The sequence below is a fragment of the Chiloscyllium plagiosum genome, unplaced genomic scaffold, assembly GCF_037043375.1.
Source record: "Chiloscyllium plagiosum isolate Xiang-an unplaced genomic scaffold, Cpla_swu_hap1 HiC_scaffold_3, whole genome shotgun sequence".
Classification (NCBI taxonomy): Eukaryota; Metazoa; Chordata; class Chondrichthyes; order Orectolobiformes; family Hemiscylliidae; genus Chiloscyllium; species Chiloscyllium plagiosum.
In genome coordinates, this window is record NW_028270141.1 from 140,635,613 (window position 1) to 140,923,970 (window position 288,358).

A 288,358-nucleotide genomic window follows, 5' to 3' on the forward strand; every position below is an offset into this window, starting at 1 on the left:
TCTCATGTACAAATGTAGTTACTCTCTGTTTCAGGGCTCCAATTGGATATAAAATCACTCAAAATGGCATGCAGGCACTGGTGAACATAACTGTGTGAGAGAGCTTAGATCTTCACTAACAAGCCAGGTCTAATCTACATTAAGATTGAAATGATGACAGTACAACATGATGTTATAATCCAGTCAGGAGAATTGACCAGCTCCCCTCTTTTAAACGTTCTCACGGTCAGCCATCGCATATATTTTCTTTATTTCTTTTTTACTGTGCAGTTATCACACTTCAGTTAAATTTAGTTAACCAGGCCAAAAATGACAGACAAGCAGGAGGCTGGGAGAACACAGCAAATCAGGTAGCATCAGGAGGTAGAGAAGGCGACATTTCGGGTCCACTGCCTGGCTTGCTGTGTTCTTCCAGCCACCTGCCTGTCTACATTGGATTCCAGCATCTGCAGCTTTATTGTGTCTAACCAAAAATGACAGGCAGCCAATTCCAAAGTTTTAAGTTAAACAGGGTGGCGCTTTACTACTTATCAAAACCTGCTATTGTTCTTCGGGTGCTCTTCGGAGTGGCGGTGTGGACCCGTTGGGCCGAATGGCCTGTTTCAATTTAAATATAAGACAATGTGACATTAAACACATACTCATAAATGTAGGTATTAACCTTTTAAAATGAGAAGTTGGGGTGGGGTTGTGGGGGTTTGCAGTGTGGTTAACATGTCAAGGGACAACAAGGAGGAGCAAAAGCCCTTGAGTTGTGAGTGAAGCTGGAGTCCCAAATTGTTGTAGCTTCTATCTTCAATCCTCAGAAGTGGTGGAGCTTGCAGATAACTTTGACTTCTCAGTGAACAGAGGTTGTTCCAAACTGCTTTTTCACTGAAATTTCTGAGATTGAAAAATAAAGAAAAAGAAGAACTTTCGCTACCCTTGCTGTTAGCAGTGGCTAACACTTCTGCCTCACAGCACCAGGGACTCAGGTTCAATTCCAGACTCGGGCGACTCTCTGTGTGGAGTTTGCACATTCTCCCTGTGTCTGCGTGGGTTTCCTCCGGGTGCTTCGGCTTCCTCCCACAGTCCAAAGATGTACAAGTTAGATGAATTGACTATGCTAAATTGCGCATAGCGTTTCATGGATGTGTAGGTTAGGTGTGTTAGCCAAATGCAGAGTTACAGGGATAGATTAGAGGGATGGGTGGGGGTACAATGCTCTTCAGAGGGTTGGTGTGGACTCATTGGGCCGAATGGCCTGTTTCCACAGTATAGGGATTCTGTGCATTCTATGGATTATCAGTCCATGTTGCTTGGACTTTCTTTTTGCCCAAAGGCTTCTGTTGATATGCAGTTCCTTGCCAATTTCTGGTATCTTTGTCACTGTTTTATTTTCAACCTGGATAGTTGCCCACCTCCCAATATGGATAGTCATTATGGACGTGTGAGTAAGACAAGTGATGCAAATGTTTTTGATGCCTCAGAGTCGTAGTGCCTCTTTTTAAAATTGGAATTCTGATGTAGCCAATGTTGTATATTCCGGGTCGACCTTGATACATGGTCACGGCAACCACTTTAATGGTTTGTCCTTTCACACAAAAAAAATTAACTTCCACAAACGTCTCAGATGTTAAAGTGAAATGATGCAAGTTGAATATTGACGGTCCATTTCCACTACCAACGTAACCAGGTGAATGGACGAAGAAAATGGTGTAAATGTTCAGTAGGTCAGACAGCAACTCAGTTGAAGGCAGAAACTCAGTTAATGGGCTAAATCCTCTGAACATTGAACAATGTTGAGGCCTGAGCAGACTTGGTGCAGCCTGGGCTAATTTTGGTGAGCTGGTTGTGGGAGTAGAGGCTGAGTCAGTGCAGGCAACTAAACATCAGTCATTCAGCCAGCACTGAGAGCGTTCACTGTGTGTGCAGAGAACACCCTACTAGGATGAATTGGAAATGTTACAGTCCATAGAGAAGCAATTCAGGCCATTGGTACTGTGTCCAATCAGCATCTTATTTTGTGCCATACCATCTTCATATAACTCTGACCATTCTTTCCCTTTCATCTCATGCCCTTGTGGATGCCTTGATTGAATTACCTCCACCATGCACTCAAGACAGTCCATTACAGACCCAAGAGGAACAGAGATATGAAAAAGCTGAAAGCAATGGTTATCAGTTCTCAATCACCAGTCCATTTCTTACTTCAGTCTACTGGAGACTAGCAGAGGGTTGCAGGCCTGTGACTGTGGAAACTTCAGGCTTGTCAATCCACATTGTAAGGCAGTAAATGTATTGGTCATGGCCCCCAGACTGGCCATTCTGCAAGTGAGCAAATGCGCTAACAGGACAGGAGGGCCAAAGTCCCACTAAACTCTCAGTCACACCGGCAAACTGCTGCTGATCATTTACTGAAGAGCCTTAATGGGCCATTATTTACCGGGGCATAAGCCCACTTCCAAGAAAAGTACTATGAGGCAGGAGTGTAATCAGGGGAGCTTGCATAATCTTTCACAGAGGAGGCCGACAGAGTTAACGAGGATTTTTTCACCAAAGAGGGGCTTCCATGGCTCATAAATCTGTAAGCCAAAGGCAGGTGCCGGAAGACTGGAGGTTGGCAAACATGGTGCCACTGTTTAAGAAGGGCGGTAAAGACAAGTCAGGGAACTATAGACTGCTGAGCCTGACCTCGGTGGTGGGCAAGTTGTTGGAGGGAATCCTGAGGGACAGGATGTACATGTATTTGGAAAGGCAAGGACTGATTAGGGATAGTCAACATGGATTTGTGCGTGGGAAATCATGTCTCACAAACTTGATTGAGTGTTTTGAAGAAGTAACAAAGAAGATTGATGAGGGCAGAGCAGTAGATGTGATCTATATGGACTTCAGTAAGGCGTTCAACAAGGTTCCCCATGGGACACTGATTAGCAAGGTTAGATCTCATGGAATACAGGGAGAACTAGCTATTTGGATACAGAACTAACTCAAAGGTAGAAGACAGAGGGTGGTGGTGGAGGGTTGTTTTTCAGACTGGAGGCCTGTGACCAGTGGAGTGCCACAAGGATCGGTGCTGGGTCCTCTACATTTTGTCATTTACATAAATGATTTAGATGCGAGCATAAGAGGTACAGTTAATAAGTTTGCAGATGACACCAAAATTGGAGGTGTAGTGGACAGCGAAGAGGGTTACCTCAGATTACAACAGGATCTGGACCAGATGGGCCAAGAAGTGGCAGTTGGAGTTTAGATTACTTACAGTGTGGAAACAGGCCCTTCGGCCCAACTAGTCCACACCGACCCGCCAAAGCGCAACCCACCCAGACCAATTTTACCCCTTCACCTAACACTATGAACAATTTAGCATGGCCAATTCACCTAACCCACACATCTTTGGCCTGTGGGAGGAAACCGGAACACCCAGAGGAAACTAACGCAGACACGGGGAGAATGTGCAAACTCCACACAGACAGTCACCTGAGGTGGGAATTGAACCCGGGTCTCTGGCGCTATGAGGCAGCAGTGGTAACCACGGTGCCACCATGCCGCCCATAACAAGCTAATTCAGATAAATATGAGGTGCTACATTTTGGGAAAGCAAATCTTAGCAGGACTTATACACTTAATGGTAAGGTCCTAGGGAGTGTTGCTGAACAAAGAGACCTTGGAGTGCAGGTTCATAGCTCCTTGAAAGTAGAGTCACAGGTAGATAGGATAGTGAAGAAGGCGTTTGGTATGCTTTCCTTTATTGGTCAGAGTATTGAATACAGGAGTTGGGAGGGCATGTTGCGACTGTACAGGACATTGGTTAGGCCACTGTTGGAATATTGCGTGCAATTCTGGTCCCCTTCCTATCGGAAAGATGTTGTGAAACTTGAAAGTGTTCAGAAAAGATTTACAAGGATGTTGCCAGGGTTGGAGGATCTGAGCTACAGAGAGAGGCTGAACAGGCGGGGGCTATTTTCCCTGGAGGGGTGACCTTATAGAGGTTTACAAAATTATGAGGGGCATGGATAGGATAAATAGACCAAGTCTTTTCCCTGGGGTTGGGGAGTCCAGAACTAGAGGGCATAGGTTTAGGGTGAGAGGGGAAAGATATAAAAGAGACCTCAGGGGCAACTTTTTCACGCAGAGGGTGGTACGTGTATGGAATGAGCTGCCAGAGGAAGTGGTGGAGGCTGGTACAATTGCAACATTTAAGAGGCATTTGGATGGGTATATGAATAGGAAGGGTTTGGAGGGATATGGGCCGGGTGCTGGCAGGTGGGACTAGATTGGGTTGGGATATCTGGTCGGCATGGACGGGTTGGACCGAAGGGTCTTTTCCATGCTGTACATCTCTATGACTCTATGAGGTGGACCCAGAGTATGAACACTCCAACCTGCTCTGTACTGATAGGAGGGGTTCTCCATCTGAGCAGCTGTCCACATTGCGTCAGTGGCACTAGTATGGCTGTCACCCAGTTCAACAATTAGTTTTCATGAACCTATTCAGACATCGGATGATCGGACTTGAACCTGGATCGTCAGACCCAAAGCTAGGGCCACTACCCTCTCATCATCCAGTTATACTGTTGCATTATTCCAATGTGAATTAGGAACGATATGTTTGGGCATGTCCGTAAGTATCTAAACTGCCATGTGACTTCTTTCACCACAGTCTGAATACTGAGCTGACAATGTATCAGTTTTCAGCATATGGTGTGATTAGAGAAATCCAATGAAGGGGAACTCCAGCATTTGTGTCTGACACTATGATCACTTTGCACTGTGGGCTCTATGGGGCGTAACATCGTTGTAGCTGATGTCGGTCGGCTAAACACAGGGCATTAGAAATGAAATCAATACTGATGGGGGAGAAAAGCAGCCTGACTTAGTACCACAGAGAGCAAGAGAGAAAAACAGAATGAAATGTTTGCTTCCACTGCCACAACTCTACATGAATAAGAGGGGGAAGGGGTCGATACAGTAATTAAGGAATTAGAAAAGTTTAAATAAAAATATATTGACATTTCTTAGCTTCCTAAAGGGCACTAGTGCTAAGGAAAGTGTCAGCTAGATCTTCTTACGAAGATGAGAGAATGGATTCAATCTGACATGGGGGATCAGTCAGCATATTAAAACCTTCACCCAAAGTCAAACCATAGGATTGATTGGAATGAATAGCTGAGCCTGTTGACAATTTCTTACAGGATTTAAGCAACAAAAATAAATATGATGAAACAGTTGAGAGGCTGGTTGATGATCTCATTGAGGATCTGAATACCCTTTCATGTAGAAAAGCTCTTACTGTGACATTATGAGCTTAGCTTTTCCAGCGTGCAGCCAATACCAGTACGCAGGGATCCACAAACAGATCCATGGAATACCTAGCCTTCAAACAATTGCTTGGTAGCCCAGAACTTCCATAATTGCTGGAAATGGGAGACGTCTTAACTGAAAATGCCTTTGTCTTGCGCTCATCAGGATTAATGCAAGAATGTCAAATTTTGAACAATTTATGCAGGAGAAAAGGGTGCTGATTGGTGAGCAAGGAACTCTGATTGGCCCATGTATTACCACAAAGACAGTGATGGGGAGCATAGACTCCTCAAACCCTGGGCAATTTGAGGCACATTGGTTGACTATATATTCTCTGAGAACAAAAAAAGGTATGTGATTATCTGATCTTTTAGGAGAATGGTTGGTCCTCCCAGTATTAACCTATTACAAGAATACTGAAATAAAGTCCAAGACACTTAAAATGCTACAATTCTATTCTAACCTGTCCTACTACAGGTACTCTGAATCTAGGTGTGTAACTCCAAACAAGTTCTCTATGGAAGATGCTCCTGTAGATTTACAGAACAATTTGTAATGGAAATAAAATTAAGCATTCAAAATAATAACAATGGCTAAAATAAAAGCAGAAATTGCTGGACAAACTCAGGAGGTCTGTGGAGAAAAAGCAGACTTAATGTTTTGAGACCGATGACACTTCTTCAGAACTGGACTTCAACAGTTCTATAGAAGAGTCACTGGATTCAAAGTTAAGCATGCTTTCTCTTCACAAATGGCTTAGTGGTTAGCACTATTGCCTCACAGCACCAGAGACTTGGGTTCAATTCCACTCTTGGGCAGCTATCTGTGTGGAGTTTGCACATTCTCCCTGTGTCTGTGTGGGTTTCCTCCCACAATCCAAAGATGTGCAGGTCAGGTGGGTTAGCTGTGCTAAATTGCCCATAGTGTTATGTGCATTAGTCAGAGGGAATGGGTTGGGAGTGGGTTACTCTTCAGAGGGTCGGTGTGGACTTGCTGGGTCAAAGAGCCTGTTTCCACACTGTAGGGATTCTAAGTTCAAATTGTGTTTTTGTTTCACATCACCAGCATCCGCAGTTCTTTGTTTTATATGATAAAAACTAAGACTGGAATGACAGGACAGAAAGATGCTGTTAAGTCAGTAAATAAAAGGGATACGAAAGGAACAATAGGTGTATAAAAGACTGGAAATTAACAAAGCATTTTGCTATTGCCTAGAAACCCAATAACAAACAGCCAGAAGTCAAAGAAATGCTGCTGAAATCCTTCAAGCAATTGCCTCAGTAACCTTGTTACAAACAGCCAGATGTCCCTAATGGTAGATCCATCTTTGCAATTTTCTAAATTGTCCTTAAAATGCATTTCCAAAGTTGCTTCATTCTTCTCCTGCAGTTCATAGGGTGAAGGGATGTGGTATGGATTACAATACTCCAGGCTGCAGTGGCTGAGTAGCTGACAGCTTTGTGCACTTACACCCGGCTGTAGCTATGGCCAGGTGAAAGTGAGGACTGCAAATGCTGGAGATCAGAGACAAGATCAGAGTGATGCTGGAAAAGCACAGCAGGTCAGGCAGCATCCGAGGAGCAGGAAAATCGACTTTTCGGGGCAGGAGCCCTTCATCAGGAACCAAGAATCCAGATGAAGGGCCTCTGCCCAAAACGTCGATTTTCCTGCTCCTCAGACACTGCCTGACTTGCTGTGCTTTTCCAGCATCACTCTAATCTTGTAGCTATGGCCAGTCTTGCTGGTGTGACCTGGGCCATACCAGCGCTGGGAGAGGTGATACCAGAACCATCCAATTACACAGACTGTAAGCCAGTTAGGAGATCCCAGGTTTATTGGTGAAATGACCCCTTCAGAATGGTAAGAACCGATCTTGCATTTTCACTGTTGTACCTCTCTATTGATTGATTGATTTATTGTCATATACTTGAGTACAGTGAAAAGTTTTGTTTCGCTGCAGTACAGGCAGATCATAACATACAAGGACATACACATCATAGGGTGATTGAACAGAGTGAGGCATACAAAGCTATGGCTGCACAGAAGGTGTACAAAAACAAGATCAGCATTAGGTTTGAAGTTAGTGAGGTCCATTCAGCAGCCTAATAACAGCGAGGAAGAAGCTGTTCTTGAACACGTTGGTTACATGTGTTTAAGCTTTTGTATCTTCTGCCTGATGGAGGAGGTTGGAAGAGATTATAACCGGGGTGGGAGGGGGTCTTTGATGATGTTGGCTGCCTTTCTGCAGCAATGAGAAGTGTAAATGGAGTAGATGGGGAATTGGTCTGTGTAATGGTCTGGGCTGTGTTCACAACTTTCTGTAGTTTCTGACGGTCCTGGGAAGAGCTGGACCAAGCCGTGACGCACCCTGATAGAATGTTTTCCATGCTGCATCTATAAAAGGTGGGGAAGGTCCTTATGGACATGCTGAATTTCCTTAGCCTCCTGAGGAAGAAGAGGCATTGTTATGTGAGAATGTGACAGCACCTTACACCGAGAAAACATTGAAGGGAACAGGTGGCACTGGTTCTATGGTTGCCAAAGTTCACCATCACACCCCATGTCGTAAACTCACTGGTAGAGTTTATCAATTGTTTTGATTGATCAGTAACTCCAATGTCACTGTATTATATGATGACCAAGGTCACAGAAGGTCAAATACATTGACCATTGGTCTTTTATTCTCCAGCAATTGCTATGCTCCGAGGAAGTCCCACACTGAACGTCTGAACTGAGCTATATCACACCTCATTGGAATGGATGGAATTGCTTATTAGGCACCAATGCAGTTGCTGTTCTTGTCCTTCTCGGCGCTAGAAGTCACCGACTTGGAAAGTGCAGTCAAAGGAGCTTCAATAGGTAACTGCAGTCCATCTTATAGATGATGCACACTACAGCGATTGTGGGGGAGTGAGTGAAGGTGAAGGACTGCTTTGTCCTGAATGGAGTTAAGCTTCTTGAGTGTTATTGGAGCTGCACTCATCCGGGCATATGGGGAGTATTCCATCACATTCCTGACTTATGCCTTGTAGATGGTGGACAGGCTTTGGGGAGTGTCGAAGTGAGTTACTCACTGCAGGATTCCTAGCCTCTGGTCCGTTCTTGTAGCCATTGCATTTATATGACCAGTCCAGTTTAGTTTCTGGTCAATGGTAACCCCAGGATGTTGGCAGTGAGGGATTCAGCAATGGTAATGGCACCTAACATAAAGGGGTAATAATGAGATTCTCTATTTTTTAGTGTCATTGTCTGGCACTATGGTGGCACGGTTGTGACATGCTACTCATTAGACCAAGTTTAGGTTTTTGGACATAAACTGCTTTAGTAAGTGAGGCTTTTTGGTCTACAATGCCACAGAGTGAGTGTTATTTTCTGCACAACAACATTTCTCAACATCCTCTGCAATCTGACGACCTATGGATATGATCAGAAGTCAGGTTAATGCAACTTCCTTTGTTAGAACAGAAATGTAAGCATTATGGCACAGAAGGATGTCAAGTACGTGTGCTGTGTGGGCATGCTGAAAAGTCATGGGTTAATAGCCAAATTGTACCGTATGAAGCAAACCAATGTAACTTTTGGCTGCCAAGGATCTGGCTGTAGGTTGCTGATTGTAAACAAGGAATAGGGAAGGGGATGGGAATATGGTGGCGAAGCTCATAATGATCCCCTTGAGAACCCTGATTACGGGCAAGGAAATCCATGATGGGAACATTGACCATGAGTGATTCAGGGAGAACTTGAATGTGTAGTGTTAAAAAACATTTCAGAGATATTTATTGACAATAGTGTCGTGTGGATATCTGTTACAGTTTGGCTAACAAACTGTCCCTGTAAAAGTTCAGAAGCAGCTAAATTATGAAATATGGGGTTATTTAAATCATGATGGAGTCAGATAGATCTTTGGACTTCTATCAGTGAAATGCACTTTTAAGGAGACAGAAGAAGGGTCTTAAGGGGTTGTTCAGTATTTACTGAATGAGCAACTGGCTGCCACACTTTCACTGTTTAATCTGGTCCTCTATTCTGCGGTCTATTCCACATAATCAACTGTTTCATATTTGCTCAAAGCATGTGCAAGTACTACAGAGAGAAGGGAAGCAAAATATTGTTGTTGCTGGAAATCTAAAAGTTCCCAGAAAATATTGGAAAATACTTTGCTGGCCAGTTTGACAATTATCTCTTTACACTTCAACACAGTGCAGGAGCAATGGCCCCAGTCCAATGCCTTCTTCCTGTGTTGTAATATCTAAAGGAAAATTAACAAGTGTTGAATGAAAGATGTTACATTGACGTAATTCCTAATCACATCCACAGGACATGACAAAGCATTCCACCCCCAATTATTTGTGAGTTACACTGACTTGTTATTTGGACTGAAGCCAGTGTTTATTGTTTTCTTTGAAACCTTTCAGCATTTGAATCTTTATTTTCCCATTTTTATCTCTACGATTTGAAGCAGCTGGGCTTGTGGGTTTAGGATGGCCATAAATTTTACTTAATGTACAAAGAAATGACACCGAGATTCCCATATTTAGGATTTTATGACTATGTACTATTCTCGAGCTGACGTAGACCAATTTGTAGGTAAGCTATTTGCGGCAAGGTTACGTCTGTTGCTTTTAGAACATTTTTCAGATTTGTTCGCCGCTCTAAGTGAAATTCCTTTATTATCATGTGCTAACCAAGGAATGAGCTTGAACTGTCCATTTTGAAGCAACATTCACAGGTTAGTCCAATGAAGTTACAATAAATGGCAAATGCCCAGACTAAAGACAAACTTGAGTCCCTCTAAAGACATAAAGTTCAGCTTTATTCCTATTCTCATACACTGTGTTTATTTTTGAATGTTTGCAGTATGCGATCATTTTCATACCCAAATGATAAGAATTTAATCCTTTCATGACAGGTCCAAAAGAATAAGTTTTAAATTAGTGTTGGAATAATAGATTGAAAAGTTCATATATTAAATGAACTAATGTTTTCGTTAAAGCAGAGGAATGCCATGCAACAATGTGATGCCAATATCTTCAATGCTACTTTCCAACCCAGTGTTTCAGGCTTTGACTGCTTTCTGCACCTGACGGTAGGTCTGACTTACATCTGCGTCCTCCAGCGCAAGGTTTCAAATCCATCCCAGCCAGAATGTGACTTGAACTCCCTCATTCTATTGTCATCAATGAAGTTACAATAAATGGCAAATGCCCAGACTAAAGACAAACCTGAGTCCCTCTAAAATGGACAGTTCAAGCTCATTCCTTGGTTAGCACTTGAACTCCCTCATTCTGTTGTCATCAATCTGATCCCTACCCTCTACCCAAGGAGTGTGAATTACTGTGGCCGCATGCACATTGCATGCATGTTGTAGCCTGGAGCAATGGATAGTAATGGGATGCTAAAAACATCAGTTTCTCTCCATCATATGGTTGCTCACACAACTCTCCTGCCATTACTGCCTACCATTGAAGTGTATTGGAAGGATTGAAGAATGGCTACTCACGCTGCTTGGCCACATTATGCATTATGCACTTCCTTGGCCATCAAATCCTGGAGTGGAACTTGAACCCAAAACTCCTGGCTCAGATTCTTTGACATTACCAATGCAGATGAAAAAAACTCCTCATTTAAGCCTTAGCAATGTTTTAATAAATAAATCGTTGTGAAATTTAAAGGGTTCAGAAAAGCGTTGCAAGGATATTGCCAGGATTTGAGCTGTAGGGAGAGATTGAATAGGCTCGGGCTGTTTTCCCTGGAGTGTCAGCGGCTGAGGGTGACCTTATAGAGGTTTATAAAATCATGAGGGGCATGGATAGGGTAAATAGACAAAGTCTTTGCCATGGGGTGGGGTACTCCAGAACTACAGGGCACAGGTTTAGGGTGAGAGGGGAAAGATATAAAAGAGACCTTAGGGGCAACTTTTTCACACAGAGGGTGGTATGTGTATGGAATGAGCTGCCAGTGGAAGTGGTGGAGGCTGGTACAATTGCAACATTTAAAAGGCATTTGGATGGGTATACGAATAGGAAGGGTTTGGAGGGATATAGGCAGGGTGCTGGCAGGTGGGACTAGATTTGGGTTGGGATATCTGGTCAGCATGGATGAGTTGGACTGAAAGATCTGTTTCCATGCTGTACATCTCTACGACTCTATAACTGTAAGACCATATAAGTTTGGACTACTGAAGGAGAAGCTAATAATTAGGTGTGACATTTCATCAAAACATAAAAATGAAGAAAATTGGATCAGGCTTAGACCATTCGGCCCTTTGAGCCTGCACCACCATTCAATATGATCATGCATCCCATTTCCCCCTTTTCTCTCCATACCTTTTGATCCCTTTAGCCCTGAGAACTATATCTAACTCCTTTTTTAAAACATTCAGTGTTTTGGCCTCAATTGCTTTCTGCAGCATTCCATGGTCTCACCATTCTCTGAGTGAAGCAATTTCTCCTCATCCCAGTTTGAAATCGCCTACTCTGTATCGTTAGACTGTGACCCTTGGTTCTGGATTGCCAACATCAGGAACATCCTCCCTGTTTTTGCCCTGACTGGTCCTGTCAGGATTTTATAGGTTCCAAATTTCCAGTGACTGTAAGTCCAAATCAATCCAGTCTCTCCTCACACATCAGTTCTACCAAACCTGGATTAGTTAGACTAGAATCCCTACGATGTGCAAGTAGGGCAATTTAGCACAGCCAATCTACCTAACCGGCACGTATTTGGACTGTGGGAGGAAACCAGAGCACTCAGAGGAAACCCACACAGACACAGGGTGAATGTGCAAACTCCATACAGAGAGTCCACCCAAGAATGGACTGAATGTGGGTCCCTGATGCTGTGAGGCAGAAGTACTAACCACTGAGCCACCACGCCCCATTATATTAATGATATTGAGTTCTTCTAAACTCTCACGAAGCTGCTTAAAAATAGGAATGTTATTAATTTTGCTAACATTAGAACATTGTTGATCTCCGTGCAGTTAATCTGGGAAATCTATGTGACACGCTTGGCTACAAGACTATCTGGGGTGGGTTCAAATGCTAGAGACAGCCCAGTTGTGGATACAGGGAATGTGTTAACAGTTAGAGGGTATAATGTAGAACTGCTCAGTTCACAAGGTAGCATTGCGTTTCTCGATTAAATTCACAGTGCAAAGCAGTACACCTTGTGAATATATCCAGGTCTGCACAAGTAATTACATGTTCTTTATTTAAAATCTATTTCTGAGAAAGATTGTGGCTAATGATAAACACATGCAGCAGTAGGTCAGTGAACAAGATCATGGGTTATCTTATAATGCAAATCCCTGATCTCGCCAGGGTCACTCAGCTCCTGACCTGAGGATAACCTTGGGTCAAACATGGACAGAAGAGCAGAATTCCAGAGGTGAGGTGCCTTTGACATTACTGGCAGCATTTGTTCAAATGTGGCAACAGGGATCCCGAGCAAAACTGGAGACAATGGAAATTTGGGAAAACTCAGCACAGTAGGAGTCAGGCCTGGCACAAAGGAAGATGGTTGTGGCTGTTGGAGGTCAGCCATCTCAGCACCAGGACATCTCTGCAGGAGTTCCTCAGGGGAGTGTCCCAGACTCAAATACGTGCAGCTACTTCATTAATAACCATCTCCCCATCATAAGGTCAGAACTGGGTTAATGTTAATGTTAATAGAAGCATAGAAGTAGGAGATGATGGGTGCCACTCAGCCCTTCAAATCTAGTCCACTATTCAACAGGATCATGGCTGATCAGCCAACTCAGTGCAGTGTTCCCATTTCCTCCCCATGTGCTTCAATCCCTTTAGCCCTAAGAAATATGGCTAGCCCCTTCCTGAAAACGTTCAATTTGGCCTCAGCTGCTTTCTGTGGTACTGGCTTCCACAGGCTCTGAGTGAATCAATTTCTCCTCTTCTTAGTCCTCAACTGCTTGCCCTGTTTCCTTCGATTGTGACCCCGTGTTCTGGACTCCCCAGTCATCAGGATTATTCTGTGTTTACCCCTGTCTAGTCCTGTTAGAATTTTGTAACTTTTCTATGAGATTCCCCCTCATTTTTCTAAAGTCCAGTGAATATAATCCTAACCGATCTTAGGAATCCACTCAGGTAAACGTCCCTGCATTCCCTCCATAGTCAGAACAGGTAAGAACACCAGAAGTGCACACAATACTCCGGGGATAGTTTCCTCAAGACCCTGTAGAATTGCAGCAAGACATCTCTGCTCCTGTACTCGAACCAGCTTGCTACAAAGGCCAATATACCATTTGCCTTCTTCACTACCAGTTGCACCTGCTTACTTACTCTCAGCAACTGATGTACAAGGATACCCCAGGTCCTATTGCACCTCCACCTTTCCCAACCTATCACCACTCAGATAATAACCTGCCTTCTTGTTTTTGCCACCAATTGGATAACCTCACATTATACTTCATTTGCCACCCATTCACAGCTCCTCAGAGACTGAAGGAGTCCACGCCCATAAGCAACAAGCCATGAATAATGCCCAGGTAAGTAGCATTCGTGCTGGCAATGACCATCATCAACAGGAGAATCTGACCACTGCCTCTTGAAATTCAATGGTGTTACCATTCCTGAATTCCCACTATCAGCCTGGTCAAAAAATGAACTGGATTAACCATTTAGCTATTATGGCTACAAGAGCAGGTCAGAGGTTAGGAATTCCCTGGCGATTAACTCACTTCCTGACTCACCAAGGCCTATCCAATGTTTACATTTCACAAATCAGGAGTGAACATAAGGCTAAGGGACAGGAGTAGGCAATTCAGCTCCTTGGCCCTGACTTGCCATTTCATACAATCAGAGTTAGTTTCATCTCAACCTCAAATCCATTTTCCTGCCTGCTCTCCATAATCCTTAACAAATTAAAATTCTGTCCATCGCCTCCTTATATTTACTCAATGTCCCAGAATCCACAACACTCTCACACTATCCCTACAGTGTGGAAGCAGGGCATTCAGCCCATCAAGTCCACACTGGCCCTCTGAACAGCATTCCCCCCCAGACACACCCCTACATTCCCCCATGGCTAATCCACCTAGTCTGCATATCTTTGGGCTGTGGGATGAAAGCAGAGCAAACTCACGCAGACACAGGGAAAATGTGCAAACTCCACGCAGATAGTTGCTCGAGGATGGAATAAAACCCAGGTCCCTGGTGCTGTGAGACACTGAGCCACCCTGTCACCCACTCTGAGTGGGAGGGGGCGGGGTGTGAATTGCAAAGATTCACAACCATTTGAGAGAAGAAATTTCTCCTCATCTCTGTTTTAAATCTACCACCTCATTAGCAGATCTAACAACTTTCAAGATGCTCAAGATGGGTAGCCCGCTTAATTGGCACTCTATCCACCATTTTAACCATTCTCTCCCTTCACCACTACACACAGTGGTAGCAGTGTGTCATCTACAGCTACGCAGCTACTCACCAAAGCTCCTTTCATAACACCTTTTACACTCTCAACCTCTATCATCGAGAAAGGTAAAAGTAGCAGATACACGAGAACATCTGCAGGTTCCCTTCCAAGCCACACATCAACCTGACTTGGACATATTTTCCTCTTCCTTCACTATCACTGGGTGAAAATCCTGGAAAGCCCTTGCCAGTAGCATAATGGGTGTCCCTATCCCCTGCCCCTGTGACGACAGTAGTTGAAGAAGGCAGTTCACAACATCTTCTTGAGGGAAATTAGGAATGGACAATACATACAGGCGCTGTCATCAATGCCTATGCCCTGTGAATGACTGAGAAATGTCCACCTCCTGCTCTTTGCTATATTCTTTGATGCCTTATCAGTTTCTGTCTCAAAGATGCTTGACAACTGATTATCCACATTCCTTTGGTAGAAAGAATTCCAAAGAGTCATAACCTTCCCAAAATTCTCCTCAGTACTAAATGAGCAACTCCCTAATTCTGGCACAGTGCTTCCCTAGCTGTAGACTCCACACTGTGGAGACATCCTCCCAATATATCCCCCATCAACCCACTTTTATAAATCACTGTTGACCTTGCTTAATCCACCATGCCCTATTACTGTATCCCTAACAAATAGATTCCAACATTTACCCTACTATTGATCTCTGGCTAACTGACCTATTATTCCCAGGTTTCTCTCTCCCTCATTTCTTACATTTGCTAACTTCCAATCATGGGAGACCATTCCTAAAACCAGGAAACTCCAAAAGACCAAAGCCAACAGATCCACTTTCTCTGTAGCTGCCTCTTTTAAACCCTAGAGCTATGGCCAGAGGTGCATTGTCATTGGATTTGTCAGCTTAGTCACATTCACTCGTTCAGTACAATATGTCTGGTTGAATAGTTGACTTCACCAAACCTTTGGTTTTCCCATGATCTTTGAAATGCTTTTGGTGTCTTCTACTTTGAAGATAGACACCATTTTCTGTGTGTTATTTCCTTATTCCTCGTTATAATTTCCCCTGCCTCTATCTCCAAGGGAACCACAGCCATTTTTGCCAATCACTTCCTTTTTTTACATTGATTGAAGCATTTAGCATCTGTTGGTTTACCTTTGGCCAGTCAATCTGTTCCTTCCAACAATGTGTTGGTCCTCCTTTGCTGAATTCTACACACCTCCTAATCATTAGGCATGTTGTTCTTTTTAGCAACATTATCGACCTCTCTCTTTAACACAATATTCTCATTAACTTCACTCATTAGCCACAAATGGACCAATTTTCTCTTGAGCTTTATTTTTCAAAGGAAGGTACATTCACTGCAAATTGGCAATAGTTTTGTCATTTCTTATCCAAAGTCTTCTCATTTAATCTTGTGTCCCAATTTATCCCTCATCCCTAAAACAAACAAAGATCAATGAACTAAAATGGGAAAGAACTGGAGAAACCCAGCAGTTATGTCAGTGACCTTCTGAGCTATAGAGCTTGTCTTGTTCTGATTTGGGATTTAATTAGGTCACTTTTGAGCTCAATGTAATAGTGAATATATAAAAAATGATATGATCACTGTTTCCCAGAGACTCCATTACTGGAAAATCATAGTATCATATGACTGATGAATCCTTCCTCACTCAGTAATGCTAGATTAAAACGGAACTCTGTGGAGATAGTGTGAAACGGGCAAAATTAACTTGGCTGGGTCATAGAGTCTTTGAGTTATAGAACATGGAAACAGACCCTTCGGTCCAACTTGTCCATGCTGACCAGGTATCCAAAATTAATCTAGTCCCATTTGCCAGCATTTGGCCCATATCCCTCTAAACCCTTCCTATTCATATACCCATCCAGATGCCTTTTAAATGCTGTAATTGTACCAGCCTCCACCACATCCTCTGGCAGCTCATTCCATACACACACACCACCCTCTGTGTGAAAAGGTTGCCCCATTGGTCCCTTTTAAATCTTTCCCCTTTCACCTTAAAGCCTTTAGCTTTATTTTTCCCCACCCTGGGGAAAAGCCCTAGGCAAATCACCAGTGATTATACATCTGTCTGATTCCCCTTTTTCCAATTACTTAAAAAGGAAAGTTGAACTATCAGCAAATAGACAGTTCAATATTTTATACCAGTGCTGCACAGTTAAAATTACTTTCTGACCTTAATTGGAAATGCAAAAAACATAGTTTGCTGGAAAATACATTCAATAGCATTTTTCTTGATTTTGGGAGAGAGAGAAAATACCTTCAGCACTTTTGATCTGCCATTTCTGAAAGTGCTCCCAATGTTTGGTGTGTATGGAGATTGGTGTCCCAGAGCATTTACACACACACACACACAGACACTCTCTCCCTCTCCCTCTGTGTGTGTGTGTGTAGCGATGCTGCAAGTTGCTGCGGCATGTTCTGCCTTTGTTTAACCGCCCACTTTCCGGCTCTGCCAGGATGGGGGCTCAGGGTCGGATGTGTTCCTTCAATCGCCTTGTGACTGGAGAGAGAGAGAGACTGAGCGAGCGGGAGGAGGGGAGGGAGGCGCAGGGGACTCACACTGGGAGCTGTCACTTCCAGAAAGCCAGAGAGAGAGAGAGAGAGGGGATTATCAGTAATCCTCCCCCGGGAAGATCACGCTGCACCAACTCGGAAACAGGTAAGAGACCCCCTTTGATAGAAGTTGGTTGCTTCGGTGAGATTGAAATTCGATTTTTTAAAAATCTTAACAAGTGGGCTGCAAATGAATGAAAGTTGACGATTTGGCAGAAGGGGTTTTAAGGGTTAGGCATCCCTAACGATGTGTCAGGGTGTGAGTGGGGGCGATTTCCATGCTGTTTGGGTGAGGTTTTGGGGTGTTTTTGTTTTATTTCTGGTGCGTGTCTGAGAATCAGGATTTATCTGTGTGTGTGTGTGTGAGAGAGAGAGAGGAGGCTCCCTCTCTCACACCAGGCAGCTCTATCTCGCACTCTTCCACACTTGAGGAGTGAGAGAGTGAGTGTGAAGCCGCCGAGGATTCCACATGGGCCAGGAACTTCCCTGATCCCCATTCCGGGTGTACCAGCTCACCTGGCTGCCCTCGCTGTATGTTCTCGGTGAAACGGCTACACACTGACAGGAAGGTGTTAGCCTGGGACTGGTGCCTGTTTGTGTTCCTGCTGACTCTCTGTCAAAGGAACATCCTGTTGTCTTGGATCCTGAATAAGTAAGCCCACAGCTCACCCCTAAACCCCCATCAAAATGGACCCAGGGTTGCCACAGCATTGTTTAACCAAAGGCAAAAAAAAAATTGATATGTAACTGTCCCCTTTTGTATTAAAGCCCGTTTTTAATGTGACATTGTCAACATGATTTGGAAGCAGTTCTGCTGTCTAATGGACTTTTGATTTCTCCTGATTTATACATGGAGTCATAGAACTGTAGAGCACAGAAACAGACCCGCCGATCCAACTCGTCCATGTTGACCAAATACCCAAAATTAATCTAGCCCCATTTGGCCCATATCCCTCAAAACCCTATATAGGAGCAAATTACTGCAGATGCTGGAATCTGTACTGAAAACAGCAAATGCTGGAGATCACAGTGGGTCAGGTAGCACCCATGGAGAGAGAGAGAGAGAGAGAGAGAGAGAGAGCAAGCTAACATTTCAAGTCTAAAGCTAAAAATCACACAACACCAGGTTATAGTCCAACAGGTTTAATTGGAAGCACACTAGCTTTCAAGTCTAGATGTCTCTTTGTTAAAGCTGCAGCTTGTTTCAGCATCTACCAGTTCTCTGGCAGTTCCATGCCCTTCGAGATGCTAAGTCACTGGCTCTGTTACTTTGCTGAAACTAATTACTCAAACTGTTGTGAGAGTTCCTCACAAGAGCTGAGATTTTAACTCCTGAGTGGTACATTTCCACCCCCATTCTCCACCTTTCCAACCATCGATACATTGGCAGAAACATGTTTTCTTTAAAATATTATTTCATTCAGTTTTGCCCCTGCTAAAATGATCATGGTGCTTTCAAGGCATTCCAAGTTTTGTTTCCATGATTTGTTGGTGGGAGTTGGTGTTACTGATGAGTCCAGCATTTGTTGCTCACTCCTAATAACCTTTCACCTGAACAGCTTGGGAGGCCACATTTTTTATTTCCAAAAATAAACTTTACTCATAAAAAATGTACAGTCAGTTCTGCTATAAAGTATCTTTTGTTAACGTGAATTGGCTGTAATGCAATTGGTGAACAGGGAACGCTGTTTCTAAAATGCGAGCTTGTAAAACGTGTGTTGGCTATACCGTGATGAGATCACCAACACTCTAAGTGTTAGTTGTATTTTTGTATAGCGGAGGATCACACAGGAATGCGATTATAGAAGAAATGACTGTATGTACATGCATAGTTACTAAAGCAGTTCAGTTCTATACAGCAACATACGATGAAGAGAAACTAACATTGGAGTTTGACTCTATCCAACAAACAAACCAAAGGCATCGCTTACTTGTGCCAGATCATATTTACATATACTGTATTTAAGGTACTGGGATGGTCCAATAACTGAATGGACCCCCATTTAACTCCAACAAAAAGACCTCAGATACGGATCTTCCTAACTGCACCTTGGGAAGCCACACCTTATAATTAAGGCTGCTCCATATAAACCTAAGAGAGCAATCCCAACTAGCTTTACATCAATCAACCTGCTCAGAGATAGTGATGAAACACTTCTGGAGCAGGAGGGACTTGAACCCAGGACTTGAGCACCACACCAACTCTCATTTAAAGAGTCAAGGTCATTGCTGTAGATTTGTAGGCTGTTGTTGAATGAATAAGTCATGATGATAAAGCTGATTGCATGACTGAGATCAGGAAGAGCTGGATTTGGTCACCTACAGATGTAACCGGAAGTGTGTTACAGGACGTAAAGATGTTGAAGATGCTTATTTTGTTGTAAGCCTTAGGGAATGTGCAGACACCCACAGCCTAAGGCAGCCCAGACTAGTACGTTGTTGTGCAGTTCACACTGTTGGGTTATTGTCCATGGTTGCAGTGGTGGGGGCAAAACTCCAGAGGCAGAAACCTGACATTAAAAGAGACCAAGAGACATAGCTGAAAAGAGAAAACTCCAGAGGCAGGAATAGGACTTCTGAAAGTTTCAAAAGTGTTGCTGGGTAAAATGCTGGAAGAGTCCAGTGGCAAGACAAGACCTCAGGAGACATTGAGGAGAAAGAGGAAATCTAGAAAAGGAGAAGACTTTGACTTGAGTGGATTTGATGTGTTGTTGTCACATGTACCCGGGTACAGTGAAAAGTTTTGTTTTGCGAGCAGTACAGGCAGATTGTAGCAAACAAGGACATACAGGTCACAGATTGCTTAGACATAGTGAGGCTTACAAGGTTACACTGCACAGGAGGTGCACAAATCAATGTCAACATTTGATTTGAAGTTTGAGAGATCCGTTCAGCAGTCTAGTAACAGCGGACAAGAGGCTGGTCTTGAACCTGTTGGTGGGTGTGTTCAAGCTTCTGTATCTTCTGCTCGACAGAATAAGTTCGAAGAGGGTATTACCAGGGATGGGAGGGGTCTTTGATGGTGTTGGTGGCCTTTCCACAACAATAGGAGGTGTAAATGGAGTCACTGGTTTGGAGGTTGGCTTCCGGGATGGTCTGGGCTGTGCACGCAACTTTCTGTAGTTTCTTATGGTTCTGGGCAGAACAGTTGCCGTATCAGGCCGTTATGCACTCAGATAGAATGCTTTCTCTGGTGCACCTGTAAAGGTTAGTGAGGGTCCTTGTAGGCATGCTGAATTTCCTAAGACCTCAGAAAACTGTGACTGCAATAAGGCAGGAAGACTTTAATGGGTAGGAGAAAAAAAAACTGGAAAGCTTCAAAGCCGAGTCACAAGCCAACAATCTTCTGGGAAGTAAAAACAGACAGTTGGAATGCTTCAACAGTAACAAGGAAAAAGGCAAGTCCTCACCAGGTCATTAGGCATAGCAGCTCCAGACTTTATCATTGCCTCAACTATTTGATAATGTGGCAAGCCCACAATGAGGCCAGAGTGGGAGCTCTGAAAGTGGCAATTTCAGTGCTACAGAATGGCTTCAGATTGTGTGCGCCACCAAGTCAGAATGTTTTGATATGCTGTGTTCTGGTAAGGTAACGTGTAAAAGAAAACACTACAGAGCAGTGCATTGATTAAAGCATTCAACACATTGCATTTGCCCTTCCAAAAACAATTTTGTGATAGATTGGGTGCAATTTAAGCAGCAATTTCAGCATTTAAGAGAGTTAATAGTATCCTTTACAATGGATTTATATCATCTAGTCAGATATTATAAGGAGAGGGCTTTGAAGGGGAGTTATTTAGAGACTGTATAGTAGTTGATATCAGGGATGTGAAGTTATTAAACTTGCTCCAATCCAAAAATAACCAGAAAACAGGGTCTATAGTCAGTCAGCACTGTGAGGAAACTTGGGGAATTTCCTGATATGGTCAGATGGATAAATCCATAGATGGCATCATTACCCTCCTAAAAGCCCACTGAAAGAGCAGGAGAAAACATCCTCAGTTATCTTTGGTTATACAAGACATGGCTTGAACCAGAATGTCCACTAGGAGGAGCTAAGTGCACTAGCTGTGGCCAATTGGAGAACTTCAGAGAATATTGTAAACTGACATGACCTCACAAGCGTCCAAAAGGTCTTGTGAAAGGAAAACTAACAGAGAAATGAAAATTATAAAATAAGGAAAAAAGTTAAGACTTTAAAGAAAGAGGCAAAGCATGAAGACAGGATTCTTCAGTGAAGTCAAAGAGAGTCAAAACGGTATCTGGGCCATCAACTGGAGGTACCAAACCTTGAAACAGAATTTCAATGTGACCCAGGAAGAGTTGCTTCAGTGCTGACAGCCAGCTTGTCATAGTTGGAGTCTGACAGAATCAGAACAGCCCACATCAAAATGGAAGCTTCAGGAGGCATTAATCTTCAAGTACATGGGCAAATTACCACAAAGCTGACTCAAAGGATGAAACACCATATGTTTGATGGATTCAGAATATCTCATTATTGAGCAGAAAAGCATGCATTCATCTTTACAAAGAGTGGATACGGCTCTTCAGAACAAATACGGAAGAGAATTTTGACAAAAATTTGCAAAGCTGTTCCAAGGTGTCGGTAAACTGAAGCGAGCAAAGGTAACCTGAGGCAAGTAACAGTTTGATAAGGTCAGGGAACCATGGTTTACTAAAAAAATTGTATCTCTTGTTAAGCAGAAGAAGGAGGCTTATGTGATATTGAGGCGAGATGGTTTAGATGAGGCGACGGAGAGTTACAGAGTAGCTAGAAAGGATTTAAAGAGAGGGTTAACAAGAGCAAGGAGGGGACATGAGCAGTCATTAGCAAGTAGAATAAAGGAGAACCCTAAAGCTTTCTCGAGGTATGTGAGGAATAAAAAGACAACTAGGGTAGGAATAGGGCCTGTCAAAGACAGAAGAGGGAAGTTGTGTGTGGATCCTGTGGAGATTCAAGAGGTGCTAAACGAACATTTCTCATCACTCAGGAAAAGGAGACTATTGTAGAGGAGAAGACTGAGATACGGGCTATTAGACTTGAAAGAATTGAGATTAGTAAGGAGGAGGTGTTATCAATTCTAGAAGGTGTGAAAGTAAATAAGTCCCTTGGGCCAGATGGGATTTTTCTGAGAATTCTCTGGGAAGCTAGTAAGGAGTTGGCCGAGTCTTTGACGTTGATCTTTGAGTCGCCATTGTCTAAAACTTTAGTACCAGAGGATTGGAAGATTGTAAATGTTGTGGCCTTGTTCAAGAAGGGCAGTAGAGATGACCCAGATAATTATAGACCAGTGAACCTAACGTCTGCTGCAGGAAAAGCTTTTGGAAAGGATAATAAGAAAGAGGATTTATAATCATCTCGCAAGCAACAATTTGATTGGAAATAGTCAACATGAATTCGTCAAGGGCAGGTCATGTCTCACAAACCTCATTGAGTTTTTTGAGAAGGTGACCAAGCATGTGGCAGTTGACATGGTATACATGGACTTCAGGAAAGCCTTTGATAAGGTTCCTCATGGTAGGCTACTGGAGAAAATGCGGATGCATGGAATTGAGGGTGATTTAGCAGTTTGAATTAGAAATTGGCTTTCTGTAAGAAGTGTTTGATGGAAAATATTCAGCCCGGAGTCCGGTTACTAGTAGTGTGCCACAAGGATCTGTTTGGGACCACTGCTGTTTGTCATTTTTATAAACGACTTGGACGTAGGCATAAGTTAAAAATCACACAATACCAGGTTATAGTCCAACAGGTTTAATTGGAAGCACTAGCTTTCAGAGCACCAGGACTGGTAAGGGCGTGGAATGCCCTGTCTGCTAATGTAGTTAACTCAGCCACATTAGGGGCATTTAAGCAATCCTTGGATAGGCACATGGATGATGATGGGATAGTGTAGGGTGATAGGACCTTGGTAAGGCCACATTTGGAGTACTGTGTGCAGTTCTGGCCGCCTCATTTTAGGAAAGATGTGGAAGCCTAGAAGAAGGTGCAGAGGAGATTTACCAGGATGTTGCCTGGAATGGAGAATAGGTCGTACGAGGATAGGTTGAACGTGCTAGGCCTTTTCTCATTGGAACGGCGAAGGATGAGGGGTGACTTGATAGAGGTTTATAAGATGATCGAGTAGACAGTCAGAGACTTTTCCCCCAGGTACAACAGAGTGTTACAAGGGTTCATAAATTTAAGGTGAAGGGTGCAAGGTATAGGGGAGATGTCAGGGGTAGGTTCTTTACCCAAAGAGTAGTGGGGGCATGGAATGCGCTGCCTGTGGGAGTGGCAGAGTCAGAATCATTGGTGACCTTTAAGCGGCAATTGGATAGGTACATGGATAGGTGCTTAAGCTAGGACAAATGTTTGGCACAACATCTTTGATAGGCTTAGATTAGTTCACAGGTTGACACTACATCGAGGGCCAAAGGGCTTGTTCTGCGCTGTATTGTTCTATGTTCTATGAGAGTATCACATTTCTCTGCAAGAAGGTGCTAAACCCATATGTTATTGGACTCTGAGGAAGATTCCTCATCCTTAGATGGGAAAAGTAAATTCTCAGTTAGACAGCGTGATTGAAGGTGGAGTTAGGTTGCCTGTGACAGAACTGATAAAAATGATGCTAAAGGCTAGTAAATGTTCCCCAGAAAACTGGAGACCTGACTGGGTGCACATCTCAGTTGAATAAAGTAGTTTGAAGCCTATGGGGTCTGTTGAAGGCAGATCGGCAAAAATGGCAACAAGCAAGTTTTCACAAAACTGGATGTGAACAGTGGGTTTTAACAGATACTCTTGGACCAAGGGTCAAAAGTGCTGACTATTTATAACACCTTCAATGTTTACCATTTAGGATCTATTCTGCACCACAGATTTCCAAAGGGCCATGCTTCGAGTGGAAGGGAAACAGGGAACCATTTAGCAGACGGATGGTTACCACAGAACATGGTAAAATGAAAATGGAACAAGACAAAATGATCAAGGACATGTCATAGGCATTATAAAATGACGGTATTGCCAATGCTGGGAAATGCCAATTCCCTAGAACAATGATTGCTTTTCTGGGGCAGGCTCTGGCCTGGTGGTATTATCGCTGAACTGTTAATCCAGAGACTCGCTCGACTGTTAATCTAGAGACTCGCTGGACTGTTAATCCAGTGACTCACTGGACTGTTAATCCAGTGACTCACTGGACTGTTATTCTAGAGACTCGCTGGACTGTTATTCTAGTGACTCGGTGGACTGTTAATCCAGTGACTCACTGGACTGTTAATCTAGTGACTCGCTGGACTGTTATTCTAGTGACTCGCTGGACTGTTAATCTAGTGACTCGCTGGACTGTTATTCTAGTGACTCGCTGGACTGTTAATCCAGTGACTCACTGGACTGTTAATCTAGTGACTCGCTGGACTGTTATTCTAGTGACTCGCTGGACTGTTAATCTAGTGACTCGCTGGACTGTTATTCTAGTGACTCGCTGGACTGTTATTCTAGTGACTCGCTGGACTGTTATTCTAGAGACTCACTGGACTGTTATTCTAGAGACTCGCTGGACTGTTAATCTAGAGACTCACTGGACTGTTATTCTAGAGACTCACTGGACTGTTAATCTAGTGACTCGCTGGACTGTTATTCTAGAGACTCGGTGGACTGTTAATCCAGTGACTCACTGGACTGTTAATCCAGAGACTCGCTGGACTGTTAATCTAGTGACTCGCTGGACTGTTATTCTAGTGACTCGCTGGACTGTTAATCTAGTGACTCGCTGGACTGTTATTCTAGTGACTCGCTGGACTGTTATTCTAGAGACTCACTGGACTGTTATTCTAGAGACTCGCTGGACTGTTAATCTAGAGACTCACTGGACTGTTATTCTAGAGACTCACTGGACTGTTAATCTAGTGACTCGCTGGACTGTTATTCTAGAGACTCGCTGGACTGTTAATCTAGCGACTCACTGGACTGTTATTCTAGTGACTCGCTGGACTGTTAATCTAGCGACTCGCTGGACTGTTATTCTAGAGACTCACTGGACTGTTAATCCAGTGAGTCACTGGACTGTTAATCTAGAGACTCGGTGGACTTTTTATCCAGTGACTCGATGGACTGTTAATCCAGTGACTCACTGGACTGTTAATCCAGTGCCTCAGTGGACTGTTAATCCAGAGACTCACTAGACTGTTACTCCAGTGAGTCACTGGACTGTTAATCTAGAGACTCACTGGACTGTTATTCTAGTGATTCGCTGGACTGTTAATCTAGCAACTCGATGGACTGTTAATCTAGTGACTCACTGGACTGTTAATCTAGTGACTCACTGGACTGTTATTCCAGAGACTCGATGGACTGTTAATCTAGTGACTCGCTGGACTGTTAATCTAGCGACTCGCTGGACTGTTAATCTAGTGACTCACTGGACTGTTATTCTAGTGACTCACTGGACTGTTATTCTAGTGACACGCTGGACTGTTAATCTAGAGACTCGCTGGACTGTTATTCTAGTGACACGCTGGACTATTAATCTAGTGACTCACTGGACTGTTATTCCAGAGACTCGATGGACTGTTAATCTAGTGACTCGCTGGACTGTTAATCTAGTGACTCACTGGACTGTTATTCTAGTGACTCACTGGACTGTTATTCTAGTGACACGCTGGACTGTTAATCTAGAGACCCGCAGGACTGTTAATCTTGTGACACACTGGACTGTTATTCTAGTGACTCACTGGACTGTTATTCTAGTGACACGCTGGACTGTTAATCTAGAGACTCGCTGGACTGTTATTCTAGAGACTCGCTGGACTGTTAATCTTGTGACACACTGGACTGTTATTCTAGTGACTCACTAGACTGTTATTCTAGTGACACGCTGGACTGTTAATCTAGCGACTCGCTGGACTGTTAATCTAGAGACTCGCTGGACTGTTAATCTAGTGACTCACTGGACTGTCATTCCAGAGACTCGATGGACTGTTAATCTAGCGACTCGCTGGACTGTTATTCTAGTGACTCACTGGACTGTTATTCTAGTGACACGCTGGACTGTTAATCTAGAGACTCGCTGGACTGTTAATCTTGTGACACACTGGACTGTTATTCTAGAGACTCGCTGGACTGTTAATCTAGTGACACACTGGACTGTTATTCTAGAGACTCGCTGGACTGTTAATCTAGTGACACACTGGACTGTTATTCTAGTGACTCGCTGGACTGTTAATCTTGTGACACACTGGACTGTTATTCTAGCGACTCGCTGGACTGTTAATCTAGCGACTCGCTGGACTGTTAATCTAGAGACTCGCTGGACTGTTAATCTTGTGACACACTGGACTGTTAATCCAGTGACTCGCTGGACTGTTAATCCAGAGACTCGGTGGACTGTTAATCTAGTTACTCGGTGGACTGTTATTCTAGTGACTCGCTGGACTGTTATTCTAGTGACTCACTGGACTGTTAATCTAGTGACTCGATGGACTGTTAATCTAGCGACTCGCTGGACTGTTAATTTAGTGACTCACTGGACTGTTAATCTAGAGACTCGCTGGACTGTTAATCCAGTGCCTCGCTGGGCTGTTAATCCAGTGACTCGCTGGGCTGTTAATCAACAGACTCGGTGGACTGTTATTCTAGAAACTCACTGGGCTGTTAATCCAGTGACTCACTGGACTGTTAATCTAGAGACTCGCTGTACTGTTAATCCAGTGACTCGCTGGACTGTTAATCCAGTGCCTCGCTGGGCTGTTAATCCAGTGACTCGCTGGGCTGTTAATCTACAGACTTGGTGGACTGTTATTCTAGAAACTCACTGGACTGTTAATCCAGAGACTCGCTGGACTGTTATTCTAGTGACTCACTGGACTGTTAATCCAGTGACTCACTGGACTGTTAATCCAGTGACTCACTGGACTGTTATTCGAGGGACTCGCTGGACTGTTAATCTAGTGACTCACTGGACTGTTAATCCAGAGACTCGCTGGACTGCTATTCTAGTGACTCGCTGGACTGTTAATCCAGTGACTCACTGGACTGTTAATCTAGAGACTCGCTGAACTGTTATTCTAGAGACTCGCTGGACTGTTAATCTAGTGACTCGCTGGACTGTTAATCTGGAGACTCGCTGGACTGTTAATCTAGTGACTCGCTGGACTGTTAATCTAGTGACTCGCTGGACTGTTAATCTAGTGACTCGCTGGACTGTTAATCTAGTAACTCGCTGGACTGCTATTCTAGTGACTCGCTGGACTGTTAATCTAGTGACTCGCTGGACTGTTAATCCAGTGACTCGCTGGACTGTTAATCTAGTGACTCGCTGGACTGTTAATCTAGTGACTTGCTGGACTGTTAATCCAGTGACTCGCTGGACTGTTAATCTAGTGACTCGCTGGACTGTTAATCTGGAGACTCGCTGGGCTGTTAATCCAGTGACTCGCTGGACTGTTAATCTAGTGACTCGCTGGACTGTTAATCTGGAGACTCGCTGGGCTGTTAATCTAGTGACTCGCTGGACTGTTAATCTGGAGACTCGCTGGGCTGTTAATCTAGAGACTCGCTGGACTGTTATTATAGAGACTCGCTGGACTGTTAATCCCGTGACTCGCTGGACTGTTATTCTAGAGACTCGCTGGACTGTTAATCTAGAGACTCGCTGGACTGTTAATCAAGAGACTCGCTGGACTGTTAATCTTGTGACACACTGGACTGTTATTCTAGTGACTCACTGGACTGTTATTCTAGTGACACGCTGGACTGTTAATCTAGCGACTCACTGGACTGTTATTCTAGTGACACGCTGGACTGTTAATCTAGAGACTCGCTGGACTGTTAATCTTGTGACACACTGGACTGTTATTCTAGTGACTCACTGGACTGTTATTCTAGTGACACGCTGGACTGTTAATCTAGCGACTCGCTGGACTGTTAATCTAGAGACTCGCTGGACTGTTAATCTAGTGACTCACTGGACTGTTAATCTAGAGACTCGCTGGACTGTTAATCTAGAGACTCGCTGGACTGTTAATCTAGTGACTCACTGGACTGTTATTCTAGCGACTCGCTGGACTGTTAATCTAGCGACTCGCTGGACTGTTATTCTAGTGACTCGCTGGACTGTTATTCTAGTGACACGCTGGACTGTTAATCTAGAGACTCACTGGACTGTTAATCTTGTGACACACTGGACTGTTATTCTAGAGACTCGCTGGACTGTTAATCTTGTGACACACTGGACTGTTATTCTAGCGACTCGCTGGACTGTTAATCTAGCGACTCGCTGGACTGTTAATCTAGAGACTCGCTGGACTGTTAATCTTGTGACACACTGGACTGTTAATCTAGAGACTCGCTGCACTGTTAATCCAGTGACTCGCTGGACTGTTAATCCAGAGACTCGGTGGACTGTTAATCTAGTTACTCACTGGACTGTTATTCTTGTGACACACCGGACTGTTAATCTAGAGACTCGGTGGACTGTTATTCCAGTGACTCGCTGGACTTTTATTCTAGTGACTCACTGGACTGTTAATCTAGTGACTCGATGGACTGTTAATCTAGCGACTCGCTGGACTGTTAATTTAGTGACTCACTGGACTGTTAATCTAGAGACTCGCTGGACTGTTAATCCAGTGCCTCACTGGGCTGTTAATCCAGTGACTCGCTGGGCTGTTAATCAACAGACTCGGTTGACTGTTATTCTAGAAACTCACTGGGCTGTTAATCCAGTGACTCACTGGACTGTTAATCTAGAGACTCGCTGTACTGTTATTCTAGTGACTCACTGGACTGTTAATCTACAGACTTGGTGGACTGTTATTCTAGAAACTCACTGGACTGTTAATCCAGAGACTCGCTGGACTGTTATTCTAGTGACTCGCTGGACTGTTAATCCAGTGACTCACTGGACTGTTAATCCAGTGACTCACTGGACTGTTATTCGAGGGACTCGCTGCACTGTTAATCCAGTGACTCGCTGGACTGTTAATCCAGTGACTCACTGGACTGTTAATCTAGAGACTCGCTGGACTGTTAATCTAGTGACTCACTGGACTGTAATTCTAGTGACACGCTGGACTGTTATTCTAGAGACTCGCTGGACTGTTAATCTAGTGACTCACTGGACTGTAATTCTAGTGACTTGCTGGACTGTTATTCTAGTGACTCGCTGGACTGTTAATCCAGTGACTCACTGGACTGTTAATCCAATGACTCACTGGACAGTTATTCTAGAGACTCGCTGGACTGTTATTCTAGAGACTCACTGGACTGTTATTCTAGAGACTCGCTGGACTGTTAATCCAATAACTCACTGGACTGTTAATCCAGTGACTCACTGGACTGTTAATCCAGTGCCTCAGTGGACTGGTAATCCATAGACGCACCTGACTGTTAATCTACTGACTCACTGGACTGTAAATCTAGTGACTCGCTGGACTGTTAATCTAGTGACTCGCTGGACTGTTATTCTAGCGACTCGCTGGACTGTTAATTTAGTGACTCACTGGACTGTTAATCTAGTGACTCGCTGGACTGTTAATCTAGCGACTTGCTGGACTGTTAATCTACAGACTCGCTGGACTGTTAATCCCGTGACTCGCTGGACTGTTAATCTAGTGACTCGCTGGACTGTTAATCTAGTGACTCGCTGGACTGTTAATCTACAGACTCGCTGGACTGTTAATCTAGTGACTCGCTGGACTGTTAATCCAGTGACTCGCTGGACTGTTAATCCAGTGACTCGCTGGACTGTTAATCTGGAGACTCACTGGGCTGTTAATCCAGTGACTCGCTGGACTGTTAATCTGGAGACTCGCTGGACTGTTAATCCAGTGACTCAGTGGACTGTTAATCTAATGATTTGCTGGAATGTTAATCTAGAGACTCACTGGACTGTTATTCTAGTGACTCACTGGACTGTTATTCTAGTGACTCACTGGACTGTTAATCTAGTGACTCACTGGACTGTTATTCTAGCGACTCGCAGGACTGTTATTATAGAGACTCACTGGACTGTTAATCTAGAGACTTGCTGGACTGTTAATCTGGAGACTCGCTGGGCTGTTAATCTGGAGACTCGCTGGGCTGTTAATCTAGTGACTCGCTGGACTGTTAATCTGGAGACTCGCTGGACTGTTATTATAGAGACTCGCTGGACTGTTAATCCCGTGACTCGCTGGACTGTTATTCTAGAGACTCGCTGGACTGTTAATCTCGTGACTCGCTGGACAGTTATTATAGAGACTCGCTGTACTGTTAATCCAGTGCCTCGCTGGACTGTTAATCTAGTGACTCGCTGGACAGTTATTATAGAGACTCGCTGTACTGTTAATCCAGTGCCTCGCTGGACTGTTAATCTAGTGACTCGCTGGACTGTTAATCTACAGACTCGCTGGACTGTTAATCTAGTGACTCGCTGGACTGTTAATCCAGTGACTCGCTGGACTGTTAATCCAGTGACTCGCTGGACTGTTAATCTGGAGACTCGCTGGGCTGTTAATCCAGTGACTCGCTGGACTGTTAATCTAGTGACTCGCTGGACTGTTAATCTGGAGACTCGCTGGGCTGTTAATCTAGTGACTCGCTGGACTGTTAATCTGGAGACTCGCTGGACTGTTATTATAGAGACTCGCTGGACTGTTAATCCCGTGACTCGCTGGACTGTTATTCTAGAGACTCGCTGGACTGTTAATCTCGTGACTCGCTGGACAGTTATTATAGAGACTCGCTGTACTGTTAATCCAGTGCCTCGCTGGACTGTTAATCTAGTGACTCGCTGGACAGTTATTATAGAGACTCGCTGTACTGTTAATCCAGTGCCTCGCTGGACTGTTAATCTAGTGACTCGCTGGACAGTTATTATAGAGACTCGCTGTACTGTTAATCCAGTGCCTCGCTGGACTGTTAATCCAGTGCCTCGCTGGACTGTTAATCCAGAGACTCACTGGACAGTTATTATAGAGACTCGCTGTACTGTTAATCGAGTGACTTGCTGGACTGTTAATCTAGTGAATCGCTGGACTGTTAATCCAGAGACTCACTAGACTGTTAATCCAGTGAGTCACTGGACTGTTAATCTAGAGACTCGCTGGACTGTTAATCTAGTGACTCAGTGGACTGTTAATCTAATGATTTTCTGGAATGTTAATCTAGAGACTCACTGGACTGTTATTCTAGTGACTCACTAGACTGTTAATCCAGTGAGTCACTGGACTGTTAATCTAGAGACTCGCTGGACTGTTAATCTAGTGACTCAGTGGACTGTTAATCTAATGATTTGCTGGAATGTTAATCTAGTGACTCACTGGACTGTTAATCCAGTGACTCACTGGACTGTTAATCCAGTGACTCACTGGACTGTTATTCGAGGGACTCGCTGGACTGTTAATCTAGTGACTCACTGGACTGTTAATCCAGAGACTCGCTGGACTGCTATTCTAGTGACTCGCTGGACTGTTAATCCAGTGACTCACTGGACTGTTAATCTAGAGACTCGCTGAACTGTTATTCTAGAGACTCGCTGGACTGTTAATCTAGTGACTCGCTGGACTGTTAATCTGGAGACTCGCTGGACTGTTAATCTAGTGACTCGCTGGACTGTTAATCTAGTGACTCGCTGGACTGTTAATCTAGTGACTCGCTGGACTGCTATTCTAGTGACTCGCTGGACTGTTAATCTAGTGACTCGCTGGACTGTTAATCCAGTGACTCGCTGGACTGTTAATCTAGTGACTCGCTGGACTGTTAATCTAGTGACTTGCTGGACTGTTAATCCAGTGACTCGCTGGACTGTTAATCTAGTGACTCGCTGGACTGTTAATCTGGAGACTCGCTGGGCTGTTAATCCAGTGACTCGCTGGACTGTTAATCTAGTGACTCGCTGGACTGTTAATCTGGAGACTCGCTGGGCTGTTAATCTAGTGACTCGCTGGACTGTTAATCTGGAGACTCGCTGGGCTGTTAATCTAGAGACTCGCTGGACTGTTATTATAGAGACTCGCTGGACTGTTAATCCCGTGACTCGCTGGACTGTTATTCTAGAGACTCGCTGGACTGTTAATCTAGAGACTCGCTGGACTGTTAATCAAGAGACTCGCTGGACTGTTAATCTTGTGACACACTGGACTGTTATTCTAGTGACTCACTGGACTGTTATTCTAGTGACACGCTGGACTGTTAATCTAGCGACTCACTGGACTGTTATTCTAGTGACACGCTGGACTGTTAATCTAGAGACTCGCTGGACTGTTAATCTTGTGACACACTGGACTGTTATTCTAGTGACTCACTGGACTGTTATTCTAGTGACACGCTGGACTGTTAATCTAGCGACTCGCTGGACTGTTAATCTAGCGACTCGCTGGACTGTTAATCTAGAGACTCGCTGGACTGTTAATCTTGTGACACACTGGACTGTTAATCTAGAGACTCGCTGCACTGTTAATCCAGTGTCTCGCTGGACTGTTAATCCAGAGACTCGGTGGACTGTTAATCTAGTTACTCAGTGGACTGTTATTCTTGTGACACACCGGACTGTTAATCTAGAGACTCGGTGGACTGTTATTCTAGTGACTCGCTGAACTTTTATTCTAGTGACTCACTGGACTGTTAATCTAGTGACTCGATGGACTGTTAATCTAGCGACTCGCTGGACTGTTAATTTAGTGACTCACTGGACTGTTAATCTAGAGACTCGCTGGACTGTTAATCCAGTGCCTCACTGGGCTGTTAATCCAGTGACTCGCTGGGCTGTTAATCAACAGACTCGGTTGACTGTTATTCTAGAAACTCACTGGGCTGTTAATCCAGTGACTCACTGGACTGTTAATCTAGAGACTCGCTGTACTGTTATTCTAGTGACTCGCTGGACTGTTAATCTACAGACTTGGTGGACTGTTATTCTAGAAACTCACTGGACTGTTAATCCAGAGACTCGCTGGACTGTTATTCTAGTGACTCGCTGGACTGTTAATCCAGTGACTCACTGGACTGTTAATCCAGTGACTCACTGGACTGTTATTCTAGCGACTCGCTGGACTGTTAATCTAGCGACTCGCTGGACTGTTATTCTAGTGACTCGCTGGACTGTTATTCTAGTGACACGCTGGACTGTTAATCTAGAGACTCACTGGACTGTTAATCTTGTGACACACTGGACTGTTATTCTAGAGACTCGCTGGACTGTTAATCTTGTGACACACTGGACTGTTATTCTAGCGACTCGCTGGACTGTTAATCTAGCGACTCGCTGGACTGTTAATCTAGAGACTCGCTGGACTGTTAATCTTGTGACACACTGGACTGTTAATCTAGAGACTCGCTGCACTGTTAATCCAGTGACTCGCTGGACTGTTAATCCAGAGACTCGGTGGACTGTTAATCTAGTTACTCACTGGACTGTTATTCTTGTGACACACCGGACTGTTAATCTAGAGACTCGGTGGACTGTTATTCTAGTGACTCGCTGGACTTTTATTCTAGTGACTCACTGGACTGTTAATCTAGTGACTCGATGGACTGTTAATCTAGCGACTCGCTGGACTGTTAATTTAGTGACTCACTGGACTGTTAATCTAGAGACTCGCTGGACTGTTAATCCAGTGCCTCACTGGGCTGTTAATCCAGTGACTCGCTGGGCTGTTAATCAACAGACTCGGTTGACTGTTATTCTAGAAACTCACTGGGCTGTTAATCCAGTGACTCACTGGACTGTTAATCTAGAGACTCGCTGTACTGTTAATCTACAGACTTGGTGGACTGTTATTCTAGAAACTCACTGGACTGTTAATCCAGAGACTCGCTGGACTGTTATTCTAGTGACTCGCTGGACTGTTAATCCAGTGACTCACTGGACTGTTAATCCAGTGACTCACTGGACTGTTATTCGAGGGACTCGCTGCACTGTTAATCCAGTGACTCGCTGGACTGTTAATCCAGTGACTCACTGGACTGTTAATCTAGAGACTCGCTGGACTGTTAATCTAGTGACTCACTGGACTGTAATTCTAGTGACACGCTGGACTGTTATTCTAGAGACTCGCTGGACTGTTAATCTAGTGACTCACTGGACTGTAATTCTAGTGACTTGCTGGACTGTTATTCTAGTGACTCGCTGGACTGTTAATCCAGTGACTCACTGGACTGTTAATCCAATGACTCACTGGACAGTTATTCTAGAGACTCGCTGGACTGTTATTCTAGAGACTCACTGGACTGTTATTCTAGAGACTCGCTGGACTGTTAATCCAATGACTCACTGGACTGTTAATCCAGTGACTCACTGGACTGTTAATCCAGTGCCTCAGTGGACTGGTAATCCATAGACGCACTAGACTGTTAATCTACTGACTCACTGGACTGTTATTCTAGCGACTCGCTGGACTGTTAATTTAGTGACTCACTGGACTGTTAATCTAGAGACTCGCTTGACTGTTAATCCAGTGACACGCTGGACTGTTAATCTAGCGACTTGCTGGACTGTTAATCTACTGACTCGCTGGACTGTTAATCCAGAGACTCACTGGACTGTTAATCTAGTGACTCGCTGGACTGTTAATCTAGTGACTCGCTGGACTGTTAATCTGGAGACTCGCTGGACTGTTAATCTAGTGACTCGCTGGACTGTTAATCTAGTGACTCGCTGGACTGTTAATCTACAGACTCGCTGGACTGTTAATCTAGTGACTCGCTGGACTGTTAATCCAGTGACTCGCTGGACTGTTAATCCAGTGACTCGCTGGACTGTTAATCTGGAGACTCGCTGGGCTGTTAATCCAGTGACTCGCTGGACTGTTAATCTGGAGACTCGCTGGACTGTTAATCCAGTGACTCAGTGGACTGTTAATCTAATGATTTGCTGGAATGTTAATCTAGAGACTCACTGGACTGTTATTCTAGTGACTCACTGGACTGTTATTCTAGTGACTCACTGGACTGTTAATCTAGTGACTCACTGGACTGTTATTCTAGCGACTCGCAGGACTGTTATTATAGAGACTCACTGGACTGTTAATCTAGAGACTTGCTGGACTGTTAATCTGGAGACTCGCTGGGCTGTTAATCTGGAGACTCGCTGGGCTGTTAATCTAGTGACTCGCTGGACTGTTAATCTGGAGACTCGCTGGACTGTTAATATAGAGACTCGCTGGACTGTTAATCCCGTGACTCGCTGGACTGTTATTCTAGAGACTCGCTGGACTGTTAATCTCGTGACTCGCTGGACAGTTATTATAGAGACTCGCTGTACTGTTAATCCAGTGCCTCGCTGGACTGTTAATCTAGTGACTCGCTGGACAGTTATTATAGAGACTCGCTGTACTGTTAATCCAGTGCCTCGCTGGACTGTTAATCTAGTGACTCGCTGGACTGTTAATCTAGTGACTCGCTGGACTGTTAATCCAGTGACTCGCTGGACTGTTAATCCAGTGACTCGCTGGACTGTTAATCTGGAGACTCGCTGGGCTGTTAATCCAGTGACTCGCTGGACTGTTAATCTAGTGACTCGCTGGACTGTTAATCTGGAGACTCGCTGGGCTGTTAATCTAGTGACTCGCTGGACTGTTAATCTGGAGACTCGCTGGACTGTTATTATAGAGACTCGCTGGACTGTTAATCCCGTGACTCGCTGGACTGTTATTCTAGAGACTCGCTGGACTGTTAATCTCGTGACTCGCTGGACAGTTATTATAGAGACTCGCTGTACTGTTAACCCAGTGCCTCGCTGGACTGTTAATCTAGTGACTCGCTGGACAGTTATTATAGAGACTCGCTGTACTGTTAATCCAGTGCCTCGCTGGACTGTTAATCTAGTGACTCGCTGGACAGTTATTATAGAGACTCGCTGTACTGTTAATCCAGTGCCTCGCTGGACTGTTAATCCAGTGCCTCGCTGGACTGTTAATCCAGAGACTCACTGGACAGTTATTATAGAGACTCGCTGTACTGTTAATCGAGTGACTTGCTGGACTGTTAATCTAGTGAATCGCTGGACTGTTAATCCAGAGACTCACTAGACTGTTAATCCAGTGAGTCACTGGACTGTTAATCTAGAGACTCGCTGGACTGTTAATCTAGTGACTCAGTGGACTGTTAATCTAATGATTTGCTGGAATGTTAATCTAGAGACTCACTGGACTGTTATTCTAGTGACTCACTAGACTGTTAATCCAGTGAGTCACTGGACTGTTAATCTAGAGACTCGCTGGACTGTTAATCTAGTGACTCAGTGGACTGTTAATCTAATGATTTGCTGGAATGTTAATCTAGAGACTCACTGGACTGTTATTCTAGTGACTCACTAGACTGTTAATCCAGTGAGTCACTGGACTGTTAATCTAGAGACTCGCTGGACTGTTAATCTAGTGACTCAGTGGACTGTTAATCTAATGATTTGCTGGAATGTTAATCGAGAGACTCACTGGACTGTTATTCTAGTGACTCACTGGACTGTTATTCTAGTGACTCACTGGACTGTTAATCTAGAGACTCACTGGACTGTTATTCTAGTGACTCACTGGACTGTTATTCTAGCGACTCGCAGGACTGTTATTATAGAGACTCACTGGACTGTTAATCTAGAGACTTGCTGGACTGTTAATCTAGCGACTCGCTGGACTGTTAATCTAGAGACTCGCTGGATTGTTAATCATGTGACAAACTGGACTGTTAATCCAGTGCCTCGCTGGACTGTTAATCCAGAGACTCGCTGGACAGTTATTATAGAGACTCGCTGGACTGTTATTCTAGTGACTCACTGGACTGTTATTCTAGTGACTCACTGGACTGTTAATCTAGAGACTCAATGGACTGTTATTCTAGTGACTCACTGGTCTGTTATTCTAGCGACTCGCAGGACTGTTATTATAGAGACTCACTGGACTGTTAATCTAGTGACTCAGTGGACTGTTAATCTAATGATTTGCTGGAATGTTAATCTAGAGACTCACTGGACTGTTATTCTAGTGACTCACTGGACTGTTAATCTAGTGACTCACTGGACTGTTATTCTAGCGACTCGCAGGACTGTTATTATAGAGACTCACTGGACTGTTAATCTAGAGACTTGCTGGACTGTTAATCTAGCGACTCGCTGGACTGTTAATCTAGAGACTCGCTGGATTGTTAATCATGTGACACACTGGACTGTTAATCCAGTGCCTCGCTGGACTGTTAATCCAGAGACTCGCTGCACTGTTAATCCAGTGCCTCGCTGGACTGTTAATCCAGAGACTCACTGGACAGTTATTATAGAGACTCGCTGTACTGTTAATCGAGTGACTTGCTAGACTGTTAATCTAGAGACTTGCTGGACTGTTAATCCAGAGACTCGCTGGACTGTTAATCGAGACACTCGCTGGACTGTCAATCCAGTGACACGCTGGACTGTTAATCCAGTGACTCACTGGACTGTTAATCCAGTGAATCGCTGGACTGTTAATCCAGAGACTCACTAGACTGTTAATCCAGTGAGTCTCTGGACTGTTAATCCAGTGACTCACTGGACTGTTATTCGAGGGACTCGCTGGACTGTTAATCCAGAGACTCGCTGGACTGCTATTCTAGTGACTCTCTGGACTGTTAATCCAGTGACTCACTGGACTGTTAATCTAGAGACTCGCTGAACTGATATTCTAGAGACTCGCTGGACTGTTAATCTAGTGACTCACTGGACTGTTAATCTAGTGACTCACTGGACTGTAATTCTAGTGACACGCTGGACTGTTATTCTAGCGACTCGCTGGACTGTTAATCTAGTGACTCACTGGACTGTTATTCTAGAGATTTGCTGGACTGTTATTCTAGTGACTCGCTGGACTGTTAATCTAGTGACTCGCTGGACTGTTAATCCAGTGACTCGCTGGACTGTTAATCCAGTGACTCGCTGGACTGTTAATCTGGAGACTCGCTGGGCTGTTAATCCAGTGACTCGCTGGACTGTTAATCTAGTGACTCGCTGGACTGTTAATCTGGAGACTCGCTGGGCTGTTAATCTAGTGACTCGCTGGACTGTTAATCTGGAGACTCGCTGGACTGTTATTATAGAGACTCGCTGGACTGTTAATCCCGTGACTCGCTGGACTGTTATTCTAGAGACTCGCTGGACTGTTAATCTCGTGACTCGCTGGACAGTTATTATAGAGACTCGCTGTACTGTTAACCCAGTGCCTCGCTGGACTGTTAATCTAGTGACTCGCTGGACAGTTATTATAGAGACTCGCTGTACTGTTAATCCAGTGCCTCGCTGGACTGTTAATCTAGTGACTCGCTGGACAGTTATTATAGAGACTCGCTGTACTGTTAATCCAGTGCCTCGCTGGACTGTTAATCCAGTGCCTCGCTGGACTGTTAATCCAGAGACTCACTGGACAGTTATTATAGAGACTCGCTGTACTGTTAATCGAGTGACTTGCTGGACTGTTAATCTAGTGAATCGCTGGACTGTTAATCCAGAGACTCACTAGACTGTTAATCCAGTGAGTCACTGGACTGTTAATCTAGAGACTCGCTGGACTGTTAATCTAGTGACTCAGTGGACTGTTAATCTAATGATTTGCTGGAATGTTAATCTAGAGACTCACTGGACTGTTATTCTAGTGACTCACTAGACTGTTAATCCAGTGAGTCACTGGACTGTTAATCTAGAGACTCGCTGGACTGTTAATCTAGTGACTCAGTGGACTGTTAATCTAATGATTTGCTGGAATGTTAATCTAGAGACTCACTGGACTGTTATTCTAGTGACTCACTAGACTGTTAATCCAGTGAGTCACTGGACTGTTAATCTAGAGACTCGCTGGACTGTTAATCTAGTGACTCACTGGACTGTTAATCTAGAGACTCACTGGACTGTTATTCTAGTGACTCACTGGACTGTTATTCTAGCGACTCGCAGGACTGTTATTATAGAGACTCACTGGACTGTTAATCTAGTGACTCAGTGGACTGTTAATCTAATGATTTGCTGGAATGTTAATCTAGAGACTCACTGGACTGTTATTCTAGTGACTCACTGGACTGTTATTCTAGTGACTCACTGGACTGTTAATCTAGTGACTCACTGGACTGTTATTCTAGCGACTCGCAGGACTGTTATTATAGAGACTCACTGGACTGTTAATCTAGAGACTTGCTGGACTGTTAATCTAGCGACTCGCTGGACTGTTAATCTAGAGACTCGCTGGATTGTTAATCATGTGACACACTGGACTGTTAATCCAGTGCCTCGCTGGACTGTTAATCCAGAGACTCGCTGGACAGTTATTATAGAGACTCGCTGGACTGTTATTCTAGTGACTCACTGGACTGTTATTCTAGTGACTCACTGGACTGTTAATCTAGAGACTCAATGGACTGTTATTCTAGTGACTCACTGGACTGTTATTCTAGCGACTCGCAGGACTGTTATTATAGAGACTCACTGGACTGTTAATCTAGTGACTCAGTGGACTGTTAATCTAATGATTTGCTGGAATGTTAATCTAGAGACTCACTGGACTGTTATTCTAGTGACTCACTGGACTGTTAATCTAGTGACTCACTGGACTGTTATTCTAGCGACTCGCAGGACTGTTATTATAGAGACTCACTGGACTGTTAATCTAGAGACTTGCTGGACTGTTAATCTAGCGACTCGCTGGACTGTTAATCTAGAGACTCGCTGGATTGTTAATCATGTGACACACTGGACTGTTAATCCAGTGCCTCGCTGGACTGTTAGTCCAGAGACTCGCTGCACTGTTAATCCAGTGCCTCGCTGGACTGTTAATCCAGAGACTCACTGGACAGTTATTATAGAGACTCGCTGTACTGTTAATCGAGTGACTTGCTGGACTGTTAATCTAGAGACTTGCTGGACTGTTAATCCAGAGACTCGCTGGACTGTTAATAGAGACACTCGCTGGACTGTCAATCCAGTGACACGCTGGACTGTTAATCCAGTGACTCACTGGACTGTTAATCCAGTGAATCGCTGGACTGTTAATCCAGAGACTCACTAGACTGTTAATCCAGTGAGTCACTGGACTGTTAATCCAGTGACTCACTGGACTGTTATTCGAGGGACTCGCTGGACTGTTAATCCAGAGACTCGCTGGACTGCTATTCTAGTGACTCGCTGGACTGTTAATCCAGTGACTCACTGGACTGTTAATCTAGAGACTCGCTGAACTGATATTCTAGAGACTCGCTGGACTGTTAATCTAGTGACTCACTGGACTGTTAATCTAGTGACTCACTGGACTGTAATTCTAGTGACACGCTGGACTGTTATTCTAGCGACTCGCTGGACTGTTAATCTAGTGACTCACTGGACTGTTATTCTAGAGATTTGCTGGACTGTTATTCTAGTGACTCGCTGGACTGTTAATCCAGTGACTCACTGGACTGTTAATCCAATGACTCACTGGACAGTTATTCTAGAGACTCGCTGGACTGTTAATCCAGTGACTCACTGGACTGTTAATCCAGTGACTCACTGGACTGTTAATCCAGTGACTCACAGGACTGTTAATCCAGTGCCTCAGTGGACTGGTAATCCATAGACGCACTAGACTGTTAATCTAGTGACTCGCTGGACTGTTAATCTAGTGACTCGCTGGACTGTTAATCCAGTGACTCACTGGACTGTTATTCTAGAGACTCGCTGGACTGTTAATCTAGTGACTCGCTGGACTGTTAATCCAGTGACTCACTGGACTGTTATTCTAGAGACTCGCTGGACTGTTATTCTAGAGACTCGCTGGACTGTTAATCCAGTGCCTCAGTGGACTGGTAATCCATAGACGCACTAGACTGTTAATCTACTGACTCACTGGACTGTTAATCTAGAGACTCGATGGACTGTTAATCTACTGACTCACTGGACTGTTAATCTAGAGACTCGATGGACTGTTAATCTAGAGACTCGCTGGACTGTTATTCTAGCGACTCGCTGGACTGTTAATTTAGTGACTCACTGGACTGTTAATCTAGAGACTCGCTTGACTGTTAATCCAGTGACATGCTGGACTGTTAATCTAGCGACTTGCTGGACTGTTAATCTACTGACTCACTGGACTGTTAATCTAGTGACTCGCTGGACTGTTATTCTAGTGACTCACTGGACTGTTAATCCAGAGACTCACTGGACTGTTAATCTAGAGACTCGCTGGGCTGTTAATCCAGTGACTCACTGGACTGTTAATCTACAGACTCGCTGGGCTGTTAATTTAGTGACTCGCTGGACTGTTAATCTAGAGACTCGCTTGACTGTTAATCCAGTGACATGCTGGACTGTTAATCTAGCGACTTGCTGGACTGTTAATCTACTGACTCACTGGACTGTTAATCTAGTGACTCACTGGACTGTTAATCCAGAGACTCACTGGACTGTTAATCTACAGACTCACTGGACTGTTAATCTACAGACTCGCTGGGCTGTTAATCCAGTGACTCGCTGGACTGTTAATCTAGTGACTCGCTGGACTGTTAATCTGGAGACTCGCTGGACTGTTATTATAGAGACTCGCTGGACTGTTAATCCCGTGACTCGCTGGACTGTTATTCTAGAGACTCGCTGGACTGTTAATCAAGAGACTCGCTGGACTGTTAATCAAGAGACTCGCTGGACTGTTAATCTTGTGACACACTGGACTGTTAATCTAGTGACACGCTGGACTGTTAATCTAGCGACTCACTGGACTGTTATTCTAGTGACACGCTGGACTGTTAATCTAGAGACTCGCTGGACTGTTAATCTTGTGACACACTGGACTGTTATTCTAGTGACTCACTGGACTGTTATTCTAGTGACACGCTGGACTGTTAATCTAGCGACTCGCTGGACTGTTAATCTAGCGACTCGCTGGACTGTTAATCTAGAGACTCGCTGGACTGTTAATCCAGTGACTCACTGGACTGTTATTCTAGCGACTCGCTGGACTGTTAATCTAGCGACTCGCTGGACTGTTATTCTAGTGACTCACTGGACTGTTAATCTAGCGACTCGCTGGACTGTTATTCTAGTGACTCACTGGACTGTTATTCTAATGACACGCTGGACTGTTATTCTAGAGACTCGCTGGACTGTTAATCTTGTGACACACTGGACTGTTATTCTAGCGACTCGCTGGACTGTTAATCTAGCGACTCGCTGGACTGTTAATCTAGAGACTCGCTGGACTGTTAATCTTGTGACACACTGGACTGTTAATCTAGAGACTCGCTGCACTGTTAATCCAGTGACTCGCTGGACTTTTAATCCAGAGACTCGGTGGACTGTTAATCTAGTTACTCACTGGACTGTTATTCTTGTGACACACTGGACTTTTAATCTAGAGACTCGGTGGACTGTTATTCTAGTGACTCGCTGGACTTTTATTCTAGTGACTCACTGGACTGTTAATCTAGTGACTCGATGGACTGTTAATCTAGCGACTCGCTGGACTGTTAATTTAGTGACTCACTGGACTGTTAATCTAGAGACTCGCTGGACTGTTAATCTAGAGACTCGCTGGACTGTTAATCTAGTGACTCACTGGACTGTTAATCCAGTGACTCGCTGGGCTGTTAATCAACAGACTCGGTTGACTGTTATTCTAGAAACTCACTGGGCTGTTAATCCAGTGACTCACTGGACTGTTAATCTAGAGACTCGCTGGACTGTTAATCCAGTGCCTCACTGGGCTGTTAATCCAGTGACTCGCTGGACTGTTAATCCAGTGCCTCGCTGGGCTGTTAATCCAGTGACTCGCTGGGCTGTTAATCTACAGACTTGGTGGACTGTTATTCTAGAAACTCACTGGACTGTTAATCCAGAGACTCGCTGGACTGTTATTCTAGTGACTCGCTGGACTGTTAATCCAGTGACTCACTGGACTGTTAATCCAGTGACTCACTGGACTGTTCTTCGAGGGACTCGCTGAACTGTTAATCTAGTGACTCACTGGACTGTTAATCCAGAGACTCGCTGGACTGCTATTCTAGTGACTCGCTGGACTGTTAATCCAGTGACTCACTGGACTGTTAATCTAGATACTCGCTGAACTGTTATTCTAGAGACTCGCTGGACTGTTAATCTAGTGACTCACTGGACTGTAATTCTAGTGACACGCTGGACTGTTATTCTAGAGACTCGCTGGACTGTTAATCTAGTGACTCACTGGACTGTAATTCTAGTGACTTGCTGGACTGTTATTCTAGTGACTCGCTGGACTGTTAATCCAGTGACTCACTGGACTGTTAATCCAATGACTCACTGGACAGTTATTCTAGAGACTCGCTGGACTGTTACTCTAGAGACTCACTGGACTGTTATTCTAGAGACTCGCTGGACTGTTAATCCAATGACTCACTGGACTGTTAATCCAGTGACTCACTGGACTGTTAATCCAGTGACTCACAGGACTGTTAATCCAGTGCCTCAGTGGACTGGTAATCCATAGACGCACTAGACTGTTAATCTACTGACTCACTGGACTGTTAATCTAGAGACTCGATGGACTGTTAATCTAGCGACTCGCTGGACTGTTATTCTAGCGACTCGCTGGACTGTTAATTTAGTGACTCACTGGACTGTTAATCTAGAGACTCGATGGACTGTTAATCTAGCGACTCGCTGGACTGTTAATCTAGCGACTTGCTGGACTGTTAATCTACTGACTCGCTGGACTGTTAATCCAGAGACTCACTGGACTGTTAATCTACAGACTCGCTGTACTGTTAATCCAGTGCCTCGCTGGACTGTTAATCTAGTGACTCGCTGGACAGTTATTATAGAGACTCGCTGGACTGTTAATCCAGAGACTCACTGGACAGTTATTATAGAGACTCGCTGTACTGTTAATCGAGTGACTTGCTGGACTGTTAATCTAGAGACTTGCTGGACTGTTAATCCAGAGACTCGCTGGACTGTTAATCGAGACACTCGCTGGACTGTCAATCCAGTGACACGCTGGACTGTTAATCCAGTGACTCACTGGACTGTTAATCCAGTGAATCGCTGGACTGTTAATCCAGTGCCTCAGTGGACTGTTAATCCAGAGACTCACTAGACTGTTAATCCAGTGAGTCACTGGACTGTTAATCTAGAGACTCGCTGGACTGTTAATCTAGTGACTCAGTGGACTGTTAATCTAGAGACTCACTGGACTGTTATTCTAGTGACTCACTGGGCTGTTATTCTAGTGACTCACTGGACTGTTAATCTAGAGACTCACTGGACTGTTATTCTAGTGACTCACTGGACTGTTATTCTAGCGACTCGCAGGACTGTTATTATAGAGACTCACTGGACTGTTATTCTAGTGACTCAGTGGACTGTTAATCTAATGATTTGCTGGAATGTTAATCTAGAGACTCGCTGGACTGTTAATCTAGTGACTCAGTGGACTGTTAATCTAATGATTTGCTGGAATGTTAATCTAGAGACTCACTGGACTGTTATTCTAGCGACTCGCAGGACTGTTATTATAGAGACTCACTGGACTGTTAATCTAGTGACTCAGTGGACTGTTAATCTAATGATTTGCTGGAATGTTAATCTAGAGACTCACTGGACTGTTATTCTAGTGACTCACTAGACTGTTAATCCAGTGAGTCACTGGACTGTTAATCTAGAGACTCGCTGGACTGTTAATCTAGTGACTCAGTGGACTGTTAATCTAATGATTTGCTGGAATGTTAATCTAAAGACTCACTGGACTGTTATTCTAGTGACTCACTGGACTGTTATTCTAGTGACTCACTGGACTGTTATTCTAGTGACACGCTGGACTGTTATTATAGAGACTCACTGGACTGTTAATCCAGTGCCTCAGTGGACTGTTAATCCAGAGACTCACTAGACTGTTAATCCAGTGAGTCACTGGACTGTTAATCTAGAGACTCGCTGGACTGTTAATCTAGTGACTCAGTGGACTGTTAATCTAGAGACTCACTGGACTGTTATTCTAGTGACTCACTGGGCTGTTATTCTAGTGACTCACTGGACTGTTAATCTAGAGACTCACTGGACTGTTATTCTAGTGACTCACTGGACTGTTATTCTAGCGACTCGCAGGACTGTTATTATAGAGACTCACTGGACTGTTAATCTAGTGACTCAGTGGACTGTTAATCTAATGATTTGCTGGAATGTTAATCTAGAGACTCACTGGACTGTTATTCTAGTGACTCACTGGACTGTTATTCTAGTGACTCACTGGACTGTTAATCTAGAGACTCACTGGACTGTTATTCTAGTGACTCACTGGACTGTTATTCTAGCGACTCGCAGGACTGTTATTATAGAGACTCACTGGACTGTTAATCTAGTGACTCAGTGGACTGTTAATCTAATGATTTGCTGGAATGTTAATCTAGAGACTCACTGGACTGTTATTCTAGTGACTCACTGGGCTGTTATTCTAGTGACTCACTGGACTGTTAATCTAGTGACTCACTGGACTGTTATTCTAGCGACTCGCAGGACTGTTATTATAGAGACTCACTGGACTGTTAATCTAGAGACTCGCCGGATTGTTAATCATGTGACACACTGGACTGTTAATCCAGTGCCTCGCTGGACTGTTAATCCAGAGACTCGCTGCACTGTTAATCCAGTGCCTCGCTGGACTGTTAATCCAGAGACTCACTGGACAGTTATTATAGAGACTCGCTGTACTGTTAATCGAGTGACTTGCTGGACTGTTAATCTAGATACTTGCTGGACTGTTAATCCAGAGACTCGCTGGACTGTTAATCGAGACACTCGCTGGACTGTCAATCCAGTGACTCACTGGACTGTTAATCCAGTGAATCGCTGGACTGTTAATCCAGTGCCTCAGTGGACTGTTAATCCAGAGACTCACTAGACTGTTAATCCAGTGAGTCACTGGACTGTTAATCTAGAGACTCGCTGGACTGTTAATCTAGTGACTCAGTGGACTGTTAATCTAATGATTTGCTGGAATGTTAATCTAGAGACTCACTGGACTGTTATTCTAGTGACTCACTGGACTGTTATTCTAGTGACTCACTGGACTGTTAATCTAGAGACTCACTGGACTGTTATTCTAGTGACTCACTGGACTGTTATTCTAGCGACTCGCAGGACTGTTATTATAGAGACTCACTGGACTGTTAATCTAGTGACTCAGTGGACTGTTAATCTAATGATTTGCTGGAATGTTAATCTAGAGACTCACTGGACTGTTATTCTAGTGACTCACTGGACTGTTATTCTAGTGACTCACTGGACTGTTAATCTAGTGACTCACTGGACTGTTAATCTAGTGACTCACTGGACTGTTAATCTAGAGACTTGCTGGACTGTTAATCTAGTGACTCGCTGGACTGTTAATCTAGAGACTCGCTGGATTGTTAATCATGTGACTCGCTGGACTGTTAATCCAGTGACTCGCTGGACTGTTAATCCAGTGACTCGCTGGACTGATAATCCAGAGACTCGCTGGACTGTTAATCTAGTGACTCAGTGGACTGTTAATCTAATGATTTGCTGGAATGTTAATCTAGAGACTCACTGGACTGTTATTCTAGTGACTCACTGGACTGTTAATCTAGTGACTCACTGGACTGTTAATCTAGTGACTCACTGGACTGTTAATCTAGAGACTTGCTGGACTGTTAATCTAGCGACTCGCTGGACTGTTAATCTAGAGACTCGCTGGATTGTTAATCATGTGACTCGCTGGACTGTTAATCCAGTGACTCGCTGGACTGTTAATCCAGTGACTCGCTGGACTGATAATCCAGAGACTCGCTGGACTGTTAATCTACTGACTCACTGGACTGTTAATCCAGAGACTCACTAGACTGTTAATCTACTGACTCGATGGACTGTTAATCTAGTGACTCGCTGGACTGGTATTCTTGTGACACACTGGACTGTTAATCTAGAGACTCGCTTGACTGTTAATCCCGTGACACGCTGGACTGTTAATCCAGAGACTCACTGGACAGTTATTATAGAGACTCGCTGTACTGTTAATCGAGTGACTTGCTGGACTGTTAATCTAGAGACTTGCTGGACTGTTAATCCAGAGACTCGCTGGACTGTTAATCGAGACACTCGCTGGACTGTCAATCCAGTGACACGCTGGACTGTTAATCCAGTGACTCACTGGACTGTTAATCCAGTGAATCGCTGGACTGTTAATCCAGTGCCTCAGTGGACTGTTAATCCAGAGACTCACTAGACTGTTAATCCAGTGAGTCACTGGACTGTTAATCTAGAGACTCGCTGGACTGTTAATCTAGTGACTCAGTGGACTGTTAATCTAATGATTTGCTGGAATGTTAATCTAGAGACTCACTGGACTGTTATTCTAGTGACTCACTGGACTGTTATTCTAGTGACTCACTGGACTGTTAATCTAGAGACTCACTGGACTGTTATTCTAGTGACTCACTGGACTGTTATTCTAGCGACTCGCAGGACTGTTATTATAGAGACTCACTGGACTGTTAATCTAGTGACTCAGTGGACTGTTAATCTAATGATTTGCTGGAATGTTAATCTAGAGACTCACTGGACTGTTATTCTAGTGACTCACTGGACTGTTATTCTAGTGACTCACTGGACTGTTAATCTAGTGACTCACTGGACTGTTAATCTAGTGACTCACTGGACTGTTAATCTAGAGACTTGCTGGACTGTTAATCTAGTGACTCGCTGGACTGTTAATCTAGAGACTCGCTGGATTGTTAATCATGTGACTCGCTGGACTGTTAATCCAGTGACTCGCTGGACTGTTAATCCAGTGACTCGCTGGACTGATAATCCAGAGACTCGCTGGACTGTTAATCTAGTGACTCAGTGGACTGTTAATCTAATGATTTGCTGGAATGTTAATCTAGAGACTCACTGGACTGTTATTCTAGTGACTCACTGGACTGTTATTCTAGTGACTCACTGGACTGTTAATCTAGTGACTCACTGGACTGTTAATCTAGTGACTCACTGGACTGTTAATCTAGAGACTTGCTGGACTGTTAATCTAGCGACTCGCTGGACTGTTAATCTAGAGACTCGCTGGATTGTTAATCATGTGACTCGCTGGACTGTTAATCCAGTGACTCGCTGGACTGTTAATCCAGTGACTCGCTGGACTGATAATCCAGAGACTCGCTGGACTGTTAATCTACTGACTCACTGGACTGTTAATCTACTGACTCGATGGACTGTTAATCTAGTGACACGCTGGACTGTTATTCTAGCGACTCGCTGGACTGTTATTCTTGTGACACACTGGACTGTTAATCCAGAGACTCACTAGACTGTTAATCTACTGACTCGATGGACTGTTAATCTAGTGACACGCTGGACTGTTATTCTAGCGACTCGCTGGACTGTTATTCTTGTGACACACTGGACTGTTAATCTAGAGACTCGCTTGACTGTTAATCCCGTGACACGCTGGACTGTTAATCCAGAGACTCTCTGGACTGTTATTATAGAGACTCGCTGGACTGTTAATCTAGTGACTCGCTGGACTGTTAATCCAGTGACTCACTGGACTGTTAATCTAGTGACTCGCTGGACTGTTAATCCAGAGACTCGCTGAACTGTAATTCTAGTGACTCACTGGACTGTTATTCTAGAGATTCGCTGGACTGTTAATCCAGAGACTCGCTGGACTGTTATTATAGAGACTCGCTGGACTGTTAATCTAGTGACTCACTGGACTGTTAATCTAGTGACTCGCTGGACTGTTATTCTAGTGACTCGCTGGACTGTTAATCCAGTGACTCACTGGACTGTTAATCGAATGACTCACTGGACTGTTAATCCAGTGCCTCAGTGGACTGTTAATCCAATGACACACTGGACTGTTAATCCAGAGACTCGCTGGACTGTTATTATAGAGACTCGCTGGACTGTTAATCTAGAGACTCGCTGGACTGTTAATCCAATGACACACTGGACTGTTATTCTAGTGACTCGCTGGACTGTTAATCCAGTGACTCACTGGACTGTTAATCCAATGACACACTGGACTGTTAATCCAGAGACTCGCTGGACTGTTATTATAGAGACTCGCTGGACTGTTAATCTGGAGACTCGCTGGGCTGTTAATCTAGCGATTTGCTGGAATGTTAATCCAGAGACTCGCTGGACTGTTAATCCAGTGACACGCTGGACTGTTAATCCAGAGACTCGCTGGACTGTTAATCTGGAGACTCGCTGGACTGTTAATCTAGCAACTTGCTGGACTGTTATTATAGAGACTCGCTGGACTGTTAATCTGGAGACTCGCTGGACTGTTAATCTGGAGACTCGCTGGACTGTTAATCCAGTGACACGCTGGACTGTTAATCCAGAGACTCGCTGGACTGTTAATCTGGAGACTCGCTGGACTGTTAATCTAGCAACTTGCTGGACTGTTATTATAGAGACTCGCTGGACTGTTAATCTGGAGACTCGCTGGACTGTTAATCCAGTGACTCGCTGGACTGTTAATCCAGTGACTCGCTGGACTGTTAATCTGGAGACTCGCTGGACTGTTAATCCAGTGACTCGCTGGACTGTTAATCCAGTGACTCGCTGGACTGTTAATCCAGTGACTCGCTGGACTGTTAATCTGGAGACTCGCTGGACTGTTAATCCAGTGACTCGCTGGACTGTTAATCCAGTGACTCGCTGGACTGTTAATCCAGTGACTCGCTGGACTGTTAATCTGGAGACTCGCTGGACTGTTAATCCAGTGACTCGCTGGACTGTTAATCCAGTGACTCGTGGACTGTTAATCCAGTGACTCGCTGGACTGTTAATCTGGAGACTCGCTGGACTGTTAATCTAGTGACTCGCTGGACTGTTAATCCAGTGACTCGCTGGACTGTTAATCTGGAGACTCGCTGGACTGTTAATCCAGTGACTCGCTGGACTGTTAATCTGGAGACTCGCTGGACTGTTAATCTAGTGACTCGCTGGACTGTTAATCCAGTGACTCGCTGGACTGTTAATCTGGAGACTCGCTGGACTGTTAATCCAGTGACTCGCTGGACTGTTAATCCAGTGACTCGCTGGACTGTTAATCTAGTGACTCGCTGGACTGTTAATCCAGTGACTCGCTGGACTGTTAATCTGGAGACTCGCTGGACTGTTAATCTAGTGACTCGCTGGACTGTTAATCCAGTGACTCGCTGGACTGTTAATCTGGAGACTCGCTGGACTGTTAATCCAGTGACTCGCTGGACTGTTAATCTGGAGACTCGCTGGACTGTTAATCCAGTGACTCGCTGGACTGTTAATCTGGAGACTCGCTGGACTGTTAATCCAGTGACTCGCTGGACTGTTAATCTGGAGACTCGCTGGACTGTTAATCTAGTGACTCGCTGGACTGTTAATCCAGTGACTCGCTGGACTGTTAATCTGGAGACTCGCTGGACTGTTAATCCAGTGACTCGCTGGACTGTTAATCCAGTGACTCGCTGGACTGTTAATCTGGAGACTCGCTGGACTGTTAATCTAGTGACTCGCTGGACTGTTAATCTAGTGACTCGCTGGACTGTTAATCCAGTGACTCGCTGGACTGTTAATCCAGTGACTCGCTGGACTGTTAATCCAGTGACTCGCTGGACTGTTAATCTGGAGACTCGCTGGACTGTTACTCTAGAGACTCACTGGACTGTTAATCCAGTGACTCGCTGGACTGTTAATCTGGAGACTCGCTGGACTGTTAATCCAGTGACTCGCTGGACTGTTAATCTGGAGACTCGCTGGACTGTTAATCTAGTGACTCGCTGGACTGTTAATCTAGTGACTCGCTGGACTGTTAATCCAGTGACTCGCTGGACTGTTAATCTGGAGACTCACTGGACTGTTACTCTAGAGACTCGCTGGACTGTTAATCCAGTGATTTACTGGACTGTTAATCTGGTGACTCGCTGGACGGATAATCCAGTGACTCACTGGGCTGTTTTTCTAGTGACTCACTGGACTGTTAATCTACAGACTCGCTGGACTGTTAATCCAGTGACTCACTGGACTGTTAATCCACAGTCTCACTGGACTGTTAATCCAGTGACTCACTGGACTGTTAATCCACAGTCTCACTGGACTGTTAATCTGGAGACTCGCTGGACTGTTAATCCAGTGACTCGCTGGACTGTTAATCCAGTGACTCGCTGGACTGTTAATCTGGAGACTCGCTGGACTGTTAATCTAGTGACTCGCTGGACTGTTAATCCAGTGACTCGCTGGACTGTTAATCTGGAGACTCGCTGGACTGTTAATCCAGTGACTCGCTGGACTGTTAATCTGGAGACTCGCTGGACTGTTAATCCAGTGACTCGCTGGACTGTTAATCTGGAGACTCGCTGGACTGTTAATCCAGTGACTCGCTGGACTGTTAATCTGGAGACTCGCTGGACTGTTAATCTAGTGACTCGCTGGACTGTTAATCCAGTGACTCGCTGGACTGTTAATCTGGAGACTCGCTGGACTGTTAATCCAGTGACTCACTGGACTGTTAATCCAGTGACTCGCTGGACTGTTAATCTGGAGACTCGCTGGACTGTTAATCTAGTGACTCGCTGGACTGTTAATCTAGTGACTCGCTGGACTGTTAATCCAGTGACTCGCTGGACTGTTAATCCAGTGACTCGCTGGACTGTTAATCTGGAGACTCACTGGACTGTTACTCTAGAGACTCGCTGGACCGTTAATCCAGTGATTTACTGGACTGTTAATCTAGTGACTCGCTGGACTGATAATCCAGTGACTCACTGGGCTGTTTTTCTAGTGACTCACTGGACTGTTAATCTACAGACTCGCTGGACTGTTAATCCAGTGACTCACTGGACTGTTAATCCACAGTCTCACTGGACTGTTAATCCAGTGACTCGCTGGACTTTTAATTCACAGACTCGCTGGACTGTTATTCTAGAGACTCGCTGGACTGTTAATCCAGTGACTCACTGGACTGTTAATCTGGTGACTCGCTGGATTGATAATCCAGTGACTCACTGGGCTGTTTTTCTAGTGACTCACTGGACTGTTAATCTAGCGACTCGCTGGACTGTTAATCCAGTGACTCACTGGACTGTTAATCCACAGTCTCACTGGACTGTTAATCCAGTGACTCGCTGGACTTTTAATCCACAGACTCGCTGGACTGTTATTCTAGAGACTCGCTGGACCGTTAATCCAGAGACTCACTGGACTGTTAATCTAGTGACTCGCTGGACTGTTAATCCAGAGACTCGCAGGACTGTTATTCTAGAGACTCACTGGACTATTATTCGAGAGACTCGCTGGACTTTTAATTCACAGACTCGCTGGACTGTTATTCTAGAGACTCGCTGGACTGTTAATCCAGTGACTCACTGGACTGTTAATCTGGTGACTCGCTGGATTGATAATCCAGTGACTCACTGGGCTGTTTTTCTAGTGACTCACTGGACTGTTAATCCAGTGACTCGCTGGACTGTTAATCCAGTGACTCACTGGACTGTTAATCCAGTGACTCACTGGACTGTTAATCCACAGTCTCACTGGACTGTTAATCCAGTGGCTCGCTGGATTTTTAATCCACAGACTCGCTGGACTGTTATTCTAGAGACTCGGTGGACTGTTAATCCAGTGACTCGTTGGACTGTTAATCCAGTGACTCACTGGACTGTTAATCCAGTGACTCACTGGACTCTTAATCCACAGTCTCACGGGACTGTTAATCCAGTGACTCGCTGGACTTTTAATCCACAGACTCGCTGGACTGTTAATCCAGTGACTCGCTGGACTGTTATTCTAGAGACTCGCTGGACTGTTATTCTAGAAACTCGCTGGACTGTTAATCTAGTGACTCGCTGGACTGTTATTCTAGAGACTCGCTGGACTGTTATTCTAGAAACTCGCTGAACTGTTAATCCAGAGACTCGCTGGACTGTTATTCTAGAGACTCGCTGGACTGTTATTCTAGAAACTCGCTGGACTGTTAATCTAGTGACTCGCTGGACTGTTATTCTAGAGACTCGCTGGACTGTTATTCTAGAAACTCGCTGAACTGTTAATCCAGAGACTCGCTGGACTGTTATTCTAGAGACTCGCTGGACTGTTATTCTAGAAACTCGCTGGACTGTTAATCTAGTGACTCGCTGGACTGTTATTCTAGAGACTCGCTGGACTGTTATTCTAGAAACTCGCTGAACTGTAAATCCCGTGACTCGCTGGACTGTTATTCTAGAGACTCACTGGACTATTATTCTAGAAACTCGCTGGACTATTATTCGAGAGACTCGCTGGACTGTTATTCTAGAGACTCGCTGGACTGTTATTCTAGAGACTCGCTGGACTGTGATTCTAGTGACTCGCTGGACTGTTAATCTAGTGACTCGCTGGACTGTTAATCCAGAGACTCGCTGGACTGTTAATCTAGTGACTCACTGAACTGTGATTCTAGTGACTCGCTGGACTGTTATTCTAGAGACTCGCTGGACTGTTAATCCAGAGACTCGCTGGACTGTTAAACCAGTGACTCGCTGGACTGTGATTCTAGTGACTCGCTGGACTGTTATTCTAGAGACTCGCTGGACTGTTAATCCAGAGACTCGCTGGACTGTTATTCTAGAGACTCGCTGGACTGTTATTCTAGAGACTCGCTGGACTGTGATTCTAGTGACTCAGTGGACTGTTAATCTAGTGACTCGCTGGACTGTTATTCTAGTGACTCGCTGGACTGTTAATCCAGAGACTCGCTGGACTGTTATTCTAGAGACTCGCTGGACTGTTATTCTAGAGACTCGCTGGACTATGATTCTAGTGACTCGCTGGACTGTTAATCCAGAGACTCGCTGGACTGTTAATCTAGAGACTCGCTGGACTGTTATTCTAGAGACTCGCTGGACTGTTAATCTAGAGACTCGCTGGACTGTTATTCTAGAGACTCGCTGGACTGTTAATCCAGAGACTCGCTGGACTGTTAATCTAGTGACTCGCTGGACTGTTAATCTAGAGACTCGCTGGACTGTTAATCCAGAGACTCGCTGGACTGTTAATCCAGTGACTCGCTGGACTGTTAATCCAGTGACTCGCTGCACTGTTAATCCTGAGACTCGCTGGACTGTTACTCTAGAGACTCGCTGGACTGTTAATCCAGTGATTTACTGGACTGTTAATCTGGTGACTCGCTGGACTGATAATCCAGTGACTCACTGGGCTGTTTTTCTAGTGACTCGCTGGACTGTTAATCCAGTGACTCACTGGACTGTTAATCCAGTGACTCACTGGACTGTTAATCCACAGTCTCACTGGACTGTTAATCCAGTGACTCGCTGGACTTTTAATTCACAGACTCGCTGGACTGTTATTCTAGAGACTCGCTGGACTGTTAATCCAGTGACTCACTGGACTGTTAATCTGGTGACTCGCTGGATTGATAATCCAGTGACTCACTGGGCTGTTTTTCTAGTGACTCACTGGACTGTTAATCTAGCGACTCGCTGGACTGTTAATCCAGAGACTCGCTGGACTGTTAATCCAGAGACTCGCTGGACTGTTAATCCAGTGACTCGCTGGACTGTTAATCCAGTGACTCGCTGCACTGTTAATCCTGAGACTCGCTGGACTGTTACTCTAGAGACTCGCTGGACTGATAATCCAGTGACTCACTGGGCTGTTTTTCTAGTGACTCACTGGACTGTTAATCTACAGACTCGCTGGACTGTTAATCCACAGTCTCACTGGACTGTTAATCCAGTGACTCGCTGGACTTTTAATCCACAGACTCGCTGGACTGTTATTCTAGAGACTCGCTGGTCTGTTATTCTAGAGACTCGCTGGACTGTTAATCCAGAGACTCGCTGGACTGTTATTCTAGAGACTCGCTGGACTGTTAATCCAGAGACTTGCTGGACTGTTATTCTAGAGACTCGCTGGACTGTTAATCTCGAGACTCGCTGGACTGTTAATCCAGTGACTCGCTGGACTGTTATTCTAGAAACTCGCTGGACTGTTAATCTAGTGACTCGCTGGACTGTTATTCTGGAGACTTGCTGGACTGTTATTCTAGAGACTCACTGGACTATTATTCGAGAGACTCGCTGGACTGTTATTCTAGAGACTCGCTGGACTGTGATTCTAGTGACTCACTGGACTGTTAATCTAGTGACTCGCTGGACTGTTAATCCAGAGACTCGCTGGACTGTTAATCTAGTGACTCACTGAACTGTTAAACCAGTGACTCGCTGGACTGTGATTCTAGTGACTCGCTGGACTGTTATTCTAGAGACTCGTTGGACTGTTAATCTAGTGACTCAGTGGACTGTTAATCTAGTGACTCGCTGGACTGTTAATCTAGTGACTCAGTGGACTGTTAATCCAGAGACTCGCTGGACTGTTAATCCAGAGACTCGCTGGACTGTTATTCTAGTGACTCGCTGGACTGTTATTCTAGAGACTCGCTGGACTGTTGATCTAGAGACTCGCTGGACTGTGATTCTAGTGACTCGCTGGACTGTTATTCTAGAGACTCGCTGGACTGTTGATCTAGAGACTCGCTGGACTGTTGATCTAGAGACTCGCTGGGCTGTTAATCTAGAGACTCGCTGGACTGTTATTCTAGAGACTCGCTGGACTGTGATTCTAGTGACTCGCTGGACTGTTATTCTAGAGACTCGCTGGACTGTTGATCTAGAGACTCGCTGGGCTGTTAATCTAGAGACTCGTTGGACTGTTATTCTAGAGACTCGCTGGACTGTTAATCCAGAGACTCGCTGGACTGTTAATCTAGTGACTCGCTGGACTGTTAATCTAGTGACTCGCTGGACTGTTAATCTAGTGACTCGCTGGTCTGTTAATCTAGTGACTCACTGGTCTGTTAATCTAGTGACTCGCTGGACTGTTAATCTTGTGAGTCACTGGACTGTTAATCCAGATACTCACCGGACTGTTAATCCTGAGATTTCGTGTAATGTTCTGAGGACTTAGGTTGAAATCCTGCCATGGCTGGTGATGGAATTTAAATTCAATAAAAACCTGGAATTAAGAGCTGAATTAGGACCATGAATCCAATGTCAATTGTCGGAAAAACTCATCTGTTTTGCTAATGTCATTATGGAAGGAAACCGCCGACATCTAACTCCAGACACAAGCAGTTTAGTTGACTGTCCTCTGGGCATTTCGGTTGGCCAATGATGGCCTCATCCCTTGAATGAATAAAAAAATTGGCCAAGAGCAAGGCCTCATGGTGGATCCAAGGAAGACAAGAGTGATTGTTTGGTTCGAAAGTGCATAAATGATGAACTAGTCATCTTACACACAATCATTCAAGTTTTTCCCCAAATTAGCCAGTCTTATTTAATCCATAGAGAGCTCTTGAATAAAAGCCAACAATACCTTTGGAGTCACAAAAGGATTGCAGCTTCCAAAATGATGAAAGAGAAGCTACTTTCTATTGATGCTTTCATGTGATAGATTCCAGGCTTGTTCAACACTGCAGCCATAGATGTTCCATCCCTGGGATGAAGAGCATTCCTTATTCAAGTCAAACACAAGCCTGTTTATTTTATGTCAACAGCTTTGGCAGCGACTGAACAGACTACAAGATATCAGAACAGAATTACACCATTCAGACCATCAAATCTGCTCCACCATTTGACCGTGGCTGATGTGTTTCTTAACTGCATTGTCCTGCCCTGTCCCAGCAACCCCTGGTCTCCTTCCCAATCAAGAATCTCTGTCTTCAATACACTTAATGTCTTGACCTCCACAGCTCTCTGCAGCAATGCGTTCCACAGATACCCCACCTTCTGGCTGAAGAAATTCCTCCGTGTCTCAGTTTGAAAGGGTCATCCCTTCACTCTGAGGCTCTGCTCTCGGGTCCTAGTCTCCGTTACTAGTGGTAACATCTTCTCCACCTCCGCTGTATGCAGGCCTCTGAGTATTCTGTAACATTCAATCAGATCCCCCCCCCCCCCCCACCTTATCCTTCCAAACGCCATTGAGTAAATACCAAAGTCCTCAACCACTCCCCATACCGCAAGCCCCATATGCACAGGATCATTCTTGCGAACCTCCCAATGCCAGCACATCCTTCCTTAGGTACGGGGCCCGAAACTGCTCACAACATTCCAAATCACCTATTCCCCTGGGTTTTATCACAAGCTGTTCCAAAACACATCTTGCAGACATTTCATGAATTCCGTTTCTTGAGATCCACCCAGCCTGACCTTTCCAGTCCAGCTGCAGGATTATCGTAGTTGTGCCTTTCTCACATACCTTTTCTATCTCCTGATTTAGTTCCTTCCCCACATCCTGACTGCTGCTCGGAGGCCTGTACACAACTCCCATTAGAGTCTTCATCCCTTTGCCGTTTCTCACTCTATCCACACAGATTCCAGCTCTACATCACTTCTTGCTGTTGGTTTAAGTTCATTTCTTACTCACAAGGCAACCCCCAACCTCTCTGCCCATTTGCCTGTCCTTTCGACAGGACATGTCTCTTTGGATATTTAGTTCCTAGCCCTGATCCTCTTGGAGCTAACAGAGGTACATAATCATTAGAGAAGGAAGCATTAGTAGCAGCTCCATTGGACAGTAAAGAATTCGCAAACTACCTCTCAGGGTCAAAATAGTTGTGCTGGAGCAAAGGTTTTGGTAATATTGTTGGGACTGAAAGAAATATCAAAGATGACTGCACATCCAAAGATTCAGGCTTCGGCTGATGTGTTATGACTGTTCCAAGCAAGATCAAAAGTAATGGCAGATACACTCTGGAGAGCAGCAGCAGATCAAGGAAAGGAAGAATATCTTTATTTATGAAGAACGTATAACTAACTTACTGGAAATTCAGAGCAAGCTCAGACAAATTTATGCAGTTCAACAATCTGATAGGGACTTGTACAAGGCCAGATAACTCTGTCTGCAAGGGGAATTAGAGGCTGAATGGTGGCTCAATGGTTAGCACTGCTGCCTCACAGCACCAGGGACCCGGGTTTGATTCCAGCCTCGGGTGACAGTGCAGAGTTTGCACGTTCTCCCTGTGTCTGGGTGCTCCAGTTCTTCCCAAAGATGTGCAGGTTAGGTGGATTGGCTATGGTAAATTGCTGATAGTATCCAGTAATGTGTAAGTAAGGTGGATTAGCCACGGGAAATGCAGGGTTACAGGGATGGAATAAAGGGGTGAGTCTCGGTGGGATGCTATTCGGGGGGTCGGTGTGGACCCGTTGGACCGAAGGGCCTGATCCCACACATAGAGATTCTACGATGATGACATAATCCAGCAAAGTTACCATGTGCAGAAACAACATTTGACAATTGTGGCAGAGTGACCAAAAACTCTTCTTGTTTATTGAAATGAATAGAATGGTTGTACCAAGGTCATGCAAGGAGAAATCCAACTCAACCTCCTTGGGTGACATCTAGGAATCATAAAGCACACCAGTTAGCTTTCCGAAAGACATACAGGATACATTTTGTCAAGTCAAATGTGTGTCATCCAAATGCCTGCAAGCCAATGGTGTTATCAAGATTTACTGACAGGCCATGAGAAAGGCTAGCTATGGATTCATTTGATTATAGACTGAAGAGTATATTTAGTCTTAGTTTTTTTCCAAACAAATCATTTATGGAATATGGTCATCATATGGCAGATTTACTTAACCCTAAAGGATGCGAGTGAACCCGTTGGGTTTACCGGATTATTTGCAGAATATTACCTGGGTCTCTGGATTAATAGTCTATTGCTAATACCACTCGGGCCATCGCCTGTCCCTAACCTGCTGATAATATCACTAGGGCATCGCCTGTCCCTAACCTGCTGATAATACCACTAGGGCATCGCCTGTCCCTAACCTGCTGATAATACCACTAGGGCATCGCCTGTCCCTAACCTGCTGATAATATCACTAGGGCCATCGTCTGTCCCTAACCTGCTGATAATACCACTCGGGCCATCGCCTGTCCCTAACCTGCTGATAATATCACTAGGGCCATCGCCTGTCCCTAACCTGCTGATAATATCACTAGGGCCATCGCCTGTCCCTAACCTGCTGATAATACCACTAGGGCATCACCTGTCCCTAACCTGCTGATAATACCACTAGGGCATCGCCTGTCCCTAACCTGCTGATAATATCACTAGGGCCATCGCCTGTCCCTAACCTGCTGATAATATCACTAGGGCCATCGCCTGTCCCTAACCTGCTGATAATACCACTAGGGCATCGCCTGTCCCTAACCTGCTGATAATACCACTAGGGCCATCGCCTGTACTTAACCTGCTGATAATATCACTCGGGCCATCGCCTGTCCCTAACCTGCTGATAATATCACTCGGGCGATCGCCTGTCCCTAACCTGCTGATAATATCACTCGGGCCATCGCCTGTCCCTAACCTGCTGATAATACCACTAGGGCCATCGCCTGTCCCTAACCTGCTGATAATACCACTAGGGCCATCGCCTGTACTTAACCTGCTGATAATATCACTCGGGCCATCGCCTGTCCCTAACCTGCTGATAATACCACTAGGGCCATCGCCTGTACTTAACCTGCTGATAATATCACTAGGGCCATCGCCTGTCCCTAACCTGCTGATAATATCACTCGGGCCATCTCCTGTCCCTAACCTGATAATATCACTCGGGCCATCGCCTGTCCCTAACCTGCTGATAATATCACTCGCACCATCGCCTGTCCCTAACCTGCTGATAATATCACTCGCACCATCGCCTGTCCCTAACCTGCTGATAATATCACTCGGGCCATCGCCTGTCCCTAACCTGCTAATAATATCACTCGCACCATCGCCTGTCCCTAACCTGCTGATAATATCACTCGCACCATCGCCTGTCCCTAACCTGCTGATAATATCACTAGGGCCATCGCCTGTCCCTAACCTGCTGATAATATCACTCGGGCCATCGCCTGTCCCTAACCTTCTGATAATATCACTCGGACCATCGCCTGTCCCTAACCTGCTGATAATATCACTCGGGCCATCGCCTGTCCCTAACCTTCTGATAATATCACTCGGGCCATCGCCTGTCCCTAACCTGCTGATAATATCACTCGGGCCATCGTCTGTCCCTAACCTGCTGATAATATCACTAGGGCCATCGCCTGTCCCTAACCTGCTGATAATATCACTAGGGCCATCGCCTGTCCCTAACCTGCTGATAATATCACTCGGGCCATCGCCTGTCCCTAACCTGCTGATAATATCACTAGGGCCATCGCCTGTCCCTAACCTGCTGATAATATCACTCAGGCCATCACCTGTCCCTAATCTGCTGATAATATCACTAGGACCATCGCCTGTCCCTAACCTGCTGATAATATCACTCGGGCCATCGCCTGTCCCTAACCTGCTAATAATATCACTCGCACCATCACCTGTCCCTAACCTGCTGATAATATCACTCGCACCATCGCCTGTCCCTAACCTGCTGATAATATCACTCGGGCCATCGCCTGTCCCTAACCTGCTGATAATATCACTCGGGCCATCGCCTGTACCTAACCTGCTGATAATATCACTCAGGCCATCGCCTGTCCCTAATCTGCTGATAATATCACTCGCACCATCCCCTGTCCCTAACCTGCTGATAATATCACTAGGACCATCGCCTGTCCCTAACCTGCTGATAATACCACTAGGGCCATCGCCTGTACTTAACCTGCTGATAATATCACTAGGGCCATCGCCTGTCCCTAACCTGCTGATAATATCACTCGGGCGATCGCCTGTCCCTAACCTGCTGATAATATCACTCGGGCCATCGCCTGTCCCTAACCTGCTGATAATACCACTAGGGCCATCGCCTGTCCCTAACCTGCTGATAATACCACTAGGGCCATCGCCTGTACTTAACCTGCTGATAATATCACTCGGGCCATCGCCTGTCCCTAACCTGCTGATAATACCACTAGGGCCATCGCCTGTACTTAACCTGCTGATAATATCACTAGGGCCATCGCCTGTCCCTAACCTGCTGATAATATCACTCGGGCCATCTCCTGTCCCTAACCTGATAATATCACTCGGGCCATCGCCTGTCCCTAACCTGCTGATAATATCACTCGCACCATCACCTGTCCCTAACCTGCTGATAATATCACTCGCACCATCGCCTGTCCCTAACCTGCTGATAATATCACTCGGGCCATCGCCTGTCCCTAACCTGCTAATAATATCACTCGCACCATCGCCTGTCCCTAACCTGCTGATAATATCACTCGCACCATCGCCTGTCCCTAACCTGCTGATAATATCACTAGGGCCATCGCCTGTCCCTAACCTGCTGATAATATCACTCGGGCCATCGCCTGTCCCTAACCTTCTGATAATATCACTCGGACCATCGCCTGTCCCTAACCTGCTGATAATATCACTCGGGCCATCGCCTGTCCCTAACCTTCTGATAATATCACTCGGGCCATCGCCTGTCCCTAACCTGCTGATAATATCACTCGGGCCATCGTCTGTCCCTAACCTGCTGATAATATCACTCGGGCCATCGCCTGTCCCTAACCTGCTGATAATATCACTCGGGCCATCGCCTGTCCCTAACCTGCTGATAATATCACTCGGGCCATCGCCTGTCCCTAACCTGCTGATAATATCACTAGGGCCATCGCCTGTCCCTAACCTGCTGATAATATCACTCAGGCCATCACCTGTCCCTAATCTGCTGATAATATCACTAGGACCATCGCCTGTCCCTAACCTGCTGATAATATCACTCGGGCCATCGCCTGTCCCTAACCTGCTAATAATATCACTCGCACCATCGCCTGTCCCTAACCTGCTGATAATATCACTCGCACCATCGCCTGTCCCTAACCTGCTGATAATATCACTCGGGCCATCGCCTGTCCCTAACCTGCTGATAATATCACTCGGGCCATCGCCTGTACCTAACCTGCTGATAATATCACTCAGGCCATCGCCTGTCCCTAATCTGCTGATAATATCACTCGCACCATCCCCTGTCCCTAACCTGCTGATAATATCACTAGGACCATCGCCTGTCCCTAACCTGCTGATAATATCACTCGGGCCATCGCCTGTCCCTAACCTGCTGATAATATCACTCGCACCATCGCCTGTCCCTAACCTGCTGATAATATCACTCGCACCATCGCCTGTCCCTAACCTGCTGATAATATCACTCGCACCATCGCCTGTCCCTAACCTGCTGATAATATCACTCGGGCCATCGCCTGTCCCTAACCTGCTGATAATATCACTAGGGCCATCGCCTGTCCCTAACCTGCTGATAATATCACTAGGGCCATCGCCTGTCCCTAACCTGCTGATAATATCACTCGGGCCATCGCCTGTCCCTAACCTGCTGATAATATCATTCGGGCCATCGCCTGTCCCTAACCTGCTGATAATATCACTCGGGCCATCGCCTGTCCCTAAACTGCTGATAATATCACTCAGGCCATCGCCTGTCCCTAACCTGCTGATAATATCACGAGGACCACCGCCTGTCCCTAACCTGCTGATAATATCATGAGGACCACCGCCTGTCCCTAACCTGCTGATAATATCACGAGGACCATCGCCTGTCCCTAACCTGCTGATAATATCACTCGGACCATCGCCTGTCCCTAACCTGCTGATAATATCACTAGGGCCATTGCCTGTCCCTAACCTGCTGATAATATCACTCGGGCCATCGCCTGTCCCTAACCTGCTGATAATATCACTCGCACCATCGCCTGTCCCTAACCTGCTGATAATATCACTCGGACCATCGCCTGTCCCTCACCTTCTGATAATATCACTCGGGCCATCGCCTGTCCCTAACCTGCTGATAATATCACTCGGGCCATCGCCTGTCCCTAACCTGCTGATAATATCACTCGCACCATCGCCTGTCCCTAACCTGCTGATAATATCACTCGGGCCATCGCCTGTCCCTAACCTTCTGATAATATCACTCACACCATCGCCTGTCCCTAACCTGCTGATAATATCACTCAGGCCATCGCCTGTCCCTAACCTGCTGATAATATCACGAGGACCATCGCCTGTCCCTAACCTGCTGATAATATCACTCGGGCCATCGCCTGTCCCTAACCTGCTGATAATATCACTCGCACCATCGCCTGTCCGTAACCTGCTGATAATATCACTTGGGCCATCGCCTGTCCCTAACCTGCTGATAATATCACTCGCACCATCGCCTGTCCGTAACCTGCTGATAATATCACTCGCACCATCTCCTGTCCGTAACCTGCTGATAATATCACTCGGGCCATCGCCTGTTCCTAACCTGCTGATTATTCAAGATGGATTGAAGTGGCCAGACTTCATACAACCACATAGCACGTTGTGATTTCACTAAGAAAATATTATCAGGCAATGGACATTAATGCAGGTGGGAGGAAATCCTCTGGTGGAGGCACGCATTGGCCAGTTGATGATTTTTCTCATTGGCTGAAAGAACAATTAAAACGGTGGCATCGCTGACTGTTGCATAAGAATCCAAACTGGGAATCAGCTCGGTACAGTTACAGGACAACACATTGTCTGGGAGGAAATTAAAACAAAAGGGTATACTAGCTTTAGAACATTTCCTCAAGGCAAATGAGCCCCTCAAGACCATGAGCAGGTAAAACATCTGGAGAAACCCACTGCCGAGAGCAGGAGAGTTGGCCAGATTATAAAACAGGATCAAAATGCTCTCAACCTCTCAGTCGTGGGGTTAAGGGATTGGATCGGATGACGGAAGCCACAGTCACCAGACAAGCACATCAACTGAGACTTTACGTTAATGGCATGCCTGAAGGGACAGTCTGGGAAAAACAGGAAGACGCTGAGCTGAGACGGAGCCAAGATGTCCAGCTGAGTCTGAATATCAGGATGCAGTCAGTCACGCTCATACTGTCACTACAACTATTCCAGACAAATCCTACTGCTGAGTACAAGCAACTCAGGACAGAATGTGTGTGTGTGTGTGTGTGAGAGAGAGAGAGAGAGATGTGGATGTGTGAGAGTGTGTGTGTGTGTGAGATGTATGTGAGTGTGTGAGGTGTGGCAGTGTGAGAGTGTGTGTGTGTGTGATGTGGATGTGCGAGAGTGTGTGTGACAGTGTGTGTGTGACGTGCATATGGACAAGAAATTCAAAGGGGTCTATGTGTGTGTGTATGTGTGTGAGATAGAAAGGGTGTGTGTATGTAAGAGAGAGAGTGTATGTGTGTATGAGTGTGTGTGTGTGACGTGCGTGTGTGTGATGTGTGTGAAGTGTGTATGTGTGAGTGTGTGTGTTGGTGTGTAGCGTGTGTGTGTGATGTGTGTATGTGTATGTGAGAGTGTGTATGTGTGTGTGTGTGAATGTGTGTGACGTGTGTGTGTGGGTGTGTGCGCGTGTGTGTATGATGTGTGTGCGTGTATGTGTGTGATGTGTGTATGTGTGAGTGTGTGAGTGTGTGTGATGTGTGTGCGTGTGTGAGACGTGTGTGTGTGTGTCTGATGTGCATATGTGTGTGGGTGTGTTTGTAAGCCAACTGGAACTATGTTGACCAAGTGTAGAAACATGTGAGGTAGATGTGGTCAAACGGAATTCATGTAAATCATGCTGTAACCAAACACAAAACTTTGACATCATTATAAGGGAGAACAGGAGTACAAGAGGAGCAAGTGAAGAGTCAGATCTTACACTATAGTTGAGATAACTGACTATGTTGAACAGATGTAAATATAGGAGTTCTGCAGTATACAAGGGGTTAAAGAGTCTTACAGACAATGAGCATGCAGCCTCAGGGACAGTGTGATGTGGTGCAGACACATCACAGCCTCAGGGACAGTGTATGTGGTACAGACACATCACAGTCTCAGGGACAGTGTATGTGGTACAAACACATCACAGCCTCAGGGACAATATATGTGTACAGACACATCACAGTCTCAGGGACAGTGTATGTGGTACAGACACATCACAGTCTCAGGGACAGTGTATGTGGTACAAACACATCACAGCCTCAGGGACAGTATATGTGTACAGACACATCACAGTCTCAGGGACAGTGTCTGTGGTACAGACATATCACAGTCTCAGGGACAGTGTATGTGGTACAAACACATCACAGCCTCAGGGACAGTATATGTGTACAGACACATCACAGTCTCAGGGACAGTGTCTGTGGTACAGACATATCACAGTTTCAGGGACAGTGTCTGTGGTACAAACACATTACAGTCTCAGGGACAGGGTCTGTGGTACAGACACATCACAGTCTCAGGGACAGTGTCTGTGGTACAGACACATCACAGTCTCAGGGACAGTGTCTGTGGTACAGACACATCACAGCCTCAGGGACAAGGTCTGCGGTACAGACACATCACAGCCTCAGGGACAGGGTCTGTGGTACACACACATCACAGTCTCAGGGACAGTGTATGTGGTGCAGACACATCACAGCCTCAGGGACAGGGTCTGTGGTACAGACACATCACAGTCTCAGGGACAGTGTATGTGGTACAGACACATCACAGTCTCAGGGTCACTGTATGCGGTACAAACACATCACAGCCTCAGGGACAGTGTATGTGGTACAGACACATCACAGCCTCAGGGACAGTGTCTGTGGTACAGACACATCACAGCCTCAGGGACAAGGTCTGCGGTACAGACACATCACAGCCTCAGGGACAGGGTCTGTGGTACAGACACATCACAGCCTCAGGGACAGTGTATGTGGTGCACACACATCACAGTCTCAGGGACAGTGTCTGTGGTACAGACACATCACATTCTCAGGGTGAGGGTCTGTGATACAGACACATCACAGTCTCAGGGACAGGGTCTGTGGTACGGACACATCACATTCTCAGGGTGAGGGTCTGTGATACAGACACATCACAGTCTCAGGGACAGGGTCTGTGGCACATGCACATCACGGTCTCAGGGACAGTGTCTGTGGTACAGACACATCACAGCCTGAGATACTCCTGATCTCGATGTGAACACAGCAATATTAGCTTACATCACATGTACAAGTGGATGGCACACGCAAAGACATAGTGAGCCTCATGGCTTTCTGAAACCAATTAATGATAGTTGTTGTGATCACCATTACATGGATTGCTTTTATGTTCCACACTAATAAACTGCGTCTCCATTCCCTCAGCCTGGGAGGAGTTGGCAGGTTCAGAAACCATGAAGACCCTCTTTGAGTCTCCATCAGACTGCTGGGACACAGTCCATTGGAACACTAACAGGTTCTTTATCCTCAAGAGTGTTCGGAAGGTGAGAGAGAGGTGGAGGAAGCTGTCCAAACCCCAGAAAAGCATGCAGAACCTACTCCTGCAGGCGATGGGGGTCAATGTGATGGAGGATCTCCAGGGTGTGAACAGCCAGCAAGATCGCTGTTTACTTCAGAGGCCTCCAAGATAATCTTCCAGTCCAGGGTCCCCAGTCTGGAGTGGGCTGAGACACGCTCACATTTCAGCTTTCAGAAGGTGCACAGGGAGAGCTCCGTGCTCAGCAGCCTGAAGGAAGAAGATGGCTCAGTAACGTCACCTCAGTCTGACATCCTGAGGGTCAGCAAATTATCTAATGCCAGACTGTGCGACACGAAGCCCACTGACAGCGCAGCCTCCCAGTCATTACTGTCTCTACCATGGAGTTCTTAGACAACAGCACGCAGGAGAGGCTATACCAGTCGCTGTCTCTGGATGAGCTGGCCAAAGTCCTCGAACCCTTCGAAAAGATTAAAACTTCCCAAAGTAACAGCTTACCGGCCGAGTTTTACTCGGCTCTGTGGGGCTTGATTGGCTGGGACCTGCTGGTGGTGTATGACAGTATGTGCTTCTGGCAGGGAGCATGTACAAATCCATGAGGAAATGTATCATCACCCTCACCTACAAGCAGGGAGGGGGAGGGAGGGTGTTAGAAATTGGTGACCAATATCATTGCTGAGCACAGGTTAGAAATTCCTGTCTAATGTCATCACCAAGTGAGTAAGGTCTGCTCTGGGCTAAGTGATCCACTCTGATCAATCCTGTGCTGTCCCAGGAAGGACGATCTCGGAGAGCCTCACGCTCCTCAGGGATACGGTCAGGACAGGGGAGTGGACACCTGCCTCCTCAGCCTGGACCAGAGGAAGGCTCCTCGACAGGATATCACACACCTACATGTAGGACATGCTCTCCAATATGGACTTTGGGGAGCGAATCAGCAATTGCATCCGACTGCTCTACACCAACACCGTTACTGCAGACTCAATTCAACGGGCAGGAATCTGAAAGCTTCCCGATCAGATCTGGAGTCAGGCAGGGCTGCCTGGTCTCTCCTGCCTTGGTTGCGTGTTGTATCGAGCCATTTGCTGAGTCCATCAGGAAGGATGTGAGTCTGAGAGGGATGACTATTCCAGGCAGCAGGGACCAGCAGGTCAAAGCCTCCCCGTACATGGACGATGTCACTGTTTTCTGCTCAGATCCACTGTCAGTGCACAGACTCATGGGAATCTGTCACCAGTTCAAACTGGCCTCAGGAGCCAAGAGAAATCAAGGCAAGAGCGAGGCCATGCTCTTCAGGAACTGGGCTGTCTGATCCTTTATCCCCTTCACCGTCAGGACAGATTATCTGAAGATGCTGGGAATACCGTTCAGAGGGCCTGGGGCATGTGCAAAAACTTAGGAGGAGCAAATCGCCAAGGTGAAGCAGAAACTGGGCTTTTGGGAGCATCGCTCCCTCTCCATTGCGGGTACAAACCCGGTCACTGGGTGTGAGGCTCTCTCTCTGTTATTGTACATGGAGCAGGTCTGGCCCGTCCCCCCAGGCCTGTGCTGTTTCAGCCACCCAAGCCATCTTCCACCTCATCTGGAGGTCTATGATGGACCGTGTCCATAGGGACACCATGTATGAAGCTCTGGAAAAGTCGGGGAAGAACCTACCCAACCCCGCCCTCACCCTGACGGCCACCTTTGTGTGTGCTTACATCAAGTGCTTGGACTCTCTGTACACAAACACCAAGTGTTACTGCGCACTGAGTTTCTCCCTGTCCCTGGTGTTGCGAGGGATGAGCCTGGCCTCGCTGCTGAGGAATGCCCTGAGTAGTCGGACCATTCCCTATTACCTGGCCTCCGTGGAGAAATTTGCGAAGAGAAAGACCTTTGACCACAAGTCCATCAGGAAGTGGTCAGCACGCAGTGTCCTCAGACCCTGCAGGGAAAGGAGAGGGCGGATCCTGTCGAGCGGTTCCCTGAGCAGACTGTCAAAGTCATTTGGCAGAATGCCTCATCGCCAGAACTTTCCAACAAGCACCAGGACATGGCTCGGCTGGTGGTGAGAAGGGCACTGCCAGTTAGGTCCTTCATGCATGCCCGGACTCTCTGTGCCACCGCACGCTGCCCTCTAGTGTTGCAGACTGGGACATTCCAGGGTCCAGGACTACGTGCTGAGGGACGTACTAAAGCTGGGGGCAGCTGCTGCCAAGACACAGTGGGGAAAGAGCACTGTCTGAGGTCTTCCTGCTGATGGTAAATGGCGGTCCGTTCAGTTATCGGACCCTCCCGGTGCTTCAAATATCTGTAAATATAATCTTGTACAAGTAAGAAATGTCTTTGGTTTGTTTGCTGGATAGAGTCAAACTCCAATGTTTGTTTCTTTATCTATATTTTACCGTACAGAACCAAACTGCGTTAGTGTCGATGTTTGTGTATAAAGATATTTTCTTGAATGAAGTATATTTTTTAAATTTAGAAAAATGAATAAAACAGGAGTTTTCTAGTCTCTCAACTACTCTGACTCAATGAGGAATGAGTCAGAGTGACAGTGGAACAGGGTTAGCCTCAAGGTGTACAATGGCAGCAGTAGAACATGTAGATAACAGCCTGAGGGACCAGGCTCAAACTGAGATCAGTCAGAGCAACAGCTAAAATCCAATAGAAATCTGGGGTAGACAAGCAGGAGGCTGGAAAAACACAGTAAGCCAGGCAACGTCAGGTGGTGGAGAAGTCAACGTTTTGCATGTAACCCTTCTTCAGGACTGAAATGTTGATGTTTCCACCTCCTGATGTTGCCTGGCTTGCCGTATTCTTTCAGCCTCTTGTTTGTCTACCTTGGATTCCAGGATCTGCAGCATTTTTTTCTCTCTAAAGTCCAACAGAAATCCCGACAGAATTTGCAAAACACAAACGATGAAAGTGACATTAATGCAAAGCAGTGAATTGATTGATAGGTAGTGGTTAACTTGTATTTCTCTATGTTAAAGTTGCTGTTAAAGGGAAGGTAAGAGTTCTGATGCCTTTTTCAAAGAAAACCTGATTTAGTTTCTACCTGGCGTGAGTTCGGCAGAAACGTTATGTTTTTGGGGGGAGGTACAGCAGAGAGAAGTCAGTCCTCTGTGTTTCAGTTTGTGGGAAATCTTAGTTGTACCTGGCATTTGATTGGTGTGTGTGGCTGAACAAAGGGACCTTGGAGTGCAGGTTCATAGCTCCTTGAAAGTGGAGTCGCAGGTAGATAGGACAGTGAAGAAGGCGTTTGGTATGCTTTCTTTTATTGGTCAGAGTATTGAGTATAGGAGTTGGGAGGTCATGTTGCGGCTGTACAGGACATTGGTTAGGCCACTGCTGGAATACTGCATTCAGTTCTGGTCTCCCTGCTATAGGAAAGATCTCATGAAATTTGAAAGGACTCAGAAAAGATTTGCAAGGATGTTGCCAGGGTTGGAGGATTTGAGCTATAGGGAGAGGTTGAATAGTCTGGGACTATTTTCCCTGGAGCGTCGGAGGCTGAGGGGTGACCTTATAAAATCATGAGAGGCATGGATGGGGTAAATAGACATGGTCTTTTCCCTGGGGTGGGTGAGTCCAGAACTAGAGGGCATAGGTTTGGGGTGAGAGGGGGATATTTAAAGGGACCTGAGGGGCAACCTTTTCACGCAGAGGGTGGTACGGGTATAGAATGGGTTGCCATAGGAAGTGGTGGAGGCTGGTACAATTGCGAGATTTAAAAGGCATCTGGATGGGTATATGAATAGAAAGGGTTTGGAGCGATATGGGCCAAGCGATTGCAAATGGGATGAGATTAAGTTAGGATATCTGGTCGGCGTGGACGGGTTGGACCGAAGAGTCTGCTTCCGTGCTGTACATCTCTATGACTCTAAGTGGCACCGGTTTGATGAGAGTGAGTGCTGAGTTTTGGAGTTGAGCTGAAGGCCAGGCAGCGCATTTTCGAGGCTGAGGATTATAAGGTCAGAATGGTTTTCCATCTGGGCTGGCCTGCACATTAAGGTAGAGCAGTCAGCGAAGGCCTGGGGTGTCCATCAAGCAGAGGGCAGAGGCAGGAAAACCACTCAAGAAAATTATTTCAGTGTTGGAAAGCGGTGAGAGTGACAGTTCCTCTGGAGAATGCAGCCAGAACCCAGCCGCACCAGGGAGGAGCACTGGGAGAGAGCAAGAGCTCGTGTGATCGGAGACTCAGTAGGGAGGGATACAGCCAGGTGTTGCTGTAGCCATAGACATGACTCCACGATGTTGTGTTGCCGGATCAGTGAACAGTTGCAGGGTATTCTAAGGGGGAGTGTGAACAGTCAAGGGTCATAGTTCACATTGGTATCCCAACACAGATGGAAAAAGGATGAGGTCCTGCAAAGTAGCGTTTAGGGAGTAGGTGACAGATTAAAATGCAGGATCTGAAAGGTTGTAATCTCTGGGTTACACCCACTGCTACGTGCTAACAAGTGCAGGAACAGGCTGACTGGAGCAGGAGGGGGAGGTTTTACATTCATGCAGTTCAGAAGAAGCCCTTCAACCCATCGAGTCCATACCAACAAAAACCACTAAAAATCCATCCTAGTGCCTTCAAGTGCTCATCCAAGTACTTTTTAAGGTTTGTCAGGTTTCCCGTCTCAGCCACCCACCCAGGCAGTGAGTCCATGAATGGAATTTAACGTGGGAATGAAAAGGATCCTCAGCTTTGAGGCTAAGAAAGATGAATCAGAGTAATTTCTAAATGGTGCGAAACTAGAAACTGCAAGAGGAGTGGGAAGATTGGGCAGTCTCGGTCAATAAATCACTTGAAGCTGGTAGGCAGGAATGACAAGGAATTAAATGGTTAAATTTGTCTCAAGGAGACTGGGATGCATAGGGGAGGATGTAATGGGTCAGAACCTACATGAGACCCCCATCATATGTGCTCCTCAGGAAGGACACCTTGAGACGTTGTGCAAATTGACTGGTGGGATAGGACATGCCCAGTGATGGTGATGATGGGGTCAGGGACAATGTCTGTAAGGTAAGATTCCATGAGAATGATCATGTCAGACTGTCACTTGACTAGACTGTGAGACAGCCCTCCCAGTTTGGGCACCCCAGATGTTGATCGGGACATGTTTTCAGAATCTTTCCTTGTTTCATTGACCTAATTCCTACATTATTGAGCACCCCTGTAAGCTAAGTTGGCACCTATCCAGGTGGCAACCTCAGAGCAGACAGAAGCAGGCTCTGATAGGTTGGCATCACCTGCTATTCTGCCCAGAAATTCCAGATGTCTGGCACACGGGGATCCAAAGTTTCCTTGTTTGCCTCATCCGGAGCTTATGTCAGTGGTTGTGCTGGGCAGCTTCAGTCTGACAGCGCTGGTCCAGGTGGACAGCAGCCTTTTAAAGATGGTGCCAATGCTGGGAACGCCAGTCTATTTCAGGATACCGTAGCAGTGCCAGATTGTCCAGGGTATGGCATGGCAAAGAATCCCGCTGGCACCGGCACAAGAGGGCCGGGTAGGTCATGGATGGGGTGAGTTTGAGGTGAAAGTGCATCGAGAGAAATGCTCCACAAAGTGACCCTTTGCCAAAAGAAAAGGTCAGCAGCTCTGGCAGGATCTGTGGAGAAACGTTTCAAGTCCAGAATGATTCTTCATCAGAACTGTCCTCAGAACTTCTTCAGAAGATTCAGGCCATGGTCCTGAGTTCTGATTTGAGAGCTAAATGGTTGAAGCCTAGGTGGGAAATATTGCACGTGCTGCTGAGGTACATAACAGTGCTCTGCAGCTTGTAGTTCCCATCCAGACCAGTGTGTTCAGCCTGGATGTGTGTCTTCAAACATGAATATGTTTTCACTGCTCTGCATGTGGGTTGAGCTGTAGTGTACATGCATACACACACATACTCACTCACACACATTCTCACATACACACACACTTACTCACACACATTCTCACATATTCACACACAGACTCACTCACACACATTCTCACATACACACACACTTACTCACACACATTCTCACATACACACACACTTACTCACACACATTCTCACATATTCACACAGACTCACTCACACACGTTCTCACATACACACACACGCACACTCACACATTCTCACATACATACACACAAACACACACATGCACACACACATCATCTCACTACACACACACATTATCTCACACACACACATCATCTCACACACTCTTACACACACACACACAGGTCTGACAGGGATCCTGGTCAGCGTTGGCCTGAGAACACCCAGCCTGTTCAGTTGGATCATGGGTGATCCATGTCTTAACTGTACCTCCCACCATCACTTCCTCTCTCCCAACACCATTATGGAACAAAAATAGATCAATCTCAGGCTTGGAAACTTCAATTAGTCCAACATCAAGTGAGTCAGTTGGGGAATGGGTTCCAAACCTCCACTTTTCTTCTTATGATCATATGACTTCACTCACGAATGACCAGCCACTAATAAGTGTGGATTGTAGTTCCCTGTCCTGGAAGTTAGCTTGTGGGTTTCATGTTGCAGGAACAATCTAATTATTTGTCACAATCTCATGACTTGCCACTTGAAATCTGATTGCAGGGTAATGTTGTGACGGGACACTTTGAGAGTGGGATTTAATTTGAATTCTGAGCCGATTTACAGGAACTCAACCAGGAATAATTCACTTTTATCAATCGGATAGTGTTTGCCCTAAGTAAGCTAATATATAAATGAACCTGTGAGATACTTTATTGTGGCCTCAGATTTATTTCCAAGATGAATTTGGACTAAGCATGTTAAATTTCACCCACAGTACGAATCTTTTATGGATCCAGTTAATACTATTTAACTGGCTATTTCTATTTTCCAATAATTTAATGACAGTGAAACCTAAAAGCGAACTTGATGATCAATCTTCTTACATCTAGGCCACCAGTAACAATGTCTGATTGTACAGCAAGTAGCTCTGGTTGTTTATAATAGAGGTGATTGGATTACAGTATATGACGTCTTCAACCAGAATTTAAGGAGCAAATCATTAAGTTGTGATAATAGACCAATTACAGAAAATTAGATTTGTGTGAATAAAAACAAAGCACAAAAATAATTTCATCTGAATGTCTGGTTAGTGTCTGCTACTCAGGCACTGTTTCATCTTGTCTGTGTTAGTTCAGTCTGCTATCCACCGATGTTTAATTTCTCTGCCATTATTTGAAAGTCATTTAAAAACCATCCAGTACCAATGAGCGCATGTCAGTTACAGAGATATATGAAGGTTGGTTTGGAGCTATGTTCATTTGTATAAACGACCTGGATGAGGGCGTAGAAGGGTGGGTTAGTAAATTTGCAGACGACACTCAGGTCGGTGGAGTCGTAGATAGTGACAAAGGATGTTGTAGGTTACAGAGAGAACATCAATAAGCTGCAGAGCTGGGCTGAGAGGTGGCAAATGGAGTTTAATATGGACAAGTGTGAGGTGATTCACTTTGGTCGGAGTAACCGGAATGCAAAGTACTGGGCGAATGGTATGATTCTTGATAGTGTAGATGAGCAAAGAGATCTCGGTGTCCAGGTACACAGATCCTTGAAAGTTGCCACCCAAGTTGACAGTGTTGTTAAGAATGCAAACAGTGTTTTAGCTTTAATTAATAGAGGGATCGAGTTCCGGAACAGTGAGGTTATGCTGCAGCTGCACAAAACTCTGCTGCGGCCGCACTTGGAGTATTGTGTACAGTTCTGGTCACCGCATTATAAGAAGAATGTGGAAGCTTTGGAAAAGGTGCAGAGGAGATTTACTAGGATGTTGCCTGGTATGGAGGGAAGGTCTTTGGAGGAAAGGCTGAGGGACATGAGGCTGTTTTCGTTAGAGAGAAGAAGGTTGAGAGATGACTTAATAGAGACATATAAGATAATCAGAGGGTTAGATAGGGTGGGCAGGGAGAGCCTTTTTCCAAGTATGGTGACGATGAGGGGGCATAGCTTTAAATTGAGGGATGATAGATATAGGACAGATGTCAGAGGTAGTTTCTTTACTCAGAGTAGTAAGGGTATGGAATGCTTTGCCTGCAACGGTAGTAGATTCGCCAACTTTAAGTACATTTAAGTCGTCATTGGGCAAGCATATGGACGTACATGGAATAGTATAGGTGGGATGGGCTTCAGATTAATATGACAGGTCGGTGCAACATCGAGGGCCGAAGGGTCTGTATTGCACTGTAACGTTCTATGTTCACTGAGAAATAGCTCAAACTCTTGGTTGATCTGTGTGTGTTCACAGCCGATAGTAATTAAATGTGGATGCTTCAAGAATTTATGAGGTGATTTCTTACCTCACAGTCGGCAAGCCCTATTTTTCTGTTGAATGGATATTCGTGATCAAGTATAGGGGAATAATCTTATTCCTTTGTAAGCCGTGCTAAATCAGAGTAACATGATGAGTTGTGGTAATAAGACTGTCCTTGTGAATTCAAGCACCAACATCACTATCACACAAAGTTATTATTTTTACTGGAATTTTAATTTCACATTAATTGCCATCGAATATCTGTGTCACTTTGAGTCTGTTAATATCTATAAGGCAACTCTGCCTGCCCTAATCCAGGTATTGTGGTCAAATAAATTCAATCAATGGAACTTCCTTCTAAAAATCTATCAACTGTGGGAAGTATTCTGATCATATTTCTTTGTTTGTGCTTCCCAGAAGTTTTCAATTGCTCCTTCTCAAGAATGTGATAGCTCATATCACAAGGAATAACTAAGTCTGTCCAACACAACCCAGGACAATGGTATATTGATTAGGTATTCTCTCTCGCCCAAATCAAATTCTTTCACTGCAGAATAAACTCTGGTGCCCAGGGCTCCAGTCCAAAATGCTGTCTTATACAGTGGACAGATTTCAGAGGGTAAGTGTCAGTAACCGAGCTTTGGCTAAATGACTCGGCTGAGGAGCACGCTGGGCTGGTAGCCATAGAAACATGTGGTGACATAATACATTAATGATGGGAATAAATAGAGCTGCACCTTCTTGAAGAGTGGGCGGTGGGAGAGGAGAACAGGGAGAAAGGGAACGGTAAGGATGGTGGAAGGGAAGTGGGGGGAGAAGGGAGGGGGAAAGGTGGAGGGGAGGAGGAGAGAGGGAGTGTGAGAACGAGGAGAAAAGAGGTGGAGGGATGGAGAAGTGGAAGTGAGGAGGAGGAGGGCGCGGGAGGAGGAGTGGAGGAGGAGAAGAAAGGTGGAGGGGAGGAGAAGTGGAGGGGAGGAGAGTTAGAGAGAAGAAGAGGAGAGGGAAGAGGCAAAGAATGGGAGGGAGAGTGTAAGAAAGAGCAGAACAAGTTTCAACAAGATACACTGGCTGCTGTTTGGGCAAATGGCGATAGCTGTTCAAATAAAACATGACCAATTAGTTCCTGTATTTACAGATTGGTGTTAAAAGAACGGTTAAAGTAATTGAATCACCTACTTGTTCAAAATGAAATGGAGGAGAAGTTAATCTAATTTTCAGTCTTTGTCACTACTTCAGACTGCTGGTTAGAATCTATGATTTGGAGACACTGGTGTTGGACTGGGGTGTACACAGCTAAAACTCACACAACACCAGGTTACTACCTGATGAAGGAGCAGTGCTCCTAAAGCTAGTGCTTCCAAATAAACCTGTTGGACTATAACCTGGTGTTGTGTGATTTTTAGCGTGGTTAGAATCTAGCTTAGCAAGGTGGTTGATTCTCTGAATTACCATTTGCAATACAAGAAGGATTTTTTAATGGAAATTTCCTAAAGAGAGTTTTCAGTTTTCAATTGCTCTGTTTACAGGTTTCTGCTGCCAAAAAACTATTTTGTTCAAAATGATTTGAAAATTCCAACAACAAAAAGTATCAGTCACGCGGTCACAGATTACAGACTGATGAGCTGGGATCATCATAAGAATTAAAGGATTAATCAAATTACTGAGAAACCCCAGTTTTCCAGTCTGATAATTTACGTTAGCAGAAGACACCAACCAGGCTTCTGCACTTTACAAGAAATGACTATTTATTATAAATAGACCTATTCTAAGCACAGGCAAACAAAATAGAAATTATCAACATACAGCCCTCTAGGTGAAACTCTGTCAATTCTTAACCTCACACAGACATGCAGACAAACATAAAAATGTAAATGCAATCAAAATACCATGGATGCTAGAACTCTGTAATGAAAACAGAGAATGCTGGAGAAACTCAGCAGTTCTGGTGTAGAGAGAGAAACAATAGCTAGTATTAATGTAAAGGAGATGTTATTGTGAGCAGTGAGACCAAACACAGTCTGGGTGCCTTCATTGTGGAACAGTCCTGCTCTGTCCTTCAGAATGAGCCCTCACTTTCCAGTCCCTGACCATTATAATAACCCATCTTGCTTCTGTGCTGGCATTTTCATCCCAGGCTTGCTGAAATGACCCCGCGTAGCTCAACACAAGTTCGAGGGGCAACACCTCATTTGCTGCTTAGGCATCTGCAGCCTTTAAGAGCCAACATTGAGTTCAACCCCTTCAGTCTCTGTGCTCCATTTTGATTACACCTTGTTTGTCTCTTGTTGGCTTTGTTCTCAGCAGAGCGGACCTATTTTTGTCTTTTTAACTGCTAACATTTCCATATTTTATGCTTTAATCTCACTTTACAGAAGCCTGGCTGCTTCACAAGGCAGTGCTGACTCAGCCCTATTCTCTCATGCACTTCTCAGTATTCCACATCCTGATCCTCAATGAGCTCCAGAATTACCAATGACCGAGGTCAGGTTAATTGCCCTATAGTTTCTCGTCTTGCGTCTCCCTCCATTTTTAAACAGCAGAGTCGCATTAGCCATTTTCCAGTCCTCTGCTAGCTTCCCTGATTCCAGTGATTCCTGAAGGATAACCACCAGTGCCTCCACAATCTCCTCAGCTATCCCCTTCAGACCCTGGGGTGTACTCCATCTGGTCCCGGTGGGTTAACCACCTCGGACCCTGCAGCTCCCTCAGCACCTCCTTAGTGATGGCCACTACACTCACCCAGTCACCTGATTCTCTTGAAGTTCTGGTATTCTGCTTCCAATGAGTTCCAGTAATTTGTTTGAAGTGCAACAACTCCTTCCACTGTTTCCTCAGTTTTAAAGTAGGTAGTGACAACCAGCCTACTTGAAAACATCCTGTGTTTCCTGGCCATTAACCACCCTCAGCCTGTGTTTCTACATTATCCCAAACACATGAGTCCTAATCTTGCGTAATAACCTCTTCTGTGGCATCTTTGCAACTGGCTTTTAAGAATCTAAATACAGAGGAACCTCGATAATCTGAGCGAGGTGGGCGGCAGTATTTTATTAAGATAATTGATTATTTGGTTAATTGATTCAATGCCTCTCCTCTAGGGCTCGGAATTTTCTGAAGTTTCCCTTTTCCTCGTTCCCCCTGCCTTGCTCCCTCTCTCCATCACAGGGTTTGTTTCTGAGCAGACACACACTTGTGTGTAAGGGACCTGCAGCATTGCTGAAGCCTACCGCGCCCCACCCCCACCATCAGTTCAACAGGATTGACACAGTGAGCACTTGCTAAGTCCGCTCCCTGTTTAGGAGACAAGGCAGCAGCACACCACAAGTGAGTCCTCAGTCACCGTCCAACCTCCCCCCAACCCAACCCCCTGTCCACCCCTGCCTCACCGACCGCACCCCAACGCTGTCCAACCCCACCCCCAATCTGTGCCCCACCCCCTGTCCATCCCCGCTCCCCCCCACCACCATCTGACCTGGCACCCCGACACCCCACCATGCAGCCCTGCCCCTGTCAGCCCTCCATCCGCCCTACTCCCCTGCATCCCCTCCCCACTCCTCCTCCAGGACAGCCGGACTAGACACCAACAGGAACCAGCTGCTGCCTTTGGGGGGTGAGTTTCAAAATAGCACGCGCGCGCACACACACACACGCACACACACACACGCACATACCACACACACATGCACAGGCACACACACACACATGCACGCACACGCGCACACACGCAAACACACACGTGCACACACGCACATGCACACATGCACACACGCGCACATGCGCACACACATGGGCGGCACGGTGGCACAGTGGTTAGCACTGCTGCCTCACAGCGCCTGAGACCCGGGTTCAATTCCCGCCTCAGGCGACTGACTGTGTGGAGTTTGCACATTCTCCCCGTGTCTGCGTGGGTTTCCTCCGGGTGCTCCGGTTTCCTCCCACAGTCCAAAGATGTGCAGGTCAGGTGAATTGGCCATGCAAAATTGCCCGTAGTGTTAGGTAAGGGGTAAATGTAGGGGTATGGATGGGTTGCGCTTCGGCGGGTCGGTGTGGACTTGTTGGGCCGAAGGGCCTGTTTCCACACTGTAATCTAATCTAAAAAATCTAATCTAAATCTAAATCACACGCACACACATGTGCACACGCACACATGCGCACACACACGCACACACGCATTCACAACACACACATACGCACACATGCAAATGCGCACGCACACACAACACACACGCACACACACACACGCACAAGCAAACACACACGCACACGCACACACACCCACACGCACATACACACACGCACATGCAGATGCACACACACACGCACATGCACACGCACATGCACACACGCACAGACACATGCACACACACAGGCACACACATGCATGCACACACACAGGCACACACATGCATGCACACACACACGCACACACACACACGCACGCGCACACGCAGCCGCATACTCACACACACACATGCATACATGCACACGCAGCCACACACACGCACACACAGCTACACGCAGCCACACACGCACACGCACACACACACGCACACACACACACGCAGCCACACACGCACACGCGCAGCCACACACACAAACGCACACACAAACGCACACACACAGATGCACACACACGCACATGCAGCCACACACACACGTACGCACATGCACACGCACACACACACATGCACACGTGCAGCCACACACACAAATGCGCACACACACACGCACACACACAGATGCACACGCACACATGCAGCCAAACACACACATGCAGCCACACACACGCATACGCACACACACGCAGCCACACACACAACTTTTTACTGCAACTTTTTGACAAGTTCCCACCTCTGCCCTGTACAGGACAATGTTGGAGAGATGATCTGGGGCAGGAGGGTTCAGGGTATATGCCTGTGTAGAACTCCAGAGGAAGTGTGTGGAGAGGGAGAGAGCGCGGGAGGTCAGTCATTTGGAGACGGTACCTGTGCTCCCATCAATGTCCAGGACTGTTCTCGGCAGCATTTCAGTAAGCCGAGTTCATTTTTAATCATTATAAACAAAAGATACAATCAGTGTTGGAAACACCTCTTTGATGTAATGTTTCTATCAGGACCTCAAGATCTCCTTCGGATAATCCAAAATCCGGATAATTGATGTTCGGATAATCGAGGTACCTCTGTATACTACATCCCCATTGTCTTTCCTGCAAGTTGCATCCTGAAAAAAAACTCTATTAGATTTAATAACACAGTTACTGTATCATAAAATGTTGGCTCTGTCTAACCATTGTTTAATTTTCTAGGTGTCCTATTCACAAGTCCCTATTAATAGATTCTGATTTTCTTAATTATTGATGTCTGGCTAGAGTCATGGAGTCATACAGAGGTACAGCACGGAAACAGACCATACAGTCCAACTCGTCCATGAATTGAATCATGGACGAATTGGATATCTTGGTAATCTTGAATTAATCCAGTCCATTTGCCAGCGTTTGCCCCATATTCCTCTAAACCCTTCTATTCATAAACCTGTCCAGATGCCTTTTAAATGTTGCAGTTGTACCAGCCTCCACCACTTCCTCTGGCAGCTTATTCCACACACGTACCACCCTCTGCGTGAAAAAGTTGACCCTTAGGTCCCTTTTAAATCTTTCCCATCTCACCCTAAACCTATGCCTTCTAGTTCTGGACTCCCCCACCTCAGAGAAAATACCTTGTCTATTTACCCTATCCATGCCCCTCATGATTTTATAAACCTCTATAAGGTCGCCTCTCAGCCTTTTATGCTCCAGGGAAAACAGCCCCAGCCTGTTCAGCTTCTCCCTCTTGGACAAATTCTCCAACCCTGGCAACATCCTTGTAAATCCTTTCTGAACCCTTTCAAGTTCAGGAATATCTTTCTGATAGGAAGGAGACCAACTGGCCTATATCTGCTGGTCTGTATTCCCTGATTTATCTCACTGTCCTCTCTTGATTAGCACCTTTTCCACTTCTAATGTACAGTACATTTTAGATATTCACTGTTTAATAGGACCAGACAGAGAGCAGCTCCATTCGCTAGCCAACGGCATTAGACAGACTTCAGTCCCATCCTCCATCAGTCCTCGTGTCACATATGTTACTGACACTTTTGCTGACGGTCAGTGTTTCGGACTCTTATTGGGCTCCTATCTCTGCACTCATTAAGCCGTACTGTAACGAAGCAGGGAGCTGGACTTGTGCTTGGATTCATGCATTGTCCTGGATTTGCACGCAAATTTCCTGTATACAACCCACTGAACAAGTGCTAGTCACGTCGGCTGCCCTGCAGTATCAGTGTCAACCCCCCCACTCCCCCAACTGTCTCCACTCCCACCCCCATCTTGACCTTACTTCGCTGTGTGTTACTTATTTTTCTTTCTGGTGCTGTTGCAAAGAAGTGACCATGTTGCATGCAGTACTTGCTTCATTTAAGGTCAGTATTTCAGTGCTGACCATCTGCAAAGGTGACAGTAAATGCACTCTCTTCAGAGATTTTACTCTGCACAGATTTTCGAGCTCAATATGTTTATGGGGACGCTTATAAATCGAGTCTACTCTAAATCTAAACAACCTATTTGGCTCCATATAACTTGTCGCTACCATGTATTAAGTTCCTGTCATAAATATTCGGTGCCTTGATCCTGACTGACTATGTACAGGATTTTGTTACAATCAGTTGGACTGCGATTGATTTTTTTTCTTGCTTTTAAAAGTTAATAATGGAGGAAATAGAGATGTAAAATTCACAAGCACGTGCAATTTATAATGTAACCTTCATAATGTCCTGATGGAAGATGGACTTTGGACAGAGATGATACAATTTAAACTTGCTGACTGAACATTTCAGCTGCCTAGACTATCTTCAAAGAAAGTGTTTCTAGTGCAAATATCTGCCCGTTGCTGTGGGTGGCACCAATACTCAATTCAGCCAGGCGTACAGCACAAATATCACCAGGGTAGCAACCATAACTAAATACAGAATCAATTACAGAATGCAAAGTGTTTCTGACTTGCACTGATCTGGGAGTGTACTTTTGCTTGTGTGGTAGTCATATAATTCAGTCAGGCATACCGCATAACCATTATCAACCACAACTATTTATAAGCTCAATACATATTGTCAATAAAGCGTCCTTAGGCTAGTCCCTGTGTGCTGGCGGCTGGCAGGTTTGGGAAATAAAAAGCTTGATTTGATAATCTTGTGCTTCAGTAGTTCACTGTTTCAATCATGTCAGCCTCAGTTATCCACTGGAATCCTGGGGTGGGGCTCCAGTAATCCCTCCATCATCTGACAGCAGGCCAACTAACTGAACCAGATTGATCCTCCACTTATATGTCATGGGTAAGAATCATTATGATCCCTTGAGAAGGATGGAAGTGTTTGATTCAACAATATCCAAATGTAGCTTCAAAGGGATTCACAGACCGGGAGACAGGGGTGGGAGGCAATAAATCATGCAGCATGGTAAGGAGGGCTTGCTCATTCCGGACCTGCTGCAGGGCAAATCCAACCCGGCTAATTACCGTCCCATCAGTCTGCTCTCGATCATCAGTAAAGTGATGGAAGGTGTCATCAACAGTGCTATCAAGCAGCACCTGCTCAGTAATAACCTGCTCAGTGACGCCCAGTTTGGGTTCCGCCAGAGCCACTCAGCTCCTGACCTGATTATAACTTTAGTTGAAACATGGATCTGAGCGAGGTAAGGTGAGAGTGACTACCCTTAAGACCTAACCTGCATTTATCCAAGCATGGCATCAAGGATTCTGAGTTAAATTGGAGTAAGTGAGAAACAGGGGAAACGTCTCTGCTGGTTGGAGTCATATGTAGCACAAAGGAAGATGATCGTGGTTGTTGGAGGTCAGTCATCTCAACCCCAGGACTTCTCCATAGGAATTCCTCAGGGTAGTGTGCTAGGCCCAACCATTTTCAGCTGCTTCGTCAATGACCTACCCTCCATCATAAGGTCAGACGTCGGGATATTCACTGAAGATTACACAATGTTCAGCACCATTCATTGTTCCTCAAGATAACCTATATTTTATTTGAAATATAAACGGGGAAAATGGAAGTTTGTGTTGAGAAAGAGATGTTTTCTTTGTACAGCTTAATTGAAGCATGTAAGATCTTGACCAGGTGGATTTCCTCTTGTGGGAGAATCTAGAATGTGAGTCAAAGTTTAAAAATAAGGGGGAGCCATTTAAAACAGAGATGAGGAAACCTTTTCTCTCTCTCAAGGTGTTATGCGTCTTTAGGATTCCTTTCCTCAAAAGGCAATGGTTGCAAAATCTTAAGATAGTTTTAAGGGAGAGATAGATAGATCTTGATTGCCAAAGGGGTGAAAGATTATTGAAGATATGCAGGAATGTGGAGTTGAGGTGGGAATCACACAAGTCATGATTTTATTGAATGACAGAGTAGGCTCAAACAGTTTGAGTGGCCTCCTCAGTTCCTTGTTCATATATTGATTACACTATGTCAGGTAACATTTGGAGAACTGGGTCAGATGTTTTGGCCCCAGGTGTATTTATGTTGAAAAGCGCTCAGCAACAGCTTATGAATAGTTTATCACAGACCCTCGGGGGTCTGCTGTCAGATTTCCAAACGCCTGCAGGCCAAGCCAGATCCCTCTCTCTGTCTTTTCCCCTCTGTGAATGGAAAACAAAATAACACTAAGAGACTTTGAAAAGATGAACCTCTAACTCAGGCAGAAGACTTAGGTCCAAATGATTGGCCACTGAATTAAATAGGCCTCCTTCTTCAAGGACCGCAAATTCCCTCCCGACGTGGTCGACGATGCCCTCCACCGCATCTCTTCCACTTCCCGATCCTCCGCCCTTGAACCCCGCCTCTCCAACCGCCACCAGGACAGAACCCCACTGGTCCTCACCTACCACCCCACTAACCTCCATGTACAGCACATCATCCGCCGCCATTTCCGCCACCTCCAAACTGACCCCACCACCAAGGATATATTTCCCTCCCCTCCCCTATCAGCATTCCGTAAAGACCACTCCCTCCGTGACTCCCTCGTCAGATCCACACCCCCCACCAACCCAACCTCCACTCCCGGCACCTTCCCCTGCAACCGCAGGAGGTGCAAGACTTGCGCCCACACCTCCCCCCTCACCTCCCTCCAAGGCCCCAAAGGAAACTTCCATATCCGCCACAGATTCACCTGTACCTCCACACATATCATCTATTGCATCCTCTGCACCCAATGTGGCCTCCTCTATATTGGGGAGACAGGCCGCCTACTTGCGGAGCGTTTCAGAGAACACCTCTGGGACACCCGGACCAACCAACCCAACCACCCTGTAGCTCAACATTTCAATTCCCCCTCCCACTCCACCAAGGATATGCAGGTCTTTGGACTCCTCCATCGTCAGACCACAGCGAAACGACGGTTGGAGGAAGAACGCCTCATCTTCCGGCTAGGAACCCTCCAACCACAAGGGATGAACTCGGATTTCACCAGTTTCCTCATTTCCCCTCCCCCCAGCCTGTCTCAGTCAAATCCATCAAATTCAGCACCGCCTTCCTAACCTGCAATCTTCTTCCCGACCTCTCCGCCCCCACCCCAGTCTGACCTATCACCCTCACCTTGACCTCTTTCCACCTATCGCATTTCCGACGCCCCTCCCCCAAGTCCCTCCTCCCTATCTTTTATCTTAGCCTGCTGGACCAACTTTCCTCATTCCTGAAGAAGGGCTAATGCCCGAAACGTCGATTCTCCTGTTCCCTAGATGCTGCCTGACCTGCTGCGCTTTTCCAGCAACACATTTCCATCACTGAATTAAATAATGTTACAATCAACAACAACTTTATGTAATTGATAAAAAGGGAAAGAACTTTCAGAAGGTCACCTCATTCAACCGTTCTGACCCTTGGTCCACAGAATATGTTCCCTTTTTCCTTTTAACCTATAATATTTCCACAAAACTGTCAAACTGACTCATCCTGAATTGAATGCATTTGCATTTAAAGAGGGCATAGGCTAAGTTCTCAATTAGTATTTAATAATCCATTTTGCCAGTTTTTAAAGGATAGATTTATTATAAGAATACATTTTAACTTTTTATTTACCGTTGTGAGTTTCTTTTACCTCAAATATTGGTTACAGTCAGGCAAATTAATCATCATGTGATTACATTGATCATTTTCACATTTCTGATGACATATGGAACAGGGGGGCTTGATTTCCAGTGCGCTTTGTCAAAATGCAGCAAGACCTGGACAGTATTCAGGCTTGGGCTGATAACTGGCAAGTAACATTCATGTTACATCAAAATCAGGCAATGAGTATCTCCGACAGAAAGAATCTAATCATCACTCCTTGATATTCAAAGGCCTTACCATATCACTATCAGCATCTTAACATTGACCAGAAACTGATGGATTGATTGATTAATTTGATTTATTGTCACGTGTACCTAAGTACAGTGAAAAGTTTTGTTTGCGAGCCGTACAGGCACATCATGCTAAGCAAGGACTTACAGATCATAGGGTGAAAAAAAACTTGGACAGAGTAAGGCATACCGGTTACACCACACAGGATGTGAGCTAGGCAAGCTGAATAGATTTACAAGAAGATTATTAGTAATTTTTGAACTTGGAATTTAGATTTAAAAGTATCGAACAGTTATAAGAAGAGAAATGTTAGGGTTAGATCTGCTGTAGGGAGTTCACCAGGAGTTGCCTACTGTTGGCACCATCTTGAATGTGGAATCGGACCATGAAAATACTGTGGCTACAAGAGTAAGTCAGAAGCAAGGATTTCTGCTACACGTAACTCCTCTCCTGAGTTCTTAAGATCTGACCATCCTCTACAAGTATTATAATCCCATCTGATGTTATTCCTGGACAAGTTAGATCCCAGACTGAAATCTGGCTTCTTAGATCATATTCTCTTTATTTGGCTTTAACCAGGGTGGTTTCTCATTGAAACATAACCATGCAATGTCGTAGATTTGGATCTAATAGTAAAACAGAACATGAGGGCGTAATAGAAATGAAGATAGAGCAGAATAAAACAAACTATTTACATACAGTAAGTTGTGTCTAAGTTTAGAACAGCACTGTAGCTTAGTGGTTAGCACTGCTGCCTCACAGCACCAGGAACCTGGATTTGATTCCAGCCTTGGGTGACTGTCTGTGTGGACTTTGTACATTCTTCCAGTGTCTGGATGTAGTCTGCTCAGTTTTCTCCCACAATCCAAAGATGTGCAGGTTAGGTGAATTGACCATGCTAAATTCCCCATGGTGTCCAGGGATGTTCAGGTGAGGTGGATTAGCTATGGGAAATGTAGGGATAGGGTAGGAGGGTGGGTCTGGGTGGAGTGCTCTTCAGAGGATTGGTGTGGACTTGATGGGCAGAATGGCCTGCTTCCGCACAGTAGGAATTCAAAGTTTAAAGATTTTGAAACACATAGTACAGTGATCAATCCCATTAATCCTAATACTATCCCTTTACAGTACTTGGAATTTAGAGGAATGAGAGGTGATCTCACTGAAACATATAGGGCTTCATAAGGGGCTTAACAGGGGATATGGTCAGAGGATGCTTCCCCTCATGGGAAAGTCTAGGACCAGAGGGCATTGTCTCAGAATTAAGAGGCACCAATTTAATATTGAGTTGAGGAGGAATTTTGTCTCTCAGAGAGTTGTGAGTCTTTGGAACTCCTTGCCACAGAGAGCTGTGGGGGTTGAGTCCTTGTGTGTATTTAAGGCTGAGACAGATAAGATTCTTGATCAGAAGGGGAATCAAAGGTAATGGGGAAAGGACAGGAAAGTGGACATGAGGAATGTCGGATCAGCCATGATCCTATTAAATGGCAGAAAGGGCTCGATGGGATGGACAGTCTACTCCCCTTCCTCGACGAAATTGCCTCCTCTCTCACACATAAAGATTTGACTTAGTTCCGGCTTCCATTGCCCTCTTTTTAAGAATCTGATTGCACTTTTCTTGAATCTTCATACAGCTGAGCTCAATCTTCCTCAGCTTCAAATGTCCCTTCAAGGTTTTGAGCAATCATTTCTGGTCTGGAACTATTTAATAAAAGGTCTGAACTGTCAATCTTCCTGACTTAAGACTTCACTTAAGACTTCTGCAAACCTGCCAAATTGAAAACCAAGAGCTCTCCAAGCCAAATAAATTCATTTCACAACCTTCTTACTGAAGCCTAAAGCACTACACTGTTTACTTTATGCTTATGAACACACTCCCAATATATCCAAATACCCTTTAACCTCCAAGTACTATCTCTCTCATAGCATTTTTAAAAAGGAATTCCTAAGACTGCAGAAATACTAACAAGTTAATCATTAACCTTTCCTCACAAACACAATCCCACATGCCACTAATTCAAAATCCAAAAATCAAAATCAAATTATACTTATAAATATATAAGTATCCATCACACAAGGCACAAGTCGGAAGTGTGATGTATTCCTCCCCAGTTGCTTGGATGAGTGCAGCTCCAATAATACTCTAGAAGCTTGACACCATCCCTAACAAAGCAGCCCACCTGATAGGTGTCTCTCTAACACCAATGCACAGTGGCAACAGTTTGGCAAGGCACAGTGCCACAACTTGCCAAGACATCCTAGACAGCACCTTGCAATCCCACAATATCTATCACCTAGAAGGACAAGGGCAGCAAAACCTCATCATCTACAATTTCCCATCCAAAACATGCACCATCCCGACTTGAAAATATATTGTTGTTCCTTTACTATTGCTGAGTCAGTATCCTAATACCACATAGACTACACTGGCCAAGAAGACAGCTCAACATCTCCTTCTCAAGGGCAATTTGGGGGTGGACAATAAATGCTGGCTCAGCCAGTGACACCAACCTCTTGTCCAAAATGCAATATTCTGAATGAATGAATAAATAGATTAATGAATAAATAAGGAAATGCTTATTGTTAGGGACAGAGTGCAGTTCCAGAATTGGCCACCCTTTCGGTGGCACTGATGGGCTAGAGACCTGCTGACCATCTAATTGGCTGATAGCCATTAAAACGTTATTAGGTAACCTAGCTAAGAGGAGGCAGAATACTTCACCCCATGTTTTTAGTCAGGAGGACAAGGCTACTGTATCTGTGTGGAATCTGCAGGATGTGCAGAATGCAAAAGCCCTAAGGTTATTAATTGCTGTCTCAGTTTAACACCTCATCCAGAAGGCAGATCTTCATGTGGTGCTTCCCTAGCACTGTACAGCAGTTCCAACTGCACGTATACATTGTCCAGCCCCTGTTACAGTTACAGCTAAACAAAAAAAAGACCTAAAACTGGATGAAATTACTTTGTTGCATTTATTCAACTATCGGGGATCAAGGTTTCAGCAAAGTGTTCACACAGAGTGACCAGCAGCCAGAATCAGTTACTGCAAACAGCAGATAGCTGTCCAGGCTGAAAGGACACTGTACGGTGTAGGACCAGATTTACCTGGTTCAGCAACTGCTTGGCCCAGGACCATAATAAACTACAGAAGGTGGTGTGTACAGCCCAGACTGGTACAGAAGCCAACCTCCCATCCAGTGACTCCATTTAGACTTCTCGTTGCCATGGAAAGGTAACCATACAGTTCTATGGTAATTAGCAAACTCCATTCAGCTTTTTCTAGGATAATGGTTAAGTGTGTGTGTCTCTCTGTCTGAACGAACAACAGGTAAGGCAGCAGCTTCATAATCCTCTGGATTGTAACCGCCAACACACAGGATAAGTGTGGCTCAACTCTGCTAAAACACTTACCTGGGCTCTATCCAACTGTCTCCCCTCAGTTAGGACAACGTGGGTTCAAGTTCCACTTCAGAAACCTGGATACAGACTCGAAGTTGGCAGCCCAGTGCACTACCAGGGGGAGGGGTTGCACTGTCAGAGGTGCTGTTTTCAGCTGCAATGTTAAATTGAAGTCTCATCTGCCCTTGGAGGTGGGCTGTGAAACATCCCATGACCCTATTTTTAAGAAGAGCAGGGAGGGTATCCCCACTAATCTAGACAATATTTATTCCTTAATCAACAGCATAGAGATGGATTATCTGGCTGTTATCACAGAGCTGACTGTGGGAGCCTGCTGTGTTCCCTAAATTGCAGCAGTGACTATGTAAGTCATTTGTTTTCTTTTTTTCTCTCTCTCTTTCTTACTTATCCAGGCTGACTCTCAGTGATGCTCTGGGAGATTCCTGCATTTGCAGAACATTGTCTTTTGAGCGAGATGTTACAATGAACAGGTATATCTTCCCAGTGTTTGAGTTGATAATGTATTCTGCAATCAACGTATAGGTTGTGGGACCTTACCTCAGAATTAAGGTTTTTACCCCCAAAAATATACTTCTATTCATAAAATTTGTAAAAAATACATTAGAAAACATTCCACTTGGAAATGTCTGCATTTACAATAAAATTCACTTGCCTCCATATTGTGTGTTCTGCTAGTGCCTTAAACAACTATAATAGTCTTAATATTAACAACATATATTCCTTGTGAGGTAATGACAGTAAATCACTTTGGGACAACTAAAGGTGCAACATAAATGCAAGTTCTTTTCCCCTATCATTACAACAGTACCTGTAACTGCCCATGATGCATTAATCTGTCTGAAGAACAAGAAAGGCAGTATAATAAGACCATTAAAACATAGGAGCAGATGTTCGGCCATTCAGCCCATCAAGTCTGCTGCACCATTCAATCATGGTTTGTCCATTTCTCATCCTCATTCTCCCACCTTCTCCCCATAACCCTTGATCCCCTTGAAACTCAAGAACCTATCTATCTCAGTCTTAAATATACTCAATGACCTGGCCTGCACAGCCTTCTGTGGCAGCGAATTCCACAGATCCCCCACTCTGTGGCTGAAGAGGTTTCTCCTTATCGCTGTTCTAAAGGGTCTTCCCTTAACTTTAAGGCTGTGCCCTTGGGTCCTAGTCCCTCTGACCAATGGAAACATCTTCCCAACATCCACTCTGTCCAGGCCATTCGGTATTCTGTAAGTTTCATAGTCATTTGGTAACCAACCGTTAGTGTAATGCAAATAATTACTTGACAGTCAAATTAAGTCCGAGGGAATTCTGTTCTAGCATTCTCTCCTTAAGATCAGTGAACTACAGGGAGGAGTGAGAGTTACCAGAACTTTACCCAGCTTTAGGAAGTTCCACTTTCTGGACTAAATCCTTGGGAACACAGATATCCCAACTGAAGCTAGTAATGGGTGTGACTCTGGCAGTGGGAAAGGTCAGGCTCAGGGATTGTAAGGCCCATTGTTAATGAAATGTGATGTGGTTGCCAGGTTAGGGGCTCAGTTAACTTGCATGATTGGTTTGTGATGCCAACCGTGTGGGTTCAATTCCTGCACTGGCAGAGGTTGCAATGAAGGAGTCTCCTCTCCCAAGGCATGGTGACCCTCAGGTTAAACCACCACCAGTTGTTTCTCTCCAACAAGACAGGAGAACTATGATGTCTTTCCTTCTGGTAAGCAAGTGTGGACTTTTAAGAGTGATCACGAAGCAATGGCAGGTCAGCATGGCACGTGAGTTGACAGGGAGATTGCACGTGTTGGTGCATACCTTTGCCGCTTGCTTTTCTCAGTGGGAGAGGCGAAGGGCATTAGAATTGCTGTCAAAGAAACTCGAGGAGTGGGTTCCAGGATGTACGCTGGTGTGAATTGCCGTGGGTTAGCAAGACCAATTTGTGTTGTCAGTCAGAAGGTGAGATGGGCCAACGTCTTCAACAAACCGCTGACCTCTGTGTAGATTAGTGGGCTGCACGGTGGCACAGTGGTTAGCACTGCTGCCTCACAGCGCCTGAGACCCGGGTTCAATTCCCGCCTCAGGCGACTGACTGTGTGGAGTTTGCACATTCTCCCTGTGTCTGCGTGGGTTTCCTCCGGGTGCTCCGGTTTCCTCCCACAGTCCAAAGATGTGCAGGGTCAGGTGAATTGGCCATGCTAAATTGCCCGTAGTGTTAGGTAAGGGGTAAATGTAGGGGTATGGGAGGGTTTCGCGTCGGCGTGGACTTGTTGGGCCGAAGGGCCTGTTTCCACACTGTAATGTAATCTAATCTAATCTAATGTAATCATTATGCCTTTTCATCTTTTGATAAAACTCAGTGACCATTTCAGAGTGGGCCATATTGGGTCTGGAGTCACAATTGTCCGAGACAAGACAAGGATGGCTGATTTTCCTCTGCAAATGGCATTAGTGAACCAGATCGGTTCTAAAGGCAACTGCCAAGACTGATACAAATATTCTAGAACAAAGACAAAGGACAAAGAAATTTTGCAGCCCAGGAACAGGCCCTTCGGCCCTCCAAGCCTGAGCCATTCCAAATGTACTGTCTAAACCTGTCGGTCAATTCCTGAGCATCTGTATCCCTCTGTTCCCCACCTGCATCTGTCTAGGCGCATCTTAAATGAACCTACTGTGCCTGCCTCTACCACCTCTGCTGGCAGCGTGTTCCAGACACCCACCACCCTCTGTGTGAAGTACTTGCCGCGAGTATCCCCCTTAAACTTCCCACCTCTCACTTTGAAAGCGTGACCTCTCGTTATTGAATCCCTCACCCTGGGAAAAAGCTTGTCTCTATTCACCCTGTCTGTACCCTTCATGATTTTGTAAACCTCAATCAGGTCCCCCCTCAATCTCCTTTTTTCTAGTGAAAATAAACCTAATCTACTCAACCTCTCTTCATAGCTAGCACCTTCCATACCAGGCAACATCCTCATAAACCTTCTCTGTACTTTCTCCAAAGCGTCCACATCCTTTTGGTAATGTGGTGTCCAGAACAGTACACAGTATTCTAAATGCGGCCGAACCAATGTCTTGTACAATTTTAGCATGACTTGCCAGCTCTTATACTCAATACCCCGTCCAATGAAGGCAAGCATACTATATGCCTTCTTGACCACGCTATCCAGCTGTGCAGTAACCTTCAGGGTACAATGGACCTGCACTCCCAGATCTCTCTGTGCATCAACTTATCCCAAGGCTCTTCCGTTCATTGTATAATTTGCTCTAGAATTAGTCTTCTGTTTTAAATTTATTTAATTAACTGAATTGAAACCCCTCCACGGCCACAGTGAGATCAGAACTTACATTAGAGAAAAGAAGGTTTAGGGGTGACTTGATTGAGGTGTACAAGATGATTAGGGGGTTAGATAGGGTTGACAGTGTGAACCTTTTCCCGCGTATGGAGTCGGGTATTACAAGGGGGCATAGCTTTAAATTAAGGGGGGGTAGATATAGGACTGAAGTTAGGGGTAGGTTCTTCACTCAGCGAGTTGTAAGTTCATGGAATGCCCTGCCAGTAGCAGTGGTGGACTCTCCCTCTTTATGGGCATTTAAGCGGGCATTGGATAGGTATATGGAGGATAGTGGGTTAGTATAGGTTAGGTGGGCTTGGATCGGCGCAACATCGAGGGCCAAAGGGCCTGTACTGCGCTGTATTGTTCTATGTTCTATCTACCAAATTATCGGTCCAGTAACATAACCGCATTGCTGCCATCCTCTCTCTGTTTGATGCTAAGGACTGTTAAGCTCTGGTACAGTTTATCCCTCCAGATCAGTGAAGAGAAGTCCGTTACCCCTTGAATTGAGGAACGGCGCTGTGCATAGCGTCACAGTGAGTGGTAAATGGGATTGAGGCAGGGTGAGGTGAGGGGAAGCCAAGAATACCTCACATGCACCTCACAACTGGGAAAGGGTACCGGGCATGAATCTCTGAATTATGTTGCAGTTTATTTGCAATTCGCCTCCATATTTACCATCCAGCGACTTCCAACATGATCTCTCGACTGGAAAAGAAAGATTAGAACTGATAGAGTTGTCACAACTTCCCAATTTGAGGCATATTAAAAGGAATGGACAGTACTGTATAATCACCAGTGCCAAATAGAGCTCAGATCACTGAGACTGCCTTACACAGCTCGTAAAGCCTCCATTGTCAGTCAATGTTAAAGTAAACACGGTTAGATTCGTGTTTTGCTGCAGCAGAAAATTGGCAGCAGATGTCTGCAGAACAGGATCTGAAAGGACACAGGAAATATGTGGAGAGTGTGCTCAGTTTCTGTTGATGTGAGTTAAAGAGGCACTGCCTTTTTGAGAAAGTTCCTGAGCATCTTTCTCCTTTCACTTCAGAACGGAGAAATGCTGTGCACCATTCTCATACTCCAGCAATACAGTAAAATACAGTGAAGAAGCTATCTTAACTCATCTGCATCTCACAAATCTCCAAGATACAAAGCAGTTATTTAATTTGTTAATGAGCACATATAGCCATCATTATACATGAGGCGTCTGTTTTTGGAGCCAGTACTGTATATTGTTCATGTCTATCCTGCAAATACTTGGAGGGAAGATTTATTCCTGATGATTATTTTTTAAACTCATTTGTAGTTTTTAAAGTTTTCTTTACTTTTTATTCATTTTAGTCAAAAGTAATATTCTGGTTCAACATTTTCTCTCATAATCCATTAAATGTCTTAGTCTCACCTCTTTGAAGGATCCTCCTTCAGGAGGCACAAGCTTTTCTTTATAATGTGGACCCATTCCCACTGTATCAGTCTTGTGATTCCTCTCTGCAGTGTCTCCATTACTTAGATGCCTCTCATTCTTGGTGAGTAGAACTGGAGCCTATACCTGAGGTCTAACGAGTATACCATATGGGTGGCACAGTGGCTCAGTGGTTAGCACTGCTGCCTCACAGCACCAGCAATCCAGGTTTGATTCCAGCCTCGAGTGACTGTTTGTGTGGAGTTTGCACATTCTCCCTGTGTCTGTGTGGGTTTCCTCTGGGTGCTCCAGTTTCCTCCCACAGGTCAAAGATGTGCCGGTTAGATGAATTGGCCATGCTAAATGTCAGGTGTATTAGTCAGGGGGAAATGGGTCTAGGTGGGTTACTCTTCAGAGGGACTGGTTGGGCCGAAGGACCTGTTTCCACACTGTAGGGAATTTAATCATCACCCCCTCTAGCATGTATTTTACAGTTTGACTCTATTACTCAGGATTCTGTTGGATTTATTTACTGCATTGCGTTGGCTTGACATGTTTATCCTGAAATCTAATCAACTCCTTATTCTTTTCTGGGATAAACCTGATCTACTATACAACTGTCCACAAAAATGGTGCCCAGTTTGCTTGGTAATTTCTGAGCCACCTCATCTTCCTGTTTTCATCAAATTTGCAAAGGATGCAAAACTACTTTGATGAGGTTTCTGAGTTTGCAGCTGGGGCAATGCATTCTATCTTACCCTTCCAGCAACTCCCTTCCATTTTAAGTATGAGTACTGGACGTTTCCTTAGTTTCTTTTCCTTCTCAGAATTCCACAAAAGTTCAAAGTTCATCAAGAGCCACTTGTGTCGTATTTTGTTTAAAACATTTGTTTGAAGTCACAAGGTAAAATTTCTCATCGCTTGCCAAGGTTCTTGGGTTCATCGGGTCACGGGGTTTGATCTGATAGACTATTCCCCTCCTTCAGTTTCCCACGTACCAGGGGCAAGATTCTGACTTTGAAATGGGGGCAGCAATGGAGATCTCTCCTGGAGTGCCAGCTGCACCATCTTGGCACTGAGCCATTACAGGAAGGGTGAGAGTGGGAGGTGGAATTTCCGTCTTGCCAACAGTGACACATTCAGTTCATTGATCGGCAAATTAAGGTGACTGGTATTTCAGCCAGCCTAAGGGAGCGCTCTCCCCCACCCCATGCCCAGTAGGACATGGAATCCAGGGAGACCTAGGCATTTGGATATAAAATTGGCTTAAAGTAGGAGACAGAAAGTTGTAGTGGAGGGTTGTTGTTCAGACTAGAGGTCTGTGACCAGCAATGTGCTGTAAGGATCATTGCTGGGTCCACTACATTTTGTCATTTTGTCACAGTGCCTTACAGCGCCAGAGATCCGGGTTCAATTCTAGCCTCAGGCGGCTGTCTGTGTGGAGTTTGCACGTTCTCCCCGTGTCTGCGTGGGTATCCTCCGGGTGCTCCGGTTTCCTCCCACAGTCCAAAGATGTGCAGGTCAGGTGAATTGGCCATGCTAAATTGCCCGTAGTATTAGGTGAAGGGGTGAATGTAGGGGTATGGGTGGGTTGCGTTTCGGCGGGTCAGTGTGGACTTGTTGGGCCGAAGGGCCTGTTTCCACTCTGCAATCTAATCTAATAAATGATTTGTTTGTGAATATAGGAGGAGTGTTTAGTAAGTTTGCAGATGATGCCAAAATTGGAGATGCGGTGGACAGTGAAGAAGGTTACCTCAGATTACAATGGGATTTTGATTAGATGGGCTGATGGGCCGAGGAGTGGCACATGGAGTTTAATTTAGATAAATGTGAGGTGCTGCATTTTGGAAAGGCAAATCAGGGCAGGACTTAATGGTAAGGTCCTGGCCAGTGTTGCCAAACAAAGAGACCTTGGAGTACAGTTCACAATTCCTTGAAAGTGGAGTCACGGTAGACAGGGTAGTGAAGAAGGTATTTGGTATACTTGCCTTTATTGGTCAGTGCATTGAGTATAGGAGTTGGGAGGTCATGTTGCAGCTGTACAGGACACTTGTTAGGCTACTTTTGGAATATTGTGTTCAATTCTGGTCTCCCTGCTCTAGGAAGAATGTTGTGAATCCTGAAAGGATGTAGCCAGGGTTGGAGGTTTTGAGCTATGGGGAGAGGTTGAATAGACTGGGTCTGTTTTCCCTGGAGCATCGGAGGCTAAGGGGTGACCCTATAGAGGTCTATAAAATCCTGAAGGGCATGGATAGGATAAATAGACAAAATCTTTTCCCTGCGATGGGGGAGTCCAGAACTGGAGGGCATAGATTTAGGGTGAGAGGGGAAAGCTTCAAAGCTCCAGTCCGAAAGGGGCAACGTTTTCATGCAGAGGGTGGTGCACATTTTGAATGAGCTGTCAGAGGAGGTGGTGGAGGCTGGAACAATTCCAACATTTCAAAGGCACCTGGATGGGTATATGAATAGGAAGGGTTTAGAGGGACACGGGCCAAATGGGACTAGATTAATTCAGGACACCTGATTGGCATGGATGGGTTGGACTGAAGGGTGTGTTTCCCTGTTGAAGATCTCTCTGACTCTATGACCATGGCAGAGAAGCAACTCCCAGCCTTGTATCACTGGTTTCCCAGCTTCAGGGCCAGCTTTGAGGAACCCAGCCTACCTGTCCTCTTCAATGTTGACCCATCCGCTGTGGCATTTTCAATACTGAACATTGCAAAAGATCTCAGAGGGTGCCTCAAGAAAGAGATGCTCTGTCTGCCCCCCCCCCCCTCTCTCTCTCTCTCTCTCTCTGTTCCCCCATACCTGAGGCTTCTTACTCTGAGCTAGAGAGACTTCCAGTGAGCTCCCAGCTTCAGGAACCCACATGTTCATTATCTTTAATTAGACAGCGAGTAGTAGTCTCTAGTTAGTTACTGAATGGTCTCACAAACTCTTCACATTTGCCTGTACCTGTGTTTCTGTTTTTGCCACTGTTTACCTATTATTTACTTCTCTATGCTCCTTAACTCTGTGATCTGCCTGTATTGTTTTCACTGTGCCTCGGTACACGTGACAATCAATTCTGTTCAAAAATTGCCAAGCTGGGTCAGGATTGTTATAACTTTTATTCTTTTCATTCTTCAGCTATTCAAAATGGGGGTGGATTGTGGCGACAGTGGAAGCTTGTCACGGTATTTTGCTGCATTATTCACTGGAAAATGCAAGTAACAATAAAGTAATCAATAATTCATGCTTTGGTTCAAAATTAAAAATACTTTAGGTTATTATTAAACTAATGGTGCTCAACCTTGGCATCAGTGTGTTTTACAAATATAGCTCTTCCTGAAGGGTATATCTGTGTAACTTTTATCTAGATTGGTTTGTTGTTTGCAGCTGGTTGATGGTTTGATAAACATTGAGATCATTTTCAATTAGCTCCTTTGGATTGACCTTGGGTGGACGTTTGCCAATCTACGGCAGAGGAGAAGCGTGAGTATGAGGCTGGCATGATGCACGTGACTGACAATGAAAGCAAAATACTATGGATGCTGAGAGTCTGAAATAAAGACAGAGAATGCTGGAGAAACTCAGCAGCTCCCATGGAGAGAGAAACAGGGTTCAGGTTTTGAATCAGATGTGACTTCTTCAGTCCTCCCATCCCCTTCACTCTAACCTTCTTACCTATTTCACTCTAACCTTTCCCCTCTGCCTTAAATTCTCATTGTGCCTCCTTAGGCCAGTTCCATCTCTCCCTTGTGCCACCTTTTCCTAAAGCTTGATGTTCTTCACAATGACAGCTCCATTTTGTACAAAAACATTTTCTTTTCCTTCCTTCCCATGTGCTTTCTTTTCCTAATCACCTTATTGCATTAACTATCCAGCAGAGACAATCTATTATTATTCCCGCTCCGTTATGTTTGTAGCACAGGTGAAAACAATCTGACATCTCACACAGTCTGAAGAATATCTGGGGCTGGGCTGTTAATGGAGCCATTGACACTTGCAGTCAGTGAAACAATCAAATCGATAGAGCTCTTCCCCATGCTGTAGGTGGCACGGTGGCTCAGTGGTTAACATTGCTGCCTCACAGCGCCAGGGACCCAGGTTCAATTCCAACCTTGAGTGACTGTCTGTGTGGAGTTTGCACATTCCCCTTGTGTCTGCGTAGGTTTGCTCCAGGTACTCCAGTTTCCTCTCACAGTCCAAAGATTTGTGAAGTCCTTCGGGGTGTCGCTGGGTTCAAGGTTCAAGCTGATTATTGTTGTTGATCGCACCTAAACACCTCATTGAAAAGGCACCCTTTTGATTTCTGTGGGCTCTCAGCTTTGTTATTGTGGGCGGTGGGAATAGACGGTAGTAAAAGCCAAACACTAATACAGGGACCTGTTTGTTTTCAGGAAGAGAACTGGAGGATAAGCTGTTCCTTTTAGTTTCCCTCCAGGAAGCTACCTGCTCGACATGGCTCCGACATTCAGCAGTGCCTTCGTCACTGTACAGAAAATCTATTACCCAGCACTGTGTGCAATCGGGATCCCAGGTAAGTCCCACTGTGTTGTGAAGTGACATTGATCTACAGCAGCATGGTAAAGGAGGTGATAGGGATAAAATAGGAGCAAAAGGCTAACAGGATGAGGGTGAGAAATGGGGGAGAGAGACTTAGCAAATCACCAAATGTTTTCTAAACAATTTATACATTTTATAGACTCAAAGCACAGGAAAGACTCCATCCTACATCATCACCTGCACTAGCCCACTACTTTATGCAATATCTGTTTGTTGCTGGTCTAAATCCCCAAACAGCCCTGACCAATCAGTATGGCTCAGTTTCTGGACTGACCTTGAAGAGACCAGACTGTGGTTGCAGCAAAGTGATACCAAGAGCATTCGTGGCCTCGTCTCGGCTTGGTTTCCCTGGAGTTGATAAGACTAAAGGATGGTTGAATTCACGTCCTAAAAATTATAAAGTGGAATCTCAGAACTAATCTGAAAAGCTGTAATATCTGAGTTTGACTTATTCGGAGCAGAATCAGATTCCCATTTCCACACAAAGGGAGGAAACTGGAATTTTCTCCTCTGAAATGGTTGTAGCTGCTGCAAGGGTATTAGAAATTCAAAGGGAAGAGTACGGTGTAGAATAGCATTTTCTGTCTGTAAACCTGACACCATCTAAAATTCTCCCTTTGATTTAACTCGCAGTAAGTCGCCGTTCACCTATTAACCCTTCGCTCTCTGATCCACCTTGGCCCCAGTCAAACTGCCCCTTGATTCCCTCCCTTGTTTGCAAATCTCTCCTTGGCTATGCTGCTACCTACCCCTGTGATCTCCAGCTTCACAACACCCTGCATTTCTCCACTTCTGTCAGTTGTGCATGACCATGTACAACTCCTTCACCGTTGATGGATGTGCTTTTGGGTGGGGTCCAAGCTCCAGCGTGTCCTTTCTACACCTCTCTGCCTCTCGACCCCTTTTCCCTCCTTAAGACACCACCTCCTTTCAAGCTCGTAGCCATCTGATCCAACAACTCCTTTTGAATTTGCTGTCATTCTTGGTTTTACAATGTTCCTTTGAAACACCTTGGCATTTTGTATTTGCAGCAACTTAGGAGATAGTCAATAGCAGAGTAACTGTTATTGTTGCTAGTCACTCCTACCACCCCTATGCCGTATTCCCCATGTATCCGTGGCGAATACATTCCAAGACCTACCATGGAAGCCCAAAGCCACGGATAGGAGTGAACCTATTCATTTAAATGGGAAATGTACATTCCCAGCAGCCCCTGGTGTCTGGTTCCGGAAGGTTCCCTGTATTATGGTTGGGCCGCGGTATAACTGAAACCGTGGATAACGATTCCGCAGATACGGCAATCGACCTGCAGTTTCCATCAGATCATATCAGCAGAACCTTCCGGCAAGATCCCCTTCTCCTATATTCCAGAAATGCTGACATCCTCAGGGGGATAGGCAGCACCTTCAGAGAATCAGATACAAAGTGACCCTTTACAGTTGGTACTACTTTATCAGAACAGGAATTAAAGGTGTAACAGGTTTTGCACAAATGCAGCCTGAGCCAAATGTTGGACTTTGTGGGGCTTGTGATATAGGTATTTGGAAGCAATTTCTATTTTTTGTTGAGTTTATTAAGAAGCAGCAGTTTAGAGATGAGATGTTCATTAATGACAGCATATGAGTAAGACAGTTGGGGATGAGGCTGTTGGGTGTGAAATGTTGTGAGGGCAGTACCTTGCTCTCCAGCGGAGATGTTAGAGACCTCTCCGCTGAGACTTGCCCCTCCTTCTCCTCTGGTCAGACTGCTGTCTGGAGAGTTCAACCTCCCAATGAGGACTGCCATCTACAAAGCTGCCTGCCAATAGCTGCCTGCAGCCCCATCATCACTTCTTAAATCACCCTGTTTCTGGGGGAGGGGGGGGCTGGCGGTTGGTGCTGTGTCAATCACTTGTCTGAATTATTGTGGCCAATGACCATGACGTACTGACTCGTGACATCAGGATGACCGATGTCCCTTGACCCATTTGAAAGTTCGCTATCTTTCTTTTAAGACCAAAGCATCATGGTCTTACAGAACTGCTTTTGATGAGAAGGTAGTGTGGGCCTGATAATTTGTTGATGTCAGTTCGATTGGACATCTTGACATTAGTGACTCTTATGATCTTTCCTTTGTTTTCATACACTACAGTTTTATTTATATTTGTAGAAGATTTCTTACTTTGGAACACAGTGCTACACAGGAAATACTAAATATGAAATACTGAAGGAGTTCAGTTTTAATGGGCATCCAAATTTCTAACGCATCGTTCTGAACCTCAAATCCCAGTGAATTTCTAACTTGCCACGACTCTGAGCTCTCCTTCTGTTGCCTTTGCCTCAGTGTCACTACTGAGGCCCTTTATATTTAATATTGCTTAGAGAATGGAAGGTCTGAAGGTTTATACCAAACTGGGTTATTTCAAACTTTGCAGAAATACTTGGAGTGGTTACTTTAAATGAGCGCATCAAAAGTTTACCCATGGATGTTGGCAAATTTGTTTTTCCTGTCTGTCACATGACTGATGATAACTGCCTGTTTCCCCAAGACCCTTCTTGGGCTGTTCTGAACAGCGATTGGCTTTGGGAGAGATTCTTGTTTTATTTGGTCCAAGTGGAGAAAGGTCTTCAAAGAACAAGCTACCCAGCTGCTCGCTGCCATTTCTGAATCAAAATGGATGAAAGCTTTTTGTTTTTAGAAAGCGTGATTGTAGAAACATCGTAAGATTGTGGTAGCTCAGTCAACTGGGATGTGAGGGATAACTGTGTGTGATTAGTGATTTAACCAGGCCTGCAGAAAACCAGAACACACTCTGAGTGTTTCAGCCTTTTTACTTTGGCCTGGAAGAATGAACCATAGGCAGCCTTGTTTTGCAGCATTCTGGATTAGTGGTGCTGGAAGAGCACAGCAGTTCAGGCAGCATCCGAGGACAGGCAGCATCCGAGGACAGGCAGCATCCGAGGACAGGCAGCATCCGAGGACAGGCAGCATCCGAGGTTTTTACCTCGTTGTTTTGCAGCAGTCTAATCTTTGCAGTGCACATTTATCACTTCTCCCAAACAGTGAGTGAGAGTGTACGTGTGTGTGTGTGAATACATGTGAAAGAGTGAGTGACAGAGAGAGAGAGAGAGAGAGAGCGAGTATTAGGATTGCAATGATGTTTGTTGGCACCTGCACACCAGGACAGGGATACCGGAGTATGGTGAAAAGTGCACACAGTCACCATTCCAAGCGCCACCTTAGGGACAAATGTACCGAGGTACAAAATAGAAATATAAAGAAATAAGTTGAAAGTTCAACATTACAGTCTTTCAAATCGCCGTCACTCCACACTGGGCGTGCCCCATGGGGACACGGTCTCCCCCACACTCCCCACATGGACACATTCTCCCCTACACACCCCACGTGGACACACTCTCCCCCACACTCCCCACATGGACACACTCTCCCCCACACTCCCCACATGGACACACTCTCCCCCACACTCCCCACATGGACACACTCTCCCCTACACACCCCACGTGGAAACACTCTCCCCCACACTCCCCACAAGGACACACTCTCCCCCACACTCCTCACATGGACACACTCTCCCCTACACACCCCACGTGGAAACACTCTCCCCCACACTCCCCACATGGACACACTCTCCCCCACACTCCCCACATGGACACACTCTCCCCTACACACCCCACGTGGAAACACTCTCCCCCACACTCCCCACAAGGACACACGCTCCCCCACACTCCCCACATGGACACACTCTCCCCTACACACCCCACGTGGAAACACTCTCCCCCACACTCCCCACATGGACACACTCTCCCCCACACTCCCCACATGGACACACTCTCCCAACACACTCCCCACGTGGACACAATCTCCCCCACACTCCTCACATGGACACACTCTCCCCCACAATCCCCATGTGGACACATTCTCCCGCCACACTCCCCACATGGACACACTCTACCCCACACTCCCCACCTGGGCACACTCTCCCCTACACACCCCACGTGGACACACTCTCCCCTACACTCCCCACGTGGACACATTCTCTCCCCAAACTCCAAACATGGACACACTCTCCTCCACACTCCCCACCTGGACACAAACTACCCTACACACCCCACGTGGACACACACACCCCCACACTCCCCACATGGACAGACTCTCCCCCACACTCCCCACATGGACACACTCTCCCCTACACACCCCACGTGGACACACTCTCCCCCACACTCCCCACATGGACACACTCTACCCCACACTCCCCACCTGGACACACACTCCCCTACACTCCCCACATGGACACACTCTCCCCCACACTCCCCACATGGACACACTCTCCCAACACACTCCCCACGTGGACACAGTCTCCCCCACACTCCCCACATGGACACACTCTCCCCCACACTCCTCACATGGACACACTCTCCCCCACAATCCCCACGTGGACACATTCTCCCCCACACTCCCCACGTGGACACATTCTCCCCCACACTCCCCACATGGACACACACTCAACCCCACACTCCCCACATGGACACACTCTACCCCACACTCCCCACCTGGACACACTCTCCCCCACACTCCCCACATGGACACACTCTCCCAACACACTCCCCACGTGGACACAATCTCCCCCACACTCCTCACATGGACACACTCTCCCCCACAATCCCCATGTGGACACATTCTCCCGCCACACTCCCCACATGGACACACTCTACCCCACACTCCCCACCTGGGCACACTCTCCCCTACACACCCCACGTGGACACACTCTCCCCTACACTCCCCACGTGGACACATTCTCTCCCCAAACTCCAAACATGGACACACTCTCCTCCACACTCCCCACCTGGACACAAACTACCCTACACACCCCACGTGGACACACACACCCCCACACTCCCCACATGGACACACTCTCCCCCACACTCCCCACATGGACACACTCTCCCCTACACACCCCACGTGGACACACACTCCCCTACACTCCCCACATGGACACACTCTCCCCCACACTCCCCACATGGACACACTCTCCCAACACACTCCCCACGTGGACACAGTCTCCCCCACACTCCCCACATGGACACACTCTCCCCCACACTCCTCACATGGACACACTCTCCCCCACAATCCCCACGTGGACACATTCTCCCCCACACTCCCCACATGGACACACTCTACCCCACACTCCCCACCTGGACACACTCTCCCCTACACACCCCACGTGGACACACTCTCCCCCACACTTCCCACCTGGACACACTCTCCCCCACACTCCCCACATGGACACACTCTCCCCTACACACCTGACGTGGACACACTCTCCCCCACACTCCCCACATGGACACACTCTCCCCCACACTCCTCACATGGACACACTCTCCCCCACAATCCCCACGTGGACACATTCTCCCCCCACACTCCCCACTTGGACACACTCTACCCCACACTCCCCACATGGACACACTCTCCCCCACATTCCCCACCTGGACACACTTTCCCCTACACACCCCACGTGGACACACTGTCCCCTACACTCCCCACGTGGACACACTCTCCCCCACACTCCCCACGTGGACACATTCTCCCCCCACACTCCCCACTTGGACACACTCTACCCCACACTCCCCACATGGACACACTCTCCCCCACATTCCCCACCTGGACACACTTTCCCCTACACACCCCACGTGGACACACTGTCCCCTACACTCCCCACGTGGACACACTCTCCCCCACACTCCCCACGTGGACACACTCTCCCCCCACACTCCCCACGTGGGCACACTCTCCCCCCACACTCCCCACATGGGCACACTCTCCCCCCACACTCCCCACGTGGGCACACTCTCCCCACATTCCCCACCTGGACATATTCTCCCTCCACACTCCCCATGTGGACACACTCTCCCCCACACACCTCGCCTGGACACACTCTCCCCTACACTCCCCACGTGGACACACTCTCCCCCACACTCCCCACGTGGACACACTCTCCCCCCACACTCCCCACGTGGGCACACTCTCCCCCCACACTCCCCACATGGGCACACTCTCCCCCCACACACCCCACGTGGACACACTCACCCCCACACTCCCCACGTGGGCACACTCTCCCCACACTCCCCACCTGGACACAGTCTCTTCCCACACTCCCCATGTGGATACACTCTCCCCCCACACTCCCCACGTGGGCACACTCTCCCCACATTCCCCACCTGGACATATTCTCCCTCCACACTCCCCATGTGGACACACTCTCCCCCACACACCTCGCCTGGACACACTCTCCCCTACACTCCCCACGTGGACACACTCTCCCCCACACTGCCCACGTGGACACACTCTCCCCCCACACTCCCCACGTGGGCACACTCTCCCCCCACACTCCCCACATGGGCACACTCTCCCCCCACACACCCCACGTGGACACACTCACCCCCACACTCCCCACGTGGGCACACTCTCCCCACACTCCCCACCTGGACACAGTCTCTTCCCACACTCCCCATGTGGATACACTCTCCCCCACACACTCCACGTGGACACACTCTCCCCCCACACTCCCCACGTGGACACACTCTCCCCCCACACTCCCCATGTGGACACACTCTCCCCCCACACTGCCCATGGGGACACAGTCTCTCCCCACACTCCCCACGTGGACACACTCTCTCCCCACACTCCCCACGTGGACACACTGTCCCCCCACACTCCCCACGTGGACACACTGTCCCCCCACACTCCCCACGGGGACAAACGTTCCCCCAGACTCCCCACATGCACACACTCTCCCCCCACACTCCCCACGTGAACACACTCTCCCCCACAGTCCCCACGAGGACACACTCTCCCCCCACACTCCCCACGTGGACACACTCCCCACGTGGAGACACTGTCACCCCACACTCCCCACGTGGACACACTGACCCCCACACTCCCCACGGGGACACACTCTACCCCCACACTCCCCATGTGGACACACTCTCCCCCACATTCCCCACGGGGACACACTCGCCCCCCACACTCCCCACATGAACACACCCTCCCCCACATTCCCCACGGGGACATACTCTACCCCCCACACTCCCCACGGGGACAGAATTTCCCCCACACTCCCCACCTGGACACACTCTCCCCCACACTCCCCACATGGACACACTCTCCCCCCACACTGCCCATGGGGACACAGTCTCTCCCCACACTCCCCACGTGGACACACGCTCCCCCCACACTCCCCACGTGGACCTACTCTCCCCCCACACTCCCCACTGGGACACATTCTCCCCCCACGCTCCCCACGGGGACACCCTCTCCGCCCACACTCCCCACGTGAACACAATCTCCCCCACACTCCCCACGAGGACACACTCTCCCCCACACTCCCCACGTGGACACACTCTCCCCCATACTCCCCACATGGACAAACTCTCCCCCACACTCCCCATATGGACACAGTCCCCACGTGGAGACACTGTCACCCCACACTCCCCATGTGGACACACTCTCCCCCACATTCCCCACAGGGACACACTCACCCCCCACACTCCCCACGGGGACAGACTTTCCCCCACACTCCCCAAGAGGACACACTCTCCCCCCACACTCCCCACGGGAACACAGTATCCCCCACACTCCCCACCTGGACATACTCTCCCCCCACACTCCCCACGTAGACAAACTCTCCCCCACACTCCCCACGTGGACACACTCTCCCCCCACACTTCCCACATGGACGCACCCTCTCCCCACACTCCCCACATGGACACACTCTCCCCCCACACTGCCCATGGGGACACTCTCTCCCCCCACACTCCCCACATGAACACACTCTCCCTCACACTCCCCACGGGGACACACTCTCGCCCACACTCCCCATGTGAACACACTCTTCCCCACACTTCCCAGGGGGACACACTCTCCCCCACACTCCCCACATGGACACACTGTCCCCCCACACTCCCCACGTGGACACACTCTGCCCCCACACTCCCCACGTGGGCACACTCCCCCGCCACACTCCCCACATGGACACACTGTCTCCCCACGGGGACACATTCTCAACCCACGCTCCCCACGTGGACACACTCTGCCCCCACACTCCCCACTGGGACACACTCCCTACGCGGAGACACTGTCACCCCACACCCCCCACGTAGACACACTGACCCCCACACTCCCCATGTGGACACACTCTCCCCCACATTCCCCACGGGGAAACACTCTACCCCCACACTCCCCATGTGGACACACTCTCCCCCACATTCCCCACGGGGAAACACTCTACCCCCACACTCCCCATGTGGACACACTCTCCCCCACATTCCCCACGTGGACACACTCCCCCCACACTCCCCACGTGGACATACTCTCCCCCCACATTCCCCATGTAGACGCACTCTCCCACACACTCCCCACGTAGACAAACTCTCCCCCACGCTCCCCACGTGGACATACTCTCCCCCCACACTCCCCACATGGACGCATCCTCTCCTCACACTCCCCACATGGACACACTGTCCCCCCACATGCCCCACATGGACACACTCTCCCCCCACACTGCCCACGGGGACACACTCTCTCCCCACACTCTCCACGTGGACACAGTCCTCCCACACTCCCCACATGGACACACGCTCCCCCCACACTGCCCACGGGGACACTCTCTCCCCCCACACTCCCCACATGGACTCACACTCCCCCCACACTGCACACGTGAACACACTCTCCCTCACACTCCCCACGGGGACACACTCTCGCCCACACTCCCCATGTGAACACACTCTCCCCCACACTTCCCAGGGGGACACACTCTCCCCCACACTCCCCACGTGGACACACATCCCACGTGGAGACACTGTCACCCCACACTCGCCACGGGGACACACTCTCCCCCACATTCCCCACGGGGACACACTCTGCCCCCACACTCCCCACATGGACACACTGTCCCCCCACACTCGCCACGGGGACACACTCTACCCCCACACTCCCCACGGACACACTCTCCCCCACATTCCCCACGGGGACACACTCTACCCCCACACTCCCCACGGGGACACACTCTCCCCCGACAAACCCACATGGACACACTCTCACCCCACACTCCCCACGTGGACAAACGTTCCCCCACACTCCCCACATGGACACACTCTCCCCCCACACTCCCCACGTGAACACACTCTCCCCCACACTCCCCACGAGGACACACTCGCCCCCCCACACTCCCCACGAGGACACACTCTCCCCCACACTCCCCACGTGGACACACTCTGCCCCCACACTCCCCACTGGGACACACTCTCCCCCTCACACTCCCCACGTGGACACACTCTGCCCCCGCACTCCCCACATGGATACACTCTACCCCCACACTCCCCACTGGGACACACTGTCCCCCCACAAATCCCACATGCACACACTCTCACCCACACTCCCCACATAGACGCACCCTCCCCCCACACTCCCCACATAGACGCACTCTCCCCCCACACTCACCACATGGACACACTCACCCCCACTCTCCCCACGAGGACACACACTCCCCCACACACCCCACGTGGATACACTCTCCCCCCACACTCCCCACATGGACACACTCTCCCCCCACACTGCCCATGGGGACACAGTCTCTCCCCACACTCCCCACGTGGACACACGCTCCCCCCACACTCCCCACGTGGACATACTCTCCCCCCACAATTCCCACGTGGACACACTCTCCCCCACACTCCCCACATAGACAAACTCTCCCCCACACTCCCCACGTGGACACACTCTCCCCCCACACTCTCCACGTGGTCACTCTCTCCCACCACACTCCCCACATGGACTCACTCTCCCTCACACTCCCCATGTGAACACACTCTCCCTCACACTCCCCACGGGGACACACTCTCGCCCACACTCCCCATGTCAACACACTCTCCCCCACACTTCCCAGGGGGACACACTCTCGCCCACACTTCCCAGGGGGACACACTCTCGCCCACACTCCCCACATGGACACACTCTCCCCCCACACTGCCCATGGGGACACAGTCTCTCACCACACTCCCCACGTGGACACACTCTCCTCCACACTCCCCACATGGACACACTCTACCCCCACACTCCCCACTGGGACACACTGTCCCACCACAAATCCCACATGCACACACTCTCACCCACACTCCCCACATAGACGCACTCTCCCCCCCACACTCCCCACATAGACGCACTCTCCCCCCACACTCACCACATGGACACACTCACCCCCACTCTCCCCACGAGGACACACACTCCCCCACACACCCCACGTGGATACACTCTCCCCCCACACTCCCCACGTGGACACACTCTCCCCCCACACTTCCCACATGGACGCACCCTCTCCCCACACTCCCCACGTGGACACACTCTCCCCCCACACTCCCCACATGGACACACTCTCCCCCCACACTGCCCACGGGGTCACTCTCTCCCCCCACACTCCCCACATGGACTCACTCTCCCCCCACAAATCCCACATAGACACACTCTACCCCCCACACTCCCCACGTGGACACAGTCTCCCCCTGCAGTGGGCATTTCCCTCACCAGCTGCTTTGTTGCTGACCCCGGGTGATGCCACCCATTGGACACCACACTCCGATGCCATGGCTGCAGACACCTCCAGGACCCAGCTCCCTCCTGAATGTAAGCAAAAGCAAAAACTAACAAAAAAGGTGAGAAAGGAAGTTGTAAAAAAAACCGGAAGAGCTGCCGGAGTGTATGAGTCCCAGGCTTAAGGGCCTGGGCGCTACCTACTCCACTGCCATCATTTTGGGAGATGGGGATATGTAAAGGGAGTGGGGACTTCCTGCTGGCTGGAAATCAAAAGGAAAAGTTTCTGACCAATGCTCCCTCCCAGCCTAGCGGCCATGCTAGACCTTCAGCCAATCACTGCTGTGCATGGAGTACTGTACAGAGGAAAAGGAAAATCCAGGGAATGCTGCTTCTGACTCCAAGGGAGGAATGCTCTGTGTCTAATCCAAGACCCGCGGGGTAGGGGGCGGTGGGACAGTTGTTTGAATTTGTGCAAGCCCTCTCGAAAGGAGATGAAACGGATGCGGAATTATTGTTCATCCTCTTTGAAAAATTCGCCGAGCGGATGGAAAGGAAACTAGGTTTTGTTTGTGCATAGCAAGTGGATGGGAAGAGCTCACCAAAAGTTTATGCCTTGCTTTCTGAGCAGCTTCCCAGAGACAATGACAGGCCAAAGGGGACTATTGACAGAGTGCACCAAGCTTCCACTCCAACATCTCGAAAGCAGCTGGGTTGGCCTCTGGAGAATTTCAGTGGGTAAAACAGAGTAAATTCTACCACGGGATGTGCACGTTGAAATTTAAAGCTACGTATTTGTGAATTAATTCTTCTCAAAGGATTTAAACATTCACCCCCTCCGTTATTACGAGCTCTCATAGAAAAGTGGAAGGTGTAAGAGCAAGACAAGACACTGAGGTGGCTGACAGATGTGAGCTTCACCATGACTCCAGACCTTTTCTCCTTCCCCTCACGTCCGCAAGTGGGAAGGTGAAAGGCAAATAGGTGGCTAGTGTTGAGAATGGACAATTGAGAATGAGCCCTCCTCAGGCCAAAGGTAAGGAAGGGCTGAGGGTGCAGCTGACGACTGAAGGCACGGTGTTACCATTGTCACAAAGAGAGGCAACCTTCTTACAGATCGCTGGACACTCTGGGGCAAATCCATGGGATTTATCTGAGCACACCACCAGCTCGCTACAGAGAAAAGGAACCTTGGCTCAAAGTACAACAGACTAAGTTGTACCACTGACCGCAGTTGTGAGACCTAAAGTAAATACTGTCATAGCTTCTCCAGTGAAGAACGGAAAGGCTGAGTGAAGTCAAGGAGACAGCAGTTACAGGAAACAGCTCCAGGAATGTTTCCTTAAGTGCCATGGCCAGGCAATTTCTATAAACAGCATCCATCACCAGAAGTCAAATTGGAACCACTGTCAATATTTTGTAAACTGAAACTTTCCTTGGGGACTGGGAAAATCTGAAGGAAGTGTTTAGTGACTCTTCTCCTCAAGCAACACAATCCAGAGTTAATAAAATGGCCCCATTGGTTTAAACCAAAATCAAAGCTGAGGGAATGTATAGATTATTGATAGAGCTGCGGATGAATCAAGATTAATTTCATGGCTAAAACATTTAATTTTTCCAAGGCTGGAGGTGTTATGAAATGCCCTGATGTTTAAAATTGCTTGAAGGACTTAAGTTTTGAAGGATTGTGGAAAATGAATTTATTCAAGTTCAGTGGAAATACCTAGATTATTTTCTTTAAAAGAGATCATTGAAAGTTCACTGTGGGTATTAAAATTTCTTTACAGACAAATCTTGCTGTAAAACACAAAATTGGTGATAACTGTTGACCCTTACTCGGGCTGTTTTTTGACCAGTCGAAGTCTGGGAAGAGGTTCATGTTTGATTGGATTCAGTTGGAGAGAAACCATGCAAAGAATTGCTTCCCAGCCGATCTCACCCTCTCATATCTGAAAAGAAAGGTCTTTTGTTGAGTTCACAGTAATACCTATTTGTTCTTTTGCAATAGTGATCGAAACATGTATTTCCTGAGCAAGCTTCAAGAAGTCAGATTAGTGGCTTGACCACAACAGCCAGAACAAAAAAGCAACAGTCTCAGGAATATTTTATCCTTCGTCCTTTTGTCTCCAGGAATAACCCATTGGGCAGAAGTATAGAGGAAACATTCTGTTGCCCTTCTGCTGAACAGTGTGTGTGCTTTTTGGGGGGATATTTAAAAGGATCAGCATTTTTACTTGCATATTATCAAACATGTCTTTAAGCAAACTATTGCAACTTTATTCAACAAGTGTTTTGTTTTGATAATATACCCCTTGGTTGCAATCATTACAAAAATACCAGGTTGATAAATATTTGTATGTACTTCCTGAAACAGCCAAGGTATTCAGTTAGGTGCCGAGGTAGCTGGAGAGAGTGTTTTTATTGAACGCTGTCAGGGTGTTCTCCCTCAGCCTCATCAGGACAGTGACCACTCGCCCAGTGGGAACACTGTCCTGTTCAGAATTCTCATCCCACCTTCATCTCTTCTCCTTCGGCTGTCTCAACCATTTTGTTGGCCATGATATTGGCCATCTTTAATTAATGAGACATTTTTGCACATTCTAACTGAGCATCCCTCCGCGTGTATAACACTCTGCCCTCTCAGGTCCACCCATAACACTGACAAGGGTAAAGCCTGCTTGCTGCCTTTACCTTGCAGAGGCTGAGCCCCACTGGCTGATACTCCCTCCCAGCTCCTCTCGAACATTGAGCTGTGGTTTCCAGCACACTCACTGATCTTCCCTTCTCCGGATGCCTTCCCTCCCTAGCTTCCATCTTCCCAGACATCAGACTCTGAATAGCCCATTCCTTCCTCCTTCCTAAAACCTACAAACGGGGACCTCCTGTCTTGACTCCATGTCGTTCCTCCCCTAATCCAATCTCTTCTACCCACAGCCTCAGAGCTCCCAACCCTCTCTGGCAAATTTAATTGTTTGCATTTTTCCAGCCCGATAAATGCGCTTTTCTTCTGTGAATACGCAATCTGCTGAACCTTCACCACACCCAACACACACACACTCAAACCCCATGTACACACACACACACATACACACACACACACTCAAACCCCATGTACATACACACACACACACTCAGACCCCATGTACATACACACATACACATTCAAACCCCATGTACATACACACACATACACACACTCAAACTACATGTACACACACACACACACACAGAAACCCCATGTACATGTACACACACACACACTCAAACCCCATGTACATACACACACACACTCAAACCCCATGTACATACACACACACACACTCAAACCCCATGTACATATACACACACACTCTCAAACCCCATGTGCACACACACACACACACTCAAACCCCATGTACACACACACTCAAATCCCATGTACACACACACACTCAAACCCCATGTACATACACACACAAACCCCATGTACACACACACACACACAAAAACCCCATGTACATACACACACACTCTCAAACCCCATGTACATATACACACACACTCAAACCCCATGTGGGCGGCACGGTGGCACAGTGGTTAGCACTGCTGCCTCACAGAGACCCGGGTTCAATTCCTGCCAGAGACCCGGGTTCAATTCCCGCCTCAGGCAACTCTCAGTATGGAGTTCGCACGTTCTCCCCGTGTCTGTGTGGGTTTCCCCCGGGAGCTCCGGTTTCCTCCCACAGTCCAAAAATGTACAGGACAGGTGAATTGGCCAAGTTAAATTGCCCGTAGTGTTAGGTGAAGGAATAAGTGTAGGGGAATGAGTCTGAGTGGGTTGCGCTTCGGCGGGTCGGTGTGGACTCGTTGGGCCGAAGGGCCTGTTTCCACACTGTAAGTAATCTAATCTAAAATAACCCATGTACATATACACACACACACTCAAACCCCATGTACATTCACACACACACACACTCAAACCCCATGTACATATACACACACACACAATCAAACCCCATGTACATACACACACACACACTCAAACCCCACGTACATATACACACACACACTCAAACCCCATGTACATATATACACACACACACACTCAAACTCCATGTACATACTCACACACACACACTCAAACCCTACGTACATATACACACACACTCAAACCCCATGTACATATATACACACACACACACACACTCAAACTCCATGTACATACTCACACACACACACACACTCAAACCCTACGTACATAAACACACACACACTCAAACCCCATGTACATATACTCACACACACACACTCAAACCCCATGTACACACATACACTCAAACACCATGTACATGTACACACACACACTCTCAAACCCCATGTACATACACACACACACTCAAACCCCATGTACATATACACACACACACGCAAACCCCATGTACATATATACACACACACTCAAACTCCATGTACATACACACACACACACTCAAACCCCATGTACACACATACACTCAAACCCCATGTACATGTACACACACACTCTCAAACCCCATGTACATACACAAACACATTCAAACCCCATGTACAGACACACACACACACACTCAAACCACATGTACATATACACACACATACACACTCAAACCCCATGTACAAACACACACATAAACCCTATGTACGTATACACACACACACACACAATCAAACCCCATGTACATACACACACACACTCAAACCCCATGTACATACACACATACAAACCCCATATACATATACACACACACAATCAAACCCCATGTACATATACACACAAACACACTCAAACCCCATGTACATATACACACACATACCCACTCAAACCCCATGTACATACACACACACACTCAAACCCCATGTACATACACACACACACTCAAATCCCATGTACATAAACACACACATACACTCAAACCCCATGTACAAACACACACACACACTCAAACCCCATGTATATACACACACACACTCAAACCCCATGTACATATACATACACATACTCACTCAAACCCCATGTACAAACACACACACATACAAACCCCATGTACAAACACATACACACACACACACACACAAACCCCATTTATATATACACACACACACACACTCAAACCCCATGTACATCCACACACACAGACACACACACACTCAAACCCCATGTACACATACACACACACAATCAAACCCCATGTACATATACACACACACACACTCAAACCCCATGTACATATACACACACACACACTCAAACCCCATGTACATAACACACACACTCAAACCCCATGTACATATACAGACACACACGCTCAAACCCCATGTACATATACACACACATTCAAACCCCATGTACATACACACACACACTCAAACCCCATGTACATATTCACACACATACACACTCAAACCCCATGTACATATACACACACACACACTCAAACCCCATGTACACACACACACACACACTCAAACCCCACGTACATTCACACACACACACTCAAACCCCATGTACATATACACACATACACTCAAACCCCATGTACATACACACACAGACTCAAATCCCATGTACATATACAGACACACACACTCAAACCCCATGTACATATACACACACACTCAAACCCCATGTACATACACACACACTCAAACACCATGTACATATTCACACACATTCACACTCAAACCCCATGTACATATACACACATACACACTCAAACCCCATGTACATATACACACACACACTCAAACCCCATGTACATATATACACACACATACACACTCAAACCCCATGTACACACACACTCAAACCCCATGTACATACACACACACACTCAAACCCCATGTACATATACACACACACATACACTCAAACCCCATGTACATACACACACTCAAACCCCATGTACACACACACACACTCAAACCCCATGTACATACACACACACAAACCCCATGTACATACGCACACACTCACACCCCATGTACATATACAGACACACACACTCAAACCCCATGTACATATACACACACACATACACTCAAACCCCATGTACATACACACACTCAAACCCCATGTACACACACACACACTCAAACCCCATGTACATACACACACACAAACCCCATGTACATACGCACACACTCACACCCCATGTACATATACAGACACACACGCTCAAACCCCATGTACATATACACACACATTCAAACCCCATGTACATACACATTCACACTCAAACCCCATGTACATATTCACACACATACACACTCAAACCCCATGTACATATACACACACACACTCAAACGCCATGTACACACACACACACTCAAACCCCATGTACATATACACACATACACTCAAACCCCATGTACATACACACACACACTCAAACCCCATGTACATATACAGACACACACACTCAAACCCCATGTACATATACACACACACTCAAACCCCATGTACATACACACACACACTCAAACCCCATGTACATATTCACACACATTCACACTCAAACCCCATGTACATATACACACACATACACACTCAAACCCCTTGTACATATACACACACACACTCAAACCCCATGTACATATATACACACACACTCAAACCCCATGTACACACAAACACTCAAACCCCATGTACATACACACACACACTCAAACCCCATGTACATATTCACACACATACACACTCAAACCCCATGTACATATACACACAAATTCAAACCCCATGTACATACACACACACACTCAAACCCCATGTACATATACACACACATACACTCAAACCCCATGTACATACACACACTCAAACCCCATGTACACACACACACACTCAAACCCCATGTACATACACACACACAAACCCCATGTACATACGCGCACACACACTCAAACCCCATGTACATATACACACACAGTCAAACCCCATGTACATATACACACACACATACTCAAATCCCATGTACACACACACACACACACACTCAAACCCCATGTACATATGCACACACACACTCAAACGCCATGTACATACACACACACACACACTCAAACCCCATGTACACACACACACACTCAAACCCCATGTACACACACACACTCAAACCCCATGTACATATACACACATACACTCAAACCCCATGTACATATACACACACACATACTCAAACCCCATGTACACACACACACACACACTCAAACCCCATGTACACACACACACACACTCAAACCCCATGTACATACACACACACACACACTCAAGCCCCATGTACACACACACACACACTCAAACCCCATGTACACACACACACTCAAACCCCATGTACATATACACAAACACACACTCAAACCCCATGTACATATACACACATTCACTCAAACCCCATGCACATACACACACACACTCAAACCCCATGTACATATACACACAAATTCAAACCCCATGTACATACACACACACACTCAAACCCCATGTACATATACACACACATACACTCAAACCCCATGTACATACACACACTCAAACCCCATGTACACACACACACACTCAAACCCCATGTACATACACACACACAAACCCCATGTACATACGCACACACACACTCAAACCCCATGTACATATACACACACACTCAAACCCCATGTACATATACACACACACATACTCAAACCCCATGTACACACACACACACACTCAAACCCCATGTACATATGCACACACACACACTCAAACCCCATGTACATACACACACACACACTCAAACCCCATGTACACACACACACACTCAAACCCCATGTACACACACACACTCAAACCCCATGTACATATACACAAACACACACTCAAACCCCATATACATTTACACACATACACTCAAACCCCATGTACATACACACATACATTCAAACCCCATGTACATATACAGACACACACGCTCAAACCCCATGTACATATACACACACATTCAAACCCCATGTACATATTCACACACATACACACTCAAACCCCATGTACATATACACACACACACTCACACCCCATGTACACACACACACACACACTCAAACCCCATGTACATATTCACACACATTCACACTCAAACCCCATGTACATATACACACACATACACACTCAAACCCCAAGTACATATACACACACACACATTCAAACCCCATGTACATACACACACACACACTCAAACCCCATGTACACACACACACACACACACACACACTCAAACCCCATGTACATATACACACACACTCAAACCCCATGTACACACACACACACACACACTCAAACCCCACGTACATACACAACACACACACACTCAAACCCCATGTACATATACACACACACTCAAACTCCATGTACACACACACACACACACACACTCAAACCCCATGTACATATACACACACACTCAAACCCCATGTACACACACACACACACACACACACTCAAACCCCACGTACATACACAACACACACACACTCAAACCCCATGTACATATACACACACACACTCAAACCCCATGTACATACACACACACACTCAAACCCCATGTACATCCACAACACACACCCACACACACTCTCAAACCACATGTACATCCACACACACACACACATCCAACACACACTGTCAAACCCCATGTACGTCTACACACACACCCTCACACACTCTCAAACCCCATGTACATATACACACACACACTCAAACCCCATGTACATATACACACACACTCAAACCCCATGTATACACACACACACACACTCAAACCCCATGTACATATACACACACACTCAAACCCCATGTACATCCCCACACACACACACACATCCAACACACACACTCAAACCCCATGTACATCCCCACACACACACACACATCCAACACACACACTCAAACCCCATGTACATCCCCACACACACCCACACATAATCAACACACACATTCAAACCCCAGGTACATTGACACACACACTCACACACACACAGCCAAACCCCATGTACATATACACACACACCAACACACACCCAACACACAAAGTCAAACCACATGTACATTCACACACACACCCACACACACCCAATACACACACTCAAACCCCATGTACATCCACACACACACCCAACAGAAACTCAAATCACATGTACATTCACACACACACACCCACACACACACTCAAACCCCATGTACATCCACACACACACATACCAAACACACACCTGCACAAACCACATATGTATCCACAGACACACACACCAAACATACACCTACACAAACCACATTTACATTCACACACACACATACACACCCAACACAAACCTTCACAAACCACATATACACACACATACACACACCCAACACACACAGACAAACCACATATACATCCACACATGCAAACTCAACACACAGTCAAACCACATATACATCCACACACGCACCCACACACACCAAACACACACCTGCACAAACCACATATACATCCACACACACACACAACACACATTCAAACCACATTTACATCCACACACACGCACTCAACACACACACAGAAACCCCATATATATCCACACACACACATCCAGCACACTCACGCAAACCACACACACGCTCAACATACACACACATACATCCACATATACAGACACAAGCCACATATACATCCACACACAGACACAAACCACATTTACATCCACACACAGACACACACAAACCACATAAATATCCACACATACACACACACTAACTGCATATAAATTCACACACACACGCCTAACAAACTCAAACAACATATACATCCACGATCACACACTCAATACACACAGACAAACCAGATATACATCCACACACACCTGCACAAACCATATACATCCACACACACACACCCATCCACAAACACATATACATCCACACACACATACCCAACACAGATACAAATCGCATATACATCCACACATAGACAAACCACATATACATCCACAGTCACACACCCAACACAGATACCCAAACCACATATACATCCACACACAGACAAACCACATATACATCCACAGTCACATACCCAACACAGATACCCAAACCACATATACATCCACACACAGACAAACCACATATACATCCTCACACACCCAAACAAAGCACATATATATCCATACAAATACCAACACAGATGTACAAATGACATATACATTCACACGTCCACACCCAACAAACACACACACAAAAACCACAAATACGGACACACACACACACCTTTCACATTATTCAGCATCTCTGTTAAATCCGTTGACTTCCTCCAAATTAAAGGACATGATGATTGGATCTGGTACATTCAACCAATGGACTAGCTGGTACATTTACTCAGTGAACCTCACCAGAAAAGCAGGCAAAGAGACAGCAACTGAAAAACAGGTGTGGGTGTTGGTTTGTAAAGAGGTTTGAACTAACTGAACAAGTTTCATGTTTATTTCACAACTGACCGTCACTTGTTGGGTGGCACCTCCCAATCCACCTTTATGCAAATTGAAACTATGTGCCAAAATCTATTTTCACACTGAGGGTTGACTTCAGTGGAGTTGGGGTGTGGTGATGGTGCTGTTGTGAAGGGGAGGGGAGGGGGGATGGAGATGGTTATGGGGGGATTGTTTTGTTTTCATGTGGTTTGTGTGTATGTTGGGTATGTGTGGGTGTATATGTAGTTTGTGTAGGTGTGTGTTGGGTGTGTCTGAGTGTACATGTGGTTTGTGTAGGTGTGTGTTGGGTGTGTGTCTGAGTGTACATGTGGTTTGTGTAGGTGTGTGTTGGATGTGTGTGTGGGTGTATATGTAGTTTGTGTAGGTGTGTGTTGGGTGTATGTGGGTGTATATGTATTTGTGTAGGTGTGTGTTGGGTGTATGTGGGTGTATATGTATTTGTGTAGGTGTGTGTTGGGTGTGTGTGGGTGTATATGGGGTTTGTGCAGGTGTGTGTTGGATGTGTGTGAGTGTATATGTAGTTTGTGTAGGTGTGTGTTGGGTGTGTGTGGGTGTATATGTGGTTTGTGTAGGTGTGTGTTGGATGTGTGGGTGTATATATGGTTTGTGTAGGTGTGTGTTGGGTGTGTGTGGGTGTATATGTGGTTTGTGTAGGTGTGTATTGGGTGTGTGTGTGGGTGTATATGTGGTTTGTGCAGGTGTGTGTTGAGTGTGTGTGGGTAGATATGTGGTTTGTGCAGATGTGTGTTGGGTGTGTGTATGTGGGTGTAAATGTGGTTTGTGCAGGTGTGTGTTGGATGTGTGTGGGTAGATATGTGGTTTGTGCTTATGTGTGTTGGGTGTGTGTATGTGGGTGTAAATGTGGTTTGTGCTAGTGTGTATTGGGTGTGTGTGTGGGTGTATACGTGGTTTGTGCAGGTGTGAGTTGGGTGTGTGTGTGGGTGTATATGTGGTTTGTGTAGGTGTGTGTTGAGTGTGTGTATGTGAGTGTATATGTGGTTTGTGCAGGTGTGTCTTGGGTGTGTGTGGGTGTATATGCGGTTTGTGTAGGTGTGTGTTAGGTCTGTATGGGTGTATATGTGGTTTGTGTAGGTGTATGTCGGGTGTATGTGTGTGGGTGTATGTGTGGTTTGTGCAGGTGTGAGTTGGGTGTGTGTGTGGGTGTATATGTGGTTTGTGCAGATGTGTGTTGGATGTGTGTGGGTAGATATGTGGTTTGTGCTGATGTGTGTTGGGTGTGTGTATGTGGGTGTAAATGTGGTTTGTGCTAGTGTGTATTGGGTGTGTGTGTGGGTGTATACGTGGTTTGTGCAGGTGTGAGTTGGGTGTGTGTGTGGGTGTATATGTGGTTTGTGTATGTGTGATGAGTGTGTGTATGTGAGTGTATATGTGGTTTGTGTAGATGTGTGTTGGGTGTGTTTGTGCAGGTGTGTCTTGGGTGTGTGTGGGTGTATATGCGGTTTGTGTAGGTGTGTGTTAGGTCTGTATGGGTGTATATGTGGTTTGTGTAGGTGTATGTCGGGTGTATGTGTGTGGGTGTATGTGTGGTTTGTGCAGGTGTGAGTTGGGTGTGTGTGTGGGTGTATATGTGGTTTGTGCAGATGTGTGTGTATATGTGGTTTGTGCAGGTGTGTATTGGGTGTGTGTGTGGGTGTTTATGTGGTTTGCGCAGGTGTGTATTGGGTGTGTGTGGGTGTATATGTGGTTTGTGCAGGTGTGAGTTGGGTGTGTGTGTGGGTGTATATGTGGTTTGTGCAGGTGTGAGTTGGGTGTGTGTGTGTGGGTGTGTACGTGGTTTGTGTAGGTGTGTGTTGGGTGTGTGTAGGTGTATATGTGGTTTGTGTAGGTGTGTGTTGGGTCTGTGTGGGTGTATATGTGGTTTGTGTAGGTGTGTGTTGGGTGTATGTGTGTGGGTGTATATGTGGTTTGTGCAGATGTGTGTTAGGTCTGTATGGGTGTATATGTGGTTTGTGTAAGTGTATGTCAGGTGTATGTGTGTGGGTGTATGTGTAGTTTGTGCAGGTGTGAGTTGGGCGTGTGTGTGGGTGTATATGTGGTTTGTGCAGGTGTGTGTTGGGTGTGTGTGTGTGGGTGTATATGTGGTTTGTGCAGGTGTGTGTTGGGTGTATATGTGGTTTGTGTAGGTGTATGTTGGGTGTGTGTTTGCGTGAAAATGTGGTTTGTGCAGGTGTATGTTGGATGTGTGTGTGGGTGTACATATGTGGGTGTGCAGGTGTGTGTAGGGTGTATGTGTGTGGGTGTATATGTAGTTTGTGTAGGTGTCTGTGGGTGTATATGTAGTTTGTGTAGGTGTGTGTTGGTGTGTGTGGGTGTATATGTGGTTTGTGTAGGTGTGTGTTGGGTGTGTGTGTGTGGGTGTATATGTGGTTTGTGCAGGTGTGTGTTGGGTCTGTGTGGGTGTATGTGTTATGTGGTTTGTGCAGGTGTGTGTTGTGTGTGTTGGTGTATATTAGGTTTTTGTAGGTGTATGTTGGGTGTGAATGTTGGTGTATATGTAGTTTATGTAGGTGTGTGTTGGGTGTGTGTGGGTGTATATGGTATGTGGTTTGTGTAAGTGTGTGTTGGGAGAGAGTGTGGGTGTATATGTAGTTTGTGTAGGTGTGTGTTGCGTGTGGGTGGGTGTATATGTAGTTTGTGTAGGTGCGTGTTGGGTGTGTGTGTGGGTGCGTATGTAGTTTGTGTAGGTTGTGTGTGGGTGTATATGTGGTTTGTGCAGGTGTGTGTTGGGTGTGTGTGGGTGTATATGCTATGTGGTTTGTGCAGGTGTGTGTGGGTGTATATGTGGTTTGTGCAGGTTTGTGTTGGTTGAGTGTGGGTGTATATGTGGTTTGTGTAGGTGTGTGTTGGGTGTGTGTGTGTGGGTGTATATGTAGTTTGTGCAGGTGTGTGTTGGATGTGTGTGGGTGTATATGTGGTTTGTGTAGATGATTGTTGGGTGCGTGTGTGTGGGTGTATATGTGGTTTGTGTAGATGAGTGTTGGGTGTGTGTGTGGGTGAATATGTGGTTTGTGTAGGTGTGTGTTGGGTGTGTGTGTGTGGGTGTATATGTGGTTTGTGCAGGTGTGTGTTGGGTCTGTGTGGATGTATATGTGGCTTGTGTAGATGAATGTTGGGAGTGTGTGGGTGTATATGTGGTTTGTGTCGGTGTGTGTTGGGTGTCTGTGTGGGTGTATATGTGGCTTGTGTAGATGAGTGTTGGGTGTGTGTGTGGGTGTATATGTGGTTTGTGTCGGTGTGTGTTGGGTGTCTGTGTGGGTGTATATGTGGTTTGTGTAGGTGTGTGTTGGGTCTGTGTGGGTGTATATGTGGTTTGTGTAGGTGTGTGTTGTGTCTGTGTGGGAGAATACGTGGTTTGTGTAGATGAGTGTTGGGTGTGTGTGGGTGTATATGTGGTTTGTGTAGGTGTGTGTTGTGTCTGTGTGGGAGAATACGTGGTTTGTGTAGATGAGTGTTGGGTGTGTGTGGGTGTATATGTGGTTTGTGCAGGTGTGTGTTAGGTCTGTATGGGTGTATATGTGGTTTGTGTAGGTGTGAGTTGGGGTGTGTGTGTGGGTGTATACGTGGTTTGTGTAGAGGTGTGTTGGGTGTGTGTAGGTCTATATGTGGTTTGTGTATGTGTGTGTTGGGTGTGTGTGTGGGTGTATATGTTATATGGTTTGTGCAGGTGTGTGTTGGGTGTGTGTGGGTGTATATGTGGTTTGTGCAGGTGTATGTTGGGTGTGTATGTTGGTGTATATGTAGTTTATGTAGGTGTGTGTTGGGTGTGTGTGGGTGTATATGTTATGTGGTTTGTGTAGGTGTGTGTTGGGAGTGTGTGTGGGTGTGCGTTGAGTGTGTGTGAGTGTATATGTAGTTTGTGTAGGTGTGTGTTGGGTGTGTGTGTGGGTGCATATGTGGTTTGTGCAGGTGTGTGTTGGGTGTGTTTGTGGGTGTATATATTATGTGGTTTGTGCAGGTGTGTGTTAGGTGTGTGTGTGGGTGTATATGTAGTTTGTGTAGATGAGTGTTGGGTGTGTGTGTGGGTGTATATGTAGTTTGTATAGGTGTGTGTTGGCTGTGTGTGGGTGCATATGTGGTTCGTGCAGGTGTGTGTTGGGTGTGTGTGGGTGTAAATGTGGTTTGTGTAGGTGTGTGTTGGGTGTATATGTGGTTTGTGCAGGTGTGTGTTAGGTGTGTGTGGGTGTGGGTGTATATGTGGTTTGTGCAGGTGTGCGTTGGGTGTGTGTAGGTGTATATGTGGTTTGTGTAAGTGTGTGTTGGGTGTGTGTGAGTGTATACGTTTGTGTAGGTGTGCGTTGGGTGTGGGTGTATATGTGGTTTGTGTAGGTGTGTGTTGGGTGTGTGTGCGGGTGTAAATGTGGTTTGTGTAGGTATATGTTGGGTATATACGTGTGTGGGTGTATATATGGTTTGTGTAGGTGTGTGTTGGGTGTATGTGTGTGGGTTAGATGTGATTTGTGTAGATGTGTGTTGGATGTGTGTGTGTGGGTGTATATGTGGTTTGTGCAGGTGTGTGTTGGGTGTGTGTATAAATGTATATGTAGTTTGTGCTGTAGTCTGTGTGTGTGTAGGTGCAGAAGGGGGTGTACACATGTGTGGGTATATATGTGGTTTGTGTAGGTGTGTGCTGGGTCTGCGTGGGTGTATATGCAGTTTGTGTAGGTGTTTGTTGGGTGTATGTGTGTGGGTGTATATGTGGTTTGTGTAGGTGTGTGTGTGGGTGTATATGTGGTTTGTGTGTTGGGTCTGTGTGGGTGTATACGTGGTTTGTGTAGATGAGTGTTGGGTGTGTGTGGGTGTATATGTGGTTTGTGTAGGTGTGTGTTGGGTCTGTGTGGGTATATATGTGGTTTGCGCAGGTGTGTGTTATGTCTGTGTGGGTGTATTTGTGGTTTGTGTAGATGAGTGTTGGGTGCATGTGTGTGCGTGTATATGTGGTTTGTGTAGATGAGTGTTGGGTGTGTGTGGGTGTATATGGGGTTTGTGCAGGTGTGTGGTGGATGTGTGTGAGTGTATATGTAGTTTGTGTAGGTGTGTGTTGGGTGTGTGTGGGTGTATATGTGGTTTGTGTAGATGAGTGTTGGGTGTGTGTGGGTGTATATGTGGTTTGTGTAGATGAGTGTTTTGTGTGTGTGGGTGTATATGTGGTTTGTATAGATGATTGTTGGGTGCGTGTGTGTGGGTGCATATGTGGTTTGTGTATATGAGTATTGGGTGTGTGTGTGGGTGTATGTGTGGTTTGTGTAGGTGTGTGTTGGGTCTGTGTGGGTGTATATGTGGTTTGTGTAGATGAGTGTTTTGTGTGTGTGTGGGTGTATATGTGGTTTGTATAGATGATTGTTGTGTCTGTGTGGGTGTATATGTGGTTTGTGTAGGTGTGTGTTGTTTCTGTGTGGGTGTATACGTGGTTTGTGTAGATGAGTGTTGGGTGTGTGTGGGTGTATATGTGGTTTGTGTCAGTGTGTGTTGGGTGTGTGTGTGGGTGTATATGTGGTTTGTGTAGGTGAGTGTTGTGTGTGTGTGTGGGTGTATATGTGGTTTGTGTAGATGAGTGTTGGGTGCGTGTGTGTGGGTGTATATATGGTTATTGTAGATGAGTGTTGGGTGTGTGTGTTGGTGTATATGTGGTTTGTGTAGGTGTGTGTTGAGTGTGTGTGTTGGTGTATATGTGGTTTGTGCAGGTGTGAGTTGGGTGTGTGTGTGTATATGTGGTTTGTGTAGGTGTGTGTTGGGTGTGTGTGTGGGTGTATATGTGGTTTGTGCAGGTGTGTGTTGGGTGTGTGTGTGGGTGTATATGTTATGTGGTTTGTGTAGGTGTGTGTTGGGAGTGTGTGTGGGTGTGCGTTGAGTGTGTGTGAGTGTATATGTAGTTTGTGTAGGTGTGTGTTGGGTGTGTGTGTGGGTGCATATGTGGTTTGTGCAGGTGTGTGTTGGGTGTGTTTGTGGGTGTATATATTATGTGGTTTGTGCAGGTGTGTGTTAGGTGTGTGTGTGGGTGTATATGTAGTTTGTGTAGATGAGTGTTGGGTGTGTGTGTGGGTGTATATGTAGTTTGTATAGGTGTGTGTTGGCTGTGTGTGGGTGCATATGTGGTTCGTGCAGGTGTGTGTTGGGTGTGTGTGGGTGTAAATGTGGTTTGTGTAGGTGTGTGTTGGGTGTGTGTTGGGTGTATATGTGGTTTGTGCAGGTGTGTGTTAGGTGTGTGTGGGTGTGGGTGTATATGTGGTTTGTGCAGGTGTGCGTTGGGTGTGTGTAGGTGTATATGTGGTTTGTGTAAGTGTGTGTTGGGTGTGTGTGAGTGTATACGTTTGTGTAGGTGTGCGTTGGGTGTGGGTGTATATGTGGTTTGTGTAGGTGTGTGTTGGGTGTGTGTGCGGGTGTAAATGTGGTTTGTGTAGGTGTGTGTTGGGTGTATGTGTGTGGGTTAGATGTGATTTGTGTAGATGTGTGTTGGATGTGTGTGTGTGGGTGTATATGTGGTTTGTGCAGGTGTGTGTTGGGTGTGTGTATAAATGTATATGTAGTTTGTGCTGTAGTCTGTGTGTGTGTAGGTGCATAAGGGGGTGTACACATGTGTGGGTATATATGTGGTTTGTGTAGGTGTGTGCTGGGTCTGCGTGGGTGTATAGGCAGTTTGTGTAGGTGTTTGTTGGGTGTATGTGTGTGGGTGTATATGTGGTTTGTGTAGGTGTGTGTGTGTGGGTGTATATGTGGTTTGTGTAGGTGTGTGTTGGGTCTGTGTGGGTGTATACGTGGTTTGTGTAGATGAGTGTTGGGTGTGTGTGGGTGTATATGTGGTTTGTGTCAGTGTGTGTTGGGTTTGGGTGTGGGTATATATGTGGTTTGTGTAGGTGAGTGTTGTGTGTGTGTGGGTGTATATGTGGTTTGTGTAGATGAGTGTTTTGTGTGTGTGGGTGTATATGTGGTTTGTGTAGATGAGTGTTGGGTGCGTGTGTGTGGGTGTATATATGGTTATTGTAGATGAGTGTTGGGTTTGTGTGTTGGTGTATATGTGGTTTGTGTAGGTGTGTGTTGAGTGTGTGTGTTGGTGTATATGTGGTTTATGCAGGTGTGTGTTGGGTGTGTGTGTGGGTGTATATGTGGTTTGTGCAGGTGTGAGTTGGGTGTGTGTGTGTATATGTGGTTTGTGTAGGTGTGTGTTGGGTGTGTATGTGGGTGTATATGTGGGTGTATATGTGGTTTGTGCAGGTGTGTGTTGGGTGTGTGTGTGGGTGTATATGTGGTTTGTGCAGGTGTGTGTTGGGTGTGTGTGTGGGTGCATATGTTATGTGGTTTGTGCAGGTGTGTGTTGGGTGTGTGTGTGGGTGTATATGTGGTTTGTGCAGGTGTGTGTGTGGGTGTATATGTGGTTTGTGCAGGTGTGTGTTGGGTGTGTGTGTGGGTGTATATGTGGTTTGTGCAGGTGTGTGTTGGGTGTGTGTGTGGGTGTATATGTGGTTTGTGCAGGTGTGTGTGTGGGTGTATATGTGGTTTGTGCAGGTGTGTGTTGGGTGTGTGTGTGGGTGTATATGTGGTTTGTGCAGGTGTGTGTTGGGTGTGTGTGTTGGTGTATATGTGGTTTGTGCAGGTGTGTGTTGGGTGTGTGTGTTGGTGTATATGTGGTTTGTGCAGGTGTGTGTTGGGTGTGTGTGTGGGTGTATATGTGGTTTGTGCAGGTGTGTGTGTGGGTGTATATGTGGTTTGTGCAGGTGTGTGTTGTGTGTGTGTGTGGGTGTATATGTGGTTTGTGCAGGTGTGTGTTTGGTGTGTGTGTTGGTGTATATGTGGTTTGTGCAGGTGTGTGTTGGGTGTGTGTGTTGGTGTATATGTGGTTTGTGCAGGTGTATGTTGGGTGTGTGTGTTGGTGTATATGTGGTTTGTGCAGGTGTGTGTTGGGTGTGTGTGTGGGTGTATATGTGGTTTGTGCAGGTGTGTGTTGGGTGTGTGTGGGTGTATATGTGGTTTGTGTAGGTGTGTGTTGGATGTGTGTGTGGGTGTATATGTGGTTTGTGCAGGTGTGTGTTGGGTGTATGTGGGTGTATATGTATTTGTGTAGGTGTTGTTGGGTGTGTGTGGGTGTATATGGGGTTTGTGCAGGTGTGTGTTGGATGTGTGTGAGTGTATATGTAGTTTGTGTAGGTGTGTGTTGGGTGTGTGTGGGTGTATATGTGGTTTGTGTAGGTGTGTGTTGGATGTGTGGGTGTATATATGGTTTGTGTAGGTGTGTGTTGGGTGTGTGTGGGTGTATATGTGGTTTGTGTAGGTGTGTGTTGAGTGTGTGTGTGGGTGAATATGTAGGTTGTATAGGATTGTGTTGGGTGTGTATGGGTGTATGTGTGGTTTGTGCAGGTGTGAGTTGGGTGTGTGTGGGTAGATATGTGGTTTGCGCAGATGTGTGTTGGGTGTGTGTATGTGGGTGTAAATGTGGTTTGTGCTAGTGTGTATTGGGTGTGTGTGTGGGTGTATACGTGGTTTGTGCAGGTGTGAGTTGGGTGTGTGTGTGGGTGTATATGTGGTTTGTGTATGTGTGTTGAGTGTGTGTATGTGAGTGTATATGTGGTTTGTGTAGATGTGTGTTGGGTGTGTTTGTGTGTGTGTATATGTGGTTTGTGCAGGTGTGTCTTGGGTGTGTGTGGGTGTATATGCGGTTTGTGTAGGTGTGTGTTAGGTCTGTATGGGTGTATATGTGGTTTGTGTAGGTGTATGTCGGGTGTATGTGTGTGGGTGTATGTGTGGTTTGTGCAGGTGTGAGTTGGGTGTGTGTGTGGGTGTATATGTGGTTTGTGCAGATGTGTGTGTATATGTGGTTTGTGCAGGTGTGTATTGGGTGTGTGTGTGGGTGTTTGTGTGGTTTGCGCAGGTGTGTATTGGGTGTGTGTGGGTGTATATGTGGTTTGTGCAGGTGTGAGTTGGGTGTGTGTGTGGGTGTATATGTGGTTTGTGCAGGTGTGAGTTGGGTGTGTGTGTGGGTGTGTACGTGGTTTGTGTAGGTGTGTGTTGGGTGTGTGTAGGTGTATATGTGGTTTGTGTAGGTGTGTGTTGGGTGTATGTGTGTGGGTGTATATGTGGTTTGTGCAGATGTGTGTTAGGTCTGTATGGGTGTATATGTGGTTTGTGTAAGTGTATGTCAGGTGTATGTGTGTGGGTGTATGTGTAGTTTGTGCAGGTGTGAGTTGGGTGTGTGTGTGGGTGTATATGTGGTTTGTGCAGGTGTGTGTTGGGTGTGTGTGTGTGGGTGTATATGTGGTTTGTGCAGGTGTGTGTTGGGTGTATATGTGGTTTGTGTAGGTGTATGTTGGGTGTGTGTTTGCGTGAAAATGTGGTTTGTGCAGGTGTATGTTGGATGTGTGTGTGGGTGTATATATGTGGGTGTGCAGGTGTGTGTAGGGTGTATGTGTGTGGGTGTATATGTAGTTTGTGTAGGTGTCTGTGGGTGTATATGTAGTTTGTGTTGGTGTGTGTTGGTGTGTGTGGGTGTATATGTGGTTTGTGTAGGTGTGTGTTGGGTGTGTGTGTGTGGGTGTATATGTGGTTTGTGCAGGTGTGTGTTGGGTCTGTGTGGGTGTATGTGTTATGTGGTTTGTGCAGGTGTGTGTTGGTGTATATTAGGTTTTTGTAGGTGTATGTTGGGTGTGAATGTTGGTGTATATGTAGTTTATGTAGGTGTGTGTTGGGTGTGTGTGGGTGTATATGGTATGTGGTTTGTGTAAGTGTGTGTTGGAGAGAGTGTGGGTGTATATGTAGTTTGTGTAGGTGTGTGTTGCGTGTGGGTGGGTGTATATGTAGTTTGTGTAGGTGCGTGTTGGGTGTGTGTGTGGGTGCGTATGTAGTTTGTGTAGGTTGTGTGTGGGTGTATATGTGGTTTGTGCAGGTGTGTGTTGGGTGTGTGTGGGTGTATATGCTATGTGGTTTGTGCAGGTGTGTGTGGGTGTATATGTGGTTTGTGCAGGTTTGTGTTGGTTGAGTGTGGGTGTATATGTGGTTTGTGTAGGTGTGTGTTGGGTGTGTGTGTGTGGGTGAATATGTGGTTTGTGTAGGTGTGTGTTGGGTGTGTGTGTGTGGGTGTATATGTGGTTTGTGCAGGTGTGTGTTGGGTCTGTGTGGGTGTATATGTGGCTTGTGTAGATGAATGTTGGGAGTGTGTGGGTGTATATGTGGTTTGTGTCGGTGTGTGTTGGGTGTCTGTGTGGGTGTATATGTGGCTTGTGTAGATGAGTGTTGGGTGTGTGTGTGGGTGTATATGTGGTTTGTGTCGGTGTGTGTTGGGTGTCTGTGTGGGTGTATATGTGGTTTGTGTAGGTGTGTGTTGGGTCTGTGTGGTGTATATGTGGTTTGTGTAGGTGTGTGTTGTGTCTGTGTGGGAGTATACGTGGTTTGTGTAGATGAGTGTTGGGTGTGTGTGGGTGTATATGTGGTTTGTGCAGGTGTGTGTTAGGTCTGTATGGGTGTATATGTGGTTTGTGTAGGTGTGAGTTGGGGTGTGTGTGGGGGTGTATACGTGGTTTGCGTAGAGGTGTGTTGGGTGTGTGTAGGTGTATATGTGGTTTGTGTATGTGTGTGTTGGGTGTGTGTGTGGGTGTATATGTTATGTGGTTTGTGCAGGTGTGTGTTGGGTGTGTGTGGGTGTATATGTGGTTTGTGCAGGTGTATGTTGGGTGTGTATGTTGGTGTATATGTAGTTTATGTAGGTGTGTGTTGGGTGTGTGTGGGTGTATATGTTATGTGGTTTGTGTAGGTGTGTGTTGGGAGTGTGTGTGGGTGTGCGTTGAGTGTGTGTGAGTGTATATGTAGTTTGCGTAGGTGTGTGTTGGGTGTGTGTGTGGGTGCATATGTGGTTTGTGCAGGTGTGTGTTGGGTGTGTTTGTGGGTGTATATATTATGTGGTTTGTGCAGGTGTGTGTTAGGTGTGTGTGTGGGTGTATATGTAGTTTGTGTAGATGAGTGTTGGGTGTGTGTGTGGGTGTATATGTAGTTTGTATAGGTGTGTGTTGGCTGTGTGTGGGTGCATATGTGGTTCGTGCAGGTGTGTGTTGGGTGTGTGGGTGTAAATGTGGTTTGTGTAGGTGTGTGTTGGGTGTGTGTTGGGTGTATATGTGGTTTGTGCAGGTGTGTGTTAGGTGTGTGTGGGTGTGGGTGTATATGTGGTTTGTGCAGGTGTGGGTTGGGTGTGTGTAGGTGTATATGTGGTTTGTGTAAGTGTGTGTTGGGTGTGTGTGAGTGTATACGTTTGTGTAGGTGTGCGTTGGGTGTGGGTGTATATGTGGTTTGTGTAGGTGTGTGTTGGGTGTGTGTGCGGGTGTAAATGTGGTTTGTGTAGGTATATGTTGGGTATATACGTGTGTGGGTGTATATATGGTTTGTGTAGGTGTGTGTTGGGTGTATGTGTGTGGGTTAGATGTGATTTGTGTAGATGTGTGTTGGATGTGTGTGTGTGGGTGTATATGTGGTTTGTGCAGGTGTGTGTTGGGTGTGTGTATAAATGTATATGTAGTTTGTGCTGTAGTCTGTGTGTGTGTAGGTGCAGAAGGGGGTGTACACATGTGTGGGTATATATGTGGTTTGTGTAGGTGTGTGCTGGGTCTGCGTGGGTGTATATGCAGTTTGTGTAGGTGTTTGTTGGGTGTATGTGTGTGGGTGTATATGTGGTTTGTGTAGGTGTGTGTGTGTGGGTGTATATGTGGTTTGTGTAGGTGTGTGTTGGGTCTGTGTGGGTGTATACGTGGTTTGTGTAGATGAGTGTTGGGTGTGTGTGGGTGTATATGTGGTTTGTGTAGGTGTGTGTTGGGTCTGTGTGGGTATATATGTGGTTTGTGCAGGTGTGTGTTATGTCTGTGTGGGTGTATGTGTGGTTTGTGTAGATGAGTGTTTTGTGTGTGTGTGGGTGTATATGTGGTTTGTATAGATGATTGTTGTGTCTGTGTGGGTGTATATGTGGTTTGTGTAGGTGTGTGTTGTTTCTGTGTGGGTGTATACGTGGTTTGTGTAGGTGAGTGTTGTGTGTGTGTGGGTGTATATGTGGTTTGTGTAGATGAGTGTTTTGTGTGTGTGGGTGTATATGTGGTTTGTGTAGGTGTGTGTTGGGTCTGTGTGGGTATATATGTGGTTTGTGTAGGTGTGTGTTGTTTCTGTGTGGGTGTATACGTGGTTTGTGTAGGTGAGTGTTGTGTGTGTGTGGGTGTATATGTGGTTTGTGTAGGTGTGTGTTGGGTGTGTGTGGGTGTATATGTGGTTTGTGTAGGTGTGTGTTGGGTCTGTGTGGGTATATATGTGGTTTGCGCAGGTGTGTTATGTCTGTGTGGGTGTATTTGTGGTTTGTGTTGATGAGTGTTGGGTGCATGTGTGTGCGTGTATATGTGGTTTGTGTAGATGAGTGTTGGGTGTGTGTGGGTGTATATGGGGTTTGTGCAGGTCTGTGGTGGATGTGTGTGAGTGTATATGTAGTTTGTGTAGGTGTGTGTTGGGTGTGTGTGGGTGTATATGTGGTTTGTGTAGATGAGTGTTGGGTGTGTGTGGGTGTATATGTGGTTTGTGTAGATGAGTGTTTTGTGTGTGTGTGGGTGTATATGTGGTTTGTATAGATGATTGTTGGGTCTGTGTGGGTGTATATGTGGTTTGTGTAGGTGTGTGTTATTTCTGTGTGGGTGTATACGTGGTTTGTGTAGATGAGTGTTGGGTGTGTGTGGGTGTATATGTGGTTTGTGTCAGTGTGCGTTGGGTTTGGGTGTGGGTGTATATGTGGTTTGTGTAGGTGAGTGTTGTGTGTGTGTGGGTGTATATGTGGTTTGTGTAGATGAGTGTTTTGTGTGTGTGGGTGTATATGTGGTTTGTGTAGATGAGTGTTGGGTGCGTGTGTGTGGGTGTATATATGGTTATTGTAGATGAGTGTTGGGTGTGTGTGTTGGTGTATATGTGGTTTGTGTAGGTGTGTGTTGAGTGTGTGTGTTGGTGTATATGTGGTTTATGCAGGTGTGTGTTGGTGTGTGTGTGGGTGTATATGTGGTTTGTGCAGGTGTGAGTTGGGTGTGTGTGTGTATATGTGGTTTGTGTAGGTGTGTGTTGGGTGTGTATGTGGGTGTATATGTGGGTGTATATGTGGTTTGTGCAGGTGTGTGTTGGGTGTGTGTGTGGGTGTATATGTGGTTTGTGCAGGTGTGTGTTGGGTGTGTGTGTGGGTGTATATGTGGTTTGTGCAGGTGTGTGTTGGGTGTGTGTGTTGGTGTATATGTGGTTTGTGCAGGTGTGTGTTGGGTGTGTGTGTTGGTGTATATGTGGTTTGTGCAGGTGTGTGTTGGGTGTGTGTGTGGGTGTATATGTGGTTTGTGCAGGTGTGTGTTGGGTGTGTGTGTTGGTGTATATGTGGTTTGTGCAGGTGTGTGTTGGGTGTGTGTGTGGGTGTATATGTGGTTTGTGCAGGTGTGTGTTGGGTGTGTGTGTGGGTGTATATGTGGTTTGTGCAGGTGTGTGTTGGGTGTGTGTGTTGGTGTATATGTGGTTTGTGTAGGTGTGTGTTGGGTGTGTGTGTGGGTGTATATGTGGTTTGTGCAGGTGTGTGTGTGGGTGTATATGTGGTTTGTGCAGGTGTGTGTTGTGTGTGTGTGTGGGTGTATGTGTGGTTTGTGCAGGTGTGTGTTGGGTGTGTGTGTTGGTGTATATGTGGTTTGTGTAGGTGTGTGTTGGGTGTGTGTGTGGGTGTATATGTGGTTTGTGCAGGTGTGTGTTGGGTGTGTGTGGGTGTATATGTGGTTTGTGCAGGTGTGTGTTGGGTGTGTGTGTGGGTGTATATGTGGTTTGTGCAGGTGTGTGTTGGGTGTGTGTGTGGGTGTATATGTGGTTTGTGCAGGTGTGTGTTGGGTGTGTGTGTGGGTGTATATGTGGTTTGTGCAGGTGTGTGTTGGGTGTGTGTGTAGGTGTATATGTGGTTTGTGCAGGTGTGTGTTGGGTGTATACGTGGTTTGTGCAGGTGTGTGTTGGGTGTGTGTGGGTGTATATGTGGTTTGTGCAGGTGTGTGTGTTGGTGTATATGTGGTTTGTGCAGGTGTGTGTGTGGGTGTATATGTGGTTTGTCTGTGTGTATGTCCCCTTTCTTGGCTATTTTGAGGACCCCCTGAGATCTTCCACTCAGCAGCACATTGGTTGCTTCCGGCGCTCAGGCCCAATTAAAAACTGGAAGCATCAGTCCTTAACCTCAACAAGCTGCTAGACAATAGGAGCTGAGCAACTGCTGAGTGAGCGCAATGATTGGCTCTGCCTTCATAAGCAGGTGGACGGGGCTGATGGTTAATCATGTAGCTCCTGGTTGGGGCTCTAGGTTAAAGTGGGGTTGATTAGAGATGTGTTTCTTCAGTGGGCGGGGTAGGGATGGTGCTGCAGGAGAGGTTGTTGTTGCCAGGGAATCCCTCCACGATCCAGAGGGAGAACCCAGAGGGTGTCCGGGATTGTCCAGTCTCCCCTTCCTGCAGCGGGTACACCTGCCTCTGGTACAATGCCAGTCGTGGTGGGTGGAGGCTTTTCTCTGGGCCTTTAGGTCCCGCACATTTATCTTGAGGGCTCTCCTCCATTTTCCTCTTTGCTGGCAGGTACTATGGCAAGGGAAGAGGGCAGGGCAATCCATATCACCTTTTCATTATGTGACCTGAAGGCACACACAAGCACACAACACACACACACTCATACACACACAACTCGCACACACAACACACACATACAACACACACTCTCTCTCTCACACACACACACACACACACTCTCACACACAACTCACACACACAACACATACACACATGCACAACACACACACACAACACACACACACATGCACAACACACACACTCTCACACACACACAACTCACACGCACAACACACACACGCACAACACACACACGCACACATACAACACACACACATACAACACACACACACAACACACGCGCAACACACACCACACAACACACACACATATACATACACACACAACACACACAACACACACATAACACACACACAACACACAACACAAACCACACACACAACACACACACAACACACACAACACACACACAAAACACACAACACACACACACACATATACACAACACACACACAACACACACATACACACCACACACACACAACACACACGCACACACAACACACACACACAACACACACACACAACACACACACACCACACACAACACACAAACACACACACAACACGCAACACACACACGACACACACAACACACACACACAACACACACAATACACACACAACACACACACAACACACCACACACACACAACACACACACACAACACACAAACACACACACAACACGCAACACACACACAACACGCAACACACACACAACACACACACACCACCACACACAGAAACACACACACACACATACACACACATACAACACACACACACAACACACACACACACAACACACACACACACAACACACACTATCCAACCGGATTATATTTCAGAGACAGACTGAAGTATACAAAGCTGGAGTTTTGGCAGCAGGAAGGCTGTCAGTGAACATGCCCCGGTAATCCGGCAAAGGTACCCCACACGGTCGATATGTGAAGAAGGAAGAGTGGGTTTCAAGCTCAGTCGAGCAAAGAGACCAATTCAATCTGTGCGAAGATTTGTAGCTCGGGTGCTCGTTGTTGTGGTTCTGTTCGCCGAGCTGGGAATTTGTGTTGCAGACGTTTCGTCCCCTGTCTAGGTGACACCCTCAGTGCTTGGGAGCCTCCTGTGAAGTGCTTCTGTGGTGTTTCCTCCGGCATTTATAGTGGTTTGACTCTGCCGCTTACAGTTGTCAGTTCCAGCTGTCCGCTGCAGTGGCCGGTATATTGGGTCCAGGTCGATGTGCTTATTGATTGAATCTGTGGATGAGTGCCATGCCTTTAGGAATTCCCTGGCTGTTCTCTGTATTTAATTCAATCATCTGTCAGTGACGCTGACACACGGATGGATGAAAATAACTGCTCATTAGTTCAAATACTTTCCTTGGCCTTTTGCACTGTGGCTTGAAACAATCTCAACAGATTTTGAAACAAAGACTAACGCGCCACTGAATAAGATAAATGGAATATTCAGCTGGTGAGAACAAGATACTCAGAGACATGAGTCTCCTCCAATCCTCAGACGCAATACTTTCTCTCTAAAGGTCATGTATGTGTCCATTAACACCACCACAGAGTGCTTTCTGGTCCAGCCAACTTACTCAATTTTGGCCCCAGCATTCATTCCATTAAGATCATCATTCCAGGACTAAAATAGGAATTCACGCTGTAAACTTTAATGTGGCATTTTATTTCATGTGAAAGGCACCATCTTTTTATTTAAATAAAAACAAAGTGTTGGATAAATTGAACAGATTTGGCAGCATCTGTGGAAAGTTCTGAAGGAGATTTATCACGGATTTGAAACGTTAACTGTGTTTCTCTCTCCATAGATGTTGCCAGACCTGCTGAGTTCCTCTTTACATTTCAGATTTCCACCATCTGCAGTATTTTGTTCATTTCTATTGTTTTGAAGTTTAGTTGACGTTTTTTGTGTGTTCATTCATGGGGGTGTAGGTGTCACTGACTGGGCCTGCAGGGGAGGCAATGGCCTGGTGATGTTAACACTAGGCTCTTAATCTAGCAACCCTGGTAATGTTCTGGGGAACCTGGGTTCAAGTCCTGCCATGGTAGAGGATGGAATTTGAATTCAGTTTTTAAAAAAAGGTCTGGAATTAAGAGTCTAAGTGATGACCATGAATCCATTGTCAATTGGTTCACTAATGTTCTTTAGGGAAATGAATCCTACTTACATGTGACTCCAGACCCACAGCAATGTGGTTGACCAATAACTGCTGTCTGAGTAATTGGTCTACCTGGAGATACCCTCATCCTGTCAATGAATGAAAAGAAAATCCCTACTTGTCCTTGAGAAGGTGGTGGTGATGAGCTGCTGTGGTCCATGTGTGAATGACGTTGTGCTCTGGTTAGTAAATAATTCCATTATTGTTGTTCCAGATGACACTGAGATGGATGCAGTCAAACCAGATTTTTTTTAAAAGCAGAAAGTGCTGGAAGAGGCCAGTAGGTCAGACACTATCTGTGGAGAGAGAGAGAATCAGAATTAGCGTTTCGAGTCTGGTATGAGGGTTTTTAATCGGAACTGAAGATAAATCATATTCAACTTGACCTGTCAATTCTGCTTTTCTTTTTTCACAGATGTTGCAGACCTGATCCAACATATTTTTGTTAATCTTAGATCTCCAGCAACCACAGCTTTTGACTTAATACTAGGACGGACTGTAATGTTAACTTTAACTTTAGTTTTTTATTTTTTTACTTATACTAAGAACAACAGTAATGCTTCACTTTCAGCTTTGTTTCTCTATGTTACGACTCACACCTACATTTTGTACCGAAGTAGCTTTGTATCTAAGGTGGCGCTGTGTGTGACGACACTGTGCACTTTTCACTGTTCTCCTGTACACATGGCAATAAAGCTTAAATTAAATCAAATCAATTTTGCACCCATCTTAGTACACACAAGATCTTTATCATCCATCATGTCTTGGACTGATGTCATGTCTTTGTGTGTGGGAAATCATGTCTCACAAACTTGAGCTTTTTGAAGAAGTAACAAAGAGGATTGATGAGGGCAGAGTGGTGGATATGATCTATATAGACTTCAGTAAGGTGTTCGATAAGGTTCCCCATGGGAGACGGATTAGCAAGGTTAGATCTCACGGAATACAGGGAGAACTAGCCATTTGGATACAGAACTGGCTCAAAGGTAGAAGACAGAGGGTGGTGGTGGAGGGCTGTTTTTCAGACTGGAGGCCTGTGACCAATGGAGTGCCACAAGGATCGGTGCTGGGTCCTCTACTTTTTGTCATTTACATAAATGATTTGGATGCGAGCATAAGAGGTACAGTTAGTAAGTTTGCAGATGACACCAAAATTGGAGGTGTAGTGGACATTGAAGAGGGTTACCTCAGATTACAACAGGATCTGGACCAGATGGGCCATGGGCTGAGAAGTGGCAGATGGAGTTTAATACAGATAAATGCGAGGTGTGGTGGACAGCAAATAAGTTTACCTTGGATTACAATGGGATCTTGATCAGATGAGCCAATGAGTTGAGAGGTGGCAGATGGAGTTTAATTTTGGGAAAGCAAATCTTAGGACTTATACACGTAATGGTAAGGTCCTAGGGAGTGTTGCTGAAGAAAGAGACCTTGGAGTGCAGGTTCATAGCTCCTTGAAAGTGGAGTCGCAGGTAGATAGGATGGTGAAGAAGGTGTTTGGTATGATTTCCTTCATTGGTCAGAGTATTGAGTACAGGAGTTGGGAGGTCATGTTGTGGCTGTACAGGACATTGGTTAGGCCATTGCTGGAATATTGCATGCAATTCTGGTCACCTTCCTATCAGAAAGATGTTGTGAAACTTGAAAGGGTTCAGAAAAGATTTAACAAGGATGTTGCCAAGGTTGGAGGATTTTCGCGATAAGGAGAGGCTGAACAGGCTGGGGCTGTTTTCCCTGGAGCGTCGGAGGCTGAGGAGTGACCTTATAGAGGTTTATAAAATCAAGAGGGGCATGGATAGGATGAATGGACAATAGTCTTTTCCCTGGGGTGGAGGAGTACAGAACTGGAGGGCATAGGTTTAGGCTTAGAGGGGAAAGATATAAAAGATACCTACGGGGCAACGTTTTCACACAGAGGGTGGTATGTGTATGGAATGAGCTGCCAGAGGAAGTGGTGGAGGCTGGTACAATTGCAACATTTGAAAGGCATCTGGATAGGTTTATGAATAGGAAGGGTTTGGAGGGATATGAGCCAGGTGCTGGCAGGTGGGACTAGATTGGGTTGGGATATCTGGTCGGCATGGACGGGTTGGACCGAGGGATCTGTTTCCATGCTGTACATCTCTATGACTTTATGTTCTTGTGCAACAGTGAGATGACATTAGTTAAAATCTGGATGAAAGCAAAACAAACAGTTGCTCCTCCAAAGGAGGGAAATTGCGAAACAGTTTGTCTCACTGTTCAACATACTTCAAAAAAGCTGCCAGTGTGGGTGAGATCCCAGAACGTTGGGGAATTATCCCATTACATTATCCTTGGAAATGATTCCACTGCCCATTATGCATGCAAAGAAATTCACCACCTTTACATTCCCCATTACCTGGGAGAAGATTACATTATTTTGGGAAAGACCCCCATCACCTTTACCTTACCCATGGGAAGTTCCCATCACCTTGACGTTGTCTTCGGAATCCGACACAAGCAAGCCAGCAATATGGAGCACCACTGGGCACATTCCACCCAACTTGAGGAGGCATCTGGTTTTTCTGTTTGTGTGTAAGTGGGCTTTTGCTGAGTGTCATTCTGAGTGGTCTTGGCCATTTCAAATTCGAAGCCATGTTCTTTTGAATTAGCGCCTTGAGCCTAGTTGAGAACTGTAACAAGATAGTGCCAGTTGGCTGAAATATTCTTGAATCGGATTCTGAATTAGTGGGCCCAAGTACTCTTTGTTTTTGTTCGTCTTTCTCACTTTTGGATCCTAATTTGGATTCGAGGGAACCAATTCCATTAGGAACGCATGTTAAGGTGAGTTTAAACAGACAATGATTAAAACTGTGTACAATGGAAAGGATCTGAGCTGGAGCCAGGGAAATGTCAGACGGTGAAAAGTCATGCAAAGCCTTTCCAAAACAGAGCTTGAGAAAGTTCTTTAGCTGCAGAATGGTTAGCGTTACACCTCACTCTGGGGCAGCACTCTGGAAATCAAGTCCCACTATTCCTGGAATGGCCACAAACATTACAGATTTTGTAAAGTGCACATAATGGCCCTTGTCTTCAGGGTGTTGCGGAGACTTGTCTTTTGGCTTGTCGGGTCTTTCTGCCCCTGGGTCTTGCTTTGTCAAATACTTTCACTGACTTGCAGGAGTCAAAAAGAGCTGGCTCATACTCACAAAGTCTCCGATGCACTGGCTAAGAAGTGACAGCTTACAGCGACTGATGGGGGATAAATAAATCGGCCTTCTTCAGGCCTGAGGTGGTTTTTACTACGGAGAGAAAGGACAGCATCTTCTTTCACGGAGATCCCATGGTGTCTGCCACAAACATTCACACCATAGCTGCTGGCAGGAAGAATGGCTTTGTGGTCAAACACCAAACACCAAACAATCAACTACTTGTTGCCAGCTGAAGGTGCATTTGTATATAACCCCTTGGCTCCAGCTTGTCTCGCTTCAGTACTTTGGCCCTGACTGCTCATGGTATATATAAATGACATGGATGAGGAAACCACATACAATGTTTCCAAGTCTGCTGGTGACACAAAGTTAGGTGGGACTGTGCATTGTGAGGGGGATACACATAGGTGTCAGGATGATCTAATCCAGCTGACTGAGTGGGTGACCACATTACAGGTGCAGTATAATGTGGATAAGCATACTGTTGTGCATTCTAGAGCAAAAAGTAGAAAGACAGGGTATTACTTCTGTGGTGGTACATCAGGGAATGGGGTATATAAAGGGGTCTGGTTGTCCTTGTATACCTGTCTACATTGAAAGTAGACAGGTAGGTGCAGGAAGCAATTAGCAAGGTGAAATGTATGTGGCCTTCGTTACAAGGGGAAGGTGAATTCAGAAGTAGTGACATCTCGCTGCATTTGTACAGGGCCGTGATAAGATCCTGCACCTTGTGTGTGCAGTTGTGGTCTCCCCACCTAAGAGAGGAGATATTTGTCATCGAGGGAGAGTACAGCAGAGATTCACTGGGCTGATAGGGAATGGCAGGACTGCCCAAGAGAAGAGGTTGGTTTGACCAAGCCTGGTATTCACTAGAGTTTAGAAGAATGCGTGAGGATCTGTTTCAAATGTATGGAGTTCTAACTGGGCTGGACAGACTAGATTGAGGGAAGATGTTTCCCTTGTTTGGGGAGTCTCGATCCAGGGACCACAGTGTCAGGCTATGAGGTAGACCATTTAGGACTGAGATAAAGAAACATTTATTCACTCAAAAGGGTGGTGATTCTGTGGAATTCACTACCATTGAAAGTAGTGGAGGTCAGGTTATATCACTGTATTCAAGGGACATATAAATCTTTTGCCATTTAAGGCATTAAGGGGTATGGGGACAAAGCAAGAATATGGCATTAAGGATCAGCCATGATCATATTGAATGGTGGAGCACGCTCAAGGGGCTGAAATGGTCTATTCCTGCTTGTAGATTGTATGTTTCTGTGTCTGTAACTAAATGCTCCCCAACTCTCCATGTTTGAACAAACACCAGTGTAAGCAACACTTCAGATGAACATCAGGAAACTGCTTTTAAAAAGGCCAGTAATCCTTTTCACAACCTTTGGTTTTCAAAACAATCCTTTCCCTGTCTCAGTCCACAATCAATTACCTTGAGGACGTTTGGCAGAAGCCTGCCTGAGGGCCAGTTAGTCCAAATGTTCTGTCTGAACTGGGAGGATTATGGTATTGTCAAAACACAAATATCCAGATGGCCAAGTTCAAAATACTGAGCTTAGCCACTAAACCTTCATGAGCTCTTATTTAGAGCACTCATTGCAATACAGCGCACGTCCTACAAGCTCCATTCATAGGCTGCTGCTGCTCTCGTCCATGTCAATGATTCCCCACCAGTTGAATATGATTATCGCCTAATTCAGTTACAATTAACAGGTTCCCTTCACTCACTTCAAACTAATAAAAGAGCAGGTTTCCTTAAAGGGATTCAATAATTGGGTAAAATGAAGATCTACTGATTTTCCGGAAATAGGTATCATCTTCTTTGTTAAGTTTCATTTGTGCTATTGTCATGGAAGGTCAACTCAACTGACAGGTATCTCAGTAGAGATTACTTCAGTATTTATAAAGTGGCTTTTTCCAAACTTTTCACATGAAACTACTACTCAAGTGGCTTCACGTGGACGGGTTGGACCGAAGGGTCTGTTTCCGTGCTGTACATCTCTACGACTGTATGACTCCATGCTGCCATCGCCAAACCTAAAGCAACTGGTGCACTTGTATTCCTTAACCATGCATTAATTATCATGATTGAATCACTGCATCATAGAGGTCTACAGCACAGAAAGGCCCTTCAGCCCATCGAGTCTGCACCGTTCCAAAACAACAACCAAGTTATCCCAATCCCATTTTCCAGGACTTGGCCCATTACCTTCCATGCCTTGGCATCACAAGTATCTCTAAATACTTCTTAGAAGTTATGAGAGTTTCTGCCTCGACCACCCTTACAGGCAGTGGATGTCCTGTCTATGCCCCTCATGATTTGATGCAGCTCAATCACATCCCCGCTCAATCTCCTCTGCTGCAAGGGAATCCAGGTAGCACATCGGTAGATTGGCTAATGCAGTTAAATGAGTCGAAGAGTGTGGTGCTGGAAAAGCATAGCCAGTCAGGCAGCATCTGAGGAGCAGGAGAATCAACATTTCGAGCATAAGTCCTTATTCCTGATGAAGGGCTTTTGCCTGAAACGTCGATTCTCCTGCTCCTCGGATGCTGCCTGACTTGCTGTGCTTTTCCAGCAACACATGCTTTGACTGATTTCCAGCATCTGCAGTCCTCACTTTCTCCTAATGCAGTTAAACGGTAAATCTAATGTAAGTTGGTTAATCTCACAATTAAACAAGTCTGCAAGTAATACATTAATCACAGCTCTAAAAGTTCCTTGTGAGCACTGCAGTGTGCTCAGCATTGTGATCACCACCGCAGCTAGCGTCTTCATGTGTCAGTTTGAAGACACTATCTCCCTTTGATCTGGCCAGTTTGTTGCCTCTTGACACTGGGATCACATCCAGAGCAAGTATTAACCATTCCTTGGGCAGTTCAGGAGCTAACTTGTGAATTAGTACCATTCCAATTTCATCTGCTTACATAACCGAATCTACCTGATGTGCTTTCATCGCCATTCTGTCTGTCTGTAACTTTGGACCCAACATCCAGGTACCTAGAATATTTCAAAGTCTGGTAAGCATAGAGCCCCGTATTCCTTGTGCCACGGTGCTATGCAACCCTTGCACTGTGAAAGCTGAAGGAAATAACAGCTCCCTCAGAAACATCTTCAGCCAGTGGGTTTCGGATTGGAGCAAGGTCTCTTCCAGGAACCAAGCATCAGTGGTCAGTGCACTTGAGCACAGTCCAAACAGCACCAATCCAGGGCTCCTGAAAATTAACTTTGTCAACCTTACTTGCAACTTGTTATACCCTTCTGCAGAATGATCACTCATTTTCCACAAGTTATTTTGACCTGGTCTCACAGGTTTTAACAGGTCATCCTTACTGCTGATTTCATCCTGTTTGAGAGTCCAAAGCTTCATAACTGTTCAATTAAGTGGCATCCATCTCAGAAGCCCCTTCTTTTTTACCTTGTTCAGGAAGCCTTTTTCCTCAGATGGTGATGGCTAGCACGAGGGGACATAGCTTTAAATTAAGGAGTGATAGATATAGGGCAGATGTCAGAGATAGTTTCTTTACTCAGAGAGTAGTAAGGGGGTGGAACACATTGCCTGCGACAATAGCAGGAGTAGACTCGTCAAGTTTAAGGGCATTTAAATAGTCATTGGATAAACATATGGATGAAAATGGAATTGTTCAGGATAGATGAGCTTCAGATTAGTTGACTCCTGATGGAGGGCTCCTGCCCGAAACGTCGATTTTCCTGCTCCTCGGATGCTGCCTGACCTGCTGTGCTTTTCCAGCACCACTCTAAACTTTACTCCAATCTCCAGCATCTGCAGTCCTCACTTTCACCTTCAGATTAGTTCCACAGGTTAGCACAACATTGAGGGCCGAAGGGTCAGTATTGCGCTGTAATGTTCTATGTTCTAAGCCATGTTTACAATCCTATGCCTCGTGTTTCTCATTGGTGCACCCCGTCCATATCAATCTCTTTCTTACACTTGTTGTATGCTATAAGCTGCAGGAAGGTAAATATACCCCAGCAATCTAAACTTGCTTTCTGCCGATTAGCATTACGAGTTTTAGATCCAAGAGAAAAAAGTCACAGTTTCCAAACTGCCTCCTTCAGGGAAATGTCATCAGCTCCCACATCAAAGAGAGGATGGCCCAGCACTACAATCTGACTTTCATTCACTGCAGTGGTAATATGTGTAAGCACAGGGACCACCCACTACCTGAATGTCCTGTCGATATAGAACTGGTATGATTTTCTGTAGTTAACTCATTATCAGAAGTCATGCTCATGACATGCTACAAATACAATGTCTAACTGTTTGCTTCTCTGTCTCTCTCCAGCCAATCTTTTGACAATATACACCATCCACTATAGGAAATGTGGCATGTCCAAGGTTGCAAGACTCTATCTGATTTCCCTGGCTATTGTAGACTCGATGAGCTTGTTCTGCGGAGGAATAGTGGACCTGAGCTTGAGTTGGTTGGACCCTAACCCTTTCTGGAACCGCTCTCCGTGGTGTGGGCTAGTCACAGTCCTGGAGTATGGCTCCGTATTCAGCTCTATTTGGATTGTTATTGTCTTTACCTTGGAACGTTACTTGGTGCTAAAGAGCACCCAAGCCAGGCGGCAATGCTCCCAGACTAAAGTGATCATTCGGATCATCCTGAGTGTCATCCTAGTCTCACATCTGATTGCACTCCCTACCTATTGGATCAACAGTTCGGTGTTGCAGAATGTCACCTTGCACAACCAGACCCTTCTGCAGCCCATCTGCACGTACAGTGATCGTTTCTTTTCCACTGTGGTGGTTTGGTTCCACACCTTCACCACGGGTGGCATCCCTTACATCCTCCTTATCTTCTTCAACTGCCTGATAGGCCAGCAGCTGTACAGGGCCAGCAGGATGTTCACCCGGGAGCAGCTCAGGTCGATAAACGGCGTGACCACTCGCAAACTGATGAAAAAGTCCATCCTGATCCTCTTCACCGTCTCCTTCGCCTTTGTGCTCCTGTCGCTCCCTCGTTTTGTCACCTACTGCATCCTGAGGACAGCCTACAACACGCCAAAGCACAACAGAAATGACTATAGCCAGCTCATCAACCTGTTTGCAGATATCGGTATTATGTTGCAGTGGTTAAATTCTGCCATCAACTTCCTCCTCTACTGTGCCGTCAGTAAACGATTTTGCACAGAGTTTTTCCTTGTCCTGACCTGCCAGTGTAAGAAACCAAGGAGCCCTGCTTCACAGACACACTTGAAAGTTTATAGTCTTCATGGGGCCTGGACTGGAGCTTCATCAACAATATTTGCCCAACGTCATTAGCCCACTATTGGCTCAGTACACTGCAATGTGTTCTTATCATAAAAGAGCCTCTCAGAAAAGGAAACAGTGATCATAATATAGTTGAATGCCGCATGTATTTTGAACCTGATCTACTTTCATCCCAAGCAAAGCTGTTTCAATAACTTTCATAAATCAGCATGGGAAAAGAGGCTTGTTGGGTCAAAAGACTAAAATGTACTGCGCTGAATACACTGTAGGAAACTGTTCAAAACACTGTTCAAAATGTTCAATGCAAACACATGCCATTTATGAGCACAGACTCAACATGAGTCATCCATCGCTGACTTGCCAAGGAAGTAATATTAGGTGATAGGAAAATGATATTAGATTAAAATAAGGTACTTATAACATACAAAGAATAGTAGTAAACTTGGAGGTTGGGGGTTAAGAAAGGGCAACCCATAAAATGAGAGGCAGAAAATGAGTTAACTAGCTGAGAACACAAAAACTGATTGTAAGAGCTTTCTATATAAAAGGAGCAGAGTAGCTAAAGTAAGCGTTAGTCCATTGGAGATGAGACAGGATTTCTGGAATGAAAAGGTTGACCTATGCTGCGAGATTGAATAGATGAGGCCCATATTCTCTGGACTTTTTAAAAATGTATTCACAGGATGTAGGCATCGCTGGCCAGTCTCTAACTGACCTTGAGAAGGCAGTGGTGAGTTGCCTTCTTGAACCGCTGCAGTCCATGATGCGTAGGTAGACCCACAACGCCGTTAGAGAGGGAGGTGCAGGACCGACCCAATGCCACAAGATCTCAGTGCTGAATTGTAACTGTAGTGCAGCTTCCCCAGTAGTAACAAAAATCAATTGTAGATTAGGCTGCAAGACTGTAAGGCTGTACAACTATAATAGCTTTTGTGTCTGTCTGTTTAAATGAATGTACTTAATTGCAATAAATGCTTCCTTCTTATTCAGTGAATAAGCACACAACACCCAGCATACATTTTATTAAGATCTAAAGAGCTGCAAATTATTTTAAAAATCTGTAACAGCCATAAATGATGCTGGATTCAGGGTGAGAAAGGTGAGCCAGCGATTCAGGTATGATTGGATCAAGAAATATTTATCTGAGACAGTAGCTCAGCAATTCCATTGGACAGAGGGCGGTTCCATTTTTCAAAAGAAATGGTTGGAATCATTCCTGAAGAAGGGCTCATGCCCGAAACGTCGATTCTCCTGCTCCTTGGATGCTGCCTGACCTGCTGCGCTTTTTCAGCAACACATTTCCAGCACTGACTGCACAGTCACCGAGCGAGTGTCCCCCAAACCTCTGCATGTAAACCACCACACACCCCATTAAATGCCCTCAACTGAATGCATCACCAACCTGCCCGATTAATTACCTCACCCAATTATTTGCCCGCTCCCAGGTACACCCCTACCCTGCTGAACTAAATGCCCTCTCCCGAGTACACCCCCACCCTGCTGAACTAAATGCCTTCTCCCGAGTACACACCCACCCTGTTGAATTAAATGCCCCCTCCCAGGTACACACCCACACTGCTCAATTAAATGCCCTCTCCCAGGTACCCCCACACTGCTGAATTAAATGCCCTCCCCCGGGTATATCCCCACCCGGCTGAATTAAATGCCCTCTCCCCGGTACACCCCCATCCTGCTGAATTAAATGCCCTCTCCCCGGTACACCCCCACCCTGCTGAATTAACTGCCCTCTCCCCAGTACACCCCCACCCTGCTGAATTAAATGCCCTCACCCCAGTACACCCCCACCCTGCTGAATTAAGTGCCCTCACCCCAGTACACCCCCTAACCTGCTCAATTAAATCCACTCTCCCCATTACACCCCCACCCTGCTGAATTAAATGCCCTCACCCCAGTACACCCCCACCCTGCTGAATTAAATGCCCTCTCCCCGGTACACCCCACCCTGCTGAATTAAATGCCCTCTTCCAGGTACACTCCCACCCTGCTGAATTAAATGCCCACACCCTGTACACCCCCACCCTGCCGAATTAATTGCCGTCTCCAAAGTATACCCCCACCCTGCTGAATTAAGTGCCCTCTCCCAAGTACACCCACACCCTGCTGAATTAAATGCCCTCACCCCAGTACACCACCATCATGCTGAATTAGATGCCCTCTCCCCAGGTACACCCCCACCCTGCTGAATTAAATGCCCTCACCACAGTACACACCCACCCTGCTGAATTAAATGGCCTCCCCCCGGTACATCCCCACCCTGCTGAATTAAATGTACTCTCCCCAGTATACCCCCACCCTGCTGAATAAAGTGCCCTCTCCCCCGTACACCCCCACCCTGCTGAATTAAATGCTCTCACCCCAGTACACACTCACCCTGATGAATTAAATGCCCTCACCCCAGTACACCCCCACCCTGCTGAATTAAATGCCCTCACCCCAGTACACCCCCACCCTGCTGAATTAAATCCCCTCTCCCCGGGACAACCCCACCCTGCTGAATTAAATGCCCTCACCCCAGTACACGCCCACCCTGCTGAATTAAATCCCCTCTCCCCGGGACACCCCACCCTGCTGAATTAAATGCCCGCTCCCAGGTACACCCCCACCCTGCTGAATTAAGTGCCCTCCCCCCGATACACCCCCACCCTGCTGAATTAAATGCCCTCACCCCAGTACACCCCCACCCTGCTGAATTAAATGCCCTCACCCCAGTACACCTCCGCCCTGCTGAATTAAATGCCCTCCCCCTGGAACATCCCCACCCTGCTGTATTAAATGTACTCTCCCCAGTACACCCCACCCTGCTGAATTAAATGCCCTCACCCCAGTACACCCCCACCCTGCTGAATTAAATGCCCTCACCCCAGTACACCCCCACCCTGCTCAATTAAATGCCCGCTCCCCGGTACACCCCCACCCTGCTGAATTAAGTGCCCTCTCCCCGGTACACCCCCACCCTGCTGAATTAAATGCTGTCTCCCAGGTACACCCCCACCCTGCTGAATTAAATGCCCTCACCCCAGTACACCCCCACCGTGATGAATTAGACGCCCTCTCCCCAGGTACACCCCCACCCCCACCCTGCTCAATTAAATGCCCGCTCCCCGGTACACCCCCACCCTGCTGAATTAAATGCCCTCTCCCAGGTACACCCCCACCCTGCTGAATTAAATGCTGTCTCCCAGGTACACCCCCACCCTGCTGAATTAAATGCCCTCACCCCAGTACACCCCCACCGTGATGAATTAGACGCCCTCTCCCCAGGTACACCCCCACCCTGCTGAATTAAGTGCCCTCTCCCAGGTACACCCCCACCCTGCTGTATTAAATGCCCTCTTCCAGGTACACTCCCACCCTGCTGAATTAAATGCCCACACCCTGTACACCCCACCCTGCCGAATTAATTGCCGTCTCCAAAGTATACCCCCACCTTGCTGAATTAAATGCCCTCTCCCAGGTACACCCCCACCCTGCTGAATTAAATGCTGTCTGCCAGGTACACCCCCACCCTGCTGAATTAAATGCCCTCACCCCAGTACACCCCCACCGTGATGAATTAGACGCCCTCTCCCCAGGTACACCCCCACCCTGCTGAATTAAGTGCCCTCTCCCAGGTACACCCCCACCCTGCTGAATTAAATGCCCTCACCCCAGTACACCCCCACCCTGCTGAATTAAATGCCCTCACCCCAGTACACACCCACCCTGCTTAATTAAATGCCCTTTCCCCAGTATACCCCCACCCTGCTGTATTAAATGTACTCTCCCCAGTACACCCCCACCCTGCTGAATTAAGTGCCCACTCCCCCGTACACCCCCTAACCTGCTGAATTAAATGCCCTCTCCACGGTACACCCCCACCCTGCTGAAGTAAATGCCCTCTCCCCGGTACATCCCCACGCTGCTGAATTTAATGCCCTCTCCCCGGTACACCCCCACCCTGCTGTATTAAATGCCCTCTTCCAGGTACACTCCCACCCTGCTGAATTAAATGCCCACACCCTGTACACCCCCACCCTGCCGAATTAATTGCCGTCTCCAAAGTATACCCCCACCCTGCTGAATTAAGTGCCCTCTCCCAAGTACACCCACACCCTGCTGAATTAAATGCCCTCTCCCAAGTACACCCCCACCCTGCTGAATTAAATGCCCTCTCCCCAGTACACCCCCACCCTGCTGAATTAAATGCCCTCACCCCGGTACACCACCATCATGCTGAATTAGATGCCCTCTCCCCAGGTACACCCCCACCCTGCTGAATTAAATGCCCTCACCCCAGTACAGCCCCACCCTGCTGAATTAGATGCCCTCTCCCCAGGTACACCCCCACCCTGCTGAATTAAATGCCCTCACCCCAGTACAGCCCCACCCTGCTGAATTAGATGCCCTCTCCCCAGGTACACCCCCACCCTGCTGAATTAAATGCCCTCACCCCAGTACAGCCCCACCCTGCTGAATTAGATGCCCTCTCCCCAGGTACACCCCCACCCTGCTGAATTAAATGCCCTCACCCCAGTACACGCCCACCCTGCTGAATTAAATCCCCTCTCCCCAGGACACCCCACCCTGCTGAGTTAAATGCCCGCTCCCAGGTACACCCCCACCCTGCTGAATTAAGTGCCCTCCCCCGATACATCCCCACCCTGCTGAATTAAATGCTCTCACCCCAGTACACCCCCACCCTGCTGAATTAAATGCCCTCACCCCAGTACACCTCCGCCCTGCTGAATTAAATGCCCGCTCCCCGGTACACCCCCACCCTGCTGAATTAAGTGCCCTCTCCCCGGTACACCCCCACCCTGCTGAATTAAATGCCCTCCCCCTGGAACATCCCCACCCTGCTGTATTAAATGTACTCTCCCCAGTACACCCCACCCTGCTGAATTAAATGCCCTCACCCCAGTACACCCCCACCCTGCTGTATTAAATGCCCTCACCCCAGTACACCCCCACCCTGCTGAATTAAATGCCCGCTCCCCGGTACACCCCCACCCTGCTGAATTAAGTGCCCTCTCCCCGGTACACCCCCACCCTGCTGAATTAAATCCCCTCTCCCCAGGACACCCCCACCCTGCTGAATTAAATGCCCTCTCCCAGGTACACCCGCACCCTGCTGAATTAAATGCTGTCTCCCAGGTACACCCCCACCCTGCTGAATTAAATGCCCTCACCCCAGTACACCCCCACCGTGATGAATTAGACGCCCTCTCCCCAGGTACACCCCCACCCTGCTGAATTAAGTGCCCTCTCCCAGGTACACCCCCACCCTGCTGAATTAAATGCCCTCACCCTAGTACACCCCCACCCTGCTGAATTAAATGCCCTCACCCCAGTACACACCCACCCTGCTGAATTAAATGCCCTCTCCCCAGTATACCCCCACCCTGCTGTATTAAATGTACTCTCCCCAGTACACCCCCACCCTGCTGAATTAAGTGCCCACTCCCCCGTACACCCCCTAACCTGCTGAATTAAATGCCCTCTCCACGGTACACCCCCACCCTGCTGAAGTAAATGCCCTCTCCCCGGTACATCCCCACGCTGCTGAATTTAATGCACTCTCCCCAGTACACCCCCACCCTGCTGAATTAAATCCCCTCTCCCCGGTACACCCCCACCCTGCTGAATTAAATGCCCTCTCCCCGGTACATCCCCACCCTGCTGAATTAAATGCCCTCTCCCCCGGAACACCCCCACCCTGCTGAATTAAATGCCCTCTCCCCGGTACACCTTCTCCCTGCTGAATTAAATGCCCTCAACCCAGTACACACCCACCCTGCTGAATTAAGTGCCCTCTCCCCTGTACATCACCACCCTGCTGAATTAAATGCCCTCTCCCCGGTACAACCCCTAACCTGCTGAATTAAATGCCCTCTCGCCTGTACACCTTCTCCCTGGTGAATTAAATGCCCTCACCCCAAACACCCCCACCCTGCCGAATTAATTGCCCTCTCCCAAGTATACCCCCAACCTGCTGAATTAAGTGCCCTCTCCCAAGTACACCCCCACCCTGCTGAATTAAATGCCCTCTCCCTGGTACACCCCTACACTGCTGAATTAAATGCCCTGTCCCAAGTACACCCACACTCTGCTGAATTAAGTGCCCTCTCCCAAGTAACCCCCCACCCTGCTGAATTAAATGCCCTCCCCCCGGTACACCCCCACCCTGCTGAATTAAATGCCCTCTCCCCAGTACACCCCCACCCTGCTGAATTAAATGCCCTCAGCAGGTGCACCCCCACCCTGCTGAATTAAATGCCCTCTCCCCAGTACACCCCCACCCTGCTGAATTAAATGCCCTCACCCCGGTACACACCCACCCTGCTGAATTAAATGCCCTCTCCCCAGTACACCCCCACCCTGCTGAATTAAATGCCCTCTCCCCGATACACCCCCACCCTGCTGAATTAGATGCCCTCTCCCCAGGTACACCCCCACCCTGCTGAATTAAATGCCCTCTCCCCCGGTACACCCCCACCTTGCTGAATTAAATCCCCTCTCCCCGGTACACCCCCACCCTGCTGAATTAAATGCCCTCTCCCCGGTACACCCCCACCCTGCTGAATTAAATCCCTCTCCCCAGTACACACCCACCCTGCTGAATTAAGTGCCCTCTCCCCCGTACCCCCCCTAACCTGCTGAATTAAATGCCCTCTCCCCGGTACACTCCCACCCTGCTGAATTAAATGCCCTCTCCCCGGTACACCCCCAACCTGCTGAATTAAATGCCCTCTCCCCAGTACACCCCCACCCTGCTGAATTAAATCCCCTGTCCCCGGTACACCCTCACCCTGCTGAATTAAATGCCCTCTCCCCGGTACACCCCCACCCTGCTGAATTAAATGCCCTCTCCCCCGGTACACCCCCACCCTGGTGAATTAAATGCCCTCTCCCCAGTACACCCCCACCCTGCTGAATTAAATCCCCTCTCCCCGGTACACCCCCACCCTGCTGAATTAAATGCCCTCTCCCCGGTACACCCCCATCCTGCTGAATTAAATGCCCTCTCCCCGGTACACCCCCACACTGCTGAATTAAATCCCCTCTCCCCGGTACACCCCACCCTGCTAAATTAAATGCCCTCTTCCCAGTACACCCCCACCTTGCTGAATTAAGTCCCCTGTCCCCGGTACACCCCCACCCTGCTGAATTAAATACCCTCTCCCTGGTACACCCCCACCCTGCTGAATTAAATGCCCTCTCCCCCGGTACACCCCCACCCTGTTGAATTAAATGCCCTCTCCCCGGTACACCCCCACCCTGCTGAATTAAATCCCCTCTCCCCGGTACACCCCCACCCTGCTGAATGAAATCCCCTCTCCCCGGTACACCCCCACCCTGGTGAATTAAATGCCCTCTCCCCGGTACACCCCAATCCTGCTGAATTAAATGCCCTCTCCCCGGTACACCCCCATCCTGCTGAATTAAATGCCCTCTCCCCGGTACACCCCCATCCTGCTGAATTAAGTGCCCTCTCCCCCGTACACCCCCTAACCTGCTCAATTAAATGCCCTCTCCCCGGTACACCCCCACCCTGCTGAATTAAATGCCCTCTCCCCGGTACACCCCCATCCTGCTGAATTAAATGCCCTATCCCCGGTACACCTGCTCCCTGCTGAATTAAATGCCCTCACCCCAGTACACCCTAACCCTGCTGAATTAAATGCCCTCTCCCAAGTACACCCCCACCCTGCTGAATTAAGTGCCCTCTCCCAGGTATCCCCCACCATGCTGAATTAAATGCCCTCCCACCGGTACACCCCCACCCTGCTGAATTAAATGCCCACACCCCATACACCCCCACCCTGCCGAATTAATTGCCCTCTCCCAAGTATACCCCCACCCTGCTGAATTAAGTGCCCTCTCCCCAGTACACCCCCACCCTGCTGAATTAAATGCCCTCTCCCCGGTACACCCCCACCCTGCTGAATTAAATGCCCTCTCCCTGGTACACCCCTACCCTGCTGAATTAAATGCCCTCTCACAAGTACACCCCCACCCTGCTGAATTAAGTGCCCTCTCCCAGGTAACCCCCCACCCTGCTGAATTAAATGCCCTCCCACCGGTACACCCCCACACTGCTGAATTAAATGCGCTCAGCAGGTGCACCCCCACCCTGCTGAATTAAATGCCCTCACCCCGGTACACCCCCGCCCTCCTGAATTAAATGCCCTCTCCCCAGTACACCCCCACCCTGCTGAATTAGATGCCCTCTCCCCAGGTACACCCCCATCCTGCTGAATTAAATGCCCTCACCCCAGTACACCCCCACCCTGCTGAATTAGATGCCCTCTCCCCAGGTACACCCCCACCCTGCTGAATTAAATGCCCTCACCCCAGTACACCCCCACCCTGCTGAATTAAATGCCCTCTCCCTGGTACACCCCTACCCTGCTGAATTAAATGCCCTCTCACAAGTACACCCCCACCCTGCTGAATTAAGTGCCCTCTCCCAGGTAACCCCCCACCCTGCTGAATTAAATGCCCTCCCACCGGTACACCCCCACACTGCTGAATTAAATGCGCTCAGCAGGTGCACCCCCACCCTGCTGAATTAAATGCCCTCACCCCGGTACACCCCCGCCCTCCTGAATTAAATGCCCTCTCCCCAGTACACCCCCACCCTGCTGAATTAGATGCCCTCTCCCCAGGTACACCCCCATCCTGCTGAATTAAATGCCCTCACCCCAGTACACCCCCACCCTGCTGAATTAGATGCCCTCTCCCCAGGTACACCCCCACCCTGCTGAATTAAATGCCCTCACCCCAGTACACCGCCACACTGCTGAATTAAATGCCCTCTCCCTGGTACACCCCATAACCTGCTCAATTAAATCCCCTCTCCCAGGTACACCCCCACCCTGCTGAATTAAATGCCCACACCCCATACACCCCCACCCTGCCGAATTAATTGCCCTCTCCCAAGTATACCCTCACCCTGCTGAATTAAGTGCCCTCTCCCCAGTACACCCCCACACTGCTGAATTAAATGTCCTCTCCCCGGTACACCCCCACCCTGCTGAATTAAATGCCCTCTCCCCCGGTACACCCCCACCCTGCTGAATTAAATGCCCTCTCCCTGGTACACCCCTACCCTGCTGAATTAAATGCCCTCTCCCAAGTACACCCCCACCCTGCTGAATTAAGTGCCCTCTCCCAGGTATCCCCGCAACCTGCTGAATTAAATGCCCACCCACCGGTACACCCCCACCCTGCTGAATTAAATGCCCTCTCCCCAGTACACCCCCAACCTGCTGAATTAAATGCCCTCAGCAGGTGCACCCCACCTTGCTGAATTAAATGCCCTCACCCCGGTACACCACCGCCCTCCTGAATTAAATGCCCTCTCCCCAGTACACCCCCACCCTGCTGAATTAGATGCCCTCTCCCCAGGTACACCCCCATCCTGCTGAATTAAATGCCCCACCCCGGTACACCCCCACCCTGCTGAATTAGATGCCCTCTCTCCGGTACACCCCCACCCTGCTGAATTAAATGCCCTCCCCCAGGTACACCCCCACCCTGCTGAATTAAATGCCCTCTCCCCAGTACACCCCCACCCTGCTGAATTAAATGCCCTCACCCAGGTACACCCTCACCCTGCTGAATTAAATGCCCTCCCCCAGGTACTCCCCCACCCTGCTGAATTAAATGCCCTCCCCCAGGTACACCCTCACCCTGCTGAATTAAATCCCCTCTCCCTGGTACACCCCCACCCTGCTGAATTAAATGCCCTCTCCCCGGTACACCCCCACCCTGCTGAATTAAATGCCCTCCCCCAGGTACATCCTCACCCTGCTGAATTAAATGCCCTCTCCCCGGTACACCCTCACCCTGCTGAATTAAATGCCCTCCCCCAGGTACACCCTCACTCTGCTGAATTAAATGCCCTCACCCCAGTACACCCCCACCCCGCTGAATTAAATCCCCTCTCCCTGGTACACCCCCACCCTGCTGAATTAAATGCCCTCCCCCAGGTACACCCTCACTCTGCTGAATTAAATGCCCTCACCCCAGTACACCCCCACCCTGCTGAATTAAATCCCCTCTCCCTGGTACACCCCCACCCTGCTGAATTAAATGCCCTCACCCCGGTACACCCCCACCCTGCTGAATTAAATGCCCTCACCCCGGTACACCCCCACCCTGCTGAATTAAATGCACTCACCCCAGTACACCCCAACCCTGCTGAATTAAATGCCCCCACCCCAGTACACACCCACTCTGCTGAATTAAATGCCCTCCCCCAGGTACACCCCCAACCTGCTGAATTAAATGCCCTCTCCCCGGTACACCCCCACCCTGCTGAATTAAATGCCCTCTCCCTGGTACACCCCTACCCTGCTGAATTAAATGCCCTCCCACCGGTACACCCCCACCCTGCTGAATTAAATGCCCTCACCCCGGTACACCCCCGCCCTCCTGAATTAAATGCCCTCTCCCCAGTACACCCCCACCCTGCTGAATTAGATGCCCTCTCCCCAGGTACACCCCCATCCTGCTGAATTAAATGCCCTCACCCCGGTACACCCCCAACCTGCTGAATTAAATACCCTCTCCCCGGTACACCCCCAGCCTGCTGAATTAGATGCCCTCTCCCCAGGTACACCCCCACCCTGCTGAATTAAATGCCCTCACCCCAGTACACCCCCACCCTGCTGAATTAAATGCCCTCTCCCCGGTACATCCCCACCCTGATGAATTAAATGCCATCTCCCCCGTACACCCCATAACCTGCTCAATTAAATCCCTTCTCCCAGGTACACCCCCACCCTGCTGAATTAAATGCCCTCCCCCAGGTACACCCCCAAACTGCTGAATTAAATACCCTCTCCCCAGTACACCCCCACCCTGCTGAATTAAGTGCCCTCTCCCCGGTACACCCTCACCCTGCTGAATTAAATCCCCTCTCCCTGGTACACTCCCACCCTGCTGAATTAAGTGCCCTCTCCCCGATATACCCCCACCCTGCTGAATTAAATCCCCTCTCCCCGGTACACCCTCACCCTGCTGAATTAAATCCCCTCTCCCCAGGTACACCCCCACCCTGCTGAATTAAATCCCCTCTCCCCGGTACACCCCCACCCTGCTGAATTAAATGCCCTCTCCCCAGTACACCCACACCCTGCTGAATTAAATGCCCACTCCCCGGTACCACCCCACCCTGCTGATTTAAATGCCCTCTCCCAGGTACACCCCCACCCTGCTGAATTAAATGCCCTCCCCCAGGTACACCCCCACCCTGCTGAATTAAATGCCCTCTCCCCAGTACACCCACAACCTGCTGAATTAAATGCCCACTCCCCGGTACCACCCCACCCTGCTGATTTAAATGCCCTCTCCCCGGTACCGCCCCACCCTGCTGATTTAAATGCCCTCTCGCCAATACACCCCCACCTTGCTGAATTAAATGCCCACACCCCGTACACCCCCACCCTGCCGAATTAAGTGCCCTCTCCCAAGTACACCCCCACCCTGCTGAATTAAATGCCCTCACCCCAGTACACCCCCACCCTGCTGATTTAAATGCCCTCTCCCAGGTACACCCCCACCCTGCTGAATTAAATCCCTTCTCCCAGGTACACCCCTACCCTGCTGAATTAAATGCCCACACCCCATACACCCCCACCCTGCCGAATTAATTGCCCTCTCCCAAGTATACCCCCACCCTGCTGAATTGAGTGCCCTCTCCCCAGTACACCCCCACCCTGCTGAATTAAATGCCCTCTCCCCGGTACACCCCCACCCTGCTGAATGAAATGCCCTCTCCCCCGGTACACCCCCACATTGCTGAATTAAATGCCCTCTCCCTGGTACACCCCTACCCTGCTGAATTAAATGCCCTCTCCCCCGGTACACCCCCACCCTGCTGAATTAAATGCCCTCTCCCTGGTACACCCCTACCCTGCTGAATTAAATGCCCTCTCCCAAGTACACCCCCACCCTGCTGAATTAAGTGCCCTCTCCCAGGTATCCCCCCAACCTGCTAAATTAAATGCCCACCCACTGGTACACCCCCAACCTGCTGAATTAAATGCCCTCAGCAGGTGCACCCCACCCTGCTGAATTAAATGCCCTCACCCCGGTACACTACCGCCCTCCTGAATTAGATGCCCTCTCCCCAGGTACACCCCCATCCTGCTGAATTAAATGCCCTCACCCCGGTACACCCCCACCCTGCTGAATTAAATGCCCTCTCCCCAGTACACCCCCACCCTGCTGAATTAAATGCCCTCTCCCCGGTACACCCCCACCCTGCTGAATTAAATGCCCTCCCCCAGGTACACCCTCACCCTGCTGAATTAAATGCCCTCCCCCCGGTACACCCTCACCCTGCTGAATTAAATGCCCTCCCCCAGGTACACCCTCACTCTGCTGAATTAAATGCCCTCACCCCGGTACACCCTCACACTCCTGAATTAAATCCCCTCTCCCTGGTACACCCCCACCCTGCTGAATTAAATGCCCTCCCCCAGGTACACCCTCACCCTGCTGAATTAAATGCCCTCACCCCGGTACACCGCCACCCTGCTGAATTAACTGCCCTCTCCGCAATACACCCCCACCCTGCTGAATTAAATGCACTCACCCCAGTACACCCCAACCCTGCTGAATTAAATGCCCCCACCCCAGTACACACCCACTCTGCTGAATTAAATGCCCTCCCCCAGGTACACCCCCAACCTGCTGAATTAAATACCCTCTCCCCAGTACACCCCCACCCTGCTGAATTAAGTGCCCTCTCCCCGGTACACCCTCACCCTGCTGAATTAAATCCCCTCTCCCTGGTACACCCCCACCCTGCTGAATTAAATGCCCTCTCCCCAGTACACCCCACACTGCTGAATTAAGTGCCCTCTCCCCGATATACCCCCACCCTGCTGAATTAAATCCCCTCTCCCCGGTACACCCTCACCCTGCTGAATTAAATGCCCTCTCCCTGGTACACCCCCACCCTGCTGAATTAAATCCCCTCTCCCTGGTACACCCCCACCCTGCTGAATTAAATGCCCTCCCTCAGGTACACCCTCACCCTGCTGAATTAAATCCCCTCTCCCCGGTACACCCCCACCCTGCTGAATTAAATCCCCTCTCCCCGGTACACCCCCACCCTGCTGAATTAAATGCCCTCTCCCCAGTACACCCCCACCCTGCTGAATTAAATCCCCTCTCCCCGGTACACCCCCACCCTGCTGAATTAAATGCCCTCTCCCCGGTACACCCCCACCCTGCTGAATAAATTGCCCTCACCCCAGTACACCCCCACCCTGCTGAATTAAGTGCCCTCTCCCCCGTACACCCCCTAACCTGCTGAATTAAATGCCCTCTCCCGGGTGCACCCCCACCCTGCTGAATTAAATGCCCACTCCCCGGTACCACCCCACCCTGCTGATTTAAATGCCCTCTCCCAGGTACACACCCACCCTGCTGAATTAAGTGCCCTCTCCCCGGTACCGCCCCACCCTGCTGATTTAAATGCCCTCTCGCCAATACACCCCCACCTTGCTGAATTAAATGCCCACACCCCGTACACCCCCACCCTGCCGAATTAAGTGCCCTCTCCCAAGTACACCCCCACCCTGCTGAATTAAATGCCCTCACCCCAGTACACCCCCACCCTGCTGAATTAAATGCCCTCTCCCCGGTACACCCCCACCCTGCTGAATTAAATGTCCTCTCCCCAATGCACCCCCACCCTGCTGAATTAAATGCACTCACCCCAGTACACCCCCACCCTGCTGAATTAAATGCCCCCACCCCAGTACACCCCCACTCTGCTGAATTAAATGCCCTCTCCCCAGGTACACCCCCACCCTGCTGAATTAAATGCCCTCTCCCCGGTACACCCCCACCCTGCTGAATTAAATGCCCCCACCCCAGTACACCCCCACTTTGCTGAATTAAATGCCCTCACCCCAGTACACCCCCACCCTGCTGAATTAAATGCCCTCGCCCTGGTACACCCCCACCCTGCTGAATTAAATGCCCTCTCTCCAGTACACCCCCGCCCTGCTGAATTAAATCCCCTCTCCCTGGTACACCCCCACCCTGCTGAATTAAATGCCCTCTCCCCAGTACACCCCCACCCTGCTGAATTAAATGCCCCCACCCCAGTACACGCCCACTCTGCTGAATTAAATGCCCTCTCCCCAGTACAACCCCACCCTGCTGAATTAAATGCCCTCAGCAGGTGCACCCCCACCCTGCTGAATTAAATGCCCTCTCCCCAGTACACCCCCACCCTGCTGAATTAGATGCCCTCTCCCCAGGTACACCCCCATCCTGCTGAATTAAATGCCCTCACCCCAGTACACCCCCACCCTGCTGAATTAGATGCCCTCTCCCCAGGTACACCCCCACCCTGCTGAATTAAATGCCCTCACCCCAGTACACCGCCACACTGCTGAATTAAATGCCCTCTCCCTGGTACACCCCATAACCTGCTCAATTAAATCCCCTCTCCCAGGTACACCCCCACCCTGCTGAATTAAATGCCCACACCCCATACACCCCCACCCTGCCGAATTAATTGCCCTCTCCCAAGTATACCCTCACCCTGCTGAATTAAGTGCCCTCTCCCCAGTACACCCCCACACTGCTGAATTAAATGTCCTCTCCCCGGTACACCCCCACCCTGCTGAATTAAATGCCCTCTCCCCCGGTACACCCCCACCCTGCTGAATTAAATGCCCTCTCCCTGGTACACCCCTACCCTGCTGAATTAAATGCCCTCTCCCAAGTACACCCCCACCCTGCTGAATTAAGTGCCCTCTCCCAGGTATCCCCGCAACCTGCTGAATTAAATGCCCACCCACCGGTACACCCCCACCCTGCTGAATTAAATGCCCTCTCCCCAGTACACCCCCAACCTGCTGAATTAAATGCCCTCAGCAGGTGCACCCCACCTTGCTGAATTAAATGCCCTCACCCCGGTACACCACCGCCCTCCTGAATTAAATGCCCTCTCCCCAGTACACCCCCACCCTGCTGAATTAGATGCCCTCTCCCCAGGTACACCCCCATCCTGCTGAATTAAATGCCCCACCCCGGTACACCCCCACCCTGCTGAATTAGATGCCCTCTCTCCGGTACACCCCCACCCTGCTGAATTAAATGCCCTCCCCCAGGTACACCCCCACCCTGCTGAATTAAATGCCCTCTCCCCAGTACACCCCCACCCTGCTGAATTAAATGCCCTCACCCAGGTACACCCTCACCCTGCTGAATTAAATGCCCTCCCCCAGGTACTCCCCCACCCTGCTGAATTAAATGCCCTCCCCCAGGTACACCCTCACCCTGCTGAATTAAATCCCCTCTCCCTGGTACACCCCCACCCTGCTGAATTAAATGCCCTCTCCCCGGTACACCCCCACCCTGCTGAATTAAATGCCCTCCCCCAGGTACATCCTCACCCTGCTGAATTAAATGCCCTCTCCCCGGTACACCCTCACCCTGCTGAATTAAATGCCCTCCCCCAGGTACACCCTCACTCTGCTGAATTAAATGCCCTCACCCCAGTACACCCCCACCCCGCTGAATTAAATCCCCTCTCCCTGGTACACCCCCACCCTGCTGAATTAAATGCCCTCCCCCAGGTACACCCTCACTCTGCTGAATTAAATGCCCTCACCCCAGTACACCCCCACCCTGCTGAATTAAATCCCCTCTCCCTGGTACACCCCCACCCTGCTGAATTAAATGCCCTCACCCCGGTACACCCCCACCCTGCTGAATTAAATGCCCTCACCCCGGTACACCCCCACCCTGCTGAATTAAATGCACTCACCCCAGTACACCCCAACCCTGCTGAATTAAATGCCCCCACCCCAGTACACACCCACTCTGCTGAATTAAATGCCCTCCCCCAGGTACACCCCCAACCTGCTGAATTAAATGCCCTCTCCCCGGTACACCCCCACCCTGCTGAATTAAATGCCCTCTCCCTGGTACACCCCTACCCTGCTGAATTAAATGCCCTCCCACCGGTACACCCCCACCCTGCTGAATTAAATGCCCTCACCCCGGTACACCCCCGCCCTCCTGAATTAAATGCCCTCTCCCCAGTACACCCCCACCCTGCTGAATTAGATGCCCTCTCCCCAGGTACACCCCCATCCTGCTGAATTAAATGCCCTCACCCCGGTACACCCCCAACCTGCTGAATTAAATACCCTCTCCCCGGTACACCCCCAGCCTGCTGAATTAGATGCCCTCTCCCCAGGTACACCCCCACCCTGCTGAATTAAATGCCCTCACCCCAGTACACCCCCACCCTGCTGAATTAAATGCCCTCTCCCCGGTACATCCCCACCCTGATGAATTAAATGCCATCTCCCCCGTACACCCCATAACCTGCTCAATTAAATCCCTTCTCCCAGGTACACCCCCACCCTGCTGAATTAAATGCCCTCCCCCAGGTACACCCCCAAACTGCTGAATTAAATACCCTCTCCCCAGTACACCCCCACCCTGCTGAATTAAGTGCCCTCTCCCCGGTACACCCTCACCCTGCTGAATTAAATCCCCTCTCCCTGGTACACTCCCACCCTGCTGAATTAAGTGCCCTCTCCCCGATATACCCCCACCCTGCTGAATTAAATCCCCTCTCCCCGGTACACCCTCACCCTGCTGAATTAAATCCCCTCTCCCCAGGTACACCCCCACCCTGCTGAATTAAATCCCCTCTCCCCGGTACACCCCCACCCTGCTGAATTAAATGCCCTCTCCCCAGTACACCCACACCCTGCTGAATTAAATGCCCACTCCCCGGTACCACCCCACCCTGCTGATTTAAATGCCCTCTCCCAGGTACACCCCCACCCTGCTGAATTAAATGCCCTCCCCCAGGTACACCCCCACCCTGCTGAATTAAATGCCCTCTCCCCAGTACACCCACAACCTGCTGAATTAAATGCCCACTCCCCGGTACCACCCCACCCTGCTGATTTAAATGCCCTCTCCCCGGTACCGCCCCACCCTGCTGATTTAAATGCCCTCTCGCCAATACACCCCCACCTTGCTGAATTAAATGCCCACACCCCGTACACCCCCACCCTGCCGAATTAAGTGCCCTCTCCCAAGTACACCCCCACCCTGCTGAATTAAATGCCCTCACCCCAGTACACCCCCACCCTGCTGATTTAAATGCCCTCTCCCAGGTACACCCCCACCCTGCTGAATTAAATCCCTTCTCCCAGGTACACCCCTACCCTGCTGAATTAAATGCCCACACCCCATACACCCCCACCCTGCCGAATTAATTGCCCTCTCCCAAGTATACCCCCACCCTGCTGAATTGAGTGCCCTCTCCCCAGTACACCCCCACCCTGCTGAATTAAATGCCCTCTCCCCGGTACACCCCCACCCTGCTGAATGAAATGCCCTCTCCCCCGGTACACCCCCACATTGCTGAATTAAATGCCCTCTCCCTGGTACACCCCTACCCTGCTGAATTAAATGCCCTCTCCCCCGGTACACCCCCACCCTGCTGAATTAAATGCCCTCTCCCTGGTACACCCCTACCCTGCTGAATTAAATGCCCTCTCCCAAGTACACCCCCACCCTGCTGAATTAAGTGCCCTCTCCCAGGTATCCCCCCAACCTGCTAAATTAAATGCCCACCCACTGGTACACCCCCAACCTGCTGAATTAAATGCCCTCAGCAGGTGCACCCCACCCTGCTGAATTAAATGCCCTCACCCCGGTACACTACCGCCCTCCTGAATTAGATGCCCTCTCCCCAGGTACACCCCCATCCTGCTGAATTAAATGCCCTCACCCCGGTACACCCCCACCCTGCTGAATTAAATGCCCTCTCCCCAGTACACCCCCACCCTGCTGAATTAAATGCCCTCTCCCCGGTACACCCCCACCCTGCTGAATTAAATGCCCTCCCCCAGGTACACCCTCACCCTGCTGAATTAAATGCCCTCCCCCCGGTACACCCTCACCCTGCTGAATTAAATGCCCTCCCCCAGGTACACCCTCACTCTGCTGAATTAAATGCCCTCACCCCGGTACACCCTCACACTCCTGAATTAAATCCCCTCTCCCTGGTACACCCCCACCCTGCTGAATTAAATGCCCTCCCCCAGGTACACCCTCACCCTGCTGAATTAAATGCCCTCACCCCGGTACACCGCCACCCTGCTGAATTAACTGCCCTCTCCGCAATACACCCCCACCCTGCTGAATTAAATGCACTCACCCCAGTACACCCCAACCCTGCTGAATTAAATGCCCCCACCCCAGTACACACCCACTCTGCTGAATTAAATGCCCTCCCCCAGGTACACCCCCAACCTGCTGAATTAAATACCCTCTCCCCAGTACACCCCCACCCTGCTGAATTAAGTGCCCTCTCCCCGGTACACCCTCACCCTGCTGAATTAAATCCCCTCTCCCTGGTACACCCCCACCCTGCTGAATTAAATGCCCTCTCCCCAGTACACCCCACACTGCTGAATTAAGTGCCCTCTCCCCGATATACCCCCACCCTGCTGAATTAAATCCCCTCTCCCCGGTACACCCTCACCCTGCTGAATTAAATGCCCTCTCCCTGGTACACCCCCACCCTGCTGAATTAAATCCCCTCTCCCTGGTACACCCCCACCCTGCTGAATTAAATGCCCTCCCTCAGGTACACCCTCACCCTGCTGAATTAAATCCCCTCTCCCCGGTACACCCCCACCCTGCTGAATTAAATCCCCTCTCCCCGGTACACCCCCACCCTGCTGAATTAAATGCCCTCTCCCCAGTACACCCCCACCCTGCTGAATTAAATCCCCTCTCCCCGGTACACCCCCACCCTGCTGAATTAAATGCCCTCTCCCCGGTACACCCCCACCCTGCTGAATAAATTGCCCTCACCCCAGTACACCCCCACCCTGCTGAATTAAGTGCCCTCTCCCCCGTACACCCCCTAACCTGCTGAATTAAATGCCCTCTCCCGGGTGCACCCCCACCCTGCTGAATTAAATGCCCACTCCCCGGTACCACCCCACCCTGCTGATTTAAATGCCCTCTCCCAGGTACACACCCACCCTGCTGAATTAAGTGCCCTCTCCCCGGTACCGCCCCACCCTGCTGATTTAAATGCCCTCTCGCCAATACACCCCCACCTTGCTGAATTAAATGCCCACACCCCGTACACCCCCACCCTGCCGAATTAAGTGCCCTCTCCCAAGTACACCCCCACCCTGCTGAATTAAATGCCCTCACCCCAGTACACCCCCACCCTGCTGAATTAAATGCCCTCTCCCCGGTACACCCCCACCCTGCTGAATTAAATGTCCTCTCCCCAATGCACCCCCACCCTGCTGAATTAAATGCACTCACCCCAGTACACCCCCACCCTGCTGAATTAAATGCCCCCACCCCAGTACACCCCCACTCTGCTGAATTAAATGCCCTCTCCCCAGGTACACCCCCACCCTGCTGAATTAAATGCCCTCTCCCCGGTACACCCCCACCCTGCTGAATTAAATGCCCCCACCCCAGTACACCCCCACTTTGCTGAATTAAATGCCCTCACCCCAGTACACCCCCACCCTGCTGAATTAAATGCCCTCGCCCTGGTACACCCCCACCCTGCTGAATTAAATGCCCTCTCTCCAGTACACCCCCGCCCTGCTGAATTAAATCCCCTCTCCCTGGTACACCCCCACCCTGCTGAATTAAATGCCCTCTCCCCAGTACACCCCCACCCTGCTGAATTAAATGCCCCCACCCCAGTACACGCCCACTCTGCTGAATTAAATGCCCTCTCCCCAGTACAACCCCACCCTGCTGAATTAAATGCCCTCAGCAGGTGCACCCCCACCCTGCTGAATTAAATGCCCTCACCCCAGTACACCCCCACCCTGCTGAATTAAATGCCCTCTCCCCGGTACACCCCCACTCTGCTGAATTAAATGCCCTCTCCCCAATGCACCCCCACCCTGCTGAATTAAATGCACTCACCCCAGTACACCCCCCACCGTGCTGAATTAAATGCCCCCACCCCAGTACACCCCCACTCTGCTGAATTAAATGCCCTCCCCCAGGTACACCCCCACCCTGCTGAATTAAATGCCCTCTCCCCAGTACACCCCCACCCTGCTGAATTAAATGCCTCCACCCCAGTACACCCCCACTCTGCTGAATTAAATGCCCTCACCCCAGTACACCCCCACCCTGCTGAATTAAATGCCCTCGCCCTGGTACACCCCCACCCTGCTGAATTGATTGCCCTCTCCCTGGTACACCCCCACCCTGCTGAATTAAATGCCCTCTCCCCGGTACACCCCCACCCTGCTGAATTAAATGCCCTCTCTCCAGTACACCCCCGCCCTGCTGAATTAAATCCCCTCTCCCTGGTACACCCCCACCCTGCTGAATTAAATGCCCTCTCCCCGGTACACCCTCACCCTGCTGAATTAAATGCCCTCCCCCAGGTACACCCCCACCCTGCTGAATTAAATGCCCTCTCCCCGGTACACCCCCACCCTGCTGAATTAAATGCCCTCTCCCCCGTACACCCCCTAACCTGCTCAATTAAATCCACTCTCCCCAGTACACCCCCACCCTGCTGAATTAAATGCCCTCTCCCCCGGTACACCCCCACCCTGCTGAATTAAATGCCCTCTCCCCACTACACCCCCACCCTGCTGAATTAAATGCCCTCTCCCGGGTACACCCACACCCTGCTGAATTAAATGCCCTCTCCCCGGTACACCCCCACCCTGCTCACTTAAATGCCCTCCCCCAGGTACACCCCCACCCTGCTGAATTAAGTGCCCTCTCCCCGGTACACCCCCACCCTGCTGATTTAAATGCCCTCTCCCCGGTACACCCCCACCCTGATGAATTAAATGCCCTCTCCCAGGTACACCCCCACCCTGCTGAATTAAATGCCCTCACCCCGGTTCACCCCCACCCTGCTGAATTAAATGCCCTCACCCCGGTACACACCCACCCTGCTGAATTAAATGCCCTCTCCCAGGTACATCCCCACCCTGCTGAATTAAATGCCCTCTCCCAGGTACACCCCCCACCCTGCTGAATTAAATGCCCTCCCCCAGGTACACCCCCACCCTGCTGAATTAAATGCCCTCTCCCAGGTACACACCCACCCTGCTGAATTAATTGCCCTCTCCCTGGTACACCCCCACCCTGCTGAATTAAATGCCCTCTCCCTGGTACACCCCCACCCTGCTGAACTAAATGCCCTCTCCCTGGTACACCCCCACCTGCTGAACTAAATGCCCTCTCCCTGGTACACCCCTATCCTGCTGAATTAAATGCCCCCTGCCCCGTACACCCCCACCCTCCTGAATTAAATGCCCATCTCCACCTCCCAAGCCTGTCACTTTATGGAGCAACAGATTCCAACCTCCGATTCCTTTGAGAGGAGACATTTATTGCTGAATATTTTTACATTGCTGAGGACTTATTCTTGTTTTGAATGACACACTGGATGGTGAAATGCTAACTGCTCAATAAATATGTTGTTTTTTAAAACTTAGCCTGTTGTTTTAATCAACCTGCTCACAGCTGGTGGTACACACCTTTGGAGTAGGTGGGTGTTGAACCTGGACCTCTCAGCCCAGGGATTGTACAACATGAGCCACTTACAGGAAGCCACTGTCAGCCTGCACTTGTAGCCCAGCGGGGAGCAGCTGTCTGAAATGACATGCAGGCAGTTAAGAACAGCGTAATCTAAATTAAAGTGACAAAGTGGTGTTGGTACAATGGACCGAGCAGTTAGAATAGAGATTATAAATCACCAAGTGTTTGAAAATCCTTGAATGGATGACAATGTCTAACAACCATTACAAGGGTTACAATTCGAGGGTGTCTGAGCTGTAAGCAACTTCATCTCCTCCCAGGCCTCCCCTGGTGATTGAGGAGTCTGGCGTGTGAGATCAGACTAGGAAGGACTTCCACAGACTTGGAATTACTGATAGTGGTCACTGGAAATTCTCCAGCTCCACCACTTCCAGCCTTCCCCTTGGAACCTCGGGTGTTGTCTGCTTTGTACAGATGGTCCTGGCGACACGCCTAACCAGATCTCAATGTGACCTTCCACATGGGCTGCTGTTCTTCCCCAAAATCATAGAATCCCTTTAATGTGGAAGCAAGCCAATTGGCCTAGCTAATCTGCACCAACCCTCTGAAGACCATCCCAACCAGTCCTACACCCTTTACCATATCCCTGTAACCATGCATTTCTCATGGCTAACCCACCCAACCTGCACATCCCTCAACACTATGGGGCAATTTAGCATGGTCAAACCACCCAACCTGCACATCTTCGATTGTAGGATGAAATTGGAGCACCCAGAAGAAACGCACGCAGACACAGGGAGAATGTACAAACTCCACACAGGCAGTTGCCCGAGGTTGCAATCAAACCCAGGTCCCTGGCATTGTGAGGCAGGTCAGCCACACAGCAACTTGTGAGATTCCTTTGTGGCTGTCCTTGTAGCACTGTACCTATGCTCTAGCTGTAAGCCTGGGAAGGGAATATCAATGAAAGGACTTAGAGTCATTGTCGTTGAGATGATCAGCACAGAAACAGATCTTTCAGTCCAAACAGACCATGCCAACCACATATTCTAAATTTATCTCATCCCATTTGCCAGCACTTGGCCCATGTCCCTCTAATCCCTTCCTATTCATATACCATATTCAGATGTCTTTTAAATGCTGTAACTGTACCAGCCTCCACCACTTCCTCTGGCAGCTCATTCCATACACACACCACCCTCTGTGTGAAACAGTTGCCCCTTAGGTCACTTGCAAATTTTTCCCTTCTCACTTTAAACCTGTGCCTTTTAGTTTTGGACAGCCTTACCCTGGGGAAAAAAAGCGTTGTCTATGTACCCTATCTATGCCCCTCAGGATTTTATAACTGTCTATAAGGTCACCCCTCAGCCTCCGACGCTCCAGGGAAAACAGCCCCAGCCTATCCAGCCTCTCCCTATAGCTCAAACCCTCCAACCCTGGCAACATCCTTATAAATATTTTCTGAACCTTTTGAAGCTTCTTGTCTTGTTAACTGACTTAGATTTATAGTGATCCTCTCGTTGGGAAGAGTCCCCCACAGGAGAAACAGGAATGAATATGATTTAGTTGGGGAGTGGCTGAAAGCGAATTAGGCCACTGATGGATGACAGGAAACAATTCCCAATTTCAGAAGGAAGCTTGGATTGGAGCTAAGGTCAAAAGGAGGTGGAAAGTTCCATGAGGCAAGAGAACGCACAATGGTGGGGAAAGAAGCCACTTCAGTTTGCACAGCGGGGAATGAGTGAGCCAATGTGAGGTAGTGAAGGAGGTCACTGGTAAAACGGCTTGAAGGTATTTTCAAGCCAGGAGATGGATTTTGCAATCAGTTAGCATGGCCGCTGTATCCTGTGTTATGCAGGCCACTAGACAAGGGAATCTAAGGGGAGCAATTTCTAAACCTTCAGCATGAACCAATGATTCCATACAACTGTGTCTGACTGTACCCCTGTCCAGTCTATTTCACGAACTTCCCATCCTCCTTCCTCCCAGAACCCATTAGAGGGTTCCCCTAATCCTTACCTTCCGCCACTGATCTTCTTATACAGAGGATAATCCTCCACCACTTCAGTCTCAGGCCTACCAAACAGCCCTTTCACTTTTCAAATGGACCACTGCCTCTGTCATACTCAGTGCACTCATCAGTCACCTCTAATACCCCCCACTCTTTCCGACAGTGCCTTCTAATGCAATGTAGATGTGAAACTTGTCCTTTTACCTGCTCTCTGCACACCATCCACAGCTATAAACACGTCTTCTGTCTGAAAACACTGCAGTCACTGCTCACAACAGGGACTACTCTACACTGACGAGACCAAGCAGACTGGTGAGCTCCTCAGTTTCCACTTGGGAACTCGACAGCCTTTGGGATTCAATATTGAGTTCAACACTTTTCGGGTTTGAGGCACCTTCTCCCATGCCCTTACCCTACACACCAGGCCTTGTTATCACATGGTCTGCTATTAGACACAACCCACTTAGCCACTAACATTCTGCACTAATAGCTACCCAAACTCCCAGCCATATCGTTATCCAATCCTTTGCCTGTTTAGCTGCTCTTCTCTCTCTTTAGGCTCTACCTCCACCTATCATTTACTCCTCCCTTCTCCCTCCACCCTGCCTTCTGCATAAAACCAACATTTCCCTCGCTACCATCAAGAAGGGTCACCCAGCCAGAAACATTAACTCTGTTTTCTCTCCACAGATGTTGCCAGACCTGCTGAGCTTTTCCAGCAATTTCTATTTTTGTTTCTGATTTCCAGCAACTGCAGTTCTTTCAGCTTTTATTTTGACTATGTGAGCATCTTGAATATGGAACCCACCCCACAGAGACAGAACTGTGATGAGGCGAGACAAGTTGTATGAGGGAGGAGGGAAGGGACAGCTACAATTGATGGAATGGATGAGGGGAAAAAAATGGGAAGAAGCTCAAGAGCAGGATAAATGGTTGGGCTGAACGGCCGCTTATTTTGCCGGATGTGCTCTGTAGTTCTACGTTCAGTCTGCAAACACAAACCTGAATTTGGAGTCACCTCACATTAGAATTCCTCTCCTTGCTGTCATTGTGAATATTCCATGCTCAGCTTGCTGCACCACTCTCGATGTAAGGGCTCATTTGAGGAACTTTACAGTCGGCTGGGCTCACCTCTCGCACGCTTTGTTTGCTTTTCTTTGTTAGTTTGGTATTTTTCTATCTTTCCATTTCGATCATTTCCTCTTTTTTATTGCCTTTCAGCTTTCCAGGCTCCAGCTGCTCAGACCTGCCAGAGACCCATCCTTTCTTTGTTTATGTTGTTTCTTTACTTGTCCCATTAACGCTCCCGCTGGCCTTGTCACATGACCCTGTCTAATCTAACCTGGCTTCGAACTTAACACAGCCCCTTCCATTGATATTGCTCGCTGCAGCTGGTGAGCTCTAATAGCACAGTGGTAGTGACCCTGCCTTTGGGCCCAATGGCCCTGGTCCAAGTCTCACCTATTCCTGAGGTATGGTCAAAAATATTTACACAATGCTGGAATGTTTACGCACAATCCATGTTAAGAGGGTGGCACAGTGGTTAGCACTGCTACCTCACAGTGCCAGAGACCCCAGTTCAATTCCTGCCTCAGGCAACTGTCTGTCTGTGTGGAGTTTGCACACTCTCCCTGTGTCTACGTGGGTTTCCTCCGGGTGCTCTAGTTTCCTCCCACAGTCCAAAAATGTGCAGGTTAGGTGAATTGGCCAAGTTAAATTTCCTGTGGTGTTAGGTGCAGGGATCAATGTAGGGGAATGGGTCTGGGTGGGTTGCTCTTCAGAGGATCAGTGTGGACTTGTTGGGCCGAAGGGCCTGTTTCCACACTGTAGGGAATCTAATCTGTTAAGGCATTGCTACAGTAAGATCCCAATGACTATTTTGATTGTGAGGCTAAAGAATGCTGAGTTCTGGCCTATTAAAGAGCTATGTTATTAAACCAAGTGACGATGAAGTCTTAATATGCTAGAATAATGTAACAGTCAGCTCTTGTCGCTATATGGTTACAGTCATAGAGTCATAGAGATCTACAGCACAGAAACAGACCATTCGGTCCAACCCGTCCATGCTGACCGGATATCCCAACCCAATCTAGTCCCACCTGCCAGCACCCGGCCCATATCCCTCCAAACCCTTCCTATTCATATACCCATCCAGATGCCTCTTAAATGTTGCAATTGTACCAGCCTCCACCACATCCTCTAGTTCCAAACTGGATGGACAACCCTGTTAATCCTTGCATTTGCAGTAAAGATTAAATTCCAGGTGAGGTCCAACCATCATCGGATGAAAAACCAAGAAATGCTGAGGTCCAAATTATTGAACCAGGAGTCCAGTTGACCAACCCTCTGACTGTGTCTTTCCTCACTCTCTGTGATATGATTAGTTGTAATTGTGTTCCATGAGCAGGTAGCTGACCGACTGGTTTGATTTTTCACTCTCGTTCCTCACCGAGGGGCTCGGAATTTGACATATCAGACTTGCAAAGTTAGTGAACCGTCTGGAGATTGCATTCTTATAGCCCATTATTCCAGGGGTAGGTCCAATGTAAAGAACCAGCCTACCGAGAGATGCTGGGAGTTAATAAAGAGTATTTCAGCTGAAGGAAGTTTGAATTTCTGAAAGAAGACACACTCCACTCAATACAATCCCCTTCCATTAGCAGCAACTGAAACCTCAGTACATGGTGAGTGTAACAGGTCAGTATCGGGTGAACCAGTCAGCTGCGTTTCTGTTGACACAAACTGAACCATTCATAATGGTGACTAAATGAAAAATACTTAATACAACTGCATCCTGATCTATATATGTCCGATACAAGAACAGGTCAGAGGCAATGAATATCGCTGTGAATGGCTCACCTCCTGGCTCCCCAAAGCTAAGACATAAGTCAGGAGTGGGATGGATTATTCTCCACTTGCCCGGATGGGTGCAGCTCCAAAAATACTCAAAAAGCTTGACACCATCCAGGTCAAAACAGCCAGCTAGATTGGTACCACATCCACAAGCAGCCACGCCCCCCACCACCAATGCTCAGTAGCACCAGTGTGTCCTAACTACAAGATGCCCTACAGATGTGCACAAAAGGTCGTGAGACTACACCTTCCAAGCCCATGACCACTTTCATCTGGAATGACATGGGAATCAGATACATGGGAACACCACCACCTGCAAGCTCCCCTCCAAGACCCTCACCATCTGGACTTGGAAATATATCGCTGCCCTTTCAGTGTTGTTGGCTCAAAATCCTGGAGTTCCCTCCCTAAAGGCATTGTGGGTCAACCAAGAGCACCTGGACTGCACTGGTGCAAGAAGACAGTTTACCATTATCCTCTAAAGGGCAACTAGGGATGGCCACCCAGTGACATATCCATTCAACGAATGAATAATGAAAGAAAACAAAATTGTCACTATGTTTGAAATTTGGCCACATATTTAGATTAGATTACATTACAGTGTGGAAACAGGCCCTTCGGCCCAACAAGTCCACACCGACCCGCCAAAGTGCAAATCACCCATACCCCTACATTTACCCCTTACTTACCTAACACTACGGGCAATTTAGGATGGCCAATTCACCTGACCCTGCACATCTTTGGACTGTGGGAGGAAACCGGAGCACCCGGAGGAAACCCACGCAGACACGGGGAGAACGTGCAAACTCCACACAGTCAGTCGCCTGAGGCGGGTATTGAACCCGGGTCTCTGGTGCTGTGAGGCAGCAGTGCTAACCACTGTGCCACCGTGCCACCCACAGTGGTGTGATCTCTTTCGGTTTCTCTCCCACTTTCAATCAAATTACCTTCTTGTATTAATTAATAACTATCGTGGACTGGGAATGATACAGTTCTTTTCTTACCCCAACCTTGAACTGACCAAAGACAGATGTGCTAGAGTCATAGAGTCATAGAGATGTACAGCACAGAAACAGACCCTTCGATCCAACCCGTCCATGCCAACCAGATATCCCAACCCAATCTAGTCCCACCTGCCAGCATTTGGCCCATATCCCTCCAAACCCTTCCTATTTATATACCCATCCAAATGCCTCTTAACTGTTGCAATTGTACCAGCCTCCACCACTTTCTCTGGCAGTTCATTCCATACACGTACCACCCTCTGCGTGAAAACGCTGCCCCTTAGGTCTCTCTTATATCTTTCCCCTCTCACCCTAAACCTATGCCCTCTAGTTCTGGACTCCCCCCACCCCAGGGAACAGACTTTGCCTATTTATCCTATCCATGCCCCTCATGATTTTATAAACCTCTATAAGGTCACCCCTCAGCCTCTGACACTCCAGGGAAAACAGCCCCAGCCTAATCAACCACTCCCCATAGCTCAAACTGTCCAACCCTGGCAACATCCTTGTAAATCTTTTCTGAATCTTTTCAAATTTCACAACATCTTTCCGATAGGAAGGAGACCAGAATTGCATGCAATATTCCAACGGTGGCCTAACCAATGTCCTGTACAGCCGCAACAGGACCGCCCAACTCCTGTATTCAATACTCTGACTAATAAAGGAAAGCATACCAAACGCCACCTTCACTATCCTATCTACCTGCAACTCCACTTTCAAGGAGCTATGAACCTGCACGCCAAGGTCTCTTTGTTCAGCAACACTCCCGAGGACCTTACCATTAAGTGTATAAGTCCTGCTAAGATTTGCTTTCCCAAAACTCAGATTTATCTAAATTAAACTCCATCTGCCACTCCTCAGCCCATTAGCTCATCTGATCAAGATCCTGTTGTAATCTGAGGTAACCTTCTTCGCTGTCCACTACACCTCCAATTTTGGTGTCATCTGCAAACTTACTAACTGTACCTCTTATGCTCACATTTAAATCATTTATACAAATGACCAAAAGTAGAGGATCCAGCATCGATCCCTGTGGCACTCCACTGGTCACAGGCCTCCAGTCTGAAAAACAGCCCTCCACCACCACCCTCTGTTTTCTACCTTTGAGCCAGTTCTGTATCCAAATGGCTAGTTCTCCCTGTATTCCGTGAGATCTAACCTTGCTAATCAGTGTCCCATGGGGAACCTTGTCAAACACTTTACTGAAGTCCATACAGATCACGTCCTTCTTGCAAAGAACAGAAATATATTTTTAACTTCCTGAGTGCTGTGGGGAAGTGATAAGAACATACAAATCTAGGTTTTGTCTTGTCAAAAGGGGCCTTGGGGAGTGTTGCTGAACAAAGAGACCTTGGAGTGCAGGTTCATAGCTCCTTGAAAGTGGAGTCGCAGGTAGATAGGATAGTGAAGAAGGCGTTTAGTATGCTTTCCTTTATTGGTCAGAGTATTGAGTACAGGAGTGGGGAGGTCATGTTGCGGCTGTACAGGACATTGGCTAGGCCACTGTTGGAATATTGCGTACAATTCTGGTCTCTTTCCTATCAGAAGGATGTTGTGAAACTTGAAAGGGTCCAGAAAAGAATTACAAGGATGTTGCCAGGGTTGGACAGTTTGAGCTATAAAAAGAGGTTGAATAGACTGGGGTTATTTTCCCTGGAAAGTCAAAGGCTGAGGGGTGACCTTATAGAGGTTTATAACATCATGAGGGGCATGGATAGGGTAAATAAACAAAGTATTTTCTTTGGGGTGTGGGAGTCCAGAACTAGAGGGTTGTTTAGTGTGAGGGTGGAAAGGGACCTAAGGGGCAATGTTTTCATGCAGAGGGTGGTATGTGTATGGAATGAGCTGCCAGAGGAAGTGGTGGTGGATGGTACAATTGCAACATTTAAAAGGCAAGTGGAAATGGATCTGTGTGGGTTACTCTTCGGAGGGTTGGTGTGGGCTTGTTGGAGTGAATGGCCTGTTTCCACACTGTAGGGAATCTAACTTAAAAAAGGCATCTGGATGGGTATATAAATAGGAAGGGTTTAGAGGGATATGGGCCAAATGCTGGCAAATGGAACTAGATTTATATAGGATATTTGGTTAACATGTATGAGTTGGACCGAAGGATCTGTTTCTGTGCTGTATATCTCTATGGTGCATAAATCCCCAAGACCTGATCAGGTGTACCCTAGAACTCTGTGGGAAGTTAGGGAAGTGATTGCTGGGATATTTAGAGTCATAGAGTCAGAAAGATGTACAGCACAGAAACAAACCCTTCAGTCCAACGTCTCCCTATGGCTCCACACAAAGGCCGCCTTGCTGATCTCTGAGGGGCCTTATTCTCTCCCTAGTTACCCTTTTGTCCTTAATGTATTTGTAAAAACCCTTTGGATTCTCCTTAACTCTATTTGCCAAAGCTATCTCATGTCCCCTTTTTGCCCTCCTGATTTCCGTCTTAAGTATACTCCTACTGCCTTTATACTTGTCTAAGGATTCATTTGATCTATCCTGTCTATACTGACATATGCTTCTTTCATTTTCTTAACCAATCCCTCAATTTCTTTAGTCATCCAGCATTCCCTAGACCTACCAGCCTTCCCTTTCATCCTGACAGGAATATACTTTCTCTGGATTCTCGTTATCTCATTTCTGAAGGCTTCCCATTTTCCAGCCGTCCCTTTACCTGTGAACATCTGCTCCCAATCAGCTTTTGAAAGTTCCTGTGCAATACCGTTAAACTAGCCTTCCTCCATTTTAGAACTTCAACTTTTAGATCTGGTCTATCCTTTTCCATCACTATTTTAAATCTAATAGAATTATGGTCGCTGGCCCCAAAGTTCTCCCCCACTGACACCTCAGTCACCTGCCCTGCCTTATTTCCCAAGAGTAGGTCAAGTTTTGCACCTTCTCTAGGAGGTACATCCACATACTGAATCAGAAAATCTTTCTGTACACACTTAACAAATTCCTCTCCATCTAAACCCTTAACACTATGGCAGTCCCAGTCTATGTTTGCAAAGTTAAAATCCCCTACCATAGCCACCCTATTATCGCTACAGATAACCGAGATCTCCTTACAAATTTTTATGCCCATCCTTTGGAATTCCCCTCTGAAGTAGGGAAGTCTGGAAGTTCCTTGTGGACTAATTTCTGGAATTATTTACATAATCCTTTGATCCAACAGGAGAGATCCATTGCATTTTAATATCTTCTGAAGACATATTCCCAAAGGATATTTGCATCGTAGTGCCTTGTCCTGGTATGCAAGCTAGCATTGAGGGTCTTGTACTGTTCCATGAGGATAGACTTTGAAAAGGCAATGTCCCCTGACCTCTCAATTCCAGTTTTTGTTTTCTTAAACTAAAGTGTCAACTTTGAATTTACACTCCATACATCCATGACTCAAATTGATGACACAATGCAAAATAGGACTGAAAAACTAGCGACAGTGAAAGCTAAAATACTGCAGATGCTGGAAATCTAAAACAATCACAGAGAAGGCTGGAGAAACTCAGCAGGTCTGGCTGTAATTGTGAAGAGAGAAACAGAGTTAATGTCTCAAGTCTGATATTATTCTTCTTCAGAATCTTCAATTCTATGAGCCAGTCACTTTAACCTTGATAGAAAAAGTTTTAAAAAGTTATACTTTAGGACAAAATTAACAATCACTTAGGCAAAGGTGAAGGAAAGCCTGCACAGATTTGTCAAGGTCAAATCATGTTTAATTAACTTCCTTGAGACTTTTAGTGAAACAACAATTTTTTAAAAATTCTTTCATGGCCTGGGTGTGACGCTCTCAAGACTGACATTCGGCCCTTCCCATAATTCCCCTGGGGAGCATGTTGGTGAGTTGCTTCTTGAACTGCTGGAGTCCATGTGCATGTAGGTGTAGCAAGTGTGCATGTCCATGTAGACCCACATTGCCTTTGGGCAGATTTTAATGCAGAGTAAGTGAAGGAATGATATATTTCCAAGTTGGGATGGTGAGTGACTTTCTGCAGTGCATTCTATTGATGGTACACACTGCTGCTACTGGGTCTTGGTGGGGGAAGGAGTAAATGTTGAAGGTGGTGAGTGTGGTGCCAAACAAGCATCCTGGGTGGTGTCAAAATTCCTGAGTGTTGTTGGAGCTGCACCCATCCAGGCCAGTGGGGAGTATTCTATCACACTGCTAACTTGTGTCTTGCAGAGGGTGGACAGGCTTTAGGGAGTCAGGAAGTGAGTTATAGTTTAATTGAAGAACACTTATACAAGTTAGTATTCCTAAGGCAGCAGCTCCACTGAAAGTAATGTTAATTCATATTGAAGAGGCGAATCCAGGTTGGTCAAGGAAGTGTCATGCAAAAACCCTGTGGTGGATGTAACAGTGCGATGTATCGTGGAGCTCAGTTCGTGGTTTCAACAGACTGTCTATTGGAGGTCATTACCCTGTTTAAAGCATGATTTTCAATTTACATCACATCACCCTGTCATCTGCTGGTGGCAAGTGTCATGATTTTGTAGTCAATATGTAATCTTATTTGTTGCTGTGCTGGACTTTCCAATGTATATTTCTTGTGTTAGCAGTCAGGATGTAATGCCATGTGTGTCCACCTGGTGGTGATGTGGATCAGACAACTAGAGATTTTCACATTTCAGGCACTGATCCTGAGTACTTCTGAAATTTAAAGTGGGAGTGTTTGCTTTTTATTAGGTTTCCAAAACACAATGCCTTTAAAAATATGAAATAATGGAATAGATAAAGAACTGTGGATGCACAAGCAGAATTTTCTAGAAAAACTCAGCAGGTCTGCGTCTGTGAAGAGAAAGCAAAGTTAGTGTTTCAAATCCAGTGAACCCTCTACAGAACCGATTGTAATGTTATGAAGTTGAAGGTGTGTACTGTACCTTTAAGACAGAGTGAAAGCTGAAAGCTGACAAGCACCAGTAATGTGACTGACTAGCAGTCACAGAGTTTGCTGGAAAATTGAAAGATGTAACTTTTGGCTGTAATCTAGAAACCTCAGTTGTTTTCACAGCAGACTGAATTTAATCAATTGGTTTAAATTATGCCCCAAGATACTAAAACCCAGTCAAATTTGGATTTTCCTATTTTGACAACATGGAACCAATGAGACGATCTGATGCTTGGGGTATAAGAAAAAGCAGGTATTTTGGACAGTTAGCCAGAAAGAGCACCAACTGCCATTGAAAGCCTGCTATTCACCACACTCCCTGTCAGGTGTACCTTTTCTCATATGAAACATTTTTGCAGCAGAAAACCGAAGACGACCCAGGGAGATCTACAGCCAAAGAAGACAGACACCGGAGATGACAGCTGTTGTCTGGTTTTGAAAATTAAGTTGCTGTAAACTTAATAGGGACATTTAATGGATCAGGATATTGGTATAGAGTGGGAGGTAGAAAGCAAATCTTTAAGAGAAAGGAGGCTTAGAGTTGTAAATAATTGTTGTTTAATGTTCACTTTTCGAGTTAAAGAATAAATTGATATTTTTTGTTAGATAGTGGAAATTGGGTAATTCTCTGTCACTCATACTTTAACAAGGCGAGGTGAGCTTTTCTGTGTGTATGGTTTTAATCAACAGAGGGGTTTACTGCCATCTTGTAATCGTAACTTGGAAGAGGTCGGTAAATATGCTGAAGGTGAGGTAGGGCGAGGAGTAAATGATAGGTGGGGATGAAGCTCAAAGAGAGACAACAGCAGTTGGACATACAAAGGAATGGGTAAACATCAGCCCAGGAAGGTGAGTAGTTGCTAATGGAGAATATTAGTGGCTGACAATTGGCTGTTTGTGGTAGCAGCCCATGTAGTGACAGGGCTTGGTCTGTGAGAGTTGGGATAAGGACATGGGAGAATGTGTCCAGGCCGTAACATTCATGAATTGTATATGGAGTCCAGAAGGGTTCCCAAATGTTTCTGATTTACAGCATCTGCAGTTCTTTGTGTTTTTTTTGTTAAAGAACTTATTTCCTGGGGGAAGGATTGAATATCACTACTGCCAATTGACCAGCTCTCCTCATGATTGTATGGGAAGGTCTTCCCTTTATAAGAAAAGTGAAAACCCATGGTCTTTTTGATGTTGATTACCAGACCAGTACAATCACAGAGTCGCTGGATAATTTTAATGTTCCTAGCTATCCCTAAGTCCCTAAGTGAGAGGTCCGATGTCATCAGCAAACACCAGAGCAGAATAATTAATTTTACCACCATTAAAAGGCATTAAAAACACTGGCATTTTCATTCCTGAGGGTAAACATCTGAGGATCTAACGCTATATTGAATAAAATTGAGTCAAGCAGTCAGCTTGTTTAATTCTTTTCTTGAATCTAGTTGAATTAGTTTTACACTGGACACTCCAGCCGATTCAGCCTCTCCCTATAACTCAAAACCTCCCATCCCCACAACATGCTTGTAAATGCTTCTGCACGCTTTGCAGTTTAATAACATCTTTCCTATAGCAGGGAGACCCAAATTGTATGCAGTATTGTAAAAGTGGCCTCACCCAATGTCTTGTACTGATGCAACATGACATCCCAACTCCTGGTACTCATTGCATTGACCAAAGAAGGCAAGCAGACCAAACACCTTCTTCACCACCATATCTACCTGCAACTCCACTTTCAAGGAACTATGTATCTGCACCCCTTGCTCCTTCTGTGCAACAACACTCCCCAGGGCCCTACCATTAACTGTGTGGGTCCTGCTCTGGTTTGCCTTACCAAAATACACATTGACTTTGCCTCAGGAAGTGGTGTGGGCGTTCAACAATGTGAGGCTAGAGGTGGATAGATAGTTGTTGGGCAGAGGAATCACATCTTATGGGGGAGAGATGGGACTGTGGAGCTCAAAACACAATGAGACCAGCCATGATCTCACTAAATGGTGGAGCAGGTTCCTAAGCTAAATGGCCCGCCACACCTTCTCAATTCATATGTTTGGATGTGAATGCTAAAAACAGCGAACATTCGATTTTAAGGAGTGAATACTCCTTTAGGTTCTCGTTCGGACCGTGGCTTCCACACTCAGCCATCTGAACCCTGGTCGGATTGAAATCTTTCCCTAAGAACTCATAGCATATGCTCTCAGTACTGGGCACCTTGTTCTTACTAACCAAGCATCTAATAACTAATATTCAACTTCAGCAGTATGTACTGTCTACAAGCTGCCCTGCCGAAATTCACCAAAAGTCCTCAGACTGCATGTTCCAAACCCATGGCCATTTCCATCTCAAAAGGGCAAGGACAGAGGACACATAGGAACACCACCACCTGCAAATTCCACTCCAAACTGCTCACCATCCTGACTTGGGAATATATCGTCATTTCTTCACTGTCGCTGGGTCAAAATCCTGGAATCAAATAGGAGACAGTGAGGTCTGAAGATGCTGGAGATCAGGGTTGAGAGTGTGTTGCTGGAAAAGCACAGCAGGGCAGGAAGTATCCAAGGAACAGGAGAATTGACATTTCGGGACATTTGAGGTCATTCCTGATGAAGGGTTTATGCCCAAAACATCGATTTTCCTGCTCCTCGGATGCTGCCTGACCTGCTGTGCTTTTCCAGCAACACACTCTCATCCAAAATCCTGGAATTCCCACCTAAGTGTTATTGTGGGTCTACGAAAAATGAATGGACTGCAATAGTTCAAGAAGGGAACTCAGCCACCACCTTCTTAAGGGCAACTAGAAGATCATGTGGTACAATGGTGGTGTCCATATCTCTTAATGAGAAAACCCAGAGTCAAGTCCCATCATGCTCTGAAGGTGTGTCGTAACACATCTGAACAGGTTGCTATAAGTTAAACAATCTCTAAAGGGCAATTAGAAGTGGGCAGTAAATGTTGGCCTTGTCAGTGATGTCAACATCCCCTGGAAAAGAACCATGGCCTTCCTTGGACGTTTGGCCAATCAAACGTTGCCCTCTGTGTTGTACTGACCAACCATGATCCATCCCCATTATCCAGGTCTCTGGATCATCCCCATTATCCAGGTCTCTGGATCATCCTCATCATCCAAGCTACATGACTTAGCTGCGCTTCTCCATTGTCTGTGGGCTTGCCAACTAGTCGCCATCAATTGTATTGGCTAAGTCAGTACAGGTCATTAAAACACAGACTTATTTAGGATGGTAAGCTTTGTAAAGGGTACAGAATAGTATTGATTGTTAAATTGCTGTTTTCAACCAACAAATATGCAAACAAGAAACAACAGTTGGTCACTCGGCCCTTCAAGTCAGCTCCATCAGCCAATAAGATCATTCATAAGATCTCCTTGGTAACCAAGAATTTATGCCTCTGCCTTAAATATATTTAAAGATTCTGAATCCACTGCTTTTTGAGGAAGGAAATGCTCAAATTCTAAGAGAAAAGCAAGTTTCCACATCTCTGCTGTAAACAGACGGTCCCTTATCTTTAAACTCTGGCCCCTGGTTCTAGATTTTTCCACAAGGGGAAAGATCCTTTCCACATCCACCTGGCCAATTCCCACAGGGCCTTATATGTTCCAATTACGTCTCCTTTGATTCTTCCAAACTCCAGAGGTTCAGGCCTCCTCTGTTTAACCTTTCATCATAAGGCAATCTGCTCATTCCAGATATTAATCTAGTAAATCTTCTCAGAACTTCTTTCCAAAAGTGTCCAGTTACCTTTGAGTTCTTTTAACCTCTGGCTCAGAAATACACAAAATTTTGTTCATTCCTTTGAGGGAAGAGTAATGATGAAACCGCTGACAACTCGTAATGAGGCATGAAGCAATGGAGACGAAGTAGGAAGCAGGCAGACATTCACAGTTCCCCGGTGCTCCAGTAATTTATTCCTTTGTTGCTCTGCTTACTGACCCATTGAATTCTCTATTCACGTGTCAATGGTTCTGTGAGTCTATTCATTTTCATGTGGTTCCCACTGCCTCATTAATTTATGAATCTGATGCAGTGTTTTCTAATCTATGAGCCTGCTACTTCATTCTCACCTTAATTCATGTGTTCATTATTTGATGAGTATTGCTCTCTTAAAAAGAAACTGACAACAGTTAACTTGAAAATTCTCGGCTACTTATATGACGCAATTTCCTTTGTCCACCATTTAAGATAGATTGCCATCTTGTATTATGTGGGCATCACTCGACTATGCTCTCTAGATACTGATAACCTGTCTACAAAATTAAGGGAAATCAATTGATGGGTTCAGAAAAGATTTACAAGGATGTTGCCATGTTTGGAGGGTTTGAGCTATAAGGAGAGGCTGAATAGGCTGGGGCTGTTATCCCTGGAGTGTCGAAGTGACCTTATAGAAGTTTAAAAAACCATGAGGGGCTTGGATAGGGTGAATGGACAAGGTCTTTTCCTGGGGTGGGGGAATCCAAAGCTAGAGGGCATAGGTTTAGGGTGAGAGGGCAAAGCTTTAAAAAGGGGCCTAAAAGGCAACATTTTCACACAGAGGGTGGTGTGTGTATGGAAAGAGCTGGCCGAGGATGGTACAATTCCAACATTTAAAAGGCATCTGGATGGGTATATGAATAGGCAGGGTTTAGAGGGATATGGGCCAAATGTTGGCAAATGGGACTAGAATTAGATATCTGGTCGGCATGGACCAAGTTGGACTAAAGAATGGGTTTCCGTGCTGTATAACTCTATGACTCTACGATGGGGTTAAGTTCCCTGGAGTGGGGCATCTGTTACCAGTCCATCAACTGTGTTTGGACTCCTTCTGTGCTTGCTCCAACTACATTGTCATCTGCAAATCTAACTGATGTTATCATTCACTATCCAATGTTAACACCAGCGTTTGGTGTCTTCAAAACTTTCTTTGATCATTCATTCTGATAGACATTGGAGCGAAGACATTGTGAAATCTCATTGTCAATATAAAATGCCAAAGGGGATTGACAAAGAAGATGCAGGGTGGATGTTTCCTCATGTAGGACAATCGAAACTGAGAGGTCATAGTTTTAGGATAAGGGGCAGCAGATTTAAAACACTTGATCAGAAATTACTGTACTTTGCTCAAAAGATTGTAAATCTGTGAAACTGCTAGCCCAGAGTGCAGTAGTTGCTAGGACATTGAAGAAATTTAAGGATTTTTAAAAAATTAATAACATATTGAAAAGGAGTGGGCAGTAGGTAGATTTGTGGCTGTGGTGAGATTATCCCTGATCATATTAAATAGCAGAGCAGGATCGAGGGACTGTTCCTAGTTCTTATTTCCTTAAAATGATACCTGTCCTGTTGAGTTCCAGCCCAAACTTTCAGTGGCAGGTTTAACTGACAATCAAGGCAGCATCTTCGAGGCACTCTCTGGATGGTTATCAGTGAGCTGACATTCTCAGAAGCTAACAGCAGAGCAGCTGATAGCACAGAAACAGTCCCTTCGGTCCATACGGAACATAATCCCAAACTAAACTGTCTGTCCTTTCCAATCTGGCAATTAGACACACTATTGATCTGCCATTCGCACATTCCAAGCACGCGATCCACACTATTAACATCCTTTCACCCCCAGCACTCCCCCACCCCCACACTTCCCTTCCCCACAACCACAGCACAAATGCTGTCCCCCACACTCCACATCAGCTCTAATGAAGAGTCACCCAGACTGGAAACGTTAGCTCGCTCTCTCTCCATGGATGCTGAATAGCCTGGACAGGGTGAACATTGGGAAGATGTTCCCATTGACAGGACAGATGAGGACCTGAGGGCCCAGCCTTAGAGTAAAGGGAAGACCCTTTAGAACGGACCTTTCCTCTTCCTGGTCCAGATCCCTCCTAACCTTTCCTATTCATGTACTCATCAAACATTGTAATGATGCCCATAGGAGCTTCGTCAGGACGTTCATTCCACACCCGAGTCACCCTCTATGTAATCACAACTCTCAAAATCTTTCATCCTCACCACCTGTTCAGAACAAAGTTAAAAAACACACAACACCAGGTTAAAGTCCAACAGGTTTAATTGGTCAACCACCTGATGAAGGAGCGGCGCTCTGAAAGCTAGTGCTTCCAATTAAACCTGTTGGACTATAACCTGATCATAGAGTCATAGAGTCATAGAGATGTACAGCACAGAAACAGACCCTTCGATCCAACCCGTCCATGCCAACCAGATATCCCAACCCAATCTAGTCCCACCTGCCAGCATCCGGCCCATATCCCTCCAAACCCTTCCTATTCATATTCCCATCCAAATGCCTCTTAAATGTTGCAATTGTACCAACCTCCACCACTTTCTCTGGCAGCTCATTCCATACACATACCACCCTCTGTGTGAAAACGCTGCCCCTTAGGTCTCTCTTATATCTTTCCCCTCTCACCCTAAACCTATGCCCTCTAGTTCTGGACTCCCTGACCCCTGGGAAAAGACTTTGCCTATTTACCCTATCTATTCCCCTCATAATTTTGTAAACCTCTATAAGGTCACCCCTCAGCCTCTGACACTCCAGGGAAAACAGCTCAGCTTGATTAGCCTCTCCCTATAGCTCAAATCCTCCAACCCTGGCAACATCCTTGTTAAACTTTTCTGAACCCTTTCAGGTTTCACAACATCTTTCCGATAGGAAGGAGACCAGAATTGCACGCAATATTCCAACAGTGGCCTTACCAATGTCCTATACAGCCACAACATGACCTCCCAACTCCTGTACTCAATACACTGACCAATAAAGGAAAGCATACCAAACGCTGCCTTCACTATCCTATCTACCTGCGACTCCACTTTCAAGGAGCTATGAACCTGCACTCCAAGGTCTCTTTGTTCAGCAACACCCCCTAGGACCTTACCATTACATTTATAAGTCCTGCTAAGATTTGCTTTCCCAAAATGCAGCACCTCGCATTTATTTAAATTAAATTCCATCTGCCACTTCTCAGCCCATTGACCCATCTGGTCAAGATCCTGTTGTAATCTGAGGTAACCCTCTTCACTGTCCACTACATCTCCAATTTTGGTGTCATCTGCAAACTTACTAACCGTACCTCTTATGCTCGCATCCAAATCATTTATGTAAATGACAAAAAGTAGAGGGCCCAGCACTGATCCTTGTAGCACTCCACTGGTCACAGGCCTCCAGTCTGAAAAATAACCCTCCACCACCACCCTCTGTCTTCTACCTTTGAGCCAGTTCTGTATCCAAATGGCTAGTTCTCCCTGTATTCCATGACATCTAACCTTGCTAATCAGTCTCCCATGGGGAACCTTGTCGAACGCCTTACTGAAGTCCACGTAGATCACATCTACCGCTCTGCCCTCATCAATCCTTTGTTACTTCTTCAAAAAACTCAATCAAGTTTGTGAAACATGATTTCCCACACACAAAGCCATGTTGACTATCCTGAATCAGTCCTTGCCTTTCCAAATACATGTACATCCTGTCCCTCAGGATTCCCTCCAACAACTTGCTCACCACTGAGGTCAGGCTCACCGGTCTGTAGTTCCCTGACTTGTCATTACCACCCTTCTTAAACAGTGGCACCACGTTTGCCAACCTCCAGTCTTCCGGCACCTCACCTGGGACTATCGATGTTACAAATATCTCAGCAAGAGGCCCAGCAATCACTTCCCTAGCTACCCACAGAATTCTCGGGTACACCTGATCAGGTCCGAGGGATTTATCTACCTTTACCCGTTTCAAGACATCCAGCACTTCCTCCTCTGTAATATGGACATTTTGCAAGATCTCACCATCTATTTCCCTACAGTCTATATCTTCCATATCCTTTTCCACAGTAAATACTGATGCAAAATACTCATTTGGTATCTCCCCCATTTTCTGTGACTCCACACAAAGGCCGCCTTGCTGATCTTTGAGGGACCCTATTCTCTCCCTAGTTACCCTTTTGTCCTTAATATATTTGTAAAACCCCTTTGGATTCTCCTTAATTCTATTTGCCAAAGCCATCTCATGTCCCCGTTTTGCCCTCCTGATTTCCCACGCACAAAACCGTGTTGACTATCCTGACTCCTACTGCCTTTATACTCTACAAAGGATTTACTTCACTCAATCTATCCTGTCTTTATCATACATATGCTTCCTTCTTTTTCTTAACCAAACCCTCAATTTCTTTAGTCATCCAGCATTCCCTATACCTACCAGCCTTTCTTTTCACCCTGACAGGAATATACTTTCTCTGGATTCTTGTTATCTCATTTCTGAAGGTTTCCCATTTTCCAGCCGTCCCTTTACCTGCGAATATCTGCCTCCAATCAGCTTTTGAAAGTCCTTGCCTAATACCGTCAAAATTGGCCTTTCACCAATTTAGAGCTTCAACTTTTAGATCTGGTCTATCCTTTTCCATCATTATTTTAAAACAAATAGAATTATAGTCACTGGCCCCAAAGTACTCCCCCACTGACACCTCAGTCACCTGCCTTATTTCCCAAGAGTAGGTCAAGATTTGCACCTTCTCTCGTAGGTACATCCACACACTGAATCAGAAAATTGTCTTGTATGCACTTAACAAATTCCTCTCCATCTAAACCATTAACACTATGGCAGTCCAAGTCTAAGTTTGGAAAGTTAAAAGCCCCTACCATAACCACCCTATTATTCTTATAGATAACTGAGATCTCCTTACAAGTTTGTTTCTCAATTTCCTGCCGACCAGTAGGGGGTCTATAGTACAGTCTCAATAAGGTGATCATCCCTTTCTTATTTCTCAGTTCTACCCAAATAACTTCCCTGGATGTATTTCCAGGAATATCCTTCCTCGAAATGCCACTCCCCCTCCTCTCTTGCCTCCCTTTCTATCCTGGATTAGTGGTGTTGGAAGAGCACAGCAGTTCAGGCAGCATTCAAGGAGCAGCGAAATCGACGTTTCGGGCAAAAGCCCTTCATCAGGAATAAAGGCAGTGAGCCTGAAGCGTGGAGAGATAAGCTAGAGGACGGTGGGGGTGGGAAGAAAGTAGCATAGAGTACAATAGGTGAGTGGGGGAGGGGATGAAGGTGATAGGTCAGGGAGGAGAGGGTGGAGTGGATAGGTGGAAAAGGAGATAGGCAGGTAGGACAAGTCCGGACAAGTCATGGGGACAGTGCTGAGCTGGAAGTTTGGAACTAGGGTGAGGTGGGGGAAGGGGGAATGAGGAAACTGTTGAAGTCCACATTGATGCCCTGGGGTTGAAGTGTTCCGAGGCGGAAGATGAGGCGTTCTTCCTCCAGGCGTCTGGTGGTGAGGGAGCGGCGGTGGAGGAGGCCCAGGACCTCCATGTCCTCGGCAGAGTGGGAGGGGGAGTTGAAATGTTGGGCCATAGGGCGGTGTGGTTGATTGGTGCGGGTGTCCTGGAGATGTTCCCTAAAGCGCTAGGAGGTGCCCAGTCTCCCCGATGTAGAGGAGACCGCATCGGGAGCAACGGATGCAATAAATGATATTAGTGGATGTGCAGGTAAAACTTTGATGGATGTGGAAGGCTCCTTTAGGGCCTTGGATAGAGGTGAGGGGGGAGGTGTGGGCGCAGGTTTTGCAATTCCTGCGGTGGCAGGGGAAGGTGCCAGGATGGGAGGGTGGGTTGTAGAGGGGCATGGACCTGACCAGGTAGTCACGGAGGGAATGGTCTTTGCGGAAGGTGGAAAGGGATGGGGAGGGAAATATATCCCTGGTGGTGGGGTCTGTTTGGAGGTGGCGGAAATGTCGGCGGATGCTATCCTTCCTGTAGCATTTGTATCCTGGAACATTAAACTGCCAGTCCTGCCCATCCCTGAGCCATGTTTCTGTAATTGCTGTGATATCCCAGTCCCATGTTCCTAATCATGCCCTGAGTTCATCTATCTTCCCTGTTGGGCCCCTTGCATAGAAATAAATGCAGTTTAATTTATTAGTCCTACCTTGTCCCTGACTGTTTGACTCACTTCTGTTCTCAGCTGTACCCGTCTCAGATTGATCTCTTTCCTCACTATCTCCCTACCCCCCCACCCCCCCTGACTAGTTTAAATCCTCCCAAGCAGTTCTGTGTTGTGTGATTTTTAACTTTGTCCACCCCAGTCTAACACCAGCATCTCCAAATCATGTTCTGAACAAGGTACACACCAATCATGGTGTGTGCTATTTAACTCATCATTAGTTTGGGCCAATTGGCCAAAATCATTGAACCAATTAATTATCTGCACGGAAGATCTGTGTATTCTTGTGAATTCACACTTTCTTGTAATACTCACATTTGCCACTAGAGTGTGCTCAGAAGCACCTGATCCTGGTGCAATTTACTGCAGATGCTGGAACCGAAAACAACAAATGCTGGGGACCACAGCAGGTCAGACAGACCATAAAACCATAAGACATAGGAGCAGAAATTAGGCCATTCAGCCTATACGGTCTGCTCCACCATTCAATCATGGCTGATAGGTTTTTCCTGCTTTCTCCCCAAAACCTTTGATCCCCTTGACAATCAAGAACCTATCTATCTCTGTCTTAAATATACTCAATGACCTGGCCTGCACAGCCTTCTGTGGCAGCGAATTCCACAGATTCCCCACTCTGTGGCTGAAGAGGTTTCTCCTTATCTCCGTTCTAAAGGGTCTTCCCTTTACTCTAAGGCTGTGTCCTCAGGTCCTCATCTGTCCCACCAATGGGAACAGCTTCCCAATGTCCACCCTGTCCAGGCCACTCAGCATCCATGGAGAGAGAGCGAGCTAACGCTTCGAGTCTAGATGATTCTTCATCAGAGCCGATGTGAAATGTGGAGGGGACAGCATTTACGCTGTAGCTATGGGGGAAGATAGTCCTGGGGATGGGGGAGTGCTGGGGGAGAAAGGATGTTGATAGTTCAGATAAAGTGATTGGAATGTGAGAATGGCAGACCAATGGTGTGTCTAACTGTCAGACTGGAAAGAACAGACAGTCCCACTGGGGTGGGGGGGGGGGTGGGGGGGGGAGGGGAGAGACGCCATGGTGACAGAGAATGTAACAAGTAAAGCTAAAAGGAAGGGAAGCAATGGGAGTTGGTTCGCAATCTGAAGGTGTTGAACTCAATATCAGGCCCGGAAGGCTGTAAAGTGCTTAGCCTGAAGATGAGATGTTGTTTCTCCAGTTTTCATTGTGATACGCTGTAACACTGCCGAGGACAGACAGGTGAGCATGTGAGTAGGACACTGTGTTAAAATGACCAGCCACGGGAGGGTCGGGGTGAGGCTTGCACACAGACCAGCAGTCTTCCCAAAGCAGTCACCCAGTCTGCATTTGGTTTCTCTAATGTAGAGTCAGCCCCATTGGGTGCAGTGAATACAATACACAAGATTGGAGGAGGTACAGGTCACATGCTGCTTCACCTGGAAAGACTGTTTGGGCCCCATGGATGGTGAGCAGGGAGGAGGGGAAGGGACAGGTGGAGCACCTTCTGCAGTGTCAGAAACCCATGTACTTTGCTTCCAGGGCATCGTCACATGTAGAGACATAATACAGTTATCAGGAAAGAGGCTTTCTCTGTCACATGAGTGTGCGAGAAATGTTTACATGATGTCCTTGGTCTGAAAGTGCTGATAAACAATCAGCGTCCCTGTTAACTGCAAGAGAGTTGACAAGAATGATCTGACAGAGGCAGAGATTCCAACTCCGCTTTATGCAGCTTACCTGTGAGGCAGGTTGGTGTGGGGAAGCTCCTGAACTCTGCAGATGCACTTTCCAAAACCACAGTACAGAGCCTTGCAACAACTGAAGAGGAATTTGTTTGTGAACTTGAGTCACAAACTCCATTCACAGTACTGCAGGAGGCTGCAAACCAGAACAGGTGGGGTCAAAAACGACAGGTACTAAAAAAAGGGCCAAGGTGGTGTTGCTGTTTGCCAGTGTCGCAATGAACAGTGGGCAAGTCAAAGGGACAGGGAATTGGCCAGAAACACCTATTTCAAGCATCAATAACCTTTCACGATTGTGCATAGTTGTTGCTTTTTGTAAGAGCTTTTCTAGGATGTAGGTTTGCTCACTGAGCTGTAGGTTTGATATCCAGACGTTTCATTACCTGGCTAGGTAACATCATCAGTGGTGACCTCCAAGTGAAGCGAAGCTGTTGTCTCCTGCTTTCTATTTATATCTTTCTCCTGGATGGGGTTCCTGGGGTTTGTGGTGATGTCATTTCCTGTTCATTTTCTGAGGGGTTGATAGATGGTATCTCGATCTATGTGTTTGTTTATGGTGTTGTGGTTGGAGTGCCAGGCCTCTAGGAATTCTCTGGCATGTCTTTGCTTAGCCTGTCCCAGGATAGATGTGTTGTCCCAGTCAAAATGGTGGTTTTTTTCATCCGTGTGTAGGGCTATGAGGGAGAGAGGGTCGTGTCTTTTTGTGGCTAGCTGGTATTCATGTATCCTGGTGGCTAACTTTCTTCCTGTTTGTCCTACGTAGTGTTTATGGCAGTCTTTGCATGGAATTTTGTAGATGACGTTGGTTTTGTCCATGAGTTGTACTGGGTCTTTTAAGTTTGTTAGTTTTTGTTTGAGAGTGTTGGTGGGTTTGTCTGCTACTAGGATTCCGAGGGGTCTCAGTAGTCTGGCTGTCATTTCTGAAACTACTTTGATGTATGGTAAGGTGTTTGGGGTTTCTGGCTGTGTTTGGTCTGCTTGTCGTGGTTTGTTCTTGAGGAATCTGCGGGCTGTATTTTTTGAGTATCCGTTCTTCTTGAATACGTTGTATACGTGGTTCTCCTCTGTTTTCCGAAGTTTGTCTGTGCTGCAGTTTGAGGTAGCTCATTGGAATAGTGTTCTGATACAGCTTTGTTTGTGTGTGTTGGGATGGTTGCTGGTGTAGTTAAGTATTTGGTCAGTGTTTGTCGGTTTTCTGTATATGCAGGTTTGTAGTTCTCCGTTGTCCTTTCTTTCGACTGTAACATCCAGGAATGTAAGGTTGTTGTCGGTTTCTTCCTCCTTGGTGAACTTTATGCCAGTGAGGGTGTTGTTGATGATGTTAAACGTCTCTTCTATCTTGTTTCATTTTGTGATGACGAAGGTGTCATTAGATTACTTACAGTGTGGAAATAGGCCCTTCGGCCCAACAAGTCCACACTGACCCGCCGAAGCGCAACCCACCCATACCCCTACATTTACCCCTTACTTACCTAACACTACGGGCAATTTAGCATGGCCAATTCACCTGACCCTGCACATCTTTGGACGATGGGAGGAAACCGGAGCACCCGGAGGAAACCCACGCAGACACGGGGAGAATGTGCAAACTCCACACAGTCAGTCGCCTGAGGTGGGAATTGAACCCGGGTCCCTGGCGCTGTGAGGCAGCAGTGCTAACCACTGTGCCAACGTGCTGCCCACATCGACATAGCGGACCCAGATTTTTGGTTTGATGGTTGGTAGGGCTGTTTGTGCTAGTCTTTGCATTACCGCTTCTGCTATGAATCCTGATAGCGGAGATCCCATGGGTGTGCCGTTGGTTTGTTTGTAGACTATGTTGTTGAAAGTGAAGTGGGTGGTGAGGCACAGGTCCACTAGCTTCATGATGTTTTCGTTTTCCTGAACGTCACAGTCGAAAGAACGGACAACGGAGAACTACAAACCTGCGTATACAGAAAACTGACAAACACTGACCAAATACTTAACTACACCAGCAACCATCCCAACACACACAAACAAAGCTGTATCAGAACACTATTCCAACGAGCCACAGCAGCACAGACGAACTTCGGAAAACAGAGGAGAACCACCTATACAACGTATTCAAGAAGAACGGATACTCAAAAAATACAGCCCGCAGATTCCTCAAGAACAAACCACGACAAGCAGACCAAACACAGCCAGAAACCCTAACCACCTTACCATACATCAAAGTAGTTTCAGAAATGACAGCCAGACTACTGAGACCCCTCAGAATCCTAGTAGCACACAAACCCACCGACACTCTCCAACAAAAACTAACAAACTTAAAAGACCCAGTACAACCCATGGACAAAACCAACGTCATCTACAAAATTCCATGCAAGGACTGCCACAAACACTACGTAGGACAAACAGGAAGAAAGTTAGCCACCAGGATACATGAACACCAGCTAGCCACAAAAAGACACGACCCTCTCTTCCTTGTAGCCCTACACATAGATGAAAAAAAACACCATTTTGACTGGGACAACAAATCTATCCTGGGACAGGCAAAGCAAAGACATGCCAGAGAATTCCTAGAGGCCTGGCACTCCAACCACAACGCCATAAACACATAGATCTAGATGCCATCTATCAACCCCTCAGAAAATGAACAGGAAATGACATCACCACAAACCCCAGGAACCCCATCCAGGAGAAAGATATAAATAGAAAGCAGGAGACAACAGCTTCACTTCACTTGGAGGTTGCCACTGATGATGTTACCTAGCCAGGTAATGAAACGTCTGGATATCAAACCTACAGCTCAGCGAGCAAACCTACACCCGAAACCTCAACCTGAGCTACAAACCTTCACAAACCTTGCAAACAGCTTTTCTGCTGTAAAGTACTCTGCACATGATACACCAGGGACAGCTGTGGGTCACCTGGTGCAGATCCAGGGCTAGACCATCAGTGAGATGGCCTGGCATCTTTAAAGAGACTGAGAACCTCAAAACTGTCTGTGAATCCAGTGCTATTCACAGGCCTGAGCACTGCGAGCCACAGGTATTCACTACTTTCCCTATAGAGCATAGATTCATTTCAGACCTATCTAACGGACTTGATGAGCTGAATGGCCTACTTCTATTCCTGTGACTTACGGTCATGTTTGATAGAAATCCTTACTGTTGTCGACTGTTTTTGTGGCTGACAGGTTGAAGGGACTTCGGAGCTAAATAAAAAAATGTTTCTCACCACAACTGACGGTGACTTGAGAAAGTGAGGGATAGTAGGAGGAGTAAATGTGGAAACATACAGTAGAGTATGCAATACAACTAACCACACTCAAAGCAGCCAGTTCTCAAACATCATTGTGTTAGCACTGGAAGATGGCACCTGTTGGATGGCATTTTCCTGTTGAACTGTCAATATCAGACTGTATTTGCTTAAAACGTGATATAGATGGAAAACAAAGCTTCCTATATCCTAACAATGAACCTTAATCCAGACCTTTCCCTTCACTAGCGTGCTAGTCTCTACACTTTGCAGCCCATGTCTAGTTCACTTCCAACCTGACCACGCAAATGATCAGTCATTTAGTGCCTCCAGGCCATAGCTACAGGAACAATCGCCATGATCTGGAGATGCTGGTGTTGGACTGGGGTGTACAAAGTTATTAAACCTGTTGGACTATAACCTGGGGTTGTGTGATTTTTAACTTGGAACAATTGTCAGTATTGTCACCAAGAAACTGTGACGTTTCTCACTTCTGTTTTGGCAATGATGTCATTTGCTAACTTATGATGAAGTTTTGGCTTGACAGTAACCAGGGAGATTGTACTGGCCGGGGGGAATTGTACTGGTCAGGGAAATTGTACTGGTCAGGGAGATTGTACTGGCCGGGGGGAATTGTACTGGCTAAGGGAATTGTACTGGTCAGGGAGATTGTACTGGCCGGGGGGAATTGTACTGGTCAGGGAGATTGTACTGGCCGGGGGGAATTGTACTGGCTAAGGGAATTGTACTGGTCAGGGAGATTGTACTGGCCGGGGGGAATTGTACTGGCCGGGGGGAATTGTACTGGTCAGGGAGATTGTACTGGCCGGGGGGAATTGTACTGGTCAGGGAAATTGTACTGGTCAGGGAGATTGTACTGGCCGGGGGGAATTGTACTGGCTAAGGGAATTGTACTGGTCAGGGAGATTGTACTGGCCGGGGGGAATTGTACTGGTCAGGGAAATTGTACTGGGCAAAGGGAATTGTACTGGTCAGGGAGATTGTACTGGGCAAGGGGAATTGTACTGGCCGGAGGGAATTGTACTGGTCAGGGAAATTGTACTGGGCAAGGGGAATCGTACTGGTCGGGGATATTATACTGGTCAGGACAGGGTGGGGGACGGTGTGATGTTGAGAGATTATGACTAACAACCAGCAGTGCTCCAGTGTTCAGTAGTTACAAAAATAGTTTGAGTCTAATCAGAAATTCAAAATGTGGAGTTGTCAGTGCTGGACTGGGGTGGACAAAGTTAAAAATCATATGACACCAGATTACAGTCCAACAGGTTTATTTGGATGTACAAGCTTTCGGAGTGCTGCCCCTTCATCAGATAGCTGGTGGGGCAGGATCTCAGAACACAGAATTTAGAGTAAAAGATCATAGTGTCATACAACTGATGTGATGTATTTCCTAGATTGTTGTTAAATGTGGGCGGCACAGTGACTCAGTGGTTAGCACTGCTGCCTCACAGTGCCCAGGACCCAGGTTCAATTCCTGCCTTGGGCAATTGTCTGTGTGGAGTTTGCACATTCCCCCCTGTGTCTGCGTGGGTTTCCTCCCACAGTCCAAAAGATGTGCAGGTCAGGTGAATTGGGCGTGCTAAATTGCCCGTAGTGTTAGGTGCATTAGTCAGGGGTAAATGTCGGGGAATGGTTCTGGGTGGGTTGCTCTTCGGAGGGTTGGTGTGGACTTGTTGGGCCGAAGGGCCTGTTTCCACACTATATGGATGGAGTTTAATCACTTAGAATGGGGATGGTGGTTTCGATTGATTTAATATTGCAGATTAGGATTGCTGAGGGAGAAAGGGAACGGGTGACCAAAAGGCAGAGAAAGAGTAGGAAGGCAGTGCAGGTGTCCCCTGCGGTCATCTCTCTCCAAAACAGGGTATACCGTTTCGGATACTGCTGGGGGTGATGGCTCACCAGGGGAAGGCAGCAGTAGCCAGTTTCATGGCACCAAGGCTGGCTCTGCTGTACAGAAGGGCAGGAAAAAGAGTGGAAGGGCTATAGTCATAGGGGATTCAAGTGTAAGGGGAGTAAATAGGCGTTTCTGCGGTCGAAATTGAGACTCCCGAATGATATATTGCCTCCCAAGTGCACAGGTCAGGGATGTCTCAGACCAGCTGCAGAACATTCTGAAGGGAGAGGGTGAACAGCCAGCTGTCATGGTGCATACAGGAACCAGTGATATAGGTGATAAATGGGATGAGGTCCTAGAAGCAGAATTTAGGTAGTTAGGAGCCAAGTTTAAAAGTAGGACCTCAGAGGTAGTAATCTCAGGATTGTTACTAGTGCCACATGCTAGTCAGAGTAGAAATGAAGGAATAGGCGGGATGAATGCGTGCCTTGAGAGATGGTGCAGGAGGGAGGGGCTGAGATTTTTGAGACACTGGGACTGGTTCTGGGGGAGGTGGGACTATTACAAATTGGATGGTCTACCCCTGGGCTGGACTGGAGCCAATGTCCTTGGGGGTGTTTTTTGTTAACACTGTTGGGGAGGGTTTAAACGAATGTGGCAGGGGGGTGATGGGAACAGGGGAGGTTAGTGGACAGTAAGGAGGTATGATTCGGAGATGCCAGTGTTGGACTGGGGTGTATAAAGTTAAAAATCACACAACACCAGCTTATAGTCCAACAGGTTTAATTGGAAGCACACTAGCTTTCGGAGCGACGCTCCTTCATCAGGTGATTGTGGAGGGGTCGATCGTAACACAGAATTTATAGCAACAATTTACAGTGTGATGTAACTGAAATTATACATTGAAAAATTGATTGTCTGTTAAGTCTTTCATCTGTTTGAATACCGTAATAGTTTCACTTCTTTCATGTGTAAATCACAAAACCTTTTTTTAAAAGTTGCATTCTCGGGTTAGCTGTTAACAATGGAGATAGCTAGACAATATGTTGAAGGTGTTAGCCCCCTGTGTTCTCTGTCTATGACCTGATGTTTAGATTGATTCTAATCTAAAAAGTGACATAACGGAGTTTTACATAAATTCATGCAGTTTTTGAGCAAAGTACAACGTAACTCTGCAAGTACAAATTCACCCCACAACATATATGTGTGCATGTGGGTCTTTGTCTGTCTGTGTGTGTGTGTCTGTCCGGGGTGGGGATTGTGAATGTGAGAAAGTGTATGTGTGTGTGTAGTGAGTGCAGAGTGTCTTAAGTCTGTGAGGGGGCGCATGTGGGAGTGTGTGTGTCTGTAAGGGTGTGTGTGGGTGTCTGTGTGCGTGTCTGTGTGTATGTGTGTCCGTGTGTATGGGAGTGCCTGTGTGTGTGTGTAGTGCAATGGTGATCACCTGTAACGTGACATGAACCCAAGGTCCAGGTTGAGGCCCTCCCTATGGGTACCGAACTTAGCTATCAGCCTCTGCTCGGCCACTTTTCTCTGCTGCCTGTCCCGAAGTCCACCTTGGAGGATGGTCACCCGAAGGTCCGAGGTCGAATGTCTTGGGACTCTGAATTGTTCCCCAACTGGGGAGGGAACCCTCCTGTCTGTTGATTGTTGTGCGGTGCCCATTCATCCGTTGTCGTAGCCTTTGCTCGGTTTCCCCAATGTACCATGCCTCCGGGCATCCCTGCCTGCAACGTATAAGATAGACAATGTTGGCTGATTCACATGAGTACCTGCCATGTACAAGTTGGGAGGTGTCCCTACGCGTAATAGTGGTATCTATGTCCACACTCTGACACACCTTGCAGCGCGTACCGTGACAGGGTTGTATGGAGTTGTCCTGAGAGCCGGGCAGTTTGCTATGAACAATGATCTGTTTGAGGTTTGGCGGTAGTTTAAAGGCAAGTAGTGGAGGTGTGGGGAAGGTCTTGGTGAGGTGCTCATCCTCATTGATGATGTGTTGCAGGTTACAAAGAACATGGCGTAGTTTTTCAGCTCCTGGGAAATACTGAACAACGAAGGGTGCCTGTCTGTTGCAGCACGTGTCTGTCTCCTGAGGAGGTCATTACGGTTCCTTGCTGTGGCACGTTGGAACTGGCGGTCGATGAGTTGGGCATCGTACCCCGTTCTTGTGAGGGCATCCCTGAGTACTTCCAGGTGTCCGTCACGTTCCTCCTCATCTGAGCAGATCCGGTGTACGTGTAGGGCTTGTCCATAGGGGATGGCAGTTTTAATATGTTTTGGGTGGAAGCTGGAGAAGTGTACCATTGTGAGGTTGTCTGTGGGTTTGCGGTAGAGTGTGGTGCTGAGGTGTCCATCCTTGATGGAGATGTATGTGTCCAAGAATGAGACAGATAGTCAAGAGTAGTCCATGGTGAGTTTGATAGTGGGATGAAACTTGTTGATATCACTGTGTAGTTTTATCAGTGACTCCTCGCCATGGGTCTGGAGGAAGAAAATGTCATCAATATACCTAGTGTACAATGTTGGTTGGAGATCCTGCATAGAGAAGAAATCTTGTTTGAACCTGTGCATAAAAATGTTGGCATATTGGGGTGCAAATTTGGTCCCCATGGCTGTTCCGTGTGTCTGGATGAAGAACTGGCTGTCAAGGATATGATCAAGGATAAAGTGGATGAGTTGTAGCACAGTGCTCGGAGATTGGCAGTTGTTGGTGTTGAGTACTGAGGCTGTTGCCACGATGCCATCATTGTGGGGGATGCTGGTGTAGAGTGCTGAAACGTCCATTGTGACGAGGAATGTTCCCGGTTCAACTGGTCCATGGGTGCTGAGTTTCTGTAAGAAATCCGTAGTGTCGCGACAGAAGGAGGTAAGGAGGTAGTTACGTAAGGAACGTGATAATTAAGTCACCATGACAAGGGAGAACAGTAGGCAGGGAGCAGATGATGAACGCAAAGGGTCAGGTGGTCTGAGGTGTATTTGCTTTAATGCGAGAAGTGTAGTAGATAAAGCAGATGAACTTAGGGCTTGGATTAGTACCTGGCAGTATGATGTTATTGTTATTACTGAGAGTTGGTTAAGGGAAGGGCAGGCAGCATCTGAGGAGCAGCAGAATCAACATTTCAGGCATAAGCCCTTCCAGTCCAAATGGGATCAGTCGGTTCTGTAGGCAGGCACTGAGGAAGGTACTATGGCTGTGGTAGGAAGAGCTTCAGGACAGAGGGGATGATCTCGGGGTGCAGTGAGAGAGAGACTTGTTGAGAGAGGAGGAGAACTTCTTCAAGGTAGGCATCCTTGGAAGAGGCTTCACAGTAAGGTTACAATCAACTTGGAGACAGTGAGGACTGCAGATGCTGGAGATCAGAGTCGAGATTTAAACTCCAGCACCACACTCTCGACAGCAGCTGCAGTCCTCACTTTCTCCAGGGGGAAGCGCAAGATTGGCAACTAAATATCCTAGGATATAAATGTTTCAGGCAGGATAGAAAGGGAGGTAAAAGGGGTGGAGGAGTTGTATTTCTGGTCAGAGAGGATATCACAGCTGTGCTGAAGGAGGGCACCATGGAGGACTCGAGCAGTGAGGCAATATGGGCAGGGCTCAGAAACAAGAGGGGTGCAGGAACAATGTTGGGGCTGTACTACAGGCCTCGCCACAATGAGCATGAGATAGAGGTACAAATATGTAGACAGATTATGGAAAGACGTAGGAGCAACAGGGTGGTTGTGATGAGAGATTTTAATTTTCCCAACATTGACTGGGATTCACTTAGTGTTAGAGGGAGAGATGGAGCAGAATTTTTAAGGAGCATCCAGGAGGGTTTTCCAGAGCAGTATGTAAATAGTCCAACTCAGGAAGGGGCTAAACTGGACCTGGTGTTGGGGAATGAGCCCAATCAGGTGTTTGAAGTTTCAGCAGGGGATTAGTTTGGGAATAGTGATCACAATTCCATAAGTTTTAAAATACTCATGGACAAAGACGAGTGTGGACCTGAGGGAAGAGGGATAAAATGGGGAAGGTCAACTGTACCAAATTTCAGCAGGAGTTGGGGAATGTGGATTGGGAGCAGCTGGTTTGGGGGTAAATCCACATTTGATATGTGGGAGGCTTTTAAACAGAGGTTGATTAGAGTGCAGGCAGACATGTCCCTGTGAAAATGAGGGATAGAAATGGCAACATTATGGAACCATGGATGACAGGTGAAATTGTGAGTCAAGCGTGTGGTGCTGGAAAAGCACAGCAGGTCGGGCAGCATCTGAGAGCAGGAAAAGCAATGTTTTGGGGAAACACAATTTTCCTGCTCCCCGGATGCTGCCTGACCTGCCGTGCTTTTCCAGCACCACACGCTTGACTCTAATCTCCAGCAACTGCAGTCCTCACTTTCGTCTGGGTGAAATTGTGAGACTAGCTAAGAGGAAAAAGGAAGCATACATAAGGTCTAGGCGACTGAAAACAGACAAAGCTTTGGAAGAATATCAGGAAAGTAGGACTAATCTGAAATGAGGAATTAAGAGGGCTAAAGGGGTCATGAGATACCTTTAGCAAACAGGGTTGAGGAAAATGCCAAAGCCTTTTATTTGTATATAAGGAGCAAGAGGGTGACTAGAGAAAGGGTTGGCCCACTCAAGGCCAAAGGAGGAAAGTTATGCGTGGAGTCAGAGAAAATGGGCGAGATTCTTCATGAGCACTTTACATCAGTGTTCACTGAGGAGAGGGACACGATGGATGTTGAGGTTAGGGGTAGATGTTTGAATACTCTAGGTCAAGTTGGCATAAGGAGGGAGAAAGTGTTGGGTATTCTAAAAGGAATTAAGGTGGAAAAGACCCCAGGTCCGGATGGGATCTATCCCAAGTTACTGAGGGCAGTGAGAGAAGAAATAGTTAGGGCCTTAACAGATACCTTTGCAGCATCCTTGAACAGCACTGAGGTCCCAGAGGACTGGAGAATTGCTAATGTTATCCCTTTGTTTAAGAAGGCTAGCACAGATAATCCAGATAATTCCACACCTGTGAGCCTGACATCACTGATAGGGATGCTACTGGAGAAGATGCTGAGGGATAGGATCTATTTACATTTGGAAGAAAATGGGCTTATTCGGTGACAGGTAGCGTGGTTTTGTGCAGAGAAGGTCATTTCTTACCAAATTCATAGAATTTTTTGAGGAAGCAACAAAGTTGGTTAATGAGGGAAGGGCTGTAGATGTCATATACATGGACTTTAGTAAGGCATTTGATCAGGTTGCCCATGGTAGGCTGATGAAGGTGAAGTCGCATGGGATCCAGGGTGTTCTTGCAAGATGGATAGAGAACTGGCTGGGCAACAGGAGTCAGAGAGCAGTAGTGGTAGGGAGCTTCTCAAAATGGAGACCTGTGACCAGTGGTGTTTCACAGGGATCCATGTTGGGACTACTGTTGTTTGTGATATATATATATTGTGATCTGGAGGAAGGTATAGATGGTCTAATGAGCAAGTTTGCAAATGACACTAAGATTGGTGGAGTAGCAGATAGTGAAGGGGACTGCCAGAGAATGCAGCAGAATATGGATAGATTGGAGTGTTGGGTGGAGAAACAGCAGAAAGAGTTCAATTCAGGCAAATGTGAGGTGATGCATTTTGGAAGACCCAGTTCCAAAGTAAACTATGTTGTAAATGAAAAAGCCCTGGGGAAAATTGATGTACAGAGATCTGGGTGTTTAGGTCCATTGTATCCTGAAGGTGGCAACGTAGATCGAAAGAGTGGTTAAGAAGGCACATGGCGTGCTTTCCTTCATCGGATGAGGTATTGAGTACAAGAGTTGGCAGGTCATGTTACCATTGTATAAGACTATGGTTCGGCCACAGTTGGAATACTGCATACAGTTCTGGTCATCATATTACCAAAAGGATGTGGATGCTTTGGAGAGGGTAGAGAGGAGGTTCACCAGGATGTGGTATGGAGGGTGCTGGCTATGAGGAGAGGTTGAGCAGATTAGGATTATTTTCATTAGAAAGACTGAGGTTGAGGGGGGACCTGACTGAGGTCTACAGTATGGCAGGTATAGACAGGGTGGATAGCAAGAAGCTTTTCCCCAGAGTGGGGGACTCAGTTACTAGGGGTCACGAGTTCAAGATGAGAGGGCAAAAGTTTAAGGGAGATCTGCATGGAAAGTTCTTTACACAGAGGGTGGTGAGTGCCTGGAACACTTTGCCAGCGGAGATGGTAGAGATGGACACAATAGTGTCATTTTAAGATGAATCTAGAGAGATACATGAATAGGCAGGGAGCAGAGGGATACAGATCCTTAGAAAATAGGCAACAGGTATGTATCCCAACCTTGAGTCAGACTGGTTCTATTCCCAAAGTAGGAATTTATAAAATGTCACATGGACTGACTGCCTACAGATTGTGTGCTTTTTGAACAAAATAGAATGTATCTGCAAATACATAGAACATAGAACTTAGAGCTGTATAGCACAGTGCTGGCTCTTTGGCCCTCAATGTTCTGCTGACCTTGTATCCTTCTCTAAGATCAGATTAACATACATACCCTTCATTGTACTATCTCCCACATGCCTATCCAAGAGTCGCTTAAATGTCCCTAATGTATCTGACTCTACTGGCACTGCTGGCAGTGCATTCCATACACCCACCACTCTCTGTGTAAAGAACCTAACTCTGACATCTCTCCTAAACCTTCCTCCAATCACCTTAAAGTTATAGTCCTTGTGATAGCCCCTTACGCCCTAGGGAAAAGTCTCTGGCTATTGACTTTATCTATGCCTCTCATCATCTTGTACACCTCTATGAAGTCACCACTCATCCTTCTTCTCTCCAATGAGAAAAGCCCTAGTTCCCTCAACCTTTCTTCATAAGACATGCCCTCTAGTCCAGGCAGCATCCTGGTAAATCTCCTCTGCACCCTCTCGAAAGCTTCACATCCTTCCTATAATGAGGCAACCAGAACTGAAAACAATATTCCTAGTGTGTTCAAACTAGGGCTTTATACAGCTGCAGCATAACCTCGTGGCTCTAACCTCAATCCCCCTGCTAATGAAAGCCAATACACCATAATGCCTTCTTAACAACCCTATCAACCTGGGTGGTAACTTTGAGGGATCTATGGACATGGACCCCACGATCCCTCTGTACCTCCACACTGCCAAGAATCCTGCCTTTAACTTTGTAATCTGCATTCAAATTCAATCTTCCAAAGTGAATCACTTCACACTTCTCCAGGGTGAACTCCATCTGCCACTTATCAGCCCAGTTCTGCATCCTGTCAGTGTCACGTTGCAACCTACAACAGCCCTCCACACTATCCACAATTCCATCAACTTTTGTGTCATCGGCAAACTTATTAACCCATCTTCGATTTCCTCATCCAAGTCATTTATAAACATCACAAAGAGGAGAGAGCACAGAACTGATCCCTGCAATACACCACTGGTCACCAAGCTCCAGGCTGAATACTTTCCATCTACCACCACCCTCTGCCTTCTATGGGCCAGCCAATTCTGTATCCAGGCAGTCAGATTTCCCTGTATCCCATGCCTCCTTACTTTCTGAATGAGTCCACCATGGGGAACCTTATCAAATGCCTTACTAAAATCCATTTAAACCACATCCACTGCTCGACTTCCATCAATGTGTTTTGTAATATCCTCAAAGAATTAAATAACATGTGTAAGGTATGACCTGCCCCTCACAATGTCATGCTGACTACCTGTAATCAAGCTATGGTTTTCCAAGTGATCATAAATTCTGTCTCTCAAAATCTTATCCGATACACCACAGACGTGAGATTAATTGGTCTGTGGTTCCCAGGATTATCCTTATTCCCTTTCTTGAACAACGGAATAACATTTGCCACCTTCCAATTATCTGACACTACTCCAGTGGACAGTGAGGACACAAAGATCATTGCTAAAGGCACAACAATCTCTTTCCTCACTTCCTGTAGAAACCTTGGGTCTATCCCATCTGGCTCAGGGGAACTTATCTATCCTTATATTTTTCAACATTTTCAGCACAACTTCCTTCTTAACATCAACCTGTTTGAGCATATCAGTCTGTTTCACTCTGTCTTCACAAACATCAAGGTCCCTCTCATTAGTGAATACTGAAGCAATGTATTCATTAAGGACGTCCCCTATCTCTTCCAACTCCAGGCGCAAGTTCCCTCCACCATCCCTGATCAGCCCAACTCTCACTCTGCCCATTCTTTTGTTCCTCACGTAAGTATAGACTGCTTTAGGGTTTCCTTAATCCTACTTACCAAGGCTTTTTCATGCCCCCTTCTAATTCTCCCAGGTCCATTCTTAGATTATTTTCTGTCTACCTTGTAACCCTCTAAGGCCCTGTCTGGTCCTTACCTCCTCAACATTAAGTGAGCTTGCTTCTTCCTCTTGACTAGATGTTCCACATCCCCTGCCACCCAAGGTTCCTTCACCCTACCATCCCTTCCTTGCCTCAGTGGCACAAACCTGTCCAGCATTATCAGCAAGTGCTCTTGAAACAGCCTCCACTTTTCTGTTGTGCATTTCCCTGAGAACATCTGTTCCCAATTTAGGTGCCCCAGTTCCTGTCTAATATCATCATAAATCCCCCTCCCCCGATTAAACACTTTCCCATACTGTCTGCTCCTATCCCTCTCCATGAGTATGGTAAAGGTCATGGAGTTGTGGTCACTATTACTGACAATTATGGGTGGCACGATGGTTTGGTGGTTAGCACGGCTGCCTCACAGCACCAGGGGCTCAGGTTCAATTCCAGCATCGGGCGACTGTCTGTGTGGAGTTTGCACATTCTCCCTGTGTCTGTGCGGGTTTCCTCCAAGTGCTCTGGTTTCCTCCCACAATCCAAGATATGCAGCTCAGGTGAATTGGCCATGCTAAATTGCCCATAGTGTTAGGTGCATTAGTCAGGGTAAATGGAGGGGAATGGGTCTGGATGGGTTACTCTTCGGAGGGTCGGTGTGGACTTGTTGGGTGAAAAAGCCTGTTTCCATACTGTAGGGAATCTAATCTAAACCTGGAAAGGTTCATGCCAAGCACCAAATCCAATATGGCCTCCCCTCTAGTTGGCCTATCTACATATTGAATCAGGAATCCATCCTGGACACATCTCAGGAAAAACTACTCCATCTAAACTATTTGAACCAAGGAGATTCCAATCAATATTAGGGAAATTAAAATCACCCATGACACCAACCCTGTTATTTCTGCACCTTTCTAAAATCTGCCTCTGAATCTGCTCCTCCGTGTCTCTGTTGCTATTGGGGCATCTGTAGAAAACTCCCAATAAAGTGACTGCTCCTTTCCTGTTTCTGACTTCTGCCCATACTGACTCTGTAGACACATCCTCCTCTACAATCGCCTATTCTACAGCTGTGCAAATCTGCAAATGCAAATTCACCCCATAGACTTATATGTGTGTGTGTGTGTGTGCGCTCGAAGGAGAGAGTGTGTGTGTCTCTGTGTGTGAGTGAGGGAGAGAGTGTGTGTGTCTGTGTGTGTGTATGAGGGAGAGTGTGTTGTGTACATGTGAGGGAGACACTGTGTGTGTGAGAGAGTGTGTGCGTGTCTCTGTGTGTGTGAGGGAGAGAGTGTGTGCATCTGTGTGTGCATGAGGGAGAGAGTGTGTGTGTACGTGTGAGGGAGACACTGTGTGTGTGTGAGAGAGTGTGTGCGTACATGTGCGTGTGAGAGAGAGGGAGAGAATGTGTGCGTGTGAGAGAGAGAGAGAGAACGAGAGAGTGCGTATGAATGAGAGAAGATCTGTGTGAGTGTGATCATGTGTAAGTGTGTGTGTGTCCGTGTGTGTATTGTGTAGTGGGGTCACTTCTAATGAGAAATGACCCCAAGATCCTGATTGAGGCCATCCTCATGGGTACTGAACTTCTATAACAGCATCTGCTCAGCGATTCTGCATTGTTGCAAAGCTATTGACGATCTCTTTCTCATTTGCCATTCATTCTCAGATTCTTACAACTTTGTGTGGTGGCTGAATGGGAGTTGTGTACTGTGCTTTGAAGAGGTTGGTGATTACATTACCTGCATGATCGATACTTAGCTAGCACAAGATACTAATTGATCATTTGAAAGGAAGTGTCGCTATTAGCTGCAGCAACACCTGGTGTTTCTGAATTAATTTAAAGAGGCGCTTCAGGCTACAGCAGCAACTAAGTACCCAATGTGCAATCCCAGTCAGCAAAAACACAATAAGCATCCAGTTGCAATTACAAAGCTTATTGTCACCACAGGGAGTGGGTCTCCAAGCACAGAGGAAGAGGTGAGGAACCCATAAAACAACACTGAGGATCCCTTGAGAATCGTGAAGAAAATGGTGACTAATTGGAGGTGAAACGATAATTCCCTTAAGAGCTTTAATGAGAATCTTCTCAGTAATGTTCTACTTCACTGCTAGGGTCCTAAGGTGTGGAATCACAGGTGAATGTGTGCAGGGAGCTGATAGATTTTAGTCATTGCACTCCAAATGTGCCTGGGCTGAACTGATCAGATGAGTTCAGCTCATCCTGTTTACAGTACAGCCTGCTGTTGATGGGGTTATTTCACAATCATAAATGTTACTTCATTTTCCTTGCATTTTTTAAAATATAAACTTCATTCTCTAGTAATTAAAGTGTAATGAAGTGGGGCAGCTAAATAATGTCAGCAAGTCTGGTGGTTGCTTTTATATTCGGAGATCATGCAATATGGTGGCATGTAATGCTGGGCTTGAGAGACTCGAGATGGTATCTTTTGGAAACTCCTCTAGAAGCTTCTGTCATCTAGAAGTGGACAAACAGCGGGCACACGGGAACACCTACAAGCTCCCCTCTAAATCCTGACATGGAAACATATCGCCGTTCCTTCGCTGTCGCTGGGTCAAAATCCTGGAATGTCTTTCCTAATGGCATTACCTGGGAGTCCCTACACCCCCATATGGATTGTAGCATTTCAGCAGGGGGCTCACCACCATCTTCTGAAGGGCAGTCAGGCAGGGGCAATAACACTGGCCTGGCCACTGATGCTCACATATAAAACTTTTATTGGCTTGGCTCGGTATTTTGTGGGCAAAATTCTTGAACTGTGACAATTTTTCCATGAATTGTGACAAAGAGTGCCCCTGATTATTATGCATTCCCTGACCCATATGAATACATGTATGAACGTATGCACTTGAGAACATTCTGTCCCCTCCTGTCTGGTCCACCATTTCATAAGACAGTGACTCAAATCCTCATTCCCATCTACCTCTGATGACCATAAAACTCTAAAGCTCAAAGGTAGAAGACAGAGGGTGGAGGGTTGTTTTTCAGACTGGAGGCCTGTGACCAGTGGAGTGCCACAAGGATCGGCGTTGACTCCTCTACTTTTTGTCATTTACATAAATGATTTGGATGCGAGCATACGAGGTACAGTTAGTAAGTTTGCAGATGACACCAAAATTGGAGGTGTAGTGGACAGCGAAGAGGGTTACCTCAGATTACAACAGGATCTTGATCAGATGGGCCAATGGGCTGAGAAGTGGCAGATGGAGTTTAATTCAGATAAATGCGAGGTGCTGCATTTTGGGAAAGCAAATCTTACCAGGACTTATACATTTAATGGTAAGGTCCTAGGGAGTGTTGCTGAACAAAGGGACCTTGGAGTGCAGGTTTATAGCTCCTTGAAAGTGGAGTCACAGGTAGATAGGATAGTGAAGACGGCGTTTGGTATGCTTTCCTTTATCGGTCAGAGTATTGAGTACAGGAGTTGGGAGGTCATGTTGCAGCTGTACAGGACATTGGTTAGGCCACTGTTGGAATATTGCGTGCAATTCTGGTCTCCTTCCTATCGGAGAGATGTTGTGAAACTTGAAAGGGTTCAGAAAAGATTTACAAGGATGTTGCCAGGATTGGAGGATCTGAGCTACAGGGAGAGGCTGAACAGGCTGGGGCTGTTTTCCCTGGAGTATCGGAGGCTGAGGGGTGACCTTATAGAGGTTTATAAAATTATGAGGGGCATGGATAGGGTAAATAGGCAAAGTCTTTTTCCTGGGGTTGGGGAGTCCAGAACTAGAGGACATAGGGTTATGGCGAGTCTTAAACTGGAGCCCCTTCATCCTGAGAGTGTGCCCCCTGGTCGTAGAGCCTCCCATGAGGGGAACCATCCTCTCAGCGTACCCCCTGTCAAGCCCCCCCGTTAAGATTCCTATCTATTTCGATGAGGTCACCTCTCATTCTTCTTTGATCCCATTTTTAATCAAGAATGTGTCTCCCTCCACCTGAAAAGCACTCAATGCCTCTGCCCTATTGTTTCAAAGATTCACAATCCTCTGACAGAAAAATAAATCTCCACATTTCCATCTTAAATAAAAGTCTCGATTTTTAAGCTGTGTGACCTGGTTCTAGTCTCTTCCACAAGGGGAAGCATTCGTTGAGTATCTATTCTGTCAAGTGGCATGAAGGACATGGGATTGAACTCCACAATGGATATCAAATTTCTACTAATAAAAATATCATTTTAAAGAGATGAAACCAGATTGGTTGTTATAAAACCGCATTCTGATTCACTGATGCTGTACAGAGAAAATAAATCTGATAATCTGGCCTACATGTAACTCCAGACCCGCAGCAATGTGGTTGACTTAACTTCCCTTGAAATGGTCTATCAAGCATATTTAGGTTGTGTCAAAGGGCAGTTAAGTATGTTGGCCTTACCAATGACTCCCACATCCTGGGAATTGATCATGAATAGCCCTTGCAGGATCTTATGTGTTTAATGTCACCTCTTACTGCTCTGGAATCTAACTGATGAAGACCAAACCATCTAATTTGCCCATACAAGATAACTTCCCATTGCAGGTCTTTAGTATATATCTCTTACTGGTTCAAAAGGTTCAGGGGGAGCTGGTGAAAAAACTGTTTGCCGTTCTGGAGAGGAAAGAAGAGTTTAACAATTATGAAGCATGTGTGAGCCTTGAGATGGTTTGTCTGAGGTAGGGGAAGGACTCACCTGGGGAGTACTATTGCTACCACCCAGGCTTGGCAAGAAATTGATCCCGAGGACTGTGACCAATCTCGTAGGGCCAATTTAAAATGAAAGTGTGTTTTTCATTTTCTATTAGTGTTCCTGACCTATGAACTGGGGAAACTGGCTCTGTTGACCGTGAGGTATTCTGTGGGTGGCTGCTGCTATATTTGGTACTTTCGTTCCTGAGTGATCGCTGCTCCCAATCCCATTCTTTGTGATCTTTCTCTCCTTTCTCCCACAGATCACCTCCCCAAATCCCTTTCCTCACCATTCTCCCTGTATGAGCCTGCTCCTACCTTCCCATTCAGGCCCCCTCCATTTTCCCTTCCTATTCCCCCTCTGCATTCAGCTGTTTCCTGCTGCCACTGAGAAGAAATCACCAAGGAATGTTTGCTTTAGGTCTAGTTATCACAGCAGCAGCTTAGGAAGAAGCTGTACTTTGTTACGGAAGACAGCAGAAAGGGAGTGAATGAAGATGGATGTCCATCATTTCTCATTCATTCGTGGAACGTGGGTATGACCAGCATTCATTGCCCAACCCAGGTTGGCCCTGAGGGTGGGTGAGGGAGAGACAGAGACAGAGTATAAGAAGTAATACCAACATATTTATGCAGTCACAAAACTGTCAATACAATTTGGAGAAAGATAAAACAGGCAGCACTGAGCAAAATCAATGGAGTTCTTTCTCAGCAATATCATTGAAGCCACTTTCCATTCCTGCATCTGAGTACATCTCCTTTTGAAGAAAATGGGAATATAACCATCATGTTTTTATTATTTGAATTACTTAATTAAGGTCCAGATTTATGATGAATAGCTAAGAAACACTGTCCCATTGGGAATCAGCATCGGCTTCATGTTTTTCAGTCTAGTGAGCTTTAGGAGCTCATTAGAAAAACACCCCTCCACAAGTCTTGATCAAAGCAGCAGCATTGTTTTGGTAGACTGCTGGGAGGATGGAGGGTTTCAGCCTCGGCAACACATCTCGGAGATATTGCTCAACAACCCAGTGGCTCATTCCTTGCCTGTTTATCTTGTTAGATTTTTGGGTGAGCTGTGGTCTCATTGGGAATACTCATGTGGAAGATGCTAATTCCAGACCCACCCCAGAGCCTGAGTAGTCAAACCCAGGCTGGTTCTCCAATGTGATGCTAAGCGAGAGCTGCAATGGCATGGGTGCCTATTCAATGAGAGATATACCTCCTTGGTCGGGATTCAAAAGATCCTCTGATAATTGTGAAGAAGAGTTGGTGGGTGGGGAGTGGGGGTTTATCCCCATTGCCAGCCAATAGTTACCCCTGAATCAATATCACAAGAAAATAGATTATCATGTTATTTTCACATTGCTGCTTGTGGGCACTTACTTTGCGAAAAAAATAGTGACTGCAATTTAAAACCTCATTGGTTGTGAAGTACTTTGAATCATTGGCTGTTGTGAAAAGTGCGATAAAAGTTGAGGTTTCTCATACTGTCTATTTCCTTTGAAATTAAATGATTCATCACATTGGACAGTCAGCCTGGATTTGAGTGCTCAAGCCCTGGAGTGCATCTTGAATCAGAATTGAACAAAGAGAGCTTGGAATGCAGGTTCATACATCCTTGAAAATGGAGTTGCAGGTAGATAGGGTGGTGAAAGAGGCGTTTGGCATGGTTGCTTTCATTGGTCAGTCCATTGAGTGTAAGGATGGGTGTCATGTTGTAGCTTCCCAGGACGTTGCTTAGGCTAATTTTGGAATGCTGCATTCAATTCTGGTCTCCCTGCTATAGGACGTGCTATACATGCCACACTGTGTTTGAATGCTTATTTTCCACAAAAGAACTGTGGGGCAACTCTTAATAATAATACACAATAATTCTCGTTTACTTGACACAATTAATGTTAGAACAAAAAAGTGTACTATAATCTAACGATAAACACTGCAAACTATCTTATGCTTTAACTTAACTTTGTAACATACACCACCGCACTAGAAGTTGGCCAGGCTCCACATGGTGATGTTGCCTGGTCTTCCCCGAGGGTCTCAGTATTGTCTTCTCTTTCGGTGGTTATTCTTGAGTTATCCCCCTGAGCATGGTTTTCAGGCAATTCTTATACAATTAGCTCTGGCATAACATGGGTTTCAGCAGCACGACTTGGCTGTAACATCACTGAAGAATTAGGTATTTTGGAGAAGGCTTACCTCCATTGGCAATAGCGCGAATCCAGTGAGGATCAGTTTGTGCACTTTGTTTCACGCTTGGCCGATGTGCGCGCTGAAATCTCTGCACATGCACCGGAGTCCATGTATGTGCGCTGCTGGTGCCATTTTATTTTCTGTTTTGCGCATGCGCCAATGTCTATGTGCCATTGCGTGCTTGCGCTGATGTCCCTGCAGAAACCTGCTCTGTTCTGCACATGCACCGATGTCTATGTGCTGTTGTGTGCTTGCGCTGATGTCCCCACAGAAACCTGCTCTGTTCTGCACATGCACCGATGTCTATGTGCTGTTGTGTGCTTGCGCTGATGTCCCCGCAGATGTCTATGTGCTGTTGTGTGCTTGCGCTGATGTCCCCGCAGAAACCTGCTCTGTTCTGCACATGCACCGATGTCTATGTGCTGTTGTGTGCTTGCGCTGATGTCCCTGCAGAAACCTGCTCTGTTCTGCACATGCACCGATGTCTATGTGCTGTTGTGTGCTTGCGCTGATGTCCCCACAGAAACCTGCTCTGTTCTGCACATGCACCGATGTCTATGTGCTGCTGTGTGCTTGCGCTGATGTCCCTGCAGAAACCTGCTCTGTTCTGCACATGCACCGATGTCTATGTGCTGTTGTGTGCTTGCGCTGATGTCCCTGCAGAAACCTGCTCTGTTCTGCACATGCACCGATGTCTATGTGCTGTTGTGTGCTTGCGCTGATGTCCCTGCAGAAGAATGTTCTGTTCTGCACATGCACCGATGTCTATGTGCTGTTGTGTGCTTGCGCTGATGTCCCCACAGAAACCTGCTCTGTTCTGCACATGCACCGATGTCTATGTGCTGTTGTGTGCTTGCGCTGATGTCCCCACAGAAACCTGCTCTGTTCTGCACATGCACCGATGTCTATGTGCTGCTGTGTGCTTGCGCTGATGTCCCCGCAGATGTCTATGTGCTGTTGTGTGCTTGCGCTGATGTCCCTGCAGAAACTTGCTCTGTTCTGCACATGCACCGATGTATATGTGCTGCTGTGTGCTTGCGCTGATGTCCCTGCAGAAACCTGCTCTGTTCTCACATGCACCGATGTCTATGTGCTGTTGTGTGCTTGCGCTGATGTCCCTGCAGAAACCTGCTCTGTTCTGCACATGCACCGATGTCTATGTGCTGTTGTGTGCTTGCGCTGATGTCCCCACAGAAACCTGCTCTGTTCTGCACATGCACCGATGTCTATGTGCTGTTGTGTGCTTGCGCTGATGTCCCTGCAGAAACCTGCTCTGTTCTGCACATGCACCGATGTATATGTGCTGCTGTGTGCTTGCGCTGATGTCCCTGCAGAAACCTGCTCTGTTCTCACATGCACCGATGTCTATGTGCTGTTGTGTGCTTGCGCTGATGTCCCTGCAGAAACCTGCTCTGTTCTGCACATGCACCGATGTCTATGTGCTGTTGTGTGCTTGCGCTGATGTCCCCACAGAAACCTGCTCTGTTCTGCACATGCACCGATGTCTATGTGCTGTTGTGTGCTTGCGCTGATGTCCCTGCAGAAACCTGCTCTGTTCTGCACATGCACCGATGTCTATGTGCTGTTGTGTGCTTGCGCTGATGTCCCTGCAGAAACCTGCTCTGTTCTCACATGCACCGATGTCTATGTGCTGTTGTGTGCTTGCGCTGATGTCCCTGCAGAAGAATGTTCTGTTCTGCACATGCACCGATGTCAGGTGACAACAGACCAGCTTTCTATGAGAGATACTGTACAGGGAGCAGCTTTCTTACATTGTTTGAATGTACTGGGTTAAATTTACTTTTGTTCCGTTAATAAATATGATTTCAACCTTCATTCAGGCTGTGCTGTACATTGTGTTTGTCTTTGAGTGATGTCTGAGCAATTGTGAGTGATATTTTCTGCTCGTCTGCCCTTAACTTCACTTTTCCCTAGGCCCTATTATTTCTGTTGAGCGATTTTCTATTAAGCGAGGTTTCACTGGAACACAACTACAGAGTCATAGGAGAACTACCTGTGCTTTAAAGTCTTTGCACACTTTTAAGAGGGTCTTAAGTATCTTCTAATGGATTGATCGGGTTCAATCACCTGGTGTTGGCGCATTGATGGCAGGCCAGTCCTTAGTTGGCCATTATTGAAGGTGCTAGGTGCCCATAGCCTCCTCCAAATAAGGCACCTCTATGTCTAGTGTTTCCAATGGTCCTGAGGGCCACATTACATTGTCTCATTCAAATCCAAATTTGAGTGTGTATTGTAGAGTTTGCAGCTACCAGGTTTGTCTGTGGGCAGCTGCAGCCTGTCTGTATTAACACAGTCACTTCAGTCAAGGCTGCCTTCCATTTCCCAGCATGCTTTAATAATTGTCCATTTTTTGTAGCTCCATGATAAGTTCATCATTTTCCATCTAAAGTTCATTATTTTAAGTGACCTGTCTGGCCATAGCGGGATGTTGTTAAACTTGAAACAGTTCAGAAAAGATTTACGAGGATGCTGCCGGGGTTGGAGAGTTTGAGTTATAGGGAGAAGCTGAATAGGGTGGGGCTTTTTACCCTGCAGCGTCAGAGGTTGAGGGGTGACCTTATAGAGGTTTATAAAATCATGAGGGGCATGGATAGGGTAAATAGACAAAGTCTTTTTCCCGGGGTAGGGGAGTCCAAAACTAGAGGGCATAGGGTTAGGGTGAGAGGGGAGAGATTTAAAAGGGACCTGAGGGGCAACGTTTTCACACAAAGGGTGGTGCGTGTATGGAATGTGCTGCTGGAGGAAGTGGTGTAGGCTGATACAATTACATGTAAAAGGCATCTGGAAAGGAAGGGTTTACAGGGATATGGACCAATTGAGATGAGAAAAATTTAGGATACCTGGTCAGCATGGACAAGATGGACTGAAACATCTGTTTCCCTGTTGTACAACTCTATGACTCTAATTGTACCAGAGTCACAAAACATCGGAATTGCAAGAATTCTGTTCTAATACAGAATTTATCTTTGTGAGTAGCTGCAGGAGGTATTAGATCAGACCAATAGAGGTTGAAGGGACAAAGGCAACTTTACTCAGTTGATGTAATGGGGAAGGAGAGTGAACTAACTGCACAGAGGCCGGTATTGTGTCACCAAGTCACCCTTTGTTTACTTGGGCATACTACACAGGCTGTGGTCAGCCAGTTTGGAGTCAGTCCCCTGAACTGAGGAGATTCTAAATCCCCTGTTAACATTGGTCAGCACCTCCTGACTGGCCCAGGTATAACCCCAATCAAGGACCTCGTAGTCAATGGGGGGTCAACCTGGTTCCAATCACTACAGAGTGCTGCGAGGATCTGCACACGTGGGAAAGTTGCAAATCCTTATGTTGAACAAGCAAAACAAAATAATCATTTTTCTGTCATCCACATTCTAAGACCCTCAGTTGAATAGAACAGTAAGGAAAGTTACTGGAGTCGGCAGGAATACAATTGTTTTTTTTCTCTGGATGTGAAAGCAGAAAAGTGAAAGCAAGCTGAAGTTGTGACTCATTAGCAGGGTCTCCCACAATAAAGACCATCATTAGGAGAATGGGATAAGATATTAAAGGTAGTGGGACGGGTACAGACAGCTGTTAAAAAGAGTATAGCTCCTCTGTACATTCCACCTCCTCCTTCTCAAGACTACTCAGAGCCTTGTAGACTTCAATCAAGTCACGCCACATTCTTCTGAACTTCAGTGAAAACAAACCCCATCTATCAAACTTCTTCATAATACAACCCAATCACTTTAGGTATAATCCAGTAAACCTCCGCTGAACCACCTCCATTACATTTAAATCTTTCCTTCAATAAGGAGACCAAAACTGCATATAGTTTGAAATGTGGTCTCACTGATGCCCTGTTGAACTGAAATGTAACATCCTGACTTTTATAATTAAAAAGGCTAGCATGCCATTAACCTTTCTGATTATGCTGTCGCTGCATTTAACATTTCATGACTCATGCACTAGACACCTAAATCACCCTGCATCACAGAACTTTGAGGTCATTCAACAGTAATATTCTGTTTTTTTTATTCTTCAGGCCAAACTGAACAAGTTCACATTTTCCCACAAGATTTTTGCCCAGTCTCTTACCTATCTACACCCATCCCACATCGGAGAGAAGCGCATAACATTAAAACCCATGGGATTCACAGAGCCTACTGACATGGATAGGGAACTAGTTGGCAAACAGGAAACAAACAGTAGGAATCAACAGGTCATTTTTCAACAGCTCAATCCTGATGAAGGGCTTATGCGGGAAACGTCGATTCTCCTGCTCCTCGGATGCTGCCTGACCTGCTGTGCATTTCCAGCACCACACTCTCGACTCTGATCTCCAGCATCTGCACTCCTCACTTTCTCCCAGTCAGTGCTTGGATTCCAGCTTTTCACAGCATAGATTCATGATTTAGATGAGGGAATTAGAAGTACTTGTATCCAAATTTGCAGTGTGGGTAAATGTGAGGTTATTCACTTTCATAGTATAAACAGGAATGGCAGACTCTTATCTAAAGGTCAATAGATTGTGAAAGCAGGAAGGTGCCTTTAGACCTAGGAGTCCTTGTACACCAGTCGCTGACATTAAGCGAGTAGGTGCGGCAGGCAGTGAAGGAGGTAAATGGCCTTTGTCACAAGAGGATTCAGGTACAGGAGCAGAGGTGTCTTGCTGCAATTGTACAGGGCTTTGGTGAGACCACACCTGGAGTATTGTGTGCAGTTTTGATCTCCTTATCTGAGGAAGGATGGTCTGGCTATGGAGGATGTGCAACAAAGGTTTACCCGACTGATTCCTGAGATGGTAGGACTGATGAATGAAGAGACATTGGATCAGTTAGGATTACATTCCCTTGAGTTTAGAAGATGCAGATCTCATAGAAACCTATAAAATTCTAACAGGATTAGACAGGGTAGATACAGGAAAGATGTTCCCAACGACTAGGGAGTCCAGAACCAGGGGTCACAGTCTAAAGATACACACTGGGCCATTTAGAATTGAAATTTCTTCACCCAGAGAGAGCCTGTGGAATTGGAATTGGAATTCCGTGTTACAGAAAGCAGTTGAGGGCAAAACATTGAGTATTTTCAAGAAGGAGTTAGATACAGCTGTTAGGGCTGAAGAGACCAAACAGTATGGGAAGAAAACGGGAACAAGGGACTGAACAAGATGTTCAATTATGATCATATTGGACAGTGCAGCAGGCATGAAGGGCTGAATGGCCATATTCCTGCTCTGATATTCTATGTTTCTATAGAGAGTGCATAATTGACACTGAGTAATTTGGACATGAGTGATGTGTTAGAGTCTGTGTGTATGACTGGGTGCATTTATGTGTGTGAGTATGACTGGGTGCGTATATGTGTGTGTGTGTGCATGAGTGAGTGTGTTTATGAATGAGTGTGTGCATGAATGAGTGTGCTAATGAGTTGAGTGTTTGTGTGTGTGGGAATGAATGAATGAGTGTGTGTATGAGAGAGTGAGAATATGAGTGTGCGTCTGTGTATATGAAAACGTTTGTGTGTGTCTGTGCACATATATGAGTTACTGAGTGTATGAGTGAGTAGGTGGGTGGAAGTGTGTGTGTGTGAATGGGCGTGTTTATGTTTGGGTGTATGAGTGAGTAGGTGGGTGGAAGTGTGTGTGTGTGGGCGTGTTTATGTTTGGGTGTATGAGTGAGTAGGCGGGTGGAAGTGTGTGTGTGTGTGTGTGTGTGAATGGGCGTGTTTATGTCTGTGTGTATGAGTGAGTAGGCGGGTGGAAGTGTGTGTGTGTGAATGGGCGTGTTTATGTTTGGGTGTATGAGTGAGTAGGCGGGTGGAAGTGTGTGTGTGTGAATGGGCGTGTTTATGTTTGGGTGTATGAGTGAGTAGGTGGGTGGAAGTGTGTGTGTGTGTGTGGGCGTGTTTATGTTTGGGTGTATGAGTGAGTAGGTGGGTGGAAGTGTGTGTGTGTGAATGGGCGTGTTTATGTTTGGGTGTATGAGTGAGTAGGTGGGTGGAAGTGTGTGTGTGTGGGCGTGTTTATGTTTGGGTGTATGAGTGAGTAGGTGGGTGGAAGTGTGTGTGTGTGAATGGGCGTGTTTATGTTTGGGTGTATGAGTGAGTAGGTGGGTGGAAGTGTGTGTGTGTGTGTGGGCGTGTTTATGTTTGGGTGTATGAGTGAGTAGGTGGGTGGAAGTGTGTGTGTGTGAATGGGCGTGTTTATGTTTGGGTGTATGAGTGAGTAGGTGGGTGGAAGTGTGTGTGTGTGGGCGTGTTTATGTCTGTGTGTATGAGTGAGTAGGTGGGTGGAAGTGTGTGTGTGTGTGTATGAGTGGGCGTGTTTATGTCTGTGTGTATGAGTGAGTAGGTGGGTGGAAGTGTGTGTGTGTGAATGGGCGTGTTTATGTTTGGGTGTATGAGTGAGTAGGCGGGTGGAAGTGTGTGTGTGTGTGTATGAGTGGGCATGTTTATGATTGGGTGTATGATTACATTACAGTGTGGAAACAGGCCCTTTGGCCCAACAAGTCCACACCAACCCGCCGAAGTGCAACCCACCCATACCTTTACCCCTTACCTAACACTACGGGCAATTTAGCAAGGGCAATTCACCTGACCTGCACATCTTTGGACTGTGGGAAGAAACCGGAGCACCCGGAGGAAACCCACGCAGACATGGGGAGAACGTGCAAACTCCACACAGTCAGTCGCCTGAGGCGGGAATTGAACCCGGGTCTCTGCGCTGTGAGGCAGCAGTGCTAACCACTGTGCCACGGTGAGTAGGCGGGTGGAAGTGTGTGTGTGTGTGTGTGTGTGTGTGTGTGTGTGTGTGTGTGTGTTTATGTTTGGGTGTATGAGTGAGTAAGCGGGTGGAAGTGTGCGTGAGTGTGTGAGTGGGCATGTTTATGATTGGGTGTGTGAGTGAGTAGACGGGTGGAAGTGTGTGTGTGTGTGTGAATGGACGTGTTTATGTTTGGGTGTATGAGTGAGGAGGCGGGTGGAAGTGTGTGTGTGTGTGTGAGAGTGGGCGTGTTTATGTTTGGGTGTATGAGTGAGGAGGCGGGTGGAAGTGTGTGTGTGTGTGTGTGAGAGTGGGCGTGTTTATGTTTGGGTGTATGAGTGAGTAGGCGGGTGGAAGTGTGTGTGTGTGTGTGTGTGTGTGAGTGGGCGTGTTTATGTTTGGGTGTATGAGTGAGGAGGCGGGTGGAAGTGTGTGTGTGTGTGTGTGAGAGTGGGCGTGTTTATGTTTGGTTGTATGAGTGAGTAGGCGGGTGGAAGTGTGTGTGAGTGGGCATGTTTATGATTGGGTGGGTGAGTGTGAGTAGGTGTGTGTGATTGAGTGTGTGAATGGGGATGTGTGTTTGTGTATATGTGAATGAGTAGGTGTGTGTGTGTGATTGAGTGTGTGTGAGTGGGTGGGTCTGTGTAATTGAGTGTGTGAGTTGATGTATGTGTTTATGAGTGTGTGCGTGTGAGATTGAGCGTGAGTGGGGGGGTGTGTGAATGTGTATATATAAGTGTATAAGTGAGTGCGTGATTGAGTGTGTGCGCGCGTTTGTGGGTGCATTTATGAGTGGACGCTCGTGAGTGAGTGGTTGTGTGTGTGAGATTGAGTATGTGAGTGAGTGTATGAGTGGTTGTGTGTGTGAGATTGAGTATGTGAGTGTGTGTATGAGTGGTTGTGTGCGAGATCAAGAGTGTGATTGAGTGTGTGAGTGTAATTGAGTGTGTGAGATTGAGTGTGTGTGAGAGTGTGAGTAAGTGTGAGTGAGATTGAGTGTGTGTGAGTGTGAGTAAGTGTGTGAGTGAGATTGAGTGTGTGAGTGAGTGTGTGTGTGTGAGATTGAGTGTGTGTGCGAGACTGAGTGTGAGTGAGTGTGTGTGTGTGAGTGGTAGTGTGTGAGTGAGTGTGTGTGAGTGTGTGTGAGATTGAGTGTGTGTGAGTGTGTGTGAGATTGAGTGTGTGTGAGTGAGTGTGTGAGTGAGTGTGTGAGTGAGTGTGTGTAGTTGTGAGTGTGTGAGTGGTTGTGAGAGTCAGTGTGTGAGTGAGTGTATGAGAGAGTGTGTGAGTGTGTGTGTGTGAATGAGTGTGTGAGTGAGTGTGTGAGTGTGTGTGAGTGAGTGTATGAGAGAGTGTGTGAGTGTGTGTGTGTGAATGAGTGTGTGAGTGAGTGTGTGAGTGTGTGTGAGTGGTTGTGTGTGTGAGATTGAGTGTGTGAGTAAGTGTGTGTGTGAGTGGTGGTGAGTGTGAGTGAGTGTGTGAGTGAGTGTGAGAGTGTGTGTGAGATTGAGTGTGTGAGTGAGTGTGTGAGTGAGTGTGTGAGTGGTTGTGTATGTGAGTGTGTGTGTGAATGAGTGTGTGAATGAGTGTGTGTGTGTGTGCGTGTGAGTGTGTGTGTGAGTGGGTGAGTGTGTGTGTGAGTGGGTGTGTTTATGTTTGGGTGTACGAGTGAGTAGGCGGGTGGAAGTGTGTGTGAGTGTGTGTGAGTGGGCGTGTTTATGTTTGGGTGTATGAGTAAGTAGGCGGGTGGAAGTGTGTGTGTGTGTGTGAGTGGGCGTGTTTATGTCTGTGTGTATGAGTGAGTAGGCAGGTGGAAGTGTGTGTGTGTGTGAGTGGGCGTGTTTATGTCTGTGTGTATGAGTGAGTAGGCAGGTGGAAGTGTGTGTGTGTGTGAGTGGGCGTGTTTATGTTTGGGTGTATGAGTAAGTAGGCGGGTGGAAGTGTGTGTGTGTGTGAGTGGGCGTGTTTATGTCTGTGTGTATGAGTGAGTAGGCGGGTGGAAGTGTGTGTGTGTGAGTGGGCGTGTTTATGTCTGTGTGTATGAGTGAGTAGGCAGGTGGAAGTGTGTGTGTGTGTGAGTGGGCGTGTTTATGTCTGTGTGTATGAGTGAGTAGGCGGGTGGAAGTGTGTGTGTGTGTGAGTGGGCGTGTTTATGTCTGTGTGTATGAGTGAGTAGGCGGGTGAAAGTGTGTGTGTGTGAATGGGCGTGTTTATGTCTGTGTGTATGAGTGAGTAGGCGGGTGGAAGTGTGTGAGAGTGGGCGTGTTTATGTTTGGGTGTATGAGTAAGTAGGCGGGTGGAAGTGTGTGTGAGTGTGTGTGAGTGGGCGTGTTTATGTCTGTGTGTATGAGTGAGTAGGCGGGTGGAAGTGTGTGTGTGTGAATGGGCGTGTTTATGTCTGTGTGTATGAGTAAGTAGGCGGGTGGAAGTGTGTGTGTGTGGGCGTGTTTATGTCTGTGTGTATGAGTGAGTAGGCGGGTGGAAGTGTGTGTGAGTGTGTGTGAGTGGGCGTGTTTATGTTTGGGTGTATGAGTAAGTAGGCGGGTGGAAGTGTGTGTGTGTGTGAGTGGGCGTGTTTATGTTTGGGTGTATGAGTAAGTAGGCGGGTGGAAGTGTGTGTGTGTGTGAGTGGGCGCGTTTATGTCTGTGTGTATGAGTGAGTAGGCGGGTGGAAGTGTGTGTGTGTGGGCGTGTTTATGTTTGGGTGTATGAGTGAGTAGGCGGGTGGAAGTGTGTGTGTGTGTATGAGTGGGCGTGTTTATGTCTGTGTGTATGAGTGAGTAGGCGGGTGGAAGTGTGTGTGAGTGTGTATGAGTGGGCGTGTTTATGTCTGTGTGTATGAGTGAGTAGGCGGGTGGAAGTGTGTGTGAGTGGGCGTGTTTATGTTTGGGTGTTTGAGTGAGTAGGCGGGTGGAAGTGTGTGTGTGTGTGTGTGGGCATGTTTATGATTGGGTGAGTGAGTGTGTGAGTGGGTGTGTGTGATTAAGTGTGTGAATGGGGATGTGTGATTGTGTGTATGAGTGAGTAGGTGTGTGTGTGATTGAGTGTGTGTGAGTGGGTGGGTCTGTGTAATTGAGTGTGTGAGTTGATGTATGTGTTTATGAGTGTGTGCGTGTGAGACTGAGCGTGAGTGGGTGTGAGTGTGAATGTGCATTTATAAGTGTATAAGTGAGTGCATGTTTGAGTGTGTGCGTGCGTTTGTGGGTGCGTTTATGAGTGGACGCGTGTGAGTGAGTGTGTGAGTGGTTGTGTGTGTGAGATTGAGTGAATGAGTGTATGAGTGGTTGTGTGTGAGATCGAGTGTGTGAGTGAGTGTGTGAGTGTGTGAGTGTGATTGAGTGTGTGAGATTGAGGTGTGTGACTGAGTGTATGAGTGGTTGTGTATGTGAGATTGAGTGTGTGTGAGTGTAAGTGTGTGAGTGAAATTGAGTGTGTGTGAGTGTGTGTGTCTGAGATTGAGTGTGTGAGTGAGTGTATGAGTGAGTGTGTGATTCAGTGTATGAGTGGTTGTGTGTGAGATTGAATGTGTGTGTGAATGAGCATGTGTGAGATTGAGTGTGTGTGTGAGATTGAGTGTGAGTGAGTGTGTGAGTGAGTGTGAGTGGTTGTGTGTGAGAGATTGAGTGTGTGAGTGAGTGGTTGTGAGTGTGTGTGAGATTGAGTGTGTGAATGAGTGTGTGAGTGTGTGTGAGTGGTTGTGAGTGTGTGAGTGAGTATGTGTGGTTGTGAGTGTGTGAGTGGTTGTGAGTGTGTGTAAGTGTGTGAGTGAGTGTGTGAGTCAGTGTGTGAGTGAGTGTATGAGAGAGTGTGAGTGAGTGTGTGTGAATGAGTGTGTGAATGAGTGTGTGAGTGTGTGTGGGTGGTTGTGTGTGAGATTGAGTGTGTGAGTGAGTGTGTGTGTTTGTGTGAGTGGTGGTGAGTGTGTGAGTGAGTGTGTGAGTGAGTGTGAGAGTGTGTGTGTGAGATTGAGTGTGTGTGTGAGTGAGTGTGAGTGGTTGTGATGTGAGTGTGTGTGTGAGTGAGTGTGTGAATGAGAGTGTGTGTGTGAGTGTGTGTGTGTGGGTGAGTGTATGAGTGGGTGAGTGGGTGTGTGAGTGAGTGTGTGTGTGACTGTGGGTGTGAGTGAGTGTGTGTGTGTGAGTGAGTGTGTGTGAGTGCATGTATGAGTGTGTGTGAGTGGAAGTGTGTGTGAGTGGGTGAGTGTGTGTGTGTGTGTGAGTGAGTGTGTGTGTGAGAGAGTGTGTGTGAGTGTGAGTGTGTGAATGTGTATGAGTGTGTGTGTGAGTGTGTGTGTGAGTGTGTGTGTGTGAGTGAGTGTGAGTGTGTGTGTGTGAATTTATGAGTGAGTGTGTGTGTGAGTGAGTGTGTGTGTGAATGGGTGAGTGTGTGTGAGTGTGTGTGTGAGTGAGTGTGTAAGTGTGTGTGAGACTGTGTGTGTGTGTGTGAGTGTGTTGTGAATGTGTGCGAGAGTATGTGTGAGTGTTTGTGTGTGTGAGTGAGTGTGTGTGTGTTTGTGTGTGTGAGTGTGTGTGTGTGAGTGTGTGTATGAGTGAGTGCGTGTGAGAGACTGTGTGTGAATGAGTGTGTGTGTGTGTGTGAGTAAGTGTGTGTGTGTGGGTGAGTGTGTGTGAGTGAGTGTGTGTGTGTGAGAATGTGTGTGTGAGTGAGTGTGTGTGTGTATGTGAGTGAGTGTGTGTGTCAGTGTGTGTGTGTGTGAGTGTGTGAGTGAGTGTGTGAGTGTGTGTGTGTGAGTGAGTGTGTGTGAGTGTGTGTATGTGTGAGTGAGTGTGTGTGAGTGAGTGTGTGTGTGTGAATGTGTGGGTGAGTGAGTGTGTGTGTGGGTGAGTGAGTGTGTGTATGTGAGTGAGTGTGTGTGTGAGTGAGTGTGTGTGTGTGAGGGTGTGTATGTGAGAGTGTGTGTGTGTGTGTGTGTGAGTGAGTGTGTGAGTGTGTGTGTGTTTGTGTGAGTGTGTGTGTGTCAGAGTGTGAGTGTGTGTGGGTGTGTGTGAGTGAGTGTGTGTGAGTGAGTGTGAGTGTGTGTGCGTGTGTGTGAGTGTGTGTGTATGTGAGTGAGTGTGTGTGTGAGTGAGTGTGTGTGTGTGAGGGTGTGTATGTGAGAGTGTGTGTGTGTGAGTGAGTGTGTGAGTGTGTGTGTGTTTGTGTGAGTGTGTGTGTGTCAGAGAGTGTGAGTGTGTGTGGGTGAGTGTGTGTGAGTGAGTGTGTGTGAGTGAGTGTGAGTGTGTGTGGGTGAGTGTGTGTGAGTGAGTGTGTGTGAGTGAGTGTGAGTGTGTGTGCGTGTGTGTGAGTGTGTGTGTGTGTGTGAGTGGGTGTGTGTGTGAGTGAGTGTGTGTGTGAATGGGTGAGTGTGTGTTTGAGTGTGTGTGGGCGTGTGTGAGTGAGTGTGTGTGTGTGTGCGTGAGTGTGAGAGTGTGTGTGTGTGTGTGAGTTGGTGTGTGTGTGTGAGTGGGTGTGTGTGTGTCAGAGAGTGTGAGTGTGTGTGGGTGAGTGTGTGAGTGAGTGTTTGTGTGTGTGTGTGTGTGTGTGAGTGGGTGTGTGTGTGTGATTGTGTGTGTGTGTGTGGGAGTGAGTGTGTGTGTGAGTGGGTGTGTGTGTGTGTGTGAGTGAGTGTGTGTGAAGGATCGTATTTTGGTTCACAGGTTCCATGCCAATTCTCAGTTGCTCTCAGTAAGTTTGCCAGTTGTGGCAGTCAGTGTATTGAAGTGTTTCTGACCTGTCCACAGCAGTAGTCAGTGTTCCCTGTTCAGCCCAGAATGAGGAAACGCAAGGTACATTATAGTGGGATTTCAGCTGCCGTACTTCTCGGTATGGGTGAGCTTTGCTCGCTGGGGATTTTGTGAGCAGCAGATTTGCATAGGACAGGCTGAGGCACCTTCCTGGATTGCCTCGGGATATTCCTCCTTCCTGCTTTTGTCAACACAGACCGGACCAACGCTGCCTTAACGCGCTACTCGGTAATGCAAGGTAGGACTCGACTGGACCCTGAGTTCCTGGATCACTGGCTGAAGGGGGCTGTCTCCCCTCCTCCCTGCAGTTGGGTGGTCACACTACCATCCTCTGTGAGTTTGTATTGTCCCAATAGGCCCACCCAACGTCAGCCCATACCTTCAGCTAGAAAGGGTGAAACTGATCCGAAACACCAGGGACTGGGCTCATTTCGGGGATAACGCAGTGACTAAGGGGCTGGTGGCATTCTGACTCCCACCAAATCCGGCTTCGGGGTTTTTAAAGATTCACTCTGTGGATCCCGCGCTGGTGCCAATCAAATGGCGTTTTCCCTGGAGTTTCTTTAACTTTCCTCAGCCCACTGTCTCTCCACACTGGCTCAGCAAGGGCTAGCATTCTCCTGGGGACAGGACCAGGGGGAGGTCTCTAGGAAGCTCCCTGAGTCCAGGGACAGGGGGAGGTCCCTGGAGACAGGCCCTGGGGGAGGTCTTTGGGGAGGTCTCTGAGTCCAAGGACAGGGGGAGGTCCTTGGGGATGGGGCCAGGGGAGGTCTCTGAGTCCAGGGCCAGAGGTAGGTCTCTGAGTCCAGGGACAGGGGGAGGTCCTTGGGGATGGGGCCAGGGGAGGTCCTTGGGGATGGGGCCAGGGGAGGTCTCTGAGTCCATGGACAGGGGGAGGTCCTTGGGGATGGGGCCAGGGGAGGTCTCTGTCCAAGGACAGGGGGAGGTCCTTGGGGATGGGGCCAGGGGAGGTCTCTGAGTCCATGGACAGGGGGAGGTCCTTGGGGATGGGGCCAGGGGAGGTCTCTGAGTCCAGGGCCAGGGGTAGGTCTCTGAGTCCAAGGACAAGGGGGTGTCTCTGAGTCCAGGGTCAGGGGGAGGTCCTTGGGGATTGGAGAGGTCTCTGAGTCCAGGGACAGGGCTAGAACAATGCTTTGGTTTGTGGGAGACAGCAATGCTTCAGTGTTGTCAACAGGGTCGGCCCAATGGGATCTCCTCTCACACCCAAGAGGAGTAGTTGGGGGGTGGATGGAGAGACAGAGGATGTGCCCCACCTGTCAGAGAAAGCTGCCCTTTTCTTTCCCCCTGGTTTTGCACCATCCTGCTGTGCCAGCAGCTTGCCTTTGCCTCTCCTGGGGGTGTCATGCCTGGGACTGTGGGTGGGGTGAGGTGGGACGGGGGGATGTGAAGGTACTATAGGATGACACATTGAGTCAATTTTGTCAGTAGCCTGTTGGGTCAGCCTGTCGGATCATTCAGCAAAGTGACTTCAACATAATAAAAGGTTTGGAGCATGACTTTTTTTGGATTTCCCTGTGTCTGCGTGGTTTTCCTCCATGTGCTCCAGTTTTCTCCCATAATCCAAAGATGTGTAGGTTAGGTGGATTAGCCATGCTAAATGACCCGTAGTGTCCAGGGATCTGTAGGTTAGGTGGATTAGCCATGCTAAATTACCCACAGTGTTTTAAGATGTCCAACACCACCTCCTCTGTAATGTGGGCATTTTTCTAGATGTCGCTATTTATTTCACCATGTTCTCTAGCTTCTATATGACAGTTGTTAAGCCCACAGGCCTGTAGTTTCCTGGTTTCTGTTTCCCTTTTAAAAGACATTTACTGTCTTCCAATCTAATGGACCCCCCACCCTCCCCAAATCTCGGGAGTTTTGAAAAATTAATACATCAGATACCTCACTTGGCACTTGTTTTCAAACCCAAGGATGAAGTCTGTCAGGACCCAGGTACTTAGCAATCCACATCTTCAACTATTTACTCAGTACTACTTCCCTGGTAATTGTACTTTTCCTGAACTCCTCCCTCCCTCTGTTTCTTGATTCATTGCTGCTTCTGGCGTGTTATGTGTGTCCCTCTATAGTGCAGATGGATGCTTCATAACTCTACTGTATATTTTCTATTATAAGTCCTCCAAGCTTACACTTTTTTGGACCAATGCTCATTTTGTTAACTTTTCTATATGTATATAAACTCTTACTATCCTCACTATCACCTGATGAAGGAGCGTCGCTCCGAAAGCTAGTGTGCTTCCAATTAAACCTGTTGGACTATAACCTGGTGTTGAATGATTTTTAACTTTGTACACCCCAGTCCAACACCGACATCTCCAAATCATATCCTCACCATGGAATGGAAGCAGGCCATTCAACCCATCAAATCCACACCAACCCTCCAAAGAGCATCCCACCCAGACCTATCCCATCCCTGTATTTCCCATGGCTAATCCATCCAGCCTGCACACCCCTAGCCACTACAGGCAATTTAGCACAGCCAATCCACTTAACCTGCACATTTTTGACCTGTGAATAGAAATCTTTTCAGACACACAAACAAAATGCAAATTCCACACAGTTGCTTGAGGGTGGAATTGGACCCAGGTCCCTGGTGCTGTGAGGCAGCAGTGCTGACCACTGTGCCACCCCTGTTTTCATACTTCTGGCTAGCTTTCTGCCATACTCTAATTTCTCCTCTTTATTAATTTTTTGGCCATTGTTTCCAGTTTTTTACATACCGCCAATATTCTGAAAAGAAATCAGAACAAAAGAATTTCCTAACCCTAATGCTGACCCTAACTTGCAAAGCTAAGAATCTCAAGATTAACTACCAGCATCAACACTATTGTCTTTGTATATACCTTTTCTTTAAGTTTGATACAAGCTTTAATCTTTTTAGTCAACCAGAGATGATCAGTTGGAATTTTTCTGGCTTGTTGAAATGTGTGTATTCTGCATATGCTGAGATGTTCCCTTAAATATCAACCACTGCATCTCTAATACCTATCCTTTAACCTAGTTGCTGGTTCATTTTGTCCAGGTCAGCTTTCATGCCCTCAGACTTTTCCTTTATTTAAGTTCAAAAAATAGTCCTGGATGTACTCCTCTCTCATTCAAACTGAATGTAAAATTCAGTCCTTGCACCCACTAAGAGTGTAAAGTTATGGCCATGCTAAGGGGAATAGCCAGAGTGAGGGGGTATAAGAGTTTTATTGGGAGCTAGGTCATTGAAATGAGTGTACAATTGTTCAAAATGGTTGCAGCAAAAATATAGTGAGGCAAATAGGTTCGATGGTCGGGGTTTTGAAAATACAGCAAGTCCAGTTCACACATGCATGAAGATGGAAAGGTTGGTGCATAACAGGTAATTCAAACATAGGTGACAAAATGGTCAGTTATAGATGGAAATGGACAATTAATTAAGACTTCTGAATAAATAAATCTTATTCCAGTTTTTGTTTTCATACTCAAAGAATTCATATGCACTTCGCAATCGCAGAAGCATTTGAATGAAGCTCTAATCTGTGCAACAAAAATGAATTGGTTCATTGAATATATAGAGGCTGAGTTATTGATCGACAAGGGAGTTGAGGGAATATGAGAAATGGTTAAGAAAAGTTAAGACTTCAATCAGATCAGTCACAATCTTATTGAAGAAAGCTTGATGAGCCAATTGATCTAATCTTATTCTGTCAGATCTCCCTTGCTGGAAAGTATGTGTATATCAGATTAGGACAGAATACACATTAATGGCCTGCTCTTGGCTGGGCAAGGCCAGGCTGAATCATAGAAACTCTACAGTGTGGGAGCAGACCATTCAGCCCGTCAAGTCCACACCAACCCAAGTCCACACCAACTCATTTCCCATGGCCAATCCACCTAACCTGCATATATTAGGACTGTGGGAAAATATGCAAACTCCCCATCAACAGTCGCCCGAAAGTGGAGTCAAACCCAGGTCCCTGACCCTGTAAGACAGCAGTGCTAACCACTGAGCCACCATGCCACTGAGTTTACATAGTCTGTGATTCCACAGTTGCTAGCCCAATGTCTACATGAAGATAAATGATTTTCATGAACAGGCTTAGGCCACTTAGTGTGATCTTTCATATGCAGAGACCATGGGGTTGTTCTGTACCCTTAACCCCAAATCCTGAAATTGTGAAAAGACAAATTGCAAGGACTCCCCGGAGCCCCCCCCCCCACCGCCACTTTGTGCTAAGTAGGGCCTGAAGATATTGAAGGAAGCCCGTGTAACCTGATTGACCTAAAACTGTGCTCTGTGTCAAAAAGATGTAAACACAGTGATTGATTACGTTTAAAAAAAGTCTTTATTTTTCAGTTTGTTCACACCTTTCCATGCCCTGACTTTGAACAGAGAAGTACACTGAGGAACATTGGGAGTTAGCTCTGGAAAAACTCTGACCTTTTGCAGCTTAGTAAGATGTTTTTCGATATGTGGGCGGCACGGTGGCACAGTGGTTAGCACTGCTGCCTCACAGCGCCATGAGACCTGGGTTCAATTCCTGCCTCAGGCGACTGATTGTGTGGAGTTTGCACGTTCTCCCCGTGTCTGCGTGGGTTTCCTCCGGTGCTCCGGTTTCCTCCCACAGTCCAACGATGTGCAGGTCAGGTGAATTGGCCATGCTAAATTGTCCGTAGTGTTAGGTAAGGGGTAAATGTAGGGGTATGGGTGGGTTGTGCTTTGGCAGGTTGGTGTGGACTTGTTGGGCCGAAGGGCCTGTTTCCACACTGTAAGTAATCTAATCTAATGTCATCAATGCAGTCAAACATGTTTTCCTTGTTTTTGTTCTGCAGTTAGAGGAATTCAAAACCGAAACTCAAAACTCTCAGGCTTTCGCAGTTTCAACTAGAGAAGTGGGGGTGGTGCGGAGCATTCATTAAACAATTCAGGACCATCAAAGCCAGAATCTTCCTTTCCTTCCTTTGATACATTTTATCCACTTTGCTGATCCATGCCTGGGTTTCCAGGTGGCTCTGTTATCCTCACAATATCTGGAAAATGTATTGCCATTCCCAAAGCAACACGGCTTTTTAGACTTCCACTCTCTATTGTGACCTGGTTCCACTCTGACTGTTAGCCCAGTCACAGAACAAGCCTGCATGGCTTGGCTAACCTAGGAGACCAGCAGTTCAGCTTATCGACACTTCCTTATATTCGATTTCTTTGTCTGATGGTGGAACCAACAGAGGTGGGGCTCTACCACAACCGGAGCTTCAGGTCATTGTGGTGTTCAGTGACAGCTTTAAAATTACCGATGGATCTAGCAGCTAGTGAGGGAATCGATAACAGTGTCAAGCGTAACACATACAGCAATAACCATTCAATGATGCTCCATTTGAGATCCACCAAGCTCACTCAGCTCCTGTGTGTCAGTGACAAAAACCTCAGCAGGTCCATCAGCATGTGTGGAGAGAAATCAGAGTTAACATTTCAGGTCCGGTTCTGAGGAAGGGTCACCGGACCCAAAACATTAACTCCAATTTCTCTTCACAGATGCTGCCAGACCTGCTGAGTTTTTCCAGTAACTTCTGTTTTTGTTTCCTATTTACAGTGTCCGCAGTTCTTCCGGTTTTTAATTCCTGTGTGTCAGTGTTGGAAGGAGTAAATATGTAAGTTGAAAGATTAGCTTTCACCAAATGACCTAGATGATGTCAACCTTCTTAAATATTGTTGGAACTGCATTCGGATAGAATAATCCATTGCACTCCTTGACCTGTGTCTTGTAGATGGAGGACAGGCTGCAGGAGGCCAGGCAGTGAGTTGATCACAGCAGATTTCCGAGTTTCTTACTTGGTTAGATTCTCTTTTTGTTTGGAAATTCTCGTTTTCTAGCACAAGTTGGATGAATGTTACGGCCTATTTACCAAACCCATTTTTTCTGCTCCAGTACAGGCCCGGAGTGCTCCAGTACAGGCCCGGAGTGCTCCAGTACAGGCCCGGAGTGCTCCAGTACAGGCCCGGAGTGCTCCAGTATGGGCCCAGAGTGCTCCAGTACAGGCCCGGAGTGCTCCAGTACAAGCTCGGAGTGCTCCAGTACAGGCCCGGAGTGCTCCAGTGTGGGCCCGGAGTGCTCCAGTATGGGCCCAGAGTGCTCCAGTACAAGCCCGGAGTGCTCCAGTACAGGCCCAGAGTGCTCCAGTACAAGCCGGAGTGCTCCAGTACGGGCCCGGAGTGCTCCAGTACAGGCCCGGAGTGCTCCAGTGTGGGCCCGGAGTGCTCCAGTACAAGCCCGGAGTGCTCCAGTGTGGGCCCGGAGTGCTCCAGTACGGGCCCAGAGTGCTCCAGTACAAGCCCGGAGTGCTCCAGTACAAGCCCGGAGTGCTCCAGTACAGGCCCGGAGTGCTCCAGTGTGGGCCCGGAGTGCTCCAGTGTGGGCCCGGAGTGCTCCAGTACGGGCCCAGAGTGCTCCAGTACAAGCCCGGAGTGCTCCAGTACAAGCCCGGAGTGCTCCAGTACAGGCCCAGAGTGCTCCAGTGTGGGCCCGGAGTGCTCCAGTACAAACCCGGAGTGCTCCACTACAAGCCCGGAGTGCTCCTGTACAAGCCCAGAGTGCTCCAGTGTGGGCCTGGAGTGCTCCAGTACAGGCCCAGAGTGCTCCAGTACAAGCCGGAGTGCTCCAGTACGGGCCCGGAGTGCTCCAGTACAGGCCCGGAGTGCTCCAGTGTGGGCCCGGAGTGCTCCAGTACAAGCCCGGAGTGGTCCAGTACGGGCCCGGAGTGCTCCAGTACGGGCCCGGAGTGGTCCAGTACAGGCCCGGAGTGCTCCAGTACAGGCCCAGAGTGCTCTAGTACAAGCCCGGAGTGCTCCAGTGTGGGCCCAGAGTGCTCCAGTACGGGCCCAGAGTGCTCCAGTACAAGCCCGGAGTGCTCCAGTACAAGCCCGGAGTGCTCCAGTGTGGGCCCGGAGTGCTCCAGTACAGGCCTGGAGTGCTCCAGTACAGGCCTGGAGTGCTCCAGAATCTGAGGATTTGAATACTTAATATTGCAGCAGCAAGTACTTCCATTTCTGACTTTATGATGGAGGGAGGATCATTAATGAAGCAGCTGAAGATAGTTGGGCCTAGGACAGTACCCTGAGGAATTCCTGCAGAGGTGTCCTGGAGATCTGACAGCTACTAGCATCTTCCTCTGTGTCAGGTATGACTGACCAGCTCTCCCCCGATACCCTGGCCCCCAGTTTTGCCTGAGCTCTTCGATGCCGCACCTGATCAAATGTTGCTTTGATGTCACTGTCACTCACCCTCACCCCGGTCAGCCCTTTTGTCCATGTTTCTGTCAAGGCTGTAATTGCAGTGGGAGCCACGTGACGATGAGTCAGCGGGTTAACTGCCACTTGATAGCAGTGTGGACCACCCCTTCCATCACTGTGTAGGGATCAGAGTATACTTGGGGCAGTAATTGGCTGGTTTGGATTGGTCCTGCTTTTTGGTGGACATGGTATACCAGGACAGTTTTACTCTATGCCAGGTAAATGCCAGTGTTGTAGCTGTACTAGAACAGCTTGGCTAGGGGCACAGCTAACGCTGGAGCACAACTGTTCCGTGCCACTACCGGGATGCCCACAGTCTTTGCAGTATCCAGTGCCTTCAGTTGTTTCTTGATATAATCACATTGGCTGAAGACTGTCCTTGTGCCCCTTAGAGTTGCTTCTATGGCATTCAACATGGTGCAGTACTAGTTCATCAGCCAACGGGTTGCGGGTGATAATCAGCAGGAAGTTCCCATTCCTATGTTTGACCTCATGGCATGAGATTTCACAGGATCCAGAGACATGGTTACTCCCTCCTGATAGTGTATCACTGTGCCAGCCCCTCTGATGAGTCCCATCCTGCTGATGGGAGATGCTCAGGGTTAGGAACGATTGTCTCAGGGACATTCTAAGTAATGAGTTGGGGAGTGTAACTATGTCAGATTGTTGGTTAATGAGTCATAGAGAACAGGAGTAGGCCAGTTGGCCCTTCAAGCTTGCTCTGCCGTTCAAAATGATCACAGCCGATCCTCTACCTCAAAGCCATATTCCTGTTTTCTCTCCATATGCCTTACTACATTTCAAATCTAAAAATTCATCAATCTCTTCATTAAATATCTTTAGTGATTTGGCCTCCAGAACCTTCTGCGGTCCAGAGTTCCACAGCTTCACTACCTTTTAAAGAAAAATTTCTTCACTCATCTCAGTCCTGTATCCTGAGACTCCCAAATCAGGAATTAGGTCTGAAACAACTCCACAGAGGCCAGTATCCTGTCACCAAGTTGGCCTCTAGTTACACATGGAGGGTCCATGGCACTGACCCAGCACCTCCCCCCACAGCCAGCTCTCAGAGTCAACCGAACCTCTGACACTCCTGTTTATATCTGCCAGCCTGCCTCCTGTGTCCAAAGCATCTCAGAAGAGATTCATCCTCTTCTGCAACATGCGCTGTATCCGTCTCAGATTCTGAGGTTTCTTCAATGCTAGGCGGAGAGGACAAACGCACAGGTTCCAACAGTCTTTCAGGCTGTTCTGAGGGGCCGGGTATGTTTTGCTCCTGCCCTATTTGCGAGGTAGCAGCTTTCATATGGTCCACATGCTTATTCAGGACCACCTCACCCACTCCGAACTTCGTACATCACGGGACCTGACCTTGAATATTTATACTCTGCATCTAGCCAAAGTCCAGGAAGCATATGCTATTGGGCATTCCTCTCCATTGGGCAACCAGTGAGCCAACACAACCCTGACACCTTACTGGGAGGCACAGCTTGTCAGCACTACAGCTCGCTTGGGTCAGAGTGTGCCAACACCCTAGATGATGACAGTGCTTCTTCACTTCTCTAAGGCTATGAGACTATTTCCAAGGCTGACTCTTTCTCAATACCAGGTGTCAGATGCCAGGATATGTATGAACCTTTTGTAACAATTCACCAGCTCAAAGAATGGCCTAAGCTCTGGTATAGACATTTTCTATAGAGTCCCTATAGTGTGGAAACAGGGCATTTGGCCCAACGAGTCCATACGGACCCTCCAAAGAACATCCCACCCCGACCCATCCCCCTACCCTATATTTCCCATCACTAATGCACCTAACCTGTGCAGCCCTGGACACTATGGGCAATTTAGCATGGCCAATCTAGCTAACCTGCGCATCTTTGGAATGTGGGAGGAAATCGGAGCCACCCGGATAAAACCCACGCAGACACAGGGAGGATGTGCAAACTCCACACGGACAGTTGCCCGAGGCTGGAATCGAACCCAGGTCCGTGGCATGTGAGACAGCCGTGCCACCCCTAGGACTTCGGAGCCGGAGCACCATTGTTTGCCCTCACTTTATCTTCCAACAGATGTAACCTGGTCTTGTTTACTCTGTAGCCCAAGTAGATGACTTGGTGTGCCTGGAACACACTTTTTTCCCTCCTAAGGCCTACACTTGCCTTGGAGAAACATTTATGGACCATGTCCAACTTCTCTAAGTGCTCTTTGTTGGTCTTCCCTGTTATTAGCTTGTCATCCAGACAATGGCGACCCAGAGTAAATCGTTCAAAATATTCTCTATTGTCCGCTGAAGAATATCACAGGCTGTTGATGCCCCAAATGGTGGTCTTGCATATTGGTACAAACTCTTATGGGTATCAATTGTAGCGTCTTCTGGGAATTCTAATCTAATAGCAATTCCAGGTATACATGGCTCATGTCCAGCTTTGTGAAGGGCAGCCCTCCTATCAGATTTGTGTACAAATCCTCTATTCAAGGCATTACATATTTATCCAACTGTGATAAGTGGTTTACCATTTGTTTAAAATCCCCACCAAGGTGAACCAACCCGGGTTTCAGAGTCAATGGGACTAGTGCAGCCCATTCTGCAAACTGGACTGGTTTTGATTCCTTCACTTTCCAGCCTCCTGATTTCTGACTCTACATTTCCACGTAAGCCAAATGGCACTGGACGGGTCTTGCAGAATTGTGGGGTTGCTTCTTGGTGGCCTCGGCCCCTTTGATAGTCCCTTGACCTTCCTGAAGATCATCTGGCTATTTAAAACATCACTCAGGCAGCCATTTTCTAATTGAAAAATGTTTAGCATCCAAGTTCAGTGGATTATAGAACAAACAAATTAGATTAGATTAAGTTAGGTTAGATTCCCTACAGCGTGGAAACAGGCCGTTTGGCCCGACAAGTGTACACCGACCCTCCAAAGAGTAACCCACCCAGACCCATTTCCCTCTGACCTATGCACCTAACGCTTTGGGTAATTTCAGTGTGGGCAATTTAGTCTGGCCAATCCACCTGACCATCTTTGGATGCTTTTATTTCGAAAAGGTTGAAGTATGAAAATAAAGAAGTCTATATAAGACTGAAACTATGCAAAAATGAACCTGTACAAGACACCAGCCTGGCCAAACTTAGAATACAGTGAATAGTTTTGGTCCCAATATTTAAAGAAAGGTAGGCTGGCATTGGAGGTAGTTCAGAGATTGGGTTAATCCTATTACGGAAAGATTTTCTTATGAGGAGTGGTTGAGGCTGAGTAAGTTGGGCCAGTACTCAATAGAGTTCAGAAGAATGAGAAGCAACCATATTGAAACATAGAAGGTTCTTAGGGAAGTGGACAAGGTCAATGCAGAAATGTTTCCCCTTGTGGGAGTATCTGGGAACAGGGACAATCCCAGAGTAAGGAGTCACCATTTAAGACAGAGATGAGGAGGAATTTATTTTCTCAAATAGTACTGAATCTGTGGAAGTCTTTACTGCAGAGGGCTATTGAGGCTGGGTCGTTAAGTATATTCACGGCTGAGATAGTCAACATTTTAATCAGTAAAGGTGTCAAGGGAATGAGGTAGGAAGGTGGAGTTGAGAATTTTCAGATTAACCATAATCTCACTGAATGGCAGAACAGACTCAATGGGCTGAATGACCTCCTCCTCCTCTCATGTATTATGATCTATGGATGCAGATCTTGAAGCCACCTTGTGTGAACCCTACGGCCAACTGAGCCCACAGTTACTCCCCACCCCCAGAGTCAGTAGCTGTGACAGCATATAGCTTTATACACTGGTTGTAGTCCATAGCTATACATAATGAAGGGAGAGGCTGTCATTTTCTTTCTTTCAATTGACTGACCAGAAGTCTCTCCCCCCTTATCATCTCCCATTGCCATTTGTTGGAAAGATTTGCAGGTTGATGCTCAACCTGTTTGGTCACATAATGAATGAAGTCCTATGGAGTGAGACTTGAGTCTGGTGTTTCTGATGTTAAGGCAGTCTCACTGGGCCTATTTTCCCCTGATGATTGCCTAGCTCTGATTTGAGTGGCCCAAATGCAAAATGTGTCATCAAATCCTTACAGTGTGGAAATAGGCTCTTCAGCCCAACAAGTCCACACCAACTCTCCAAAGAGTAACCCACCAGACCCACTCCCCTGCCCTATATTTACCCCTGACTAATGTACCTACCCGACACATCCCTGAACATTAATGGGCAATTTAGCATCGCCAATTCACCTTATCTGTATATCTTTGCATTGTGGGAGGAAACCAGAACACCCAGAGGGGACCCACATCGAGAGAATGTGCAAACGCCACACAGACAGTTGCCCAAGGGTGGAATTGAACCCAGGTCCCCAGTGCTGTGAGGTAGCAGTGCTAACCACTGAGCCACCACACAGTGTCATTGAGCCATCTGCCTAACCAAGTTAGACCCAACTCTCACGCTCCCTGGATTCCCAAACTCTAACCCCCATCTGGTTATAAACATTTCGATGCTAGCTATTGGCCAAATCAAGGACAATGATGGTGGACTGTGTGCCAATTACTTTTCTGTTGACTTTTCCTTCCATCTGGGCTTCTGATGTCCTGCGAAGGTATTTATTCGTGTTACCACACAGATATCTGTTTGGGTTCACAATGCTACACTTCAGCTGAAGTTTACTATTTTGAATATTTGGTTATTTTTACACCATTTGAGCTAACAAAGCATTTGGTTAATTAGAGTCCAAACCACAGTTTCTCATCATATCATTGCTGAGCTCTTTTTACAGAGAGCATATCACAAGAAGGATTGAAATGGTTCAGTCGACATTTTTCATTGCAATTAAATTAAATCAATGCACAGTCAATAGATTTAAATTAGTTTTCATTAATCAGCAAGAAAATCTGATTTCTTACCCCATTGTATAGAGCTTCAAGACAATGTAGCAAGTCTTGAAATATCACGTACTTCAGCCTGCCTACCTAACTGCTTGCTCTACCTGCATGTTAACTTCTTGTGTTTCTTGTATGAAGACGCACAAATCTGTCAGAACATCATTTAAGAGTTCCACATCTGTTAGAAATATATTCTTTAATTTATTCTTCCAGCAAGATGACCCAGAGCACATTGAGGGGCTGACTGACATAGTCTAGCTCCTCCATCCTCCACTATTGTTCCAATAAATGAATAAACTTGTGTTTCTCCACACTTTTTTTATAATTTACTCAAGGGATGAGGGCATCATTGACAAAGGCAGCTTTTGTTATCTCTAAGAGGATGGAGGCAATGAACTGCCTTGTTGAATCACTGCATTCCTTGTGTTTATAACCAGCTTCCACCTGTCTGTACCCCTCTCCTGTCTCTCTGTATCCTCCTTAGAGCTTACAGTGCCACCCAACTTGTAATAACTGCACATTTTGATATATCATTCCCGACATTTAGACATTAACAATGATGGTAAATAGCTGCCATTCGGATCCTTGTAACACTCTACTAGTCACATCTGAAAATGTCCCACTTATTCCTGATCTAGGGTGACATACTGGCTCAGTTACAGTCTCACAGCACTGGGGCCCTGGGTTCAGTTCTATCCTCAGGAGTATGCGCATTCTCCCTCTGTCTGCATGGGTTTGCTCTGGTTTCCTCCCACAGTCCAAAGCATGTTGGTTAGGTGGATTGGCCATGCTTAAATTACCCATAGTGCCCAAGGATGTACAGGTTAGGTGGATTGGCCATGCTCAAGCTACTAGGAGAAAGTGAGGACTGCAGATGCTGGAGATCAGAGCTGAAAATGTGTTGCTGGAAAAGCGCAGCAGGTCAGGCAGCATCCGAGGAGCAGGAGAATCGACGTTTTGGGCATGAAGAAGGGCTCATGCCCGAAACGTCGATTCTCCTGCTCCTTGGATGCTGCCTGACCTGCTGCACTTTTCCAGCAACACATTTTCAGCTCATGCTTAAGTTACCCATAGTGCCCAAGGATGTGCATGTTAGGTGAATTGGCCATGCTTAGGTTACCCATAGTGCCCAGGGATGTGTAGGTTAGGTGGATTGGCCATGCTTAAATTACCCACAATGCCCAAGGTTATGTGGATTAGCCGTGGGAAATGCAGGGTTACAAAGATTGCTCCTCGGAGGGTTGGTGTGGACCTGATGGGTTGAATGACCTGCTTCCACACTGTAGAGATTCTACGTTTTCTAACTATTATTAGCCTTCTACCCCCCTCCCCCACTCCAACCTCTCACCCTCACAACACGTAGCCCTCCAATCCCTCTGCTCCAATCCCAACCTCACCATCAAGCCAGCGGATAAAGGGGGCACAGTGGTAGTCTGGCGCACTGACCTCTATACCGCTGAAGGGGTAAAAACAATAACTGCAGATGCTGAAAACCAGATTCTGGATCAGTGGTGCTGGAAGAGCACAGCAATTCAGGCAGCATCCAATGAGCAGCGAAATCGACGTTTCAGGCAAAAGCCCTTCATCAGGAATAAAGGCAGAGAGCCTGAAGCGTGGAGAGATAAGCTAGAGGAGGGTGGGGGTGGGGAGAAAGTAGCATAGAGAGACTCCCTGAGATTCTTGTAGAGAGAGGAGGAAAACTTCTTCAAGGCAGGCATCCTTGTAAGAGGATTCGCAGTAGGGTTAAAATCAACGAGGTCTACACCGCTGAAGCCAAACGCCAACTCGAGGACACCTCTTCCTACCGCCCCCTCGACCATGACCCCAACCCCCCATCACCAAACCATCATCTCCCAGACCATACAGAACCTCATCACCTCAGGAGATCTCCCACCAACAGCTTCCAACCTCATAGTCCGGGAGCCCCGCACTGCCCGGTTCTACCTCCTTCCCAAGATCCACAAGCCTGACCACCCTGGCCGACCTCCCAATGTCTCAGCATGCTCCTGCCCCACTGAAATCATTTCTACCTACCTCGACACTGCCCTATCACCCCTAGTCCAGCAACTCCCCACATACGTTCGAGACCCCACACCCTCCACCTCCTCCAAAACTTCCGTTTCCCCGGTCCCCAATGCCTCATCTTCACCATGGATATCCAATCCCTCTACACCTCCATCCGCCATGACCAGGGCCTCCAAGCCCTCTGTTTTTTCCTCTCCAGACGTCCCCAACAGTACCCTTCCACTCTCATTCGTTTGGCCGAACTGGTCCTCACCCTTAACAATTACTCCTTCGAATCCTCCACTTCCTCTAGACCAAAGGGGTAGCCATGGGCACTCGTATGGGCCCCAGTTATGCCTGTCTTTTTGTTGGCTACATAGAACAGTCGATCTTCCGTAATTACACCGACACCACTCCCCACCTCTTCCTCCGCAACATTGATGACTGCATTGGCGCCACCTCCTGCTCCCGCGAGGAGGTTGAGCAATTCATCAACTTCACCAACACATTCCACCCTGACCTTAAATTTACCTGGACTATCTCTGACACCTCCCTCCCCTTCCTGGACCTCTCCATCTTCACTAATGATGACCGACTTGACACTGACATTTTTTACAAACCCACCGACTCCCACAGCTACCTGGATTACACCTCTTCCCACCCTACCTCCTGCAAAAATGCCATCCCGTATTCCCAATTCCTCCGCCTCCCCATGTCTGCTCCCAGGAGGACCAGTTCCACCACAGAACACACCAGATGGCCTCCTTCTTTAGAGACGGCAATTTCCCTTCCCACGTGGTTAAAGAAGCCCTCCAATGCATCTCGTCTACATCCCGCACCTCCGCCCTCAGACCCTACCCCTCCAACCGTAACAAGGACAGAACGCCCCTGGTGCTCACCTTCCACCCTGCCAACCTTCGCATAAACCAAATCATCCGCCGACATTTCCGCCACCTCCAAAAAGACCCCACCACCAGGAATATATTTCCCTCCCTACCCCTTTCCGCCTTCCGCAAAGACCGTTCCCTCCGTGACTACCTGGTCAGGTCCACGCCCCCCTACAACCCACCCTCCCATCCTGGCACTTTCCCCTGCCACCGCAGGAACTGCAAAACCTGTGCCCACACCTCCTCCCTCACCTATATCCAAGGCCCTAAAGGAGCCTTCCACATCCATCAAAGTTTTACCTGCACATCCACTAATATCATATATTGTATCCGTTGCTCCCGATGCTGTCTCCTCTACATTGGGGAGACTGGGGGCCTCCTAGTAGAGCGCTTTAGGGAACATCTTCGGGACACCCGCACCAATCAACCAAACCGCCCCGTGGCTCAACATTTCAACTCCCCCTCCCACTCTGCCAAGGACACGGAGGTCCTGGGCCTCCTTCACCGCCGCTCCCTCACCACCAGACGCCTGGAGGAAGAATGCCTCATCTTCCGCCTCGGAACACTTCAACCCCAGGGCATCAATGTGGACTTCAACAGTTTCCTCATTTCCCCTTCCCCCACCTCACCCTAGTTCCAAACTTCCAACTCAGCACTGTCCCCATGACTTGTCCAGACTTGTCCGACCTGCCTATCTCCTTTTCCACCTATCCACTCCACCCTCTCCTCCCTGACCTATCACCTTCATCCCCTCCACCATTCACCTATCGTACTCTATGCTACTCTCTCCCCACCCCCACCCTCCTCTAGCTTATCTCTCCATGCTTCAGGCTCTCTGCCTTTATTCCTGATGAAGGGCTTTTGCCCAAAACATCGATTTCGCTGCTCCTCGGATGCTGCCTGAACTGCTGTGCTCTTCCAGCACCACTAATCCAGAATCTGGTTTCCAGCATCTGCAGTCATTGTTTTTACCCCTTCTACTTATTTCATCCTTTACATGACCTGATCACACTTGAAACCAATATACATTTTACACACATTCTCACTGGGAATGCACAGTCGATTTAGACAGGATATTTCCTCATGTGAGGCAATCTAGAATAAGAAGTCATAGTTTTAGGATAAGGGGTTGCAGGTTTTAAACAGAGATGAGGAGGAATTACTTCTCTCAAAAGGTGGTGAATCTTTGGAATTCACTCTCCCGGACTGCGATTGAGGCTGGGAGATTGACTAAATTTAAGGAGGGAATAGACAGATTTTTAATGAAGGGTTATGGAGAGTGGGCAGGAAAATGGAATTGAGGCTGAGATGAGATCAGCCATGATTGTAATAAATGGTGGAACAGAGGCTGAATGCCCTACTCCTGCTCCTAGTTCTCACGTTCTCATGAATCACAAGACCATAAGACATAGGAGCAGAAATAAGACCATTCAGCCCATCAAGTCTGCTTCACCATTCAATCATGGCTAATAGGTTTCTCAACCCCATTCTCCCACTTTCTCCCTGTAACCCTTGATCCTCTTTACAATCGAGAACCTATCTATTTCCATCTTAAGTATACTCAATGACCTGGCCTCCATAGCCTTCTGTGGGAATGAATTCCATAGATTCACCACTCTCTGGCTGAAGAAGTTTCTCCTTATTTCTGTTCTAAAATGTTGATTTTCTGTGTTTCTTGTATGAAGACACACAAATCTGTCAGAACATCATTTAAGAGTTCTTTTAAAAATATATTCTTTAACTTATTCCTCCAGCAAGGTGACCCAGAGCACATTGAGGGGCTAACTGACATAGACTGGCTCCTCCATCCTCCATCATTGTTCCAATAAGTGAATAAACTTGTCCACTTTATCTAGGGCTGTGCCCTCAGGTCCTAGTCTCTCTGACCAAAGAAAACATCTTCCCAACATCCACTCTGTCCAGGCCCTTCAGTATTCTGTAAGTTTCAATTAGATCCCCCCTCATCCTTCTGAACTCCATCATGTACAGACCTGGAGCTCTCAAACGTTCCTCATACGTTCAATATGAACCAATAGTGAGTTTTAACAAGAAGAGGCACTCGTATTAACAACACAATGACGTTAATTCCATGGTGACAGTAGGTATATACTACATTTGTTTGTTTGGTATCATTACAAAGACTGTCAGGAACTGAAATGAGCACAGTGTGTAATTCTGGTCACTGGAGGAAGGACAGCAGAGGAGATTCACCAGAACGTTATGAAGGGAGGCTGAAAATGTTCAGGTTGTCTTTAGAGCAGAGAAGGTGGAGAGGGACCTGATTGAGGTGTATACATTTGTGAGGGGCATGGAGACAGTGGATAGAAAGCAGCTATTACCTTCAATGAAGGGTCAGTAAGAGGGGGCATCATTTAGGTGAAAGGCAGGAGGATTTAGAAGGGATTGGAGGAAGAGAGAGTGGTGGAAATTGGGATTGCACTGTCAGGGAGAGTATTTGAAGCAGGAAATCTGACTACCTTTAATAGGTACAGGGAATAGCACTTACAAGATCACAGTGTACAAGGCTATGGGTCAAGTGCTGGAAATTGGGACAAATGAAGGTTTAGAGTAATTTTTGTCAGTGCAAATTCAACAGGCCAAAGAGCGTCTCCCTGTATGGATCTATAATTCTGGTGGTCCTGTTTATCTGCTGCCCTTATCCTTGTTGATGGAGCAGTTCATGGGTTTTGAAGGTGTTGTCAGAGCAGCCTTGGTGAGTAACTGCAGTACATCTTGTAGACAGCACACACAGCGGTCACTGTGTATCAGGGAATGAATGCTCAAGGTGTTTCAGGGGGGCAAACAAGTGGGCCACTTTATCCTGGATGTGTTCTCAGGCATGGTTGGAGCTACACCCGTCCAGGGAATTGGAGAGCTTTCCATCACACTCCTAACTTTCGCCTTGGTGAACAGCCACTGGGACATCACCATAGAATTCCCAGTTTCTGACCTGCTCTTGTAACCTGTGTGCTATGGTTATCTGATGAGTCCTGTTGAGTTTTTGGTCATTGGTAACCTCCAGGATATTGTTAGTGGGGAATTCAGTGATGGTAATGCCACTGAATGTCAAGGGGTGGTGTTAGATTGTCTCTTGTTGTTGATAGTCATTGCCTGTGTGCTGGTACTGCCTGGTGGTATCAGTCTGCTGGATGTCACCTAGGTCTTGCTGCACTGTTTCAATATCTTTCATAAAAGGTTTAAATAATCTCTTTTGTTTTGCCACTCTTCCTGGTGCATTTTCCAGCCTTGAGGAATACAATGGTGAGAAGTGGATAATGTGGAGACAATTTGGAATTTTCTTGGGAAGCACAGACCCAAATTACAGTTCAGAAAGCCCCACCTCCCACGACCTCTGAAAATACACTTTTCACTGTACTCCTGTGCTTGAGTACACGTGACAATAAAATCTAAATCTAAAATGGTACTCAGTCAATGGGAGATAGGAAGGGAACTCCTCAGTGGTGAAATGTGCACTGCGCATCCATGAGGTTTGATAATCTGTTGTCTGATAGAGTGACCACTTCCTTTTCCACGAACTGTCACACACTCTCTTACAGTTCATGTATTCCATTCTCCCACACCAGCCCCAGCCCCTGCCCAAAGCCCTCCCTCAGGCGCTATCTCTGCAGTGCATTAACGGTAACTCTCACCTGGCACCAATCCAAACCACAACAGCTGCCATTTTCAGCACACGGTCTCCCACTGGTCATTCAGTTGAATTTGTTGCGGCTTTTGCAATTCTGCATTCTTCAGTTGTGGGCTGATAGTCACACAAGTAAAAGCAGTTGTTCATTGTTTACTGGAGCCTTCTAACCATTAGCCAGCAGTTCCCAGATAACAGTTTGAAACCACACGGGCTGCGTTCCTCAAGGCAATCAGGGCTCACATTCTATGGGACAATGGTTATGTTACTGGGTTTCTACTCCAGACGTATGTGAGTTCAAATGCTGTGTGACAGTTTGAATATATCTGGAAGTAAAAAGCTAGACTCAGTAAAAACAATCATTATGTCGCTGGATTGTCACAGAAAGCTCAACATTGGACTTGGCCATTTAGCCTTTCAAGCTGATCATGCCGGATCGGATTTTCACCTCGACTCCACTTTCCTGCATCTCCCTGATTAGACTTTCAGTCCCTTCGTAATCAGGAATCGACCTGTGTCTGTCTTCAAAATATTTAAAGGTTCTGCATTCACTGGCCTTTGAGGAAGGGAATTCCAAAGACCCATAATCCTTTGAGAGAAAAGAGTAATTTGAAGTCTGTACTTTAAATGGACGACCCTTCTTTTTTCACTCTGACCCCTAGATCTAAAATCACTCACAAGAGGAAACATGGTTTCAATGTCAACCCAGACCACCTCCTCAGGATCTGATATGTTTCAATTCAGTCATTTCTGACTCTTCTAAACTGCAGAGGATGTATAATCATAGAACCATACAATGCAGAACAGACCCTTTGGCCCATCAAGTCATATTTGCCTAGCCCGTGTGGCCATTCCTCATAAAGTAATCATTCAAGACAGCTCAAATCTCAATTATCGCCCTCTGAGAAACAAGATGTCCCCTGTTACTGATCGGTCGATATATGCTTATGATTGAATGACATCTTTTGCCATTTTGGGAATCAAGGGTTACTTGGAAAAGGCTGGAAATTGGAGGTGAAGAATGTCAGATCAGCCGTGATTCTACTGAATGGTAGAACCGGTCTCAAGAGGCTGAATGGTCTATTCCTGTTCCTGTCTTTTATGGTCTCGTATTTGATGCAATCATATAACAGTAAGTGTAAAAGCGATGTTGTTTCACAGTAGGTATCAATCCCTGCCTCTGAATCTACATGATTAACCTCAGTGATGGAGGAAGTTATAGAAGTGATTAGAATAATCTCATCAGATACTCAGGGAAAGTCAGCACAGTTTGTTAAAGCCACATTGTATTTTGAGGATATTGAGATTGATGTGGTTTACATGGACTTCCGAAAGGTGATTGGTGAAGTGCCAGGTGATAGGCCTGCCAAGGTGAAAGCCCGTGGAATGAAGTGTTTGGCAGTAACATGGATCTGAATTGGCCAAATGTTAGACACGAGGCACAGAAGCGTTTTCAAACTGGCTAAAATTAAACAGTAGGATTCCTGGGGTTCAGTGCTAAAACTGCTGTTTCTCCTATCTATATACCAATGATGTAGATTTTGGGGACGGACATAATTTCAAAATTGTGGGTGACCCAAGATTTAGAAGTGCAATGCAGCTTGAGGAGGCTGGTGGTAAACTTAAAGAGAAGGAAGGATGGCTGGCGGAATGAGTGACAATAGAAATTTAATTCAGATTTAAGTGCAAAGTGATACACTTTGGTAGGAAAAACAAATCAAATAAGGAGTACAGTTCTAAAGAAGGTGCTGGAACACAAATCTGGGGGTCAAAGGTACACAAATCATTGAAGGACTGGTTGAGAAATTGGTACAAAAAGTCATTCATGATCCTGGATTTTATGAATGTATAGAAGTTAGAATTTTCCCTTCCCTGGATATTTTGAGAAAAGGGGGAAAAATCAAGTAAATTTGCCTCAGAGAGAAACTCACCCTTTTCTAGACACCTCTGCTACTGAGTGCTGGGAAAGAGGATCCATGAACAGCCTTCTCAACATGCCAGGGATTAAGGCCCTTATGTGGTCATTTAATGGCCATGTAAGGGTCTCATCTGATCGATCCTAAATCAACTGCTTCTCCAACAGGCAAGAGATTTCCAACTGGGAAACCATGGCAACTTGCCTGTCCACTTGGAGTTGTGGGATGGGGAGGACTCCAATTCTCCAAATAGAACATAGGAACATGAGTAGGCCTCTCCAGCCTTTTCCACCCCTCAGTGAGGTCATGGCTGATCTCTGGCCCCACTCCATATACCTGCCTTTGGCACCTATCTCTTAAAACCTTTGTTGAACAAAAAGAGTTTTTTCTCAGATTTGGAGCCAATTAGAGGCACAGGTGGTGAGAAAATAGGTGCAGTGTGAAAGCTCCCTCCCTGTCCTTGCCTTCGACCCTCCCTTATTATCCCTTCCTTATCCCTCACTGTGTGACCAGAAGAAAACAAAGAAGACTTGCCTCTTTGCCATTGGAAACTTTTTTATTTAGTAAACTAAGATGGAAGCTGTTTACCTATTCCCACCTCTCCAAATTCAATCTACACAAATTCCCTTGTGCATGTTGGCTTTTACCATTCTCCAACCATCGATTTTGAAGGCATCAAAATTAACTCTGTGCCTCTTGCTTTTGTACTGTCATTACACCATGAGCAAGTGAGTTATCTACAATTACCTGGCCACTGTTTATCCATCTATTCGTGTCATAGTAATCTACAGCACAGAGAAAGGCCATTTGGCCCATCCCATCCATGCCTGTCTAAAGCAACCATCTAACTATGCCAATTCCATTTTCCAGTACTTGGCCCACAGCTGTGTATGCCTTAGTATCACAAGCGTATATCTAAATAGTATCATCAGTGCTAGGGAAAATATAAGCTCGACTGCAATTAGGTGCTAGTGGGGGGGGTAGAAAAAAAGGGGGAGAAAAGAAATATATGTTACGAAAAAAAATCTAAATAGTTTCTAAATGTTATGTGGGTTTCTACCTCTCCCAACGTTGCAGGTACTGAATTCCCGATTCTCACCAGCCTCTGGGTTAAAAGGTTTCTCCTCACATCTCCTCTAAACCTTCTGCCCCCCACCTTAAATCTTTGTAGATCTAATGTAACAAATGGTCTCAATGATATTGCGACTTATGGGAGCTTGCTACGTATAGAATGACCGCTGTGTTTTCAGCGTTGGAACAGGGGCAGTATTACACAAATACTTCCCTGGCTGTTTGGTTGGTGTTCTCTTTTCATTGAGCCAGAGTCATTTCCTTGTATCTGAACTCTGTGCAGTACCAAGTTACTTTCTAATAGATGGTGCTTATTTCTCAGGACATGGGTTTGGGGGAGCAGGGGTGGCATGGGGGTGGGAGTGGGAGTCAAAATAGGTGAGTGGTCATTCAGAGAGAGGGCACTGGAGCCAGATTATGTAGTCGTGGCCAAATTAAAAGCTGGTGGGTCATGTTGGGGGCATCTGTGTGCCAGCATGGGGGAACAGTTTGGTGATAGTGACCATAACTCAGTAAGATTTCAGGTAGTTTTGGATCAGGGCAAAGATGAACCAGAAATGAAGGGGAAGGGTGTGTGATTTTAATAACATAAGACAAGATCTGACAACGTGGACTGTGTCAGAACAGCAGGAGATATTCAAAGGGGTAGTCGTGAGATTGTGGGACGAAAACATTTCGAAAGGAACCCTGGATGTCAAGAGATTTACAGTATTAGATAAGGAGAAAAAAGGAAGCTTAAGATATATACCAAAAGCTTAAAACAGCAGATGTCCTAGAGAAAGATAGAAAGTTCTGGAGGTTGCTTGAAAAAGAAATTAGGAGAGCAAAGAGGGGACATGAGAAAAGGTGAAAACAGAGAAAATTCCTAGGCATTTTGTAAGTATGTAAGGGACAAAAGAATGACCAGCAAGTGTAGGGCCCATTAAGAATCAAAGTAGCAGAGCTGAAAGACATAGCTATGGTTTTAAATGAGTACACTGCATTTCTATTCTCTGTAGAGAAGGATGATGGAGATATTGAAAACAGGGAGGGAGATTGTGATATACTTGAATGAATGAGCATTGAGAGAGAGGAAGTATTAGTGGTTTTCACAGGCTTGAAATTGCCAGGCCAAATCCCCAGGCTCAGATGAGATGTATCCCAGGCTGTTGTGAAAGGCAAGGGAGGAGATTTCAGGGGCGCTGACATTAATTTTCAAGTCCTCTGTAGCCTCAGGAGAGGAGCCAGAGAACTGGAGAACAGATAATGTGGTACTATTAATGAAGAAGGGTAGAAGGGATAAACCAGAATACAATAGGCAGTGAGTCTAACATCTGTGCTAGGGAAACTATTAGAAAAAATTCTGAGCAATTGAATTAATATGCACCCTGAGACTAACCAATATATGGCTTTGTAAGATAGAGATCATATCTAAAAAAAATTGACTTAATTTTTTCGAGGTGACAAGGTTTGTAGATGACAGTAGTGAGCTTTTGTCATCTACATGGACTTCGAAAAGACTTTTAACAAGATTTAACATGACAGACTGGCTAAGAAGCTAAGGGCACATGGGATCAAGTACAGTTTGGCAAATTACATTCAAAATTGGCTTAGTGGCTGGAAGCAGAGGATGGTGGATATGTTTGTGACTGGATGCATGTGTCCAGTGGGGTACCACAGGATCCGGTTTGTTTTATGATGATTTTGTGGCTTTAGGAGTTGTATTTTGTCCTGGTTTCTTTCAGAGAGAGAGATTGAACAAGAGGTGAAGAGCAGCCTGAAATAATGTAAATAGTTTGTGAGGCCTTGGGTTTTTATTAAAGTTGGAACAATAGAAGCAGCCTGGATGGCTGTGGCCAGCTCTCACTAATCAGGACGTCTGGGTTTTCTTAAGCTTTTAGATTCAGCAGAAGCTGCTGAAGATATTTTTCCCCTCTCTCGGTTACAGCTAGAAGCTGGGGTTTCTCTTCCTACTCTGGGCATTGCATATGAGAAAATCTGATTCTGAATTTGCCTTTTTGGATGTGTTTATGGGACATTATTATATTCAAGCAGTTAATTAGTATTAACTACTGTCTCAATTGTTCTGTTAAGTTTTCCAGTAGAGTTATGTCATTCTAAGTTCTCCTATCTTGTGTTTTAACTATAGTGTGTGAGTAAATTGTGTTTTGTTTAATGCCAGTATTTTCACCAATCGAATTGCATTTGGAATGTAGAACTTTTACATTTGCCTTCCTCACTGTTGACTACCCCACCAATTTTGGTGTCATCCTCAGGCTTACTAATCATGCCTCCTAAATTCTCATCAAACCATTTGGTTAAAACACAAACCACAGTGGATTCCTGCTGGACACAGACCTCCTGTCTGAAAAACAACCCACCACCACCACCCTCTATCTCCTATCATCAAGCCAATTTTGTATCCAATTGGCAAGCTCTCCCTGAATCCCATGTAATCTAACTTTACTAATTAGTCTACTTTACTAAAGTTCATGTAGAAAATGTTCACATTCTGAACTCATCAATCGTTCTGATTGCATCTTCAAAAAGACTCAGTCAAGTTTGGGAGACACAATTTCCCTTGCACAAAGCCATGCTGATTATCCCTAATCAGTCCTTGCTTCTCCAAATGCATGTAAATCCTACCTTTCAGAATTCCTTCCAATAACTTTCTCACCACTGATGTCAGGCTCATAGGTCTCTGGATCCCAGTCTTCTCCTACACCCTTTCTTAAATAACAGTCCAACATTAGCCACCCTCCAGTCCACCAGTACCTCACTTGTGGCTGTAGATGATACAAGTATCTCCACTAGGGGCAGTGCAATTTCTTCTCTAACTTCCCATAATGTCCTGGGATACACTTGATGAAGATCACTTGAGATTTATCTACCATTATGTTTCTTCAAGCTCTCCAGCACTTCTGTAATGTGGACTGTTTTCAAGATATCAATATTTATTTCCCTAAGTTCCCAGCCGCCATTTCTCTCTCCCCTGCAAAAACTGACACGAAATATTTGTTCAGTATCCCTCCCATCTCCTATGATTCCATACATCCCTCGTTGATCTTTAAGAGGCCCTATTCTCCCTCCAATTGCTCTTTTGCTCTTAACGTACTTGCATTATCCTTAACCTTACCTGCCAGTGCTATCTCATAGCCCCTTTTTAAAATGCTGTATCTATAATATTTGTATTGATGTCACCCACTGTTTAATATATCGTTCTGAGGCAAATTTGACAACAATAAATACCATTCATCGAACTTGGTCAAATGTTCGAAGATGTTTCACTGGAGCATTATCACATAAAATTTCATACCACTCTATACAAAGAGGTTGTAAACTGGGTGATGGAAGGTTCTGTTAAGGAGATGGGTTCTGCAGTGTGTCTTACAAGAGAGTTTTGAGGACGGAACGATTGAACTTAGAGCTGAAGCACTGACCTTCACCAATGGTGGAGGAATAAAATGAGCGAAGCTGCAAGGTGTAGAGTCTGAGGAAGGCAGAGTTCTCAGAAGGCTGTAGAGTTAGTGAAGGCTGTTGTGGAGCTGGCAGAAGTAGAGATAGCAAGAAGAATATGATTGCAGTTGAACTGAACACGTGTATACACAAGGAGAAATGGAAAGTAAGTGTGGCCAGCAACAGCACGTCCGAGTCAAAGTTCTATCTGCACCAAAGTGTCTTTGTCTTCACATTCCACTTATTGTGCTTCGGTTCAATTTTTGTTTTTCAGCAATGGCAGGGCCCCAGAACCAAGCGGAGGAGGTGGAGGAGGATCTACACTGCTGGATGCAGTCCTCACCCTCACAGGGCAGTGGTGTTGATGAGAAGCTGGAGAGGTATCAATGGCCCACTGGACGAATGGCTGAAGCCAGTCACTGTGACCAGATGTCAGCACCATACACCGTTGCATGTAAGATGTCAGGGGAGAAGCAGAAACCAGCTTTCCATCAGCTCGACACTGGTCACCATCACTATCAGACTCAGCCTGGGCCCCTGGTTAGTAACAGTGAACAGTATGACCTCTCATTGGCAGAAGCTGAGGGGAAGCCAAAGGAGGCTCTGGAATCTGAGTTTAAGGACTTTGCAACGATGAATGAGCTTGATTATTCTTCACAATTTGGAAATGGCACATCTTCTGACACCAGCATGTTTTTAGCAGCTATGATCAAAAAACAGCGGCAGGGTGGATGGTTGGATCCATGCAGCAGATCTGAGTACACAGAGCAGATGAAACGTGCCTCTGTTCCAGCTTCTTTAAGCAGCACGGCCTCCTCGTTAAACCTGGACCACCCTCAAGAAATCAAGAAGGCTTTCCTCAATGCTTCTCCGGGTGTCAGCAGCAATCCTGATGGTGTTTCACTCTCACAGTGTCAGGGCCGTTTTGAACTGCCCAGTAAAGATACAGGGTACGAATCTCAAAATGACTTTGGAATCGGTCACCTGGATCCTCCTGGGCCCCTCCTCTCAGGGCTGAATGACCTGGAGCCTCCTCTCCCTCTGCAGTCCAGAGAATTTCCTGCGGGGGGACCCCGCATGTATCCTGTCTTTTCATATCCCAGGGCCCCAGCCATCATTCCTCGATACTCTCCGGGTATACCTCAATACGGATACCAACAGGCTGTCAACCAAATGCAAAGCCCTTGTAAGTGAATCATTTACCTCCTTGAGTGAATGTAATGTAAGTGTGAGTGAATTTATCTCCTTAATTACAGATAGAGTTATTAACTATTTCCAATGATATTGCCATTTTGTACAGAAACATGCCCAATGGCCCGCGCTGACCTTTACACTCTGGTTTCTTGGCAGGTTTGCAATATTGGTCCAGGAATCAAGTCTAGCAGTGGGAAGGGATGGATGAACAGTTGAGGCCAACAAAAAACACAAAGGGATAAATGCTCAGTTCGCTGTGTACAACAGGCCCCCAAACAGTCAGGTCGAAATACGTAATCCGATCTCAGAGAAATGTAGGAATAGCAAGGCAGTAGCAGTAGGATACTTTAACCAACCAATTCTAAACTGGGATAGTTTAGTGTGCAAGGGAGGGAGCCAAATTGTTAAATTGCATCCAGGAGAATGTTTTTAGCAAGTCTATGGAAAGCGCAACAAGAGAAAGGGCCGTTCTCGATGTAATAGTCACAAATGAGCTTGGGTAGGTTGGAGGTAGGTTTTTACCTCGTTGATTTTAACCCTACTGCGAATTCTCTTGCAAGGATGCCTGCCTTGAAGAAGTTTTCCTCCTCTCTCTACAAGAATCTCAGGGAGTCCCTCTCCCACTGCAACTCCCAGGTCCTTTCCTCTGCCCTGAAGCTCTTCAACCATGTCCTGAAACAAACTCGCTACCACAGCCACATTTGCTTCCTCAGTGCCTGCCTCCGTAACCAACTCACCCCACACGGACTCCGGACCACCTTTAAACCAGCAGAGTTCGGACCCGAACAGGACAAACAGTACAGACTACAGATTCAAAAACACCAGCAACGGTTCTCCTTCAAGATCCTCCGCTCCATGCTCGCAGCAATAGGTTGGAGATCTATCAGCAAGGGAATGTTTTGAAGAAAGTGATCATAACTCAGCCAGATTTAGGATAATTATGGATAAGGATACGAATAGGCTGGGAATAAAACAATCCTAAACAGCGGAAAGGCTAATTTTGCCAAGATACAATTTCACTGGGAAAGTCACTTGCAGATAAAACTGGGTTGGAGCCGTGGGAGACCTTCAAGGAGGAGATGGTGAGAGTGCAAGGAAGGAAAATGGTCCAGCAAAGACAAAAACGGAAGAATTCTGGATGTCAAGGGCACAAAGTTTAGGATGAAGGAGAGAAGAGAAACTTCGGGCAGATACTGAGGGTTTGCGATGGTAAGGTCTTTAGAGAGTTCAAGGGGGAACTTAAAATATGGAAATGAGGATATTAGGGAATGTGTGTGAGAAAGCATTGGTGCATAGAGTATTTTCAAATTTATTTCGAGCAAGAAAATTACTGGAGAAAGAGTAGGGTCCAATAGGAAAGATCGAAGTAATCTGTGTATGGACCTGGAAGAAATGAGCCCAACCCTCAATAAATATTTTGCATTGATTCTAACCATGGAAAAGGGCAATGGAATATAAATTTCAGGGTGGAGGACTGGGAAACATCAGAAGGGATTAACATAGACAGAGGGGCGATACTGGTTGGTTTAGCAGCCTTCACATGGGGATACATTCACAGGGCTGGACTGGAATTCCAGGCTGTTTATGAAGGCATGGGAGTGTCGATATCGAGAGCTCTGTCACTATGTTTCAAATTCTGTTTGGACACAATTGGGGTGCCGGAGGACCGGAGTAACATTCCCTCTGAGGTGCACAGCTCTGTGCGAGCACGCTGCTGCTCCCAAATGTGGCAGTCAGAGGCAGCATTGAGTTCCAGTTCCAGAAGTCACTGCCACACATTGGCCTCGGAGGCCAGAGCAGCCGGAGGGAAAGTTTGAGGGAAGGTTGGACCGGGAGGACTGTTAACATTGTCCCAGTATTTTTAATAAAGGGAGAAAGGAATATGCAAGGAAATTACTGGTAGTCAGTCTAACCTAGGGGGTGGGGAAGTTATCAGAAAGAATTCTAAGGCAGAGAATATAACTGCAGGTGGAGAGATACAGATTAATCAGGGATAGTTGACCTGGATTTGTTAATGGAAGGTCATGTGTGACAAATCTTGATCAAATGTTTGAGGCAGTGACCTTGAGTGTAAATGAAAGTAATGCATTTGACATGGTGTACATGGAATTAGCAAGGCTGGATTTTTTTAAGAGGTTACCAAGAAGGTAGATAAAGGAAAAGCGGTAGATATTGTCTACTTAGCCTTTAGAAAGGCCTTTCTCAAGGTTCCACATGATAGGCTGGTTAGTATGGGATATGCGGTCCAGAGAGAGACAGCCAATTAAATGCAAAATTGGCTTGAGGTAAAAGTCAGCAGGGGTAGTAGAGGGTTGTTGTTCAGATTGGAGGCCTGTGACCAGTAGTGTACTATAAGGATCGATTCTGGGACTACTGTTATTTGACTTTTATATCAATGATTTGGATGAGCATACAGGAGGTATGGTTAGTAAGTTTGCGGATGACACCAAAATTAGTGGTGTAGTGGACAATGAAGACAGTTATCTAAAAGTACAATGAGATCTTGATCAGATGGCCAATGGGCCGAAAGTGGCAGATGGAGTTTAATTTACGTAAATGTGAGGAGTTACAGTTTGGTAAGGCAAACTAGAGCAGGATTTACACAGTTAATGGTAGGGTCCTGGGGAGTGTTGTTGAACAGAAGGACCTAGGGTGCCGATACATAGTTTATTGAAAGTGGCACCACAGGTAGACAGGATGGTGAAGAATGCATTTGGTACATTCACCTTCATTGGTCAGATAATTGAGTAGAAGGCATGTTGTGGCTATATAGGGCATTGCTTTTGGAATATTGCATACAATTCTGGGCTCTCCCTGCCATAGGAAAGATGTTGTTCAATTAGGAAGGGGACAGAAAAAATACAAAGATGGAGGGTTTGAGCTATAGGAAGAGGCTGAAGAGGCTGGGGGTATTTTCCCTGTGTGTCGGAGGCTGAGGGGTGACCTTATAGAGGTTTATAAAATCATGAGGGGCTGGATTGGGTGAATAAACAAGACCTTTTCCATAGGGTGGGGGAGTCCAGAACTAGGTTTAAGGTGAGAGGGGAAAGATTTAAAAGGGATCTGAGGGACTACTTCTTCACACAGAGGGTATTGTGTATATGGAATGAGCTGCCAGAGGAAGCTACCAGGCTTCAATTATAACATTTAAAATCATTTGGATAGGTACATGGATAGGAAACATTTAAAGGAATATGGGACAAATGGGACTAGTTCAGTTTAGGATACCTGGTTGGCGTGGAAATGTTGGACCGATGGGTCTGTTTCGTGCTGTTTGACTCTATGACTTTTGATAAGGTCCCTTCTGTCAGACTGATCAAGAAAGCCCCATGGGATCCAAGGCAATATTGGCTCCAAAATTGGCTGAGAGGCAGGAAGCAGTGCATGATGGTAGAGGCATGTTTCTATGACTGTTTCCAGCAGGGTTCTACAGGCCTCAATGATGAAACCCTTGCTGTTTGGGAAGTACACTAATGATTTGGACTTAAATATAGTGAGTATGATCAAGATATCCACAGGTGACATGAAAACTGGTGAATTTCAGTTGAATTTCAGATGCCAGGTATATTGGAAAGACTAATGGATGGTATCAAACAGCATATCCCTTCTGCTGTTTGCAATAAGCAAGGTATTACCAGCATATACCCAACCAGCATGTTCTTGCAAAGCTCAAAACATAGTGTCCAGCATTAAATATGATTCTGCAATTGGCCAGCATTCCTGAGTGTACAAAGAATTATGCTTAGCATCAATTTAGGATTGTCAGTCGGTGCACTGTGTGGTGTCCTTGGTTGGTACTGGACGTTACATATTAATACACAGGACCCCTGTCCTTTACAGACAAAACGAACATAGACACATTGTGCCTGCTTCAACTCAACAAGAGAGGTTCAATCTGACCAATCAGAAATTGACCAAGTCTCTTCAGACAGCACATTCCAAATCGCTACTGTCCAGAAAATACATGGGAACACCATCACCTGCAAGTTCCTCTCCAAGCCACACACCAATCCTGACTTGGAAGTTTATTGCTGCTCCATCACTGTCACTGGGTCGGTGTCCTGCAACTCCCCCCCAAATGTTTTCACATTCACCAATAGACTGTAGTTGTTCAAGACAACATCTCAGCTCCACCTTCCCAAGGGCCTATTAGTGATGGCAATAAATACTGGTCAGCTCCTCAAAGCCAAAATCCTTTGAATAAATAAAAAAAATCAGAGGCATCCTGTTTCATTTCAAAATTAAAGAAAGCCCTGCAGCTAACTGTCAATCACCATTAATACTACTCCCAGACAGAATCCATTTGCCAATCAATTAGCATTCCCCTCTCATGCAGTCTCCTTATTGGTTATCCCCTTAAACTGACATTGGTGAATTATCCCGAAGGGTGAAGAAAATGCTTTGACAATATGTGCTAACGTGTTCCTTTCTCCAACATAGCTCAAGTTCCGAGACAGAACTCAGGAGAACTGTTGACAATACGTTTGACAGAAAAGGAGGTTCTGCTAGCTGTGGATCTTGCGTATGAGCTGGGCCAAGTGGTTCAGATGTCAGTCAGAGAAAATTCACGCACAGTGCTAATTCTAGCTTGGCTATGAGAGAAAAATAGGAGAAATGCAAAAATATAAATAGTTCACTTGCAGATAGCCAATTTCAGTGGGTCTGGTCCAAATAAATTAGAATTAAAGATATGAGGTGATCTATTAAAATATTTAAGTTGTTGATGACCTTGGCAGGATAAGACTGGACAGTAAGTTTCCTCTTGTTGGGAGATAGTGAGAACTGCAGCTGCTGGAGAGTCAGAGTGGATAAAGAGTGGAGTTGGAGAAAGCACAGCAGGTCAGACAGCATCAGAGGAACTAGGCTGACAATTCTGACTTGAAGCACCAATTCCCCTTCTCCTCTGATGCTGCCTGACCTGCTGTGCTTTTTCCAGCTCCACTCTTTATCCTCTGTTGGGATCTTTAGAACTGAGGGAACAGTTCAAAAATATGGGACTTTAAGATGGAGGTGAGGAGGAATTTCAGAGGAAACCTTTGGCTTTAGAAAGCTAATTTTTGGAATTCTATTCCACCAGAGAACAGTGAAGGCTAGACATTGAATGTATTCAAGAATGGGTTAGACTGATCTTTGACTGGTAAGAGAGTGAAGGGGTATGGGGAACAGGCCACAATCATCCTACCATCCTATATTTCATCCAGTTATCATCCTATCGAACGGTAGAGCGAACTTTGATGCACTAAATGGCCATCAGCCTACTGACTCTTCTCATGACCCTCTGATGAATAGCATTAGCAAATCTAAGAAATTGGCCCCAGTTCTGTTTATGTATAACTTGTCCAGAGGGCTGGTTTGTGATGCATTGTGATACCAACAGCGTGGGTTAAATTCCCACACTGGCTGAGGTTACCATGAAGGACTGTCAACCTTTCCCCTCCCCTGAGGTATGGTGACCCTCAGGTTAAACTACCACTGGCCATCTCTCCGTCCAATGAGAGAGCAGCCCCAGACTATGGCAACTCTATGTTTACCTTCCCCCAGTACTGTTTCCAACAGCTCAATAATCTGAAACCCTCTATCGAGTACCATCTCTCCATCTGCACGTTAATCTGATCTATCCTTTTATTCTACACTTGCATGTGATTACAGGAGTAGTCTCTAGATTATTATTTCTGAAGTTCTGCTTGCTAATACCTTACCTTACTCCTTGAATACTGACTGCAAGACCTCATCTCTCCTTCTGCCTATGTTGAAGGTACTAATGTGAACCATGTCTGCTGAATGTTCCCCCTCCCACCTTTGGGTGTGCTGCAGCTGATCAGCACCATTCTTGAAGCTGGAATCAGGGAGGTAACTCCCAACCCTGAATTCATTAACAAGCGATTCAAGATTATCAATTAGACACACAATGTGTCTCACTTGCACTGACTAGAAGCTGCATCTATTCGTACGCAGTGACCTATTCTCTGCAAACACAAAGAATGCACCGAGGCATTCTAAACGTTTCGGGGTCCAGTGATATTTCTTCAGAACTGTTCATTGGAGCTGAAGCATTACCTCTGCTTTCTCTCCACAGATGCTGCCTGACCTGCTGAGTTTTTACAGCAGTTTCCAGTTTGATTTCTAGCATCCGAGGGTCTTTGATATTTATGCCCATCCCATTGTGCCTTTCTTTAAATAAATGAAAGCACAGAGGACAATACTTGGCCAGTACATTCTTCACAGCAATGCCTCAACCAGTCAGAGTCACTTAATCAACCACTCGGCATCCTCTTCTCATGCAGCATAAATTGCTGCTCCCATTGAAATTTTGCATTCCTGTGTCTGCCTGCTGAGTGCAATTCGAAAAGCTGAGAAAGCATGCCCCTTTTCAGAAATACTCATTATCATTTAATAGAGAAAGGACTATTCTATTCCTTTAATCAACAGCATGCTAGTGAAGAAAGCGTACTGAATTAGCTAGAGGTTAATTTGAAACTTTATAGAGCATAGAGGGAGACACAGTGGTTAGCACTGCTGCCTTATAGTGCCTGACACCTGGGTTCAGTCCCTGCCTCAGGTAACTGTGTGGAGTTTGCCCATTCTCCCTGAGTCTGTGTGGGCTTCCTCCCACAGTCCAAAAATGTGCAGGTTAGGTGAATTGGCCAAGCTAAATTACCTGTAATGTTAGGTGAAGGGTGGGTTGCTCTTCAGAGGGTCAGTGTGGACTTGTTGGGCCGAAGGGTCTGTTTCCACACTGTAAGTAATCTAATCATTTGGCCCATTGTGCTGCTATTTACCATGCAATCCTGCAAAAGTTTCCTTTACTAGTATTTTTTCCAATTCCCTTTTGAAAGTTATTGCTGAATCTGTTTCCACTACTCGTTCAGTTCATTCCACATAATAATTTTTAATGCTTCAATTCTCTAATCCCCATATCAACTCTGGTTTATTTGCCAATTACCTTAAATCAGTGCCTTATAGTTACTGACCTGTGGCTGGAAAGTTTCTCTCGGTGCTTGACTACATTTGCATGAAGGCGATTATGCCATTGTACCACAAGGCTGTGCCTGCATTCTTTGGGATAGAAGATAGTTACACTTTAGCAACTTTATCTGCAGGAAACATTTACATAGGGACAATCTACAGTGATAGATTTACTGCTGAACAGGTCTGTTTTATTGATTAGTTTCCTGGGTTATGACCTGCAATGGCAGATGGTGTCTTTTGTTTTCACGATGTGGTCCTTAGCACGAGAGCATTAATTACTGTGCTCTGAGGGAGCTGTTAAACCAAGATATTGCCTCACTTATTCCTGTGGCTCTTCTTGCATCTTAAAGATCTTGTGAAACTATCCATTGAAAAGCAAGGAGTTTCCTAGGATCCTGGCCAACAATTCAACCTTAACTGACACCAGCCACTAACTCAGCCCAGGGTCTCGTTGACTTTCTTGTTAAGCAACAGCAGCAAGGTATTGCACAGCAGATTATCCAAAAGCATGAAGGAGTATAGAATTAGGGAAAAGATAGCAAACTAGATTATGTGCAGTACTGGGATCTATATTGTGTAAAGAAAATTAAGGATTTAATAGAAAGCTGTTTGGAATGAAGATAAATACTAAAAATGGCTTGTTTTTTTTCATCAGGGCCACTCAGATTGCAAGGCATTCTGGTCAAGAGGTTTACAATGATAAGAGATGGTGTGAGAGTAGATCACAGCACAACATCTTTCAGCAGTTTGGGCAATTAGAAATGGAGTGTGTCTCAGCCAGAGGATTAAACGTAATCGCGTTAGAAGAGAGCGCGGGCAAAAGTACATGATAATTGATTGTGGGGCTAACTCACTCATCCCAGATAAATACTATCACTATTGTCAGTGTCAGTGAGAATGGCAGGGTGGATAACACAATGAGGAAGTCATTCTGTCTGCTTCTTGCACACAACAACATTTTCAATAATTTCAGGGTCAGGACTAGACTTTGATTTGCTTGTAGTACTTTGCACTCTTGATACAATTTCTTGAAGGAAATACCTTACTTTTTGAATGTGATGAAGAGGAGGAGAATGAGTGGAAGGGGCTGAATTGCAGTCTTCTCAAGTAAAATGCCGATTTCTCTGACACAGATACTGTAGACGCATATACACAAGTGCAAAGAGAGACTGAAATGTGAGAAACCACAACTTGCTGGTGGAGCAAGGCAAGTGTAGATGAGAAACTAGAATTTTACACTATGGATTAAGTCACTTCACACCTGCCTGATCTCTTCCCTTCCCTAGCAACTCCACCATGCTCTCCCAACCACCAAATTTACCACAAACAGATGGATAATATCTGGTCATTATCACATTGTTGCTTGATGTACACAATTTGACTCCTGTGTTTCTGACTCTCCCACAATGTTTGCAACATCATATGTAAAAAAAAACAGCCTTTCATTTGGCTGTGGAGTCCTTTGGGGGTGCCCTGAGCTCATGAACAATCCTGAACAAAGTGCAAGTCTACCTTTGTGCAAGCGTCCTGCTTTTGCAAACATACGCAGATGGTTGTTTATCAGCTACCATCAGTGCACTTGCAGAGAAAGCACATTATAAAACCATGATGTCAGGAGACACTTTATCTTAAGTTCTGTCAAGTGACAGCTGTGTGATAAGCCAATACAGATTTTTTGACAATGTAGCCTCTGAACTTTCAAATCATTCCTGGGCCTTCTCCCTTCTCCGTAAACTTGAGGCCATCCAAATTTCTGCAGCCGATGTTTTATTTGGATACAGTCCTGATCGTCCATCATCTCTGTGTTTACTCACATAAATTTGGTCCCAGTCAAAGCAGCATTTTGATTGGAAAATTCCCATGCTTGTTTTCAATTGTCCATGGCCTTAGCCACTTCCTGCCTCTGTCACCTCTTACAGCCTCCCTCCCCCCATGTTTTCCTGAGATACCCTACTGTCCTCTGCAGAATGTCCAGATCTGATCTCTCTGCTATCGGTGGCCATACCTCAGTTACCAAGGTCCCAGTGCCCGTCCTACACCTCTCGGCCTTTCCATGTCATCTTTGCATTTAAGAAACCAAACCTAGACCAGGCTTTTAGTCATCTGACTCAATAATTCCTTAAGTGGCTCAATGTTAATTGTTTGTTTTACAAACATTCTGTCAAGCGCCTCAGAATATTTGAATACATTAAATGTATTGTATAAATGTAAGTTGTTGTTGTGATTCTGACCTCATGGAAATCTGCAATTTCAGTCTCTTGGAATCATTCACATGGGTGCAGTCAATTCCTTTGTCCAGGGTCTAGGGAAAGGACTCTGTTTCTTGTAAATACACACCACAAAATCATAAAAGGGGATATAAAAATAAAAATAAATATAAATATAAAAATTCCCCTCCCCACCTGTGTTTCTGAACATTAATGACTTTGTATCTGAGCTCTCAAGGCCACCTCTCCATCTGCTATCGAGCAAACACGTTTTCATTCAAACTAAGTTCATCAATTCTCCTCCCACCCCCACCCCCGCACCTCCACTTTCCTGTTCAGTTGCTAGTTACAAAATGCATTTGTTTCTCTTAAAATGTTAAAAGGCACACAATGCCACAAACATCATGACTAATGACCTTGGTAACGGATGGAATCACTGGCTGAACACACTGTTTCACAATGTTACAGACTCATCTGCTCAAAATAAAGAGAAAACCCACAGTCCAAGTTATTATTGTAATGTTTAAACTCTGTTCTTAGGGTGATAATACCTTTGTAGTTAGGTAGCAGACTGGCTTTATTAATGACTGATCCTCCTCCATCTCGATAGTCTCTCTCTCTGGCAGGTTTGAGGTCCAGAATTTCTTTCATTTTTTCAACCTTCCCCAAATATTTTCCGTGTTCCTTGGATTTACTGTTGTCGGTTACATTGTTCTGAAATTAAACATAGCAATCATAGAGAGAAATCAACCATATCGCTGCTGCTTTCCTTTTACTCCCTTTTCATTACTAATGTGATTCATTTTACAGTTAAAATACTCTTTTTGTCATCTGTGGTTCATTTGATGTATCACAGATTACACTTTCTGAAAAGCAATGTCTGCCATCCAAAACCTTTCTTCATTAAATGTTTTACCTCCTTCCAATACCCAGCATAAATAATTGAAAACACTTTCATTTCACTAAGCAATGCCTGATGTTAAATGATTTGAGTTACTGTACTAGATATCAGTGTTAGGCTGTAATCATTGACAAAAACGTTTTTTATAAAGATGACTTTGATATTACAATGTTCACTTCTGTTGAATCCCTAAATGGTTGATAGGAGCGTAGGAACAGGAATAGGCCTGTTTTTGGTCTTGAGTACTTTTTGGTTAAAAAAGCATACTCTGACAATAACACTACTGTATTTAGATAGCTCAGGTCTGAACTACTGTATGGCCTTCTGTTTCCAACCAAATCCTAAGGATATTCAATTTGAAAAAGAGGTACAGTACACTTTATTTGGGTAATTCCATCTGAAGATAATCATCCCAGTTAAACACAAGTCACATTAACTCTCTGGTTGGGAACATGACAGTATACAGCTGCAAAGGGATGGTTGTGAAGGAATATGGGGTTGTGGGGATTTCTACGGCCACTGACAGTGCATGCACGCCTGCTTCACCTGACTGGGTTTGGAGGAGTCGGTGTTGGACTGGGGTGTACAAAGTTAAGAATCACACAACACCATTCTGGGTAATCTAAATGGAGAATGGGGAAAAAAAATTCTGGCTTCAACAGCTGCTCCTTTATAGAGGTCAGCAGTTACTGTTTTATATGCTCCTGCATTGTTTTGGAACTTTGGAGGAAAAAAGGTCAAAACAACAGCACTTTTAAAAGGGAGAGGGACAGACAAAGGCAGCACATGTTGAGGTCAGTGCAAGAAAGACAGAGAAAAAGAAACCCACTTTGCTAGCTGATACAGCAGTGAACCTGCAGTTACTGTCTTTGCTGTTTAAATTCATGTATTGCTGGACATCGGAGTGTGTCTGGGAAAATTAACAAACATTGAAATTCACAACTGATCTTGGAGGAACATGTTTGGGAGAGGTCACAGCACAGACACAGAGATGATGATATTTTAAGCATGGCTTACCGTAAGTCTGCAGTAGTGAGTAGAGTGGGTTCTTCCTTGATTATATGTTTTCTTGAGGTATGTCTCCTGATTAACCTTAAAGTATAAGCCATAAGTATTAATTTAACCTGGAGCAGTGTTTTGTAGAGGAATAAGACAGTGCTGTTTTCTGGGTCTGTAGATTGAAAGAAGCAAAAATGGCCTTTAGTAGAGTGAGATGCTCTTTTTGACGGATATGGGAGTTGAGAAAGAGCTTACGTGTTACTGAGGATTATACCTGCAATAAATGCTGTTGGTTGCGAATCCTATCAGATCAAATGGATCATTTGGAGAGACAGTTAAAGGCAATGAGGAATTTACAAGAGATAGGGGATGTGATGGATGGCAGTTACAGGAAAGGAGAAAAGTCTCAGATACAGTCACATAGATGGGTTAACCCCAGGAAAGGTAAGAGAGGTAGGCAGTTAGTGCAGGAGTCTTCTGTGGCTATCCCCATTTCAAACAGGTATGCTGTTTTGGAAAATGTAGGGGGTGATGGATTCTCAGGGGAACGTAGCACAAACAGCCAAGTTTCTGGTATTGAGACTGGCTCCAATGCAATGAGGGTTACAAGATTGGATTCCAGAGACCAATTGTGTTAGGGGACTCTCTAGTCTGTGGCCAGCAGTGAAAAATCAGAATGGAGTGTTGCTTCTCTGCTGCTAGGATCAAGGATGCCTCAGAGAGAGTGCAGAATGTTCCGAAGAGGGAGGGGGCCAGCAGGAGGTCATTGTACACATTGGAACCAATGACACAGGAAGGGAAAAGGTTGAGATTCTGAAGGGTGATTACAGAAGGTTAGGCAGGCATTTAAAAAGGAGGCCCTTGAGAGTAGTAATATCTGGATTACTCCTGGTGCTACAAGCTAATAAGGGCAGGAATAGGAATTTAGAGCAGATGAATGCATGGCTGAGGAGCTGGTTTATGGGCAAAGGACTCACATTTTTGGATCAATGGAAGTTGTTTTGGGATAGAAGTGACCTGTACAAGAAGGATGGATTGCACCTAAATTGGAAGGGGACTAATGTACTGGCAGGGAAATTTGCTAGAGCTGCTCAGGGAGATTTAAACTAGTAAGGTGGAGGGTTGGGACCCAGGGAGATAGTGAGGAAGGAAATCAATCTGAGACTGGTACAGTTGAGAGCAAAGATGAGTCAAACAGTCAGGACAGGCAGGGACAAGGTAGGACTAATAAATTAAACTGCGTTTATTTCAATGCAAGAGGCCTAACAGGGAAGGCAGATGAACTCAGGGTATGGTTAGGAACATTGGACTGGGATACATTAGCAATTACAGAGATGTGGCTCAGGGATGGGCAGGACTGGCAGCTTAATGCTCCAGGATACAAATGCTACAGGAAGGATAGAAAGGGAGGCAAGAGAGGAGGGGGAGTGGCATTTTTGATAAGGGATAGCATTACAGCTGTGCTGAGGGAGGATATTCATGGAAATACATCCAGGGAAGTTATTTGGGTGGAACTGAGAAATAAGAAAGGGATGACCCCCAATGGACAGAGGGAAATTGAGAAACAAACTTATAAGGATGTCTCCGTTATCTGTAAGAATAATAGGGTAGTTATGGTAGGGGAGTTTAACTTTCCAAACATAGACTGGGACTGCCATAGTGTTAAAGGTTTAGATGGAGAGGAATTTGTTAAGCGTGCACAAGAATATTTTCTGATTCAGTGTGTGGATGTACCGACTAGAGAAGGTGCAAAACGTGACCTACTCTTGGGAAATAAGGCAGGGCAGGTGACTGAGGTGTCAGTGGGGGAGCACTTTGGGGCCAGCGACCATAATTCTATTAGTTGTAAAGTAGTGATGGAAAAGGATAGACCAGATCTAAAAGTTGAAGTTCTAAATTGGAGAAAGGCCAATTTTGATGGTACTAGGCAAAAACTTTCAAAAACAGATGTTTGCAGGTAAAGGGATGACTGGAAAATGGGAAGCCTTCAGAAATGACATAACGAGAATCCAGAGAAAGTATATTCTTGTCAGGGTGAAAGGGAAGGCTGGTAGGTATAGGGAATGCTAGATGACTAAAGAAATTGAGGGATTGGTTAAGAAAAAGAAGGAAGCATATGTATGATAAAGACAGGATAGATCGAGTGAATCCTAATAAGAGTATAAAGGCAGTAGGAGTATACTTAAGAGAGAAATCAGGAGGGCCAATAGGGGACATGAGATAACTTTGGCAAATAGGGTTAAGGAGAATCCAAAGGGTTTTTACAAATACATTAAGGACAAAAGGGTAACTAGGGAGAGAATAGGGCCCCTCAAAGATCAGCAAGGCGGCCTTTGTGTGGAGCCGCAGGAGATGGGGAAGATAATAAACAGTATTTTGCAAGAGTATTTACTGTGGAAAAGCACATGGAAGATATAGGATGTAGGAAAATAGATGGTGACATCTTGAAAAGTGTCCATATTACAGAGGTGGTGGTGCTGAATGTCTTGAAACACATAAAAGTGGATAAATCCCCAGGACCTGATCAGGTGTACCCGAGAACCTTGTGGAAAGTTAGGGAAGTGATTGCTGGGCCTCTTGCTGAGATATTTGTATCATCGATAGTCACAGGTGAGGTGCCGGAAAACTGGAGGTTGGCAAATGTGGTGCCACTGTTTAAGAAGGGTGGTAAGGACAAGCCAGGAACTATAAACCAGTGAACCTGACATCGGTGGTGGGCAAGTTGTTGGAGGGAATCCTGAGGGACAGGATGTACATGCATTTGGAAAGGCAAGGACTGATTAGGGATAGTCAACATGGCTTTGTGCGTGGGAAATCCAGAACTGGCTCAAAGGTAAAAGACAGAGGGTGGTGATGGAGGGTTGTTTTTCAGACTGGAGGCCTGTGACCAGTGGAGTGCCACAAGGATCGGTGCTGGGTCCACTACTTTTCATCATTTATATAAATGATTTGGATGCGAGCATAAGAGGTACAGTTAGTCAATTTGCAGATGACACCAAAATTGGAGGTGTAGTGGACATTGAAGAGGGTTACCTCAGATTACAACAGAAGTAGCAGATGGAGTTTAATTCAGATAAATGTGAGGTGCTGCATTTTGGGAAAGCAAATCATGGTAAGGTCCTTGGGAGTATTGCTGAACATGGAGACCTTGGAGTGCAGGTTCATAGCTCCTTGAAAGTGGAGTCGCAGGTAGATAGTATAGTGAAGAAGGCATTTGGTATGCTTTCCTTTATTGGTCAGAGTATTGAGTACAGGAGTTGGGAGGTCATGTTGTGGCTGTACAGGACATTGGTTAGGCCACTGTTGGAATATTGCATGCAATTCTGGTCTCCTTCCTGTAGGAAAGATGTTGTGAAACTTGAAAGGATTTTAAAAAGATTTACAAGGATGTTCCCAGGGTTGGAGGATCTGAGCTACAGGGAGAGGCTGAACAGGCTGGGGCTGTTTTCGCTGGAGTGTTGGAGGCTGACGGGGATCTTATAGAGGTTTATAAAATTATGAGGGGAATGGATAGGGTAAATGGACAATGTCTTTTCCCTGGGGTGGGGGAGTCCAGAACTAGAGGGCATACATTTAGGGTGAGAGGGGAAGGATATAAAAGAGACGTAAGGGGCAACTTTTTCACACAGAGGGCGGTACGTGTATGGAATGAGCTGCCAGAGGAAGTGGTGGAGGCTGGTATAATTGCAACATTTAAAAGGCATCTGGATGGGTATAAGAATAGGGAGGGTTTGGAGGGATATGGGCCGGGTGCTGCCAGGTGGGACTAGATTGGGTTGGGATATCTGGGTGGCATGGACGGGTTGGACTGAAGGGTCTGTTTCCATGTTGTACATCCCTATGACTCTATGACCAGGTTATAGTCCAAAGGTTTATTTGGAGGCCCGAGCTTTCAAAGCGCTGCTCCTTCATCAGGTGGTTATGGAGTATAAGTTCTTGAGCCAAAGAATTTATTGCAAAAGTTTACAGCATGATGTAACCCTGGACCAGTGGCAAGGAGTCACTAAAACAACTACACAGTGATATCAACGAGTTTCATCCCACCATCAAACTCACCACGGACTACTATGTAGTATCTGTCTCATTCTTGGACGCAGGCATCTCCATCAAGGATGGACACCTCAGCACCTCACTCTACCGCAAACTCGCGGATAACCTCACAAATGCTTCACTTCTCCAGCTTCCACCCAAAATTTATTAAAACAGTCATCCCCTACAGACAAGCCGTACGCCACATAGGATCTGTTCAGATGTGGAGGAACATATTGGCACTTGGAAGTACTCAAGGACGCCCTCATAAGAACAGGGTATGATGCTCAACTCATTTACCGCCAGTTCTGACATGCCACAGCAAGAAACCATAATGACCTCCTCAGGAGACAGACATGAGCTGCAACAGACAGGTACCCTTCATCGTCCAGTACTTCCCAGGAGCTGACCTTCCCCACACCTCCACCAAACCTCAAACAGATCATTGTTCGCAGCAAACTGCCTGGCTTTCAGGACAACACCATATAACGTTGTCACGGTAGATGCTGCAAGACGTGTCAGTGTCGACCCGGATACCACCATTACGTGTGGTGACACCACCCACCATGTACGTGGCAGGTACTCATGTGACTTGGCCAACCTTGTCTATCTCATATGTGCAGGCAAGGTTGCCCTGAGGTATGGTACATTGGCGAGACCGAGCAGAGGCTACAGCAATGGATGAATGGGCACCACACAACAATCACCAGGCAGCAGTGTTCCCTCCCAGTCGGAGAACACTTCAGCGGTCCAGGACATTCGACCTCGGATCTTCAGGTGACCATCCTCCAAGGCGGACTTTGGGACAGGCAACAACACAAAGTGGTCGAGCAGAGGCTGATAGCCAAGTTCGGTATCCATGGAGCTGACCTCAACCAGGACCTTGAGTTCATGTCACATTACAGGTGACCCCACTGCACTACACACACACAGACAGACACGCACACACACAGACACAGACACACACTCACAGACAGCCAGACACACAGACAGTCCTACAGACACACACATACGCACTCCTACAGACCCATACACTCAGGCAGACCCTCTCTAATACACAAGCTCTCTGTCATAAGCTCACACATACAATCCCAAACTCACACAAGCATCCTCTCACAGACGTATACCCCTTTACACTCACAGTCACACACATAAGCATACACACACTCTCTCACAGACACTCATTCCCCTCGCACACACACCCACATGCACACACACACACATAAAAGTTTGTGGGTTGAATTTGTACTTGCAGAATTACATTTTATTTTGCTCAAAAACTGCCTAAATCAATGTAAGATTCTGTATATCCCTTTTTGAGATTAGAATCAGTCTGAACATTGGGGCACAGACAGCCTCACACAGGGCACCTCCCACCTTCAATGCATTATCTGGGCTGACAAGGCACCTATTGTTCAAGTTCATTTGAGAATGTAACTTTAAGAAAGTTCTGGGATTTACATACGAAAGAACTGAAACCAACATGGTCATTCTAAAAGATGAGAGACTTAACAAACAATCCAGGTCTTTTTCAATATATAATGTCAGTTACATCACACTGTAAACTTTTACTATAAATTCTGTGTCCTACGATCTAGTACTCCACAACCACCTGATGAAGGAGCAGCGCTCTGAAAGCTAGTGCTTCCAGATAAACCTGTTGGACTATAACCTGGTGTTGTGTGATTTTTAACACTTGACTGGAGATCCTGTTCCAGGGAGCTGCCAATATCAGCAGTGATCTAGCGTCCAGGTGCAGTGGTGCTTGTAGACCCAGTGCTGATTCTGGATTAGTGGTGCTGGAAGAGCACAGCAATTCAGGCAGCATCCGAGGCAAAATCGACGTTTCGGGCAAAAGCCCTTCCCAGTGCTGAGGCTGGTTCTTCCCTCCCCTTTACCCCCTCCTGTGGTGAGGGGGTTGCTGGGTTTTTTTGTACCTCATTAGAGATCTTAATTCAGCTGCTGCGATGGACCCTCGCAGTATTAGAACTGCTGAAGTCACATGAATGCGAGAAGAGGTAAGGGTAATAGATTTCCTTCCCTGAAAGAGAATTAATGAATCCTCAGATAGACTTTTACAGCAGTTGGTGCTAGTCTGATGATTATAATTCCTGAGATTCGTTTGAGATGCCAGATTTAAACACTGAGTGTTAATTCCATCAATAGCCACAGTGGGTTTTGAACTCTTGCCCCCACAACATTAAGCAGGTCTTTGGAATATTAATCCAGTGACATTACTGCAATGCTGCAGTCTCCCAAGATCAATAAGCAGTTGTCATACTTCTGTACTTAAAGACTTTCCAACCTATCAACTGTTCAGCCCCCTCAATTCTGACTGATGCTTGATTTCAGAGAATCCCTACAGTGGAAGCAGGCCATTTGGCCCATCGAGTCTACACTGACCCTAAGAAGCGAATCCAGTTCAGACTCACCCGCCTACCCCATCCCTGTAATCCTACATTTCCCACGGCTAATCCATTTATCCTGCACATCCCTGGACACCATGAGCAATTTAGCATGACCAATCCACCTGATCTTCACATCTTTGGACTGTGGGAGGAAACCGGAGCACCCGGAGGAAACCCACACAGACACTGGGAGAATGTGCAAACTCCACACAGACAGTCGCCAAGAGTGGGATCAAACGCAAGTACCTGATGCTGTGAGGCAGCAGTGCTAACCACTGAGCCACCATGCCATCTGAAATTTGTTCAAAATGAAAGCTCCAGTCAGCCCAGAAGAACTGAGCACTGGAATTAAAGCCAGATTTCAGGGTTTCAGATGTAAGCAATTGGCTTTTTACATTATTAATAGCAGACCCACTGACAGGTTAAATCCCTTCCCACCACTCACCTAACATTCAAACTGCAGTCCAGCTCATGATTTACAAGTTTGTAGAGTTGCCTTCCTTTTGTGTCCTTCCACCTCGATTTCTAAAGCCAAGTCTCCCCTCAGTTCTTTAAAACAGCTTTCTCAATCTTCTCTGCTTCTTGAAAAAAATGTACCTTCTGTGAAGCATGTTTTGAAGATGTTTCTCAGAGAGGTAATAATGTGATATTTAAATATAAATCTTTCTTTAATCCTCATCTGAAACACTTTAGATGTCATAATTTCCCACAGCAGTCAATCATCTCGGCTTTTTGAAGGAGTCGAACAATTTAATATCATTTACTGAGCTTTGCAATGGGGACAGAAATGCTTTAAGCCTGGAAATTCAGATTCCTCCCATTTCATGGACAACAGAAAAAAGACTTCTCGGTGTTTGATGGATTAGTGCAAGTTCAGGAGGAGAGAGAACTGTGCGCAAAACATTCCTGTCAGCACTTAATCTGTCACCTTTGATTATTTATGAATTTCCCAACTGAACAATTAGCAAATAGTTTATGTTGTGATGTTGTGGAGTATAAATCACATGGCAAGCAAAATCTATTGCATTCAAAAGACAATGTTAGAAAAATGCACCAAGGTATTGATGTTCATGTAATATGGTAATCAGTGCTGCATCAAGTATCATTATCTTTACTGAAGAAATACAAGATATCGAATTCTCCCTGGAATCAGCGTCTATCTCAGTTTCCAGTTCTGCGTTACAAGTCTTCAGCTACATTGTTCTAGGAAAGTAAAGTATTCATACTTTGTTTCAATGATGTTAACAAGAGTCAGTTCCACTCGAGCCAGGAGTAAGCAGTTGCTGCAACTCTAAGTAACCATGAGCATTTGAAACTTTGGCCAGATCCTGACTGAACAATTCAAGATTTCTGCAAAGTTAAAAAATCACCCTATACCAGGTTATAGTCCAACAGGTTAACTATAACCCGGTGTTGTGTGATTTTTAACTTTGTACACCCCAGTCCAACACTGTCACCTGCAAATCATCATTCCTGCAGGTAATCTGCATACTTGGAGATATCAGAACCTGCCAAATACATCGTGTGAAAATAAGTCTCTATCAGACCTTGATTAGTTCAGTTTGACATGGGATACTGACAGGTATTGCTGCTGCAGTAGACTTGGCCACCAAGCACTGGTGTAAGGCTGGTAGCTCTTATCCTGTCAAACTTTCTGCTGTAGGTTTGGTCATAGCTATTGAGGAGAGGATGGCCACTGTTTGAGAAGGTAAAGGGACTCATTTTAATCTGGTTAACTAATAAATATTACTAAATTCATGCTGATCTGAACTTGCTTCACTTGTTCTCCAAATAGCTTGTTTGAGGTGGTTAGAAACCTCTGCTTGATGCAGATTTGGAAGGCCTGTTCCTGTGCTGTATTGTTCATTGTTCTTTGAGGGTATGCCAGGAGCAGCATCAGGAATATCTAAATATGGGCTGTCAGCCAGATATTGGTGCACACCAGGGGTCTTGTGTGCCAAACAGCATAAGCAGCAAGTGATAGACAGATCAAAGGATCAGATGTAAACTTTGCAGTCCTGCCACAGCCAGTTGTGAATGGCGATTGACAACTAACCAATTAACCACAGGTGGAGCCTCCACTAATATCTGCAGTCTCAAAGGTGGTGAAGCAGAAGAAAATTCTGCTAGTGTTTGCCTCTGCTTCACCATTGATGGAAATCTGGCCTCTGTGGAGATATATAAGAGCAGGTTCCTCCTTGACCATGATGCCTCTCAAGGTGATAGGACAGGCCCTGTCCTTTTCTGAGTTTGGAAAGGAGTAGTAGACCCTTCATTCAACGACTTGTTGGACCCAGAATGCACCCTGCATTAGGACAGAGGGTGTAAAATTGGGAGAATGAGTGTCAGGGGTGAGGGGATGGTTCCACAGCAACAACAATGAAAACAAGCTTTATCCAGATAAATACTGAGTATTCCAGTGCAGCCATTGGTCAATTAAGTCTCAATTTGTTTTTCCATCTCTATGTTACTAGATGGTGTAAGTATCCCTCCCCAAGCCTGCAAGTGTGAACAGTGCTACAATAAGGCATATCAAAATGGTCTCCTTCCTCCATCCATGCGATATAACCAAGATGTCTCTGAGAGTGAGGTGTCACCCATTCAGCCATATGGATGTGGACTTGTTAACTCTTCCCCTCTGAACTTGGCAAGATATCCTTGTCATGGAGGACCACAAGGCAACTTCATCCAACGACCATCACAAGCACCAGTATATGGGTGAGTAACAGTTACTTGAATTTCACTTGGTCACTACACATTCTTATCCCTCTCTGTCTGTTTTCCCCTTTACACCCCTTTTCCAAATCCTTATGTATAAATATATGTGTAGGTGTGAGGGAGTATGTGAATGTGAAGCATGCTTCTTCCTGTCTCTCAAATTCAGTCAAGTGGGAATTATTTCCTCACACTCCCGACCAATGCCCTGTAGATGACAGACAGGCTGTGGGGAGTCAGGAGGTAAGTTACTTGCTTCAGGATTCCTAGCCTCTGACCTGCTCTTGCAGCCACAGTATTTATCTGGTTAGACTTGTCCAATTGCTGATTAATGGTAACCCCCCAGGATGTTGACAATGAAGAATTCAAAGATGGTAATGTCATTGACTGTCAAGGGGAAATGGCCAGGTTCTCTCCTGTTAGAGATGGTCATTGAATGGCCTTTATGTGACATAACTATTTCTTGCCACTTAATAGCCCAGGCTTTGATATTCTTCAGATCTTGCTGTATTTGAACCTGGACTGTTTCAGTATCTGAGGATGGTGCTGAACATTAGGCAATTATCAGCAAAAATCCCCACTTCTGACCTTATGACGGAAGGAAGGTCATGAAGGTGGTTGGAACTCGGACACAGCTATGAGACAGCAGGTTAAATCCTTTGCAAGTGGCGCTTTGTAGCACTGTTCATGGCCAATCCATAACTTTGCTGATGATCAAAGGTAGCCTTATGGGGTGGTAATTGGCCGGGTTGGATTTATTTTGCTTTTTGTGTACAGGACAGACCTGGGCAATTTTCTGTGTTGTTGGGTAGATGCCAGTGTTGTACCTGTACTGGAAGAGTGTGTGTTCTGGAGCACAAGTCTACAGTAGTGCTGCTGAAATGTTGTCAGGGCCCACAGGCTTTGCTGTTTCCAGTGCTTCCAACTGGTTCTTGATATCACGTAGAGTGACTCCCATTGGTTGGAGCCTGGAATCTATGATGCTGGGGACCTCTGGGGAAGGCCAAGATGGATCATCCACTAGTCACGTCGAGCTGAAGATGGAAGCAAATACTTCACCATTGTTTTTTGAACTGATATGTTGAGCTTCACCACCTTTGAGACTGCAGATATTAGTGGAGGCTCCACCTGTGGTTAATTGGTTAGTTGTCAATCGCCATTCACAACTGGCTGTGGCAGGACTGCAAAGTTTGCATCTGATCCTTTGATCTGTCTATCACTTGCTGCTTATGCTGTTTGGCACACAAGACCCCTGGTGTGCAGCAATATCTGGCTGACAGCCCATATTTAGATATTCCTGATGCTGCTCCTGGCATACCCTCAAAGAACAATGAACAATACAGCACAGGAACAGGCCTTCCAAATCTGCACCAAGTCATTTTGCCCTTCTATACTAAAACCATCTTCACTTACAGGATCCTTATCCCTCTATTCCCTTCCTATTCATGTGTTTGTCCAGGTGCTTGTTGAATGCTGCTTTTCTGTCTGCTTCCACCATCTCCTCTGGCAGCGCGTTCCAGACACTCACCACCCTTTGTGTGAAAACTTGTCTCGTACATCTCTTTCAAAGGTTCGCCCTCACACCTTGGACCTGTGTGCCCTAGTAATTGACCCCTCCACCCTAGAAATAAGCCTCATACCTTCCCCACTATCTATACCATTCACAATCTTATGAACTTCTATCAGGTCGCCCCCTTAACTTCCTGCATTCCAGTAAAAACAAACTCAGTCTATCCAACCTTCCTTCCTAGCTAAAATCCCCCATACCAGGCCATGAGTTTGTACATTGTGTTGGAGTATGATTCTGATGCTACTGATGGCCTACAGAGCCTCACAGACATCATCAAGAAGTGAAAGGCAGGAGGAACTATAAAGAGTACTAAAACGATGTTAGAACTGGATAAGTTCACATGAACATCTGGCTGACAAGTCCTCAGGACCAAAGGGTCTGTATTCCAAAGTTTAAAAGGAAATGATTGGTGAGTCAGTAAATGCATTGATGGCAACTTTCCAGAATTCCTGAAGGTTGCCATTAGATTGAAAAATTATAGGTGTGCCTCCTATATTTAAGAATGTTGGGGGGCGGGGGGGCTACAGAATGAAGGAAACTAGAGGCCACTTAAAATAGTAGGATATTTTGAAAATCTTAATGTGATGCAAGTGTGGGTCAGTTTGGTGTTTTTGAGAGGGAACGTGTGTTGAACTATTCTATTAGAGTTCTTTGAGAAATTAAGAACAAGATTGATAAAGGATGGCCAGAAAATGTTGAGTACTTGGGTTTTCAGAAGACATTTGATAATGTGCAACATCAAAGGGGACTGTGCAAATTAAAAGTTCCTGGTGTAGAGGGTGACATACTAATTTCATGCAATTGAAAGCCTTTCACTGTATTTTACTGCATTCTTACAGTAAAATACACAAGTCAATAAAATCATTCAAATGAGCCTAGAGAGAAGAAAGCAGAATGGCTAAATGGGTCATTTTTAGGTGGGCAAGCTGCAATTTGTGGAATACCACAGGAATCATTGCAGGGACCTCAACTATTCACAATGTGTGTCCCATAAATTGGATGGTTGCAGTATTTGCTGATGACTGTGTTGTGAAGAAGGATAGCTGGCTAAATTTGTTCTCTTTCACAATCCCAACATTTCTGGAAACTGTGCGCTGCTTGGCTAATATACTTTGTCCAAAGAGCTACCTTCCAAATATGAGCCCAGACCGTTGAGACTGTCAGCCTTTTGAAGAACATCCCTTGATGGTGCAGCCCACTGTCCGAGGTCAGCGCCCTGCATGATATTTTATTGTCCAGGACTCCTTAAGCTGCAACTCAGTTGAATTCAGCAACCAACTCAGCAACTACTGTTCATTAAACATTGAACCTGGACCCTGGCCTCACAGAATTAGATACTGTCTTTAATGGCTGAGCTTCCAGTAACTTAGAATGCACAAAAATTAGTAACTATATTACATAATGGTGTAAGCTTTTAACAAGACATTTCTGGATAATCACTGGAAAATTTAGACTGTTCTTTTCAATCTTTTACTATATACATCACTGTTTTGCCTTAGAAATGTAGCACCTCGTGTACCAGTCAGCTGTGTATTTAGGAGATAGAGGAACTTTGATGCTATCTTACAGGACTTGGGTAGAAATGAAACTGTCAGTTTGACTTATGAGTTCAGTGTGTTCTACATGTTAACCCAGTCAGTGTTGGCTGTTATGTAAAAACTCAACTATATTAACTAGCTTGGAAACACAACAGTAGAACTGAACAGTGCAGCAGTTTAGCACCTTTTTATAAGACTTGTCAGACCTGGATTCAAATCAACTAACTCAATCTGAATTTAAATCTGAGCATACCTTTTGAGTAAATGGTATTTGGCACATTTCTGTTGTAGTGTGATATGATATGATTCACAGCATCACTTATTCATTCACATCCTCCTGGTTGGTATTCCCTCCTCTCTCAGTCACTTGGCTCTCAGTATCTTTTGAGCCATGGAATCCCTACAGCATGGAAGCAGGCCATTTGGTCCATCAAGTACACGCCAACCATCCAAAGAGCATCCCACCCAGATACACTCCCCTACCCTATCCCTGTAACCCTGCATTTCCCTTGGCTAATCCACCTAGCTTGCACACTGGGGGGCAATTTAGCATGGCCAACCCACCTAACCTGTACATCTTTGGCCTGTGGGAGAAAACCAGAGCACCTGGAGGAAACCCATGCAGACAATGGAGAGTATGTGCAAACTCCACACGGACGGTCACCCAAGGGTAGAATCGAACCCATGTTCCTGGCACTGTGAGGCAGCAAAGCAGATCTTTATATCTATGAACCTGGGCTGTCTGCATCCTCCTGAGCATGGTTTGTTGGATCTAATGTGGTGGAAACACTTGCCTTCCCCTCCATCTATCACTGGTCAATTCACCAGCCTTCCTGATGTCCCCTCCATCTATCGCTGGTCAATTCACCAGCCTTCCTGATGACCCCTCCATCTATCGCTGATCAATTCACCAGCCTTCCTGATGACCCCTCCATCTATCGCTGATCAATTCACCAGCCTTCCTGATGTTCCCACTGCAGGATGCCAGGCTAACTGTCAGTTGGAAGCACCCAGAGTTGGAAGGTCTAGCTGACAGAATAATAATCAGTGCCTCAGATAATCCTCTTGAAGCACACGTGTACACAGGCCTCATCATTGACTGAAAATCTTTGAGCCAGAAAGTCAGCTACTCACCGGTGACCCGTCATAAGGTGAATCCGCACCACAGGTCATCATGGCGCTAAGCCCATCTCGTAGGTTTGCCCCCACCTGACAGTACCCTATAGGTGTGATAGAGGAAATAGAGTCTGATGAGAAGAGGCTTTTGTCTTAAACAAGATGCAAATGGAATATATGCCTTTATTACAAAGGGAATGGGGTATAAAAGTAGGGATGTTTTGCTAAAACTTTATAGGCACTAGTCAGACCACACGTGGAATTCTGTTTTGGGACCCTTATCGAAGGAAAAATATACTGGCATTGGTGGCAGTTCAGACAGCGTTCACTAGGCGGGCACAAGGTTGAATTGGTTGAGTAGATTTCGCATGTACTGAATGGAAATGAGAAGATTGAGAGCTGGCCTTTTTGAAAAATAAAAGTGTAGATGTAGAAATGTTGTTTCCCTTTGTAGGAGCATCTAGGACCAGAGGGCATAACTTCAGAATAAAGGGTGGCACATTTCAAACAGAGATGAGGAGTATTTCTTCTTCCAGGGGAATGAAGCTGTGGAATGCTTTCCCACAGAGGGCTGTTTGAATAGTTCATTACGTATATTCAAGGCTGAGAGAGAGAGAGGTTTTTAATCAGTAGAGGACTCAAAGATTATGGAGACAAGCAGGAAAGTGGATTTGAGGATCAGCAGATCTGCCATGATCTCATTGAATGGTGGAGCTGACTTGATGGGCTGAATGGCCTACTTCTGCTCTTCTCAGAGCCCTATAGACTTACACAACAACACTTGCCTTTCCGATCCACCCACATCTCATGGGGCTGTAATATGATGAATTATATTCAAGCCCACCTCCATCATGTAAGTACAGAACAAGATGTCTGTCTAAGGATATAGGGTCCACCATTTAGGGCTGGAATGAGGAGAAATGTCTTCACCTACAGAACAGTGCATCTCTACAAGTTATTGCCACAGAAAGCAGTTGAGGCAAAACACTAAATATTTGGAAGAATCAGTTATATATAGTGCTCAGGGATCAAAGGGTAAAGGGAGAGGGCAGGAACAGGATATTGAGTTGATGATCGTATTGAATGGGCAGCAGGTTTGATTGGCTGAATGACCTGCTGCTATACTTTCTATCTTTGTTTCCATGTTTCTAAGTCTCTCTGGAGCTGGAAATGTGACCAGAGCCAGTGGGTATCTATTTCAGTTAGACACGTGCCACAGTTGCATGACAGCTTGGTACAGCAACTACTCTGCCTGGGACTGTGAGAAACTACAGAAGGTCCATCACACAAGCCAACCTCCCATCCAGGGACTCCATCTACACTTCTTGTCACTGCAAAACAGCTGCCAACATCATCAAAGACCCTTCCCACCCCAATAATACTCTCTTACAAGCTCTTCCATCAGGCAGAAGATACAGAAGCTTAAACATATGTACCAATAGGTTCAAGAACAGCTTTTTCCCTGCTGTAATTAGATTGCTGGATGGACCTCTCTAATTTCAAATCTAATGTTGATCTTGCTTTTGTTCACCTCCTGTGAAGCTGTAACCCTGTATACCTTGCTCTGTCTAATCACCCTATGATCTGTATGTCCTTGTATGTTATTAGCTGCATGCCCTGCTTGCAAAACAAAGCTTTTCATTGTACTCAGGTACATGTGACTATAACAAATCAAATCATCACATCAGTTGGAGGAGGAATAGGGGTTTGTAGTTAGGGTACATAAACCATTGTCTCCCTTGTAGTTGGAAGGGTCTGGAATGAAATGAACTTTGATAATGTATCTATGCAACTGCAACTAACCGAGTTCCTAATGCTCCCAGGCCCACAGCACAAAATACGTCTCAGAAAGCTCATGAAAAACAGATTGGCACTCTCCCTCAGATAGGCCAGAAGGAGGGTGCTCTTGCAGCCATTTAGATTGGTTTTTTTACATCTGTTACTCCCAAGTAAATTGAATGATTGCTTCGACATGCTGTTAACATTCTGCAACATGGGTGCATTCACACCGTGTAGCCATATACATGTCTCTTTGTATCACATCAAGCATGTAAGCACTTCCTTCTACAAATGAAATGGAAATGTCAAGGGGCCAGCAAATGAAATTCAGGCTGATACCTCTCTTAGTCTATAACAGATGACTTCTTTTGTGTTCACAATCACCTGCTCTGAGAATTAGGCTGCATTTAATGTGTAAATTGAAGTTCTGTGATATAAATATCCCTCCTGACGTTTCCGGTGGGTGCACTCTGCAGGGTTTTTTTCTGTTGTCCAGACAACAATGTTGTCCTAAATTTCTCCCAGGATGCCTGAGCCCTCATATCTTGGCAGGACTCAAATTGGGTACTGTGCAAAGTGATACTCAAAACTGTGAGAATTGTCCTTGCAAGCTGACTGCCAAGAGATTTGTAACAGTGGCTTATTGAATGTCCTCTCAGTCTTTTTATTTTGCATAATTAAAATGACCATTGCTACGACAGAATTCCTCAGGCTGTCTCATCCGCCCCAACAGCATTTCTCTCCAAACCCAGACGATGTAAAAATATGCTCCCAAATGCTGTAGCTCTTCTAAAAGAATGTAAGATTGAGTTACCCTACTTCGTTTTTCAAGTGCATTGTTTTTTTGGTAATTATCCAATATATTTGCATTAGTTTTTGCTCTTCCATCTGTAATATTGCTGAGCATTGGCTAACTCCCCTAGGTGTGTGTGCGTGTGTGTACGTGAGTGAGTGAGAGAGAAAGAGGAGGAAGCCCAGTTGATCTGGAATGGCAGCTGAGATTTCGCTTTCGTACAAATGAAAGAAAGATAAGAAGTTTTATGAAGGGGCTTTTTTTTCCGTCAAATATGAAAAAGGAAACATGCATAAAAGATGGAACGTTAATAGAATGGCCTGAATTTAACAGAAAGTTAAGGTATAAACAGCAGGAGGACAGTGAAACAGAAAATCATACTGTAAAGCAGTCCTGAATTGTAAAACGTAATTGTCTCTCACATTACACCTTCACTCAAGAAAAGCCCAGCAATTACAGACCAAACCATTTCACTTCAGTGGTGGGAAACTAGGAGAAACAATAATTCAGGTTGGAACTAATAGTGACCAATGTGGGTTAATTAAGTTGGTGCAGTGGCAGAGAGGTGACAGATAAGGCTCAGTGCAGAGAAATGTGAGGTGATACATTTTAGTAGAAAACACATGGAGAGACAATATAAAATGAAGGACACTATGTAAAAGGCTGCAGAGGAGCAGAAAGACCAAAAGGTATGGTGCACATGTAACTAAATTTGATAAGATGTAGGGAGAGCAGTTACTAAAGCAGCCAGTATTCTAGGGTTTATTGCTATTGGTATAGAATACAAGAACAGAGAGGATATGCTGTAAAAGACACTAGTTAGAACTCAGCTGGAGTAGTGTGCACACTTCAGGAAGGATGTGAGTGTGGTGGAGAGGCTGCAGAAGAGGTTCATGTGAATGTTTCCAAGTATGAAGATACACTGGAGAACTTGGAACCACTGTCTTTGGAGAGGAGAAGACTAAGAGGAGATTTGATAGAAGTTTTCAATTTCATGAAGCATTTGAACAGAGTAACTGAGAAGAGGCTATTCCCACTTGTGAAAAATCAGGACCAAAAGGGCATGGACTCTAAGTAATTTTTACCAAAAAGAGGGAATACAACCTGAGAAGGACATTTTCCCACAGTGAGTATTGGGTTCTGGAATGCACTTCCTGGATGTACAGTACAGTTTGTTTTAATGGAAGCGATCAGGGGATCATGAGATGGTTATTGAATAGAAATAATGCACAGGATTATGAGAAGCATAGCACTCAAATTGTAAAGCTCATTCACAGAGGTGATGCAGACGTGATGGGCCAAATTAGGGGAGGTAATGGCCTAATGGTATTATCGCTGGATTGCTAATACAGAGACCCAGATAATGTCGTGGGGATCCGGGTTCAATATCCCACCACGGCAAATATGGAATTTGAATTCAATATATGGGAAAAAATATCTGGAATTCAGAATCTAATGATGACCATGAATCCACTGGTCAATTGTTGGAAAAACCCATCTGGTTCACTAATGCCCTTGAGGGAAGGAAGTCTGTCGTCCTTATCTGGTCTGGCCTACATGCGACTCCAGACCCACAACAATGTGGTTGACTCTTAACTACCCTCTAGGCAATTAGGGATGGGCAATAAACACTGCTTAGCCAGCAGCACCTCATCCTGTGAATGAATAGATCAATAAAATGGCCTACTTCTATACCAAAGCCAATCCGATATTCATCCAAAACCTTCAGCATCCTTTTGGATTGTTAGTGTTTGTTGGTGAGCACCACATTCCTCTAAACAACAGAAATGATAGACTGTGGTGTTGTTGTGTCCAGGAGATGCCAGGTTCTGAGAGGTTGGCAGGACCTCCCGCCCCAGCATTGTGATCCCAGCAGCATGCCCACTGACAGATCAGTCAGCTGCCGGGTTTCCAGGAAGATCCAGCAGGCTCCTGACCTCAGTTTCCATCTGGGAAATTCTTCCAAAACCCTAACCCAAGTGGTTAGGCCACTGTTGGAATATTGCATGCAATTCTAGTCTCCTTCCTATCGGAAAGATGTTGTGAAACTTTAAAAGGTTCAGAGAAGATTTACAAGGATGTTGCCAGGTTTGGAAGATTTGAGCTGTGGGGAGAGGCTGAACAGGCTGGGGCTGTTTTCCCTGAAGTGTCAGAGGCTGAGGGGTGACCTTATAGAGGTTTACAAAATTATGAGGGGCATGGATTCAATAAATAGACGAAGTATTTTCCCTGGGGTTGGGGAGTCCAGAACTAGCGGGCATTGGTTTAGGGTGAGAGGGGTAAGATAAGTAAGGGACCCAAGGGGCAACTTTTTTACACAGAGGGTGGTGTGTGTGCATGGAATGAGCTGCCAGAGGAAGTGGTGGAGGCTGGTACAATTGCAACATTTAAAAGGCATCTGGATGGGTCTATGAATAGGAAGGGTTTGGAGGGATATGGGCCGGGTGCTGGCAGGTGGGACTAGATTGGGTTGGGATATCTGGTTGGCATGGACGGGTTGGACCGAAGGGTCTGTTTCCATGCTGTACAACTCTATGACTCTAAGTGTCACCGCTCAGCATCGGAAATTGAATCCAAACCTGCGCCCAACTTCCCAGCTCTGAGAGCTACTGCATTAATGGCATTGCCATGTACAAGGATTGTCTCCACCAAGCAGTATTGAAAATTCAGTTCATGGTTCATCTCTTCCCTGAGAATTCTCATGACAAAGACTGACACTTATGTAAACCTAGATTACTCACTTCTAATGATATTCTGATCAAAATGACGAGCTTAAGGTACCTCTGTTATCGATAAAATTATGGTTTTCTTCTCCCCAGGAAATATCCCAGTTGTGTAAATGCCAGAGATTTGCACTGTGAGGCAGCTGGACGTATGATTGCAGTTGTCCCTCAGCATGAAGGGCTTCCTCTACATGAGAGAGGTCACATTGCCTGTGCTTATCCCATCTGCCATACCAACACAAGGGACAGTTCCACCAGCGGCACTGATGGACAAGGCACTCTGCGAACTGTGAACCTGCCGGATGCATTACGTAAGTCTCTTGTTTCTCTCACTCGCGTCTCATCATCGCTAGAAGATACTCTGGGAGCTCTTAATCTAGAAGCTGCAGGGGAACTGCCGAAAATCAAAGGAAGCCCTTTTCTCATTAACACTCTTGCTCCAGACTGAAAACATAACTAAACCAATTATCTAATCAATGGACAGGCCAGACCAGCATGACATGACCACTCTCAGTCACATTGCTCCAGCTTTTGAAAGAAGACCCAACATTAAAATGGCTCAAAGCCATTGGTGAGGTCATTGGGTGCACTGCCCAGACTGATGGTCTCATTACAGCTGATCCGAGATCCAGTCACATGTTACTGGATGTGAGATCTTGCTGTGTACACATGGGCAGCTAGGTTTGCCTCTGTAGCTGTGGCTGTAATTCCAAGATGTTCCATTGGTGGGAAAGCATTTGAATTACAGATGTCAACAAAAGTACTGTACAAATACAAAACTCCTTCTTTTCAGTTGTGTACAAAATAAAACATTGTTACTTCTGTCATTGCCATAGCAGAGTGTACATCACACCTTTCTGTGTTTGACTGACACTTTGACAACCACAGTGGGTTGAGTGGATTTTCTGAAGATGTTGTTTCTTTTGTAGGAAAGGTATTCGTTACTTATTCTGTGGACTCAGCTAATGAAATTCGTATCTTTGTGAACTTCCTGCGTGTTAACGGTTTCGAAACAGCAGTAAGTAATGCTCCCAGGCCAGTTACACATGATTTATTCCTCCGAAGAAGGTCCCACCTTCGCCTGAGACACGGTGACCCTCATGTTAAATCACCACCAGTCGTTTCTCATGAATGAGAAGATGGCGACCTTACTTTTACCTTATTTGGTTGTCCGATAGTGTAGGAGCAGCAGCTCTGGTTGTTTTATTTTGGGGGAGCGTTCACAGATGGGGATTTTGAAGCTTTTGGATTCAAACCAAATGTGTTTACTTTACAAATAATAAAAGAAGATATAAGTCCCAAGTAATGAAGGAGAAAATAGCAGTATACACACAAAAGCTCAGTGACAGGAAACCAGAGTTGTAATGGTTGGATATTTTTACACAGGGTGGATGTTTGCATTTGTGTTCCCCAAGGATGGAGCAGCTTTGGGCCCAGTATTCCTTGTCATTTTTTTAGGAAGGGCTTGGAGCCAGGTCTGAGGAGCTGCATTATCAAGTTTCCAATGATAGGATATTTGGTAAAGTAGAAAATCATGATGAAGATAATTGTAGATTTGTGGACAACATTGACAGGATGATGAAGTGGCAGGACTATAGCAGATCCAGTTCAATATCAAGGAATGGGACACCTTTAATCCAGAAAGACTGTGTCATATAAAAGTTTTGGATTCGAAAAAGTATAGATGAGCAGAAACATTGGTGTCCACGTACACAAATCCTTTAAATTGGAATGGCAAGCTGATGGGGTATTTAAAAAATGACATTGGTTGCTTGTAGTTATAAATAGAGAAATTGTACACAAAGGACAGGTTTTTCCACTTGTGGGAAAGTCTAGGACCAGAGGGCACAATCACATGTAAGGGATCACCCATTTAAGACAGAGATGAGGAGAAATATCTGCTGTCAGGAGGTAGTGAATCTGTGAAATTCTTTACCACCGAGGACTGTAGAGGTTGGTTGTTAAATGTATTTAAGGCTGAGAATAATGGATTTTTAATCAGCAAGGGAACCAAGTGTGTTCAGTAAAAGGCAGGAAATTGTAGTTAAGTATGATCAGATCATTGATCGCATTAATAGCAGGGGACACTTGATGGGCTGAATGGCCTACCTTCTGCTCCTGTATCTTGTGTTTCTATGAAATTCAAGCAAAGTGGTCATTCTAGAATTCCCTAAAACACCTGGTTAGAGGTCTCCGCTGCTGAATTTGGGGGCACCATACTTCAGAAAAGATGTGAAGGCGAACGAAAGACAGAGATGGTCCAGGAACAAGAGCCTTCAGTTCTGAAGAGAGTCTGGCTATGTAAGGGATGTTCTCCTTAAAACAGAGGCAGTTAGAAGGTGACTAACCCACAATGGTGAGTGGATTTTATCAAGATAGATAGAGAAAATCTAGACTGTCTAGTGAGTTGGTCAATATCTAAAGATCATAGACTCAAAATCTAGATGGAGGATAAGGAGATTTTTCTTCCTTTTGGGCGATGGTTGAGATCTAGAAAAACTACCAGAATAGGTGGTGGAAACTGTTTCTGTGAGTAATGTTAAAAGTGAATTGGACAGGTATGTGAGCATGAGGAACCCACACAGTTTGAGACAAAAAGCTGAAGTATGGAACTAGCCAGCACAGCCAAATGGCCTCCTTCAACACTGACCTGCAGTGGTTCAAAGTAACACAAAGACGAACAAAAACAAAACATTCATTCATGTGTATGATGTGCATGGAGATTTCCATGGTCTCAAAATCATGTCCTTCATGACATTTTACTACATGCTAGTGCAGTGTGACCCTGCTGTGCCCCTGGGGCCAGCTGATTCTGTTTGATTGCTCACCCTCCAATTCATAACTTGATGGCCTCCGTGCAAACCCTTCATTAAAGATTCTTCAGGTGATGGACAGCCCACAAGCGCCATGTTTAAATCATCAAGCTGGATTATTTTTGTTCAACAGATTGACATTTTTCAAGACTCTGTTCGTGGTATAGACATTATCAAATGGATGGAAGGCTACCTGACCAATGTAAGTACTCCAGTGCAATAAAACACTGTTGGAATACACAACTTGGAAGGTGCCAGTTGTGGCTCAGTGGGAGGAACTTTGCCTCTCAGCGCAATGATTATGGCTCCAGGACCCCCCCCCCCCCGCAACTGGGTCATGGATGTGAACAGGTAATCATGCTGATACTCCAGTGTCGATGCACTGGGGGGATACCTTTCTGGTACCCCCTTGTGGTAGATGGATATGAAAGTTGTCAACATATTTCACCAAAGAAGAGCAGGGGGAATACTGTTTCCTATGTCTTAACTAACTTCGATCTACCCGAACAGCATCACGAAAACAGATTCAAATAGCTGATTATTATCACATTAGTGTTCCTGGGGGTTTTGCTACATGCCAATTGGATGCTGTGTTTGTACATTCAAAAACTAACCGACCTCACTTCAAAAATATTTCATTGCTCTCATATTTGTGAAAGGCATTGTATAGGTGCAACTCCACCTAACAGTTCAGAGTTGTGCCATACACATTTTTAAAGATTTAATCTTTGCGAAGTAACTGCCCTCACACAGAACACACGTTATCCACATTCCTTTTGAGAAACTCTCTCATTCTGCTGCTGCTCTAAAGCAGTGCAGTGAACTAGAATGATGACGGGTCCAATTGTCAGCCATGCTTGACTGGTTTCAGCTAGGCAGCACCTCTGACCTCTTGGTCTTAGGTCTGAACTATAAATAGAAAGGATAGATGTACATGTATATGGCTCTGTGGGAGCTGATAGCATAGTGGTATTATTGCTGGACTGTTAATCCAGAGACTCCAGATAACGTTCTGAGGCCTTGGGTTCAAATCCCACTGTTGCAGATGGTGCAATTTAAATTGAACAAAAATCTGAAATTAAGAGTCACATGTTGATCGTCAGGAGTTGGGGGTGCAGAGAACCCATCTGGTTCACTAATATCCTTTCAGGAAGGAAACTGTCGTCCTTACCCAGTGTGGCCTACATGTGAGTCCAGACCCATAACAACGGGTCTGCTTCTTAACTGCCCTCTGGGCAGTTTGGGTTGGGTAATAAATGCTGGCCTAGCCAGTAATGTCCTCACCCTGTGAATGAATTTTAAAAAGCACCTTTCAAAACTGCAGAATAGCCCAAACCAAAGTCGAAGAAATACCGGCCTTTTCTGTCCTTGGAGGCAAAGATGACCATGTTCATCATCTGGTGTTTTCACTGGGGGTTTTGCTGGATACACAAGTGACAGCGAAGGTTGATTCCACCCCCAAAGGCCGTGCAGTGAAAACGACGGGATTCTGCAGGCGAGTGAGCTCTGGCTGAGTTGCAGCCTGGAGCTTTCCCATCTGTCTGTTTTCTCTCTACTTCTGATGTGAACTTGCTTTCACAGGAGGCACTGACTCATGGTCATTGTTGCAAAGCAGGGTCTCGCAGACACTAGTAAGATAAATCACTGGGTAAACCAAATACAACAGCAAGAGCTGGTGATCATTTCCTGTCTGCCAGCCAATCGGATCAACAGGTGAGCAGGCAAACCAGTAGTCAGAGAACAAGACCCGCAGGGAGGGGATGATTGGCCATTCGATTTTAGGGAGATTGGCATGGGAAAGAAAGAAGCCGCAGTCCGTAGAGACATCAAATGTTTCCTTGGGGAACCAGCTCCTGAAGAAGCCAGCAGTTCCTACCATTGTGTCACTGCTGGCTTTCCCCAGCCCTGTTGAGACCCAGACAGTAGCTGTCCAATTGAAATTAAGTTTTTTTATTGTACTGTAAGAGTTGTATTTGGAAATGAATGAGCACACATCTCCAAGGAGTCACTAAGGTCTCGAAACCCAACCTTGTTGGATTGGGGATCTGTTTGTCATGTCTAACCATTATCTTCCCAACCACCAGGGATGGGAGATTAATAGACAATAGACAATAGGTGCAGGAGTTGGCCATTCAGCCCTTCGAGCCTGCACCGCCATTCAATATAATCATGGCTGATCATTCCTTAATCAGTATCCTGTTCCTGCCTTATCTCCATAACCCTTGATTCCACTATCCTTGAGAGCTCTATCCAACTCCTTCTTAAATGAATCCAGAGACTGGGCCTCCACTGCCCTCTGGGGCAGAGCATTCCACACAGCTACCACTCTCTGGGTGAAGAAGTTTCTCCTGAGCTCTGTCCTAAATGGTCTTCCCCGTATTTTTAAGCTGTGTCCTCTGGTTCGGCACTCACCCATCAGTGGAAATATGTTTCCTACTTGTCCAGGTCACCCTGTAATCTCCTAACATCCTCATCACTTTTCACCCTGCCACCCAGCTTTGTATCATTAGCAAATTTGCTAATGTTATTGCTGATACCATCTTCTATATCTTTAACATATATTGTAAAAAGCTGTGGTCCCAGCACGGATCCCTGCGGTACCCCACTGGTCACTGCCTGCCATTCTGAAATGGAGCCGTTTATCACTACCCTTTGTTTCCTATTGGCCAACCAATTTTCAATCCAATCTAGTACTTCGCCCCCAATACCATGCGCCCTAATTTTACTCACTAACCTCCTGTGTGGGACTTTATCAAAAGCTTTCTGAAAGTCCAGGTACACTACATCTACTGGATTTCCCTCGTCCAACTTCATAGTTACATCCTCAAAAAATTCAAGAAGATTAGTCAAGCATGATTTCCCCTTCATAAATCCATGCTGACTCTGTCCTATCCTGTTACTACTATCCAGAAGTGCAGTAATTTCATCCTTTATAATAGACTCCAGCATCTTTCCCACCACTGAGGTCAGACTAACTGGTCTATAATTACCTGCTTTCTCTCGCCCACCTTTCTTAAAAAGTGGTATAACATTAGCCACCCTCCAATCCTCAGGAACCCACCCCGAATCTATTGAACTCTGGAAAATAATCACCAACGCATCCGCGATTTCCCGAGCCACCTCCTTCAGTACCCTGGATGCAGACCATCAGGCCCCGGAGACTTATCAACCTTCAGACCTAACAGCCTCTCCAACACCAAATCCTGGCAAATATAAATTCCCTTAAGTTCAGGTCCTTCAGCCACTGTTACCTCAGGGAGATTGCTTGTGTCTTCCCAAGTGAACACAGATCTGAAGTACCCATTTAATTCCTCTGCCATTTCTTTGTTCCTAGTAATATATTTCCCTGTTTCTGTCTTCAAGGGCCCAATTTTTGTCCTAACCATTTTTTTGCCTTGCACATACCTAAAAAAGCTTTTACTATCCTCCTTAATATTCTTGGCCAGTTTACCTTCGTACCTCATTTTTCCTCTGCGTATTTCCTTCTTAGTAATCCTCTGTTGCTCTTTAAAAGCTTCCCAGTCCTCAGTTTTCCCACTTATCTTAGCTATGTTATACTTTTTCTCTTTTAACTTTATATGTTTCTTTACTTCCCTCGTCAGCCACGGCTACCCCTGCCTCCTCCTGGGATCTTTCTTCCTTTTAGGAATGAACTGATCCTGCAACTTCTGCATTATACACAGCAATATCCACCATTGTTCCTCCACGGTCATCCCTGCTAAGGTATTGCACCATTGAACTTTAGCCAGTTCCTCCCTCATAGCTCCATAGTTCCCTTTATTCAACAGAAATATTGTCACTTCCGATTGTACCCTCTCCCTCTCAAATTGCAGATTGAAGCTTATTGTATTATGGTCACTACTTCCCAATGGCTCCTTCACTTCGAGGTCTCTGACTAATTCTGGTTCGTTACACAATACCAGATCCAGAATTGCCTTCTCCCTGGTCGGTTCCAGCACCAGCTGCTCTAAGAATCCATCTCTGAGGCACTCCACAAAGTCTCTTTCTTGAGGCCCAATACCATCCTGATTCTCCCAGTCTACCTGCATGTTAAAATCCCCCATAACAACTGTAGTGACATCTTTGCGACAGGCCAATTTCAGCTCCTGATTTAACTTACATCTGACATCCAGACTACTGTTTGGGGGCCTGTAGATGACTCCTAAGAGGGTCTTTTTACCCTTAGTATTTCAAAGCTCTATCCACACAGACTCTACATCTCCTGACTCTAGGTCCCCCCGCGCAAGGGACTGAATATCGTCCCTTACTAACAAGGCCACCCCTCCCCCTCTGCCCATCAGTCTGTCCTTACGATAGCACGTGTATCCTTGAATATTCATTTCCCAGGCCCATCCACTTGAAGCCATGTCTCAGTTATCCCCACAATATCGTATCTGCGAATTTCCAATAGAGCTCATCCATCTTATGTCTAATGCTTCGTGCATTCATGTATAGTATTTTTAATTTGTTACTGCTCTCACCCTTCCCATCAACCCTTATTTCACTCAACCTTACAGCATAATGCCTTTCTGAGTTTTCTGCCTCATTAATACAGTTGTCTTTCTTCACTTCTCTTGTTCTAACTTTCCCTTCAATTTCCTTTTTAAACATCCAGTTTGTCCCCTCCCCCCGCTACTTAGCTTAAATGTAGCAGTGTTGCAGTAGAAAACCTGCCTGCCAGAACACTGGTCCCTAACCTATTAAGGTGCAAGCCGTCTCTCTTGTAGAATTTATGTTTACCACAAAATATACCCCAGTGATCCAAGAACTTAAATCCTTGCTTCCTGCACCAGTTCCCCAACCACACGTTCAAGTCCATTATCTCCCTGTTTCTGGCCACACTAGCCTGAGGAACTGGAAGCAAACCGTAGATAACCACCCTGGACGTCCTGCTTTTCAGCCTTCTTCCTAGTTCTCCGAAGTCTCGCTGTAGTATGTTCCTCCTCTTCTTCCCGACATCATTTGTGCCGACATGTACCACCACCTCTGGCTCTCCACCTTCATCCTTGAGGATTTCCTGCACTCTGTCCGCGATGTCTTTCACTCTAGCACCAGGAAATTGAATCCATTGTAACATTTATGCCGACCTGAGAGAACAGATGAAAAGCAGCACCACCCCACATACTGCACTGAAGTGTCAGCCTAGATTACCTGCACCAATCTCTAGATTGGCCCTTGGTTCCATAGTGTTATCACTTCCAGACAAGGCTGGCTCCTACAAAATGTTCATATTTTATTGACAGCATGTTATGTATTAAGATAAATGATTCACAATAAAAAGACAACCATGTCCATCAGCAGTTTGAATTGTTCCTTCAGAAACTCAGTGAAATTGTAGCTGTAGTCTCACTCTCTCAAAACTCCTTCATTGTTTATTGTTGTTCAACATGAAGGTATGGAAATTGCTGTGGGAGCAAGATAAAATATATCCAACTTGTGACTGCTTATTTCTTGGAATGACTGCACTACTGGCAATAGAGCTACAGTGCTGCTTCAGCCAAATGATAGAAGAGTCACTGTTCTGCTCTTCTTGCTTACAGAGGGAGGTGATGATTGTAATCGCAATTAGTCCAAAGTACAAGCAGGATGTCGAGGGAACCAAGTCAGAACAACTAAAAGATGAGCACAGCTTGCACACAAAATACATCCACAGAATGGTAAGGAAATGAAACTCGAGTCTTTAATGTGCAACTTCTTGTTTTAGTAATTGCTAAAAGTAAACCCAGTTCTAACGGGGTAGTTTAGATCAAAGACCCAAAGAAAGCAGAGACTTTCAGGTAAAATCTGTAGTTTGTATGTGCTGTCTCCCTACACTGTGTGAGCTGCTGTCCTGCTGAGGGTTATGTTGCACTGCCCTGTGCCATGTAAGAATCGACAGGGCTGACCTGGTCTCATATGGCAGAGGGAAACCACTTGCTGGTCCAACTAGAAGAGTCTCTTGTCATTTCCATGAAATAATTATTTTACATCAGCGAGCTTTTAGCAAGTGACACAGACATTGTTGCAGAGACTTTGAGCAGGATCAGATGTTAGACTTCGTTCTTCTGAGATCATAAGTAGTTCTACTGACAGGTCCACATGACATCATCACAGTGCAAAGTGCTTGGTGGTACTCCTTGGTATTAACTATTTCGAATCCAAATACAACACCATCAAATGTATTAATGCAGCATGTAGGGAATGCTAATGATTACAATCTGATGTGAAATCAAAACCAAACCCTCCAACCTTGGGAATGGGGAGCAAATTGCTCATATGGCAAATTCGAGAAAGATAATAATTTTGAAATGTAAATCGCTTTCACTCCCTTCAATGTACTTTGTTTTCCTGAAGGCTATGATTCCTATCACAATGTGATTCCCTGCATACTGTTCCTCTCAGGACTCTTCTGTTACTGCTCTACCTGCTGACTCCTGTTAAGACACCATTGGAAATGTACTGTTCCACTGCTGATTCCTGTGGGGGTAGTGTTCCACAGGGATTGTCCCTCTGCTGATTCCTGTGGGGATAGTGTTCCACAGGGATTATCCCTCTGCTGATTCCTGTGGGGATAGTGTTCCACAGGGATTGTCCCTCTGCTGATTCCTGTGGGGATAGTGTTCCACAGGGATTGTCCCTCTGCTGATTCCTGTGGGGGTAGTGTTCCACAGGGATTGTCCCTCTGCTGATTCCTGTGGGGATAGTGTTCCACAGGGATTATCCCTCTGCTGATTCCTGTGGGGATAGTGTTCCACAGGGATTATCCCTCTGCTGATTCCTGTGGGGTAGTGTTCCACAGGGATTATCCCTCTGCTGATTCCTGTGGGGATAGTGTTCCACAGGGATTATCCCTCTGCTGATTCCTGTGGGGTAGTGTTCCACAGGGATTGTCCCTCTGCTGATTCCTGTGGGGATAGTGTTCCACAGGGATTATCCCTCTGCTGATTCCTGTGGGGATAGTGTTCCACAGGGATTGTCCCTCTGCTGATTCCTGTGGGGATAGTGTTCCACAGGGATTATCCCTCTGCTGATTCCTGTGGGGATAGTGTTCCACAGGGATTGTCCCTCTGCTGATTCCTGTGGGGTAGTGTTCCACAGGGATTATCCCTCTGCTGATTCCTGTGGGGTAGTGTTCCACAGGGATTATCCCTCTGCTGATTCCTGTGGGGATAGTGTTCCACAGGGATTATCCCTCTGCTGATTCCTGTGGGGATAGTGTTCCACAGGGATTGTCCCTCTGCTGATTCCTGTGGGGATAGTGTTCCACAGGGATTATCCCTCTGCTGATTCCTGTGGGGTAGTGTTCCACAGGGATTGTCCCTCTGCTGATTCCTGTGGGGTAGTGTTCCACAGGGATTATCCCTCTGCTGATTCCTGTGGGGTAGTGTTCCACAGGGATTATCCCTCTGCTGATTCCTGTGGGGTAGTGTTCCACAGGGATTATCCCTCTGCTGATTCCTGTGGGGATAGTGTCCTACAGGAATGTCCCACTGGTGACATGGATACAGAATGGTTTCACTGCTGCCACATTTTTTGAGTTTTGATATATGTGTCTGCTCAGAAAACGTGGCTGGGCTATTGAACAATGTGAACAGCCAAAGCTTGATTCTACATGTGGGCATTTTCTCACAGGAATTGATGGTCACGTCTCCAGAGCAGAAATTTTGGCTAATCAATTTTATCCTTCTTAACCTGGAATAAGGAAGCCAATGGTGCAGCATGCAGTAATATCAGAATATAGCAGAAATCACCCTGCCACCCTCTTGGGTTGTATGTCTTGGTATCAGTCTACAAATTAGGGGGAGTATGGTAGCCCAATGGTTAGCACTACTGCCTCATAGTGCCAGGGACCTGGGTTGGATTCCACCCTCAGGTGACTGTGTGGAGTTTGCACATTCTCCGCGTGTCTGCGTGGGTTTCCTCCCACAGTCCAAAGATGTGCAGGTTAGGTGGATTAGCCATGGAAAATGCAGGGTTACAGGGGTAGAGTGGGGAGCATGAGTCTGGGTGGGATGCTCTTCAGAGGGTCAGTGTGGACTCGATGGGCCAAATGGGATTCTGTGTTCTATGATTATAGGATTGGTTTACTCACTTGTTGGAGCAAATTCATGTGCTTTTAACCCCAGCAGAGTCTTCATGTCAAGCCAAAAGCATGGCACTGTTGATTAATATACCAATTAGAAATTACCAAACAGCTCATGAGGCCACACTTAGATGGGTGCCTTTCTCTGGTTTTCCTCATTCCTCAAACTGTACATTGTGTTTCAATGCATACGACTTCTAAGAATTGGCATTCACATTAACCTTAAAGTAATTATGGTTTACCATTGTTGCAACAAAGGAAAAACTAGATCATTAGATAGCATTCCCATTGCTTCATCGTGAATGTAATTACCTGCTCGCAGGCATCATTAGACACAGTGATGTGAACAAAACGTAAATGGGCAAGTTCTTTGTTAAAGCTTTATATAATTTCACTTCTGTAGATTTGTTCTCAACCTGAATGCTCCTTTTTAAACTGTTACTTTGATAAAGGGTTTTCTGAGTGTGGTGTAACAAATGCTTCATTGCAGTCTCAATGATAGCATCTAACACAAAGTTGATGAAAAGACAGCATTACTTGCTCATTTTTGAGAGAATGTTGACTTTGGAGTGTCCAAGGCTATGCAGGCCAGGTGGATTAACCATGGTAAATGCAGCGTTACAGGAATAGAGGCTGGGTCTGGGTGGGATGCTCTGTGGAGGAT

At 46.4% G+C, this 288,358-nt stretch overlaps 2 protein-coding genes across 5 annotated transcripts in view; both read left to right on the forward strand.

Annotated features, from left to right (window-relative positions):
- Positions 1-17,207: 17,207 nt before the first annotated feature.
- LOC148151360 (putative G protein-coupled receptor 139) lies at positions 17,208-145,051 on the forward strand. Of its 3 annotated transcripts, none has more exons than XM_087983904.1 (4): positions 17,213-17,349; positions 88,818-88,895; positions 97,533-97,672; positions 143,121-145,051. In XM_087983904.1, the coding sequence occupies exons 3-4, from the start codon at positions 97,594-97,596 to the stop codon at positions 144,101-144,103; spliced, it is 1,062 nt and encodes a 353-aa protein (XP_087840030.1). In that variant the 5' UTR covers positions 17,213-17,349; positions 88,818-88,895; positions 97,533-97,593; the 3' UTR covers positions 144,104-145,051. The 3 variants fall into 3 exon arrangements, with proteins under 3 accessions (XP_087840019.1, XP_087840030.1, XP_087840026.1); XM_087983900.1 differs by lacking the exon at positions 88,818-88,895 and adding an exon at positions 96,571-96,624; XM_087983893.1 differs by lacking the exon at positions 88,818-88,895 and having other exon boundaries at positions 17,208-17,349.
- Positions 145,052-220,919: 75,868 nt separating this feature from the next.
- traf3ip2a (TRAF3 interacting protein 2a) overlaps positions 220,920-288,358 on the forward strand; it is an 82,169-nt gene continuing 14,730 nt past the window's right edge. The window contains exons 1-7 of one of the 2 annotated variants that reach the window (XM_043675383.2): positions 220,920-221,016; positions 246,153-247,064; positions 267,060-267,303; positions 276,916-277,130; positions 277,749-277,837; positions 279,766-279,834; positions 285,173-285,289. In XM_043675383.2, the coding sequence (XP_043531318.2) occupies positions 221,010-221,016; positions 246,153-247,064; positions 267,060-267,303; positions 276,916-277,130; positions 277,749-277,837; positions 279,766-279,834; positions 285,173-285,289 (1,653 nt within the window). In that variant the 5' untranslated portion in view covers positions 220,920-221,009. The remainder of the gene's footprint in view (positions 221,017-246,152; positions 247,065-267,059; positions 267,304-276,915; positions 277,131-277,748; positions 277,838-279,765; positions 279,835-285,172; positions 285,290-288,358) is intronic. The other variant, XM_087983915.1, reaches the window with a different exon arrangement.

Coding starts and splice junctions, on each gene's coding strand:
- LOC148151360 (XM_087983893.1), top strand. CDS start 97,594: ATGGCTCCGACATTCAGCAGTGCCTTCGTCACTGTACAGAAAATCTAT. Junction 97,673..143,120: donor GTGTGCAATCGGGATCCCAG/GTAAGTCCCACT, acceptor GTCTCTCTCCAG/CCAATCTTTTGACAATATAC.